Here is a 288,358-nt window from a genome sequence, read left to right as displayed (position 1 = left end):
ATTAGCCTGTGTGGTGATTATTGACTGCATCCTCTCTTAAATTTTGAGTTTTTTTTAAATATACATATACAGGGTGTCAAATAAATAGTGTATCTAACGTCGGTGGGTTATTCTACAGATAAAAATAAAATAAAAAGTATTTTTTTATCTTGGTAAATTTATCTTTAGCTTTATCGAAATGGTAAAAAATATATTTTTTTTTGTTTTCATGAACAATCGTAAACAGTTTTTCTTGCAATTTGGTACTCTTACACGCAGTTCAAATAACCTCCTACCCGTAAAAATCCGTAACATCGGTCCTAAAAAGGCACTTTCCATTAGGGCAGAAGGATTTTTGAACTAACCAAAGAGCACTGTTTTTTTATTTCTAAGTATAATCGTCGCTTTTACGTTCGCCATGATTAGTCATTAAAATATATGTAACAGTGCCAAATTTCAATAAAAACTGTTTACCAATGTTCTCAAAAATAAATAAAATATATTATTTTTATTTACCCTTTAAAGAGCTGTAACTTACGCGAGAAGCAATTTAGGCCATATGTTTATAGGAACTTTTTGTTTTATTTTTATATGTAGACTACGAAGTTAGATCCACTATTTTTGACGCTCTGTATATTCTTGTTTAACACAATAAAAAATAAAATTTTAGCAAGTATTTGTCCCTCATATATACATATATTATGACAATTATTCTATCCTTGTTTACAGAATTGTTTTGTAAGAATATAAACAAACTGGAGTAGGTATATAAAAACCAGAAAAGTATATAAAAACCAACAGAAAATATTATAGAACGCATAAATATTCTAGATATAATGATTTAAGTAAGATAGCTTAGAATTAAAATGTTTTATCATGATTTTTGTATTGTTGTATTTAATACTAGCAAACATATAATATTCTAAATTTGTTGCAGCAACCAACGATATTTAATTGTTTATTTTATCATTTTTTTATATATTGTGACAAAAATGTCTAATAGCTAGGTTTCTCTAATAATCACTCATTCTTAAACACCCGCAACTGGTATACTATTATTATTTGGTATTAGTCACAAACTTGTATCTCTACTCCTAACTCTAACAAGCTGAAAATATAGAATTATTTCCCATCCCTATGTACTATGTACCTATAACTTAATGCCATCATCCGGCCCCGGCCATTCTTCTTCGCTCGTCCAGATGAGAACGAAACAAGAAAACAAGACCAAAAAGGCCGAAGCGACTGTTTTGCGCCCGACAAAAAGTGCCGACATCGGTTACGAGCTCCTAACAAACTGCCGAGCGAAACGCGAGATGGGCGTGGCCTCCGTCGTTAAACCTGAACGAGCGAAAAGGGTGGGGGACGGGTAGAGAAAGAAGAGGAAGACAAGGATGGAGAACGGGAGAATAGACCCCGCCCCCAGAGGAAGGCAGGGCTTGGCGCCGGCGAGCGTCGTCTATGTAAGCGGCGTCGCCGGGGTTTATGGAGCGGCGAGAATTTTGTTTTCGGGACATAAAGCTTATTTAATGTTGCCGAGAGCTGACTTTGTATTTTAGGCGGGTCGTATGTGTACGTATTGTACGTAAAATGTCAGGATAAATGCAGGATTGTATTGAAGGCGCTTTGTGGAATAAATTGGCAAACTGAATTTCATTCCAGAAATTTATTAAAGTACGTCTACTGGATCTGTGTCTATGAAAGGAATACCGACAAAAAACATTTAAATAAACAGCAATATATTTTATAAATTGCTACCTAAATATAATCGGCAGAGGGTCCATTAGCGTAACTAGCAATTTATCCTTGGGGGGGGGGCTACTGCTTCTGTTTTTTTTTTAATTAAAAATAATTTAAAAAAACACATTTTTTGAATAAAACGTTTACATGAATTTCTCTATCAATAAATTTCATAGACTTAGTTATCAAACCTTGTTCCCGTAGATCACTTAAATACCTACAAATTTTCTAAAAAAATAAAAACACATTTTTTGAACACAACAAAATAATATTAAATAAACAAAACTAGAAAACGTCATTTTTACTGCATCACAAGCACATAAATAATAATATAGGGAAATTAAAATAACTTTGGTTGCACATTATAATACGACCACCAGCAAACTACATATTCATGGTGTCATTGATGACGTGCACCCAAAGTTGTTTTAATTTCCCTATACGTAGCCAAGAGTCATAATTCATGATTTCTCTGGGGGGTGCCCAGCAGTACCTGGGGGGGTTACCCTGTAGTTACGCCAATGAGAGGGTCCAAGTGGACTTGACGAGTATGTCACCGCAAAACACTCCGTCCACTCATTTCATTAGCTACTTGCAAATTTGTCGATTTTTTATTGATGGGACGCGTCGTCTATTTTTTTACGAGAAACATTGAGAGAATATCGTTTCACCCCTTATAGACGTACTGTAATAAGTGATTTACGAGCTGTGATATGGTTTGCCACAAATATCTATCTACCAGAAGATTAAACAGAGAATATTTAAGAAGTTTAGTAATTTCTTATTTTTAGTACAATGTAGAAAAATCCACTTTACAGATATTATAGTTAACACCAATAACCCTAACGATCTGAAGTAGGTACATTGAAAACTATTTGCGTTTACCATAGAATCCTACTAATATATAGTTGTATAAAAGCGTCTTCTCTTGTAGGTAACTTGTATTTAAAAAAAAACTTATTTGGAGATGAACATTTTTTATGTGTACCTAAGTCGTACCCATTGGCGTTGGGGTAACTACAATTGTTGGTCAGAGTCCATGCTCTGTAAGGCACCTCCCACAGGCACCTTTGACTGAATTATAACTCAATTATCTAATAATTTAATATCAATTTTTATTTACTTGCGATGTAGTAAAAATTGCGTTTCCTAGTTTTCTTTAGCTAATATTATTTTGTTTCCTTCAAAAAATGTGTGTTAGTTTTTTTTTGCAAAATTTGTAGGTATTTAATTAATCCACAATAACACTGTTTGATAAACAAATATATCAAATTTATTAATACAGAAATTCATGTAAACATTTCTCCGGCAAACACCCACTCTGTCGACAGAAAGCAGAACTACGGTACAATTTTCTTTATCCGTTGCGATTCTTTAGAATGTACAACTTTGAGACACCTCAACCTCAATGTAGTAGAGCAATAAAAATGATTGGAAGAGAGAAACGTCTGTTCAGCAGTTAAAAGACCATAGGTACCATAACTTGGTATACTGATGCTTCTAAAACCAATGCGGGAACAGGAATCTGAGTATTTGGGTCGAGAACTAAATACTCCGAACCAATGGGCACCTACCCTAGCATCATACAGGCAGAAATCTACGCTATCGAAAGATGCATACAACTTGTCTTAGATAGGAACTATCGGAAACAAGAAATAGCCATCTTATCTGATAGTCAAGCAGCGTTAAAAGCGATCAACTCAGTATCAATCAATTCGAAGTTGGTCAAAGAATGCATAGAGAAGCTGAGTAAATTAGGCAAAGAAAATAAAGTACTTCTACTCTGGGTGCCTGCTCACCCTGCAAGGGATAGAAGGCAATGAAAAAGCAAATGATCTAGCTGGAAAAGGAGCGAACACTCCACTAACTGAACCAGAATCGTTCTGTTACCCAAGTGGTAACCAACTAAAAGCGGAACTCAAGAACTTGGAAGACTCCATCAGCAACCTGGAATGGGAATCTTGCAACGGTCTAAGACACTAAAAGAGGTTTCTGAGGGCTTTCGAACAAGAAAAATCAAAGATCTTCCTGGATTTAAGTAAAAGCAATCTTCGGATTGTCACGGGGTTTTTAACAGAACACTGTCTCCTCAATGAACACTTCAGTAGATTGAAACTAAGAAGAAACGGCGAATGCAGATTCTGTGGGGAAAATGGGGAAACACCAGAACACGTCATCACTGAGTGCACCGAGACGACAACCATTCGTGTCATGAACTTTGGTACGACTTATATTGGAGATGGAGAACTACCCTCTGTAAAACCTTCCCAGATACTGGCTTTTGTCAAAGCTCTGGAACTGTTTGATGAGTTATAACTCAAGAAAGGGGGACACAATAGATCTGTAAGGTCGCAGTGATTAACCCCCCTCTCACTCACTCTAAAAAATCAGCGCGCAGCGGCGCAGAGCTAAACTAAATCTCGGACAGGTTGGCTAGCGGCGACGGTATCATAAGGTTGCGCATCTTCTTATTTCTTCTTGAATAACAAAAAATTATGCTTGAGCAAGCCAGCTAGGGTGAGCCAATTGCCCCACTCTGCCCCACAATAGAGTTGAAGAGAAAACTAAGATGAGGCATCCTGGTATAAAGATGGCTCAAGATGAATCGTAAGCTTAAGAAGAAGATATAAATTTCCCAGTCAACCTATTCAGGTATATCATCATTTTCCAGGCGGAACTACCATAAGATCGAAATAGAGAAAGCGTCAAAGACGGCTGGGGAATGACAAACGATGATAATTTTGACGAGGTCAACCCCTAGACGTCATCACTGGCAAAGAAAATAAAGTCCTCCTACTCTCCTGGCAAAGAAAATAAAGTCCTCCGCGAAATTTATTACTTGGCCCGTATTCTTCATTACACACAACCAAATTTATATGGAATCATCTATTATTTTTCACAATTTTTGAAATGCATGAAAATTTTCTGTTTATGAATAAATCCTTACCAATGACTTTTAATGAAAAATAATCCATATAGCAATAAAAAAAATAATCAGTTCCCAAAATAAACAAAATGGTATTTTTTTTAGTTTCTGAAACGAAATTAAGATTTAAATTTTTAAACGCCAAAAAGCATAAACAAAAAGAAAATTGATAATTTTAATATTCCTTGTTGCCACCTCTAGCCCTTATGCAAGCTTCTATCCGCGCTGGCATGCTTCATATTAAAGTATCCACGTTGTCTTGGGGTATCTTTTCCCATTATGCTAATACTGCATTAATAAGCTATGATTTCCTGGATTGTTTCAACGAGCTCTAACCCTTCTTTTGAGCTAGTCCCACAAGTGTTCGACAGGGTTTAGATCTGGTAAATAGGCAGGCCAGTCCAAAACTATGACACCTTCCGTTTCAAGACATTCTCTAGTCACTCTGCTGGTATGGGGAGATGCACTATCGTGGAGGAAGTTAAAATTATCCCCAATTGCAGCTCTCCATAGACTAACGATTGGTTCTAGCACCAAATCAACATATCTCCGACCCGTTAAAATTTGTTGAAATGGTAACAATGGAGTTTTTGCTCCTAGTATAATACCTCCCCAGAACATTACAGTTCCTTCTTTATATGGTGGTACAGATTTGGCAGCCTGAAGTCTCGCTCGTCTTCCTGGAGCTCTGAGAATCCGAATTCACTCATCCGAAAAAAGAACATTTTGCCAATTCTCAGTTTGGTTAGTTTTGATGTTGAAGGCATCAATTTAGCCGGCCAATTTTATTTTGCCGAGATAACTGTAGGATCCGTAACTCTCTCCTACTGTAAAACCCTCGAACACGAAGCCTTATTCTTATGGTTTCAACGGAAATATTCACACTTGTAGCTGCCAGAAGTTGTCTTTGTAGCTCTGGATGAGAAACATTGGGATTTATTCTAGCAATTTAGCACACAAGGCGGTCTTGTTGTTCAGTTGTGACTCTTTGACGACTTTGTATGGGCCTTGTGTGTTCCTAATTCCAAGTATCTTGCATATGTTTCGATACAACACTCTGGGTAACGCCTACTATCTCTGCTACGTCTCTCTGGAGCATTCCTTGTTCGGTGAGAGCAATAATCCTTCCCCTCTGTACATCTGTTGTTGATTTTACTACTGAACACAAAATTCAAAAGAAAATAAATCGCAGCAGTCGTTTATTCTTCATTATCATGTTTATTTACAACAAAAAGCCTTATCTTAAAGTTGTATACCAATTTTGGTCCTTGCAAGAAATTTAGTCAGAAATAAAGAGTGATTGGTTGTGTGTATTTTTTAATGGCGCTTACTGCCAATTGACGTTAAGTAGGTTGTAATTTATTTTTATACTAAGTAAAAATGATTTTTACATGGTGTATATAGTTTAAAATTCGAGAAAAATATTTATAGATTTGTGTGTCTAGAAACGTCTTATCATTTATTCTTTCTATAATTAGTGTTAATTTTGACAAGGTTTTTTCAATTTTTAGTAAATGACATATAGAAAGTGACCTCGCCAAAATTATCATCGATTCTCATTCCCCAGCCGTCTATAACGCAGGTTTTTTTTCAACCATACGGTAGTAAAATTTTTAAATTTTTTAAACAAGATAACACTAAATCCGATCCTGGAAACAGACCGGCAGCCAATCTAACTTTGTAGAGCGGGCGCCCTCTGTTTGTAAAATATGGCCGAATTTGGAGTAAATTTGACGCGAACGGGCGTGCACTACGAGGGTTGTTAATAATCTCTATAAACAGGAATCGGACGCGGAATTTATTGCCACCCCCTTCGACGCCCCTGATGATGAACGGGCGGGAAGTTATTCCTCGTTACGAAACGTCGGCCCGTTTAAAATATGGCTCGGAAAAGGCGCGCTTCCTGCGCACTCCATAGGGGCAAGAAGAAGAGTCTGATGTCTGTTTTGACGATGTTCTTTTTAGAGATGATTTTATGCGGCGCGGCGGTTAAGGATGCAATTGAAAACGATTTTCTGTTTCCTGAGAGGGTAGTATTAAAGCAATTTGTTGGGAGAAGATTGCTCTATAAAATTGATATGTGGATGAACACAAATTTTACTATGTAAGCTAAAAATATTATATTATGTTGGTATATGTTCGTGTATTGTTCGTTTTTTTATTACGTTTCTTCAATATGTATTCTGAACAGCGGCAAAATTTCCAGTGATGCGGGTGATGCGTCGCATCCCTTCAAAATATTGTAATACGTTTTTATTTAAAAAAAGTCATTGTGATCTCCTATAAAACACTAAAATTCTTAGTAAATTTATTCAAATAATTAGATTTCAATTATTTAATGTGTGTATTGATCGAACTTTATAGATAAGACTTACGCTAAACGCTAAAAATAAAAATATCTAGACAGCGCGATGATGCGACTGTCCTCGTTACATCTTGAACGCCGCCAAACGCGAGCAGGAGTCAGCGAAATATCCAGCCTCGAAAACATCTCTCGTTCGTTGTTTAGTCGGAGGGTGATGCGTTTAATTCAACACATCGCGCATTTTTAATCACAATGCGGGTATAAGAGTGCGGCTGTAAAATAGAAATAATTTTGCAATCATCCCTCAGTTCTATGGTGTATTCAGCAAAAATTAAAAACTATTGAACTTCCAAAGCATATTTTGAATATTAATACTAAATTAAAATCGTGTATTCGTCATTTTTGTGAAAATGTTTGCTGGTGATGTTTGCCAACACTGTATGATTGTTGACCTTGTCTACTATTTTATTTAACAGACATGTTCACAGCTTTGGTTTTTTTACCTAAAATTATTTTTTTAATTGGTTTCATTATTTTATTAACCTGTTATATTTTTTGTATATTTTATTTTTGTAACTTTTTATTTTTGTAAATTTTTACATATCCTTGTATTGACACCACGCTACGCCGCTGATTCTGAAGGGATTTTCTCTCAAGCTAATCCCGCGCGCTGAATTGGACCGGTCAACGGTGACGATGAGGGTTTTTTGTTTAAAAAGATGTGTTATCAGTTTTTTAAATCGACGTTTCGTCTTTGAGGTGACATCATCATCTTCCTTTTTTAAATACAGCCCTGTATTTTATTGCGAATTGATTTTAAGGGCCATTTAAGGTCCCAAGACCAATGTATTGTACTTATTCGAAAAAGTCATATTATGGCATTTTCATTAGAAATCTTACGCTGAAAACAGACACAGTATAGATTTTTGGAAATGTCTTACTATGCAGAAAATCATTAAAACCATTTTAGAGGCTCTTAAAACCCGAATTAAAAAATAATGGGCCATACAAAGAAAGAGAAAATTGGATGATGACATTTCAAAGACAAAAAGTTTGAAAAGATCAATCATTTTACAGAACAAAAAAAGTAGCACTGAAAATTTATAATTTATTTTGTTTTATCTATTCCAACAGAGTCATAAAAATTATTGTCAAAGACAATAAGTACCACCCGCTACACCTTCTTCTTAAAGGAAAAATTAATGTCGTGGATAAACCACATCGGGGAATGGATTGAGATGACTGTTAAGCAGTCAGAAAGACGGGAAATATTCGCAAGAACAGCAGAAAGACGGGAAATATTCGCTTTAGTTATCACCAAGCTTCATTGAAAAGAAACATCTGAAAAAGCAGATTACGTTTTTTGAAGATCTTTTCTCCGGATGCTTCAAAATGTATTTGTTCTCGAATATTTGTTCTATAAGTAAAAGACCGCTTGAATGGAAATATAACAGCTTGATATGATTAACAAAACAATAAAACTATAGGTATAGAACGAACCCATCAATACATGTACTTAAGTATATTTGGCTTGTACCTAGTTTTGAAACTCTATGTAAATACCCATCACAAAACATCAAATATTCATCCATAGAAAGGCTGATTCAATGTAACTATAGTACATCCAATCCTGAACCATCCTCCAACTACTTTATTGAAATAGAGATAGAGGCATCGGGAAAAACAAGAAACAGCAGAAATTGTCAACTTCACAAAAAAGTCAGCACCAAGAGAACTAAAACGTTGGAACTAAGAAAATCAGAGACTTCATTCGCTCAAAAAAACAAATAACTTGTTCAAAATACCACTTCTACATACTCAATCAACATCATCTTCGTTTGTATTCTGGCACATGCATCTATCGCATCTAATTTCAGTGTCTGAGACTTATAGTAAGTACCTATGTTTGTATGGCTCTATTATTACATCATCAGGAATACTTGAAATAAAAATAAAAGTCTCAATGTGTAATTTTGTCAGTTCTGTTTGATGGATTTACTAAAAGTCTATAGAAATAGTTATTTTATTTTATCAAACCTCTTATAGTAGGATGACTTTTAACAGTAATGATTTCTTCCATCTGTAATAATGTATTTGGAATAAGTGCATTTACCACAAAAGAATGACGGCATCTACCAGATACCTTTTGAATGCGACAAATCGTATATTAGACAAGCAAAAGGTCCTCTAAAAGCGACTGAAAAGTTGTTGGTTTTGTGGCACCCCTCAGAGGAATCAGCTTCAAGTATTTCTCAGTTTGTTTTACAGACTTACAAGACAAGACTTTACAACTTATTCTCTTAGTTGTTTTACAGACGGCAAGGTTCGCTGTGCGTTATTTCTGATTATATAGAAGTAAAGCGTGCTGTGAGAATGCATGTTTTTTTTAATATTTAAGAAAATATTTAGTAATTAGAACATTGTCTAGAGCTCATTGTAGATTGTGGATTGTATAGAAGGGCAGAAGCTAATCGCCGCGACCTTATAGATCTATTGTGTCCCCCTTTCTTGAGTTATAACTCATCATACAGTACTTTTTTCGAAGGCATCCTGGAACGCGACCAATAATTTTGCAACGAAAGTACAATATATACCTGAGTTCTATAGAGAAGAAACGAGCCAGCAACAAGAACGGTTAGAGGAAGAGAAGCATTGGCTTCTATTATTGGAAGGAAGAGCAATAGCTAGATCATTTCCCTGCGAAGTAATGCCTAACGGCGGTTTCCGCGGAGACTGCAGAGGCCGGAGAAAGAGGAGGTTTTTTTCTCCCTCTATAAAAAAAAACTCATCATACAGTCTCAGGGATTTGACAAAAGTCTGTATCTGAGACGGTTTTACAGAAGTAAGTTCTCTATCTCCGATATCAGTCGTACCAAAGTTTATGGCACAAATGGTTGTCGTCTCCAGCGGTGAAGCTTTCTTTGATGCAGGCGATGCGTCGCATCCCTTCAAAATATTGTAATACGTTTTTGTTTATAAAAGTCACTGAGATCTATAACAAATCAAAAACTCTATGGCACGAATGGTTTTCGTCCCGGCACACTCAATGATGAGGTATTCTGGTGTTTCCCCATTCGAGGTTATGGATGGGATTTTTCAAGTTCTGCTTTAAGTTGGTTTTTATTTGAGAAACAGAACGGTTCTGGTCCAGTTAGTGGAGTATTTGTTCCTTTTCTAGCTAGATTGTTTGCTTTTTCATTACCTTTTATCCTTAGGTGGGCATAAATTCTAATTTGTTGAGCTTCTAGCTAGCCATTCTTTGGCCAAATTTGAGTTGATGGTTACTGAGTTGATCGCTTTTTGATTGCTGCTTGAAGAATATCGGATAAAATGGCTATTTCTTGTTTCCGATGGTTTCTATCTAAGATAAGTGTCTAGAGCTCATATAATAATAATAATTTTTTTTACAAATTTAACAATTTTCCATAGGAGCTAATTCTGCATTGGTTGAGCTTACTATACCGGTTAGCATGTTTCCTAAGTAGAAAAATGCATGCCATTTACACCCAATCGAGCAAGATTACGGGGTCACAAATCAGTAAGCCGTCGCGTCGCGTCTTTACAAAATCCTAGCCCGTAACAATGTATGCGCCGAGGGTAGAATTTTCTCGCGCGCTCTTCTCGTGTTGTTTATCCGTTCGGCACGACCATCGGAGAAAGACCGTCCTGCTGGCGAGCCAATTCCGCGATAAATTGATGTCAAAACCGTCCATTACCGCGCTCAATACCCGGCCATTAGCTTCCATTTGTTAACGGGGCGCGACGTTGCCGGTTGTGCTGTCGCCGCGCCGGTCGACAACTTTTCCGCATAATAATCGCCGGTGCCGACCGTGTAATTTCAGTAGTTCTGCACTTCTCGCTCGCGAAAAATTGCCCCGGCAATAAATTATTTATTTATATTGGGAGGCGAGAGGGGTGGTCATAGTTAAACCGCGGACAGAAAGAGATGAGAATAAAGATATCCGCGAAGGTAGAGAAAATGTTGTGACATAACAACTGCACCATCATAATCATCAGTCTATCGCCGTCCACTTTTTGACGTAGACAGCTGTCATCCAGACTAGTCTTTTTCTGTCATTTTTTTCACCTTCGTTGATTGTATGGGAGGGGGAAAATTAATCACCGCGACCTTCTTGTATTTGACATTCTTCTATCCCTCCTTCTTGTGTTATAACTCATCATACAAGCTCAGGGATTTTACAGAGGTTAGTTCTTCATCTCTTATATCAGTCGTACACAAATGGCTATATCAGATATCAGTGGCTTTTTGCCTAACCGAGAAAAAGTTATAACTCGGTTAAGCAAATTTGTTTAACAATTAAAATGCCACTAAGACCCTGGTTTCCATTTGGATTGTATGCAGTAGCACAAATTAGTGGCAGTAGTGTTTACAATAAATTACCTTTTTATTTTGTAGATTTTTCTTCCATTTCAAGAAAGTCATGGTATATTTTTACTCTATATAAAATCGAAAATTTGATTAGCTTTATTTCCTTGTATAAGGAAAAATAAAATTCTATGTAGGTATGCTAAAAATCGCTATTCAATTATTTTTCAAAGAAAAAGTTATGTTCTATTTCTCTTTAAAGAGAAGAAAGAATTTTCAATAAAATATCTGCAAAAAGAAAAAAACTTTAATGCATTTTCTTGAAATACCGACATAATGAAATTCAATTTAAACATCATAAATTATTTCCATATAAAAGCTAGATTCAATATTTCCGTTTTGTTCAGATAAAACATAATGCACTGTAAAATGTAAAAATAAATGTTCTTTTTTAACATTAATGTAATTGACGAAATGTGTTTAAAAGCAATTTATTATTGTCAAATTACAATTAAAAGTTATATAGCCCATATATTTCTATCAAGTAACAAATATATAGACAAAGAAAGGTAATTAAATAATTAAATTTTACATGAAAACAGCGTATTTAAAAGGCGTTTGTCTTCATTTTTAATTATTTGTTTATCTCTAACAATAGAAAAAGCAAGTACAAAATGAGGATATAATTTGACAAACAAATTAAAGAATTCTAAAAAAAATAAACTGGGGCAAGCTAAAAGTAGGTAAATTAAAAACTAATCCTTTTGATTGCCTTTTTCATTCTACAAAAAAAAGAAACTTAAAAGCTTCTTGTAACTAGGTATATCGGTCTAAACTTACTATAGGCATTGTCTTACTATAGCCTTCACAGGTGCCATTGAGAACATGCCCAACAGCAGCAATGGAGGTCATCCTAGACCTAATACCACAGCACATTGTCGTCGGTTGGTATGCCAATGATTAGAATGGTCATTGACGGAAACAGTACTGGGAGAATTTTCAGGTCGGGGGCTTGGAACACCCTCAAAAAGAAAATTCCACTTCTCGAACTCCCAGTGGATGACATACCAAGAATTTACAACTTTGAGAAACACCTCACTATAGTATTGAGTAATAAAAAGGATTGGAACGGAGAAACGTTTGCTCAGCATGTAAAAGATCATACCATAATGTGGTATACTGATGCTTCCAAAACCAAAGCAGGGACTGGGATAGGAGTATTTAGGCCGAACACTAAATACTCCGAATCAATCGGCACCTACCCCAGCATCCTTACGGCAGAAATCTACGCTATCGAAAGATGAGTACAATTTATCTTAGATAGGAACTATTGAAAACAGGAAATAGGCATCTTATCCGATAGTCAATCAGCACTAAACGTGATCGACTCAGTAACCATCAATTCAAAGTTGGTCAAAGAATGCCTAGAGAAGCTGAACAAATTAGGCAAAGAAAATAGAGTTCTTCTACTCTGGGTGCTCGTTTACCAAGGGATAGAAGGCAATAAAAAAGCAAAATGATCTAGCTTGAAAAGGAACGAACTCCACTAACTGAGCCAGAACCGTTCTGTTTTCCAAGCGGAAACCAACTAAAGGCGGAACTGAGGAACCTCGAAGACTCCATCTGTCTGCTCAACGAACACCTCAGTAGGCTGAAGCTGGGAAACAACGGCGAATGCAGATTCTCTGCGGAAATACCAATTTTAAACACAACCTTATCACTGCCTTTGTCACTGCCTTATCACACACAACCTGACCTAACCGAGACGCCAACCGTTTGCGCCATGAACATTGGTACGGCTGATGTCGACGATGAAGAGCTGGCCTCTGTGGAGCCGTCTTAGATACTGGCTTTTCACAATAGATCTGTAAAGTTCGCATTGAGTCCTAAACATTCTACATCTTACTAGAGCCTTGCTGAAAAATGTAACTTTTACTAACATTTGAAATATTAGTGAAAATAAAATTATTAACGTATTTTTGTATGATGCGCTCATGATAAGCATAATGCACTTTTTATTAAGCAAAAGAGAGTGTTTGTATCTACTTAATCTATACAAACCAAGGTACAAGAAAATACATTGCGTAATATGTAGCTACCTTTATAATATTATAGCACAAGTTGAGAACATTCTAACGTGTGCAGACCTTCCAACCTGGTAATTAAAGGAAACCCATTTGCTTCGGACTGACACCTTAAAGATGGGCATTTAGTCAGCTGTCAGCGGCGTCTTTGAAGGGGTGGCGCGGCGCGGCCCCCGCATCGTAACTTCAAGGGTAGGGATCAAATCGGGGGGTGTTGAGGGGTGAGAGTGAGGAACAGCTGGCGGGATCGGATGGAAATCACGTAATTTGTGTGTAATCGATGTGATGGGAACAACAACAATTACTAAATTGTTGACAGAGTAAGCTAACTGTAGATCATGGTCATATTAATAACATAGACCAACAGTTTTTAAACTTTTGAATCTAAATTGAAATCTGATTAATATTTTTTATTACATAAGATTTTGGTCAACCTTAAAAAAATAATGAAAATCTCGTTGTTTTAAACATTTTTTTTATTAATACAATAACAAAATCTCAAACAATAGTTAAGTCCTTTTATTTTTGGAAGATCTCTACCGCTTGGACGAAAAACTTTAGTAGATTTTCTTGTATATTCTATATGGCCGGATTGTCCCTTTTTAATATGCATTCTTTTTCTCTTGTGTTCTTGGTGGAACTTCTCATCTTCCTTACATCACTAACAGCACCAAGATTTTCGGGAAAGCAGTCCAGATGTGAGTGTAAAAATTATATTTTTATACTCATACTAGCGTGTACTCGCAACTTCGTTCGCGTCGAATTAATCATTTGTAATGGTGATGATAAAGCAAAGCAAAAGAATTTCCATTAACATACAAACTGGATAAAATTTTCTCACATTTTTGTCAGCATGAGAAAAAACAATCGAGAAATCCCTCCTTATAGAACCTCTACACCCCACAGTCAGTCCGTTTGCCAAAAAATCAGCTTTAAACGTCAAGCAGTTTAAGCAGAATCGTTATTACTCAATGGTCATATTTTATGGAACACCCTGTATAAATTTTAAAAAATCTTAAAACATGTAAAACAACAAAATAAAATATACGAGTTTAAGAGTTTTTCCGAAAAACTCACCGGTTTTTAAATAAAAAATATTCTAATATTTGAGGGGTGGTTTCACCCCCTTAAAATTCCAGTTTCGAAAAATCCCTTCTTATCGAACCTCTACACCCTAAAATCAATCCCTTTTCTAAAAATCAGCTTTTTACGTCAAGCGCTTTAAGCAAGATCGTGATTAATCAATGACCAGATTTTTCGAAACACCCTGTATACATTTTTAAAAAATCCTAAAATATGTAAAAAAACAAAATAAAATATACGTGTTCAAGCGGTTTTTCAGAAACTTGACCGTTTTTTAAATAAAAAATATTGTAATATTTGAGGGGTAATTTCACTCCCCTGGAACTGAAATTTCGAAAAATCCCTTCTTATCGAACCTCTACTCCCTAGAATGAACCTGTATGCCAAAATTGAGCTTCTTACGTTGAGTGGTTTGAGCAGGATCGTGATTAATCAGTGAGTCAGTCACTTAAGGATTTTATATATTAGTATAGATTGCATCTCAATTACCCAAATTTCTGTAACATGTTGTTTACAATATCCTCGTAATTTGGATATTTGTAATTATCCCAAAAACCTTTTATGATATCGGTAAATAAAATCCTTGTAGCCTTTTCAGTTTATATGATGGTATTCACGAAGTCTTGATCTTCCATTAATCGTCTTAACAAATTGATTGATTGAATCGCCTTAACATAAAAAGATCTTTTGAAAAATGAATAATTTTATGCAGTGAAGGGGAAAATAAGCATTTTGAGCATTTGATTTCGTCTAGCTAATTTTTATCACATAACTATACGTTTATAACTAGTTGTAATTCTGTAATAATTAAAGTATGTTTTAAACGTGTCTTATCTTAAAAAAACTTTTTCTTGCCGTTGAATATTTTACCTACTGTACTTCTTTAGTTTTGTTCTTTAATTTTTATTGAATTAACGAAAGGTATACCACAGCCACCTAAATTTTATCAATTAATAAAGATCTACAGATGCAAAATCATAAAAATGATAATATCTAGAAAAATCTTCATCGAAGAGGTAGGAAACCTTAGTAGTCTTTTGACGATCACAAAATGTAAAATATGTCAAAAACCTTACATTTTGGGGATATGCTTTTTTAATGAAACTCACATTTATTTTTTCCTAGAATCCGAAAATCAATTAATGTATATGGCGTTCCATTACAAAAAACAACTTTGATACGTAACTTTTTTTAGCCTGTAGAACCCTTTATATTTTTGAAAAATGCTCTAAATTAACCTACATCCGCTCTCAAAATGTCATTTCGATATAAATTACCGTTCTCCTTGAATCCTCCGTGTCGTATGAGAGGCGCCACCCTGTAGAAGAAAAATGGAAAGAAATGAAAGAAAACCCTCAACAGATAGCCGAAGAAAGCCTCGGATCTCAGAGACATATTAAGAAGCCTCAGATAGCACATGGGAAAAGATCAAAGAAAGAAAAGAAATTAAACAAAAAATTCTACAAGGAGGCCACAGCATACAAATAAGAATCGCCTCTTATTTGAGGATCTAGAAAAATTCCTTATTCCTTCCTTTGGTTTTGTACCTGAGAAAGCGGGAGATTTTTCACATAGGTATTTAAAACATGCTCCATCTTTATTCTTTCAATCCAATTGAAAGAACCCAATTCTTCCCAAAAACGCTTTAACGTATTGTTTCATCGGTGTAATTTGCAACGGGCAGCGGTGGTAAGAGAGTTTTGAGAATCAATAATGCTTTCGTGCAGAATATTCCTTGATCCAAGGAGTTAAATAAAACCTTTTTGACCAGTCTTTTATGAAGATCCTGAAACTACGCCAATGATATCAGATCTTGAAATAAGGATTATATCAAGTCTGTTGTCAAATAAAATTGTAAATAAAACAAACAGTTTATTTACATTTTGCTTTGGGTTATTACGTCAATCATCAATAATAGTTGAAATAGTTAACCTATTTTTTGTACATGAGTATGTTTCCAATTAACAATAAGTATTAAGAATACAGATAAATAAATATATATATTCTTTGATATTTTATGTTCCATCTATTAGTCAGAACGTCAATAGTTACTTCACTATAGCAAGACCTGCATAAAATATCGAAATAACTGTGTATGACTATAAATTTAAACTGAATGTGGCTTTTGTACCTTTTGTAACCTTTGATAGTTTCCAAGAATTTATAGGTTTCATAAAAATTAATTACTTTAAACGTTTTAAAAATATGAACATTATGAATCATTTGATAACAGTATTCCAGACAGGTAGTATTTAATCAAGGATAATTAATATTATTTTGTAAAGATTTTTTTAATGCAGATGATAATTTAGACATAATCATTAGAAATTTGAATTGAGCAATAAGTTAAGTAAAAAAATAAATAAATATTAATATTTATATAACTGAATTCAAAATTAAATAATTGTGTTGGTAAACATATATAATTTTAGTTTTAATTATATTTAAAAGTTTAAATTCCAGATCATTTACACACTTAATAAATAAGTCTATTTAAATGGTGACGTACATATGTATATACTGTAATTAAATAAACTAATAGCATTTATCTAATTATGATTATTTTTTTAACTACTTAACGATATGTGTCTATGTGTGGTAAGGTCTAATGTATAAATTTATTCATTCGATTAATATTAAATTAGTTATGTACATAATAAACTAGGTTATATACCTACTATTTAACCGAAAAAAAAATGGCGTCGAAGTGGCCAATAAAAAAATTGTTCGTGTTTTTAATTTGTCTACGAAAAATTAGATATATACAAGGTGTTTCAAAAAACATATGCCATCTCTCGTGGGGAGATGCCTCACGTAAAAATAAGATTTATTTTTCATATCAACATAAGTCCGATTCTGCTTTGTTTCGCAGCTACAAAGGGTGTTAAACTCTTAATAATCTTTCGATTTATTATAATTTTCTTCCAAATGCTTTTAGCGTTTCGAATGAAATTTTGAGGGTAAAAGTTACTATAAATGCAACATATTTTAAAGCTATAAAAGTGTCGACATATTTACCAGGGACGTGCATATGGGTTATCACTGGAATATTTTTCTAAAAAAAAACACGTACGCCACTGACTTTATTTTCTCTTGTTAGCGAAATAGTGTAAGCAGTTTAATGCCTATTAAAAGTTGTCGATTTCGGCCTCCTTGATGAGATAAACGCAATTTTATTAAAAATTTTATTTAAATAAGTACTCATTGATTTCTCATCAAAAAATATGAAAGTAAGTTCCTATAAATATGGGTATGGAGTATGGAAATGCATAGTTTTAGAGTTCCAGGATGTTAAAACTTTTTGAAATTATCGTCCTATTGCTGCCAAAAGTAACTAACTAACATTTTTCCGAACAACCAAATTCAATCACTAACTATGATTTGAAGCGGAGAATCGATTGCAGAAGTCATTAACTACGATTTCTGGCTATTTTTTTTTATTTTAATACCGAATAGTTACTAACTATAAAATCTTTATGCAATGCAATTCATCTTTAGGCGCATTTTTCTCGGAAGTAATAAAAAGTAAGTTAGTGACTTTTGGCAGCAATGGGACGTTATCTTAAATACCATTATTTTTTTTATTTGAAATTGCTGTATGTTGACTAATAGAAATAATAACTAATTGTAATAATATTTAATAATAAATTAGGTAAAATATATAATTTATTAATTTTATTTTTATTTTTATTTTATTAATAAAATTGTGATTAATAAAATTGCGTCTATCTCATCAAGGAGGCCGAATTCGACAAAGTATCAAGAGATTACTGGCATTTAACAGCCTACACATAACAAAATTGTGTACAAGAAAAAAGTCAGTGGCACACATGTTTTTTTTTTAAATATTTCAGTGATAACCCATATGCACGTCCATGATGAATTTATCGACACTTTTTTAGCTTTAAAATATGTAGCACTTATAGTAACTTTTACGCTCAAAATTTCATTCGAATCGCTAAAAGCATTTGGAAGAAAATTACAATAAGTCGAAAGATTATTAAGACTTTAACACCCTGTAGCTACGAAACCAAGCAGAATCGGACCTGTGTTGATATGAAAAAGAAATCTTATTTTTACGTGAGGAATATCCTCACGAGAGATGACAATATTAAATCGCAGTTTCAATTCGCAGTTTTGCTCATCTAATATAATATAATTATTACTGACTTTGATTAGAAATTAATTAATTTAATTTTCTATATTTTTTCTCTTCCAATATTGATTTTACAAGATTTTACATACCCAACTTTAAATCTCGCACATTTCGGTCTGCTAGCTCATAATATACATGCAGTAACCAATATGTTTCGTGCGTGGAAAGCCCAACGAACTAAAGTGGAAACAGAAGTAACCGTCGATAAAGCAAATCAGAACGGCTCATTGCGCACCCCTCAAACTCGAGCCCGCTAACTTTTATTGTTTGCCACACTCCAACCTAAATGGATTCATAAATTAAAGTAATTCCAGCAATATTTCTATCGGATATATTGTCGGGCTAAAACAACCTCTTTTTTCCCTCTCAGATTTGCAGGGGAACGTGCTAGTATTTTATTAACTCAATTAAAAAAAACTGAAGTATTTTCCTATCCATTGTAAATTCTAATAAAAAAATACATATTGTATTCTCCTAGCTGACCTAACATTAGAAGTTTCTATAAAAGAACAATGTCTAGTTTATTGAAGATTCAATTCAAATTGTAGTTTAAATAGTAGATATAATATTTTCACTTTGCTGTCGCTTTCAAAATACTGAAAAGAGACAACAAATTTATAATTTTAAATAGATACCCTCATTTGTTTCCTTCATATTTATTTCTTTTTACTATTTACTTAAACCTTGATAGATTTAAACCTTGATATCTATGAAACAAACTGATACTATTTCTAAAATTTAAAGAAATCGTCTATCCAACGTCTGAAAGTAACGAGCATTGCGACCTTGTCCACTGCGACCTTTTCAAATCTGTTGTGGTCTTCTTCTGATCCTTAGGTTACATCTCCCAGTCCTATCCTTTTCAAAAAATCTAGCAACTTGGAGGCTGAACCCTCCATCCTCCATATAGCTCTCTATCAATGGCCTCTATAATTGCCTATTACGGAGAATCGCACATTTACCAGACTGTCGCACCGACAAAAAATGTGTTCTGTCCTTTCTTCTTCAGATTGACAGAAACTGTACATGGCTTCGTCCGTCAATCCCATTAACTTTAGATGTCTATTCAGTATTCAACATACAGTTAGTAGACCAACTACAGCATTGGATGTCTTTTTGTCTTTGCTTATCAGGTCTGTCGTGAATTTTGGCGAATGTTCTACTATGAACTTTTTCGCCTGTCTCTGCCTAAGTGAATTTCTCCACCATTCTAGAGATTTGTTGGCCACCTATCAACGAGCATTGCTAAAGAAATAATAATTCTCATGGAAAAATTTTATGTTTTTAAAAAATTTAAAATAGATCTTGGATAATTATACCAAAAGAATTTCGAACTTCAATTGCCTATTTATTTTTAACCACACCACGTTTCGCTCAGATTTATCACTGAACGTTATCAAGTGTAATTTAATCTAAATCCTAAAACTACTGAGCTTTTATACTAGAGCAAAGCATTCATCCGTAAAAAAATGGGTGCAGCCCCAAGCATTGTTGCGTTTTATAAGTACCATATCATGGTCATTTCAATACTAGGATTGCTAAAGGTGTTATTATTTTAATTATTTTAGGTGGTACTGTTTGGCTATACGTCTGATTTTTCTGACGTTCCTTTTATATGGAATCGTCAAGGGAGAAAAAGAGCGCCTTTCTCAGGTTAGCGAACCAATAACTCTGTCTCACAATTTGATATTGTATTTTCGATGGTTGTCTCAGAATAACCATCTGAAGCAAATTAATTTTTATATTCTTTAGCTCATATTTAAGGAAAACTTAGTCATTGCAAAGGGTTTTTGCTCGGTGGCATAACGTTTTTATTACTCTTTTCTAGGTAATCTTGGTTGCTTCAGAATGGTTTTAACTGAGAACTTAAATCCTGTCCCGTGTGTGTCGGTTTTCTATATACAGAGATGCTAAAATGGACCCAGTAATTCTATTGATTTGTATGTTATCTGTGCTATTGATCATAACATCCAGAAACGGTAGACAACAGTTTTCCTCTTTCTCAATCGTATATTTTTATAAATATATTTTGTGAATTGGGGTGATTCAGAAAGGTATCCAACTAGGTCTTGCTTTTTTGTGCAACATCTAGACTGCGAATGAAGCGATTTTTCGCTCCAGTTATACCATCACTAGCGAATACTCCCCCCATCAATTGGACCAGAACCGTTCTGCTTCCCAAGTAAAAACCAACTTAAAGTGGAGCTCCAGAACCTGGAAAACTCCATCTGTAATAGGGAATAAGAATCCTCCAATTGTCTAAAACACTCGAAGAAATTTCTTAGAACTTACGACCGAGAAAAATCAAGCATTGCTAAAGAAATAATAACTCTCATGGAAAAATTTTATGTTTTTAAAAAATTTAAAATAGATCTTGGATAATTATACCAAAAGAATTTCGAACTTCAATTGCCTATTTATTTTTTAACCACACCACGTTTCGCTCAGATTTATCACTGAAAGTTATCAAGTGTAAATTAATCTAAATCCTAAAACTACTGAGCTTCTATACTAGAGCAAAGCATTCATCCGTAAAAAAATGGGTGCAGCCGGTGCAGCCCCAAGCATTGTTGCGTTTTATAAGTACCATATCATGGTCATTTCAATACTAGGATTGCTAAAGGTGTTATTATTTAGACTGAAAAGCTCATGAAAGAAAGCGCCTTGCGTAATCATCTTCTGATGCGTGTCAAATACTCGTCAGCGAGTAATGGCAGTAGTAGTAGTAGTAGTAGAGACTGTATGATGAGTTATAACTCAAGAAAGAGGAACACAATAGGTCTGTAACTTAGATTAAGAAGTCTGTAAGGTCGCGATGATTAACCTCATACGTTCTACATTCCACATAATTATAAAATTGTCACCGTGTATATCCATGAATTATTAAAATGCATGATGCATGACGAGAAACAGCCGTAAAGTACTGCTACAAAATCTTATATCGACACAACACTTAGCTAAACGACGCAAACATGCAAATGCGTCGTCCGCTACGTACATTGAAACAAGCTGGTCAAGTCAAGATCTCCATCGGTACCATCAAAGCTTCTTCTTTCTCTCTTTGGCCCGTTCGTCCGAGACGCAGCGGCGGACGTTATCTGACCGCTCGCAAGCAGAATATTATTTACGGGCAATAAAAATGCATTGTTCTAAATTTAATCTTTTGATAAGAGCGGCCCTGTAATTGAGCATGATGAGACCGATCGGCGCGGCGCGGCGGGCCGACGGAAAAGAAAACAGACCCGTCTTCCAGGCTCGTCTTCTTCTCGCTCGCACCTCACACCTGTGCACAGAGACGCTCCGAGCGGATTTACGCGATGGTGTTTGGATTGGACAGGACCGTAATTAGCCAGAACACAGGTGAGTGTTTACATTTTTATTCATTGCCAACATCTAATAAGACGTATAGACTAGGGTTTCCGGAACCGGAGCTGGTTTTTCGGAACCGGGAATTCCGGGGACTCAGAAACTTCTTCGAGTGTCTTAGACCGTTGCAAGATTCCCATTCCAGGTTGCGATTGGAGTCTTCCAAGTTCTTGAGTTCCGGCTTGAGTTGGTTACCACTTGGAAAGCAGAACGGTTCTGGTCCAGTTAGTGGAGTGTTCGCTCCTTTTCTAGCTAGATCATTTGCTTTTTCATTGTCATTGCCTTCTATCCGTTGGTTAGCAGGTATCCAGAGTAGGAGGACTTTGTTTTCTTTGCCTAATTTATTCAGCTTCTCTATGCATTCTTTGACCAATTTCGAATTGATTGATACTGAGTTGATCGCTTTTAACGCTGCTTGACTATCAGATAAGATGGCTATTTCTTGTTTCCGATAGTTCCTATCTAAGATAAGTTGTACGCATCTTTCGATAGCGTAGATTTCTGCCTGTAGGATGCTAGGGTAGGTGCCCATTAGTTCAGAGTATTTAGTTCTCGACCCAAATACTCCGAGAAAAACAAAACAAGAGAAAGAGTGCATCTACCATCAGGTACCTCGTGAATGCGCCGGTGAGTCATATATTGATCAAAATGGTGTGAGAAAGCTAGGAAGCTATAAAATGTTGTTCCTGAGTTGTATTGAATGTTATTGGATCCATCAACAACCACGCAATTAATTCCACCTTTTCGTGTTAAAATTTTTTCGCCAATTTTATTATCATCTGAAATTGTTACAACGCAACGCGGCGCCCAGTTCGAGTTCCCTTTCAATTCATCTTTACCTACTACCCGAAACAGCGTTATATCACACAAACTTCGTACCTGAGAAGTTTATAGTTTCAATAACTACAATATAGTAAAAACCAAAATACTTAAATATTATGACATATAGTTCACATCAAATAAACTTTTAGTCACGTGATTAAGCTTGACCGGCACAGCGTTGCCCACTTTACATAATATTTTCTTTTAATCAAAATATTTTAGGAAACAAAAATAAATTAATTATAAATATATAAACAGTTATTATTTACATCAACAAAACTCACCTTCTTAACAGCACTTAAGGGACATAAAAGGTCATTAATACCGCTTTCTCCTTCAAAATATTCTAATAAAGTTGTGATGAGTTTTTACGGCTATTAAGCTTAAGCTTAATTTTTGAGCTTAAAATATCATAACACTGTTTATTTAAACTAAAACCTCGTAATACAAAACTAAAGTGTCTAAACGAATGACAATGGAAAAAATAAATATATGTGGCAACTTCAAAATTTTTACAGCAGGGAAATTTAAATGCCAGTTAGTCAACCCGGCGCCGAATATATCCATGGCTGGCAACAATGAATTTAAAAATCGCGCCCTTGATTACGTAACTAAAAGTTTAATTACTGTATCAAAGCACAGATCAAAGCATTATTATTTCAAAGTAGCCGGACAGTTCTGGTTTCTGCCGTACCGTGCGCTGCTGTCGGAATTTTTAGACATCGGTTGAAATTCACCAAGCCTATAGGCATATACAAAAAGAATGTAGATATAAATTATACCTATTTGCGATAAAAAAAATCATGTCGCATATCAGTTTTTAAGTCCATATTGACCATAAAATGACATTAAATACCAACAAAATTTAATCACGAGGAAATAAAAAGTTACTGGACTATAATTAAACCGTCTTATAAAATGAAAAGAGCTGGAATTTTATGAAAATATGAGCGATAAGGAACAACAGGGACATTTTTCAAACCGCCGCGCCGGGCCGCCCGACCTATTTACACAAACAAAGGCCGGCTTTTTTAGAATACCGTATACTTATGCGGCACTCTATCCTGTAATTAAAATCGCGATAGGTGCGATAAAAACAATGTTACATTAATTAACGTGGCGTGCTAAAGGGTTATAAAATATTTTTGTTGCGTTTAATCGATATAAAAACCGGCCCTGTCACACCGCCAGTACACAGCAAGCATTTATCAAGATCGATGTTTTAGAAATATTATTTTATTTACCTTTCCATGTCTCATTACTTCACTTCCAAATTTGTACCTAGGTATTACATCGTATTCTTTTTCGAATAAAGTATCGATCTAAATTATGTATTTATAGTCCAGGAGGCAGTGAAGATCTTCGGTACTTATTTTCCCAGCTAGAAAACACCGATAGAATTATTCGGTACAACTTAACAAGTATAGCTAGAGACGTGAGAAATATAAAATAACACGCGACCTGTGCTATCCCCAAGTCTCTTCCTATATTTGTACAACTGTACCTATCTTACTAAGCAAATTTCATATATACAGGGTGACGATTTGAAAACGAACAGTATTTAATATTGCCTCTACCGATGATAGTATGAAAATTTGGCGAAACACGTCAATTTACATATCAAGGGGGACAATTTTTGAGGCATTTGCATTTGTTGTCATGTTATACTTTCAACCCCTTGACCCCCCAGGGCACCTACCCCTAAAATTTTAAATAGCAACCCCTATTTCTTTTACCAATTTTGTGTTTCTTATAGAATTCTACATAAACTGCATTATTTTATCATTAGTTTATCGAGGGTCACAGTGCAGTACCTCGTATCATTTTTGATAGGATTTTTGAGGAAATCCAAAAAATATACCTAAGTTTACATTAAATTATTATTTTTTTGATGAATAATTATCTTATAAAGCCGAAATATCAATGCTCTATTACCAAATAAAATATTTGTAATTATTTTTGTGCTAAAATTTAAAAAAAAATAATAAAATTTTATTAAAAAATTCATATGAGGTCCTGCCTTGTGACCCTAGTTATGTAGAATTTTATAAGGAATACAAAAATGGTAAAAGAAATAGGGGTTGCCATTTAAAATTTTAGGGGTAGGTGCCCTGGGGGGTCAAGGGATTGAAAGTAACACGACAACAAATGCCTCAAAAAGTGTCCCCCTTGATATGTAAATTGACATGTTTCGCCAAATTTTCATACTATCATCGGTAGAGGCAATATTAAATACTGTTCGTTTTCAAATTGTCACCCAGTAGGGGGGGGGGGGTCCGATGGGTTGGGGCGGAAAATGCGTTACTTTTTTTTTCCAGCGACAAAAATAGTTCGATTATAGTGATAGAGATGCTGTGCATCAGTTAAGAAAAAAAAATAGTCTGGCTAATCTATGAGAATGGATAAGTCTGGCAGGTGAAAAATTGGATAAAAATTATTAAATTTTAAATATGTCGACACTTTTTTAGCTTTAAATGTCGCATTTATAGTAACTTTAACCCTCAAAATTTCATTCGAAACGCTAAAAGTACTTGGCAGAAAATTATGATAAATCGAAAAATTATTAAGACTTTTTAACACCCTGTATCTACGAAACAAAGCAGAATCAGACAGCGTTGATATGAAAAATAAATCTCATTTTTACGTGAGGAATCTTCCCACGAGAGATGATACATGTTTTTTGAAACACCCTGTATAATCGCAAATATACAGGGTATCCCAGTATTTCGTGGACATAGAATTACTACATATTTTTGGAATCAAAGTAACTTTATTGGATACGATAATTGTATCGTATGATCGAAAGGATCGAATTTATGGGATCGAATAAAAACGGCGTCAGCGATGGCTATGAAATGAAGATCGCTGTCATTTTATATGTAAATTTATATCGATTTGTCATTTCATAGCCATCGCTGACGCCGTTTTTATTCGATCATATGGTATATTATAATATTATATCCTTATTATATCTTATATCCAAAAAATATTTTTGCCTGAATCCTGAATAGTTCTAATAAACAAATATGTTCTTATCTGACCATCACTAATGTTTAAAAGATTTTATTAGAACTACTACGGTTTCTAAACTTAACCCAACTTTTTGACAGACCAAAAACATTCCAAAAACTGGTATAAAAGGGTAATATGTGGTAATATAATTTATAAAAATAGGAAAAAACATTATAAAGTAAATATATTTCTAACCCTACAGTATCTACAGTTTACGTAACAAATTCCCAGTGTTTATTCTCTTCGAAATTTAGAGTAAACAAATCATATACCTATTTCACATAACTATTTGTAATTTTTCAACTTAAAAACAAAATGAAACGTAATTTTAACAACACTATATCATCAGAAGACGATATAATAATAGGTAGCTGAACCTGTCTGTAATATAGTATAAATTAATGTGTGCAATAAATGATATTATTTTAGAACATACCCAACATATTAATAAGAAAATTTGTGAAGAAAAAACTTTATCTGAACCTGTTGAACTAATGGATTGTTCTGATAAACCAGGGACTTCTGCAGATGATACCACATTTTTCAAGTCATTACACACCGAAGGACAAGCAAGTGAGTAGATAAAAAAACTGCAAAAACTTAAACTTCTAGTATCTAATTCAACTTTAAGCTTTGGTTGAAAGAAATCCCAATCCAGCTGGTTATAACTTGGTTAATGCCAATTATGTTGGCAAGAAAAATCTAGGTATCCTCTCTGAACTAGAACAGTGTTTTGAAAATGTAAAAATATTACATTTCTTTGTCACCTATTTCATTTTCATTCTTTCAGGCAATTGAGTTTACACAAGCCAATGTTCGAAACCGAATTGATATGATTGGTCAGCAAGTACCGTATTTTTAAAACTTGACTTAAACACTTTTTTAAATATTATTTTTTAGATGAAATATTTACAGAACAGTTTATGCGATGTTATTCATAAAGCTAAGCAGGATAGCGAATTACATACTGCTGCATGTAATTTTGTGAAAAAACCAGGCAATATGTATCACTTGTATGAGAGACCTACTGGTCAAAAGTACTTTAGTATGTTATCACCAGCAGTAAGTAATAAGTTATAACTAATAGAAATTAGAGCAAAAAATTGTTTCTTATATTTAGGAGTGGAATGGTAATCCTCCGCATTTGTTTTTGGGAAGTTGGTTTTTAGAAGCTGATCAGAGCTGGACATCATCTGAAGTTATGCATTCAAGATACCCTGGAATAGCGTTTTTAAAAGAAATGTACATGGGAAAAAAGTCTATACAGTAAATGTGTGACTACTAAACTTTAACACAAAGAAAACTAATATGTAATAAAAGAGACTTTATTTTGTTAATATTGTAAATAAACCTAAGAATTATTATCCTCTTCCTGTTTATTAGCATCATAAATTATTTTTATTTCCCTTAGTAATGCATCTATATTTTCTCCAGTTTTAGCACTAATAGGTATTACAGGTAGTGATGACAGTTTTTGGATAATTTCTAAATTCTTTTTTGCCTCTGGAATATCTATTTTATTAGCTACAATTATTTGCGGCTTTTGTCTGAAATTCTCATTAAATTGATCCAACTCTGACTGTAATATTTCAAAATATTTCCATGGCTCATCTAAAGATGCATCAAGAACAAAAAGCAGGACTGTACAGCGTTCAGTATGTTTCAAAAATTGTATACCCAAACCCTTATTTTTATGTGAATCTGGTATTAAACCAGGTAAATCAGCTACTGCTATCTGTTCATAATCATCATATTCTACAATACCTAGGTGTGGTCTTAATGTTGTAAATGGATATGGTGCTACCTTAGGCCTTGCTCTAGAAATTGCTCTTAAAATTGTACTTTTACCCGCATTAGGAAAGCCAATCTGAAACCAATGATATGTTTAACAAGTTTATGTATAAATAAAAACTATAGAGACATGGTTTTTATATAACCATATATCAATGTACTTACCAATCCAACGTGGGCCATACTTCTTACTTCAACAATATATTCCAAGTCTTCTCCGTCAGCACCATATTCACAAATTTTGGGTGCCTGTTCTGTATCAGTCATAAAAAAATGATTTCCCTTTCCTCCTGCTCCACCTTTTGCAGCTATGAACATCAGTCCATTGGTATGCAGATCACCAATTACTTTGCCTTTTATATTTTTAATTATTGTACCAACTGGTACCTGTAAAACACAGTGGCTTGCATTTTTTCCATGACAATCCGTATTTAAACCTGCAAAAAAAAGTCGTAAGAAATTAATTCACTTCTATTTCATATAACTGACCTTTCTCTCCATCAGAACCCTTTGCAATAGAAGGAATAGCATTCAAATCACGTACATTGTTGCTGGCTTGAAAAATAACATGTCCACCATTACCACCATCGCCTCCATCTGGGCCTGCAAATTCATTACTCCATAAACTTAAAAACGATATACAGCCATCACCTCCTTTGCCTCCTACAGTTCGAAGTTGCTTAACATCTAAAAAACTATGAATCTAAACATACATAACATTTCAATGTTCTTAATACACTACGTACCGAAATTCCTTGGGCTTTCGGCTTTTTACTTGGTACAGGCAGAGCCACTCTCTTCGAAAAATATCGAAGTTCTTTAGCGAAGCTTATTATTTTTATAAATTTATTTAACATTTTTGATTTAAAAAATAAACAATTATCTTAGGTTAGAATCTTACATTTCTTGGCATCTTCCATAGATCAAAAATCATAATTGACAACTTTACGGCAAATTAATTATAAGTATTTTTTTTATATATGATCATTTCTTTCTTTTTTCTTTTTTGATTAGTTTTGCGGCCTCAGCTGCCAGGACTATACGGCCGAATATGATGATTTGCTTATTGTACGGTGGAGGTATACGCTGTACAGTTGGACGACTATTATTAGAAAAGAAGATATGTGTGTATGTTTAGTTGCATAACACAATTTCTGTCATGAAATTTTTAAGTAACCAAATTTTTGTCAAAGAAAAATTTTGATTAACATTAGGTGAGATTTACTTTTAGGGTGAGATTTTAAAATAGTCTGGTATACTTACTATTTGTTTATTAATTTTAGGTGAAGGGACGCTATTACTGGTCTTTTAAATAGAGATATTGGTTTATAAACATGGATGCAGATTCTGATGAAGAAACTGTCTCTGAAGAGGACTTTTATAGTTTTTTAAATATACCAAAGGAAGTAAGGCTTAATACCGATATACTGATTATCATGATAGTTTAGTAAATATTTACACATCCAAGTTTTCTGAATTCAAAGTCACTTAACCTCAAAAATTGTGTAAACCATATAAAAATTGTGCAAAACTGTATATTCTTTTAGGCCAGCAAAGAGGAAATTAATAATGCATATAGACGACTGAGTCGCATATATCATCCCGATAAGCATTTAGATCCCACATTAAAATCTAAAGCTGAAGTAATGTTTAACAAGACTAAGCGAGCTTATGAAGGTTTAGATATTGCTTTATGGAAATTATGTTAAATTAATTCTTTGGCTTACAGTTTTATCGGATCCGCACCAACGTGCAATATATGATTCGTTAGGCACTAAAGGTTTAGAAACTGAAGGTTGGGAAATTGTGCAGAGAACTAAAACTCCAGCTGAAATACGTGCTGAATATGAACAATTGGCTGAAGAAAGAGCTGAAAGGCGAAAAAAACAAGCTACTAATCCATCTGGAAATATTACAATAGCTATAAATGCAACGGATTTGTTTAATCCATATGATGAGATCTTATTGGAAGAGGAGTATGAACCGTATGAAATTTGAGTCATTTATTTTTGTTGAAACTGAAATGAAAGATATTTTAGGGGAATATTATCAAGTTTTGCCAATGTTGAAGTATCTTCGATGCAGTTTTCACAAAGTGTAGATTTTCCATTAACTCAAAAGGATACGTGTACTTTGTCAGGGCAATTACATACGCAAAATGGAACTGGTGGGGGCGGAGTAAATTGGAGTTGGAGACATTTATTTTCCAACAGAAGTTGGGCTGAGGTGGAAGCAACTGCAGGTAGTGGTCCAGCTTTATCTTTAAAAGCATTTAGAACATTATCAAAGAGGTTTTTCTGGAATGGGGGTACCATTTTACAATTTACTCCAGAAGGAATTCGACCTGGAATTATGTCAAGTAAAGAAATTGTACCTTAATATTGAACACTGCTAACTGATTGAGTTCTCTTTTCTTCAGCATTAGCTATGCAAATTGATAAACATTCAGTAGGTTATATTTCATATCATGGAGGTGTAAGATCTTTATTTGCCACACAAATTGTCAGAGATACAGGTAAATTTTTAGAATTTTTTCCTGTTATATTTATTATATTTATTATATTTATCTGAAACTTTTAGAAAATAATAGGTATAACTTTTTAATACAAGTTGGTCTTCCGCATTCCTTTGTACAGTTACAGTACACCAGAAAAATGATTACCCAAGAGTTAAAAGTAAAATTAGCTGTGAAGTAAGAGTTTATAGTATTTATTAATTAATCTAGATAAGTACATAGCTTATTCTGTGATATTTTAGAATGGGTACCTTTGGTGGAGTTGTGGAATATGGTCTAGAAAAGAAAGTTTCTAAGCATAGCAATTTAGCATTTTCTGTTGTTTGTGGTGTACCTGCAGGTGTCAAATTAAAAATAAGGTAATTAACTGCATTTTTTTAAAGTAATGTTTGATCAAAACAAGAAAAATGGTGTATAGTCATCAGTCATTGACTTTCCTAAGATACCTTATCTTGTTTTATTTTTTTTCGGATCATAAAGTACCAATAAATAATAATACAAAAGCCATTTTTTTACTTACATCATTAATATTTAATGAATATTATTTGCCATATCTATAAAAATATAGTAGACATGATTGGTAGAAGCAATAGCATGTACTGACTAGCACTGTATAAAATTGCGGCGATAGAAATTAAATTTCAACTGTGACTGTAATGTCAGTTTCATTCAGTTACTTAGTTACTTATTTGCAATCTAAATTCTTTTTTTTTTAACATAAGACAAGGCTAAAAGATATTTTAATTTGTAATTAATGAAATATGGTTCAATATTGATGACAAACGCGTAACTTTCTTAGATATTTATTGTATTTGTAATATAATTTGTTTTTGAAGATTAACAAGAGCAAACCAGGTTTATTCTTTCCCTATTCATCTTTGCGAAGAAATAATGCCATCACCAATATTCTATGCAACCGTCGTGCCTATTATAGTATATGTAGTAGTTAAAAAGGGCTTTGTGGAACCTTTCCTAAAAGAAGAGAAGTCGAAGAAACTAGAAAAACAAAAGCAGAATAATTTTAGCAAACTGTTAGAAAAAAGGTAATAATTGTCATTTAAATTCTATTGCTTTATTGTATTTTTTAAGTTATTTTATATAGAACAGCACTAAATATTATTCTAAAGTGGTTACTTGACAGTGACAGTTTTCTGTCATTTTAGTTCACGTTGTACATTCATTATTTGCTGTTGTACAGTTTCATTGTCATTGCTTGTCATATGTTGGTTAAAATCATATATATTCTCTCACTGGACAGATTTTACATGATTAAAATCTTTAGATCTAAAATTTATATTTTACCGCAGTAGGGATGTAAAATGGATCAGAATATATTCTTTTTTTTTTAAATGAAGTATAATGTTATGTTTCCATCTGTCTATATTTGTTGTGATGTTCAACATTTATTTTTCTTACCTACCAAACTATTAGTTGGTGTATTTGTTTACCAAGTAGGTAATATTCACTGTTGTTCTGTTTAAATAGAAAAGAAGCTTTAGCAGCACAAGAATTAATGCAAGCAACCTACACTAGAATAAGAGATGAAGAGGAAAAAAGAAAAGGTTTAGTCATAATTAAAGCTATTTATGGAAAAATTATGAGAGGTGCGTTGATAATTAATTGTGATTTGTAACTTTAATTTAAAATACTCATATATTTCAGAATCTGGAGATTCAGAAGTATCCAGTGATGTCCTAGATGTGACCGTTCCTATCCAGTGTCTTGTAAAAGACAGCAAATTAATAATCCACGAAAATTCAAAAGTACGTTTGCCAGATGAATTAAAAAACGTGAATTATAATAAATCACTGATTATTTACAGAGTGAATTACCAGGATTTTTTGATCCAGCCCTAGGGGAAGAAAAAATGTTACACATCATTTACAATTACCACGAACAGCCTCATGAAGTTACTGTTAGTGACACTGAAGCGTTAAGATTACCTAAAACAGGTAAGTACTACAATCTTCTCCATTTATTTTGCATTCTATATGAGTTTTTGTTTCTTCCAGCTCATAGAACTAATGTCACCTAATGTCATGAAAAAATAAATGAAATGTATAGTTGAATTAGATGTAAAAACAAAAAATATATGATTAAAAAGATGGACTATTTCAAATAAAAGACCAATCAACTCTCAGTACAGCAAAGTGTCATTTTTGTAGTTGTACTAAAGTTGTTCAAGCTGACTTTACATTGAAGGCTTTAGTTAGAATATTATTAAATTATTTGAAACAATAAAATTGTTGAAACGGTAATTTAAATGTTAAATGAGGATCTTTGTTTTTTTATTTGTTAAATAAAGAAGTATCTCAAAGAAATGTATATATCTTTGTTGTTATAATGATAGTTGGTGCATAAAAACTAAAAACAGTAATAACCTGACCTTAAAGTTAAGTAAACGAACACACTCGCTCATTTACTTAAGGTTGTTGATATATGAAGGTTTTTTATAATATTTTGGATGTTAATAATTCCAGGAAATTTTAATGTAATTTTTTTGTATAATTTTAACATCACAATAGTAAGTATCTAAAAATCTATAGTCTAACCAATAGGAGGATATATTACAGGAGAATATACTACCGTAAATTCTCTTCTTGCGCTGGCTAGACTTTATCCCCCTAACACTAGATTAAAATAAACAGTGAAAGTTGATACCAGTTGAAACTACTCAAGTACTCAGACTACTAAAAATTATATCTATCCAAATCAAACTAGGTTTGAACATCATCACTTTATGGCACATATCGTATGTTAAAACTCAGACCATGGATTTAGGATGACCAAAAGAGCATAAACCGTTTCTTTTTTAAATAAAGGGACACATATAATACAAACATATATTTCATTATTCTATTAAAAGCATATAGAATATATGTATAAAAACAGTATAATTACGTAGTGATATTCAAAAGTATAAGTTAATGGAGTAATGTATCATAAATAAATGCAACAGTTAACATTATTAAGCCAATTTTGTTTCAGCAAACTTCTTTGCTAAACTCAAAATATCATTAATATCAACCGAATTAGCACCACTAGCTTGAGCGGAATCTGGTTTGCCACCACCTTTTCCACCGATTTTCTGAGCTACAGCCTGGACCCATTCGTTTGCTTTTAGTCCCTTTTCTATAGATTCTTTTGGAACTGATGATAAACAGAATATTTTATTTGAATCTGCATCAACGGTTACAAACAAAGCTGCAGTTGAAGGACTTAAACTGCGAACCTACAAAACATATTATTTTTAGTATACAGGGGTGGTCCGAACTTTATTCCGGAAACTTCGGTAGCATATTCTGCAGATAAAAATAAGTAAAAAAGTTCGTATAAATGTATCTCCAAAAATACTTAATTTCGGAGATACAGGATGTAGTTTCATTTTTATTTCGATTTTTTCTAAATAATTTCTGAAGTAACGTCAATATTTGGACGAAAATTGGTGTCTGGGAGTTTTGTGACATGAGAAATTTGATTTTGATGTCAAAATGACTCCTATTTGTAGGAGGCGCCACATACATGCGTTTTGACTGTTTTGAAGAGTAATAACTTCGTCCGTACCTGTATAAAACTATTAACTAAAAAATATACATTTCCATAACTTCTTACCTAAAAAATGTCTCTTGGTAAAAATAGCTACGAGCAACCGTTCTTAAGATATTTAGAATGGAAATGGTCAATACAATGTATTTAATTACATGTCATGTAATTATTGACAAAAAATAAGCACATTGTGTATAGTTATTGGACTGAATTAATACATTTTTATTTTTTTTAAAATAATCATAAATTTTTCTGTGAAAAAATGATGATTAAACAGTTTCTGTTGAACTTTTGGCACAAAAAGATTTCAAATTTATGATTTCAGTCTATATTTACTCAACATAAACTTTATTTATGTCAATGATGACAGGTATTGATAATTTCAATTCCAAATATCTCGAGAACCATTACTCGTAGCGATTTTTACCAAGAGACCTTTTTTATGTAAAAAAAGTTGTAAATGTATATTTTTTTTTACTCAGTAGATTTATTCAGTATGGACGAAACGTTATTACTCCAAACCAAACCAAATCAAACCAGTTAAAACATATGTAGGTGGCGTCCTCTACAAGTAGGAGTCATATTGACATGAAAATCAAATTTCTCATGTCAAAAAACTCCCAGACACAAATTCTCATCCAAATATTGACGTTACTTCAGAAATTATTTGGAAAAAATCGAAATAAAAATGAAACTTCTACATCCTGTATCTCTGAAACTAAGCATTTTAGGACATACATTTATACAAACTTTTTTACTTATTTTAATCTGCAGAATATGCTGCCGAAGTTTCCAGAATACAGTTCGGACCACCCTGTATATGATAGGGCTAAAATGGATACTTGACTAGTTTTCAAACTAGTTAAGATATTTTACAAACAAACAACACAACCAACACCGCAAACTAACGCCTAACCCACAAAATAACAGCGCCTTTTGCAAAAAAGTTTGAGAACATATAGCATACACATATTTTTAGCATTTAATGAGAGTGACAGGTGGACCCTAGTTATAACCGTTATTTGAAAAATGAAAAAATACATATAGTGCATTCATTGTGCAAGAGTTATAAAAAAGTTTATGCGGAATTTTTTTAGCATATCCCATAACAAAAAAAAAATATCATGACATGTATGCTACAACTGTCATGGAAAAATAGTTAAGAAATTTATTTTAAAATAATTTAAGATTTATACAAATACGAGGAATTTTTATAAATGCCAATTTTTTGAATATTTTTCCCAAGATTTTAGAAAAATTATATTTTTCTCGCTAAAATGACATAAAACAAAGGATTAATTTCTAATACAATAGAGAACAACGGCCTACGGCCGAGTCGGCCGCTGCTGATACGTATACGTAGACGTAAAGCATCTTATACATGTAAAAATATAAGAAAATCGCGTGCGTACGTAAACCTTTACGTGTTTGTAGTCTGTGCCGTTGATCTCTAATATTTGCTTTTTTACTGTCTCGTATAAGTAATCATAAAATAAAAATCTCAATTTTGAAGATACCAAAGTTGTTTTACCTGTAACTCATAGAAGTAATAAAGTATAGTTATTTTAAATGTTAGATAAATTCTTGTTTTCTATAGGCTATTGGAACAAATTTAATAGTTTGAAATAAAATATTTTTAGTTTTTTACAGTTTATTACGGTGAATTTTTATATTTGAGTTGATTTGTCCTATACCACTGATGATTTTTTTTATTTTTCTAGTCAAAAAAATTATATTTTTTGAAGGCCTATATCTATATTTACGAAACATATATTGTAAAATCAAATTCCAAGCAATTTTTTTCTTTAATATTTTTCACTACTATCATTTAACTAGCCTTATTTTTAGCATAAAGAGTAAAGATGATTTTTGTTGTTTCCCATCACAACAGATATTGCATTTCAAAACCAGTTTTTTATTGGGCTTGCTTAAATAATTCTGCATAATCTTTTCAATAACTCAATATTTTTTCCATTTGTTGAAAAGTTTTTGGTACAGTTTGTAATCTCTCATCTTTATACGAATTTCATTCTTCTATTTTTCAAATAAAAAAATCAATTATCATTAGCAGCACCCATTAAAATCTAGAAAAATGTAAAGAGATAAATACCTGTTTTAAAGCACTATCTAATGCTTTAGTATTGTTGAAAGCTTTCAATTCTTTAACAAGTATGGGCAAATTAGAATTTGTCTTGACAAATTCCTTAATCTCATCCACAACCTTATTAGCCACTGCTGCTTTAGCAGCACGATCTTTGTCATCGAGCGTCTTTTTTAAAGACTTCAAAGAATTTCTGATTTCCTCTTTTTTCCAGTAAGGTATAACAGCTTGCGAAACTTCATCTGATAACTCTATAATCTTTTTAACATTTTCTTTTGATTTAGAGCCATCTTTATCTTCATCTATGTCTGATTTTAATTCATTTAATCTATTTTCGAGAACTTCGTTCCTTTTAAGAGCTTTTGTAGCTTCTGGACCAGTTAAAGCAACAATCCTTCTAATACCTTTGGCGATTGCTTCTTCACTGCTGATTACAAAGTCACCAATATGTCCTAAAAATTGACGTTAGTTTAAACGCTATAGGTTACAAAGTTAAGTTTAATAAAAAATCATATTTACCGGCATATTTTACATGAGTCCCACCACAAAATTCAATAGATGTACCATCTCCAGCTGGACTAAATGGATCATTTTCTAATGTCTCAACTGGAATGCCTAATAAGAAAAATATAAATATAAAAGTAAAAAATAAAGACAAAAAAATTATTTCTAAGTCATGATTTTTTAATAAAAAACGAAATTGTAAACGAAAAGAATAAGACAAAGTGTCTTGAAATATCTTATCAGAAACATTGCGTGATAAAGTGATAAGAGTGGACCACCCCAATTTTTTTAGACAAAATTTTTTATTTTTATTTTTTTATGATTTGCCGTTAAAAACATATACAACCCTAAATTTTCACCCTTTTACCATCAACCCCTATTTTTTAACAGGGGTTGTTTTTTTTAAATTATTTGTTACCATACTCCTCCGAAACGGCTTAACCGATTTTGATGATATTTTATATGTATATTCAGTAGGTCTGAGGTTATCTTTTTTTTATACCCCTAACTGATAAGGGTGGTCCACCCCAATTGTTTTTTGGACAAAGTTTTTATTTTTTTATGATTTGGTATTAAAAAACACATACAACCCTAAATTTTCACCCTTCTACCATCAACCCATATTTTTTAATAGCGATATTAGCAATTCAATAATTTTAATTTCACAACAAATGGTTTTTTAAAATTGTTAGCATACCTTAAATTAAAAACGTGGGTATGATTGGGTATATATTGGGTAATAAGTTTCTACCCAAATTAAAAATACCATCTATAGACCCTTTGGGTATATACCGGGTGCGAAAACTTGGGTATTTATCCAAATTTCAATATACCGGGTACTTGCCCATCACTGACCTTAGCCACAGCAACGCATGGTCGGGTCTGTTAGTTTAAATATACATAAATCATATCCATATCACTTACCCACAGAAACTATTCTAACAGGATCAGGATAAGTTTCTTCAAATACGGCACGTAATCCTTTAATAGTTTTTGCTGTAGCCAAGTCAGCTTCTTTAGCATAGACTTTGTCATTTTTAGATATCAGTTCTTTTGAGTTTAGTTCTGTATTTTTAACCTGCTCCACTGTGAGAGCGCCTTTGTTAGTGAAGTCAAACCTAGAATAATAAATATTTTGTTTTTATTTTCTTCAAAAATTTTACATAAAACTACCTTAATCTATCTGGTGCTACTAAGGAACCTCTCTGATCAGCTTCTGTTCCAAGAACTTTTCTTAAAGCATAATTCAAAATATGGGTGCCGGTGTGGTTACTCATTACCAGCCTTCTTCTTTCCTCATCAATATGCAAACTAACTTTGTCGCCTTTTCTCAGAGTACCTTCAATATTTCCAATATGAATGACATAGCCTCCTCTTACTTGGACATTCTTAACTGAGAATTCCACACTGTCATCGCCCACTTTTACTAAGTAACCAGTGTCGTATATTTGTCCACCTTGTTCTGCATAGAAATTAGTTCTATTTAAAAGAACTCCACATTCTTGCCCAGTTGTAACTTCATCCACAAATGTTTTATTATACCTATATAACATCAAACTTATTTATCATATTTTGAACTATATTTTTAATGACACTGATGGTCAACAATATACTTGGCTCATACTCTTATTTATTTTTTAATGGTGCTTACTGCCAGCTGGCCTTAAGGTTGTAATTTATTTTTATAGAGTTAAAGTTGTTTTTAAATGGTGTAGTTTAAAATTATGAAATTTTCCATTTACTTACCTCAATCCTATTACAGTAGCTTCACAGACTTCAAACTTATACACATCATCTGTTTTATCACCAGCTTCATAATTATATTTAGAAGAATCATCAGTCGGTGGAACACCAGCACTTTGTAATTCTGTTATAGCATGAACATCTAAATTAATTGTATCAGCAATACCAGCTCCTTTACCCTAAATAATGCATTAAGGAATATTTTAAAAAGTAGTCAATAATATATAAAAATACTGACCTGAGAGGCAATTTGTGCTAATTTTTTAGATTCTTCATATGCATCCATATTGACTTTCAAACCCTTCTCTTCTGCCATAAGGGATGTTAAATCTACAGGAAATCCATAAGTATCATATAATCTCCATGCTACATCACCAGGCAATTCCTTTGACTCCCCAAGTTTAGTGATGGTCCTGTTGGTTCATAGCATAATTTTAAGAAATAAAAATAATAAAAAAAAACAACAACCTGTTCAATAAATTTCTTCCCCTACTTAGGGTTTTTAAAAATTGTGTTTCTTCTTCATTAATTGTATCAATAATATATTGAGGATCCTTTTTAACTTCAGGAAATGTATCCCCTAGTATTTCAACAACAGTATTAACTAGAGTTGCAAAAAATCCAGGTTTGGCATTAAGTTTCTCAGTAGCATATCTGACAGCTCGCCTTAATATACGTCTCAATACATAACTGTAAAGAATATATAGTCATAAATCATCTTATTCTGTATACATTTTTATTTACCCTCTTCCAGTATTATCAGGGTTTCCTCCATCAGATAATGCTATAGTTAAAGTTCTTGCATGATCTGCCAATACCCTGTAAGCCATGTCAATTCCACCAAGATCATCATCACCTACTCTTCCTACAAGAAGAAGAAACAGTTAAATAGAAATAGAAATATACAACCCAATAAGTAATAGTAATAAAAATGTACCTTGATAAGGAGGTGCCTCAGTCCCTTTCTGAATAGCTTCAAACAATGGCACAAAAAGATCAGTATCATAATTAGATCTACAAATAAAATTATTGTTTATATATATGTAATCATGTAAGTCTTATAGAATTGTCACCTTTTATTTTGTATGACTGAAACTAATCTTTCCAAACCAAGACCACAATCAATATGCTTTTTAGGTAATGATTTTAAAGAGCCATCAGCCTCCCTGTTAAATTGGATAAATACAAGGTTCCAAATTTCTAAAACATCAGGGTCATCCTGAAAATATTGAAATAAAAATAGGTATATTAAGCTATTTTTAAATGCCAACCTGGTTAACTAAATGTGGAACATCTCTACCTCCAATTCTATCAAAATGCAATTCAGAGCAAGGACCGCATGGACCAGTTTCACCCATTTCCCAAAAATTGTCTTTCATAGATCCAGGTATAACATGAGATTTAGGTACGCCTAACTTCAACCATATCTAATTTGTTTCTAAGTTAGAATAATAATTGTTTAAAATTGTTTGTAAAGGTCTTACATCTTTACATTCGTTATCTGGTTCCAGGCCAGATTTTTCATCTCCACCAAAATATGTCACATAAATTCTGTCACCTGGTAAGTTCAGCTTTTTTGTTAGAAATTCCCATGCCCAAGAACAAATTTCTTTTTTGAAGTAATCGCCAAATGACCAGTTTCCCATCATTTCAAAAAATGTATGATGATAAACATCTTTTCCCACATCATCCAAATCATTATGTTTCCCTAAAATATTAATAACATAATGGTACCATCAAAAAACTTTTCAATAGTAACAATTTTACCTCCTGCTCTAATACACTTCTGGGTGTTAACAGCTCTAATCAACTTAAAAAGATCACTATTTGGGTTTGCAGTTCCCAGAAATATGGGTTTAAATTGATTCATACCAGCATTAGCAAAAAGTAAGGTAGGATCGTCTAATGGTATGGTAGAAGAGGAATGGACATATTCATGACCTCTCTCTTTAAAAAAATCTATGTATGCATTACGAACTTCTTTTGCAGTCAGACTTTGAGCCATTTTTAATATTTACTCTAAAATACAAAGAAATTAAATATTGCAAAATGTATTGACTGAAATCTACAAACTCAAGTTTGAATTTAAGCATATGGTATGATGCAACAATATAAAGAAATGTGTGTTGGCAATGAACTTTTAACTGCATTTTTTCCTGTTAGTTCCAAACAAAATTAAAATATGGAAGTTTTTCTTGGTATTTCTTTATGAAAATAGATTAAACTTACCTACTATACAGGTATATTAGACTAATTAAGCCTTGATTAACAGAAATATAGTGAAATATTGCTAAGTTTCCGTAATAATAACAAGAAAAGAATATAAATTAACTCTAGAGTATTGGGTTAAGTTGGTAAGTCGTGCCAATGCCTTCTATTAAAAGATCAGCCTACGGGCGGACTCTTGTTTACTTCATCAGCTGTACATACTTAGATATTGGGTTAGATTCCGTTTCATATTTTGTCGGTTGATTTTTGGTTTTAACTCTTTGATTTTTGGTATTATTTATTATTGTAGTGCAAAAAACTAATTATTTTGGTGTTGAAGTGACATAAACTACTACCAGATATATGGTCACTCTCGGTTTCGCACAAAAAATAGAAATTTTAAAAATTGTTGTGCAAGTGATTTAACCTAAAAGTGCCCATACATTTTTTACTTATCGTGATTTTTGTGTGTGTTTTTTAAGACTCTAACAATTCATCAATAAAGCTTAAGTGGAGTGTGTTATTGGTGCTATGCCTCATCTTTGTTGTGTTCCTGTTGGAAAGGATGGTTACTAAGGATAGTTATTATACTAGGCAGCCCTAAAGTGTCGGGAAGAGCAAGAAAAGTGGGTACGAGTTATAAATCAAGAGAATTTTTATTGAAAATATCTTTAATAAATTTAAAAATAATATTCTCCCATGATGGTATTAATGAAAACTGGACAATTATGTTTATTTTATTCATATTGTGGAATCTCCACTCAAGTGTTGCTGGTTCAGCTTCGATAGATTCAAACACGTAAGTAGGTATTATGATCTAGGGAAAAATAAAAGAATATGTGTATTAGAGATCATGAAAAAGATTATTATTTTGAGTTCAAATTTTAAAAAAGATTTTTGTAAAGACAAGACTGATACTGTTTAAAAAGAAGAATGTGTTTTGTTTGATAATATATAATGTATGTTAAGCATAACATATATTTGTTCAGTAATTTTTAATGAATAGTATTGATTATTTATAATACCAAATTAATATCAAATATTTAAGTGATGGCTGAATACAATATGAATAAAATAACAATACTTAAAATTGGTATATTTGCATAATACAAAATTAAGTTTTAAGAATAAAGGTGTTACTAAAAATACTAAGAAATTCATATTTCTTTGTTTTAATTGGTCTAATGTTATTTACATTTTACGTAAGAATTATACCGTATCATCGAAAAAAATCGGCGTCTAGTTGGCTTGAAATGAACATCGATGCCATTCCCCTAAATAACTGTACACATAAAATAATTAACTAGAATTTTACAATCTTGGAAAATTTGATATTCTTGAACCTTGATTCTAAATATTCTAAATTTTTTTGATTTTCTTGGAATTTAGGTTCGGGAAAAACGCTGATTGATTTTTCATTTGGTTTTCATTATTTTTTTATTTGGTTTAAAAAAAAACGGTTCGGCTAACATTATAGCCTCCATCAGTGTTGTGTCATATGAAAAAAAATAGTGTCGAATATAATCCAAAAATTGCATATAAAATATTCACACCACCCACATAATGTTTACTGCGTACTCCATAGTCAATGTAGATAATTTTAGTGTTAAGAATAATAATTTTTAAAAAATATGTGGTCATCTTTTGATAAGTTTATATTAGTTTATTAATTGCAGTAAACATTATGAGGTGTGAATTATATTGTATATGTAATTTTTTTTGGATTCATAACTATTTTATCTCATATGACACAACACTGTGAATTTTCTAGTTAGCGAAACGTTTTTAAACAAACCAAAAATAATGAAAACCCAAATGAAAACTTAATCAGCGTTTTTCCTGAACCTAAAAATCAAGAAAATCAAAATTTTAGAATAATTTAACATATAAAATGCCAGCGATCTTCATTTCATAGCCATCGCTGACGCCTTTTAGATAATATTGTATTATTTGTAAATATAATTTTTCGAACATTGATACTTTGCAAAATATACATATAAATTTTGTGAATGCAAATAATAATACATCACTATTAGTAGATATTAAATGTTTTTGTTAAATTAGATCGATTTTTCAAACCCCAAAATTTAAAATATATTTACATTTTACCCATTATCTTATGTACCTATACATTATTTGTACATTGTAAAACATTTGCTGCATTTGTATGGTTCATAGTTTATTTGCCAAAGTATTTATTACTATAAATAGGTATATATGTTGTAGTTATTAACTGTATGTTATGTATATTTCATTTAAACTATATCATTTTTAAAATACAAACCAAAAATCTGAGGAATAATTATGTTTTCCATGTATTCTACAACATATTTATTAATCCGTTATATCTAACTAGCGTGACGTCATAAATCTCGCCCGGAGGCTGATCTTTTAATAGAAGGCATTGGTCGTGCTATTCTTCGATTAACTAGTTTTTGATGACCTAAGCTGCTAGAAATATTCGATTTTGAGAAGAAGAAGAACATTACTTATATTCTATGGTTAGAGTTCATTTAAGACCAAAAATACGAAAGAGAAGAAAAAAGCAGGTGGCGACATTATAGAAAAAGTGAGAAAATCTTGAACTAAAGTGTTTCCAGGATTGCCAAGATAGAGAAATATTAAGCGAAATCCTGAAATTAATCTAAATTGATATTTTTGTAAGTCTAAAATGAATTGAACCGTTACAAAATCATAATATACATATAAATCCAAACTTTGTTACAATAGAACAAATAATATATTTTCTTTTAGAGACACCATTATTTATGCAGCAAATAAAAACCATTCGTTGACGTGCGACATTTTCCGTTGTTAACATGAAGTCAATCGTTATGTCGCTCTTATAATTTTTCATATTTTTTAGACCAAAAGTAAATTTTCTGTGCAATATTTGAGTTTATTCTGTTCCTTAAGTCCCGCTAATAATCTCCTGACAATGTAAAAAGGGGCAACCCAGAGGTCTCTTTAGGTGGTCTTTTTATGCCCATGTATATATTATTAATAACATTTCTAAAAAAGAAAATTATAATTAAAGTATTATATTAAAACAATGCAAATTTGACTAAAATATGACGACAGGGTATAATATTAAAACTGAAAAAGGTTTTTTTTAATCTGAAAGTATATATTATGTAAGTGTGAAAGATGGGGGCACCTTTGGGTATACTAACACTCTGCCTTGTTCTAAAAGACGTAGAAAATACCTGATTGCCTGTACAAATACCTAAAAAAATACCTCTAGATTTAGGAATAAAAAACATGCATCTTTAATCTCGACCAAAGAAAATTGCCGAAAAAATACCAAATATTTCTAAATATGAAGCAATATTCTAAGCAACTTTATTTTTATTGCGCAGTAGAAACATCATGGAATGTATCTATATTTCCATATACTTAATTTTTGAAGAGGAAAATTATGAAAATTGATATAAAATATTAATTTAGATTAGTTTCAGGATTTCGCTATCTTGGCAACCTTGGAAACATTTTAGTTCAACATTTTTTCACTTTTTCCGAAATGGCGCCACTTGTATTCTTCTTCTTTTTCGTATTTTAGGTCTTAAAAGAACCGCAACCACAGATTAAAAATAATGTTCTTCTTTTTAACTTATGGTTCGAAACAAGGGAAACCACAGATTTGATAAAGAATTATTCTTCTTTTCTTTTAAATGGCTTGAACTTATATAGGTCGTTCGGTCAGAACTTGGGTCAGTTAACAGACAAGGACAAGATCAAAAATAAACAAGTACGCCATAGCATGGGCTATGGGCATGGGCCAAGGATATATAGAATAAGGATATTCGACTGGCCAAAAAAAAACGTGCCGTATTTTGTCGAGGAAGACGATTTCGTCACGACCAATGGGCGTCGAGTATTTGAAATTGAAAACATATAAATTGACGGTAACCTATGTTTTTTGACTCATTTCACTGACAAATGTGATGACGATTGTTATTGTAATTTATAGATCCAAAATCCAAACGTTTTTTGAATAAATAATTTATTTTAAAGTTATTTCCTAGAGGTTTGGTTTGGCCTTCTATATTCTGGTATTTGTCTACTAATAAATAATATCTTATTTTGTATTTCGATGTATGGAAATTCGCAAGTTTTGTATCTGAAGCCGCAAAGAAATTTCGCTCTGTAGTGAGAAAAATGTTATTATATCTTTTTAGACGTGTAGAATTACAAAATTTCTTATTTCAGATGTTCTAAATGTGAGTGCTTAATGTCAAAAATTAAAATATATACTTGAAATATTATTTCAAGTTACATGCTTTGACATTGTTTGGAAGTAAACAAATATTGAAGAAAGTGTTGTGCCTTCACAGAATTTAAATTGGCATTAGGAATAGATTTCCTTGATTTAGTAATGATATTGCTCATAGAAATTGATGATATACTATTTTATATTCACTCGTTCAAGTGCTGATCTATTTTTAAATTGAATATTTATGTAAATATTATGTATAACACGATATAAATAATTTAGGACATAAGAAATTAAAATTTCAAGTGCCAATATTGATTATTTTTTATCAATTTATTTCATATTCTAATATTTTTGAGAAAATTTTACTTAGATACATACCTGAATATTATGCTGCTTTTTTATTTTAAAGTGTGCCGACTCTGCTGTTATTTTTATACTAGTAATATTGTATACTGTAGGTATCGTATTCATATATAGTTATATATATATCAGTAGTATAGATACTTACTTTCTTTCTATGTGTACTTATATCCTTTATAGTCTTTCTAAGTGCATATAATACTACTTTTTTAAGAGAAGGCAGTTTTTAATAATCTATTGTTAATTCCCCTAATTCTGTGTCCCCTGGTTCTGCTATACAACAATTATATATTTTTTTATCATTACTGATTTTAAAAGTTTCTTTTCAAAGAATTTGACCATATATTTTTTTTTCAGAGTAATTGGGCTGTTCCTGAACAATATTGAATATAAATATTCAAAAATATGATAAACTGCATATCCTACTAAGTAGATCAATACCAAAATTCCATTAGAGAAATAAGTTAAAATTATGTTTTACTTGTATAATTTTCTTGCTATTTGTCCACCATTATTTGTGACTTAGAAATTAAATAGTCAAAAAGAATTTAGTACCAGTTTTTATTTCCCAAAAAAAATAATTGTTAAATAATTACATATTGCTTAAGATACAGTATATTATATTGTGTTTATAGTTGATAATTCTAGTTCTTAGTTGTTTATAGTTGATAATTAACAATATTTCTGATGTTAGATATTATATTAGATAAAAAATTTAATTACCAACAGCTACCTACCTATGTAGCTGCAGATTATTATATTGTGTAGTAGGTACTGTATAATTCTTTAGTTCAAGAAACAAATATCAGTACAAGTATATAACCAAAAAAATGTTGATGCAAATTCTTTGTATAACATACGTACCCCTATGGTATTCAACTTTTCATTGTTCTTTTAATTAGATACACAATAAGCACATTAATTCGTTTATTAAACAACCAAAACTCTAACTACTTAAATTCACAATATAAATATCACAATAAATATATAAGCTTTGATCAATTCCTATTATTAATACCTGACGACTTCATACTTTATAACTACCAATGGCTATCCTACTAACACACTAGCCAACTAATAATAAATCTTTTCTAAAAAAATACAACATAAAGACATCATTATTGCAATAATATAGAAATATATTCCATGTATCATTAACTACCTAGGTATAAATACAATACCCACATCTTCTTTTACGCGAATAGTGCGTTAGGAGGCAGAAATATTGCCTGCATTGTACATCATACAAATTGGCTAGAATTTATTAATATCCATTGCAAACATTTCTCTTTCAAAGGGTCTAAATGTTTTGTCTTTTACACGTGTCCCTGTAATATGTTATCAATTAACAACAGTTATCAAATATGACCTGGACAAAAAAATAATTGTTTTAACTTTTTTTCAAACTAAACTCTTTTAAACAAACTATATAAATAAAATTTATCCTCATAACCTAACTTGCTGCTAGAATTTCTTTCTTGTTATTCTATGTTCCTGTATTGTTATTCTTCACATTATCAATTTCTATGAGCAATATCATTACTAAATCAAGGGAAATCTATTCCTAATGCCAATTTAAATTCTGTGAAGGCACAACACTTTCTTCAATATTTGTTTACTTCCAAAAATGTCAAAGCATATAACTTGAAATAATATATCAAGTATATATTTAAATTTTGACATGCACTCACATTTAGAACATCTGAAATAAGAAATTTTTGTAATTCTACGTCTAAAAAGATATAATAACATTTTTCTCACTATAGAGCGAAATTTCTTTGCGGCTTCAGATACAAAACTTGCGGATTTCCATACATCGAAAAACAAAATAAGATATTATTTATTAGTAGACAAATACCAAAATATAGAAGGCCAAACCAAACTCTAGGAAATAACTTTAAAATACATTATTTTTTCAAAAAACGTTTGGATCTATAAATTACAATAATAATCTCATCACATCTGTCAGTGAAATGAGTCAAAAAACATAGGTTACCGTCAATTTATATGTTTTCAATTTCAAATACTCGACGCTCATTGGTCGTGACGAAATCGTCTTCCTCGACAAAATACGGCATATTTTCCTACATAGCCCGCTATAGGGAGTTGAATATCCTTCTTCTATATATCCTTGGCATGGGCCAATAGCCACCCCCTGGCCGCTTCATTTATATATGAGCGGCCCATACAGGCAATGTCCCATTGAGAAACTAAAATATATATTTTTTCCTATGATTTGGCCCGCCGCGGTCTTTATTTCTTTACCTCTCATCTGTGCATGAAATATCTGTCCGTTATCGACTGCCACGGAGAAATATCGGATATCGGATATGTGGCAGTCCGGGGTCCGGGTCGTTGCCAGCTGTGGTTGCAAGTTCTAAACTGCTGATACGCACAAATAGCACAAGCCTAAAGTGTTAAACCTAACGTTATTGATATTTTCAATTTTCAGTTATCGTTATTATAAAAATTAGAAGTTAATGGAGTGGACCAGACAAATTACGAGTGAATTTATTGAGTTGTATAAAGAAAAAATTTGTTTATGGAAAGTGAAAGATGAAAGTTATCTTAATAGACATTTAAAAAGGCTAGCTTATGAGGACCTGGTTAATTTTTTAAAAAGTAAGAATTTTACAAATATAACGGTGAAAGACGTTAAAACTAAAATTCAAAATCTAAGAAGTGCGTTTCGAAAGGAAAGTAAAAAAATTGAAGACAGCAATAGAAGTGGATCGGGTGTAGACAATATTTATTCCCCTAGTTTATGGTAATATAATATATAATTTAGGTTTAAATAATCTGGTCAAATATTGATCAAATTAATTTTAGGTATTATAATTTGCTACTTTTTACAAAAGACCAAGACATCCCTCTACCCTTATTAGATAATGCTGTATCTCCAACTTCAGAAGGAGAAATTGTAGAAGTCTTGATCGATACAAGTGCAGATGTATCTAGAAATATGTTAAACTCACCGGTGAGAATTTTAATAAATAAATATAAACAACCAATTATAGTTTTTGAACCATATTATTGTACTGATTATTCAACATCTTCCACTGAGTAACATTTCATCTTGCCAGACAACTTTACCTTCGCCGTTGAAGTCTATATATTCTTGTTGATTTGTTTTTGCAGCAACAGAGGAGTTTTGAATGGTTCTGGCTTGTAATGGTACTATTATCTGAGCATACCTATTTAAATCTGTCTCAGATGTAGCAAAGTTGCTATACGAGGGGCTGTTTTTCTCAAAAAAGTGTGCAAGTAACAAATTGCCATTACAATGTATTTAATCTTTTCTGGGCCAATATTGATGGGAGTATGCAGAATTCTAAATACTGATGCAATATTTCCAAATGTATTTTCAACTACATTTCTTGTTCAGTTAAATTGGTTTGTGGAAAAGGTTTTAGAATATTTGTATGAAGTGGAAATGCATCATCGGCTAAAAAAACAAAATTTCAGCCTTCATCTGTTTCATTTGTTTCTGGCAAGTTTAAACTATTATTATGTAAACTCTGTCCAAATGAAGTCAATGCGAACACAGCATCATCAGACATTCTGCCTTGTTTGCCAATGTCTACATACATAAATTCATAATTATGATTGATAACTGCCATCAAGATGATACTGTAAAATTTCTAATAGTTATAATAAAGAGATGCAGATCCAGGAGGAGGTGTGATCCTGATGTGTTTGCCATCAATCACACCTCCGCAGTTAATCATTTGCCATTGGGTTTTAAAACCTGATGAAATTTGTTGCCATTCTTCCTTTGTTTGTGGCATCTGCAACAAAAAAATAGATAAATATATTTTTTTTCCAGGAATTTAAGCAGCGGGAATTTTTTGCTGAAAGTAGAAAGCGAAAAATATCATGCGACTCAGACTTAACAAACTTTATGAAAGCATGTACAACAACATTATCCACTCCGACTATACAGGACGAATATGAAGCCACATGTGTATCTTTTGCGGCAAAAATGCGAAAAATGGATACACGACAACAAATTTTGGCGGAGTCACTGATGCATAGAGTTATAACACAAGGTTTGCTGAAGAAACTAAACGAACATATTGACATCGTAGATGTACGAGAATTTCGACAGCATTCTTCTATACCATCTAAAACAGAATTGTGGGAGCAAAGTGATAAAGTTGTCCACACACCGATGGCATCCCCTACTGGCGTGTTATCATCTACATCAACAAGTGCCGAAATTACTGCACTGCCAAATACAGATCATTAAAATTCATTAACTCAAAATTCTGACATGGCCTAAAAGTAGATGTAGATTTTTTTAGTTTTTGTTTATTTAATTTTTGTTCATATTAAATAGGTTTTTGATTAACATTTTGTTTCCTTGCTGAGCCATTAGAAAGTAAATGTTTAATTTTGTTAAGATATTTACTTTCATATATTTTTGGAGAACTTTACATATTGCCTTGCATGTTTCAGGTATTATGTACCCCAGTGTTTTGTACCCCAAATTTCAAACTCTCATATGATTGTCCTGTTGCTAAATACCGTAAAGTAGCAATTAAGTTTCGCACAACACGTGAAACGTGAACGCTTATTATGTATTTTCATAGTCAATAAAATTAAATAGAAATAAAATTCTAGATTCCTATAATTAATCTAATTGCTCTAGATTATAATGCTATGTTTAAAAAGTGCTTTATTAAAAATTCGGGGAATTAAAAGGGATGTGTCCAAGTTTTTTCTTTTTTTTTAATTTTTAAATGCTGTAGCTCCATGTCATGTTCCTAATAGGTTTTTTTTAACATTCCATCAAAACTATGGAAGCCTTAAAAGGCCTTTTAGCCTCCGTAATTAAAATTGTAGAATCAGCTTCAGCAACATTTACTATTTAAATTCTGCTTATACATATAATTCTGCTTATACATATATTGCATATATACATATATTGCATTAATTTTTCTGCTACCTTAAGATTTCTTTACTCTTACACCTAATTTATGTGATTTTCTTAGCATAATATGATTTATAAACCATATTTTTCCTAATGGAAGGATGGCATAGGATATGCAAAATTAAGATATTTTAACATTTATTTTCCAGACAAAGAATAATATAGTATTAAGATTAAGACATAAAAAATATTATAATAAAGATCTTAATTTAAATCACAAACTAATTACAAACTAATCTGAATTTGGTCTTGTATAAACACAGCTATAAAACTAATAAGATCAAAACTCAACCTTCACCATATTGTCAAGATTTGGCATTATAGGCAGGGTTCGGAAAACTACATGTTACTTTTAAAAACTACATAAACTACATTACATGTAGTTAATGTAGTTTATGTAGAGGATGTAGTTTATGTAACCTATGTATGCAACTTTCAAATATCAAAGGTTTGAGGTGAGGTTATAATAAGTTGAAGCTTTAAAAACACATAATGTATTTAAGAAAACAGAGGAAATATGGCTTTAAATATAATATTTACGTCATATTATCTCTATTACACCTCATACAAAGGAAATTTATTCATAATATCAATACATAGTTTATTAACGTATTTTTCATGTAGTTAATGAACGGGAAAAGACGTAGTTTTTGAAGAAAAACTACACGTAGTTAATCAGGTAAATTACCTCTTAATTAACTACTTCCGAACCCTGGTCACAGTGCTTTTATTGGAGCAGTCGCAGAGCGTAGCAGCTCCACAAAAATCGCAGACTGGCCCACCTCTAATTCTGACAGATATGCGCCTGTGAATACCAAATACAAACCAAAATAGATCATATATTATTCATAATCAAGGACACATCCATCCTTTGATATATGATTAGGTCCGTAATTGTCCGTCTTGGGTCCGTACTTTGTTCTTGAACAAGTCAAGTAGAGTCAAGTCAATCAAGTTATATCTCTGCAGGCAGGAGACTTGTGGGAGAATTAAGTATTCTGTGGCATCCGTATGTGTGGCACAGAAGAGAAACAATTTTTCTGTGGTGTAGTATTAACTAACCTCAGAAACCTTTTTAATATAAACTTTGTATTTAAAGTTTAAAGTCTTGTGTATGTGTTTTATGATTTAAAGTATACGTTGTTAAAAAATGACTTTGTATTAATTTTAAAGCTACCACTCCAAAATACGAATTATAATTTGGTAATTTGTCGTTTGCATAAAATGGCTGGCGAAGTTATTGTAGACGCTTTACCGTATATAGATCAAGGATATGATGAACCAGGAGTTCGAGAAGCGGTAAGTTATTTCAGAGGTAAGGATTACATTGCAACAAGTTATTTAGTACAGTATTCTTACAGGCTTTTGCAATGGTTGAAGAAGAATGCAGGCGATATAGACCAACCAAGAATTATTTAGAACATCTTCCTCCATTAAACATATCTGGTTTTGAGACAGAAATCATGCATAACGAGTTCGAAAGACTTCAAAACCGATTACCTATGGAAACCATTTCTATGAAACGATATGAATTGCCACCACCACCTACTGGAAAATTAACTGAATTAAATGCATGGGTGGAATGTGTAAATAATTCTCAGGCTCAATTGGAACATCAAGCTGTAAGAATTTTAAACTTACAACTAATGATGGAATATTGTTGCCCTGCATGGCAACGATATTTACAAACACTCCAAGATCTAGAGAAAATTGCCTCTAAAAAATTATCCACACTTAGACAAGCATTACAGGAAGTAAATTGGCAAAGAAAATCACTTCAAACTAAAGGTGGAGATCAGTTGAAAAATTTGGAAGCTAAATGGGTGGCCTTAGTGTCACACAACTATGAAATTGAACAAGCTTGTTGTATGGCTGAAGAATATATTGCCCGAGTAAAGCAAAACCCACAATTAATTGACATGCAAGTAGTTGCAAATAGCAATAACTTATAAATAAAATGTAACTTTAGTTTCTAGATATTATATATTTAATGTAAATCAATTTTTTATTTCTTCATTCAGTAATATACTAGTATTGAAGCTGAAAACTGAAATTTTCTGTCTTATTTTAAAAGATAAGTTAATTTGGAAAATAACAGCTACAAATATTTGTTTAACAAAAGAATGAAAAAGTATCCTATCAATAAAAATATTGAATAACATTAATTATTACACATCAATTATCTTACAATTATTTATCAGCCTTTTCAGGTTTTTTATTCTTAGCCACATGGCTCAACAGTCTTTGTCCTGCAAAGAAGGTAAAACCTCCAATAGGTATTAAATATGCACAGGTGGCAAACATATTCAGTTTTAACCAGAAGAGGGCAAACAGCCCTAAAATAGCTCCAAATCCTAGATGGAAAGGTATAGCTAAAGGAGTAAAGTTACTGAAATTTACACCAATTTTTTTCCATGATACAAGAAGCACTAAGAAAGGAGTCAAAGTGAGAGCAGTGAAAAAAAGAGATACTACTTCGGCAGGTCTTTTGTCTGGCTGCCTGAACATATGTACAATTTCTGGTTTTGCACTTCTAATTATTTTTGGCCCAACTGATTGAGTGGCAGCTCCACTTAATTTAACTTCAATGTTTCCTACGTTCCAGCGTATAGGATTAGTAATTATTGAGTCACCGATTATCAGTTCGATAGTAAAGGTATCTGACAATGGGAGTTCTTGGCCTAAGTCAGCTTCTATTTTGTATTGATTATTGCTTTCATAGCCTGCTACAAAAATAATTTCCTTCTTCCCAGCTGATAATCTGAGAAAAGCTTGGTGAACCTGTTAAAAAAATAAACTTTAACCTATTAAAAAACCTATTAATAAAAAGCAAATCACTTTACCTGTTGAGATAGTGTAAATTTGACTAGTAAATTTTGCCCAGAATCGCCTTTTAAAATCTTACTACATTTATTTGGGAATGTTATTTTTTCCAACTTAGGTACTGAACTACCATCAGCGTCTGACAATCCAATCTCAAAGTTCTTTATTTCGATGGGTCCCAAAACACGAGCATTTAGAGTTGCAGCATGAGTTCCCGCATTAATAAGAATTTTATAAAATCCAGGTTCTAACCTATACAATATAACAAAATATGTAAATTTTTGAAATATGTAACATAGTCATAAAATAAATTACTTCAATGGTAAAATAAACTCAGATTCCTTTGTCCCAGGAGATAGTGGTTGTTTAGCTAGTACGACAACATCATCAGCAATTCTTGTAGCAGACTGAGCAACAACTGGGCTTGGTGTAGGTTTTAATGGTTGACCCAAAATATTAGTAACTTGTATTCTCAATTCTGGTTTATTAACTGTGACAGATGTGGGACCAGCAATAGAGATTGAAACCGGTGATATTTTACTTGCAGCAAGAGCAGTAACAGCTTCCAAAAGGACTGATACTCCTAAACATAAAGAAAACATAATAATAGAAAATATCAGGTTACTAGATTTATACCTTTCGGGGTTTGTACTGTTGTTCTGGAAAGTAAATAATTTCCTAGCTTGTCAGCCTGTACCTGAGTTAATTGATTTGAAGTGGGAAACTTCAACAAACCAGTAAGAATTTGTGAAGTTGTACTTAGTCCACCTTCCCACTGTAATAATTTCCCATCAACTTCATCAGCTTGTACAACTATATCTTCGATACGGTTAATAATAAATTTTCCCGAATTTCCCAATAATGCAGCTATATGTAAAGCATATCCTAAATTCAGGACACTGTCATCTGTTTTTAGTTGTGCCTGAATAAGTTGGACAATCTTTTGTTGATTGCTAAGTGGTTGTCCAAGAAGTGTTAAAATTTCTGAAGCATAATGAAGATCCAATACAGATGATACATCACTCTGTAAAGCCTCTTGAGCAATCTAACCAAAATAATATGTAATTTATTACTTAATAAAAAGTATATAAAATGTATACCTTTACAACTCCTTCTACAGAGAGCTTGGAATCACATCCTAGCAACTTGTTAGTGCTTAATCCATAAAATAATGTACTCAAATCTGCAGTAGGTTTGAACAACTTGTTAAGCTTTTCACATGAGGCAGTTTTCAAATCTTTGGGTAATGCTTCATTAAGTAATTTAAAACTATTTGCTCCAAAATAAATTACAGATATATCCTCTGTGTTTGTGTTAAGAGCTCTTGTAGCAATCTCCAAGAACTTTTTTCTGGAATACGGGCAAATGTAACCCCCAATACTTGCATGGGATGTAGCAAATATTGTGACAATTAAAAATACTAAAAATTGCAAAATTAAGATATACAATTATCAATATCAAGCAAGATACCCCTACCTAAAATTCGTTTGAGGAACATTTTTATGTATTTCTTTTATGTTATTAAAAATATTTTATTTTTCCACCGGCACTTCTGAAGAGATTTTGACACGTCTGTTTCTGATTGGAGCGCATGCGGTTCATTCCTGGGTTCATTCAATAAACCAGTGCCTTCTATTAAAAGATCAGCCTCCGGGCGAGATTTATGACGTCACGCTAGTTAGATATAACGGATTAATAAATATGTTGTAGAATACATGGAAAACATAATTATTCCTCAGATTTTTGGTTTGTATTTTAAAAATGATATAGTTTAAATGAAATATACATAATATACAGTTAATAACTACAACATATATACCTATTTATAGTAATAAATACTTTGGCAAATAAACTATGAACCATACAAATGCAGCAAATGTTTTACAATGTACAAATAATGTATAGGTACATAAGATAATGGGTAAAATGTAAATATATTTTAAATTTTGGGGTTTGAAAATCGATCTAATTTAACAAAAACATTTAATATCTACTAATAGTGATGTATTATTATTTGCATTCACAAAATTTATATGTATATTTTGCAAGTATCAATGTTCGAAAAATTATATTTACAAATAATACAATATTATCTAAAAAAAGGCGTCAGCGATGGCTATGAAATGAAGATCGCTGGCATTTTATATGTTAAATTATTCTAAAATTTTTGATTTTCTTGGGATTTTTAGGTTCGGGAAAAACGCTGATTAAGTTTTCATTTGGGTTTTCATTATTTTTATTTGGTTTAAAAAAAACGTTTCGGCTAACTATAGCCTTCACAGTGTTGTGTCATATGAGAAAAATAGTGTCGAATATAATCCAAAAAATTACATATACAATATAATTCACACCTCATAATGTTTACTGCAATTAATAAACTAATATAAACTTATCAAAAGATGACCACATATTTTTTAAATTATTATTCTTAACACTAAAATTATCTACATTGACTATGGAGTACGCAGTAAACATTATGTGCGTGGTGTGAATATTTTATATGCAATTTTTGGATTATATTTGACACTATTTTTCATATGACACAACACTGATGGAGGCTATAATGTTAGCCGAACCGTTTTAAACCAAATAAAAATAATGAAAAACAAATGAAAAATCAATCAACGTTTTTCCCGAACCTAAATTCCAAGAAAATCAAAAATTTAGAATATTTAGAATCAAGGTTCAAGAATATCAAATTTTCAAGATTGTAAAATTCTAGTTAATTATTTTATGTGTACAGTTATTTAGGGAATGTCATCGATGTTCATTTCAAAGCCAACTAGACGCCGATTTTTTCGATGATACGGTATAATTCTTACGTAAAATGTAAATAACATTAGACCAATTAAAACAAAGAAATATGAATTTCTTAGTATTTTTAGTAACACCTTTATTCTTAAAACTTAATTTTGTATTATGCAAATATACCAATTTTATTGTTATTTTATTCATATTGTATTCAGCCATCACTTAAATATTTGATATTAATTTGGTATTATAAATAATCAATACTATTCATTAAAAATTACTGAACAAATATATGTTATGCTTAACATACATTATATATTATCAAACAAAACACATTCTTCTTTTAAACTGTGTCAGTCTTGTCTTTACAAAAATCTTTTTAAAATTTGAACTCAAAATAATAATCTTTTCATGATCTCTAATACACATATTCTTTATTTTTCCCTAGATCATAATACCTACTTACGTGTTTGAATCTATCGAAGCTGAACCAGCAACACTTGGAGTGGAGATTCCACAATATGAATAAAATAAACATAATTGTCCAGTTTTCATTAATACCATCATGGGAGAATATTATTTTTAAATTTATTAAAGATATTTTCAATAAAATTCTCTTGATTTATAACTCGTACCCACTTTTCTTCCTCTTCCGGACACTTTAGGCTGCCTAGTATAATAACTATCCTTAGTAACTATCCTTTCCACCAGGAACACAACAAAGATGAGGCATAGCACCAAAAACACACTCCACTTAAGCTTTATTGATGAATTGTTAGAGTCTTAAAAACACACACAAAAAATCACGATAAGTAAAAAATGTATGGGCACTTTTAGGTTAAATCTCTTACACAACGTGTAATTTTTAAAATTTCTATTTTTTATGCGAAACCGAGTGACCATATATCTGAGCTAGTAGTTTATGTCACTTCAACACCAAAATAATTAGTTTTTTGCACTACAATAATAAATAATACCAAAAATCAAAGAGTTAAAACCAAAAATCAACCGACAAAATATGAAACGGAATCTAACCCAATATCTAAGTATGTACAGCTGATGAAGTAAACAAAAGTCCGCCCGCAGGCTGATCTTTTAATAGAAGGCACTGAATAAACTATAGAAATATTTAAATAAATAAAAAAGAAACATAGGAAGTTCCTTGATAAGAATAAAGATAGAAATATGACTTCTACATGAGACGTGTTCGAAAATTCCATATCTTATCGTCCAACCAACAGTGAACATTTTTAGACACATGCCATTGATTATCTGGTTGTATAACCAACTTAAATAATATCAATGATTAAAGAATATTCTTATCAACAGCAAAAACAATTTTAATCAATTTTTTATCAGTTCGTTTCGTAAGATTTTTTATGAATTGTATTAAAAAATATGGGTGTTTATAATGGGCTGGACCTATTATAAGAGAAAGAAAAAAGAGTTTGCTTTTTCTGTAATCAGAATAAAATAAAGTTTTGCTTCGAAAATCACAGATTCAGTATTCGTTGTGATCAGATACCTAGGGCGGAAACCTAATAAAAAACCTAAAACGTTTAAAGACATTTACATGTGTTTTCGTTTCTGTGTATGTGCCTTTACAAATCTTCAAATTCCAATGCCGAGAGTCGAATTTCAGACACTCTGTATATCGATGCAAAGTATGCACGTTATGTATTAAAAAAGTACAGATTGTATGGTCAAGTCAACGTTATATACTAAAATCACAGATTGTATGGTCAAAGTAATATCAAAGTGAACTTGAAATTCTGTAAACTTTGGTAACAATGCCAAAAGAACTGTCGTGTTTCAAGAAACGTTTGTTCGTAATATTTTTGATTATATTGTGTGATCAAAATCGAAATCCAATCAAAAAAATTGCATGATCGAAAAAAAAACGGCGTCCAGTTGGCTGGGAAATGACGATCGATGATATTTCCCATATAAATTTACATACTATAAAATGACAGCGATGTTCATTTCATAGCCATCGCCAACGCCGTTTTTTTTTCGATCATACACGGTCTCTGGATCGAAGTGGTCGCAAGTTCTGCATCTGAAACATAATTTCCGGAACTTACAAATTAATTATTCGAGGAATAATTCGACCAACTACAAAATCTGGAGCAATCTGGATATGGCACTGGTATTTGGCTTTTGGCATTTATAAGGTTTCTATGATACGGCATATTATTATGTTTCAGAAATTATTTGAATAATATTTTTTGATGAAGTTATTTGTTGTGCTGCTGCATTTTTCTTTTATATCTGAAGATGTTTCAATCTGAGAGATTCATTTTTTTACAAAATACGTGGAGAATTATAGCTCACACTTTCAAAATATTTCCATTTTCTATACATATATAGGGTGATTGAAATAAATGTTTACACTAATGATGTAGTTTTATTTTAATGCAACAAATTTATGATAATGATATAAAAACATATTTCCTCAGTACAGAGGGACAACAATTACAATATGATCGAAAAAAAAGCGGTGTCAAAATGGCTTAAGGAAGCCAACTTTTACTTATATGTAGAAATTATTATAATTTTTTGAAATGAAGATCACTGTCATTTTATATGCAAAATTAGATTGGGAACGTTATCGATGTTCATTTCCAAGCCAACTGGACGCCTTTTTTCAATCATACCTTTCTTCTGATAGTGGCGCATCTAGAGATTGAGTCTGGGAGGGGTACTGGAAATATTTAATTTAAATTAAATTTACGTTAAAAAGTATTGCGACTGAAAAAAAACTTGGATTGGCCTGAATTTTCCATATTTTGATGATATTCTTAACTATTTTTATTTTAATAAAAATAGTCGGCTGATGAAATGCCGGGTGTGGGATTCGAACCCACTACCTTGAGATTGGTAGACGAGAGCCTGTACCTCTACGCCACCTGGTACCACTACTATCAAGCTAAGTGCCAAAAATGTTTAAAGTTACATTTTACTTGATCTGAATGCTAATAAGTGCCATATAAATTATAAATTTTGGTTTGATACTGTACCTGGTTTGATACTATTCAGGTTTGCACAGTACCTGAACAAGAAATTATGAAATAACAATGTTATTTCCAGGGTGGCGACCGATACCTATAACTCATATAACTGCACAATCCAGGTTTGCAAAGACGGTCTGAGCGTCTGTGGGGAACCCTTTAACATAAAGTTAAATCGAAGTGCATAAAAAAAATGTTTACATATTTATTCTTCTTCTTATCACACCTTTCCTGCCGAAGGTTGGCGATCCAAATGGCAATTGTGGCTCTGTAAACTGCAGCCCGGAAGATTTCCGCAGACGAGCGTTCAAACCATCTCCTCAAATCTTTTTAGCCATGAGCTCTGGCGTCTTCCTACTGATCTTTTCCCTTGCACTTTGCCCCCTATTATGAGGCGCAGTATTTCGTATCTACCACCTCTCATCACATGACCCAGGTATTGCATTTTACTTTCCTTGATGGTGTTCACTATCTCTTTTTGTTTCTGCATGCGCTGGAGTACTTCATCGTTGGTGATCCTTTGTACCCATAAGATTCGCAGCATCCGTCTGCATACATACATTACGAAGGCTTCTATTCTCTTTTCGGTCTGTGAATCCAGTGTCCAGCTCTCACATCCACAGAGTAACACAGAGAATAGAGAAGATGTAGCATCTGGCCATTCGAGTTCTGAGTTCCGCACTGAGGTCTCGTCTTGTAAAAAATGATTTCATTCTCACGAAGATTTTTCTCGCTTGCTCAATTCTTGAAAATAATTTCTCTTTTCGGGTCGCACTGACTATTGATGTTAGCTCCTAAATACTTTATTGAGGTCACTTGTTCGATTGTTTGTCCCTTGACACGCAGGTGTGCATTTATTGGAGTCTTAGAAAATACCAATAGTTTGGTCTTAGAGATATTGAGATGCAGTCCAAACATCTTACTATAGTGGACTACGGAATCTATAATGCATTGCAGTTCTTGTATATCGTTGGCTATTATAACCGTATCATCGGCATTTTTATTACAAACTGTTAAAATCAGGCTGACGAGATGTGGAAAATCTAGTTATATTTTATTTATATAACTGCTAACTGTCATATATTTATACGTTTCCTAAGATTATGTAGGTATGATCCGGAAAAATTTCTATAGCATGCTACCGGACCCTCTATTATGGAACAGTGCCATCCCGTTCTAGGTTTAGAATTTCCACAGACATGCAATTTCCTACTTACCAATTAATTAGATGAACAAAAGGATCGCGTTCTGTTGCTAGTGGAAATGGAAGGTTTAGCAGAGTTAATCACGATACACCTAATATAGAGTACCTGACGTAGAATTTTTCGCAAAATGGCTAATTACTTTAATACAACTTTTAATTACATGTAGAAATTATTATACTTTTCTGTATAATGAAATGACTTTAAAATTGACTATTATATCGGGTGCGTCTCAAAAGTGGCACAGTCCTATAACTTTTTATTTTTTCAGATATAAAAACGAGATTTGGTATGTTAGTATATGACATAAATTAGGATTGATTGACGTATTCAATTATTTTTGGTCACTTTCTGTTTCATCGGAAATGACTGCAACTTTTATTTGCTATATTTTAGATATAATTAAGATATGATTAAAAATACGATTTGAGCATCTTTTAACAAGTCAGGATAAGACACGAAAACCTTTAGATGATCAAATCTATTTTTCCAAGGCTTCTTGATTAAAAATTAGTATTTTTAACACAGCCATATGACACTCTAGATTGAAACTTAAAATACGATTTTTTTAAACAAAAATGTCAAAAGTTGAGATATGATATATCATTTTATTCAGAGTGTCATTTTCTGTCGTCGAATAAAAAAAAATAAAAATAATATACCGAGGGTGCCATTTAAAAATCAAAACTGGCGGTCATTTCCGCTGAAACAGGAAGTGACCAAAAACAATTGAATACGTCAATCAATCCTAATTTATGCTATATACTAATGTACCAAATCTCGTCTTATTATTTGAAAAAAATAAAAAAATTATAGGGATGTGCCACTTTTAAGACGCACCCGGTATATTGTTTGTAGTTTGTTTATATTATAATTAATTAGTAAAATCCCAACTCAAATATCTCAATTCAAAATTATGGTTAAAAAAGAGTTATATTTTTCTTTTATGTCATTAGAAATGTTTACATATTCAAATCTACTTTTTTAATTTACAGCAAGCTAAAAAAACTTGTACTGTATTAACAATTTGCATGTGCTTCTCAGAAGTAATTACATATCAGCCACTTCGTGCATCTTTATAACATCAATTTGCTTCTTGAGACAACATTCTGCATTTTAATTTTCGCATCTAAAGGTGCGTTCGCACCGACTGCGCCGCTCCACGCCGCGCAAAAGTATATGTTAAAAAATGATTTGCGCGGCACGGCGCGGAGCGGCGCAGCCGGTGTGAACGCACCTTAACCTGTCGCAAATAGGTATATGTTCAACTGGTTTAATATCTAGGAAACATTGTCTTGCATTAACACGAAAAAATGTTTTAACCGATATTCATTTTTCAAACGATACGACATGCTTTTGGAGTACTACTACGTATGAATGTGCCCTACTGTACGTATGAATCCTACTGCATTTGAAGTGCCATGTGTCACTAACAATTGGAGTTATGTGTTGAAAATACAAATACTATTATTTTTTTAACCAAATGTAACTTGATAGCTATTGAAAAAAAGACTATTTAAATTGATACATTCTGATACCTTCATTAATATGCAAGTGGTAGTATCCACTATAATATTGAAACAGATGCTTAAGTGAAACGCTATGCATCTGAAACTGATAATCCGCGGTGTACCTTACTAATTACATTGTGACCGAATTAATAATACAGTATAATTTCAGTCGCATATATGTATATTAGCAGAGATCCGTATTTGTAGTAGGTTTATAAAAGTATAAGGTTTATACAGGGACCGGCAATAGTGTGTCGGGCATCCGTAGCTCCTATAATAATAAAGTTGGGATTTTTGTTTAAGTGAAAACCTAAAATAGGCATTAGGATGTATTTCAGGAACATATTTTAACATCCACAGCGTAGCCCAAAAAAGTGTGAGTAGATCGGGATGATTTTTTTTAAATGGAACACTCCAAGGGGTATCTCACTATTGTAATTACATGTACATTTTCTTGGCAGTCGCTGCCAGTCATTGGTAGTCTTACGGCAGTGCTATAATAATTACATAGCAGTCATAGGCAGTCTTCTTCGCAGTCATTGGAAGTAAAATGATAGATAAATAATTTTGGCAGTACATTTACATTTTTTATCCAAGTGAGACACTTCTGGGAACACCCTGTATATTATTACATTTAGCTTCCTTTTTGATCACTTTACATGATCCTAAGATGTTATTAAATATGTTTTGACAGTTTCAAAGATATTAATAAATAAATAAAAAAACTAATCTTTTCAGTCTTTTTAAAGAAAAACATTAAAAATACAAATAAATAAATAAACTAATTTTTTCAGCCTTTGGAAAAAAATATATTAAAAATACAAGAAATGTCCTGAAATCAACTCAAAACTTGAACTAAGTTAAAAAGTCAAACCCAAAGTTAAAAAGACTTCCAACTTGACTTGGATAAAACTGTCAATACTATACAAGCAGCGTACAAATGAGACGCGCACGCCATTATTATAAGTATACGATTTTTATCGATTATATAAGAGCACGATTTTTATCTGCCAACCCCGAGCTCAGAACTAGTTAAAGGCTCAATACTGTACAATGCCAAAAAATGTAAAATCATCTGCCTTTGAATATCAAGTCGTTTTCATTCTTTCCCGCATTTTACAAAGCTCTGAAATCATACTTACTGGAGAGAGCCCTATATGCGGTAAACGACTTTTTTGTTGATGTTTAATCATGAACAGTTTTGAATTTTGATGATCTCACACACTGGTTAAAGGTCTAGTATTTAATATTTCATTAAATGATTACTAAACTCTTAAATGATTATATCCGTTTACAATTTTCCTATTGTAAAATTTTATTGATACGCTTTTTTTGTGTTTTGCATGTCCATGTATTTTAATGATTATTTTTAATATGTATTTTTTTAATTATGTATTTTAATGACGTAATTTTTTTTGAATTGTATGATTTGTATTGTATGATATTTTTTTCATTACTTGTATATTTTTTGTGCTTTTGTTTGTTTAGTAAATGCTTTGTCGATGAAGCTATTTTAGCTTTTTGTACAATAAAGCGTTATTTATTATTTTTATTATTATATATAGCACAGTTATATGGCAGCATCTAAGTGTATTTGGTCCAACTAAACTTGGATGAAATGCACTTTGACGCTGCGCGCGTCTCGCTTGGACGCTGCGCTGTTTGGATCGTACCTACCAACTGATTTAAAATCGGTTGATAGAATCCAAGTGACGTCCAAGTGTACGTGGCAGTATTCAAGTGTACTTGGTCTAAGTACATTTAAACCGTGTCAACTTGGCTTAAGCAATATAAAGCAATATGAAATTTTTTCACAATTTTCACTTGTGACAATTTTGTTAGGACAGGTAAGAATGAAAAAACATGAACTTTAGAAATTTGGATTCTGTTAAAGCCGGTTAAAAATTCTTGAGTCTATTGCGTCACATTTGTCCTAATACATAGATTAACGGCGATCGAAACTATTTTGGAGTCAGCGAGCTGATAGTGTCCCTGACGGACAATATTTTTAATTTCAATATCTGTATCTACATTTTGTTTACAGGAAAATGCAAATTCAATTCTAGGAAGTCTACGACAAAAACAAATAAAGTATTCCGGCTGTGGCAGAGCGAAACACATTTAGTTCTGGATTATTTCCAATTGGATGGCGAATGGTGTGCTTATTGTTTGTTTACTGTTTTGATTCGGAGCAAAACTCTGGCCGGCTATCCGGGGCGCCTCCGAATTGAAATTTAAAACCTTCCATCGACATGATAAACAACAAACGAAATTAGATTCGAATTTCCCCCATTGATGAATCCGAGTTCAAGACGCATAAGTCTAGACGCCAGCACAGGGCCGGACTAGCTTTTAATTTCTAAGGGCGTCCCCAAGGTGTTCGACGTATGTATACAGGGTTGTTCACCACATACGATAAGGATTATTGTAGCTAAACAATTGGATTTTTACAAATTGTAAGTTTTGGGTTCGTTGAAGGATTATTAGAGCTACAATTTAAAAATATTTTTACAAGATACAGAGTGTCCCAAATAAATAAAAAATATCAAAGTTGTACTTTTTTAATGGAACACCCTGTATATGATTACATTTTTAGTTTCTACGATTAAAATAAAGGTAAATTTGATTAAGGTTTATCACATTTAAACTTTACAGTTTTTGAAATATTTTCAATTTTGTGAAATTATTATTGTAGTAAAAATTTTAAGGCTTCATTTCTCCAAGGGTACTAAAGTTTTTAATACTAAATATTTACTGAAGTTTATTTATTGATCAGTTATTGTGTTGCAATAATAAAAATAATTCTATCTCATACAGAGTGTCTAAGAATTTATTTAAAATTGTTTCTAGCTTTAAAAGCCAATAACTTGTTTAATTTAAATAGAACACTCTGTATATTTTAAGAGAATCAGATGTACAATTTAATTGTCTATTAAATTGTATTATACCATTTTTTACCTATCCCTTCAAGTTTTCGTAGAAAATGCATTTTCTTATAATTTAGACCTCATTTATCATGGATTTTTTTATCAATATACCCATTTTGATTGTTTGTAAGAGTTTTTGTTGTTCTGTACATTCTTTTAAACTCTAGTTTTGCATCTTTAGAAAACTTTTTCTTTAATTAACAGATTAGCGACTGGCTATGTTTTTAAAATGAATTTATTGTCCGGATCTGACACAGACTGCTTCAAAACGATTTTCTGCGTAAGTAAGGAGTGTTCTTTATAGCGTCATATGCTATCAATACCTTCTTTAAGATCTATTGAACTTAACGGACACGTAGGTACAAAGACGAATCGATAAATCTTTTATGTTTATGCCGTTTATTTTAAGAAATACCGTGGCAATTCTTTATTGTCATGTATTCTTTTATGTAGTCTCATTTTAGTCTGCATAAAATAGAGATTTCTAAAGGAGAGAATCCAGTTATTTGTGGATACAGTACTGAACAAAAATATCTAAGTGTAATGTAATTAGTGAAGAAACTTGGATAATAGATGTAAAAGTTATTTATGTATGACAATAAAATTTGATAATTCAATTGTATTATAAAATGAGCGTCTCCATTTGAATTAGTGGAGAATATTCATTTAGATTTGACTCCTCGTGCATACCGGGTGCGTCTCAAAATTGGCTCACCCCTATAACTTGTTTATTTTTGCAATTAAAACGAAATTTGGTAAGTTAGTATATGATATAAATCAGTATTGATTGACGTATATTCAATTGTTTTAGATTACTTCCTGTTTCACCGGAAATGACAACAACTTTTGATTTTTAAATGGCACCCTCGATATTTTTTTTACTTTATTCAATAGAAAATAATACTCTGAATAGAATGACATATCATATGTCAACTTTTGACATTCTCGCATATGATTTATTTGAAATTATAACATGCGGTTCATAACGAAAATTTGACTTGAAATACCAAGTGTGTAATATCAAATTATTAGTAAAAAAATTCTGTTTCCAAATATGCTAATGAGCCACGCTCGTTCCATTTGAAAAAAATTGAAATATGATTAAAAATACGACTTCTCTAAATACGACGCTTTGAACAGGCCAGGACAATACACTAAAAACATTAGACGATCAAATATATTTTTCCAAGGCTCCTTGATTAAGAATTAGTGTTTCTAACATAGTCGTGGCACTCTAGATTGAAATTTAAAATACGACTTTTTATTAAAGGAGAATGTCAAAAGTTAACATATGATATGTCATTCTATTCAGAATGTCTTTTTCTATTGAATAAAGTAAAAAAATACCTAGTGTGCTATTTAAAAATCAAAAGTTGTAGTCATTTCCGGTTAAACCGGAAGTAACAAAAAACAATTGAATACGTCAATCAATCTTAATTTATGTCATATACTAACATACCAAATCTCGTTTTTTTTATCTGAAGAAATATAAAAGTTATAGGGGTGAGCTACTTTTGAGACGCACCCGGTATAATTTTCAAAATTGTTACTGCATATTATAGAATAGATACTATTATACAGAGTGAGTTTTAAATAAAGAGTTGGGGTAGATATCAATAAAACTTACCGTTTTTCAAATAAGTGCAAAATAGAGCAGATATTTTACTTTGAAAATTAAAAAAGAAAAATATGTTTTTCCGATTAAATTTTGGAACCTACTGAATTTTTCCTGTGTTTTCGTTTCTATAAATTTAATCTACTACATATGTTGTCAAGATATTATGCTTCTTAACTAAAAATTTAAAACATTTTTGCGGGAAATACAACATTTTCAACAATTTTATTTTCACGAAAAAAAACTCATTGATATGTTATTGGCTCGAAATATAACGCCGGTAAAAATATGTGCACTTATTTAGAACACACCTATAAAACAATAATAATTCCGAATTAATAATTTTGAATATGATAAACATGGTTCATCTTTAAAATATCATTCCGTACAAATTATGACATTATTGTATTTTTGGGATCGGAATTCTATGACAAATATATAAACTGAGCAAAAATATATAAAGAAATCCAGATATCCATTATTAGACTATGAATTGAGTAAAAAAACACTATAGGTATAAAATATAGATATTTTTATATTGTACGTTAATTTTTAAAAAAATCTTCGAGCTCAACTAGAAAAACTAAAATAGAACTTTTTCCAAATAAGAGGTTGTCCTGTATAAAGGTGAAATGACAGAGAGTAGATATAATAACAGGGACAGGAACCTCTCTGAAAATCCACAAAAAACTATAGTATATAGAGCAAAATAGAGATAAATATTTCGCCCCAAGCTTTTTGTTTTATTCGTCACCACCGAGAAGCGCAGCAGCGACAAAGGAAAGTCAGTTTCCTGCTCCTGCAAGCGCAAAGTCGAAAACGAAATAGCCTCTAGAAAATCGAGATGGTGTTAAATTTTCCATTTGTTTCTATCCACAAGAAGAAATAATATTTCTTTGGGCGTAGTTTCAGAAAGAAAAGTATTTGTCCTTTAGCTACCTTCTTTATCCGTTTTGTGAGGATCTATTTAAAAGAAAACCTTGATTATATCCAGGGTGGTTCGAATTGTATTCGGGAAACTTTAGCAGCATATTCTATCGATGAAAATAAGTAAAAAAGTTTGTATAAATGTATGTGCTAAAATGCTTCGTTTTGAAGATATAGCTTTATTTCGATTTTCTCCAAATAATTTCTTAACTAACGTAGATATTTGAATGACAATTGGTTTCTAGTTGTTATTTGGCATGATTTGATTCGATTTCGATGTCAATATGACTCTTACTTGTACCTGTAGGGGCGCCACTTATATATATTTTAACCGGTTTGAAGAATAATACATTTTCGTGTGTACCTGTATAAAGCTACTCAGTGAAAAAATATAAATTTCCGTCGTCTCAAGATATTTGGAATTAAATCTGGGAACTTTTTTATTATTTTTTTTAAATTTATTTCTAGAAAAAATCATGATGAAACAGTTTCTGTTGAACCTTTGGCACAAAAACATCTCAAATTTATGATTTTAGTCTAATATCTATCTAGTCAATATATTCAATTTTTGTAGATGATATGAATTGATTATTTTGATTCCAAATATCTCGAGAACGACGAGAACCATTATTCCTAGCGATTTTACTTTTTAACTCCTAAATTTTATACAGGTACGGACGAAAAGTTATACCAGTTAAACATTAAAACAGTTAAACAATCTGTAGGCGGAGTCTATACTATTGAAATCAAAATCAAATTTTTCATGTGAAAAAACTTCCAGACACCAATTTTCATACAAATAGTTACTTTAGAAATTATTTGGAAAAAATCGCAATAAAAATGGAACTTCTACACCCTGTATCTCCGAAACGAAGCATTTTATGACATAAATTTATACGAACTTTTTTACTTTTTTATCGGTAGAATATGCTGCTGAAGTGTTTCGAATACAATTCGGGCCACCCTGTATTATATGACTTTTTATCCACCATTCACTGAAAATCCATCCAGTGCTAAATATAGATTTTATTTAACACTGCTGTGTGTGTTTGCTTCTCAAACAAAGAGAAGATCGATTTCATTCGTTAATACTGTTCCTCAATTAACCGATTTGATTAGCACTTGACTATATGCACGAAAAAATATCGAATGCGCTTGTTGCTAACTAGATAAAATCCGGAATAGGCAAAAAAGCCGGTCTAATACAAAGCTCAAACGATTGTAGAACGATATTTGACGCTTTGTTACTTTTGTCGTTTTTTCTGCAACAGCATTTCCATTTTGAAATTAAAGTCCGTAAAAACAGGAGACTAACAGTGAACCGTCATACTCGAAGTTTTAAATAAAAAATAAAAAATTTATACTTGGGGATGCACGAACTTGCCCAAAAAGAACTATGTATCTAACAAATTTATGCTTTCTATCTTTCTATCAAATGACCAGTCTAAAAAATTAAAGAATTTTATATTTTATTACAATTCTAAAAACCGCGTTTCGGTATTTTTTTCGGTATAACCACGGTATTTTCTTACTTTATTCGAGAGAAAATAACACTCTGAATAGAATAACATATCATATGTCAACTTTTGACATTTTCGAATAAGGTTTATTTGAAATTGCAACATGCGGTTCATGGGTTCATAACGACAATTTGACTCGAAATAGCAAGTGTGTGGTATCAAATTATTCGTAAAAAAATGCTTTTTCCAAATATGCTAATGAGCCACTCTCGTTCCATTTGAAAAAATTGAGATATGATTGAAAATACGATTTGAGTATTTTCTAACTGGCCAGGACAAGACACTAAAAACATTAGACGATCAGATCTATTTTTTCAAGGCTCCTTGGCTAAAAATTAGTGTTTTAACAGAACCATGGCTCTCTAGATTGACATTAAAAAAACAATTTTGTTTTAAGCCAAAATGTCAAAAGTTGACATATGATATGTCATTCTATTCAGAGTGTTATTTTCTTTCGAATAAAGTAAGAAAATGCCGAGGATGCCGTTTAAAAATCAAATGTTGTTGTCATTTCCGGTGAAACAGGAACAGGCCGAAAACAATTGAATACGTCAATCAATCCTAATTTATGTCATATACTAGCATACAAAATCTCGTTTATTTATCTGAAAAAATAAAAGAGTTATAGGGGTGAGCCACTTTTGAGACCCACCCGGTATATTGTCATTTTTGGGGTACTAGAGACTCGCAGGACTCACAGTTTTTGAAATAAATAGAATTGATGAAAGAATGATAAAATTTAAATTAGTTCTTTCCTTAAGAAGTAAATATTAAATTCAGGAGATTACTTGTCCACGTGCACTTATCGAGTAATCATCACTGTATATACGTATATCAATGCATCGTATGATATAATTTTCTAGTCGTGAACAAAAACTAATTAGCAGAGTTCGAAAATCAAGCGCATATCTATAATTTAAGTTAACGTCGCCGGAATTCGTTAGAAAAACACCAGATGTAGTCCATCTAATCGAGGAAATCAGTTATCCTGCGAAGTACTATTTGCCTGGGTAATCGGAGTGGACGGTCTGTCGCTTTGAAAAACCTCCGACTAGCAGGAGATCACGGTCGGTTGGCAGATGTTTACTGTCCTCGTCAGGGTTGGATACGAAAAAAAAATGTTTACTTATGATTACTACAGCAATAAAATATCATTTGAATAAAAATATTAAGAAGAGAGCAAATACTATCTATGTATTTATGAATTGGAGACGGAATCAAGACTTGACAGTCTTGACAGTTCTGACAGTTCTGTTTGACTTTTCATTTAACACATTCGAATTTGATTTGAAATTTTGGGGGTTTGTTGGGCTTTTCAATAGTGATGGAAAAAAACAATGAATTTTAATAATCGAATACTCGAGTTTCAAGCGATTTCAATAATCGAGCGATCACTCGCTTGTATATAAATATACAGTATCTCAAACACACATATATATATATATATATATATATATATATATATATATATATATATATATATATATATATATATATATATATATATATATATATTCATACTCTTTATATTCCAAACACAACCCTGCTCATCAACGAGCAGATCGATATTCCCTATGTTTCTTTAACTGTGCAATCGAGAGCCATTCGCAGTAGCCGCACGGTGCTGTTGATTTAGATAGTCGCCATGTTTCTCTTGGTTTCAAACGGTCCAGATATTATTTAATTAGTCGCCACAGTTTGTTCCTTATTTAATTTGTTTTCGGGACATTGATCTTCTGTTAATCAAACAGGATTCAGAAGTAAATGGAGTCTTTATAGATCAAACAGAACTAACAATTTATCGCGTGTTGATGAGCGGACAAGATAAGAAACTCTGTGCTCGCGATTCTGACTAATCTCACATTACTCACACTTGATGACCAAAGTAACTCAGGTCAGGTTATCGTCTCGGCGCACTCAATGATAAGGTATTCTGGTGTTTCCCCATTTTTCCCACAGAATCTGTATTCGCCGTTATTTCTCAGCTTCAATCCTACTGAGGTGTTCGTTGAGGAGACAGTGTCCTGACAAACCCCGGGACAATCTGAAGATTGTTTTTACTTAAATGAAGGAAAATTTTTGATTTTTCTCGGTTGTAAGTCCTGAAGCACTTTTCCGAGTATCTTAGACCGTTGGAGAATTCCAATTCCAGGTTACGGATGGAGTCCTCCAGGTTCAGTTCCGCTTTAAGCTGGTTTCCACTTGGAAAGCAGAATGGTTCTGGTGCAGTTCGCTCCTTTTCTAGCTATATAGATCGTTTGTTTTTTCATTGCCTTCTATCCCTTGGTGAGCAGGCACCCAGAGTAGGAGGACTTTTTTCTAATTTGTTCAGTTTCTCTAGGCTAGGTACTAAAAAAGAAACGAAATGCTTATATTTCTATACTTTTATCGAATAAATTTGTAACAAGTACTATTTTTTTCAATTAGTCCAGATTCCAGATATCTTGCATACTATATAATCAAAAGTTACCATCAGCTTTATACGCATGAAGAGTTCTCAAATGACTTAAATATATGTAAAGATATTCTCTAAATTTATTTCGAAATGTGTTGATTATCGTTTTTGCTTATCTTTTTATATATTACTATCGTTTCTATTCACCTTTATTAAACTAACAGCGATTTATATTAAATATTACTTATAGTTAAATAAATAATTTTTGTATTGCCGCAGGCTGTTCAAAATCCCTTTCTGGTATCCCTTTAGCACGATTCCGCGTTACAAAAGTTAAATTAACCCTCTCCCTTTCACAGTTAGCGCCATTATAAGTTAGGAAGGTCTAAGTATCCAACGAAAACGCTATTCCTTTCAGACCGGGTAAAGTTACTGGCGTTTACAAGTGGTTCACTAAGCATTCAAATTATGGAGTCAAGAAACTTTCAACAAGAAAATATAAATAGTCTCTGCGAAGATTCTGAGTGTTAATAAAAGATGGAAAGCAAAAGTTAACTTTGATATAATATCACAAGGTCTGTGATAATTTTTAAATGCTTTAATTCATCTGACTTTATAATTATGGGGATGTATAAAGAATTCAAGCGCTTACTGCCAGTTGGCATTAATAAGGTTTTATTTTATTTTTATATTGGGGCAAAAATTATTTTTAAATGGTGTAGTTTAAAATTAGCAAAAACATAATTTTTTAGAAATAGATTTGTGTGTCTGGAAACGCTCTATCCTTTATTAATCTTTCTATAATTATTGTTTCTTATTATATCTTTGAAAAGTTTTATGTCAATTTTTAGTAAATGGCGTCTAGAGATTGTCTTCTGCAAAATTATAATCGATTGTCATTTCCAGCGTTTTTTTCTCGATCATACAGTGTTATAGATCTTCTCTGGTATATTCGAAATGTTAATCTTCACACTGAGATTTCTAAATCCCTTTCATTAAAGAAAGAAATCAATCGTTTTGCTGAGAAACACGAAGAAAATTTTCCTCATTTGCAACGTTGATGTTCTTCAATTCCTCAACAATGATAGAAACTGCTCCGCCTGAAAAGGTCAAAGGTTAGCTCATATCACAGTCTCAGGACTTTACAGGTTTACAGAGGTTGGTTCTCTCTTCGATATCAGTAGTGCCAAAGTTTGTGGCACAAATGGTTGTCGTCCCGGTTCTGTGTACTCAGTAATTAAGTGTTCTGGTGTTCCCCATGTTCCCCACAGAATCAGCTGTTTCTTAGCTTCAATCTACTGAGGTCTTCAATGTACAAATGTAGTTTTTACTTAAATCAAGGAGAATCCTTGATTTTTCTCGGTCGTAAGTCCTAAGAAATTACTTCGAGTGTCTTAGACCGTTGGAGGTTTTCCATTTTAGGTTAAGGATGAAGTAATAATAGATTCACTCATTTTTTTTTGGTGTTTCATGAACAGACTTTACGATGAATTACGATGAATGAAATACTATTGAAATATTCTAAATCTAAACCAAGAAATAGCTGTTATGCAGCCTTTATTATTTAATTTGTAAATTAATAAAAATAATAAGCTGAGGTTTGCTGATAAAAGAAAGGATTTCTATAGTATAATCGTGAAATTAATTTTCTGTGTATATTTACACAGTACAATTACATATGTAACAAAGCACCTGGCACAAGGAATAGTAATAATTATATTTATATGTACACAATTGCAGAATTATAATTTATAATGTTTTCTTTGCAAACTTAATTTATATTTTAATTTAAATTCATAATTAAATTTTCATAGTTAGATTTTATTTTCTAAATAATGCAATTTAAAATTTCACAACATATTTACCTATACATACAGGTAAGTATACAGGTATACATACAGGTAGTAAAGATAGTAGAGATCTCTCCTTTCCTAAAGATAGTGGGGATCTATATCTCTACTATCAGAAATCAACAGAAGAATTAAGTTAGCATGGAGTACTTATGGAAGAAACTCAATCCTATTCAAAATATAGAATGCAAAGAAGAAAACATTCGACCAATGTGTACTACCAGTCATGACCTATGCATGCGAAACCTGGACACTTAAAACGGACATCATAAGGAAACTGCAGATCGCACAACGCTCAATGGAAAGAAATATGCTGGGTATAACCAAGATAGACCGTAAAAAAATAGAGTGTATTGACAATAGACCCAGGTAATAGATGTCATCCACAGAATCAAATCCCTCAAATGGCAATGGACAGGACACCTGGCATGAAGAACGGAGAACAGATGGACCACAAAAATTACATCATGGTATCAACGAGGAATTAAGAGAGAACAGTTAACAACCTAGAAGAAGACTTAACCTGAGATGGGACCATGATATTAGAAAATTAACAGGGACAATTGGTTAACTAACCTCTGTAAAATGGGTCCAACTACAAAGAGAGTATGTGAGGGAGGCTACACCATAATTGGAAATGGTTGAGAAAGCTGAAAATGGTGATGATGACGACATAATATAGATATGTATAAAATTATTATTTTTTTTAAAAATACCATGATAGCGTAATAAAAATCCGAAAACAATAATAAATAAATGAAATATTTTGTTATTACTTTTTAGTAATTAAGAATACTCAGTTGCAGTAAATTTTGATCGTTTTCAATAAACTGGATTTGATGTTCAATTTTGGTAAAATGTAGTAGTGCTTGTTTACTGATATTTTTATGTTAAAAATATTTTTTTTTTTATTTATATAAAATACCAGGTGCGTCACAAAAGTGACTCACCCCCTATAACTTTTTTATTTTTTTCAGATAAAAAAACGAAATTTGGTGTGTTAATATAAGACATAAATTAGGACTGATTGCTTTAACAGCTTTTCGGTCACTTCCTGTTTCACTAGAAATGACTACAACTTCGGATTTTCATGACACCCTCGGTATTTTTTACTTTATTCGATAGAAAATGACACTCTGAATAGAATAACATAAATCATATGTGAACTTTTGACATTTTCGCTTAAAAAAATCGTATTTTAAATTTCAATCTAGAGTGCCATGACTGTGTTAAAAACATTAATTTTTAATCAAAAGGAGTTTTAGAAAAATATATTTGAACGTCAAACGTTTTTAATGTCTTGTCCTGGCCGGTTAAAATATGCGCAAATCGTATTTTTAATCATATCTCAATTTTTTCAAATGCAATGAGGGTGGCTCATTAGCATATTTAGACACAAAAGTACCGTATGATCGAATAAAAACGGCGTCAGCGATGGCTATGAAATGAACATCGATGACATTTTCCATATAAATTTACATATAAAATGACAGCGATCTTCATTTCATAGCCATCGCTGACGCCGTTTTTTTCGATCATAAGGTATTTTTTAACCAATAATTGGTAGTGTATGGTAGCACTTGATATTTCGAATCAAATTGTTGTTATGAACCGCATGTTACAATTTTAAATAAACTATATGCAAAAAGGTCAAAAGTTGACATATGATATGTCATTCTTTCAGTGTCATTTTCTATCGAATAAAAGTAAAAAAAACACCGAGAATTCCGTTTAAAAATCAAAAGTTGTAGTCATTTCCAGTGAAACAGGAAGTGACCGAAAACAACTGAATGCGTCAATCAATCCTAATTTATGTCATATACTAATACACCTAATCTCGTTTTTTTTAATTGAAAAATAAAAAAGTTATAGAGTTGAGCCACTTTTGAGACGTACCCGGTATATCATTATGTAATATGTGCAACAGGTGCAATAAAAAGTTTTACTACCAAGCGGCCTTTGACAGCCATTTAAAATAGTCTAAAGTGATTTTCTATAAATATTGTTTATCTGTCATCATACAAATTACGCTTGATCATATAACTTTTTGATCAGATTGTATGTTTCATAGTGAAAACATTCAGGCATTGTAAGTTGATAGGTACTAGATAACTCATAATTGAGTCACTTAGCCAGATACAATCCAAGAGGTTAGAATAAATCTATGTATATGAAAACAATGTAAGATGAAATTAATATTTTTTACTACTCATTTTCATCAGGCTTTATTTACTTGAAATCATTTTTGTTCAAATCGTAGAAAAAAAGTTATAAATAAAAATCCATTAATTTTATTATATTTTTCTAGACAATCAACGAATATCCACAGAACTCCAGTAGTTTGGAAAAATACCACTGTCACCAAGAAAACTACTTTTCCTTTTTCCAGGGCAGGATAGCCTCGAGGGATTGAGCAAAAATAGAACGGGTAGTATCGGTTCAAAGTCGATAAGTTATTGGATTTTGGAAGAGAATCCCAAGAAGTTTGTCTTATTTATTGGTCAGATATGTTATCGTTTGCTGGTTTAAGTTTATTCAGTATGAATCAGATTATTTATGAAATGATTTGTTGTTTTATTAGCAATAAATATTCTTTAAAAAAACCTTGGAAGTAAAATATGTTTGTAAATACGTTTAAAATTTAACGGACAGTGATATATCTCTTAGATATACGAGGCAAACAATGTACAACGAACTAGTAGACAGAAAAGGCATTCTAATAAATATCACAACACTGGAAATAGAAGAAGAATATATACCGGGTGCGTCTCACCCCTAAAACAAAAGTGGCTCACCCCTAAAACTTTTTTATTTTTTCAGATAAAACAACGAGATTTGGTATGTTAGTATATTACATAAATTGGGATTGATTGACGTATTAAATTGCTTTCGGTCACTTCCGGTTCCACCGGAAATGACTACAACTTTCGATTTTTAAATGGCACCCTCGGTATTTTTTTACCTTATTCGATAGAAAATGACACTCTGAATCGAACAGGGGTGGATGGGGAAGTGGAAACCGGTCCGGGAAGAACAGGCAACCGGCCCAAATCCACAAAAACAAAATGACCATAACGAAGAAACATACTTTATTTATTAATATATAAGTAAGGGCGTTTTTCGCTCGTGCGAAAAAACTCTTATGCCTCCGGCTTTAAAAAAAAAATTAAATTGTCTTGATCAAAATTTTCGTAAAGACCAATATTGGGTCCGACATCTGAATTTTTACTACAAAATGGCTCAGCTTTACAGGGTTCTACTGCTTTATTCCCATTATGGATAACGGTAATTTGATCTTGAATAGGCTACGATTTTGAGTCACGATTTTGAGAAACTTTAAGACTTCCTGATTTATTCAGTTCAGCTGACCCAATCATCCATGAAATACATTACTTTTTAGTTTTTCGGGTATATGTATATTTTCTTACACATTGTAGAAAGAAATTCTCTCTTTTCTGCTACAGCAGCAGCCTCGTCGTCACGTCACTTTAGTTAGATGATTAACCATTTAATTTTTGCTAATCCAATCTTTTTTTGAGCTCTGATCGAGACCGGCCCACCGGGAATTTTCCCGTTCTCCCATATGGCCCATCCACCCCTGGAATCGAATGACATATCATATGTCAATTTTTGACATAGTCACTCAAAAACAAATTCTATTTTAAATTTCAATCTAGAGTGCCATGGCTGTGTTAAACCAACTAATTTTTAATCAAGGAGCCTCAAAAAAATACATTTGGTCGTCTTCAATTTTTTGAAATGGAACAAGGGTGGCTCAATAGCATATTTGGGAAAAGCATTTTTTTACCAATAATTTGATACCACACACTTGGTATTTTGAGTCAAATTGTCGTTATGAACCGCATGTTACAATTTCAAATAAACCATATGCCAAAATGGCAAAAGTTGACATATGATATGTCATTCGATTCAGAGTGTCATTTTCTATCGAATAAAGTAAAAAACTACCGAAGGTGCCATTTAAAAATCAAAAGTTGTATTCATTTCCGGTGAAACCGGAAGTGACCGAAAACAATTGAATACGTCAATCAATCCCAATTTATGTCATATCCTAATGTACCAAATATCGTTGTTTTATCTGAAAAAATAAAAAAGTTATAGGGGGTGAGCCACTTTTGAGATGCACCCGGTATATTTGGGACAACTAATATAAAGCTCGGAATCAAAGCAAACTAAACGTAAATTTAATTTAAATCTAGTACTTTACATAAACCTTGCCACTACCCTTTTCAAATTCAGTCTCTAGATGCGCCACTGATTGAAAATGACGCATTTAGAAACGAGAAAATGAGAAAACTATATAGAGCGTGCTGGAGACCACGATACTTTCTAAAAATATAAAAAAAAAGTTGAATGGATTAAAAAGAAAACATGAGGAATTAGGCACATCTACTGCCTGCAATGGGAACTGTGTTGGATAAAATAATAATAAAGGAGATGTTGCAGCTAACGAGAAAGTATGGGATGGCTTGGCTTGGTGATATCGTCGCATCGGTGAGACTATGAACAAACTGATTAATAGATCAGTTAATGTTGGATTTTCTTGAGAGAAACAAAGATAAAGAGTGGCGGATTTGAAGGAGAAATGGCATGGGGCCGAGATTATGGAACATAGGAATGAATGAATAGTTCCAAGATAGGGTTGGACTATGGAGAAGATAGAGGGTTCCAAGATAGGGATGAACAACTGAGAAGAAGAGATCCAGAGGAAAGGGATAATAATGGTCCAAGCTTTTGCTGACGACCAAATAAACATATTAAGAGTGAAATCAGTCAAACATTTTTTTTTGTTTAAATTGGGAGAGAGATAATAAGTTATAATATAATGCAATAATCAATAATATCTAAATATTAAATAATATGATTAAACGTGCAATAATTTAAGTAATAAAATGCTAATAAAATCTGAATTAATCTCCCTACAGTTTCGAATGGCTGGTATTTTCGGAATGACAAATTTAATTATCGGACCGAAGACTGCAAGATAGCTGCGTGAGAGTGGATGAAAAACTGGCGGAAAAGTGGGAAAAATCGCGTGTCACCGGAAGATTTACGGCCATTGCCTTAAATGGAAAAGTTTCCATCTGATAATTGAGTTCTTGTTAGGATACAATGACAGGAGTTTTTTAGCCTATGAATGGTGTATTGATTCCTATAACTTACCATTAAAAACTATATTAAGTGGTGTTGTATTGTATTGCTTTTGATTATTAAAATACCTACTTCATATTTTGACGTTTTTGAGGAAAATAACTAATTAAATTTTAAACAGATTTAGCCATATTAAATAGTTATACTTTTGGTCAAAGAAGCTGAAAGTCCTCCTACTCTGGATGTCAGCCCACCAAGAGATAGAAGGTAATAAAAAGAAAACGATCTAGCTAGAAAAGAGGCGAACACTGGATTAATTGGACGAGAATCGTTCTGCGTCATAAGTGGAAACCAACTTAAAGCGGAACTTATGAATCTTCGGATTGTCACCGGGTGTTTAACAGGACACTGTTTCCTCAATGAACACCTCACAAGATTAGCTAAGAAAACACTAGAACACATCAAGGAGTGATGCTTGATGCCAGGCTAAATTGTAAGTAGCAAGTGGAACATGTATGTACCAAAGCGTCAGTAGTTAGAGTTAACCTATAACGGCTGACGCCGAATGTTGGAGGCCCATCGTGTGCGTTATCGCTGGAATGCTTCTATTGGAATTGTAGTCGAAGAAAGGCAAGTACTTTATCGACGAAGAGTATCGTCAGTACTGAGCCTTGATGCACTCAGAAGAGAAGAGAGGCAGCATAGCATACGCCGATGGCAGGAACAGTGGGAGGCCGCAACAAAGGGTAAGTGGTGGTACCGTCTTCTACCTCAGTTGAATATATAGCTGACCAAACCTGGCACAGGTGATCTCAGGACATGGTTGCTGCCGAACATATCTTCATCGTTTTAAACTCGATGATTCCCCGGAGTGCCCGTCCTGTCCAGGAGTTCCTAAAGACGCGGAGCACGTGTTCTTTGTGTGCCCACGTTTCAACTTAATGCGTAATCATCTGGATCCTCGAACAGGCAATTCAGGCCTAACGGCGGTTTCCGCGGGGACTGCAGAGGCCGGAGAAAGAGGAGGTTTTTAGTCGGTATTGAAACCCGAGTCCGATATACTAGGCCAATCATCTGACTCTGAGATACGCAAATGTATTTTCCTACCTCTATAATAAAAAAAATAATAAAGAAACAGAACACACCATCCTCAACACCAGAACACAACACCAGATCATCACTGAGTGCGCAGAGACTAAAACCATTTAACTCTTTGGTAAAAACTTTTTTTAAAAAACTTTGGTACGTCTGATATTGGAGTTGAAGTCTCAGATACTGGCTTATATTACAGCCCTAAGACTGTATGATGAGAAAACTAAAAAATAAAAAGCTTGATGAGCCTATAATAACTTGTCTGTGGGTTTTAACTTGTAAAAAAATTAATTAATAATCAAGATAATCCCTTTTTTCGTTTCAGAAGATATTTTTCCTCCTGTTGTCAGAAACAAAAAGAAGCAAAGATCGCAAAGATTTTTCAAAGATGTGCGTAACAAATAAGGATATAAAATTAGTGGTAGTCTAGTGTGTCCCTTTTTGGAGTTATTGCTCATCATATAGTCTATAACCCATCATACATGTTATAGGGAGGACAGGGTATTATCCATTCTCCTCTGACAGCAGATGTTTCTCCTCGGAGGGTATACACTCCGGCTGAGGTACCTGTGAGGTGGAGGCTGGAGGACCTGTCTTCATTTTCTAAACCTCTTTAAGTCTCTCCTTAGACCTGATACCGGTGTTGTCCCGAATCTATAATAGAGGATATATCCCTCTTTCTCTATTGCCTCCTTGGATTTAAGGTCAATTCCTATTGAAAGGAATTGACGAATAAACTAAAGGGTTCTCTTAGGTGATACATCTAAACATTTTAAATATTTCTTCTTTTTATTTTGACGACGGGAGGAGATATATTTTTTGAAAAAAGTATTTTTTTTGCTGGTTAGTCAAAAATGTTTTACGAGTAAAGAGTTACTGAAAAGTTAGTTTCCGTTTGGATCCTACGCAATGGTACATATATATAAAATAACTTTTTTATTTTTAAATTTCTCTTTCAGTAGAGAAATATACAGGCTTCTTTCAAGAAACTTTCTTATTTTTTAGATTCAAATTTCGGGGGTAAAATACTCACCATATTTTTCAGATATTTTATTTTATTCTTATAATAATTAAAGGTATAGTGTAACATTCTAATTCTTTGAAATATTCACTCAAACATATTTTTCTTTCTTTTCACTATCGGAAAAGCTATTGATTTCCAAATATAAAGCTACGCAAACAAAGTGTGAACTTGGTAATTTACTCCAGGCGGTATCGAGTTTGTTTACGAAAAGGTAAACGACTAGCGTAGTAGTATTTTTACAAGAATATTACTGGTGAAAATTTGCCTTAAAGGCAGTAAAACACACATGTTTACGAGTAGGTTTTAACAGGTTTCTTGAATGAATAGGGTAAAATGACGCTGCCTTGCAATATTAAAATTTTATTCTTGCGGTTACATTGTCTGCGCCCTTCCTGTATAATCCAGATTTATTTTAAGCTAATATCAAAACAGAGTCTAGATATTTATTATATTTATTATTATATTGTTATTATGTGGTTTTTACAGGGTGGCGCACCTGATTCGCCTTGGTTGATTATACGAAAATGGAAAGATGTAGAAACAAAATATTTTATGCTGGGTATATGTGGGAAGGTAAGGTGCATAATTTACAATTATTTTGAACTATACAGGGTCTTTCAGAACTAAGATCCATACCAAAGTTATATTTTTTCTTGTGGAACACCCTCATAATAAAAGCCTTTTTTTAGGACCAAGAATACAAAAATGAAATAAAATACCGGGTGTTCCGTAAGAAAAGATATAACTTTGGTATGGATATTAGTTCTGAAACACCCTGTATATTTCAAAATAATTTTAAATTATGCAAATTGCCTCCCCACATATACCCATAAAATATTTTGTTTCTACATCTTTCCGTTTTCGTTTTATCAACCGAGGCTAATGAGGTGCACCACCCTGTATTTATATCCGATATTGTTTCAAGTTAACTTTCTTTTTATAAATATGAAATATTTATGAAATTCAAAACAAAAATATATAGATTTGTTCATTTCATCTATATATAAATTTTCCTTGAAAACCGGAAGTATTTAAGAAATAAATAAGAAGCCTGAGGCGGGTACAAAAATATTGAGAGGATATAACCTGGTTGCTATGAGATTCCGCTTCGAAGAGTTTGAAGATTGAATTTAGGCTTAATATTGGGCCGAGGTTTCGATAAAATACGAAATGGAAAAACGATAATAGATGATTCCATAATGGTAAACGGTTCGTTGATGGAATTAACTCACAGGTCCGTGATGCAATTGCTTTTCGAGATCTATAGATTTAAGAGGTTTTCTTAAATTTTTTTTTTAATGGAAGCAATTTAAAAATTTAACCGTTCGCACTTTTAAATAAAGTGGTCTATAGAAGTAAGGTTGGGTTTTTTTTCTGGAACAGAGCTAATACTTAATTTTAAAACAATAACCATTGATCTCAAAAGAAAATACACTCAGATCCAAAAAAACGTAACGGAGAAATTTTGGATCAAATTTAAATTGTTAAATTTTTGTTTTCATATAATATTCAGACACATGTCGAGGTCAAAACAGGAACTCCCATGTGTCTGCCATGTTCACTTGGGTCTTACAAACGACAGGTATTAATATAATAGACCGCAAGTTTATGGTTCCCGATCATAGCCACTTTGAGGTTGATACCGATCACGGGATTATAGAGAAGAAGAAGAAGAAGACCGACCTACAGATCTAATCATCCTCATGATTGGATACAGTTAATAAAATCAAGCAGCAAGAAATTTGAAGTTGTAGAAATGAAAGCTGTAGATTTTCTAGAGTTTTCTTCTCTTTTAAGAACCTCATTGATATTGAGAAACAAGGACGCTGATGGCCGGCAATTTAAGTGGCTGGAAACGATGTGGTTGCGTTATGAAAAAGATTTTGGTATTATTGACCATACCAGATGTTTTCAATTCATTTTATCTCAATTTGCCAACAGCTGAAAATCTTCGTACCATTGATCCTGATATTCTAGAAAATGATGAAGAACATGATTTTTGAAAATATATTGGTTATTATCTATTCTTATTATTCTTTGACAGTTATTTTGACAAAGTTTTGTGATTACAAAAACATAATGTACATTTTTTAATAAACTGTTAGACTTTTTAGCCCTATTTTTATTAATTTTTTAGATTTTTTAAATAAAAAGTAATGTAGAATATGCCTTTTAAGGCGCCCTTTTTAACCCAAAAAGCTTAATATTTAACACAACTTATAGATTTGAGAGGGGGCCCGGGCCCCATGGCCCCCCCCTCAGTATCCGCTACTGGCCTCAATAACAATACGAAAGGACATATACAGGCAGTTAAAGCAGCGAAAAGCGCAATACAAAGTATTAGGGTATTTTTTACAATTTTTTTTCTAGTTGTATACTTGAGTATTACAGATTACAGATGTTTTCTTTAATATAGTTAGTTCTGTAATCGTTATTAATGTTTATTAAAATAAGGACTGTATCGTTAGTCTTTGACGTTTTTTTTTAAATTTAGCATAGAGTATCAAACGCAGAGTAATATAACGTTACGACAATAGTCACCAAAACCATCTCTCTCTCGTCATCATATTAAAAACTTAATTAAAAAGTAATGATAATTGAAAAAAAATTAAAATTGATTTTTTTTTTTTTTTTTTTTTTCTTAAAAATTAACCAAAGCATGTATTGACATGAAACAAAAAAAAAAAAAAAAAAAAAAAACAAATATATTTTAGGAAAATTACACACGAAATTATTAAAATAGGCGTTTTAAAGTTGGGGTAAAAAACAACCCTTTGATTAACACTGTATAATGGGTTAAATACTAAAGTTTATAAACACTAGGTTTTGATGAATTCAAAGTTGATATAATTATACACAATTTGCTAAAAAAATTCATGAAAATAGGACTAAAATAACAAAAATTCTTAACACTTATTTACCAAAAATTTCTCCGTTATGTTTTTTGCATCTCAGTGTAAATAAATACATATTCCTTCATGTAGGTATATATAAAATTTAATAATCCATGGTTATATTACCCGGAAGTGACCGAAAACAATTGAATACGTCAATCAATCCCAATTTATGTCATATCCTAATGTACCAAATATCGTTGTTTTATTTGAAAAAATAAAAAAGTTATAGGGGTGAGCCACTTTTGAGATGCACCCGGTATATTTGGGACAACTAATATAAAGCTCGGAATCAAAGCAAATTAAACGTAAATTTAATTTAAATCTAGTACTTTACATAAACCTTGCCACTACCCTTTTCAAATTCAGTCTCTAGATGCGCCACTGGTTGAAAATGACGCATTTAGAAACGAGAAAATGAGAAAACTATATAGAGCGTGCTGGAGACCACGATACTTTCTAAAAATATAAAAAATTTGTAAAGTTGAATGGATTAAAAAGAAAACATGGGGAATTAGGCACATCTACTGCCTGCAATGGGAACTGTGTTGGATAAAATAATAATAAAGGAGATGTTGCAGCTAACGAGAAAGTATGGGATGGCTTGGCTTGGTGATATCGTCGCGTCGGTGAGACCATGAACAAACTGATTAATAGATCAGTTAATGTTGGATTTTCCTGAGAGAAACAAAGATAAAGAGTGGCGGATTTGAAAAAGAAATGGCATGGGGCCGAGATTATGGAACATAGGAATGAATGAGTAGTTCCAAGATAGGGTTGGACTATGGAGAAGATAGAGGGTTCCAAGATAGGGATGAACAACTGAGAAGAGGAGATCCAGAGGAAAGGGATAGTAATGGTCCAAGCTTTTGCTGACGACCAAATAAACATATTAAGAGTGAAATCAGTCAAACATTTTTTTTTCTTTAAATTGGGAGAGAGATAATAAGTTATAATATAATGCAATAATCAATAATATCTAAATATTAAATAATATGATTAAACGTGCAATAATTTAAGTAATAAAATGCTAATAAAATCTGAATTAATTTCCCTACAGTTTCGAATGGCTGGTATTTTCGGAACGACAAATTTAATTATCGGCCCGAGGACTGCAAGATAGCTGCGTGAGAGTGGATGAAAAACTGGCGGAAAAGTGGGAAAAATCGCGTGTCACCGGAAGATTTACGGCCATTGCCTTAAATGGAAAAGTTTCCATCTGATAATTGAGTTCTTGTTAGGACACAATGACGGGAGTTTTTTTAGCCTATGAATGGTGTATTGATTCCTGTTACTTACCATTAAAAACTATATTAAATGGTGTTGTATTGTGTATTGTAATTGCTTTTGATTATTAAAATGCCCACTTCTTATTTTGACTTTTCTGTGGGAAATAACTTAGTGGAGTGCCCAGAGACTTTTACCTCGGAATACACTTACTGTGAATGTATTAATGTGAAATGTATTGTGTTCTGTATTGTGTTTTATAGATAAAATACTAAAATGTTTACTCATTCTTTTTCGTTGCTTGTAATTTTTTATTTTAGTAATTGTAGTAAATTCTTAGTTTATTTCCTTCTTAATTTTTTAATCCTTTAAATTTTTTAGTAAATTTATTGAAATAAATAACTCTGATGTATAAGCTATACCTATTCTGCTTATATTCTAAACATTGAAATTTTGATTTAAATCGAATTATACAGGGTGGCGCGTCATATACGACGCGGTTTTTGCAAGGAGAACAAAAGTTTGAATTGAAATGAAATTTTGTGAGCTTATGTAAGTCAGTTTAAAGCATTTTCTAAAATTATATAGAGTTCTACAGGGTGTCCCCAAAAAAAGTTACACATCAAAGTTATGTTTTTTATAATGAAACACCCTATATATTAATTGATTTTTGGATTCTAATATATACAGGCTTCTTTCAAGATACTCTCTTATTTTTTAGATTTAAATTTCGGGGGTAAAATACTCACCATATTTTTCAGAAATTTTATTTTATTCTTATAATAATTAAAGGTATAGTGTAACATTCTAATTCCTTGATATATTTACTCAAAAATATTTTTCTTTCATTTCACTATCGGAAAAGCTGTTGATTTCCAAATATAAAGCTACGCAAACAATGTGTGAACTTGGTAATTTACTCCAGGCGGTATCGAGTTTGTTTACGAAAAGGTAAACGACTAGCGTAGTAGTATTTTTACAAGAATATTACTGGTGAAAATTTGCCTTAAAGGCAGTAAAACACACATGTTTACGAGTAGGTTTTAACAGGTTTCTCGAATGAGTAGGGTAAAACGACGCTGCCTTGCAATATTAAAATTTTATTCTTGCGGTTACATTGTCTGCACCCTTTCTGTATAATCCAGATTTATTTTAAGCTAATATCAAAACAGAGTCTAGATATTTATTATATTTATTATTATATTGTTATTATGTGGTTTTTACAGGGTGGCGCACCTGATTCGCCTTGGTTGATTATACGAAAATGGAAAGATGTAGAAACAAAATATTTTATGCTGGGTATATGTGGGAAGGTAAGGTGCATAATTTACAATTATTTTGAACTATACAGGGTCTTTCAGAACTAAGATCCATACCAAAGTTATATTTTTTCTTGTGGAACACCCTCATAATAAAAGCCTTTTTTTAGGACCAAGAATACAAAAATGAAATAAAATACCGGGTGTTCCGTAAGAAAAGATATAACTTTGGTATGGATCTTAGTTCTGAAACACCCTATATATTTCAAAATAATTTTAAATTATGCAAATTGCCTCCCCACATATACCCATAAAATATTTTGTTTCTACATTTTTCCGTTTTCGTTTTATCAACCGAGGCTAATGAGGTGCACCACCCTGTATTTATATCCGATATTGTTTCAAGTTAACTTTCTTTTTATAAATATGAAATATTTATGAAATTCAAAACAAAAATATATAGATTTGTTCATTTCATCTATATATAAATTTTCCTTGAAAACCGGAAGTATTTAAGAAATAAATAAGAAGCCTGAGGCGGGTACAAAAATATTGAGAGGATATAACCTGGTTGCTATGAGATTCCGCTTCGAAGAGTTTGAAGATTGAATTTAGGCTTAATATTGGGCCGAGGTTTCGATAAAATACGAAATGGAAAAACGATAATAGATGATTCCATAATGGTAAACGGTTCGTTGATGGAATTAACTCACAGGTCCGTGATGCAATTGCATTTCGAGATCTATAGATTTAAGAGATTTTCTTTTATCTCACGGAATTATACATAGACTTAAAATATTTTATTAAGTCTATGGAATTATATATTTTTTACTTAATGGAAACAATTTAAAAATTTAACCGTTCGCACTTTTAAATAAAGTGGTCTATAGAAGTAAGGTTGGGTTCCGTTTCTGGAACAGAGCTAACACTTAATTTTAAAACAATAACCATTGATCTCAAAGAATGCAAAAAAAACGCAACGGAGAAATTTTGGATCAAATTTAAATTGTTAAATTTTTGTTTTCATATAATATTCAGACACATGTCGAGGTCAAAACAGGAACTCCCATGTGTCTGCCATGTTCACTTGGGTCTTACAAACGACAGGTATTAATATAATAGACCGCAAGTTTATGGTTCCCGGTCATAGCCACTTTGAGGTTGATACCGATCACGGGATTATATAGAAGAAGAAGAACAAGACCGACCTACAGATCTAATCATCCTCATGATTGGATACAGTTAATAAAATCAAGCAGCAAGAAACTTGAAGTTGTAGAAATGAAAACTGTAGATTTTCTAGAGTTTTCTTCTCTTTTAAGAACCTCATTGATATTGAGAAACAAGGACGCTGATGGCCGGCAATTTAAGTGGCTGGAAAAGAGGTGGTTGCGTTATGAAAAGGATTTTGGTATTATTGCATATAAAGATACATTGGACCGAGAAAGTCAGTTTTATTTCCTTAGTATGAAGAGAAGGGGATCTGCAGCCCCTGCAAGTATACCTGTTATAATAATGCAGCCTTTGCCAATAGCAAAAGCTAAAAAGGATGATCTTGTTTCTCTACTACCATTAATATCAGATGTTTTCCATTCATTTTATCTCAATTTGCCAACAGCTGAAAATCTTCGTACCATTGATCCTGATATTCTAGAAAATGATGAAGAACATGATTTTTGAAAATATATTGGTTATTATCTATTCTTATTATTCTTTGACAGTTATTTTGACAAAGTTTTGTGATTACAAAAACATAATGTACCTTTTTTAATTTTAACTGTTAGACTTAAATAAAATTACTTTTTCACATAAGTTAGATAAAATTGATGATCCATTAAACATAAGTCATTTAAATGTTTAATTTGCCGCCAAAGAAATATTTACGAAAACTTGTGTGGTGTTAAACGTCCTTTATATATGGATTATGGCATAAAATGCACATATTTTTAATAAACATTCTTTTAATCAGTTTTTTACTTCTCCTCTAAATATTGTTTTTTGGACTTATGTGCTTTAGTTTGCTGTCCGGAGATTTTTAGCCCTATTTTCATTAATTTTTTAGTAAGCTGTATACAATTATATCAACTAAAACGTAAACTCAGTTTTTGTTTAACTTTCGTATTTGACATATTGTACAGGGTTAATCAAGGGGTTGTTTTTTTACCTTAAATTTAAAACACCTTGTGGAATAATTTTGAGTGTAAATTTTCCTAAAATATAATTTTACGGTCAGAACCATGTTTCCTGAGCGTTTTATTTTTTTGATCATGTCAATATATGCCTTGGTTAATTTTTAAGAGCGAAATGAACTTGCCACCAACAATTTGCAATTTTTTCAATTATCATTCCTTTTTGAAATTATTTTTCAATATGACAAGGCGACTTTATTAATAAAATATATATAAATAATATAAAAAGTAATTATTGCGACCTATATACTACTATGAACTGCCCATCATGTTCAAGGTTTGGGAAATGCTTGCCAGGAGGTTTAGATGTCGTAAAGCGGTACCAGCTTCATTAAACGAACTTCGCTTGGTTCTTAAAGAAGAATGGGAAAGCATAACGCAGTATGATATAGGTACATATGCAGCTTCAATCAGGGGTGGATACAGAAATTTATTTTAGGGGGGGGGCCAAATAAAAAGTAATGTAGAATATGCCTTTTAAGGCGCCATTTTTAACCCAAAAAGCTTAATATTTAACACAACTTATATATTTTAGAGGGGGCCCGGGCCCCATGGGCCCCCCCTCAGTATCCGCCACTGGCCTCAATAACAATACGAAAGGACATATACAGGCAGTTAAAGCAGCGAAAAGGGGCAATACAAAGTATTAGGGTATTTTTTACAATTTTTTTTCTGGTTGTATACTTGAGTATTACAGATTACAGATGTTTTCTTTAATATAGTTAGTTCTGTAATCGTTATTAATGTTTATTAAAATAAGGACTGTATCGTTAGTCTTTGACGTTTTTTTTTAAATTTAGCATAGAGTATCCAACGCAGCGTAATATAACGTTACGACAATAGTCACCAAAACCATCTCTCTCTCTCTCGTCATATTAAAAACTTAATTAAAAAGTAATGATAATTGAAAAAATTGCAAATTGATCGTGATCAGTTCATTTCGCTCTTAAAAATTAACCAAAGCATGTATTGACATGAAACAATGCTCAGGAGTCATGGCTCTGACCGCAAAATTATATTTTAGGAAAATTTACACACGAAATTATTGCACAGGGTGTTTTAAAGTTGGGGTAAAAAACAACCCCTCGATTAACCTTGTATAATTTATGCCAAATACTAAAGTTTATAAAACACTAGGTTTACGAATTAAAGTTGATATAATTATATAGAATTTGCTAAAAAATTCATGAAAATAGGACTAAAAATAACAAAAATTTAACACTTTATTTTACCAAAAATTTCTCCGTTGCGTTTTTTTGCATCTCAGTGTAAATAAATACATATTCCTTCATGTAGGTATATAAAATTTAATAATCTATGGTTATATTACCTTTTTATTATTAGAATGCTACGTTTATACAAATTTTGAAATTGCAAATTGACAAAATCGCACACTTTAAAATAACACAGTTTCAACAAGCAGCTGCATAAAATGTTCCGCTATTTAAAATTGAATAATTCCAAATGGAAACACCGCTTGCTTTTACAGCTGAAGAAAGTCGGAGTTAAAATTGGATAAAAATAGCAATAATGGAGAAGAATGGAAATATTATAAAACGTTAAAATTGCAGAGATAAAACATACTCGTATTGCAGAGGAATATAAAATAAATATCTTTTTTATTGTATTAATTTTTGTAATATTAATGATTGAAAATGTAATACGAGTATAGGTAATACTAAAAATAAGGGTGTTGATAGTTCACGACAATAAAATTAATTATGTTTTAAGTATATACTGAGTGGTCTTAAATAAGTGAAAACATTTTTAGGGGTAGTATATTTCGACCTAAAAAACACGACTAAGAATGATTTTCTTTCGCAATTTTTTTTTCAAAATTTGGTATTTAAAAAAAAATGTTTTTAGTTAAAAAACATAATTTCTTGATAATATGGCAACATAGAGAGTAGATAATAATTTTACAAGAAAGAAAACCAGAAAAAAAAACTGGTTCTCAAAATTTAAGCAAAAATCATTTTTTTTTAAATTTTCAAAAATATCTCGATTATTTGGGATTTATTTCAAAAACGGTAAAGAGAAAATATGTTTCTTTTATCAAGATCTGCCAGTCCTGAAAATATTTGCACTTATTTAAGACGAATTGAGTTAATGAACTTCGTTAGTAGAATTAGACTTTTAATTATCTACACAGAACCCACCAAAAACGTAAATATGAAAAATTATACTAAGGGCTGGCAAAGGTTAGTCTTGGGTCGAGATTTCCGTATGTAAGAAGAGCACAATGCGTTTATAATGTACTGAACAAAGAGAGGACAGTAAACACGTTGCCAAACGTATGAAATAAACCGAGAAACTATGCACATCGCTAAGAGACGTGGAAGGGGATATAGCAGATTTGTCGCAGTTGACCGGTCGACCCAATCAATACCTCTGTCAGTACTTAAAGTTCTAGCGAAAGGTGTACGTCATGCGTTCAGCTTCACGATTTAATTACATCTCGTGATACTTGATTTCTTTATTTATTAACAAGTCGTTGTAATTTTCCCTATAGTTTGATTTTTTTTAAGTGCAAGCTAGAAACACTTGCATTTTTGGTAAAAATAACTGGAATTGAGTGGGTGTTCGATAGTGGTCGCGCTATTAGAACTCAAAAATCGATATCTCGAAATCTATTAGAAATAATAGATTGTAGTTTTTTCAAGAACTTTATTAATATTTCTGCTGTATTTTCTTTGTAGACAGTATGTAAAAATCTTTATCAATAATAAAATTACACGATTGCTAAAAATTGCTATGCTCTAAAAGTAAATGGATGGATTGTTTACAATTTCTGAATGGAAAAAACAACCTTACCGGATTTTTATTATGTAAACATATTGTAAAATATCCGATCTTGAAAATAAAAAAAAGTTTCAATATCTAAAGTGGTTCTTGAGTTATGGCCTGTTTGTGTTAAAAAGTTGAGTTTTTAAATTGTCGCGATTACTGACGTTTTCTCGTTATAAAAAAAATGACACCCTAACGATATCAGATGCTTAGAAACATGTCTAATGATTTTATCTAGTTATCTCTTGAAAAAAAAGTCTTTTAAAAATAAACGGTTTGCGATCGTGATTTTACTTTACTTGATAGGAAAAGGCGTATCGGCAACGCCGCAACAGCACACCGTCGCGCGTCGCGTCGGTCGGTCGCGTTTCTCTCACTCCGACTTAATAAGATCCCTATGCGATTTACTTCCACACATGTAAATGCCGACCCAAAAGTAACAGTTGCCAGCACGGTATTAGAAATATAATCTATCGTCATTTCTATGCCAATACGACGCCATTTTTTCGGATCATACGGTAATAGAATAATATTGATTCATTTTTCGATAATATGATAATGATACTATTTTACTAACTTTATAACTAGAATAGTCATTTCAAGCACACCGACGAGAATGCCCTTAAAATATAGCCTCTAAAAAGAGTCTGTAAAAACCAAACAAAAGTATTCTATTGTGCCGATTTTCCAATCTATTATTCACTATCGATTTTACACATTTTTCGCACATTCTGGCCTACCTAGCGACGAATTTTAAAAAGATAAATTCTCGAAATACGTGAACACAATCTTAAAAGTTAAAACGGCATAGCTCGCATAACAAAATCGCAAGAAAAGTAAGAGTTAAAAGCTGCTTTCGAAAAATCTCGTCTCAACTTGACGCAAATCCTACAGAATTACGACCATCTGACAAATTTTAATAATGTGAAAAATCCGCTAGTAACAGATTCTAGGGAGAACGGCCAGACAAGGTAGCTTCCAAGGAGAGTTGTGAGATTTTCACAATTGCACAAAAGCGGGAAAAATAAGAAAGAATAATACAGATCTGTAATTCGAAATAAAAGAGATATCTATCCTTTTAAAAAATATACCTTTTTAATAAACTAACTAACTGAAAATCGGTTTACCAACGTTCTTAAAAATAATAGTTATTTTTTATAGAAGAAGATACCATTTTATCGTTGACCGAAAAGATTAATGATAAAATGAATTAATTTCGGGAAACGATAATGCGATTTTATCGTCGTGTATAAAACAATATTTTTTCCCATCGCGAGTTACGTTTTAAAAAATATTCATTCAAATATTCAAATATTCGTTTATCAAAAATATTCATATTATAATTTATTACGAGTAGAAAAAATATTTTGCTGGGTTGGCGTTGGTTTCTATGTAATTTGACAAATAAATAAAGCTGTCTCTTTAGTTGTCAGTTTGAGTCAATATTTTTTATTAATTCTCTTTCGTGTTGATTGCTGATTGAATTGGAGCCAGAAATGGCTCAAAACGAAATAAGTAGATATTCAGGTTGAGGCGACAAACGCCATATCCAAACTACTTCCATTTAAATCCCGAATAACTTATAAAAAGGAATACAAAAATTTTCAAAAATGGAAGCAATTAAAAAATGTGCGTGAAGAAAGATCAAGCGAAAACATGCTTTAGCATATTTTTCCGAAAAAATCAAAGCAAATGCAGCCGTCCAGTTTATGGTCGTACTATTCAATGCTAAACAGTACAATACTGATATTTCAGGATAAGGATAAGCAATATCGTTTAAATTTTCGTAGGAGTATAGTAACATCTAAACTTTGTAGATATACCAAGCTCATAGCTTTCACGAATACAAATAATAATGATGATTTTTTGTAATTTGAATATTTTTAATACAGGATTGCAGAATAAAGTTTTTAACCTATCCTCGATGTTAAAGTATCATTTAATCTACCCTTGCGGTTAAAGTACTATTTTATCTACTATTTTTGAGAGATATAAGGCAATTTTAACAGTTGATATTCAAAAAACAAAATATATTATTTTTATTTAACCTCTCGAGGGCTGTAACTTCTTCGGGAAGCATTTTAGGGCATATTATGTTCATAGGAACGTTTTGTTTTATTTTCATCTTCACCCACCAAAGTTAGATACACTATCTTTTGACACCCTGTATAATTCAATTAATTCAAATAAGCTTACTTTTGTTGTTGTAATCAAATTAGAGTATAAAGATCACTCAAGTGTTCATACAGAATTAAAAGAAAAACAAACAAATTATCCAAATAAAGCGCTTGGCAGGGTGCCCATTCCGAAGGGACACTTTTGGTAGGTGGATAATCGCGAAAGCTGAAAAATATCTGTTGCTCAGTTTAAAAGGGCCATTGGAACGAGTGGACATTACGTTTGGGATTTAAAATTGAAAGGCCCGGGAGAGAATAGCGGTTGTATTTGGGTTCGTTTGCTTTACTAATGTCCTCTGATATTAAAACCGCTGCGCTTGCTCTCATTAATTTGTTAGTTTGTCTTGAGTTGAACTCGATTAGGGTTTAACGCACGAATATCCTTTGTGAAAATAAAAAGTTCATTAGGTATGTTTAATTGTATTTGACAATTGCCGACAATAAATTCTTAAAGCTGATTTGTAGAGAAATTATTATTTATAATAATTATACAGGGTTGTTCACCACATACGACACGGAGTATTGTAGCTAAACAATTCGATTTTTACAAATTGTAAGTTTTGGCTTCGTTGAAGGACTATTAGGGCTACAATTTAAAAATATTTTTACAAGATACAGAGTGTCCCAAATAAATAAAAAATATCAAAGTTGTATTTTTTTAAATGGAACACCCTGTATATTATTGCATTTTTAGTTTCTACGATTAAAATAAAGGTAAATTTGATTAAGGTTTATTACACTTAAACCTTACCGTTTTGAAATATTTTCAATTTTGTGAAATTGCAGTATACATTTTAAGGCTTCATTTCTCCAAGGGTATCAAAGTTTTTAATACTAAATATTTACTGAAGTATATTTATTGATCAGTTATTGTGTTGCAATAATTAAAATGATACTACCTTATACAGAGTGTTTAAAAATTTATTTTAAATAATTACTAGCTTTTAACGGCAATAACTTGTTTAATTTAAATGGAACACCCTGTATATTTTATGAGAATAAGATGCACAATTTAATTGTCTATCAAATTGTTTTATACCACTTTTTACCTATCCCTTCAAGTTTTCGTAGAAAATGCATTTTCTTATAATTTAGACCTCATTTATCTATATACCTATGGAATATTGACATTTTAGATTGTTTTTAAAACAACAAATGTACAAAATGTACAGGCTGGTAATATTATCGTTTTTATTAAAACGATAATATTACTAGCCCGTTTGTATGCAAAAAGAAAACTATTTAAATCTTTATAAAAGAGTATACCATTAATTAAATATACCACCAGTATTTCCGCCCAAATACTAATTAATTACATGCTTAATTGTGTTCGTTAATAAATTATTCTAAATAAATGTGGATTTGAATCAGAAATCAATATAATAATAAGTTATGAAAATGAACGTCTCCGTTGTTATAAATAAGCATTTTTCAAAAAATGAAATATCATTTTTAAGGTGTTAGTTTTTTTACCACACTGTCTAATACACATACATAATTCAGTTTTTTAGTATTTGGAGCAATTATTATTAATCAACGCAAACAGTCAGTTACTGTAGTTTGAATACTGGAATCATATTAATTGGTCCTCTTTAATAAATATTTAAACAGTTTTTTATTTTTTAATGAAATAAACGAACTATATCGACGTCCCGGTTACAGTTCGCATGTTGATCGCATTAAAATAATATTGAAATCTTGGCTTTGTCATAATATTTAAGTATTTTAGTTTTTTGACTAGTGCAGTTATTGAAACTATAAAATACTCAGGCACGGGGTTTGTGTGACGTATCGCTGTTTCGGGTAGTAAAAATTAAATGAAACAGAACTCAAACTGGGCGTCACGTTGTGTTGTGACAATTTCAAATGTTGTATGTAAAATTGTCGAAAAAATGTTAACGCATAAAGGAGAGGGTGCAATAACTTTCAATAACTCAATTTTCCCGGATATTCAACTCTCCCAAAACAGCATTTTATAGCTTCATAGCTTCTCACACCGATTTAATCAAAGCAAAAATTTATTCAAACAGTTCAATTTTTTTCAAACATTGCAACAAAATTTGTAATAACATCAAAATCAGTCAAAGTCGCAGATTTTGAGATAAAAAAAATTAGAAAAATTCCTTTACTTTGAAACTAAAACTGCCTACCAACTTTTTATTAACATATTTTAGTATGGGCGGCTATACGTGCCTCCCTGCGCCAATTTTTTACCGTAAAATTTAGATAGTCGACTGAAAATTTGCTACAGACTGAATTTTGCTAAGCTGCTGCCTCAGTTCGGTCACCTATATACCCGAACAAAGAACAAAGGCTGTCGGGAATAAGCCGTGGAAAAAGCTTTTCGGAGCCCTTATCTTTTTCGCGCACATTTTCCAAAGCAAATACAGAGTCCATCCACCTCTGTTGGATTCTCTGTCTCGGCGTAGAACGTCAGAAAAAGACAAACAACTTCTTACTAATTAAAAGTTAATATTTTAACGTACTTTGTACACTGTGTCGTGGACAGCAGATCGATAGAAGAGTTGGAGAGTTTTTGGACTTTGTTAGGTATATAAGTAATAAAAATAAAAATTTATTTCATTAAAAAACATAAAAGCAATATATATATATATATATATTTATGAATCGCTGATGACATTGTCCTATAATTGCCAATAGTCCTGAAGAACTACACGCACAAATTAACGAACTAAATACAGCCAGCAATGAAGTAGGTCTCAAAATGAATTTAGCAAAAACTAACGTAATGTACAGCAAACTGGTAGACACAAAAAACATTCTAGTAAATAACACAACACTAGAAATAGTAGAAGAATAAAAAGAATAAAAAAGTAGAAAAATAAAAAATATTTGCGGCAAATAATACACTGCTCGGGATCTCTACTACCAGAAGTAAACAGAAAAATGAAGTTAGCATGGAGTACTTATGGAAGAAACGCATTATATGCAAATCTAGAGTACCACTTTATCTAAAGCAGTGAACATTCGACCAATGTGTACTACCGGTCATGACTTATGTATGCGACACCTGGACACTTAAAACGGACATTATAAGGAAACTGCAGGTCGCACCACGCTCAATGGAACGAAATATGCTGGGAATAACCAAGAGACGGTAAAAAATAGAGTGGATACGAGAAAAGACCTAGGTAAAAGACGTCCATCCGCAGAATCAAATCCCTCAAATGGCAATGAGCAGGAAATCTGGCAAGGACAGGCAACAGATGAACTACAAAAATTACAGCATGGTACCGATGAAGAATCGATAGACCTAGAGGATGACCAGACTTGTGATGGGATCATGATATTAGGAAACTAGCAGGGATAACTTGGACCCGCATAGTCAGCAATAGAGAACAATCAATGGGCCCACTACAAAGAGAGTATCTAAATATGTGAGAGAGGCTACACCACGTTTAGAAATGGTTGAATAAGCTGAAAATGATGATCTGGGAAAGATGGGCATTACAATCAGAGAACCAAAATTTCAACACTTTTACGTTTTACGTTCCGGTGTTCTAACTTTAGTAGAGTAATTAAAAAAAATTAATTAGTAAGAAAATTTATATATTTGGAGCACAACTAGGTCAACTAGTTTTCTCTGTATTGTCTTCAATATGTTTGTGGACGAATCCGTCTTCCTTTATTTTTCTCTCCTTTTTTTCCTGTCCACAAGCTTTTCCGTTTTTCCACTAGAAAAACTCCCTCTCGGGGCTTTTAAAACAACCTCTACTAATTCCAAACGGGCTTTGTTTAATCCCGTTTTGTGTAGTGTTTTCGGTCTTTGTTCGCCGGATAATATGTTTATTGCAGCGGAGGCGAGAGAATTTTTAGTGTTATCCGTAAATGAAGAAAAGTTTTGACGCTGTTTGTGGGATGGTAGGAACGACCTACGGGTTTCGTACAATGGCGAGCGATAGGGGCGAAAACGTGCTCTGGTTGGTTTGTAAAAAAGTTTGTTTTTCAAAACACCTTTAGAAGCATTGAATGTTAGTTATTGAAATATTATTTTTTTTATACCGGGTACGTCTCAAAAGTGGCTCACCCCTATAACTTTTTTATTTTTTCAGATAAAAAAACGAGATTTGTTATGTTAATCTTTAATCTTAAGCTTTAATCTTTATTTTTTTAAACCAGTACCTTTTGACATTATTTTTCTGCAGTACTAAAATCCATTATTTACCTATCGTGTGATGTCGATATTTTACAGCTACTCCAATTTAGTATGGTCCTTCTACCATATACGAGATGCACTTATCTACGACGAGATGGTATACGAACTTTATTGATGGTAACTTTATTGGTGTACAAGACTTTCTGCCTGGGCAGCGAGTATTAACCATAAACTGTGCTCTGGGTCTACAGTTAATTTTCACTCGATTTTTCCCCCATTTAACTTCAAAAGACACAAAACACGCGTACCTAATAACACGAATCAAAATGCATCATCTTCCAAAACGCAGGGTATTTGACAAAAGTTGACACAAAATTATAACCTCTAATTTGGTAAGACTTTGACAAGCGTCAAAAATCTAAAGGCGAGTTCATACGCATCGGCGTCCGTTTGTCGTTCATCGTTCCGTCAAACCAATAAAATTGAAATACGATCTGTCATTTTTGAAATAAACCAATAAAAGAAACTTTTTTTAGTAAAATAAATAGATTGGTATGGGACGTCATCTGCTTGTTTTCTGTCATCGTATGTCGAAATCTTACCTGAGAAAAAAAAACAGAGTATAGCTGTGTAAGTGTTTTATAGTTTCATTAACTGCAGTATGGAAAAGTAAAATGCTTAAATATTATGAAAAAAACCCGGTTTTAATATTATTTCAATGCGATTAATATCGGAACTGCGTGAAATACAGAGCGAAAACTTCTGATTTCAGCCGTATCAAGCGCGGCGGTCGGAATTTTTAAAATCAACAGAAATGCACCAAGCCTATGCTGTGTAGGATAAGATATTTAATTCTAAGTATGGCTCGGCTATGACTATGGCTATGAGAATGTGCAATTAGTTTTTTGATTTTCTAAGAAGTAACGACAGGAAAAAATAAAATTTATTTTCAAAAAAATCCGTTTTTTTCAAAAAACTGAGCAATCCTTGAAATTTTTAAACTGAGCAATCCTTGCCACTTTGCCCCAATTTCACCATCTTCGTATCTATTACGGTTTCCGACATATCAATGCTCGAACCTCGAATTTGTAGCACCCTGTATATTGCGCACTAATTATAATGGATTTAAAAAAATGAACATTATACATCACGTCTTTATAATCTGGTTACAAATTACGTATTTCCGCCCTTATCATTCTGTTTCCTATTAATTCATTTATATTTTCGATTAAATTATTAATCTGATTGGATATATAAAATCAATATATTAAGCATTTTCACACGGTAGTAACTGTCATGTTTTAATATTTCTATAAAACATAATTTTACAGTAAATTGAAGAAATAAAAAAAGATATATTGTAAATGTGCATTTTGACATTCATCTTAATTAAAGCTACATGGAACGCTGCATATATCGTGCATTAATTACCTGCATTTGCCAATGGCGTTATTTAATATCTAAACTGTAACAATAAATAGCAATGCCGTCTAATTTATAGTGCCATATTATGTTCCTAATACTGGTTATTTTTCTGCTTATGCTCATATAATCTCGCTTTCTTAATAGCAAATCTATTAAGCAGTAATTGCTATTGTACGTAGGTGAGAACGTATGACATTTGTGCAGAAAATCCTGTTAATAAATCAGTTTGGAGTAACAGACCGAGAATGACTAACGGTATGTGAAAAGTCGCCACAATCTGATTATATTTTTTGTATGCCATTAGTACAGCAAAACATACTTAGTAATTGGATATTATTAACTATAACGAAGAGCACTCATGTCATATCTCTTGTAAAAGAGTTACCATATCGTCAATGAAACAACACTAATCTTCTACCAAGAAGATCAGTAAAATTGCTATCACTTTTTTGTAATAAATTATATTGAGATTTTGTAAAAAACGTTTTAAAACCATAATAGCGTGAGAGGTTTCTTAATTAGCACTGATAAATACATTGTTTTATGTCATGATAGGTTAGTCAAATTAGAAGCTATATTTGAACAAAATATCTACAGGGTCCGGTAATAGTGCGTCGGGACAACAGGGTTGTTCACCACATACGACACGAAGTATTGTAGCTAAACGATTAGATTTTTACAAATTGTAAGTTTTGGGTTCGTTGAAGGACTATTAGAGCTACAATTTAAAAATAATTTTAAAAGATACAGAGTGTCCCAAATAAGTGAAAAACATTATAGTTGTATTTTTTTAAATGGAACACCCTGTATATTATTCTATTTTTAGATTCTACAATTGAAATAAAGGTAAATTTTGATTAAGGTTTATCACATTAAAACCTTACCGTTTTTTGAAATATTTTCAATTTTGTGAAATTGCAGTAAAGTTAGGTCAGATTAAGTTAGGTAAGGAATTTAAGGCTTCATTTCTCCAAGGGTATCAAAGTTTTTAATACTAAATATTTACTGAAGATTATTTATTCATCAGATATTGTGTTGCAACAACCCAACAAATTGTATTATACCATTTTTTACATATCTCTTCAAGTTTTTGTAGAACATGCTTTTTCTTGTAATTTAGACCTCATTCATCACTATACCCATGGAATATTGACATATTAGATTTTTTACAAAATGTACAGGTGGTAAAAATAATAATATTGCAAGCCCATCTTTTTTACAAGAATTAAACTATTTAAATCTTTTTAAAAGAGTACACTAATTATATATAGTAAAAAAATAATATACATGGTGTTCCATTTAAAAAAGATATATCCCGATCCACTCACACTTTTTGAGCCACCCTGTAGAAGTTATATACTATAATAAAAACGAGAAAACATATAAATTACAAGATCTCCCAATTAAGTTAAAAATCCTCAGAAAATCACTTTCCGAGAAGACTGAAGCTAGTCTTATCTAACAACTTTATTCATAAAGAAAGCAGAATGGTTAGAATCCTCATTAGCAGGCTTTGCCAGAGTGGAAATTAAGTTTGTCTGCATGGCTCGTGTACTGGAACGTGTCCAACAGTTCCTAATGGGAGACATTAGAGGACCAAGAGATGCTGAAATAAAAAGCTTTAAATGTGCACTTGAACTGATAATAAAGGAAAAAAAAAATTTATTTGTAGGTGAGAATGGGAATCGCGTCAAATGTGCATATTTGGTAGGATGGGGATATAATGAGCTAGACAGTAGTAGGACTTTTTTTTCAAAAACATTGTATTTTTAATTCTTGTCAACGTTTCGCTGCAAGGGTTCCACCTGCTTAAGGGATAAAGGTATTAACTAAAATGTCAAACTTCTGTATTCAGATTTCGTTTGTTTCCTAGTGATTGATAGGATTATTTTTAAAAGAAATAATAATTTTGCACTGAATTTTCATATTCAAGTGTTATTTAATACATTTTTTAATTTATTCGTATTGTAAAAATTAGGAAAGTCTTCATCGTTTCTAACAGCGCCTTCAGATGGAGCGGACCGTCCGCGCGGATGTTTTTTCAAGATAGCCCATCCGGACGGAGCATACGCGACCCATGTGAAATTGTTCATATTATAAGCTCATGGTACTTGCTCGAAGTCGCGGACGGTCCGTCGCGGCTCCATCTGAAAACGCTGTAACAGCGCTTTCAGATGGAGCGGACCGAACGCGCGGAGTGTCCGCGCGGATATTTTTTCAATATAGCTCATCCGGACGGAGCATACGCGACCCATGTGAAATCGTTCATATAAACTCATGCTACTTGCTCGAAGTCGCGGACGGTCCGTCGCGGACTATCCGCTCCATCTGAAAACGCTGTGAGTTTGTTATAACCAAAGGTCATATAATTTTTTTTTGTAAATGTTTTCCAAAGGTGGTAGACAATGTTAAGTAAACTGGCAAACGTTTATTGTCTTTATGTTCAGGTTTTTACAACTACGACGTTTCGCATAGGTGTATCACTTAGTATCTATTATCTTTAGTAGGCGTGTTCAATATCCTCACTAGTGTACATTTTTTGCGCCAGATTTTTCTTCATGGCTATTTGACTAATCTAAGTTATTCATTACAATTAATTAAGAACCTTTGGGTGTTCTACTTCGATTGAAACGAAGTAGTCACACTAGTTCTTTCTAAATTTGGGATTTTTGCAGAAGTGTTTGTACATTTTTTGTCAAATGTATAAAAAGCACCTAGCATCAATTGTTAGAATTTCACCTGTACTGGCTATGTTTTTATGATAACTGGTCAGAATTCATTCAAATAACTCTGTTTAGTATTAAACGACATTATGGAGCGTAGACATCTTAACAGAGACGAAATGCTAAGGGCCATGGGTATGCTCGAAGCTGGAATGCGCCAAATCGACGTAGCTAGAGCATTAAATACAACGCAAAGTGTAATACCGTGATTAAGTGCACGCTACCGTGAAAGGGGTGATGTTGCTGAAAGGCACACAGGGCGACATCGCATTACTACCCCTCAGCAAAACAATTTTTATAATTAAATGCTCGACGCCGACCGACTCTTACAGCACCAGAGCTTAGTTTAATTCTCTAGGAAACACATAATGGAACCCTTAGTCTTGACACTGTTCGCAATAGATTAAGAGAGGTTAGCTTAAGAAGCAGACGCCCCTGAAGAGTTCAACCCTTAACGAGAGGAAATCGAGGGTTACGATATTTGTGGGCTCAAGATCATGTTCACTGGTCGAATGAACAATGGGCCAATGTTCTCTTCACGGATGAGTCACGGTTTGGAATATCCGGATTCGAGAAGGCTTAGGGTATGGAGAGAACCGGGAAATCTTACTCGGTTGGATCATGTTCAGGAAGTGCACCCTTATCAAGGTGGAACAGTTATGGTCTGGGGAGGAGTCCAGTTAGGCCGAAAAACCGATCTCGTTTTTCTTGAAAGGTTTCTAACAGGAATCACATATCGTGATTTAATTCTTGAGCCTGTCGTGTTACCATATGCCAATTATTTTGGGAGAAACTTCATTCTCATGCATGACAATGTACGGCCTCATACAGCCAGAGTGGTAAGTGAGTTTATCAATGCTCATCAATTAAACATCTTACCCTGGCCGGCATAATCTCCTGACCTTAACCCCATCGAGCACGTATGGGACGCGGCCCAAAGAAGAATTTTGAGAATGGTACCAGATCCCTACGAGTTTCACGAGGCAACTCGTAGGGATCTGGTTCGGGCCGTTAATGCAGCGTGGCAGGCTGTACCTCAAGAGATCGACAACCTGATTAGGAGCATGGGGAGACGATGTAGGGCTGTAATGAACAGTAGAGGAGGCCATACCCTTTATTAAGTAAAAATGGTTTTATCTTTTTTTTTTTAATTCACAGTTTAGAATAAAAAAAAATGTGTGTATTTTTTCGAGTTCAATAAAAATCAAGGTAAATTTGAAAAATTCGGTAAATTTCGCATTTTTATTTCCAATACGTCCTGTAAACTATTTGTTTATTTTAATTTTATTATATCAGAAATGCAAATAATAAAATTACTGACGATGGCTGGATAAAATTGTAATATCCCTAGACTTTTCCGGTGTGTGTATTTGGGACAACCAAAAAAGAAACTAACCAAAAGAAACCAAAAATTAAAAGTAAAATAGTAACCACTAATATTTATTTAAAATAAATAATTTATTTTCAGAATGTCATCTTGTGCACACAGATTTCTTTTACAAACAAAATAAACACATATGTTATTGAATGTCAACTTTGTTAGTTTGTAAGACAACTATTTTGTTGATTTCCCTCTATTTTTAGATTTAATCTTGATATATGCTCCAAAGAGCATAGCTTAGAGCTTTATCAGAAAACGAGTATGAACTAACTTATTGCTACAACTTTGCACAAACATAAAGAGAAAAGTAACTCCAGATGCTTTGTTGACAAAGAGAAAATATTATATGTTTGTTTTGATTTTATCATTTTTATATCAAAGGGATTGAATTTGTTGACATTAAGTAGTTTAAATTTTACTATATGACAAAAAGTACATAAATTGTTGTGATATAAATAATTTTGTGTTGCTAATCGGTATTATCCATCAAATTTCTGCATTCAAAGAACAGGAGAATTTTGTCTTCCATTATTTTTATATCTAAATTATGCTGTGGTAAATGGAACTGCAGTGTAGCAACTTAAATAGTTTGCTGTCTATCCCTATAGATATTAGAAGTAATAGATAGATCCAGTACTCATACCATACAGTAGTACCAGAAACAAATAAAATAAGAACTAACAGTATTCCAGGCAGTCAAATAGTTATATGATATGAAGTCAGGCTTTTACTAAATCAATTCTATGAAATTTCTTATATCAAAAAAACTTTTTGATGTTGTATGATATTTTATTTCTATTTTTAACATACCTATTGCATTTAAGTTATAAGACAAAGATTTTTTTATGATACCATTTGGAATAATATTACAAACAGGTGCCAATGGAAATTATCATGACAAAAAAGTGATCATCGATGTATAAAGGCGGATTTCCTAACTAACAAAATCGGTGACAAAAGAGAGACTGTCGATGTCAAGGAAACAGCTACTGGAGTTGAGGACTTGCTACTGAAATGGGGAACATCCCAAGTCCAGTCGCTAGGCAGAAAAATCAAAAGGTTTTTGTATTTTGTCAATGTTTTCAAGTTCATAACGTTCTTCGCCGTCTTCTGATTTCGAGTCTCCATTGGGCTCTGTCTGTCCAGAGGTTTTTGTCTATTCATCTTGTTCTGATGTCCCCGTCTTTTCCTTCTCTCCAACTCCGTCTAGGTCTCCTTCTCTTTCTCCCTCCACTTGTTATACTCTTCAATTAGTTTGCGGGTCATATATTCCAGGTCCTCGTAGTCTTGAGCCAGTATTATTTGATCATCAGTGAAATAAAGAGTGTAAAGTATCGAGTCGTTTAGTGGTATCCCCATCTGTTCGCACTTCCTTTTCCATGTTTTCAAAGCTTGTTCCAAATAGATTAGCCCTGTTTAAGACCTTTGTTTATGCTGAATCCCTTTGATACTATTTGCCCTTTCTTTACTTGGCTAGTGTTGTTCTTATAAAGTTCTTGGACAGCCTTAATTAATGTTATGCTGATATTAGTTTTCTCGAAAGCTTCCGACAATTTAGACTGGGGTACACTATCATACGCTTTCTTGAGGTCTACGTAGAGGAGATGTATTTCTTGATTTCTTGCCAGTGCTTTTTCTCAATTATCTGTGTCAATGTAAATAAATGGTCAACCGTGTATCTACCAGCCCTACATCCCGCTTGTTCTCTTCAGCCTCCATATCCCGCTTTTCCATAGACCCTTGAAACAAAGCTCAGCACGAAGATTCCTCGATAGTTATCACAATCGTCTTTACTTCTTTTCTTGTGTATTGTTGTTATATATGATGTTTTCCATTCTTTCGGTATATTTTCACCATTAAGGCACTTTTGGAAAAGACTAGCGAGCTGTTTATATAATTTAACCGTGCCGTATTTGAGTAATTCTGGAGGAATATTACCTGAACCTGGCGATTTTCTATTTTTCAGGGTTTGGCAAATTTGTTTTACTTCTTTGATATTTATCCTTAGTGGAGAAGATGCGGTTCGTATTTGAATGTTGGATTGTGGCTGCAATGTTTGTTGGTATTCTGCCCGTTTTTCGGTCAACAGTTTAGCAAAATATGCGTCCCATTTTGGTAATGTAATTGGTGAGATAATATCCGTCTTCTCTTTTCGAAGGGATCTTAATATTCTCCAGGTTTCGGTACTTGTACTTCCTCCTATGTATGAATTAATTCTTGCACAAGGCTTAATAATTAGTTTATAAAACAATAAACTTTATTTTCTAACCACAATTTTTCTTTACGTATAATAATCAAAGGCCAAAATGACATTATTCGCAAATTGACTTTTTTTAGTAAATGAAATTTCTATCTATGTCTAATTTTAATGTTCTAAATACTTACACTGAAATTAGAGGAACAATGCTAATACTTCTATGCTAATTAAAACCAAAAACCACTAATTTATTCCATTAATTTCGAGTTTTGAATGAAGCTTGAGAGAATGAAAATTAATGATGAAATTGGCGGTCTGAGAGAAACTGTTGAAAACATCTTCAGAACAATAGATTCGGTTTCAATCCGTTTGGTGGAGTTTGAAGTATGTTTTCAAAACTACAAATATTCTTCTGTTTTAGTAAACAAAAGTAGTTGTAACTGACTCCGTTTGGTGGAAATGTGCTTAATACACCACTTTTCATCATTTTGTATGGGCAAGCGGCAGTCTATATTTTAAACATGTCTATGCTCCTTAACATAGTACACACACGCACATAATTTCATTTCCTATTCAAAATGACCGGCCGCCAAGATATACACACACACGAAATGGATTTTCAGAAATAAGGGGAAAGAACAGGTAGTTTAGTCAGTTGCGTTTTTATGCGTTCAATGGACAGACGGACAAAGAGGCACCTGTTCTTGTTCTTCGCCGGTGAACATTACAATAGGTGAACGAGCTCGTAACGTAGTCGCGTACGTTTGTGAAGTTAGATATTTGGTGTATGAATAGAAAGACGGGAATATAATATATTTAATTTTTTGATAAATATATACTTTCGGTAAGTAAAAAATTATTTATTTTTTAAATATAATTTAATAGGAGAAGAACATCATTTAATTTTATAACCTTATATTTTATCCTAATAAACATTATTTAATTTAATTTCAAACCATTCCTAATATTATACAGGGTGAGTCTTAAATAAGTGCAAATATTTTAAGGGCTGGTAGATTTTGATAAAAGAAACATATTTTCTCTTCACCGTTTTTTAAATAAATATAAAATAACCCTAAAAAAATAATTTTTTGCTAAAATTTTGGGAACCACTGGATCTTTTCTGGATTTTCTTTCTTGTACATTTAATCTACTACCTATGTTGCCATATTATCAACAAATTACATTTTTTAACTCAAAACTAAAAAAAATCCAAATCTTATTTTTTCGCGAAAAAATCCTCATAAACGTGTTTCTGTGATTGAAATATACTACCCCTAAAAATATTTGCCCATATTTGTACTTAAGACTCACCCTGTATAGGTATTGTATGTAAATGCCCAGGTATTTCATGAAATGTCTAGGTAAAGTACCTACCATATATGAGCGAATAAAAACGGCGTCAGCCATGGCTATGGACTGAAGATCGCTGTCATTTTATATGTAAAATTATATGGGAAATGACATTGATCGTCATTTCCAAGCCAACTATTTTTTTGATCATTCGATATATAAAAACATTTAAATTTCATACATTGAATGAAATTGCTAGTCATTTTATAGAATATCTAGGTTTTATACAGTTTATATTGTTAGGTTTATATAAAAAAAAATTAAATTTAAGAAGTTATTGCCGTTTGAAGCTAATAATTATTTAAAATAAATTTTTAGACACTCTGTATAAGGTAGTATTATTTTTATTATTGCAACACAATAACTGATCAGTAAATAAACTTCAGTAAATATTTAGTATTAAAAACTTTGATACCCTTGGAGAAATAAACAAAAACACAAAATTGAAAATATTTCAAAAACGGTAAGGTAAGTATAATAAATCTTAATCAAATTTACCTTTATTTTAATCGTAGAAACTAAAAATGTAATAATATACAGGGTGTTTCATTTAAAAAAAATACAACTTTGATATTTTTTACTTATTTGGGACACTCTGTATCTTGTAAAATTATTTTTAAATTGTACCTCTAATAGTCCTTCATCGAACCCAAAACTTACAATTTGTAAAAATCCCATCGTTTAGCTACAATACTCCGTGTCGTATGAGGTGAACAACCCTGTATAGGTGTAAAATGAATAAGAGAGCCAATATTTGGAAATTTCAAAATTTGTATGGGAGATCCTATGTTGACAACGACAATGCACCACCCGGTATACATTTTCTACCAACGATGAGATTAAAAATTACGACGGCTGAAATTCCAATAAGTATATTTTATTCTTGGAATTCTTAAAATCGTCCCCTTTTATTCCATTCCGTATTAAATATTTATAGAGCGGATTACGAGCTATGAAAAAGAAGAAAAAATCTCAACTTTTCCGATTAACATACGCGACGACAGGGTTTCGATTGCACGGGGACCAACTCGGAGAGCGAAATCTCCAATTCTTTCCCCAGGGCGTTTTGTACGAAATTGGATTGGAATTCTGCTCGTGGAGTCATCAAATCTAGTTTGTATAGGGGAGGTATAAAGCCTTTTTAAATTTATCAACACTCATTTAGAACTTTAAAATAAAGGGGCTGTTGATAAATGCAGTTAGAATAATATAAGCTAAAAAGAGTTCTATGATATACAAGGTGAGTTGTAAATAAGTGCAAATATTTTTAGGGGTAGTATATTTCAACCCCAGAAACACGTCTAAGACGCTTTTTTGTGATTTTTCTTTGAAAAATTGGAATTTCTTGATTTTTTTTAAAAACAGTATATCTTCATATTATGGCAATATAAGTAGTAGATTAAATTTACAATAAAGAAAACCCAGAAAAAAATAGAGGGGTTCTCGAAATTAAACTAAAAAATATTTTTTATCTTAAATTTTCAAAGTAAAATTACTCCGTTATTTTGGAGTTTTTTCATTTGAAAAACGGTAAAGACAAAATGTGTCTCTTTTATCGAGATCTACCAACTCTGAAAATATTTGAACTTATTTAAGACTTACCCGGTATAATTTTACAAAGGAAGGCGTCTCTCGTACGACGCGAACCGCGAAGGATCGAAGAATAACGACTGTTTGTAATGAAATGGAATTTTGTGAGGACATGTAAGTTAATTAGAGAATTTGTTATAAATAAATAGAATTCTACCTAATTCGTACCAAAATAAAAACACTAAATCACCACAATACACCAAAACATTTTTACTTTTACACTGGACGCGCGTTTCGCTAACCATGTTAGAATCATCAGCAGATGATTATAAACTGTATTATTAAGTTTGATTTAGTGTTTTTTTTGCTGTGTAACACTAAAGGTTCCAACCCTTAACTGTAATAATTTGTACCTAAAAAAAGTTACACATTAAAGTGGTGTTTTTTGTAGTGGAAACGTTGTTTTGCCATATAAATATTTTTTTATGGGATAACAGTTATTTTTAATCACGGGGTTGAAAATTATTTAATTACTAACATTGCTATTAAAAAATAGGGGTTGATGATAGAATAGGGTGAAAATTTAAGGTTGTATGTGTTTTTAATGCCCTCATAAAAAAAATAAAAATAAAAAGTTTTGTATAAAAAAGTTTGGGGTAGACGACCCTTATCATTTAGGGGTTTAAGATAATAACCTATTCTCAGACCTACTGAATATACATATAAATTTCCATCAAAATCGGTTAAGCCGTTTTGGAGAAGCATGCATGGTAACAAAAACTGTGATACAAGAATTTTATACAGGGTGGTCCGAACTGTATTCTGGAAACTTCGGCAGCATATTTTGCAGATAAAAATTCGTCAAAAAGTTCGTAAAAATGTATGTCCTAAAATGCTTAGTTTCGGAGATACAGCGTATAAAAGTTTCATTTTTATTTCGAATTTTTCAAATAATTTCAGAACTAACGTCAATATTTGAATGAAAATTGGTGTCTAGGAGTTTTTTATATGGGACATTTGATTTTGATGTTACTATGACTCCTACTTGTAGAGGGCGATACCTACATATTTTTTTACTGGTTTGAAGAACTTTTCGTCCGTACCTGTATAAAACTACTAAGTAAAAAAATATACATTTACGCAAAACGTTTTTTACGCAAAAAAGTCTCTTTATATATACTTTATAAAATACATCTATTATTTTTATAGAGTATTATAAACATAAAAGCAATTTTTTTTAACATGTATATTTTATTTTCTAGATATTCTCTAACCGAATATTCCGCTAATGGATGTTACGAGATCCCGGCAATATGAAGAAGCGAGCAAATTCTAGAATACCTGTACCCTTGAACCGAAACACAGGAAAATCCATTAGCAAACAATCCAAAAAGGTAAAGTATCTTTCGGGCTTCTTTGCTTTAAATATGTTAAGCCGAAGCTGGATCTCTAACGGGAAACGAACAGGTGCTTTATTATACATAGGTATACTTGGTTTAGTCGAGTAGTTTACTCTGTTAGAATACGCCAAGGAAGATCTGAGACATTTTTCAATTAATTTATGGTATACAGGGTGTCCCAGGCTGAGCGTGCGTTAGAAGTTTCTAGAGAACTACAATATCGGAGATTTTCTAGATCGGAGATTCTACCGATTAAAAATATTTTCAATATGGCTGCACTTCTGGAAATACCTGAAGTCGACAGCAACTGTTATACTAGGTTAAAAATAGAAAAATATCTGTAATTGACATAAAAGGTTAACTGAAATTGAAGTTTTTAAATTTGTTCAGATTTAATTTAGCAGAAATGTCGTTAGGAAAAGAAATAAAAGGTTATGTGATTGAGTAAATAAACGTAAGAAAGTCGTTGTACGGTTAACAACCGCAATAAGCCGGACTATCTGTAATTTAGCATCCATAGGGACGTACATATCTACAGGGCGGTTCTCTAATTTGAAATAATTTCTTCAGTAAATCCAAGATAAATTTTATGAAATAGGACTCGTCGATTTGTATTTAAACTAGCGTGTACCCGCGACTTCGTTCGCGTCGAATTAATCATTTGTAATGGTGTACAAAGCAAAGCAAGAATTTCCATTAACATACAAACTGGATAAAATTTTCTCACATTTATGTCAGCATGAGAAAAAACAATATGGCGATATTATTACATAACCTGGTAATAAGGGGTAATTGAGGGGTAGTTTCATCTCGTTGGAATTTGACTCTCAAAAAATCCGTTTGCGAAAAATAGCTTTTTACGTCAAGCAGTTTAAGCAGAATCATGGTTAATCAAATTCTCAACTTTTTGGAACACCCTGTTTGATTTTTTTAAAAAATTCAAAATATGTAAAAAAACAAAATAAATTATGCGACATTATGCTTGTCGCACCCTCTTGAAATTTGAGATTCGAGAAACTCCTCCTTATCGAACCTCTACACCCCACAGTCAATCTGTTTGCCAAAAATCAGCTTTAAACGTCAAGCAGATTAAGCAGAATCGTGATTACTCAATGGTCATATTTTATGAAACAGCCTGTATAAATTTCTGAAAAATCTTAAAATATGTAAAACAAGAAAATTAAATATACGTGTTTAAGCGTTTATTCCGAAAAACTCACCGGTTTTTAAATAAAAAATGTTCTAATATTTGAGGGGTGGTTTCACCCCCTTAGAATTCGAGTTTGGAAAAATCGCTTCTTACCGAACCTCTACACCCTAAAGTCAATCCGTTTTCCAAAAATCAGCTTTTTACGTCAAGCGCTTTAGGCAGGATCGTGATTAACCAATGACCAGATTTTTCGAAACACCCTGTATACATTTTTAAAAAAATCTTAAAATATGCAAAAAAAAACAAAATAAAATATACGTGTTTAAGCATTTTTTCGGAAACTTGACCGTTTTTTAAATAAAAAATATTGTAATATTTGAGGGGTGGTTTCACCCCCTTCGAACTGGAATTTCGAAAAATTCCTTCTTATCGAACCTCTACACCCTAGAATCAACCTCTATGTCAAAATTGAGCTTCTTAGAGCTTCTAGATTATGCTCGTGTGTTGTGTGTTTAGATGTAAGAAACTTATGCAAAGTGTCCTAAATTTTAGAAGTATTGAGATACAGTCATCGAGAACTATTTAAATGGCAAAAATTTCTAAAAGGAGGAATGTAATTATGTAAGGGGGGTGAAGTTTTTTTACTTGAAATCACTTATAAAAAACAACAAAACATACAATATACATATAGAAGCCTCCCCAAACACAAAATTATAAAAATTTCTCTGTGGAAATGCATCGTTCTCTTTTTTCCGACTTAATCTAGTATAGATACTGTAATTTGTAATTTAGACATGAATATTGTACCGAAAAAAAATGAAAATAATCAAAAATAAACCAATAACATGGTACACTTCCGCAAGAAGTTTTTTTACGTGTCTATGTTTAGAAAAAATTCTAGAATGAAAAACAGAAACGTGTTTGCATGTAACTGGTTTCAGCTATTCTAAAGTTGAAAAACTGAAATTATACATTCCCGCAGAAAAATTTTTGTGACTTACTATTTGAAAAGATCCCCCTTCCAAGTCCTATAAATAAACAAATATTTCTTACATAACTGATTTCAACTAAAGTAGCCCTGAGTCTGAGTCATGGACCGTCCAGAGCGTAATAGACACCGTATAGATGCATTTGAGATGTGGTGCTGGAGGAGAATGCTCCGTATCCCATGGACCGCTCGAAGAACGAACCAGTCAATTCTCAATGAACTCGGCATCCCATCTGCCGTAGACGCATCCTGCAATACTTCGGTCATGTTACTCGCAGAGGCGAAGACAACCTTGAAAAAATCATAGTACAAGGCAAAGTAGAAGGCCGAAGACCCAGAGGACGATCACCATCAAGATGGCTTGACCAAATAGCAAATATTACAGATCATCCATTTCAATCATCCTAGAGGCGGAAGATCGCCAACGATAGAAGATCAAAATCACCAGCTGCACATAGCCATAATGTCACAATTCTTCAGACATGACGAGAACACGAAGAAGAAGAAGAAAGTAGCCCTTATTTCAGCAATTCTAAACTGGAAAAAATGCTATACGTAATTAATGGACACGGCAAAGGATGTATCAAGTCACACAAAAATTATGATTTCCACCAAAGTAATCACGAATGTTCAAAACGAGTCTCATTTTTGTTTGGGGCAGTTAGTTCATGGACAATAATTTGAGAATTTATTGAAGAAAGGCTATTGAGATGACTTCGTTTTTCCAATTAGATAATGACACATCACCTACTGACAGCCTACTCATAACCAGCTTGTCGACTTACAATAATTTCCATTGATGCTGTGTTTATAAAAACGATCGAGACCTTCTGGCAGATGAGTTCTGACTGCCAACATGTGTACGAAAACAGACGTGGCAAATGAAACGCGAATTATTCTCAAAAACATCAGGCGGAGAAGTGGTAGTGAATCAGTTTAGAAGATTCTCTTAAATGAAAAGTTATAAAAATTTCAAATTTGGCACCCTTGTTATTATATTATCCGAATGGAAAATATTGGATTATCCGAAAAAAGTTGGTTTACTGAATTTATTGCAAGTTAAACAACATTTGGTGGCAGCGACTACAAGATTGGTGACGACGGTGGTCCAATCCAGGATCACGACACACGTACTCAATTTGTTTGCAAGTATACAACGTACAGCTGTATTGTCGGAATCAAAGTATGACATTATCGTAAAACCATATCCTCAGTAGTGTTATTGGAATACATAACTATTAAAAGTGCTTATTATATTTTTAGTTTATATCACAAAGTAAAATATCATACAATGTCATATTGTTACTTTAAAGGGTTTTTAGTTTCTTTATTAGGAGGTCTTAAAACTAAAAAATATATTAGAGATTATTGTTATTCTAATTTAATTATGAGACGTACTTATTTCTAGATTAACCCATATGAAAATTAAATCTAAATAAACCAAACAAAGTCGGGTACATCACCATTTATAACTCAAGGATGGCATGGACCGATTTTAATGGTCTATGATTTATAAGAATCGTCTTCGCTCCGAAAAAGTCACACCAGGAAACCAACTGTGGTTTGACTTTTGTCTTTCTGGGCCTGAGGATGGGAATTAAATGAATCTCGAAACATGTCGCCCCAATTTTAAATCAAATTAAATTTTGAAATAAACATCCTAAAACATTGTGAGTTTTTTGAGTCTCCTACCCCTCGTCAGAGATTTTACATTGATATGTACTCACACTGGGTTGGAGAACGTTTAGTTATTCTTGTATTGCATAATGAATAAATGAATAATAATAATGGTTTTGTAAGGATCAACTATTTTTTTTATATAAACAAACTAGTAAAACTACTCGTTTCATGAAATGCAAAAGGAATTACACTTAAATATGTAAATTAGTAAATCTCTCGACATCATTTCCATTAAAACAAAAGTTCTATTAACATAACCTTCCATATGCTAAAAGAATAATAAAAAATACATAAACACGAGATTTATTAACTTAGATAACTAGAATATTTCTATGAATTCTACGTATATGTACTTTATGCAGAATGCATTTAGATGTGTTATTTTTTTATATAATTACACTTTGTATAAAGTCAGTTTAATTATACTGATTTATTCATATGAAGATGACTTTGTGGGTGAAGCACCTAAACTTGCCAACCCCAACCGGAAACAAAGTTACCTTCTGAAGAACGGAAGACAAAAGACAATAAAACAAGGCGCGGAAAATATGATACAGGGGTGGAGTAAATTTTTTATCTCCATAAATTTTATTATTGAAATATTTTTTTGTTTCCCAACCGTATTACTTGAGTTTATTTGTTTTTTAATTTAAAATATTCGTCAGACAAAATAAGACGCGCGTTTCTTAACCATGTCGTCATCATCAGCAGGGAGTACTGTGGCGAATTAGTGTTTTTATTTTGCTTTTTTTGTATTTACCCATCTTTTATTTATTTAAACTGACTAAACATTAACGTTAATCGTTAATATTGATTGAAGGATAATTAACAACTAATATCTATTTAAGTTAAAAATTAAGTGTATATCACAATTTATTGCGTTGAAACTGTAGAGATAATCTTATCAGAGGAAAAATATTTAATATTGGTAATATTTGTGTGATGCAATACATGAATAAATTAATATACTAGATCAAGTTATTTTTTTCTTTTCTAAAAAACTACTCGATACTAATTACACAAAAAACATTATAAATTATTTTAACAATATAGACGTTTAAATAAAATTTGGTCCTAAAAAAAATGTGATGTAAAATAAGCAAATTGGCTTGAAATTAAAAAAAAAACTAAAATCAAAGCCACCGCTATTATTTCAAAATTTATTTGTTTTAGTACTTAATTTTTTAATATTATAAATTCTTAATTTTTTCTCTTAATCTTTATATACCTAGTGTAAGTATGGCAATAATAAATAATTGAATATAAAATTAAAAGGGAATTTTATAGTTGTTCATATTATATATTTTTAATCATGATCGTATTGATGTAGTTTTTACTGCAATTACTGAAAATGGAGAAAATTATTAAAAACAAAAAGCTTGCAACTAATCATTTGATACTTTTTGTAAAAGATTTACTAGATTTTATCATTGGATTAAATCAGATATTGATTCATTCAATCAGGTGAATTAAATCTATCTAATAAAATCAATCGTTTCGAAATCTCGTTCAGTTATTTCAATAATTTTAAGTAGTTTACTACAATTCAATCAATCTCTAGGTCCTCTCAATTTAACTTTAAATTAAGTGATGCCAATTTGTAGTTTATTTTTTATAAATTTATAGGTAGATTTAAATGTTAAGTTATTTACAAAAGTGCGTAGGCAATTAATGATTGCCTTTAAGACTAAGGTTGTTTTGCTAATTGATTATTACTACCAATTTACTTATATATTTTATTTTGCCAACTACGATAAAATACAAAACAAACTGGCATTGCCTGAGTGTTCCATCTCTTCTATCAAGATGAAGTTTATTTTAACATATATCCCATATGCTGTTATTTTCTATGCCATAATCATAAAATTCCATTAATGTTAACATAAAATTCTGATGGATTTCCACTGTAATCATTTAATTAAAAATATTATTAATAAGAAGATTCAAGTATACCGTTTTTAAATCGTATATATCCTCATATAAACGATATATCATATATCTTTCATATCTCTAGTGGATCCACACTAGACTTGGTGCATCTTAGTTGATTTCAAAAAATTCCGACCACAGCCAGAGCTGCAAGCTCACAGAAAAGTTAAGCCTTCTTTTGATTTAAATCGTTTTAATGACTTAAGTCATTGTGGTGCCCGGTAGCGTAGAGTTACAGGCTTTCGTCTACCAATCTCAAGGTGTGGGTTCGATTCCCACACCCGGCATTTCATCAGCCGACTATTTTTATTAAAATAAAAATAGTTTGGGTACCTAGGTCGACTCAGCCTTAAATGAGATGAGTACTTGGGATTCACAATCCTGAGGTAATAATAGGCGGTTGAAGCGTAGTGCTAGCCACATTACCTTCCTTGTATACCGAACGACTCTAGTATAGCAAGCTGTACCTTGCTACCAGGGTTCGGAAAACTACATGCTACTTTTAAAAACTACATAAACTACATGACATGTAGTTAATGTAGTTTATGTAGAGGGCGTAGTTTATGTGTCATATGTATGTAACTTTCAAATATCAAAGGTTTGAGGTGAGGTTATAATAAGTTAAAGCTTTAGAAAGCTTTAGGCAATACTTGAATAAACAATCCAATCATTCCATTTTAATACATCATCACAAACATGTTAGACTTTGAAAGCATGTTTCATTTTTTAGTCAGTATTATTAATAACTACTATTGACAGTAGCCTAGTAATAACACTGCTTTATAAAATAACAAACACAAAAAACATTGACAGTACCAGAGCTGGACATCCGATACCCATCACATAAAAAAAACATCCTGTTAATCCATCTCTGTGCGGTCTGCAGCTTCGTCCCTCCGCCAGAACGCAATCAAAAGAACCGAAGTCACGGTCTACGTCATAACCGTCTCTCAGTACGCGTTTGGAACCGCGTCGGGTACCACCTCTGCGAGTACCATTTGCCGTAACACGATTAAAGTTATAGCACCGTATATCGAGCGCCAAAACAAAACGCGATCTAGTTTGACGTTTCCGCACGTGCGTGGGTCGTTGGTAGTACCAAAAGGTACGATTTTTTTTTTAAAACTTATTTTTAGTGAGAGATAAATCATAATTACTTTGTTAAATGGGGTTTTATGTTATTAAATGGTGGTTTTTTGTAATATGCAAAGGGGGACAAGTGGTACCACATATGTTCATTATCGATGGAAGTGGATTAAGAAGCTAGGTAGGTGGTGATTTGAATATTGATAAGTAACCTGTGTTGTAGTATGACGTTCTAGATGCTTTCGTTCTTTAGAACGTAGGTGAAATAAGGTAATTAAGAATTAAAGATAAAATGTTTCTAGGTTTTAGGTATTGATTTTAAGTTCGGAAGATTTTGTCAAAGGGTATATTAATGCAGTGGTGTTATTGACCTGCAAAGAAGAATTTAGGGTGTAAATAAATAAATGATATTGCATTTTTAAAAATGAGAGTGTTTTTTGTATAAAATTTTTCGATTTGGCGTATCCTCACAAAGGTATTTTCAGATTTTATAAGGTGAACCAAAACAACTATTACTCAAATCCATTGATTTAAGTAAATTTAAATTATTGTAAACAGAATACTCGTTTTATTTTATTTTATTTAATTCTCAATACCAGTGTTTTATATATACACTGTTTAGAGGAAAAACTATGTAAAATTATATGAATTTTATGTTAAATAAATATTTTCCAAAAAAAATAAATTTTGAAGTTTATTGTGTGGACATCACTTATTAATTCACATTTTTAGGTCGACTGATTATTTGGGTTTGATATAAACAGGTTTTTCATAAAGAGCTATTCTATTTGTGCTATTTTAATATTTCTAAACCTCCAACTAAAAATAATTCTAACAGTCTAAAGCATTTAGGCAAAATCAAAAGTCCTGAATTTTGCAAAATATTTGCATTTTCTGATTCAATGTGTTTTGGATTTGTCCATGCTCCATGATTGATATTGGGTTCTAGTTTCAAACTACTAGTGTTAGTAGAAATGGATAGTTTCAATGTATTCATTACTTCAGCAACATAAAACACTACCTAATGAACACCACAATACACCAAAACACTTTATTTTTAACACTGATCGCGCGTTTGGCTAACCATACTAGCACCGGCAGTATATGATTCAAACTCAGTTTCAGGTTTCGATTAATACTGAGTTTTACTATTTGGTTTTAATCATCTTGCGATGATGCTAACATGGTTAGCAAAACCCCTATACAGTGTTAAAAGCAAAGTGTTTTGGTGTATTGTGATGAATTAGTGTTTTAGTTTGCTGTTGTAACACCAAAGGTTCCAACCCTAACTGCAATATTCATTAGTTTTTTATGTCTTTATCATCTCACTCAATACTAGAAGGCTCTGACCTTCTTGTGACCAGGATGCACTTTCTTAATTGTAATTTGATAAAATAATAAACATAAAAAAATATTAATATGTAAAATACAAAATCTATTTGCCATAGAAATTTGAACAATCCGACAAATAAAATCATAAAAAAAACAAATTTGCTGACGTAGTTTTAGTTTTACTTTACAACGAAAAATAAACACCTACATAGTCTACATAGTAATAAAACTAAAATTAGACTATATAATAACAAATATATACATCATATGAGAACAAATATCATATATACATTATATGAGAAAGGTAGGATTTTAAATAAACCACTTATTTTTTCCGTACATTTTAAATTTCAGAAGCAGTTGTACAATGCAGTTTATATTTGATAAGATTTAGTACTGAAATGTGATATAAAAAATGTTGATATTATGTGTTTCATAGCTTTATTGCTATTGTTTCAAATGCTATTGTAATTTTAATTGTTGAATTGCATTTTTATGTCCCTAAAGTACTTAGTACTAGCAGTCAGTGAAAGCAACTAAATTCAGTTTATATTGCTGTGTTTTATAGACGATTTATTTGTATATGTTCTTGTAATATACATTATCTAATCACATACTAATAAGTTAGTCTGTGATCTAATTCAATTTTTTAATACCTTAGTATTATAGTATATTCTCATATTATCTTTTCGAAAATAGTAGTAAGTGTCTACAGTAAACACACTACAGTAACAGTTACCTACAATACTTTACAGTTTAGGGCAACGGCCCAGCTACGTCGAAACGCCTGTTCCCATTAGAACATTGAAGTTAAGCGACGTAAGGCGATGCTAGTGGATGGACGGGTGACCGGTTGGAAACTCTGTATCGTTTGGTATCGTGCTGTTGTCCAATAAAGGCGAGTGTAAAATCTATTGACACACACTGCTCATTCACGCCGGTTCTAGGCCGGATGAGATCGGATATCTCGTAAGAGTCGATTTAGACACTTGCCAAGTCGGTAGGCCATTGACCATGATATGGCCGAGGACCGCGGTTCGGATTCCGCGTAAACAAAGTAGGTCCCGTCCAGATTAGCCCTGGCAGCAAAAAGGAGACGTTAACTGAAATCTTTACTTTTACTGTTTTACTTTACCAGTTTACAACAAAAGATGAAAATAAGTAAATAATAATTAATAAAAAGTATCAAAATTTTCACAGCTTAAATTATACATATTTAAAATACAGAATTAATTTTCCCCGAGTTTTCCCAAAGTAAAGCCACAAGGCTATATTAATTCATAAGTAAAGTACATATTTGCTGATAAAAAAACAGTTTAACTACGACATTCTTATCAAAAGTAAAACAAAAACAACCACATATCAATAAAACTACAATTAAACTGTATAAGAAACATACAGGGTGGCAATTTGAAAAGCACCAATCTAATATGTTAAAGACATGTCGGGAGATTGAAGAGGAATAAAATGAAGTAATTTTTGAATTATTTTAAACTTTCTCACACTTTATAGAGTACTTACCACAACTTTTTGTTAAATATGATGATATGAACTAATTACTGAAAATCTCCTGTGGGATATCTTTGAAAATCTTCTTTATTTCTCTTTGCAGTACTAGAATTAAATTATAATTGGTTCAATTAATTTTTGAGATATCGGAGTTGAAAGTAAACATAATTTTTGAAAACTATCTAGTAGGTAAATTTGATTTTGATCAAACTTTTAATTATTTTTTAAACCCCAATAATAGCTTATTAAAAACATATGCTAGCAATGTCAATAAAATAATTGGTTTAATTAACATAATTCTCCTTTTTCTATTGGTCGGTACATATCTAAATTATTTAATGTTTTTAATGCATTATTCAAAGTTGATATTTTTCCAAAACCTGTAAATTAATAGGTAAAAAGTTCATGTTTATGAGAACGATTCCAGTATATCTTAAAGATTAGTTTTTCAAGACCATATTTCACGAATGTTTATGATACAATTTGCCGAAAACTTTCTGTTCGCTATTGATTTAAAGCTTTTCTAAAACGCAGTTTTAAATTTATGATTCGAAAAGAGAGCTACATTCCCAAGAATTCTGAATTCTACATATATCATCTACATATCTCTTCGTTTATAATTTTGTTGAATAGAAAAATAGAATTATACCTCAATACTCAGTGTTAGTAAATGTATATGTTTTTCTTCTTGTGTTCTGTTTTTTTATAAGTTTCATTATATCGATAGGGGAATATGACAAATTACCTCACGTGTCAAATACCGTATGATCGAAAAAAAGTGGCGTCCAGTTAGCTAGGAAATGAATATATCGATGACATTTCTAATATAATTTTACATATAAAATGACAGCGATCTTCATTTCATAGCCATCGCTGACGCCGTTCTTATTCGATCATACGGTACAATTGACCGTAGTAAACTTGTCTTTGACAAGTTACTTGTCATTAAGTTTGAAAACCACAGTATTTGTAAAATATGTACTGTCAAAGAGATTTGTGATCAAGGGGTCTTTGACTTTGACATTTAAAACAATTCTAATGTAATTTTTCTATAAGAATTGTTTACATGTTGTACAAAAAAAACTTTGTGATTATTACTAAGTACATAAGAGTATAATATCAAATACCAATATTGTAAAAATAATATACATTAAAAGGTGCTTGAAAAAAACTTAATTGTTGGAAAAAATAATAAGAATAATATATTTGAGAATACACAGAAATAACATATTGTATTCCAATAGATAATTAATTATTTAAACACTGCAGATTCTAGGAAAAGATGTAGAGTCCAGTCCTTTCGCTATTCGCCAACTGTTTTAACAAAGCATGTTACTTCTATTAAACCATCAATGTGCATTAGCAATTCTAAAGGAAGAAAATCTAATTTATGCATTGATTTTAGGAATTAATGGGTTTATTTAAAATAATTTACTGTACGTTTAATGCAAAAAGAAACTAACGAAAGTGCAATTTCTTTACCTTCTATAGATATTTGGAAACAGTTGGTACTTTTACAAAAATTAGCATACTGAGGGTGGTCTGAAAAGTTTCCGATCTCAATGTGCAGATGACGTGATAAGCTAGTGAATTTTCATTGCTCATCTGTTGACAGTTATTCACCAAAGTTTCATTCCATTTTGGATGCGCATTTGTTATGTAACAGTCGGTTGAGTGAGTTGATGTGAGTGTCTTTGTGAAAATGGACAAAATTGAGTATCGAGCTGTCATTAAATATCTGGTTTTGAAAGGCAATACGCTTACACAAATTAAACATGAATTGGATTCTGTATATGGGGACTCTGCACCATCATTTACCACAGTGAAATTTTGGGCAGCTGAATTTAAACGTGGCCGTAAGAGCTTGGGAGACGATGAACGTTCGGGACGTCAAAAAACTGCAACTACCGACGAAAACATCGCCAAACTTCACCAAATGGTGCTAGACGACCGCCGAATTAAAGTTAACGAAGTTAAGAGAGTTAGCAGAAGTTATGAACATATCAAAAGAACGTGTTGTTCACATATTAAATCAAGATTTAGGCATGAGAAAGCTGTCCGCGCGTTGAGCGCCGCGTTTGCTCATGTTAGACCAAAAGCGTGTTCGAATGAACATTTCCAACGCTATGTTGACGCAGTTTAGGCGCAATAAATCCGAGTTTTGGCGTCGATTAATTACTGTAGATGAAACTTGGATACACCACTATATGCCAGAAACAAAAATACAGACCAACAACCTAACCGACTCTAAAAAAAAGCAAAAACTGTTATTTAGGCTGGGAAAGTGATGGCGATTATTTTTTGGGATAGTCATGGAGTTATTTTAATTGATTATCTTCAAAAAGGAAAAACCATCACAGGAGCATACTACGCATCATTACTTGACAAGCTAAGAGCAGAATTTGCGGGAAAACGGCCACATTTACAGAAAAAGAAAATCCTGTTTCACCAAGATAACGCACCGTCTCAAACCTCAGCGGTTACCATGGCGAAAATCCACGAATTACGGTTTAAACTGCTTGACCATCCGCCTTACTCACCAGATCCAGCCCCAAGCGACTTCTTTTTGTTCCCCCGCTTAAAAATTGCGCTCGGAGGAGAGAGATTTTCGTCAAATGAAGAGGCAATCACCTTCGTGAACCACTAGTTTGCAGAGAAAAACGCCGAGTACTGTTTGGACGGGTTACAGAGATGGGAGCATCGCTGGGAAAAGTGTGTAGAGTTACAAGGGGATTATGTTGAAAAATAAAAAAAAAAACTATTCAAAAAAATGTCTTGTATCTTTGTTAAGTCGGAAACTTTTCATACCACCCTCGTACATCTTATTTCGAGAAATTAAAATTTTGGAAACAGTTTGTTTTTCCAAAAAAAAAAATTAAGTATGTAGGTGGAACTGTGTGAATTGTGGATAAGAACTGAATCAGTAATTGAAAGGCGGAACTCAAGACTCCATCCGTAACCTGGAATGGGCGTCCTACAACGGTCTAAGACACTTGAAAAAGTTCCTAAGAACTTACGACCGAAAAAAATCAAAGATTTTTCTTGTTTTAAGTAAAAACAATCTATGGTTTGTCACAGTTTCTAACAGGACACTGTCTCCTCAACGAACACCTCAGTAGGCTGAAGCTGAGAAACAACGGCGAATGCAGATTTTGTGGGGAAAATGGGGAAATACCACACCTAACCTAACTAAACGCCTTATCACTGAGTGCGCCGAGACGACGACCGTTCGTGCCTCCAGGAGATGGAGAGCTGGCCTCTGTAGGGCCGTCTCAGATACTGATTTTTATTGAAGCCCTGAGACTGTATGATGAGTTATAATTCGTTATAACTCAAGAAAGGGGAACACAATAGATCTGTAAGGTCGCGGTGATTGTATCCCCTACTAAACATTCTATATTCTAAATCAATAAGTGGAGTAGCTCTACAGGTGGATTTGAGGGGGCTTGGATCTCCAGATTAGTCCTAGCAGCAAAAAGGAGACGATACTTCAACATTTAACTTTTTAAAAATTCCATTCTTCCAAAATTGGCTTCCCTCAATAAATAATCTAGAACTGCGTCTGCTTGCTAAAACTATCAACATGTAACTTTTTAAAAATTCCATTCTTGCAAAATTGGGTTCGCTCAAAAAATAATCTAGAACCTGCTCCTGCTTACTAAAACTAAAGTTACATTACTGCAAGAAAAATACTTAAATCTAACTACAAAAATAAAATAAAAATCGTCGTATAACAAGGAATTATTATATCATTTGCTGTTTTCTTATTTACTCTTTTAATTTCCTTTTTCAATGCCACTGCAGCTGATGAACGATAATAAATTCTGTAGAGCATTCGAAATAAGCACTCGACGGTCAGGGCCGGCAATAAAAATTAAGCGCCCCGATAAAATCCTGAAATACTCATATTTGTTAATGTTCACGTAAACTATCAGAGCTCCTCGTAAAAGCTTTATTAAATTCCAGGCCGACCGAGTGTATATTTCTCCATTTCCAGCCATTAGGAAGTAGTCTTTATCACGCCAATATTTCAACTACAAATATGACGTTTGTGTCTTCTTGTATTTATATTTTGTGTGTATCTTTTATTAATCTTTTGTGATTATCATTTCAAATATTTATTCAAAAATCACTTGTTTATTCCTAAAATATGGAAAACATCTTAATAGCCAAGTTTGAGAAATTTACCTGGCAATATGCCACTAAATCAAAATCATCCTCATTCTCAAGCTTATTCAACCATTTTATCGCGGACGCTCCGCCCGGACGGTCCGCTCCATCTGAAAGCGCTATAAGAGTTCTAGACACTGGGGAAATAATTAGCAATACAGTTGATTGAAACTTTTGGCTTAAAAGTAGCATCTTAGTTACAGCCTACTGACCTTCTCATCAATTTTTATTTTGAAGTTAAAACAGAAACGAAAAAAAGATTCATATTGAACAGTACTTTTACCATAGTTCCAACCATATAGCATCAGTACAGGTGTCCATATAGCATCTCTATTTTAAGTTGTTGGGTTAGCTTTGTAATTGTTAACCTTTCGAACGTTGTTTTCTCAGTTTAAATATAATCGAAGGCAGCACAGAATACTTGCCAGTTCTAATGTCAGGCCCATACTTGAGCAAACTTAGACTTGCGCAAGTATTCTGGAACGTATTATTGGAACACTGGAAATAGTAGAAGAATATATATATTTCGGGCAAATAATACACAGCTCGGGATCTCTACTACCAGAAATTAACAGAAGAACTAAGTTCGCATGGGGTACTCATGGAAGAAAATCAATCACATTCAAGTCTAGAATGCCGCTTTATCTAAAGAAGAGAACATTTGACCAATGTGTACTACCAGTCATGACCTATGCATGCGAAATCTGGGCACTTAAAATAGACATTATAAGGAAACTGCAGGTCGCACAACGTTCAATGGAACGAAATATGCAGGAAATACCCCAGAGAGACCGTAAAAGAATGGAGTGGATACGACAAAAGACCCAGGTAATACCGTATGATCGAGAAAAAACGGCGTCAGCGATGGCTATGAAATGAAGATCGCTGTCATTTTATATGTAAATTTATATGGAAAATGTTATCGATCGTCATTTCCCAGCCAACTACGACCACACGGTAGATGTCCTCCACAGAATCAAATCCCTCAAGTGGCAATGGGCAAGAAGGACAGACAACAGATGTACCACAAAAATGACAGCATGGTATCTACGAGGAATCAAGAGACCTAGAGGAAAACCAAACATGAGATGGGACCATGATATTAGAAAAATAGTAGGGATAATTTGGACCCGCATAGCCACCAATAGACAACAATGAGCCCAACTACAAAGAGAGTATCTAAAGTCTAGTCTACTAAGAGTAAATAATAAAATATCAATGAGGGTCATTTTCCATTGTACCAATCCAACGTATCTTTTCGCGTACTTCTTTCTTTTGAACGATAGACGGTCCTACTCATTGGCTGCAGTTTCAACTGTCACATGCACCAAACTCCGAATTTAATCAATGCATATCTGAACTGACCTTTCCTGGGCTTTAACTTTATAAATCAAGCTTCAATGTAAAATTCTTAGAAATTATAAAAGATGGTTGATTTACTTTTCAATTACTTCCTTTCTCATCCTTTTTTCTGAATATTCAAACACTTGATTTTAATAACGTGAATCTAATACTATATTCTTTTCTTTTTTCTTTCTAGTTCCCACAGAAGCCATCAACTACCAACCCAGACGGTCTCACTTATCCAACCTCATCTTCCGCTTCGACCGACGACTGGCCGATAGTACTAGACGCCAGCAGAATCATCGACGAGTTCGGCGTAAAAATACGACAAGATAGCGGTAGAAACCAGTCGGCAGGAAGTTGTTTTGCATCGGTGGGATTTAACAACGACGTCTTCACTGCGAAGGAAAACAGTGACCGGGACCCAGTGAAAGTGCGTGTCGACTATATCGGCGGTTCGGATGCTGCTGCAGGTCGTACTGATAGAAACTCGGACGGTATCGGTTGTAGAGAGTGCGATAATGTTGGTGAAAGGGATTCTGGGTACGGCGAAAAGTCGTTTTCCGATCGGGGAAATTGCAGTTTAGCTGAGGAGAACAGGTTAAGTGGCTGTAATGAAAATGCCATTTTAAGATTTATGGATGTGTATCCGGAAAAGAGCAGTAAGATTTTCTTTTAATCGTGCTTACTGTAGAGATGAGCAAAACTGCGATTCTCCAATCGCAATTGAAGCTGCAATTACGATTTTTAAATCGCAGCGACTGTAAGCTGCGATTGCAATTTTAATATTTAAATATTGTATTAGGTATATAATTGTCATGTATTTATCTATAGCTTAACAATTCAAAAAAGTTAATAATAACCAGTGGTTTAGTTTTTAAGGCTTTTTAACATCTGCAACACATTATAGATAATATTAAAACTTTATATATGCAGCAACTACACATATCTACCTACTCTTTTTACGGTTCCCAATTATCTAATTCTTTATTCAATTATTAAAAAATCTCAAAAATTGTTTTTTTTTTAATGGCTCACCCCTCACCCTTCGTAAAATATGGATTTTCTAAATATGCTAATGAGCCACCCTCGTTCCATTTGAAAAAATTAAGATATGATTAAAAATACGATTTATGCATCTTTTAACCGGCCAGGACAAGACACTAAAAACATTAGACGATAAAATCAATTTTTCCAAGCATCTTTATTAAAAATTAGTATTTTTAACACAGCCATTCTAGATTGAAATTTAAAATACGATTTTTAAGCGAAAATGTCATAAATTGCCATATGATACGCCATTCTACTGTCTGGAGTGTTATTTTCTAAAGAATAAATTAAAAAAAATACCAAGGGTGCCATTTATACATCAAAAGTTGTAGTCATTTTCGGTGAAACAGGAAGTGGCCAAAAACAATTGAATACGTCAATTAATCCTAATTTATGTCATGTACTAACAGACCAAATCTCGATTTTTAGCAAAAAAAAAATAAAAAAGTTATAGGGGTAAACCAGTCTTGAAAAATAATATCTTCTCTATAAATAAATAATATCAGGGAGAAAATTCAATCGCAGTTTACTATAAATTTCTTCAATAGACCACAAAATTACATTCGCAACAATATAGCAAATTGCAACTCCTAAAAATTTAAACTCGCATATATATATAAGGTTATATCAAGGTCCTAGTTTACAAAATCACAATCGCAGCAAAATCGCAAATCGTAGAAAATCGCAAATCGCAACTGTAGTAATATTGGTTGCTTAAATTGAAACTCGCAAACAGAAGAAATCACAATCGTAGTTTCTTATGAGAGCCAATCGCAGGTTGCGATTGCGATTTTAAAATCGTTGCGATTTAATCGCAGTTTGCTATTTTTTGCTCATCTCTATCTTACTGTATGAGAAAACGTTTAAATAAAGAAAATACATACATTTTTCTTTCATTTTAAACTCATCATAAAATAGTTATGTTTTCCTGCATCTCAAGAATTTTAATTAGGAAAAAATATAGATAACACCAAAATTCAAATTATATATTTTTGAAACAATCATCAAATAAAATAATTTTACATATAAGATGATACCGATCTTTATTTCTTAACCATCTCAGACGCCGTTCTTTTTTCAATAGTATGGTAATCATAGCTAATCGTTTCATTTGACACTTCTATTTATTTTACTCCCACAATAATTCTGATCTTTTTCTGTGACATCGTCTTGAATAAATATCTAGGTTCTAAGATTTATTACAAATATTTTTATCTTAATTGTCACATAAAAATTGCTTTTAATATTAAACTATTTTTGGAGTAACTAAATATTAATTATTTTGTCAGATCAAATTTTTATGATGTCGTATTTGGTTTAGAAATGATTTCTTTTTATATTTCAGAACGACTATGTAATTCCACAACAGAATTTCTTAAACCATATTATACAATCACGAAAATGGAAGCCGAACATCAGAAAAACAATCCGGAGAAAGTAATGGACACTTCCCCTGGTATAATCCAAGAAATTGGAAACCCCAAAGAAGTGGATTTTATCGAAATGCAAACTCTTGACGCCAACTCTTTCTTACGAACAAATTGCGTGTGTAAAAATCGGGATTCGAACTTAACAGATTTCTGCAAGGACTGTTTAAAAAATTACACATCGGAAAACAATTGTACGACGAAAATTTGTCGAGATATAAACAAGGTGGGAGTCACAGTAGTCGATAGTGGGATTAAGGCCACGCGCGAGACGAAACATTTAAACAATGGCTTGCAAAACTCGAACGAACTTGGCGTAAACATGGGATTTAGTGAGCGTAGTGAAGCAGAACAAAGGAAATACGAAGACCGGGTTGTCGAAGTTTCGTTAATTGACAGTAGCGATAAAAGTGCGGGCGTGGAGTGCGGTACAAACGCGGAGAAAAACGTAAAAAATGGCGGTTCGACAGTTAGTGAAGTAAGTTTTATTGAAGATACTTGTACAGAAATATCTATTAAAATATTAAAACAAATTGAAAATATCGATGACAACACGCAGATTAACATTAATAACTTAGAACAACCAGATATAACAAAATATTGTGGTGTAGTTGAAGAGAGTAACGTTGTCAAAGAAAATGACAAGAATGTGTTTGATTTGGTAGAAAATTTACATACTTTCAGTGATGATTTGATCAGAAGAAACAGTCCCAACGATTATAATACTCTTTCTAAAGATGATATCCTACAAAACCATGAAGACGATTTTAAAGCAACCGAAATAAATTATGGTTCTTTAACAGAAATGAATAGTGATAAAACTGCAAGGCAAAATATCCTCGATTGCAGTAATGAAGGATGTAGTCATTTTGTAAAAGCTGAGAGTTGTGTTGGAGAAGGAAGTAGAAATTCTTTAAAAGAAAGTGGATCACAAGTTGATTATATTAGTGCTTATAAAGATAGCGAGATAAATCATCAATCTATGTTTAAAGATAGAGTTTGTCACTGTTCGTCTGACAATAATAAAATCAGTAATAATTTAAAACAAATATATGGTGTAAATAACACAAATACTGGTGATGATACAGCTGAAAAACGTAATAATGAGTTTAGTAAACCTTCTATTGGGACCACTTGTTTAGAAGTGGATGATAATGAGTGTAACAAATGTATTCATAATTTTGATAATATAACTAAAGATGAGACAGATAATTGTAGAAGCTATTCTGGTCATAATATAGACGGAAATATAAACCAGGATTCTTTGAAACAAAGTGACAGTAAATCCAGTTGTTGCAAAAAAGGGTTTAGACAAAACTATTTGGAACGTAGTAGTAATAATGATCCTGTTACATCTTTGGATGTAGATTATCGTAATAATTCGTTTCCAAAAAACACAACTGAAGAAAATGTTAAAAACAAAGATGAAGCAGTGATAGAAAAAGACGCTTTGCAAATAAATACACTCAAAAGAGAAAGCACTGATTCTAGTGAATCTAAACCTCAAACTGAATCGGTTTCAACAAGCGCTGCAAACCTTGACCTCGGTAGTGAACGTGGCGGCCGCGGTTCAACCTCCCCGGACCCTCTTAATCCTGCTGGAACGTGTCTCCTCAACTCTTCTCCTTGTGGCGGTGCCGGCATCGGGCAAACGGCCCACGACGGAGCGCCTAGCGCGCCTCCTCCGGCATCGATCGACGCCACTGTCGGATCAGAGCGCGCACAGGCGCCGGGCTGCAGTCGCGAAACCGTCGCCGACGTCGCCGCCTGCGACGCTCCCGTGTGTCGCACGCCCCCGCAGGATTATTGCCCTCCTGCTCACTGTTTTCTCACACAAAACCCTTCGGAAAATCGAACCGTCGAGCGCGAATCGGTACGGTACCCGAGTCCGCAGCGGACTGACACTGAAACTCGTGCTTCGGAACTGCGAAACGCCGACGGAGAACGTCAACACTTGAGTTGGGGCTTCAGGAACGGCAGATTGGTGTTTGCCGAGAGTAAAAGTGACCTTGGCGACTCAAGGCTTCAATTGGAACAAGTGGTTGACTCCGCGGGAACCTCCATTCAGCGTCTCACCGCAGGTAGTTACGACGAGTACATTTGTAAACATTTACTCAACCGTCTTTGCTTAGGTGAACAATCCAAACAAACAGGTCCAGAAGAAAAAGATATCCTTTATAGCAAAGATATAAACAAAAAGCTTGAAGACGGAAAGTCAAGATTGAAGTACCTGGAAGATAAACTAAAAAAAGCAGGCATCACTGACGAGAACTCAAAATTAATTCAACCTACCAAAGTACCTGGTTCTAACCAAGTAAAAGACTTATCTAGTCAATGTTGTAACTGTAAATACTTAGAGAATAAAGAATGTATCTGTGATTGTGTCAAAAAAACAGAATCTAAACAGGAAAACCAAAGGGATTTGAATAGTCAAGACAGTAGCATTAATAACAATTTTACTAAAAAACATTATTTCGAACATGCGCACAATTCAAGCAACAATAATCTTGAAACCCATTCAAAAGTAGAAGGCGATAAAGACAAACAACCTTCAAAAGTAATCGAATACAGTGAATTTCAAAATCAAGACGTCAAATCTAGTCTCGATTCGAATCAAAATATTATTGAGAATTTTCTGAATGAAGAAGATTTTTTTCCTGAGGGATTAGACGGGTTCTGTCAGTTTGACGTCAATAATTTTGCCGAGTTTGTTGAACAGCCACCTGCTGGGTACTACGATGAGTTTCTGGAAGACTCTTCTTCGGATGGATCGTGCAGTCAGTGTGACGACGATGATCACTTTATTGTAATAAGGTAAATATTTATATTTAGTTACGCACAAGAAATATATTTCGTTAGTGTGTCAAAGAATTTCATAATTTAGTTTTGTAATTTCCTTTAATTTTAATGTGTTAACGATTAACTTTCAATTTAGATTCAGGTTTTATGAAACTTCGATTTAATTACATACTTATTCTAGATAATTAATGTTTTTACATTCTTAAAAAGTTATTGAGATATGTTAAATGAAACTAAAAGTACTTGCTGTAATAGTTTTTTTGACATATAGAAATCATTCTTTCATCATTTTCTCCAATTAGATTCAAAAGGATTTTAGCTGTTTGTGCTGAAGATTTTGTAGAGGTTCCAGCTCGTTTTGGCTTCTAGTAGGACCGTTTTCTCATTTCCTTACAGATTCTTTTTTTTTAAATTGTTTCAAATCAAAGATTTGGATTCATACTTGGGGATACTGGCCTTTTTTGCAAGAACGACAAGGTACGGACCATGTACGGACGAAAAGTTATTACTCTTCAAAACAGTTAAAACAGATGTAGGTGGCGCCCCCTACCAATAGGAGTCATATTTACATCAAAATCAAATTTCTCATGTCAAAAAACTCCCAGATACCAATTTTCATCCAACTATTGATGTTACTTCAGAAATTATTTGGAAAAAAATCGAAATAAAAATGATACTTCTACATTCTGTATCTCCGAAACTAAGCATTTTAGGACATACATTTATACGAACTTTTTTAATTATTTTTATCTGCAGAATATGCTGCCGAAGTTTCCGGAAAACAATTCGGACCACCCTGTATATTTGAACTAGAAGTTGATTGTTTTAGGTTGACATATGGACTGATTAACCATCAGTTAAACTTGTCGTGTGTAGTTTACTATGATTTTATTTTATTAAGTAAAAAATTAAACATTCATTCAATTTTTTTCCACATCGTCAAAATTCCGGACAAAGGTTTAAAGTCCGAACATGTCCGCACAAATCCTGATGGATGGTAACCTACCTGTCAAGTTAGTTTTATTGCCAATTGACATAGTCCAAACTCGTTCTTTATTGAAGAAAAGAAAAATTGATGATAATTCTTACATATCTATTGTGCCCCCTTTCTTGAGATATCTCATCACACAGTTTCAGGGCTTTGATGAAAGCTACTATCTGAGACGGTTTTACAGAGGTTTGTTCTTTGTTCTCCATCTCCGTTACATTCGTACCAAAGTTTGTGGCACCAATGGTTGCCGTATTCAGTGATGAGGTGTTCTGGTGTTTCCGCATGTCCCCTGCAGAATCTGCATTCGCCGTTGTTTCTTAGCTTCAATCTACTGATTGCGGAGACGTTGTCTTGTTAAAAAAACCGTGGCAATCCTAAGACTGTTCTTACTTAAATCAAGGCAAGAAAATATCTTTGTACCTTTTGAGCTGTCCACCCCGACTCCTCTTACTGTCTACAAGCTCCCCGTGAAGAAGAGATTTCGGTAGGCGGTATTCTTGCATCCTGCATACGTGAACAGCCCATCTTAAGCGGGGGATTAGTAATCACCATCTCAGCGCTCTCGCATCTAGCGTTTTTAAGGATCGATACGCTTGAGATATGGTGGTACCATCTGATTCTTAACAGTTGCGTAAGGTGTTTCTGTTGCAACATGTTTGATGTGTTCATGTGTCGGCGGTAGGGCACCCAGCTCTCGCTTCTATATAACATGGTGGGGATTGTTATTGCTCGTTACACTACAAGTTTCGTTTTTGTGCTCAAATCATGATTGTAGAAAACCCTGTCTTTTAATTTCCAGAATGCTCTTGAGGCGCCGCTAATTCTGTGATGTATTTCAGAGTCGATATTGGCCTTTTCCGAAATCAAACTGCCAAGGTAATTGAATTCCGCACATATTCCAACTGTTCTCCGATTTTTATAGCATTTGTTGTGATTTTCCAGGGAAGTGCACAATAGGCGGACGCTAAAAAACCTCAGTTGCTGACGCGTCCCTAATTCATATATCTCTCTCTTTACCTTAAATAATGTTTGAGTGACAACCTAGTTTTTTTACCAAATTTGTTTTACCAAATGATATGAGCAAATATACCTTCTCAGTATCTGTCGTCCCATGTTAGTTTTTTTGCACATATTAACGATCTTAATAACGTCAATTTTTTTTAATGTAATCTTATACATTCGTTTCAGGAGAATGCGTGGTGACGGTGCCAACATGGTCAACGACACCTCCGACCGTTCCAAGCACAACCCCGACCGGGACAACCTCAAGTCCCTCCTCAAGAAACCGGGCCGTTCGTCCAAAGACAAAAAGTCGAATCGGGTCGTGTTCAACGAGAACAAGAACGAATTCTTCGACGCCGACTATATCATTCTCATTCGCGAGGAGTGCGACTACGACGAGGACGACGAGGATGGCGTGTGCACGTGCAACCAGCACGAGATGGTGCGGCTCACTTGTTGCGAGCCCAACTGCAGCTGCCAGGGAGGAGGCTACGAGGGTTTCGAACCCACACCTCAAAGTCCTAAATTCGCGCCTCCGATCGAGTTTGTCGATGCCGTGACTCTGAGTCCGCCCGAGGGGTATAAGGATATGGAGTTGATGAGTAGGGGACAGCAGCGCGGAGCTGTTTGTAGGGAGTGCAGCGCTACTCACGAGGATGATTTGGAGGATGACGGTAAGTCGAAATTGTGTTTTTGTGTTATCTTTAAAGAGTTAATAAATTAATTACGATATCAGCACTTGATATCTGGTTACGGCGAACGTATACAGAACTAAATTGGGGATTATGGGGGAACTGATGGGGGATTATTGGATTATCGGTAGTTATTTTTATACAGGGTGAGTTTCCTACGATGTTCTCATGGGTATCTCGTTATAAATCATAAAAAAATAAGAACACCATGCCAACTAAGTGAAATTAGTCAAGAAAGATAAGAATTGAATATAACTGAGTAATTTTTCGAAAAAACATATTATAGCTTATATCGCTGAAAAGCTTAAAAAATGGCGCTTTTTATGAAGTCATGGCCAACTATGGTTTCCATTTAAAAAAACATATGTTTGTGTCATATGTCAAAAATGACAGGCTTTAGAAAAAATCGGAGAACACAAACTCATTGGGGATGTGATTAGCTACAGCTTTTATCTGAAAATTTTTGGTCTATATAAAATAGATTATAATGGAATTATGGACAATTTTCAAAATAGCCAATATTTGTTTTTTTTTTCGAAATATCTAGTAAGCCATGAACGTTTTTAAAAATCTGAAAGGCGCTATTTATGTCCCCACAAAATTGCAATTCTTTCCCCATTAAACCGACTCTCTATCTCCAGTAGTTTCCGAGATACCCATAGAGAACATCGTAGGAAACTCACCCTATATTATGAAATAATGCTATTAAATACAAATAGATGCCTGAGCTAGTCTTAAACTTAAATTTGATATTTTGAAGTATTTATTTTCTACATTTCCTACTGAATACTGTTCTATAAAACGTCTTATTTCCTACGTGCATCCTAAAAATCTTCATTAGTGTCATTATCCCCCGATTACGACCTATTAAAGCTACCTACATCCATCGATCGTTTGTTTTAGTAGCAGCTGTTTAGCTTTTGTTTCGAATTATAAAAACACCAAGTTCCGTTCAGGAAGTCTCTTGTTTGGCACTGTTGTTCTTTAAAATACTGCAGTAGATCCTATGACTCACCTTCGATACAATTAAAGTCTATTGCGTAAAACAAAGAAGTAGTTGTTGTGGTGCTTGCGAAATCTAGGTCCAGCGGTACAGGTTCTGTAATTAGCATCTAGTTTATTATTAGAATTATATCGTAATTATATAGATTACGTTTTTTTTCTTTTGGTATAAAACTAGATGTTAAACTGATTTATATATGAAATTATATTCCATATTTTTCTTTTATACAGGGTGGTCCAAACTGTATTCCGGAAACTAAAAAATAAACTTTTTATTTGCCATATACTATATTCGAAACAACAGTTTGTTTTTTATCTTACCCTCGTGCAAATATTGCATATTAATTATTTTTTAATTTATATCTGGGCACGGCTCATGAATAAGATGAAATAAACAACGTTTGATCTGAAAGACGTGAACATATTGGTCAAGGACGACATAACTAATTCAATTAATCTTTACCTTTACTCGTCGTATAAAATCAATAAGTATTTATAGAATTAAATTATAAATGTAAGCTTATGCAGTTCATTATTGACAAATTTTGCCATGATTTGTTAACTAATATAATATTGTTTATATGGTTTTGTCACTTTTTGTTTTTTCTCTGATAAGTATCACATTCGCTTATAGAAAGCAAACAAGAAAATTAAAAAAAGTAGAGTTTACAAAATACTACTCTATCTCCACAAATCTCTAAAATGGTGGAAAAAATTAGCAGAAGAGAGTAAGCGAAACAGTTCATAGTAGTATTATGAATAACATAGCACATATATGAATAAAAAATGCAAAACTGAAAGAGTTTTGCATACTTGGTCTTGGCCTTGCGGAAGTCTTGCACTGCTTTTTATGCAAGACCAAGATCAGTCTGTCTCATCACTATTTCTGGTGGATAGAGTTGTCCTAAAAGGGGATGATTTCCGTGGTCCTCTATAACGACTGCTCTCTCAAGGCTCACTCACAAAGAAAGAAAAAAAAAAACAATTTTAGTACGTAAATTTTTGCGCATCTGTACCGACTGCCCCAAGCTTTATTCGCTAAGGTACAAGTCGATAAACACACTCGTAGAGATAAGGATCGTAAAAGCACAACGTTCATTACCGGCAAGCAAATAAGCGACGAAGTTGGCAATTGCTCCCGGGGAGTTTCCCGCCGCTATCCAGTGTTTATTTTTGCGGAAAACCTTTTATCGCCTCTTGCTCCGTAAATAATATCCATATTTACGGTAATTAAAGACTGTTTTATTTCAAACGGATATTGTTAATGGTGATTACTAGTGATGCTTGACGAATATCGATGTTTGGTAAAGGTATCGACTCGGATATCGATATACAGGGTCCGGTAATAGTGCGTTGGGCATCTGTAGCTCCTATAATAAAAAAGTTAGGAATTTGGTTTAAGTGCGAACCTAAAGTACGTCGTATTAGGATGTATTTCAGGAAAATATTTAAACCTCTATAGAGTGACTCAAAAAAGTGTGAGTGGATGAGGATGATTTTTTATAGGATCGCCCTGTATATTATTGATAGTTTCAAGGATATTATTAAATAAGTAAAAACATTTTTTTTCGGCTTTTTTTCTAAAAATTATTAAAAACAAATGTCCTAAAATTAAAAGAAATGTCCTAAAATCAAAACTATATTATGTATTTAGTGTAGTGGGTCTGTACTTACGTTGCTACAAATATCGTAATCTTTAACCATACAGGGTGTTCAAAATTGTATGCCAAACTTTTTAAAATATAAAATGGTTTTTCCTCGTTTTTTAAATGGAACACCCTGTATATTATTTTTTTAAAAGATGGAGAATTAAAAAATGAACACTTTTTTATTTAAAGTATTTCAGAATTTCTAAGGGTTTTTCGGATATTCGTGGTATTATACTACATATGGGGTTTTCAACAGTAATTTTTTATCAAAGCCACCCATTGATTTTTCTCTGGTATTTTACCGTTGAAAGAGCCATATGTAATAAACCCGCGAATATTTTCGAAACCGGTGAAAATTTAAAATACTTTAAATACAAAAAATGTTCATTTTTTAATTCTCCATCCAATAAAGAAATAATATACAGGATGTTCTATTAAAAAAAAACGAAGAAAAACTATTTTATATTTTAAAAAGTTTGGCTTACAATATTGAACACCCTGTATGGTTAAATATTACGATATTTGTAGCAAAGTAAGTACATACCCACTACAGTAAATACCTAATATAGTTTTGATTTCAGGACATTTCTTGTATTTTTAATAATTTTTTGAAAAAAGTTTAAAAAATGTATTTTTTACTTATTTATGTATATCTTTGAAACTATCAAAAGATATTGAATAATACCTTAGTAGATTATGTAAAGCGATCAAAATGGAAACGAAAAATGCAATAATATACAGGGTATTCCATTTACATCCCTATCCACTCACACCTTGTAGAAGTTAAAATATTTTTCTGAAATACATCCTCGTACATATATTAGGTCTGCACTTAAAATTCCTAACTTTTTTATTCTAGGAGCTACAGATGCCCAACGCAGTATTGCCGGACCTTGTATTAATCTATTTATTTAACTATCTTTGCAAACACCTTCAGAGCTAATTAAAAGTAAAGGGTGAATACAAAATTATGTATCAATGTACAGGGTATTTAAAAAAAACCGATTTTGCGTCCGATTTTGCTTTGTTTCGTAGCTACAGGGGGTTAAAATTTTATTTTTTTTATTTATTGTAACATCCTTTTAATAGGTACTCTCAGTAACAATGCTTACAACATAAAAATTGTCGACATCTCGCATCTTTCATCTTTATATTCAAAACGACTTCTATGCCACTGCAGCACGCATTGTATTTATGAATTATGAACTATTAAAAAACACTTAAGAGACGCAATCTTCAACTTACCGCTAACTACTAATTATAATAATGGAGATTTAGTTGCGTGTTTTATCACAAATCCCAATTATGTGCTATGTGTAAATGTTTCTGGTCATAATTAAAACAAACAAAACTGTGCGACAGTAACGGTTTTAATAATTTAAAATACTATTTGAAGTAACTGTTGTAAGAATCATAGATAATGGATATTATTCGACTGTAAATATTCTCATTAATTCTCATTTACTGACAACACTAATTTAATTTAATTTATTTAAAATTTTGAGGGTAAAAGTTACTATTATTATAATGCGACATATTTTAAAGCTAAAAAATTGTCGAAATATTCACCAGGGACGGATTATCACTGGAGTATTTTTCTAAAAAAAAACATGTACGCCACTGACCTTTTTTTTCTTGTTAGCGAAATAATGTAAGCAGTTTAATGCCGATTAAAAGTTGCCTCTTGATATTTTGTTGATTTCGGCCTCCTTGATGAGATAAACGCAATTTTATTAAGTTGCCTTGATCCAAGTCCAATACTAACCCTTAAAGAAATAATATTATTAACTTGCGAAAGTTTTAAATAAGTAGGTACCTACTCTTTGATTCCTCATCAAAAAATATGAAAAAAGTTTCCATAAACATGGATATGGAAATGCATAGTTTTAAAGTTACAGGATTTGAAATTAGTTTTTTTCTAACTATCTTAAACACAATTATTTTTTATTTGAAATTGCTGTAAGATAGACTAATAGTAATAATAATTCATAATAAATTAGGTAAAATATAAAATTTATTAATTTTATTTTAATTTGATTAATTGTGATTAACAAAAAACTCCTTTTATTTCACCAAGAAGGCCCCGGTTACCATCTACTACATTATCCGTTTTTACTAAAATCCGTCATTTTACGCAAGCATTCAAATCATCAGATTCTGTTCCCAGCTGTGCCTCTCTTTTCGAAATTAAGAGAAATTAATAACTTTGCGCTTTTTGGTGCAACAGATAGTTCAACCATATAGTGTAACCAATCATAAGCCTACCAATTTTATCATGTCGATCTTCCGTTAGCTTTGGGGACAATTTTGATGATCTATATTGTATTTGTACCTTTATTTCCTGTAGTTTTTGCAGCTCAGCTTGTTGATGACTTGTAGACATCCTCATTTATTAATTCAAGTTGTGAGCCACGAATATCACCTTTTTATGATTTAGTTCGTTACCATATGCCCGACGAGGATGCTTTTCTCTCAACTGCAGCTTGTGTAGTTTTAGCTTGTAAAAATCCGAAGAAGAATAAAATATTATTTTGGATACGCCGTGGATACGAGTGTTTTCCGTAAGTTTGGTAGTCTATTTTTACATTGTATATCTGGCGTTGCAACTTTGGACTTAATTTCGACAATTCGTCCTTCTCTAATATTCTTTTTTCAAACAGAAGCCTTATTAGTATTATTAGTAATATTTTCAGAACAGAATTTACCAAATCTAATTTTCTCTTTAACAAATGTCTCATTTACAACTGAGTATAATTTATTTTTTTATATAGATATTCTAGGATAAATGTAATCCCGTAAAAAACAAATCACATCCAAATTTATCTCTCTGTTTACGACGAAATCCTTTTTTCGACCCAATCTTCCCGTTTTTATCGCTACCAAAACCTGGCAACCGAATTGATTTTCATTTGGAATTGTCTGCGGCGATCGCATCGGTGACGCTCTCGAAAATTACTTCACGTTCACCTTAAGCGCTCTCGATCTACATGTTTAACGCGTCCCCGCCCTAACTGTTTATCCTGCAGACAATACAAAAGTGGCCATTGTTTATTTGGACTGGTTGTTTCACGTGGCTCGGCGTTATTGTTGCGGAGGCGACGACGAATACAAATAAGCTGGCCCGATAGGACCAGCGCGCTTCTACGGACGGAGGTAGGCATTTTTAATTGTTATCTGCAAGGGTTAGGTCTAATTTATTCTGACAATGGATATTGTCAGTGACGAATTCGTGAAGCACGTAGCTGAGACACTTCATTTAGCTGGTTCTGTAAGGTATGTTATGTCTTGTTTATTTTTTGATAGTGTATTCTGTATAGTTACACTGTTTTGTTCTGTTTGATGGAAACAGTGCAATCCACTTATATCTCATTGGATCACTTGTGCATCCTCTCCTGGGAGATGTAGAAAAGTGGTGTTTTCCGTAAATTGGCCACAGTAAGGTTAGATTCTTCGAGGTGGTTATCGACCTGATCCATTGCGACCTTTTCAGATCTATTGTAGCCCTCTTCTGACTTCAAATCTCTAGGTTACATTCTTCAGCCCTATCCATTTCAAGAAGTTTAGCAATTTGGAGGCTGAAACTTCTATGTAGCTCTCTGTCAATGGCTTAGCATTGCTTATTACAGAGAACCGCACATTTGCCAGGTTGTCGCATCGATATAAAATATGTTCTGTCGTTTCTTCTTCAAACTGACACAACCTGCATATGGCTTCGTTCGTCAATATCATTAGTTTTAGATGCCTATTCAGCTTACAATGCCTTGTTGCGAATTCACTATTTTCTCTCTCTCTCTCTCTCTCTCTCTCTGATAGCTGAGAGTAGCGGTAGACTCGTCTTACTTGATCGATCCATCATGTTCGGGACCGACCTCTGGTCTTCGAGCATTGTCCAAAGTAATCGAGGATGCGTTTCAGACAGATAGCCGACAGTCGGGGGCTTATGTTTTGCTCATTAATAATTATTGACACATTAGTTCTTCTAGCTCCCCAAGGTATTCTCAGCATACGTCTGTAGCACCACATTTTGAAGCTGTCTATCATGCGCCTTTCCGATGATTTGATGGTCCAAGACTCCACTCCATAAAGAATGATTGACAAGACAATTGCAGCAAATTCTTTTTCGTGTGGATTGTTAGCACTCTGCTCTGTAATTTTTTTGCCTGTATTCTGCGTCTAATTTCTATTTTACAATTGCCTTCGCCGTTTATGTTTGATCCTAGATAAACAAATAAAAAAAATATTTCTCTTAATGCCAATAAAAATAAGATAAATATTTGCGTCGGACAAGCAGCTCGTTGTTCAACATAATAATTAAATATAAATATCTGTGAATTTTCCTTGCTTTTTGCTATTTAAAACGTGAAATAATTTAGACGTTGAAGACAAATTAGCCTATTTCCAAACGCTTTGAAATGAAAATGATGTCGGTTTCGAGTTGGCCCTAACCGTTCGCGAGTTGATAAAAATGCGGGAGAGGTGCTAAAATAAATGCTTGAATGGATATTCGATCGAGCAAGGGGTTTTTCCCTTAAGCTCATTTGAGTTACTTTTATGAAAGACAGTAAAAAGAACGCTCGGCTGGTTATTCGGGGTTTATGTCTATTTCTCGTTCTATATTTGGCAACTTTGATCTTTTTTTTTTGCCGTGAAATATATGTAAGGACTATGGATGAAAATTGAAAATTTTGATATATAGAGACATCAAGTCTGTCTAAATGTTACTACATTGTTAGATTTATTATACAGGGTGTACGAATACAGCTTCATTTTTTTTCCTTGTTAACTGTTGTATGTAGAAAAAAATATATCGAGTACATAATGGTTAGTATACGATAAATTTCTTTTAAAAACTATTAAATTACTCAACATATTGAACTATGAGTACTAGATAAATATTTAAATGACAAATGGGTTCCTTTATATATTTTTAATTCTATCACGAGAATCGGCTGCTATTGGTTAAAAATGACGAAAAAATTGTTTATCCAACAAATATACAACAAATAAAAACAATTTTAACAAAAGGAAGATAGTAAATATTGCCAGTAGGGTACTGCGTAAACACCATTTATTTGACGCATCATCATCATAATTTTCAGCTTATTTAACCATTTCCAAGCCTTCCTCACATATTTAGATACTGTCTTTGTAACTGGGCCCATTGTTGTCTATTGTTGGCTATGCGGACCCAACTTATCCCTGCTAATTTAATATCATGGTCCGACCTCAGGTTTGGTCTTCTTCTAGGTCTCTTAATTTCTTGTTGCTACCGTGCTGTAATTTTTGTACCCATTTGTTCTTTGTTCTTCTTCCCAGATGTCCTGCCCATTACCACTTGAGGGATGTGATTCTGTGTATGATATCTATTACCTGGGTTCTTTTGTCGAATCCACTCTATTCTTTTAAGGTGTTTTTTCTTTGTAGTTCATTATCTTTTCAACTGTCTTTATTTTATATAAGTTTTTCAAGTTCTTCAATATCTATTTTAATTGATCTAACAAGACCAATTACGTTTTACATCCTTTTCTAATTTGATATTTCTTAATACAATATTTTTTTAAGCTGAATTTTCTACTTAAATTGAAAAGCCGTTATGCAAATTTAAAGCCAACAAATATTCCTGCTTACACGAATTGTCCTTATTTAAATAAATGGCATGCAAATAACGTTGGATATTTTCATATCGTTACAGTTGTTACGGATTTATTTCGTATTCCGCAGACGGTCTTTCAATATCTACATATACATATCCGGTAGTTAATATTTATAAGTCTATTGTATGGGTCGGAGAGGTTGCCTATTTTGCCAATATTGGATATGGGAATAACTGAGGGAAAATAGAAACATCTCTTGAATGTTTAAATGGTTTACTGTAAAACAGTTTATTCAATTTTTGGTTTTCTTAAGATTAGTCGATTAATGTAAATGTTCACATTTAGTTGGATCACCAATTTTCATAATTTAAATCTAGGGTACACAACCATCAACAAAATGTCACAAAAATACTTCTTGGGCTACATACTATATTCTTCTAGTCTTAATACATAAAATAATTTAATAGTTATTTTTTATATAAGGCGATAAAATGATATTTGAGTGAATTAATTTCGGAAGACGATAATGCAATTTTATCGTCATGTATAAAACAATATTTTTTTTCCATAGCGAGTTACGTTTTAAAAAAGATTCAGAAATTATTATTTCAAGGAATTTATTACGACTAGAAAGAATATTGTGCTGGGTTGCCGTTGGTTTCTATATAATTTGACAAATAAATAAAGCTGTCTCTTTAGTTGTCAGTTTTGAGTCAATATTTTTTAATTCTCTTTCGTGTCGATTGCTGATTGAATTGGAGCCAGAAATGGCTCAAAACGAGATAAGTAAATTACCAACAGATATTCAGGCTGAGGCGACAAACGCCATATCCAAACTACTTCCATTTAAATCCCGAATAACTTATGAAAAGGAATACAAAAATTTTCAAAAATGGAAGCATTAAAAAACGTGAGAAAAGAAATAAAGTTTTTAACCTATCCTCGCTGTTAAAGTATCATTTAGTCTACCCTTGTGGTTAAAGTACTATTTTATCTACTATTTTTAAGGCAATTTTAACAGATGCTATGGAAAAAATACTATTAATGGACGTGATAATATTATAAAATTCTATGTTTTAGTCTAATGATATCTTCGTTTTTATTAAAAGTATATGTATCCAAATATTAATTTAATCCTATTCATTGATAAGAGCGAATGGTACTTAATATTAAAGTGCCTGCAATAATCTTTTAACAGCTTCCAGCTATATTTTCAGGAGTTTTTTCCTTTTCCGTCGAGATAGTCCATTTTCTCTTGTCACTGATAAACTTCCACAGTTTTATCTTTTATATTGAAGCTTTTAGTGAGTTTGCTTAAATTTTCCGATGCATTATGCAACTCTCCATTAATCTGATGTGTTTTCTATGTTTATGTAACACGATGTTTACTCCTTGCTTTAATGGCAAAATTTCTATTTGTTTAAATTTTGAAGTTTCGTAACTACACCCTTCAGTACAAAATATCGGGTTTTATATACAGTTATAGAATGCTGAAAGTTAAAGTGCAGTTAACTAAAAATATTGCAATGACGCTATAAATAATTTCGATTAGAAGACAGATATATAGTTGAACAACCGAACTACCGTGTGATCGAAAAAAAACGACGTCTAGTTGGGAAATGCCGATCCATGACATTTTAGTCATGGTCATTCAGTTTATTCAACCGTTTTCAACTATGGTGTAGCCTCTCTCGCATAATTAGATACTCTCCTTATAGATGAGCCTATTGTTGTCTATTGTGAGCTATGCGAGCCCAACTTATCCCTGCTAATTTCCTAATATCATGGTCCCATTTCAGGTTCGGTCTTCTTCTAAGTCTCTTAATCCCTTGTGGGTATTATGCTGTAATTTTTGTGGTCCATCTGTTGTTCGTCCTACTTGCCAGGGTCCTGGCCATAGGTGTCCTGCCCATTGCCACTTGAGGATTTGACTCTGTGGATGACCATCTATTACCTGGGTCTTTTGTCGTATCCACCAATGGGACCTCTAAATAATTTTTTAGAGGTTATTGGTATCCACTCTATTATTTTACGGTATCTTTTGATTATTCCCAGCATATTTCGTTCCATTGAGCGTTGTGCGATCTACAGTTTCCTTATGATGTCCGTTTTAAGTGTCCACGTTTCGCATGCCAGTTGCAAGTTATGACTGGTAGACACATAGGTCGAATGTTTTCTTCTTTAGATAAAGTGGTTTAATTAATTCTATATTTGAATATGATTGAGTTTCTTCCATAAGTACTCCATGATAACTTAATTCTTCTGTTGATTTCTGGTAGTAGAGACCCGGAGCATTAGTTGATTTCCCATATAAAATGACAGCGATATTCATTTCATAACCATCGCTGACGCCGTTTTTTTCGAACATACGGTATTGTCATATGTCATACATGTCATATGTCACCTTTTGACATTTTCGAATATGGTTTATTTTAAATTGCAACATGCGGTTCATAACGATAATTTGGCTCGAAATACCAAGTGTGTGGTACCGAATTATTCAAAAAATATATTTTTCAAATATGCTAATGAGCCACCCTCGTTCTATTTGAAAAAAAAAGAGATATGATTAAAAATACGATTTGGGCATTTTTAACCGGCCAGGACAAGACATTAAAAACATTAGATGATCAAATCTATTTTTCAAATAAATTAGTGTTTTTAACACAGCCATGGCACTCTAGATTGAAATTTAAATTACAATTGTGTTAAGCGAAATGTTAAAAGTTGACATATGATATTATACAAAATGTTACTCTGAATAGAATGGCATATGATTATGTCATTCTATTCAGAGTAACATTTTCTATCGAATAAAGTAAAACAATACCGGCGTGGATGCCATTTAAAAATCAAAAGTTGTAGTCATTTCCGGTGAAACAGGAAGTGGCCGAAAACAATTGAATATGTCAATCAATCCTAATTTATGTCATATATACTAACATACGAAATCTCGTTTTTTATCTGAAAAAATTATAAAGTTATAGGAGTGAGCCACTTTTGAGACGCACCCGGTATTTTTTTGACTCCTCTTTTTTAAATAACAGCTTTAACAGATAATTGCCAATTAAACTAATTAGAATTTTTGCGTTACGGTTTTGGCAAACGTATACGATCGTTTTTCATCTGTGATTTAAAATAAAAAATGTAACAAATAATGAAAAAAAACTAATGATAAAGAGTAAAACATAACTAATTCAGCAATACAAAAAATAACTGACAGTTACTGTTAAACGGCTTCAAATTTGATTGTAAAATCAGGAGATTGTAACTATCAGAAAACTAAATCTTAGATTTTATGATGAAGAAAGTAATAAATCTAACGTGATACATTTTATTGTCTCATACAGGTGTGGTCCTTCATTGTTTTTTATTTAATGGTTCCATTATCTGTTTATTACGAAATCGATAGTAATATCCAACAATAATTATTTAATGACAAAATATGCTCTCTTTATTGTAATACTGATTGATGGTCAAAACATTAAACAGTAATTAATTACTGGTAAATATAACCAAATCCAAGCTTTGCTTTCTATGCACAATGTTGGAGTGACACGATTATAATTTATCAAATCTGTGACGGATCTAGTTGAAATTTCTAAACATGGTAATGGATATCTAAAAAATATTAATGGAGCGTATATTCCATTTGGGTATACATTTTATTATAATCATAATTTATTAATATTTTACATAAATATACTAAATATAAATGACCTAAATACAAAATATTTTCATGGTGTCTGTCTGTCTGTCTGTCCGTTTGTAACAGGATAACTCAAAAACCGCTAAACCGATTTTAACCAAATTTGGCACAAAAATATTGTGGCACCCGAGAATCTGACCATTAGTTTTTGGTGGAGGTGGGGGTATGGGAGGTATGGGAGGTTAAAAATTTAAAAAAATCGTAACTCCAAAATTACAATAGCTAGCGAAACGCGGTTTTCAATTTAAGTTTAGTCGTTTTCTATTCAAAGTCGCAGTTTTTTTTATTCAAAGTCGCAGTTTTTGAGACAATTGAAACTAAAAGAACTGCCTACCAATTTTTTATTAACATATTTTAGAATGGGCGGCTACACGTGCCTCTCGGCGCCGATTTTTTTAATGAACTAGTGATTAAATGTTTTATGAACATCTTCTAGCGACTCCGAAAATTGGAACCACGGAAAACAATGCTTTTGACGATAAGTTTATAATCTGTATAATCTGTGATACAAGTTCGACCTTCTGAAGATATCAAAATATATATTCTCCGATTGTGGCAGCACCGGCGGAGAATGCACCAAGCCTATAGGTTTCTGATTATGGTCTCCGTTACCGACGAAAACTTTAATAGAGATGTAATTGGATAAAGAAAGAAAACTATAAAAACTATTTTCTACTTTGTTGGAGCTCTAACACCTTAGTTAAACCCCGAAACAAAACTTAATTGAGCTAATTTTTACTCCAGGCCGAATCGAGTTACACCAAGGAACGATCGCCTTAAAACCGTCATCAAGAAGACGGATAGACTGCCTTAGGAATCCTTTCTACGTCCGAAGAAATGAATGTACGTTCCACGCAACCGGGCGATATAAGAGGATTAAAATGTTATTTGGGAAATTCACTTGGGGGGTGGCCGTTAGTTATTTCTATTTTCAAGACGTCGTTGAGAGGAAGTTCTTTGAGTGTAATAAGTTGGTCCTCGGGGAAACCCTTCAGTTCCGCGAGGAGTTTCGGCGGAATTACGTGAGACAGAGAATGAAGTTTCGCGTGAAGTGCAGAATACTGAAGTAGCTCGTTGCAAAAACGAAGGTGTTTTTGAAACTGGAAGATATATTATTTAATGAAAACTTTGGACTTATATTTCAAAAGTAAAACTGTATGCATTTGTAACTATGCTATAGTTTATCTACTACCAGCTGGCCAGAAAGATGATGTCCTGTCCAACTTTTATAAAAGTTTTCTGAATTTGTCAAACACCATTGGAAATATATACAGTATGTCTCCGGATTGTCCTTACAGAAGGAAAAACTTTTTTTATCAATGACATTTTGAGAAAAATGAATTCTTCATTAAAATTTGTGCTTGTTCTGAAACGGTTAATCTCGTTTCTAAAATCCTAGAAAGTCCTAAAAATCGAAACGCGTTTCTATGGTAATATAATTTCGATATCATTCTTTAATATAGTCTGTCCAACGACAAGATCCTTGACAGTGATAGATGTGTCGGTCATTTTAATTTCAAAGTAGTTTATTTTATTTAACAAAGAAATAAGCTGCTATAGTAACGCCACGAATGTTTGGGAGTGATTCATCGGTCGCTACCATGTGAACTAATCTGTTCAAGGTCACATAAAACTTAATTCCAGTGCCGTGGTGTTTCAAGTCATATAATAATCAATATATAATCTGTTGTAATTTGTTGTTTTAACTGTCAAAGTCTTGTCAAAACATATATTTGGTTATAAATATAAAACGAAATGCCCCATTGGTCGCACTGCAAGCACACCAATGGACTGACGCACAAAAACGAATCAATCAAAGAAACGCAATATAGTATCGTCTTTGTCAATCACGCTAACATTTTAGAATAAGTAGGAGGAGCGCAGGCAGATGATTAGACCGAGCCTTTAAAAACCTACGTCTGCGGTAAAAATTTACGTTTTTAATGTAAAAATAATAGCGTGCATGTCAAATCTAACTTCATCAAGCGATGAGTCACTCCCAAACATTCGTGGCGTTTACAATACAACTTGAACGGCATAGCACGAAATTAATATATTTAAAATTTGACTGATAAGACTGATATTACTTCAAAATGTTGTGAAAAAAAAAACTTCATAAAACTAAAAAAATGTAATCGAATTTATTTAAAAAAAAAACCGGCATGTGTTAAAACAAAACAAACAAGAACAAAACACCACATACCAAAAACATACATATACAAAAGAACTATTTGTTTGGTTTGGTTTCGAGAAACTTCCCGCATTTATTGTTATATTTATCAATATAACTTATGTACAAATACAAATTTGTAATATTCCACAGGAATAAATAAAACAACACAAATAAAACAAACTATTTTATTAATAATAACACCAAATTTTATACCTTAAAGGTTGATTAATTAACTTTAATCTTATTTTTTTTAAACCAGTACCTTTTGACATTATTTTTCTGCAGTACTAAAATCCATTATTTACCTATCGTGTGATGTCGATGTTTTACAGCTACTCCAGTAGTATATGTTTAGTATGATCCTTGTAGCATATACGAGATGCACTTATCTATGACGAGATGGTATACAAGCTTTATAGATGGTAACTTTATTGCTGTATAAGACTTTCTGCCTGGGCAGCGAGTATTAACTATAAACTGTGCTCTGGGTCTACAGTTAATTTTCCCTCGACTTTTCCTCCACTCGAGTTCAAAAGACACAAAATAACTTATTCTTAATCTAAGGTAACAACAAGAATCAAAATGCACAATTTCCAAAACGCAGATATTTGACATAAGTTGACACAAAATTATAACCAAAGATTATAACCTATAGTTTGGCAAGACTTTGACAAGCCTCAAAAATCTAAAGGCGAGTTCATACGCATCGGCGCGGCGTCCGTTTGTGTATAAAGACGATATTTGTATATAAAGTTTAGGTTATATTTTAGTTCAAATTATTATTATAGACGAATTTTCAAAAGCCCAGAGCCATATATGCATATGAATATTATTATGCGAGAATCTTTAAATAAATTAAAAAGTAGTATTATATACGTGTTAAAGGTTAGTTAAACTTAAAATTTCTATTTTAAAAGTAAAGTCTGTCCAAGAAGTCTCAATATTTCAACCTAACATGTCCAAGGAATGACAAAAATACAATCTACCTTTGAAATAAAATGACAGAGAACCACTGATTTACTTTATTACATACCTTTTTTGAATGAATAGACTTGGATATATTGCAATAAAAATCAATCCTAAATAAAAAATGAAGGTGGCTATATGTATCACTCACAAAACTAAACTATCGTGATACAACAGTGGTGATAATTCTCGAGTTCTTTTGCCTTCCACTTTATCCTCCGCTGCTAATCTCTCCTTCGTCTATATGTCCAAAATATTTCATACTTTGGTTGATTGTTGTAGTCAGCCTATAGTAGTGATGATGAGTTTTGTTAATACTGAGATATTTGTGCGGTGTACTATCCAAAGTACACGTAGCATTCTAAAACAGACCAACATTTCAAAGGCTATTATAAGTTACGAGTCCGATTTTTTAATGGTCAAAGTTTCAGCACAGCGAAGAACCTAGAACCAGGCGTACTTTGACATTCTTGGGTTTATAAGTGTTTTCCGAGATTGTGAAGTTGGGCTATTGCTGATTAACAACCTTAGAACCCAAGTAGTTGAAACGACTGACCACATGAAAATTGACTACGGAGCTACAATTTAATTTTTCGTATTATCTAGTGATATCTTTGCTCCTATCTAAAGATATGATAAGTTTTTTTTTTGGTACAGCACAAAGTTTCTACAGTGGTGTATACTTTTCCTGCTGCAGAGGTTTTATTTCTTTTAAGTGTGGGTGTAAAGTAAACGAATGCTATTAAGATAAAAACATATAAAATGGGTATTAATTTTTCTCTCCGAATTTGAAAGATTTTCGTCTACGTACAAGTATTTTATAATCTCCTCTTTACCGCTCATATTAAAATGGAAAGTTGGCAAAGCTATTATAACAAGTAATTAAGAAAACCAGATACTGCGCGCCTAGCAGTTTCATACCGGTTGCTATTAAAGTTTAAGTGGGTATTTGCATAATTAATGCTTTATATAGTAAAATGATTAAAAGCCGAATTTACTTGTGTAAGTAGTTTTTGGTAATTAGGGTTGTATTAATAGACATCCATTTTCGCTTATGCACATTCTGCAGCCTGTACAAAGGATTAAAAATATAATTGCAGAACATAATTTAAGCTTTTAATTAAATAAAGAAAGTTTATATACTAATTACTACTATTATATTTCAAGTAATTATAAGGAAAAAAAATATATTAAGATTTTCTAAAATAGAACTAAAATATTTTATTTTATAGCGACTTTTGTTTACCACACTACCAGCCGCAGCAAATGTTTAAGATTATAGTTGTAGAACAAAATAATCATAACCAGCCTACCGATTTTCAACCATTTGCATAGCAATCGGTATATCTATCTAGATATTTGCTTATCATATATTATGTAAAAATTCGGGCTACAATAACATAATCTGAGTTCTATTGAAGTTTTGTTTAAAGAAACTATTGAGATTTTGTGTTAAGTTCTAACTGCTGGCATACGTCTAAGGGAACAACAGGTGCAGCAGGTGATACGCGGAGACTAAAATCAAGCGAAGATGACCAGTTAGTACTGAATAAGCTGTGGTTATAGTACTTGTATGCATGCTTAGCGAAACGCGTGTCCAGAGTAAAGTGCTTTAGTGTTTAATGGTGAATTATTGTCTAATTTTGGTGTTGCAATACCAAAGTTTTCAACCTCAACTGTGTTCGTAACTGATTTCGTAGCAATAAGATATTCAAATTAATCCATAAATACGATAGAATAATGCCCCCTAAACAATAGTAGTTACTTTTATCTACCATTGGTAAAATGATTATTTAATGTCACACTTTCATAAACTTAAATTTCTTTAAAAAATATTTAAATTAACTATTGTCTTATTTCCTAAGTAATATTTCTCCTTGATATAAAATATAATTTAATTTCTGAAAATATATTTATCTTATGATTTTTCTTTGTATAGTGTTGATATACAAAAATCTTTTTCACCGCTATCAAAAAGTCAGTGGTCTATAATATATACCCAAGAGTTGAAGTGTTTGTATTTTCTTAAGACACTTGACACCTAACAGTATAAAAATGTACTGTTAGATGTCAAGTCACTCTGTAAATATTTTTCTTAAGATTTTTAGAACATCCAGCTGATTTGTTGTTTTATTAAAATAATAAAAGCGTGAATATATAAAACAAATACAAATATCTTTAATTTAGTATTACCACATTACATTTTTATGTTCAATATTTGATTGATCAACGGTTTAATATAATGGACTTCCAAAGATTTCTGCGTTAAGTGATTGGGTGAGAGATAACCTTTTTCTCCTCTATCGATCATTGATTCTTAATTAAAATGATTACCTCTCTAATTTATATGTAGACTTAATTTTGAATGGCCGCTAATTGAGAGACGATTCCTATTTTTTTATAATAAGAGGATATATTATATTATTTACGACGTTCTTTTTATTGAAGGTAAGACACATATCTTGAAGAAAAATTGAGCGTTGAATCCAAACGTTTTAGGTAATTCATTTTTAATTATTTTTTACCTGATGAATTAATAAATATGATTTATTTTGTTCATTCAGCTGAATATGGTCACTGTGTGTAACTAGGCTATTCAGATCTATCAGATTGGATTATCAGATTATTCAACTATTTCCAATTATGGTGTAGCCTCTCTCATTTAGATACTCTCTTTGTAGTTGGGACCATTGTTGTCTATTGTTGGCTATGCGGGCCCAACTTATCCCTGCTAATTTCCTAATATCATGGTACCATCTCAGGTTCATCTTCTAAGTGTCTTAATTCCTCGTGGGTAGGTACTATGGTGTAATTTTTGTGGTCCGTTTGTTGTCTGTCCTTCTTGCCAGGTGTCTTGCCCTTTGCCACTTGAGGGATTTTATTCTGTGGATGACATCTATTACCTTGGTTTTTTGTCGTATCCACTCTATTTTTTACGGTCTCTCTTGGTTATTCCCAGTATATTTCGTTCCATTGAGCGTCGTGCGATCTGCAGTTTCTTTATAATGTCCGTTTTAAGTGTCCAAGTTTCGCATGCATAGGACATGACTGTTAGTACACATTGGTCGAATGTTTTTTTCTTTAGTTATTCTTCTGTTAATTTCTGGTAGTAGAGATCCCGAGCTGTGTATCAGTTGCTCCAAATATAGTTCTGTCTACCAGTTCGTTGTACATTGCTTTAGTTTCTGCTAAATTCATTTTGAGACCTATTATATTGCTGGCTGTATTTAGTTCGTTAATTTGTGCTTGTAGTTCTTCAGGACTATTGCTTTAGGACTATTGCAATTAGGACTATGCCATGAGCAAACCTTAGATGGTTAAAATATTCTCCATCTATACTTAACCCTTTGTTGGTCCAGTCGAGTTGATGGAAGATTTCCTCTAGTGTTGCTCTAAACAGCTTTGGTGATATAGCGTCTCCCTGTCGTACTCCTGTGCCAATTGGGAACTGGGGGGTCGTTTTATATATCAATACTCTTGCTTTAGCTTCCTTGTATATATTGGCAAGCGTTTCTATATAAGGCCTGTCAATACCTTGTTTCGCTAGGACCTAAAGCTTTCTCAAAGTCTATAAAGGCTATGGCTAGTTCGTATTCTTTTGTTTGGCTGATAGTTTCTCTTGTTTAGTGTATCTTTTCGTAATTTTGTCGTAATATGTATCCTGTGAAGTGTATGTTTGTGATCAATCGTGCTGAAGCCGCTTCTAAAGTCTGCTTGTTCTCGTGGTTATGCATCGTCTAGCGTGTTTTGTATTCTGTTGTTTATTATTTTTGAGAAATTAGTTAATAAAATATAGGGTTCAAAAGAAGTATCGAAATTTATTTTATATCATGTTATTTTAAACAATAGTTAAAGATACGTATGATAATACTGTTTTATACCTATAGGAGAAAATTATTCCACTATTTTTTTTATGCGTTATAAGTATAGCTATATAATAATTTCGCGTATCAAACGTTTTGTGGTAATTAATACTTGGATTAGAATTTACAGTTTCAAACAGCGTCTACTGTATTATTAATTTCTCCGCCAACATAAAACTATAACGAAAAACGCTTGTCGCTGTAACTTTTACTTTTGTTACTTAACAGAATTAATTTGACCAGTGTACAGTTTATATGGTTGTACGTACAATAAATGACTTCCACTTTCAAATGACACAAATTTACTCTATTTATAGTGATTGCGTCTACATATGTATATTGAAATGTAATGAAAGTGATCTTTATTTTTTGTTATTGTAATGTACCGGATGATCGAAAAAAACGACGTCCAGCTGGCTTGGTCATGACAAACGATGACATTTTTCATATAATTTTACATATAAAATGACAGCGTTCTTCATTTCATAGCCATCGCTGACGCCGTTTTTTTTTATTATGTTGTAGTTTGGTAGGTATTTTTTGTGAAAGCCACTGCCTTTAATTTAAACAGAAACCAGCTTGCCGGTGGCTTTTTTATTTGTAAAAGTTAGTTATTTAATTATTAACTCATTTTTAATGATAAAATGTTTTGAACCAATTTTATTTAAAACTGGAATGTAATTAATACATTTCTTTGCTACTCATTTTGTTTATAATTGTTGTATTTGTAGTATTCTTCTTTCAATAGTAAAAAAACCTGTTCCTATAATAGCCTGGAGGTTAGCTTACATATGAGTGGAATTATTGAAATACTTTGGTAACTTTTTGTTTTCCTTAATTATAACAAATTAACCACTTTTTTCTCTTTTTCTTTCTTGGAGAAAAATTATTATACGTTGATGGTAATTTATTAATTCAACAACAAAAGATTTAATAGAAAACAAGTTTTACACAATTCCATGCTATGCAGAAACTGTATTGCGCGCTAGAATGCCCGAGGTAAACATTTATTCATGCTAAAGTAAGATATTTATCTTATTTTTCTAAGGAACAGCGAGATAACACGATGTAGGTGTGTTTTACAGGACACGTAAAAGGTTTCCGTCCAATTTTGTGAAATATACGAGAAGAAACTTAAAATACTTCCGACATACGTGAGATAAAATGGCGACTAACTTGAGAAAATTAATAGATTGAACAAAAACAGCATGATATATTTTCTATGGCGAAAAGAAAACTATATTTTCTTTAATTGTTTTAAAATAAAATCACGTAAATCACAATAAACATCAAACTAATTCAGATACATTTTAGAGCCGTTTTAGTTATAGCCAAACCTAGAGTCAAACAGTTACAGCACTCAGCACTTCTTGAGATAAAGTTGTACCTGTAGGGAAGTCCCAAGTAGTAACTTATGTTTTCGATTTTTCAGATACACCTTTACATGAGGAAGGGGACGATATACAGGGTGTCCTAGGCTGAACGTGCATTAGAAGTTTCAAGAGAACCACAATATCTAAACCGGAGATTTTTTGTTTTGGTTGTGATTATTTCACAACGAGATCTATCGATTAAAAATATTTTCAATATGGCGTCACTTCCGGAAATACCGGAAGTTGACGACAACTTTCTTATTTTAAATGGGTGCCCCCATTTTTTATAACATAGTTAAATTCTATGTCAAATTTTATGAATTTTGATATCAAACACTCTCTGAGAAAAAATATATTTAAAATTTTTGGACGAGAAAAACTGCCTGTCAAAAATATGTGTATAGTCTAAACGTCAAATTTAGTGATTACCACAGCCACTGTGCCATAAAGAGAAGACATGCGCCTATCTATTTCAAAAATTAAATTGTTTGAATATCATATAATAATGGATTCAGCTGTCATGGAATTGAGCGATTAAAAAAGTATCATAAATATTTTTTTCAAATGGAAACCAACTTTTTTTATTTAACTAATGAAAATATTTTTAATCGATAGATCTCGTTGTAAAACAATGATATGCAAAAAATCTCCGATCTAGATATTATTGTGGTTCTCTAGAAACTTCTAATGCACGCTCAGCCTGGGACACCCTGTATGTTAAATATCTGATTGTATGAATTTTGTGGGCTATTAAAATATTTGTTCAGAATTTTAATGTAATTATTATAGTTTATAAATTCAGTGGATTTGGTTTGGTTTGGTTTGTTTTTTTTATTAACGATAAATCGAGAAAATTCTGCTAAAATGAAATTGTGACAAAGGTATTAGGAATTATTTCATATCTATGATATTACACCTTTATTTTCTAATCTGCATTGAAATTATGATTAGCCGATGCGACACATAATAGTCTGGTATCGATCTAGTTGACATATATCGTATCTCGCAATTCAGATATCCTATCGAAATTATTAACTAGTAAATTTGCAATAATACGATGACTACTATGCAACGTAGGCTAATGTTATGTTATTATAATTTGTAACTATTACGTGTAATAATATTTATTGAGTGAAATACAGTTTTGTTCCGAATCCATTTGGCTTTATTAGATGCATATAGTTGACATGTATCATTGTAAACAATAACACTGAGATATGTCATTATTGCTTGAAATCCTCCGAATAAAAACTAAAGTATAGGAAGTAAAGGAAGGAGTATATGACCAAGATTGGCGAGACTGTAGAGGGTAAGCAATATGGCTGACTTCAATTCCGGTTTATTAGGGGTGTTTCATTTTCACACTCTATAATTTGCTAGTTTTGTTTTACGTTGAATCATTAATAATTATCAAAAGTTATTAAAAAGAAATATATCTAATTAATAGGATAAGTCGGATAAGTAGGAGGAGTCGGACTTGAAATTATTTTAAATAATAATTAAATAGTTTTGTTACTGTTAAGGTTACCCATAACAAAAAAAAAGTATAAAGTGTGGCACACCATTGTACTCAGGAGTCCGAGTTCTTTCAAAACCTGAAAGAAAAAATGCAGGTCCGTATTTAAAAAAAATAAGTTGGTCTCTCTATCTCACAAATTATCAGCTAACTTGAAAATCTAAAAATACTATCAGATAGTCCTAATAAAATGGCTACGAGAACGTGCAATTAGTTTTTTGATTTTTTAAAAAGTAACGATAGGAAAAAATAAAATTAATATTCAAAAAAAATCCGTTTTTTCCAAAAAACTCAGCAATCCTAGAAATTTTTAAAACTTTTTTGGTGGCAACTTGGTGAACATCCCAAGGCAGGCAACTTTGCCCCAATTTACCGAGATACCAATGCTCGTACCTCGAATTTGTAGCACCCTGTATAATATTTTTATTGATTATTAGATAGAACACCTGCCAAGTATTTTTAATTTATCTATAAATTTTGAGGATTATCTGGTATGAGTACTATTTTAATAAAATCAATTTAAAATTTTAATAGAAAATTAGATATCTTAGGAAAACTATCAAATCCTTTAATAAATTTTCTTCGAACACTCCTGATACTTATAAGACGATAAGGAAGTTTAATTAATATAACTGGCTGAAATTAGTACACTTTCCGAATTAAGTAAAGTTAACTTTTCAGATATACTCCATCGAACGTTCAAGTTTCAAACTAATTGCAGTGTGTCATAAAATGCACAAGTTCAAGATAAGACGCCATGATAGTTTCAATATTAAATCCAATTTAGAAATTTTTAATTGAAAGTTTAATTTCTAATTATCTTGATATCACTATTAAGCATTTTCATATATCAACTTTTGACATTTTCGCTTAATAAAAATCGTATTTTAAATTTCAATCAAGAGTGCCATGGCTATGTAAAAATACTAATTTTTAATCAAGGAGCCTTGGAAAAATTGATTTGATCGTCTAATGTTTTTAGTGTCTTGTCCTGGACGGTTAAAAAATGCCCAAATCGTATTTTTAATCATATCTGAATTTTTTCAAATGGAAGGAGGGTGGCTCATTAGCATATTTGAAAAAAGTATTTTTTACGAATAATTTGATACTACACACTTTGTATTTGTAGTCACATTGTCGTTATGAACCTCATATTACAATTTCAAATAAACCAAATGCGAAAATGTCAAAAGTTGCCATATGATATGTCATTCTATTCAGAGTGTCATTTTCTATCGAATAAAGTAAAAAAATACCGAGAGTGTCATTTAAAAATCAAAAGTTGTAGGTAGTCATTGCCGGTGAAACACGAAATGACCGAAAACATAGAATACGTCAATCAATCTTAATTTATGTCATATACTATATACAGGGTGACCCATCGAAAACGTTCCGCAAGGCATAACAGCCCGGGTATTTTTTTTTCAAAAAATCCAAAAACACGTCAATTTTGTTTGTGAGGAGGACAATGTTTGACCCAAAGATGATTGCAAAATCTTCAACCCTCTAAGCGGGGGTGTCATCCCCCACCTTTTTTCAAATGGGAAGGGGGGTCAATTGGCGCCGCAATGAAAAGGACTTTCTATTCTCTATATTTCCCCGCTTCGATTTAAAAAATCGATCGAGTCATTTTGAAAATATGAAGGACTGAAATTTGAAAAGTACTTTTTGCAAAAAAAAACGCATAAATTTAATTAATTAAAAAAAATTAACTTATTAATGAAGCAGATGCTGAAGATGTTGCCCGTCAACCTCCATACAGTAATACAAATTATTTTCAAACCGTTCTCGAACATTCTGAAGAACTTGCGGGGTCACTTCGCGACAAACATCAATAATTCATCTTCGCAGGTCTTCTAATGAGGCGGGTGGAGTGCTATATACTTTACTTTTTATGTCTCCCCATAGAAAAAAGTTTAAAGGAGTCAAGTCGGGTGACCGGGGAGGCCACTCAATTGCACCCCTTCGTCTTATCCACCGACCGGGAAACTTATTGTTTTTTTTATTTTGAGAGCAATGTGGAGGTGCACCGTCTTGTTGAAATATTAGTTCCGCTTCAACGTATCCAGGATTGTTCTCTATGATGTCAGTTAGAGCTGGGTCGATGGTGTTTTCCAGTAAATCCAAGTACATATCATCTGTTAGATTTCCAGGAAGAAAAAAAGGACCTACAATAGAATTTCCAAAAATACCAACCCACACGTTAAATTTCTGAGGGTTTTGTGTGTGCACCTCGTGAAAAACCCTGAGGTTGTCCTCAGCCCAGTACCGACAGTTGTGCCGATTAACTACACCGTTCAAAAAGAAAGTACACTCATCCGAAAAACACATATTAAATAGGAAATTATTATCATTGGCCACTCGCTCACTCATAGTTTCACAAAATTGCAAGCGACGATCAAAATCGTCTTCGTTGAGTTCTTGTACCAACTGAATTTTGTACGGATGGAAGTTGTGTTTTTTTAATATCCTTTGGACACTTGTACGATTCACGCCAGTCTCATTTACTAATTTTCTTGTACTCAGCGTACTATCCATGGCAACTTGGCCCAATACGAATACCTCCAGCTTCATTTACTACAGGATTTTCCCTCTATGTCTTTTTATTCATAACGAAACCAGTTTTTTGCTACTAACTCGCGAACAATTTTGCCATAAACCAATTGTCACATTCATTATTTTTTAATTAAGTTAAGATTATTTCCACTTTTTCTGCAAGTGAGTACACCAAACTGTTAAAAAGTTTAACGATATTGAGAAGAACTTCAACGCACAAGTCACAGAACAGCTATCTAGCAACTACCCCACCTGATCGTTTAACCTTGTGGCAAGTGAAAAAATGCGTAAACATCTAGAAATAATAAGAAAAAACAGCAAATTGGTTGAAGGAATTTATCCTTATCATTTACTCTGATAAATGTTTAAATAAACTTTTCAAATTTCAATCCTTCATATTTTCTCAATGACTCGACCGATTTTCAAAAACGAAGCGGGAAAATATAGAGAATAGAAAGCCCTTTTCATTGCGGTACCACTTGACCCCCCTTTCCATTTGAAAAAAATTGGGGGATAACACCCCCGCTTAGAGGGTTGAAAATTTTGCAATCATTTTTGGGACAAAAGTTGTCCCCCTCACAAACAAAATTGACGTGTTTTTGAATTTTCTGAAAAAAAAATTACCCTGGCTTTATGCCTTGCGGAACGTTTTCGATGGGCCACCCTGTAGGTACATACATAGCAAGTCTCTGAAAAATAAAAAAGTTATAGGGGTGAGTCGCTTTTGAGACGCACCCGGTATAATAACTTGCAATGTAATACTTTTTATATTATTTGCGATGCTTGAAAAATTCTTTAACAAATTATTTGTGAACGTTTACAACCTCGCAACAAAAAGTATAACTTTTGCTCCTAATAAAACAATATTATATTATTTTTCACACCTGTTTTTATATGTTACACCTACTTACAAAAATATGTTACTTTTACTTATATCCTGAGAAATACAGTGTGGTTATTCCCTTAACAACCTAACACTTCTGTTGCAAAATTAATTTATTTCCTTTATTCTGGCACGTACACGTAGCTGGAAAATTTACGATCAGCGAAATGCTGCGAATAGGGCCACACACAGTTACGTGCATTCGAACAAATGTAGCGTTGGCCAATGCGCACCAAATACCTAGTGTCGTACATTAAAATGTCAGAATAGCGCGCCACTATATCAGAGATGAACTTGGGCCTGTTACTGTCATCTCACCGATGTCATTTGTCGTTGGAAATTTATGGAGGGAGCGACAGCTACTGCAGCTTCTGCTCTCCCGTTCGTCCTTAATGGAATTCGATATCACTGGAGCAAGATGGAGATAACTGGATAGCGACGTAATAATAATCTTCGTGTAAGCGGAAATAAAATGGGGTTGTTGGTGAAGATGTATGATATGATTTTAGGTTAAGTGTTATTCACTTTCCTGTTTTCTTTTGTTATAATTTATTGAAGACAATTGACAAATTACTCAAATTGTACTTTATCTTTTGTGTAATATTTGAAAATAGAAGATAATTTAATATTAAACGTATTGATCTATTTGAATATTTTTATAACGACTCGTGTACTTGGCAAGTACGTCAATATTTGCGTACTTGGCAAGTATACTGTCTTTGTAAACAACATTTTTTTGCAACTAGCTTGGCGTTGGCCTCCTCTGGCCTCCTCGCAATTTTATTAATTCCAATTAATAAAATTAAAACACAAATAAAATTAATAAATTATATATTTTACCTAATTTATTATTAACTATTATTACTATTAATCTAATCTACAGCAATTTTAAATAAAGAAATAATGGTATTTAAGATAATTACAAAAAAAAACTAACTTTATAAAGTTTTAACATCCTGTAACTCTAAAACTATGCATTTCAATACCCATGCTTATAGAAACAATTTTTCATATTTTTTGACGAGGAATCAATGAGTACTTATTTAAAACTGTCGCAAGTTAATAATAAAAAAAAGCAGTGGCGTACATGCTTTTTTAGAAAAATATTCCAGTGACCAACACCAATTACGACATTAAATATGTCGCATTTATAGTAATACTTTGAATCCTCAATATTTCAATTGAAATGCTAAAAGTACTTGGAAGAAAATTATATTAAATCGAAAAAATAGTAATACTTTAACACCCTGCACCTACGAAATAAAGCAGAATCGGACATATGCATATATGAAAAATAAATCTTATTTTTATATGGCACATGTTATTTGAAACACCCTGTATATTTTTATTTAAAACATTTTTTGCTTGACAAGGATATTAAACTGAACAATATTACTCCCTAAAAGCTTTTAAAATTATAAGGCTCTTTTTTTCCCGTCAATCTTCTTTCATTCAGACAATACGATATCGTATTACCGTGCCCAAAAATAGCTTTTTAAATATAAAACAAACACTGACCCTACGCTATAGCATAATGTAGGATATTTTTACAAGCAGTGCGAAACCGTTGAATTTCATATTTTTCTTTAAGGTCTAAAAATATAACATACTCTACATGAAAACCAAATAGTCTTGCCTAACTCCCACATGGAACTTCTTTGAGGTACCTTTATTTTTTTGTAAGATATCTTAAGTAAGTATCTTTTTGTAAGAAAAAAAATAGAAACTGAGAGAAAAAAGGAAACAAAGTAAGGAAAACGTATTATATAAAGTTTATATTTTTAGATTTTCAATTATCTAACCATTGTGTCTGTAAAGTGGAACATATAAAAGAACTTAAATTTACCCGAGATAAAAGAACATTGGAAGCTTTCTACGAAGGTGGCTAAGGGAATATAGCAAAAAATAAATGTCAGTAGAGTTCAGTTTATTGCTACAACAAAAGGTACTTATGTTTTTATAGTGGCTGAACGTCACTAAAACAGTTGTTGTTTTAACTGTTGTTTTAAAGACAACAAATAGGTAAATTGAATAAAATGATGAAATAATCTTATGTTGCAAAATAAAACACTAATTCACCACAATACACCAAAACACTTTTGCACTGGACGCACGTTTTCCTAACCATGTTAGCATCATCAGCAGATGATTAAAATCATTTTTAATTAATAGTGATGCGTCCAGTGCAAATATAAAAATGTTTTGGTATATTGTGGTAAATTAGTGTTTTATTTTGATGTTATACCAAAGGTTCCAACCCCCCAACTGTAATAATCTTAAGTTGCTATCATAAACATTATTTAAAATGTTTGGGTAATTATTATGATTTAAGTATAATAAACATGGATAAATAATTTAAGAAACAGAGAGTGTTTGGGGAAGTTGTGGGAAAACAAGAACAGTAATATTTTCGCATTGTTTATGTTCAGAAATATAAGCCTTGTTAGATAACTGGTTTTGCGTTTGTGAATGGCAATTTAAATAGTAACCACAACAAACGTTAACCTTGACTGGATATGCTCATAACAGTTATTATAGTAACTAGTATTTTCTTTCGTTTTTTTTGCGGGTTTAGACGAGCCATGAAATAATGAAACAAACCGAGATTCTTCGGAATTTTTCGTTTTTTTTTTGCATAGAGTAAAAAGGAAAAATATGCAACATAACATTTTCTTCTCCATTACAGAAGTATTCTTCAAAAAAATATTTATTTTAAACTACCACTAAGTTTAGATAGAATCTCAGGGACACAAACTTGTCAGTTGACCGTTGCTAACGTCTAACCATGTTAGCTCATCATGGCTTAAACACATGACTAGTTTGAAACTTAATTGGATTTTAGTAATTTGGTTAGCGAAACGCGGGTCTAGTGTTAAAAGTATTGTGATTGATTGTGACAAATTAATGCGTTATTTTACGGTTGAAAAACCAAAAGTTCCAAAACCAAATGTATTGAACATTAATAATTTTGTGCAGTGATTGTAAAAATCTAAAAAAAACTCGCTTCATTTTATTTATTATTATATTCTCATGTCATTTTGACAAAAATAGATTTAAAGATAATTTAACAAGCTGGATAAGGTTACAAAATACATTATTGTTTTAGATAAAATCAATTACAAATAATTTATATTGATACATTTGACTTCTCCTTCTTAAGGTGCCGACTTCTTGCGAAGGTTGGCCACCATCATAACTAATTTTATTTTGTTGACTGCTGCCCTGAACAGGTCGTTTGATGTACAGTTGAACCATTCTCTGAAATTTCGAAGCCACGACATCCGTCTTCTTCCTATGCTTCTCTTCCCTATTATTTCACCCTGGATAATTAGTTGTAGATGCTTATATCTTGTACCTCTCATTACGTGGCCCATATATCGGAGTTTTCTGATTTTCACCTCTTGGGATAATTCTAGATCTTTTGAGTCTCTTCGTAAGACTTCTTCATTGGTAATCCTGTCAACGTATGATATATCCGGAGTACCCTTCTGTAAAGCCACAGCTCGAAGGCGTCTATCTTTTTAAGCATTTGTTTTGTTAGAGTGGCAGCTTCTATTCCATAGAGCATTATTGTAAATATGTAGCATCTTAGCAGTCGTGTTTTAAGGTGGTTACTTAAAGTTTTGCAACAAAAGAATTGCTTCATTTTAATAAAGGTGTTACGTGCTATTTCAATTCTCTTTTTAATTCTGATGAGTAATCATTGTTTTCGTTGATAAGGGTTCCTAGATATTTACATTTATAGATTCGCTCTATTATCTGATGGTTTACGATCAGTTGAGTATTTTGATTTGGTTTTTTGGTAAATATCATGAATTTTGTTTTATTATTAAGGTTCATATTCAAGCCATAATGGATACTTGTTTCATACACTTTTTGGACCATTCGTTGCAGGTCCTTTATACTTTCTGAAAGCAGTACGGTTTAATCTGCGCATCATATATTGTTTATAGGAACTCCGTTTACTACTACTCCAGCTGCTTCATTGTATAATGCCTCCCTCATGATGACTTCCGAGTACATATTAGACAATAGCGGGGAAAGTATACACCTCTGTCGTACACCACGTTTGATGTTGCTGTTTTCCGTGTATTTATTGTCTAATTTGATGTTGGCTGTTTGGCCGTAATAGGTTTTCAATAATTCTGACATCTGTGGTATCTATTTGCTTTTCTCTCAGAATTTTGATAAGTTGTTCATGACGGACTCTGTCAAATGCTTTCTCATAGTCCACAAAGTTAACATCTAAACAGCGCTGAGTCAACACATTTATACTAAATAATGCTTCTCTCGTGCCAACTCCGTTGCGGAACCCGAACTGTGTGTCGCTGAGGTCGTTATCCAGATTTTTATACACACGGTTGTGAATTATTTTTAAAAATAATTTGAGTGCATGGCTCATTAGGCTTATGATTCTATGATCTTTACATAATCTTGCGTTGGCTTTCTTAGGAATCACAATAATGGAGGTCGACATCAACCAGTCTTTTGGTATCGTTCCTGATCTGTAGATCGCATTGAAGAGCTTATCAAGTGCATCCAAGCTATGTTCCTTAAGCAGTTTTATCATTTCAATGGGTAGTTCGTCTGGGCCAGGTGCTTTCCCGTTCTTCATGTTCTTCAGCGCATATTCTATTTCATCTGTTGTTATTTCTGGTCTGGTTTCTATATCATTTTCTGGGGGTAAAGGTCTATTTCTGTCATCTTCGAACATTGATGATATATTTAACTAAATGATATTAACAATTTATATTACAATATTTTTAAATAGTGGAGGAAGATCCCAAGGCAAAGGAAAAAATTACCATACAATTGTAAAATTTCTTCTTGTGCTTCACTCTCACACACTGCTATATCTTTTGTTATTTATAAATCAATTCTTTTAACGTTGTTTTAATTAAATTGACATAAAAGACTTGAATAAACTCGAACAAAAAAGTAATGCTAAATGTTCAATAGCTCTACATAGTTAAGAACAAAGTTGCTGATATATTTTTAAATTTAACTTCTTAGGTACAATGTGTTTGACTCTGAGTGAACATGATTTCTCATTCGTTTCTGTCACTCGTTGATCATTCACCCATATCATTACACACATTGGCATATACTTTATTGATTTAATTATTGGAAACAACAATTAGTACCAATACGAGTATATTACAAAAGAAAAGTTTGGTAGAGATAATTCTAGCACAGCTTGCAATTAAATTATATTAATTTCAAATCTAAAGAAATAAAAAATGAAAATAAAAATTTAATTAGGAATTTTATAAGGTTATACAATTATTATTGCGATTGGATCCTATGGAGTATCAACAGCAAAAAAACTAATTTACCACTATACAAAAAAACATTTCATTTTAAACTGTGATTTCAACAAAAATATTTGCACTTATTTAAGACTCACCCTGTATATAAAATCAAATTTAACAAAAACTACTTTTATGTATAAACTACTGATATAAATCTACTGCATTAAAATTAGCTTTTAGAATGCTCACAATTTAAATAAAAATTATCGTTACTTTTCTATTCGAGTTTAGCAAATACTTTCTGCATGGATGGGTGGTTTCAGTTAAACATAATTGCATTAAAATTACTAAGATCTTGGTTTAGTTTAATGACGGACTTCCTTAAGATAGGTGTACGCCCGTGTGAACAGCGGTTTTGTACTTTTACTCGATTCGGAGAAAAAAAAAATAGTTGCAAATGCGAAAAGCAGGTGTAATGAAAGATTATTTAGTTTTTTCAGAATATTGCTTAAGACACAATCGTAAGTATGAAGAATTTTCAAATATTTTATTTAATTTTAGAAAGCGTACAACCATTTTTTATATTTGAGAAGGCTTTGTTTACATTATTCAGACAATTCTGCAGAATGGCGATGTCTGGTTTTCATTTCATCATCTGAATTATTTTATTGTAATTAATGGGGGATTAGTAGCGCAGATTTTAAAAATATTTTCACAGATATACCAAGGTCGTTCAAATATATTTTTACACTAAAGTTGTACATTTTTAAGGAGAATGTTATACCGGGTCGGCATTTCTGGCCTTGGGTGCCGATTTTCGTATGTGTGAAGGGTCAATACGCTCAGTACAATCCTTGATTATTAATATATAAACAAGGGTACAATTAAAAGAAAAGATTTCAGTTAATGTCTCCTTTTTGCTGCCAGGGCTAATCTGGATGGGGCCTACTTTGTTTACGCGGAATCCGAACTGAGGTCTTCGGCCATATCATGGTCAGTGGTTAAAAATAAATAAATTAAACAATATTTTCATAAACACACCGTTATTGCTATAAGTAATATAATAATTTTAATGTTTAAGATAATATAATACGTTGTCAAAAACCTAGACGACAGTGAATTAATAATTAATAAATTTTGATCTCCATTTATTCGTTATCAAAATATTTGTTTTATGTGAAACTGAAAAGGGTAAACGCTACAAAAAGGGCTAATTTGCCAGTTAATTAGATTTTATAGTTGGCCATTTTAAAATGGTCCCGCCTGATCCTGGTAAATTCAAGTAATCAACTCTGTCTGATGCTTTTTTCGGTTGGTTTTGGTTGACATATCAAAAAATAATTTGTTATTTTTATTGTTGGTTTAGTGAGCGAATGAAATTCTCATGTCTGCAAAAAGTGTGGCATTTCCACCATTGAAAAAGGAATTTAAAAAATAAAGAGTTATTTATTGTATAATGCCACTCGCAAATTTTCCTAAACAACAAATGCATATGAACAAAATATTTAAAACGTCGAAATGTAACTCCATAGAGAACTTTTTCGTATTTAGCACACAAATCACAACAAAATCAATATTTTGTTAAGAAAATAATATTGAACATATAAATTGTTATCAATCGTCATTTCTAAGGTTAGCGCAATTTTTTGAAGTACTTAATATTAATAAAATAATCTTAATGTTCTAAAATAAATTAAAGCACAATTAAAAATCAGACAATGCTAAATAATTATTTATTAGTTTTAAACATTGTATTCGCCAACAAAATAATATCTGTTTGTTTTTCTGACGTTGAAAGGGGTAAATGAAATAAAAGGGACTACATTTTCCAGTAAATTAGGTTTTTCATATGGGCTGTACCTTCTGTCTGTTTTTTTTTGCATGTTTTCGACGACATTAGATATAATTTGTTATTTTGTTTGGCGAAGAGTTGTTGTTATGAGTTTAGTTAAAGTTTTATAATACTCGTAGTAGCTGATGGAACTAGAGATATGACTATTTATTTGTTTATCCAAAAAGCATGACTAAAACACGATTTTATTCTATTTAATTTATTTCATTGGTAGATATTTTATTTTGGATATATCCAGCATAAATTATACTTTGTAAACGACTCTATTAATTTTCCAGTGACTCTAACATTCTTATGAAGCGTATGATCTTTATAGTTCATACTATATTAATAATTAATCGTGGACAAGAACAACTGTTCGAGTAAAAGTAGCCCTCGAAGTTTGAAGTTTGTTTAAACAGATGGCGCTGGCATATGAGATATGTCATATGATAATTGACATATGACGTATATCATGTGATAGTTGACAGACGACATATGAGACGATGCGCCTGCGCTGTGAGCCCCTATGTAACCTTAATGTATAAAATATGCAGTTTTGAAAGTTTAAAAGAAAAAACACGCAATTTTTGGCAAGTTTTCTTCGTATGGTATGTAAATTATGCTCTTAAACAAAGGAAAACTTATTTTGCACTAATTAATATTAAAAAAAAGACAATCAGTTCCTTTAGATAAGTATAAAATCATAAAATATATTAATGAATAAAATATTTTTTTTAACTAATGTATTTATTATTAACTTTTTCAGTTTTTTATTATTTGACAATATATTTCGATAAAATTAAAAAAAAAATGTAACTATATTCAAATATTAATTGCTACATTAATACTGCATAAACAAATCTGTTTGTAAAAATATTAACCTTAATAAATTAAACTTAATTAATTACTTTTAATGGTCTTTTATTCGCCATCAAAATATTTGTTTACGTGATACTGAAAAGGGTAAATGACACAAAAGCGGCTAAATTTGCCAGTAAATTAGATTTTATATTTCGCCATTTTAAAATTGTCCCTCTCGTTTCTCGAAATTGAATAATCAACCCTGGTTCTGTTTTTTTGCATGTTTTCGGCGACATTTGGAAATAAATTTGTTATTTTGGTGGATAAAAGGCAGCTTATTTCGATAAATATCGTATTTTGCCAATTAGGGTGTTCAAAATATGTTTACTGAACATACCTACGTATTCTCTTGTACGGATTTCAGTTAATAGAACTTTTCAAAGAATAGTACCGAGAATGGTACCTACTAGATGTCGATATATATCTATATTAATACATATTAAAAAAATTAAAACATTTAGTATATTATTTAATCTCAAAGAATAATTACAATATACAGATGTTAGTAATAAATTAATACTATTTAATTGTTATTATTAAATAATGTAGATAAACATCTAGTAATGTTTTTCTTTTCTATAAGCATAGTGATTTATTAAATTATACATGTTTTTTTTTAGAGAGGTAGGAACATACATTTGCTTATCTCAGAGCCAGATGATTGGCCTGGTATGTCGGACTCAGGTTTTCAATACCGACTAAAAACCTCCTCTTTCTCCGGCCTCTGCAGTCCCCGCGGAGACCACCGTTAGGCATTAATTCGCAGGGAGAGGATCCTACAATTGCTCTTCCTTCCACTAATTGAAGTCAATCTTCTCTTCCTCTAACCGTTCTTGTTGCTGGCTCGTTTTCTCTCTATAGAACGTTCTTGTTGAAGCACTTTCGTTGCGAAAGTATTGGTCGCGTTCCAGGATGCCTTTGAAGAAAGCATCGCATCAATTAGTGTCTCTGGTTGAATTGCCTGTTTGAGGACAATCTCCAGATGACTACGCATTAGTTGAAACGTGGGCACATAAAGAACACTCCGCGTCTTCAGGAACTCCTGGACAGGACGGGCAGTCCGGGGAATCATCGAGCTGAAAACGATGCTCGGAAGCAACCATGTCCTGAGATCATCTGTGTCAGGTAATAGTTGACCTCACCATGTTTTCGATTCAGCCAAACATTCAACTGAGGTGACGGTACGTCCACCTACCCTTTGTTGCGGCCTCACTGTACACACAACACCCTGTAAACACATTACTCTTCAGAATTAATTCTTGTGCTGAGTTTAAAGGTAGAGAAATAAACTTTACTGAAAAATTTTATTGTTTCCTTAAATTTATACAGGGGTACCAAACATTGCTGATCTATTTTACATAAAAACTTTGTTATTTCAAATGCAACACCCTGTATTTTTTAAATAAATCGAAGCAGATTTAAATGCTCTTTCATACTATATAAGGGTTTCCTAGACCTATCTAGCTCAGATTTTGAAGAAAAAGCGATTTTTCAATAAAACGGCAATCAAGATGGCTGGTGTCGCCATGGCAATTTTCTAGTGACACTTTGTAACTATATTCAAAATCGGCATTAGTTTATGGACATTATTATTTAGATCTATAACAGTTTACTTAAATTTACTTACAATAGTTTAATAAATAAGTATTCATTATTTTTTTGAAGAAAAATAAAGCAGTATCTGCTAGCATAACGAATGGATATGTTACTAGTGATTTTATTTTGAGGAAATTTGCTTCTTGGTCTCCAGAGCTTATGCTTAATATTTATATTGAGATACTCAAATAGGAATCTTCCTGATAAGCGTTCCTTTGAAAAACTACTTGTCCTATTTCGCAGAGCTGGTAGTGTGGTTTATAAAAAAATCTATTAGGCAGAAATCTGTCATTGGATGTAAAGAAAATGAATTTGCTGTAATTGTTTTTTGTTATAAAAAAACCATATATCTACAACGCATTTAAAAAATCAAATTCCTTACTTTTTTAACATATCCTTCGGGTGTTACAGACTTTCATTAAAATAACATTTTGCGTTCCCTCGCATAATTAACAGATAGGAACTTTTATTCTTTATTTTGAAAATATATTCAATGCTTAAATTAAACATATTTCCTGTTTGAAGTAATTAACTTTCTAAATAGTACAGATTTTGGCATACTATAAAAATTCCATTGTGTTGTCTTTATATAGAACGAACCCCGGTCTTTTGTTTTCTGTTAATTGATGGGTGACAAACGCATCAACGTGAAAAATCGTCCGAAAATTATTGGGATCGACTGAATCCGACACACCTACCACCAAAAATAAAACAAAACATTCGGAAGTTTTCAATGACAATTTGTGTCGAACCTCGGTGTAATAAAAACAAGGACAGATTTCTAGAATTGTTTACAAGTAATTAGTTAAAGAAAAGCTTCTCCAAAAATGTTCACAGCAACTTTGAAGGATATCTTCAACAAGTAATAAAAGGTGTAAAGATAGATGGCGAATACCTGAACTATCTAGAATTCACTAATGGCACTGTTCTAATGACTAACAGCCAGAGGTAGCTGATCCTAAAGTGTGTCCTTTAGGAGTACGTGCCCAACAATCTGTCAAGATTAAAATAAATTAGTATACAATTGAATGCATGATGATTTTTAGGTTACACTTTATACAATCAAATATTCATACCATCATTTCTATCATGAAAACTAGAAGTATAAAGTGTATACAAAAAAATAGTTGATAAGTTTTTTTTCTTGTGGTTGCTACCAAAACTTACAAGCGAAAAATATTTTTTTCAACCTTTCTTAAAAAACAGCAAAATAAAACACTAAATCACCACAATACACCAAAACACTTTTACTTTTACACTGGACGCGCGTTTCGCTAACCATGTTAGCATCATCAGCAGATGATTATAAACTTTCAGTTCCGTTGACCGTGAAGCCATCGAAGATTACAGTTGAGGGTTGGAACCAACTCAACTGTAATTTTCCTTAAAAAAGTTATTACAAATACAAGAACTGAATCAAAACTATATTAGCACAAATTAATGTAGGTTAGTCTGTGATATTAGGTATTTACTTTAGATGGTCTATATTTACTTTGCAATAAATATCATAATTTTAAATCATACAGGGTGTTTAACATTCTACGCCAAACATTCTAAAATATTAAATAATTTTTTGTTATTTTTTTAAATGGAACACCTTGTATATTATTTTTTTATGAGATGGAGAGCTAAAAAATTAACATTTTTTTTGTATATTAAGTATTTCATAATTTTTAATGGTTTCGCAGATACACTCAGTATTCTTTCATATGGTTCTTTTAACATGTAGCTCTTTCACAAAAATCATTGGGTGGCTTTGATAAAAATTTACTGTGAAAAATCCCATATGAAATATAAAACCCCGAATACCTACGAAACCGTTAAAATTTTGGAAATATTCTAAATATAAGAAATGTTAATTTCTTAATTTTCCATCTATTGAAAAAATAATATACAGGGTGTTCGATTTAAAAGAAAATAAGAAAAATTATTTTATATTTGAGAAAGTATGGAATAGAATTTTGAACATCCTGTATTATTTACGATTACTATATTTATAGCAAAGTTACACAGACCATCTAAAGTAAATACCTAGTATAGTTTTGATTTCAGGACAATTCTTGTATTTTTAATAATTGTTTTAAGAAAGGCTGAAAAAATATATTTTCTATTTATTTATTAATATCTCTGAAACTATCAAAACGGGGTGTTCCAATTAAAAAAAAATAATTCCGATCCACTCACCCTTTTTTGAGCCACCCTATAGAAGTTAAAATATTTTCCTGAAATACAGTTTATACTTTAGGTTTGCACTTAAAAATAAAATTTCCAAGTTTTTTGTTCTAGGCGTTACAGATGCCCGACGCACTATTGCCGTACCCTGTATATACTTTACAATAAATTACATTTTTATTTTTGAGTTTTCTGGTTCAATAGCGCAAGATTTAGCGCTTTCCAGTAATTTGTTTTTTCATTGGAACTTTATTAATTTCGTGATAATCACCGTTCATTTACTAGTATGAATAAAATAATAAAATTTATCATTCCCTTTATTGCTCTGAGTATTCAACAGGCACTTTTTGATCCTGACTTTCCATTAATAAGCTTTGAAAACAGCATCTCGATGCGGATGTGGAAAACAATGATTTGGGAAGAGAGGCGTGAAATTTGATGACAGCCATACCGCTACTACCGCGCCATCTGTTTAAGCGGCTGAAAACCGAAACTTTGTCGGGTATAATGCAATTTATTGTTTATATTAATTTTAATTAATTCAGAAGGTTTTTGATTGAACGTAGTTCAATTAAGTTTTAGATTATTTCCGATGTATCATTATTAAATCCTTCATAACAGAAATACTACAACTGTATGACAGCTAGTCAGAATAGAAGTGAGATTATAATTCAATATATATTAAGCAGAGAATTTAGAATTTATTGTTATATGTTTATCACGTTTATATTATGGGATTGTTATGACAGTGTGATCAGACAAATGTGCTTGAATTTTGGATTGCGCTGGATTTTCCAGTCACACATTAATAAATAATTATGAGTCAGTAAGTTATATTGATGAGGAATATTGTACTGTCTCAAAACAGTATTATTGTCATTGGTAGACTGCATTTATTTGTATTGTTTGAAGTTGATTTTTGCACATTAGGTTGTTTTTGTATAATACACGAAAAACAGGTACCTTAACACTTTCATATATATTGAAATTGTATATATTGTGTTCTAGTTAACCGATTTTGATGATTTTTTGCAATTTGTAGCTAAATTATTTGACTTTTTATCACATCTTTCTAAATTAAAAATAAAAGTTGCCATCTGTCAATTTTACGAGCAAAACAAAATGTTGATATTTTGGTGAAAGTTTGTTACACCCTGTGGAGTACCGTTAACGAAGCAAGAAATTTAAAAATAATTTGATCACTTAGATGTATTTTTTCTCGATAATTTGCTCTTTGATTCATCTCAATAGTTTTATTTTTTTTGAGATATTCTTTTTTGAAAAAACACGTACCTACACGTAACATTTTCTCGAATTATTTACATTAACTCCATGCCTTTGCTTTTGGATCTAGTCAACAGACCTGCAAAATAGTGTTTATGGTTTATGTAATGTCACTGTCTTTGAAAAATCATATTATTATTTTCTATTGGGCAGTTAGAATGTAGAATGTTTAGGAGGGGAGTTAAATCACCGCGACCTTTTAGAATTTTAGAATTTAGAATGAGTGGGAGGGGGGTTAATCACTTCGACCTTACAGATCCATTGTGTCCCCCTTTCTTGAATCATAACTCATCATACAGTCCCAGGGCTTTGACAAAAGCCAGTATCTGGGACGGTTTTATAGAGGGTAGTTCTCCATCTCCAATATCAGTCGTACCAAAATTCATGGCACGAATGGTTGTCGTCTCGGCGCACTCAGTGATGAGGTGTACTGGTGTTTCACCATCTTCCCCACAGAATCTGCATTCGCCGTTTCTTCTTAGTTTCAATCTACTGAGGTGTTCATTGAGGAGACAGTGTCCTGTTAAAAACCCCGTGACAACCCAGGAAGATCTGTGATTTTTCTTGATCATAAGCCCTCAGAAACTTCCTCGAGTGTCTTAGACCATTGCAAGATTTCCATTCCAGGATGCGGATGAAATCTTCCAAGTTCTTGAGTTCCGCCTTGAGTTGGTTACCACTTGGAAAGCAGAACGGTTCTGGTCCAGTTAGTGGAGTGTTCGCTCCTTTCTTAGCTAGATTATTTGCTTTTTCATTGCCTTCTATCCCTTGGTGAGCAGGCACCCAGTGTAGGAGGACTTTGTTTTCTTTGCCTAATTTATTCAGCTTCTCTATGCATTCTTTGACCAATTTCGAATTGATTGATACTGAGTTGATCGCCTTTAACGCTGCTTGACTATCAGACAAGATGGCTATTTCTTGTTTCCGATAGTTCCTATCTAAGATAAGTTGTACGCATCTCTCGATAGCGTAGATTTCTGCCTGTTGGATACTAGGGTAAGTGCCCATTGGTTCGGAGTAATTAGCTCTCGGCCCAAACACTCCGATCCCTGTTCCCGTATTGGTTTTGGAAGCATCAGAATACCAAGTTATGGTATGGTCTTTTAACTGCTGGGCAAGCGTTTCGCTCTTCCAATCCTTCTTATTGCTCAATACTACATTGACATGTTTGTCAAAGTTGTACGTTCTTGGCATACGTCCACTGGGAGTTGCATGAGTTGTATTTCCTTTTTGAGGGTGTTCCAAGCCCCTGATCTGACAATTCTCCCAGTACTAATTCCGTTAGTGACCATTCTAATCATTGTCGCATTGGCATATCTACCAATGACAATGTGCAGTGGTGTTAGATCTAGAATGACCTCCATTGCTGCTATTGGACAGGTTCTCATGGCTCCTGTGATGCAAACACATGCTAGTCTCTGGACTTTCATAGGTTTAGCCTTGCTGTCCGTTGCTCTAGTTTTGTGTACCAGGCAACTGCTCCATAAGTAATCATGGGTCTTACTATCATGGTATACATCCAGCGCAAAATGTTAGGGGAGCAGCCCCATCTATTTCCGGCCAGTCTTCTGCATATCATGAGAGCCTTTATGGCTTTGCTGGTAGTGTTCTTAATATGCCTGTTCCACAAGAGTTTACTGTCCAGGGTTATTCCCTGTTATTTAACTTCCTGTGTTGGCAGTATTTCCTTTCCATCTAGTTGGATTCTTTTCAAGTTTGTCACCGCGACCTTACAGATCTATTGTGTGTTCCCCTTTCTTGAGTTATAACGAGTTAGAACTCATCATACAGTCTCAGGGCTTTAACAAAAGCCAGTATCTGAGACGGCGCCACAGAGACCAGCTCTCCATCCTGGACATCAGCCGTACCAAAGTTCATGGCACGAATGGTCGTCGCCTCGGCGCATTCAGTGATAAGGTGTTCTGATGTTTCTCCATTTTCACCACAGAATCTGCATTCGCCGCTGTTTCTCAGCTTCAGCCTACTGAGGTGTTCGTTGAGGAGACAGTGTCCTGTTAGAAACCCCCTGACAATCCGAAGATTGTTTTTACTTAAATCAAGGAAAACCTTTGATTTTTCTCGGTCCTGTTGGGCAGTTACTCTAGCAGATATAGTTTAGTCTATATAGTAGTATATTAAGTCCAAAAGTTGATATATACGCATCTTATATCTATAAATGCATCTTGTATCGGAGAGATCATGTAACTTTTGCCAATACGAGTCAATGTACGTCAGAAAAATATATCAATATGTGACAGAAGCTAAAATAATTAATAGAGAGTAGAATGTAGAATGTTTAGGAGGGGGGTCAATCATCGCGGCCTTACAAATCTATTGTATGTTGAGTCTCTCTCTAATAGAGGGTAGCAATGATTTAGAAGAAAATGTCAGAAGATAGCCTACATGCACAGCAATCCAAACATCTCTAGTAAGCCCAGCGTTGACATCAAACCTGTAATATTGTTATACACTATCTTATTTAAATACAATTACTTAAGGAATAATTTTACTGATAATAATTTAAGTTTTTATTTGGTAGTAACTTGTAAATACTTACAAGGCGAAATGTCAGTAAGATTTAAATGCTGAAGATATCGTCAGTCCAGGAAGATATTGTATTTCATAATTTATCATTTTCTAACACTTTAAAATAATTACTATAAGTTGTAATTTTCCAATAGCAGATTATGATCAAGATTTATATTAAACAAAATATTTACCAAATTAGTGCTAACACCAAAAAGAGAAATAGACAAATTACAGTAATGTTCATGCAGTTTAATGATGCACGTAATTCCTTTTTGTTTCCACATATATGTTTCCTAATTGTTGGATGGTAACCAACAGTCGTTAATTAAATTCGCTTTGCAAACTTCTGAAGCGATTAATTAACAGTTTATAATTCTATTAGGTTCGAACTAAACTGTATTTAATTTTTTTCAATATGAACTAATAATATGGACAATTAACCTTATATTAGAATGCTATATGAAAAACGTTATTGCAGTTTTAAGAAAAACAATTGAAAGAAGCAGTAACAGTTACTGCAAATACTGAATAATTAAGCAAAGTAAGAGAAAATGCAAATGTAAGTTTATAGCAGAACCACAACAGAAGATAAGTAGCAGAAAACACGGCAAAAAATAAGTAGCAAATTAATTTTGTTTTACAGCAAATACATACAGCAACACAGCGTTATCTTAGAAAGCTCTGCTATTTTTTTATTATTTTAGTACTATTTTTAAGTAATATATTTCTACTTAGTTACTTCATATAAAAACACAAGAAAATATAAATTCTTTATGCTTTGCATTCGACAAAGTATTCATTTGGACGTTTTTTAACAATTCCAATAAAAAGTATCAGATTTTGTATACAGATTTCATATTCTAAGTGCAAATATTTTCAGGGCTGGTAGATCTCGATAAAAGAAACATATTTTCCCTTTACCGTTTTTCAAATAAGTCCAAAATAACCGATGAGTTATTTTACTTTGAAAATAAAAAAAATTACTTAAATTTTGAGAACCAACACTGGATCTTTTCCATTTTTTTTTCTTGTAAATTTAATCTACTACCTATGTTGCAATATTACAAAAAAATATGTTTCTAACTAAAAACTAAAAAAAAATCCAAAATTTCCCCAAAAAAATTCGCCAAAAAATCCCATAATCGTGTTTTTGGGATCAAAATGTACTACCCCTAAAAATATTTGCACTTATTTAAGACTCATCCTGTATATACAATATGAAAGAAATATGCAAGGTCTTCCTAAAACAAAATATTAAATAAATTTAAAACAGTTCACGTTCAAGCACAAGAACACAAATTAACTACAACAGATGCGAAAGAACACCGAATTACGCTTTCTGGTTTCTGTGACCTTCAGAAAGAGTTCATAGACAATCCGCATCAATGTATAGTTTGGGTGAAAATAATCTGCACCAATATGTTATCGAGGCATATAATCTCACAGTAATTTAAGAGATTGCTCGTCATATTATATCAATTCGTAGGAGATTAGGAAAAAAACATATTTATAGTATAAAAAATTAATTTATTTAACAAAATTTAATTAAAGATGTGACAAAATAGTTACTTTTCTATTGGTTCTATCGGACTTTTTTCGACTATATAAATCTTTATTTTTGTAAACTTTAATGCATAAAATATTTTCATTCTAATAAATAATTTAATGAAATAAGAGGAAATTTCTCACATGGGTGGTCAAATTCTATAGTTTTCATTATATCATATTACGTGGCCCATATATTGCAGTTTTCTGATTTTCACCTCTTGGGACAATTCTAGATCTTTTGAGACTCTTCGTAAGACTTCTTCATTGGTAATTCTGTCAACGTATGATATCCGGAGTACCCTTCTGTAAAGCCACATCTCGAAGGCATCTATCTTTTTAAGCATTTGTTTTGTTAGAGTGGCAGCTTCTATACCATAGAGCATTATTGTAAATATGTAGCATCTTAGCATTCGTATTTTAAGGTGGTTAAAGTGTCCTGTTAGGCAAGGTTAAATCAAGGAAATCTTTGATTTTTCTAGGTCGTCAGAAAATCCTGGGAAATTTCTTTGAGTGTCTTAAAAATTGTGAAATAAAAGAATTTAGATTTAAATGAAAAAATGGGGCTATGTATTTAAGATTTCAAAAGGTTGAAAATATCAAGAAAGAGAGCCAGAGAACTCATTGTAAGATATCGGTGTGCAAAAAAGATTTTGTAGTTTTTTTGTGTTTTAATTTTTTGTATGTAATATTAACGCAACCTAAACCAGTAACGCCCTGAATGTATACAGATACCAAAAAATCTGGGTGGTTATAATACGTATCAGATTTATCTTTGTTAATACCAACAAAATAATCGAACCTATTGAATCTGAAACCTATAGAATGGTAAGCCGATCTAGTGTATCCGAACAAAACTTTCCGTTCTTCCTGGTGGGGCTTTTATTGGCTGACAAAACGTGCTTTTTCTCTGCCACTATCGACAATTCAAATGCGGGAAAGCCGATGGCAGCGCCGAACTAGCTATTCCGTTTGTTTTTCTCCGGTATTGTTACAGCTATTATGTGCTTGATGTTCAGTTAAATTTCATTGATACTGGCAAGCATAGATAGCTTTTCATTAGTTGTGGTGTTGCATCTATTAATTGGTAAGTTTGGCATTTAGGTATTTTGAATATACAGGGTGAGCCTTAAATAACAGCAAATATTTTCAGGGGTAGTATATTTCGACCCCAGAAACACGACTATGAAGTTTTTTCCGCGAATTTTTTTTCGTTTTTAGTTAAAAACATAATTTCTTGATAATATGACAAAAGAGGTAGTAAATTAAATTTACAAGAAAGAAAACAGAAAAGTTCCAGTGGTTTTCAAAATTTAAGCAAAAAAATCATTCTTTTTTGGAAATTTTCGAAGTGAAACCAAATCAAAATAACCGAGTATTTTGAACTTATTTGAAAAACGGCAAAGAGAAAATATGTTTCTTATATCTAGATCTACCAGCCCTGAAAATACTTCCACTTATTTAAGACTCACCCTGTATATTAAAATAATTAAAGCAACTATTTTTGATGTTCCGAATTTAGTGACAGCTTAATATAAAGCCGACCCTAAACGACTCGTGTACTTGGCAAATATTTGTTATTGGTATACAGGTTCTGGCAATAGTGCGTCGGGTATCTGTAGCTTCTTTAATAAACAACTTAGAAATTTTGTATAAGTGCAAACCTAAAGTATGTATTAGGATGTATTTCAGGAAAATATTTTAACTTCTACAAGGTGGCTCAAAAATGTGTGAGTGGACTGGGGTTGATTTTTTTTAAATGGAATAACACCTGTATATTATTGCATTTTTGGCTTTCTTTACATAATCCTAAGATATTATTAAATATGTTTTGATGAATTTCAGAGATACATAAATAAATAAACAATATAATTTTTTTCAGCTTATAAAAGTTATTAAAAATACAAGAAATGTCCTCAAATGAAAACCATATTAGGTAATTACTATAGTTGGTTTCTACTTAATTTGCTATAAATATTGTAAATCTTAAACTATACAGGGTGTTATTATCAAAATTATATGCCAAGCTTTCTAAAATATATCATATTTTTTCTTCGTTTTTTTTTAAATAGAACACCCTGTATATTATTCCTCTATAGATTAGGAGAATTAAAAAATGAACATTTTTTGTATTTATAGTATTTGAAAATGTTTAACTGTTTTGCGGATATTCGTAATATTATATTATACAGTACGTTCCCGAATTGTTTTTACAAGAGGAAAAAAAAATATTTTTTTATTATAGGCATTTTGAGGAAAATCCATTCTTTATAAACATTTTTGCTTGTTCTAAAATGGCTAATTTCATTTATACTTTTCCAAATTTCGATGCCGTTTTAGAGAAAATTAGAAAAAAACTAGAAAATATGTTTTAATTTTTTCGAAGTCTTAAAAATAAAAAGGCGTTTCTATGGTAATATAATTTCGATTTCATTCTTTGTTAGATGGTTACAGGATGGTTATTATGAATTTTGATTAATGTCATATTTTTTGCTGTTATTAAAATATCACATTTTCCGATTACTATAACTAGCACCCTTTCCGTAGCATTGAACTAAATAAATTTTGTACTTCTTTAACATTGTAAAACAGCAAAAATATGATGCTAATTAAAATAATAAATATCAACAAGAATCTATCAAAGAATGACAAATAAATTATATTACCATAGAAATGCGTTTTGATTTTTAGGACTAGAAAAAATTCAACTATACATTCATGTTTTTTCTAATTTTCTCTAAAACGGTATGGAATTTTGGAAAAGTATAAACAGAATTAACTATTTTAGAACAAGCAAAAATTTTTATGAAGAATGCATTTTTCTCAAAATCTCAATAATAAAAAGTTTTTCCTTTTGTAAAGAAAATCCGGGGACATACTGTATTACATATGGGTTTTCAATAATAATTTTTTAACAAAGCTACCTAATGATTTTTGTCAAGTATTTTACCATTGGAAGAGTTATACAGGGTGTCTCAGAAATAAGTGCAAGTATTTTAACTGGTAGTATAGTTCAACCCCAGAAACAAGCCTATGAGGTTTTCTTGGCGAAAAAAAAATTTGAAAATTCGAAAATTCGAATTTTAAAATTTTTTTTTGGAATTTTGGAATTTTTTTTAGTTTATAGTTAGAAAACATAATTTCTTGATAATATGCCAACATAGATATTAGATTAAATTTAAAAGAAAGAAAATCCAAAAAAGAAATGGTTCTCAAAATTTTAGCAAAAAATTACTTTTTTTGGAAATTTTCAAAGTAAGATAACTCCGTTATTTTGGACTTATTTGAAAAACGATAAAGAGAAAATATGTTTTTTTTGTCGAGATCTATCACCCCTTATAATACTTGGACTTATTTCTGGGACACCCTGTATATAATAAAAACACGAATATTTGCGAAACCGCTAAAAAAATTAAAATACTTTAAATACAAAAAATGTTACAAAGAATTAAATAAATATTACCTACTAAAACATCAATGCGAGTTGCACTTTCACAAATTTCTGTAATACAAATTTATACATCAAAGCACACTAATTCAATTACGCTTGATGCAGTATAACGAACTCAACCCCGAATATGTTGATGTAGTTTTCAATAAATTACTCTCTCTATACTCGTCCATACATGTGGCTTTTCATCAAAATAAAGTAAAAATGAAATGCTGCGGTCGTTTTGATGTCCTGAACGTTATTCAAATTCTTCCAGATATCTTTCGTCCCTAGAATTCTAATTGAGGGCATAGGTCTCGCTCCAGAATCATTTTGGGCCCTTTTGTCTTCCATTTTCTAAGGCCTATTCTACATATTTAAAAGCGAGGCGTCGTTTCAGATATGGCCCAGCCGCTTTATGGTGGTTTTTGTGTGATCTTGGAATTTTATTAGGCTTGGAATTGATGGGGTCAAACTATGGCTATAAAAGAAAAAGATTTTTGTCCAACTCTGGTTACAAGGTTTAAGCTTCTTTTATAAAGTATAATACTTTTATATCATAGTAAGAAGTTATAAGAGAAATAAAATAAAAAATGCCTATATCTATGTGGCGGATTCATCTCTCCAAAAAAATCCTGTTTGGGTATTTCGTGACTGCAAGAAAATCTACAAAATAAAATAGTTATTTTTTGTAAACACTGCTGTGGTAATCCTAATTGCCTAACAAAGAAAAAAATGCTTAACAGTTCGGAAAGTTTATCTTTTTCCGTCGTCGGAAGCAAACAAAAATACAAAGAATAAAGAAAAAAATTATTTAAAATTCAACTATTCGAGAACACTTTAGTTTTTTTTAAACAGATACGTCTACAAAAACCTCAAAAAAGCTCGTTAAACTTCAAAATTAACAATTATTATCTGATAACAATTACTTAATAAGGTAAAACCAAAAAGCCTCAAACTTTCTATATGATTATTTTTAATATTTACATATGTTATGTTTATTTATGTTATACTCTTTAAAATAAGAAAAAAACAGATGCATGAGCAATACATTTATTTTTATGAGATTGTATTAAAAAAGCCTCTTTTATTTTTCTTTTAGAGGCTATCGCTTCTTTCATTATAATTTTGGCGTTATTAAAATTTATTCGGTGCCCTGTGTCCCATCAATGCTGACAAATCTTAGATTTACGAAAATCTCCCTTTCTTAAATAATCTTTATGTTCCAATTCGAAGGGTCTAGATGTTTTACCAATGTAAAATTTATCGCATTGACATGGTATTTTGTATATTACCTTTAGTATATGTATTTATTTTTAGTATAGAATTCTTTATATTTCTGAGAGAAACAACACTATTGTAGATTTCTTGTATAATATCAGATTTAATTTTTGTTTTATAGATTTCCATTCGAATTAAATGGCGAAATATCTGATACTTTCTGTGTGTTGTATGTCCATTGGCGGTAGACAAACAAACAGAAGTATGTCCGTAAGATGCTGTGGACATGTTGCTATTTGTCTGTCATTGCCAGAGTTTTTATTTCTACTACAACTTCTCTATTTTCTTGAATAATACTACCTACTTAAAATAATGAATGGAACTACGAATGGGGACCATGTAGTTGGGAATATGGACCGTGGTAGCAAAACGAACGTACGGTAGTAACGAGGAAGTAAATATTATCCATTTGTTTGTTAATGTATATTTTCAAAACAATGTTCATATTTATGGCAAAATTATCGGATATTTATTTTATTATTATTATTAGATCCAACTAACATACAGCATGATCGAAAAAAACGGCATCAAACACGACCGGGAATGATGATGATTGTGGCGAGGTTAATCTCTAATAATCTCTATGTCATTTACTAAAAATCGACATATAGAATTTGTCAAAAATTAACACTAATTATAGAAAGGTTTATGCTGAGAATAACCAAGAAAGACCGTAAAAGAATAGAGCGGACACGACAAAAGACCCAGGTAATAGCTGCCATATGATATATTTTATTAATATTCCGATATGAAAAGATACAAATCAAAATATATATGATATGGTGAACAGGATTTTGGAAAAACATGTTATTTCTTGGACGTTTAATAATATACAGATGAAATACTGATATTCCTAGCTTTTTGAATATATTTTTCTGGGACACATTTTTATGCTACGCTGCAATTGTGTTTAAATTAAGTTTTTCAGACGTCCTTGTTTAACCGAACTACAGAGAAAAATCAAAAACAAGAAACTAAATTTACTGCTCCGAGTCCAACTAGTGTGCGATAAAAGTTAAATATGTTTGTGAATTTATAGCATCAAAGCGGAAAACATTCAAAAATGTTTTCAGCAATATGTTTCTGCTATCGTGCATATTAGGACAATTATTTTTAATCTGTTCAAATTAATTCAAACATGTTTTATTTGTTACAAAAGCAACAACTAATTCGGTATTATTTTACCAGGCGCTAATTGTATGAAATGCTTATTATTATGTTAAATTTTATGTTAACCAGAGAATTTATGTAATATAAATTGATAATTTGATGCCAAATATGTAACGCAGTAAATTGTATGTATCCTAATTTCCATTTAAGAATTTTTCACTGTATATGTGACATAATTTAAATTTATCACATTAATTAATTATTGGTGGTTTAACAATATTTATATTGTTAATCTAGATTAAGTTAGATTTGTGGTTAAATATAGAATTATTAAAAACTTTTAGGTTTAATTGGACTGAAAAAGGAATACATTTTTTCTATTATTAATTGAAGGGGTCCAGGGGAAAAACATGGTAAGCGCTATTTTACTAATTTTACAGGAGAGCACTGGACGACTGGCCGTTATCAGGTTCTTTCCATGTATTCTATACTTTTATTAGGCATATATCATAGGATTTAAGAACTTATTGCCCTGCAGAGTTTATACATTTTGTAGGCATCACTTAGACCTATCTGGACCCTTTAGTTGATAAATGTAGTTCATACTAACGAAAAGTTGTCAATCTTTTTTTCGTAAAAATTAACTACCCAAAAAATATTTGTACTTATTTAAGACTCACCCTTTATACAAGGTGTCCCGAATAAGTGCAAGTATTTTCACTGGTAGTATAGTTCAACTCCAGAAACACGCCTATGAAGTTTTTTCCGCGAAAAAAAAATTTTGAAAATTCGGAATTTTTTGAAAAATTTTTTGGATTTTTTTTTAGTTTTTAGTTAAAAAAGCATAATTTCTTGATAATAATATTATAGTATATAATTGCCATATAGTATATAAGTGCCATATAGTAATATAATAAATATATATTGCCATATTATGACAACATAAGTAGTATATTAAATTTACAAGAAATAAAATCCAGAAAAGATCGGGTAGTTCTCAAAATTTGAGCGAAAAATCATTTTTTTGGACATTTTCAAAGTAAAATAACTCCCTTATTTTGGACTTATTTGAAAAACGATAAAGAGAAAACATATTTCTTTTATCGAGATCTACCACCTCTTAAAATACTTGCACTTATTTCTGGGACACCCTGTATATTATAGACAACTATATATTTGCTTCTGAATGTATACAGTACCACGTAATAAAACTATCTAATATATGAATAGCCGTATAAACCAAATGCTCCTCTTTACACATACTTCGGTATATTTATTACCCGAATTAGCCTAATTGGTTTAGAAAAATGAGTAGTTTTAGCGAAATTAAAAATGAAGCATTAAAAGTTATTTAGCACAGGGTTATACTTATCTATAATATATTACTATATGTATATTAATGGTTTCGGGGAGAGCTTTCATTAACGATTATGGATATTATACGAGTTTGCACAACAAAGCCATTGGAATAACTTAATGTTCGCATTGCAAAAATTTAATGCTATGAAGATGACGACCTTAAACAAAAATATGTAAATAATAGTATTTTCAATTTGTCACAGTACAAACTATACACAGTATAGCTCATTAAACTCGTAGAAAAAAAAACAACGTTTATAACCCACTAATCAATATGATACAGAGTATCTCTGGCTGAGCTTGTACTAATTTCTAGAGAATTAAAATATCTAGATTGGAGGTCTTTTACATATCAATGTTTCACAATTAGATATACTATTTATAAAATGGCGGCACTTTCAGGAGTACCGGAAGTTGGCATTAATTTTTTTATACTAAATTGATATCCCCATTTTTTTAAATACTTAAATTACCTATAACATTTTATGAATTTTGATATGATTTTGATCTTACTATCTATTTTTTTAGAGCTAGAAACTGTAAGTCAAAGACAAGGCATGGTTTAATACACTGAAAAAGAAAGTCTATGGCTATTTATTTCAAAAACAAAATTTCCAAATTTCCAATTGTCTCTTTCCAATTGTAGCTGTGAGAAAAATGTAACTTATTATTTTTATGTTTTCTATATTTAAAATATATTTATCTCCTATGAAAATATGTAATTTTTTATTATCAATTTCGATAAACAGAAATTTTAGAACAATAAAGAGCCATATTTATCTCATCTTTAACGATTTCTTGTTCGTTCAGATAATAATATAATCACCACACAAGTCAGCTCTCCAGTTAATATTTTCTTTTATAGATAATATTATTATTCTCAGATCCTCTTAACGGAGTAGGCGCTTACAGGAAATTGCGTTTTATTCTTCTGGAATATTGACAATAGAATATTGAATAGTGGCAATCATTATTTTACAAACTCGATTTTTATCCGCTTATTTTCAAAACCTTATATATTTTGTTTTACTTTTTTTCATCTATTTACATTGTTTTATTTTGATGTTGTAACACTAAAGGTTCCAACCCTTAATTGTAGTCTTTATATCTTTACGTAATAATTGGTAATTTTTTTGAATGTGGTAGACAATGATCGTATAATTTATAACATATTCATGTATTGTACATTTCAGAAATACGACTGAAATTAATTTAATAACAAGAACAGGAATTATTATAGGTGCGGGTTGGATATAAATAGTGATATTAACACCACGCAGTGATATAGGTAGTTATAATACTTAAAATAATAGTGCACCAAACACTTTATTCCAAAACATATGGTAAATATAATTTCGTTTAAATTATCACAATTATAGTGCAACGCTAAATGAACTTAGTTCAAAAGAAGCGTTTCAATTAAATTCGCATTAAATTTATGATCAATGTCACCCCAGCAAGCGCCTAAAAGATTTTTAATTAAACGTAAACGCCCCCCGGGAACTCATTATTTTAACTACCGCCCCCGTGCTAAATAACCTTTAATCATTCGCGTTTTTTAATTTCGCTAAAAAACTACCCTTTCAGAAGAATTAAAATCTAATCCGGCACTTGTTTAATGTAAACATATTTCGCGAGCGCGAAAAACCGCCTCCGTTCACCCATCGGACCGCGCTAATTGGCTGCAATTTAGGTCAGACGTGGCCTTCTCTAGGGGTGCCAAATGCTACTACTTCTTGTTTAATAATCATTCTCAAGCAGTGTATAGGAATGGTGAAATCTTTGAGTGTAAACGATACTTCCTTTATAGTCATAATATCTTGCCAGATTTGGTTGTGTGGTCCAGAGTCCAGATTATTGCCTATCATCATAAATACCTCTTGAAAGTTGTGGATTCCTAATGGCGTATAGGAGTGTAGTTCACACTGACGTTCCACCATCGAAGATTTTATTTGGTCAAGAATTACGATTGCTTTGTGATTTGGTGTTCGGATCACCAGAGGAGGGTATCATAAATGTAGAGGACTACCTGGATGAACTGAAGGAAATATTATCTGATACTCATAAGGTCGTTTTTTTTTTCAATAACAAGGAGTCGTCCTCTGCCGGAAACACTGCGACCTGTGGCATTCTCCTATCCCTGTACCCTGCACTAACTTATGCAGGTCCTTGATAGGATGGGAGCATAGTTCCTCCGGTTCTAGACTAGCTTTCCCAAATAAAAAGCGTCGCGTGCGATCCAGAGCCTCGCAGTGACATATTATGTACTCCGTTGTTTCAGGATCTTTATCGCAGAGTCTGCAGCAAAGACTTCATTGATACAGGTTGAGCTTGTTCAGGTAACACTTGACAGTCATGTGTCCTGTCAAAAGGCCTGTTGTAATCCGCACTTTATTCCTGCTAAGCATTAGCAGTTCTTTTGCGGTTTTAGAGCTAGGTCATTGGATAAAGGCCTTGCTGTGCCTGTGCCCCCGTCTGTTTCTCCAGTGGACATTCTGCTTTTCCCCGACCCAGAGTAGCTCTAGACTAGCCACTACTAGATCCAGTTCTAGCTCTGGACTGGATAGTTGAAGATGTCCTTTTCTCTTGATGTGTTGAGCGAGATAGACCATAAATGTTTAATTGGCTATATGTGGCCTAAACAGCGTAATGATACCTCTTACATAGCTGATGTCAGATATCTCCATATGAAAAAGATATTGATGACTAAATGGTAAATAAAATAAAACTTTTAATTTAATAAATAATATCTATAGTATTTTCAAAAATGACTTCTGGGTATTTCGCCAATGGAAGAGAATCTATAAAATAATAATAGTATATTGTTTTATTAGGAGTAAAAATGACACTTTTTGGGGCGAGGCTGTACGTTTGATGATATACCGGTGAGGCACAAAAAGTCATTTTTACTACAAAATAAATTCTGTATGTCATTTTTCAAAATAGAACATGCTATTTTTTTCAAACGCCAAAAATATTTTTTTAAACGTTCCAAATATTATAAAATGATTTAAAAGTAATAGGTACCTTGTATGTAATTTATATATCGAGAAACTAGGGTTATTCTCGTTGAATTTGACACTTTATGTCAGTTTAATAATATATTTTCGTACTTTCGTGCTTAGGCGTAAAAGTGCTTTACTTCTAGGCCTACGCGTTAAAATGACTTTTTTACATTGTTAATCACGTCGCAAAAATTAATACTTTTGTGGCGTTTGAAAAAAAATTCATTTGTAAATACGGCTGCGCTGGTCCAATAGAGACCAACTTGTCTCAGCGGTATTTTACTAATAAAAGAAATTTACCTACAGGACATAAAATGCTTAACGCTTCAGGAGGTATAATTCCTCCCGTTATCGGAAGCTAAAAAACACACCAAGAACAAAATTGATTTATTTTTTTTATTAACTTTCATTTTAATCTTAGGCCTTTTGCGGTAACAAGAAATTCTAAAATAAAAGCAAATATCGATAGCAAAATTTATCGATACGATGCTAACGTCTTTCTTCTCAGCCCGTAATTCTAAATGAGCTGCAGTGGCAACAGCGGAGCACGTGGAGGTATTACCGGAAAATTTGTCTCTCCCCGAGAATACCGTTGAGGGCTTTGAAGTTTCGAAGGGTCTTACGAGGATTGGCATCCAGAATATGCTTCGCAATAACGCCGCTGGCATTTTTAATAGGACAGCAGGATTTTGACGAGAGTGTATTAACGTATTTTACGTTTTCAGATAGAATATTCAATAAAGAAATAAGAAATTTCAATTTACGGGATTTAAATACTTATATAAAACTAAATATAAATTGCCGAATAAAAATATGAAAAATTGTAATTTGAAGGACAACTATGTAGTACAGTGTACTGTGTATTTTATTTATATGAATTTTTACATTTGAGTTGAGGACATTTACTAAAAAAGAAATTATAGGGTTGTGTTAAGTTTTAATACATATTAACCAAAATGACATACACTATCAAATGTCAGAATTATTGATATAAACTATACTCTCCCTTATCTCAAAAAATCCTTATGGGTATTTCGCCACTGCACTGCACTGTTTACAGTAATACCAATTTGCCTAACAAAGAAAAAAATGCTTAACGTTTCGGAAAGTTTTCTCTTTCCGTCGTCGGAAGCAAAAAAAAGAATCAAGAAAAAAACAATTTAAAATATTTAAATTGAACTATTCGAGAACACTTTACTTTTTAAAACAGATACGTCTACAAGAAATCGTTGATGTTCTGTTAAAATGACATTATATTAAGTTAAACTTCAAAATTAACAATTACTACCTGATAACAATTACTTAATAAGGTAAAACCAAAAAGCCCAAACTTTCTGTATTATTATTTTTAAATTTTACGTATGTTATGTTTATTTATGTTATGTTCTTTAAAATCAAAGAAGCGATTGCCATACATTACTAACATCTACAGATGCATGAGCAATACATTTATTTTTATTAGATTGAATTAAAAAAGCCTCTTTTATTTTTCTTTTAGAGACTATCGCTTCTTTCATTACAATTTTGGCGTTATTAAAATTTATTCTGTGCTCTGTGTCCCATGAATGCTGACAAATCTTAGATTTGTGAAAATCTCCCTTTCTTAAATAATCTTTATGTTCTTTAATTCTAATATTTAAGGGTCTGGATGTTTCACCAATGTAAAATTTATCGCATTCACAGGGTATTTGTTATATTACATTTTTAAAAACTAGTTAAGCCAATGACTTCTACGTAAAAAACACCCAGTTTTCACCTTTTCAATAAGTTATAAGATAATCAAGATACCAAGAGACTCGAAAAATGCAACATTTTCAATTTTGCCCTGTATTTCAAGAACTAAGAGGGCTAAGACAAATCTGTGTGTAATATCTTTAGCTTCATAAAAAGTATCACAGTGATTTGAAAACCGCATCTCTGTATCTCTATTCATAAACGAGAAACCCTGTAAAACACACGAAAAATTAACTCTGTGTACATATTTCTAGAATATTTTTTGTCAACAAAGTTTTGAAAACATTAAAAGGAATCCCATGTCCGAATAAAGTAACGGTAGGCGATTCGACCAGGTAAGAGGGGCGTTGGGGGGACGGAAACGCGGGGGAGGGACATGGGAAGTGGTAAAGGTTGAGTGACGCAGGAAACGCACTTGATTTCGCACGAGGGCCCGCTACAGAAAAAGCCAATTAGAAGCACCTACAGAAAGACGGGCATAGCGTGAATGAGATAAAACAACTCTTTTGTGTTAGGTATAATGAGCAAAATGGGTATCTACGAGTAGTTACGCTTTTTCTTGTATTTATTTTTATACGTTCAGAAATGCATAATATGTTAATTATACAGGGTGTCCCAGAAATAAGTGCTGATATTTTAAGAGTGGTAGATCTGGTCAAAAGAAACATATTTTCTCTTTACCATTTTTAAAATAAATTGAAAATAACCGAGTTATTTAACTTTGAAATTTTAAAAAAATAATGGCAACATTTTGAGAACCGCTGGCGATAGCCGGCTATTAAGGGGTTTTCAAGAGGTTTTTCAGATTATTCGACGCCTCAAGTGAATTTACAAGTGGCACTAAAAAGGTTTTTAAACTTTCCCGGAAAATGTCAAGAAAAATATAAAATTTTTAACAATTTTTTTTCGCAAAAAAACGTCATAGGCGTGTTTCTGGGGCCGAAATATACTACCAGTTAAAATATTTGCACTGATATCTGGGACACCCTGTATAGAGAACATAAAATTATTTAATTTGAAAAATATACCAATTATAATCATACGTTTAATTGATCTTTCCTAATAATTAAGTTGATAACATTTCTTATTAACTTGCTCAACTTATTTTTTCTCAATTATATCTTTAAATTTAATCATTAGGAAAGAAGCAGACATTGTAACCGCGGTAAAAACTTATGATGCGCCATTCGCGTGACTCGCTTGGGCGAAGAAGAAAAGTATTTCATCTAATGAGAACTAATTTAAACTAGACGGATTTTAACTCTACGGTATAACAAAAAATCGCAATCTGACAAAAACTTTTATGTTCGTGTTGTAAAATGAACGAAAAAGAACCCTGAGCTTGAAATGAGAAAACATACAAAAAAGTAGATTTTTACAAATAGGAAACAATTTTTAGTGGGCATCAGAGTTGACTACAAAAAAGTATATTTTATACAGGGAGTCCCAGAAATATGTGCTATTATTTTAAGGGGTGGTAGACCTCGATAAAGGAAACATATTTTCTCTTTACCGTTTTTTAAATAAGTCCAAAATAACGGAATTATTTTACATTGAAAATTTAAAAAAATTATTACAAAAAAATGGGAATAAAAAATGGGATCTAAATATCTGGTAAGTATACAATTTAGTTCCATCAGAAAAAGATGTAGTTTTGAATTTATAAAATCAATATATTATTGCGAATAATATCTTCTGGTATATAAGTCAGAAAACATTGTTGTTTATTACAGATAGGTATGTGTTTTAGAGAGCATTTTAGCTACCGTAGTTTGAGTATTTAATTTGCTAAGTGAATCTCTCTCTCTCTCTCTGTCTTTATTCCTACAAGAGGAATGTAGTGGTCAAGTGATGTGTGAGGTTTGTCTCCATAATTCCCTGTCTTGTGCTTCATGTACAAACGTGTGCAGTGGCTTGTGGGTGATCTTTGATAGCTGGTCTATCCATCGGGAGTGCGAGCGGCCTCTTGGTCTTCTTTCCGGAACCTTGCCCTGTATTATGACTTTTTCCATACAGTCAGTATCCCTCTTCATAACGTGACCGAAATATTTAAGTATACGTGACTGTATAGAAGTTGAGATGCGTTCTGTGATGTCCAGTTCTTGGATTATGGATTCATTGGTTCGCCGGGCAGTCCAGGAAATTCTGAGCATTCGTCGCCAACAGTACATCTCAATTGCGTCAATTTTTTTCATTTCTGACTGTCTCGTCGTCCAGGACTCGGAGCCATACATTAATATAGGAAATATTAGGCAGTGAACAAGCCTTTTTTAAGTGTTTAGATATGTTTTTGTCTCGCCATATCTTTGAGAGTTTTCGCACTGCCACTCTTGTCATTTCACATCTTCTTCTTATTTCGCCTTCTAACGATCCCGTGTTGTTTATAAGGGACCCAAGATATATATATTGACTGACAACCTCAAAACGACCAATGCTCACTACATCAGGTTTGTTGTTGTTTTGCCTGTCGATAATCATAATTTTTGTTTTAGAGGGATTAATTTCAAGTCCAAGTTTCTCGCTTTCGTCTTCAACCAATTTTAGAAGCTGCAGTAACTTTTCTTCGTTTCCTGCTAGAAGGACCGTATCGTCTGCAAATCTGAGGTTGGTAATTTTGTGACCATTAATTGTTGTCCCCCCTTGCCAATGTTCCAATGCCCTTCTTATGATATATACAGTATATATATATATATATATATATATATATATATATATATATATATATATATATATATATATATATATATATATATATATATATATATATATATATATATATATATATGCACCCCTGCCTAACACCACAGGTAGGCTGGCAAGTCTTCCGAAGTAACGCCATTGATGGTAATTCTACTTTTGGTATTTACATAGAGATTCTGGATCAATGAAATCAAATGAAGAGGCACGCCCATTTCTGCTCATTCCAAACTACTTCCATTTAAATCCCGAATAACTTATGAAAAGGAATATAAAAATTTTGAAAAATGGAAGCAATTAAAAACGTGCGAGAAGAAGTAAAGTTTTTAACCTATCCTCGCTGTTAAAGAATCATTTAATCTACCCTTGCGGTTAATGTAACTATTTTATATACTATTTTTGATAGATATAAGGCAATTTTAACAGTTGCTATGAAAAAAAGTTATTTTATCCCACTGATTTTTATCCTGACTTTTTTAATTTATTCTTCAACCAGTGAAAATTTTCTTAGTAACCAACTACCTCTCACTCGTAAACTACCGGCGCTTTCAAACTCACATAATCTAGCGAAACGTTTAAGAAATTTGCATCCTAAATTCCGAGATTAAAAAGGATGTTAAGTGCCGGAAGAAACTGTCGGCGAATTACCGACTTTACTTAGGTTAAGTAGATGCGCTGCGAGAGCTAAAAGCAAAAATCGGAATAGAGAAAAACTTCTTATTTATTCGACGTTCCCGCTGATTTCCATGCAAATACCTTTCTCGCTCTTCCTATAGACGGTGCAACCCTTAACGTAAAGGGTAGGCTTTAAAAGAAAGCACTTTGAATTTGAATTTTCTCCGCTTATTTTTTTATGATCAGAAAATTTAGGTGATTGTTTACTATAAGCGATTAAATTAGGCAAAGAAAATAAAGTCCTCCTACTCTGGCTGCCTGCTCACCAAGGGATAGAAGGCAATGAAAAAGCAAATGATCTATCTAGAAAAGGAGCGAGCATTCCACTAACTGGACCAGAACCGTTCTGTTTTCCAAACGGGAACCAGCTCAAAGCAGAACTGAAGAATCTGGAAGAATGAAGGTTTTTCTTGATTTAAGTAAAAACAATCTTCGGATTGTCACGGGGTTTCAGGACACTGTCTCCTCAACGAACACTTCAGTAGACTGAAGCTGAGAAACAACGGCGAATGCGGATTCTGTGGGGAAAATGGGGAAACCCCAGAACACCTTATCACTGAGTGCACCGAGACGACGACCATTCGTGCCATGAACTTTGGTACGGCTGATGTCGAGGATGGAGAGCTGACCTCTGTGGAGCCGTCTCAGATACTGGCTTTTGTTAAAGCCCCGAGACTGTATGATGAGTTATAACTCGTTATAACTCAAGAAAGGGGAACACAGAATATATTTGTAAGGTCGCGGTGATTAACTCCCCTTCTAAACATTCTACATTCTACTATAAGCGATACCAATTAAACTTTTCGTTACGTAGTCGAAAGCGTGATTTTTAAATTCATTGTGGCCAACCATGGACATATACGGCGCCGTGCTGACTAACTGGAATTCAAATTTCTCGCTGAAGATTCAAATCGTAGACCTGCTGTAAAAAATGTCAAGTTGCCACATTATTTCCTGAGATTATCATTCGTTTTGACATTTTAGTTTTGTATTACGAGTTTTTGATTTAAATGAATCGTGTTGTGATACTTTAAGCTTAAATTTTTTTATTAGCCCATCTTGCAACATTGTTCTTTTTAGAACCTCTTTTAGTGCGTAGTGTACAAGAAAGCTTCATAGCCGTTGCAAAAAACTCATCGCGATCTTATTAGAATATTTTGAACGGGAAAGGGGTAGTAACTAGGAACGTCCCTTTATGTCCCTTAAATGCTGTTAAGAAGGTGCGAGTTTATAAGAACGTAAAAAAGCAACTGTTTTAATTATTTTCCTCCTCTGAGAATAAAACAAAATATACGTCCTTCAAAATGGCTGAAACTTGTTAACATGACTTTGCCATTTCGTAAAAATTCGATTTCCTGTCTGAGACCAATTGTTACATCATGAACTTAAAGAGTTCTTTAAATTTCCTAACAAAGTTTTTAAAAGTTCATAAAGATCTGTAATTCCTTTTAAACTTTCGGAAGTTTTAGTGACTCGTGTAATTTTCAAGAAAAAAATGCGGTTAAAAAATCAATCAGTATAAAATCTTTTTATATGTAGATATTTTTTACCCTTAGTAGGAATATGATACCTTAGAAAGAGTTTGATATAAGAAATAAAGCCGTACAAGTAAATTTAATATCCTTTGTAGATACATTCCTTTGTATAATCTCAAATAATAATCTAATAAGCTTATTACAATTAAAATTCTTTTTTAAATTAGCAACATCATATGATAGATGGCTAAATGAATTTTTAAAAGTTTATGAAGTTTGATAACATATTATACAGGGTGGTCCGAACTGTATTCCAGGGACATCGGCGGCATATTTTGCAGATAAAAATAATTAAAAAAGTTCGTATAAATGTATGTCCTAAAATGCTTAGATTCAGAGACAGAGTGTAGTTGTTTCGATTTATTCGATAATTTTTTATTTCGATTTTTTCGAAATAATTTCTGAATTCAGTCAATATTTCGATGAAAATTGATGTCTGGGAGTTTTTTGACATGGGAAATCTGATTTTGATGTCAATATGGCTTCTATTTGCAGGGGGCGTCACCTACATGTATTTTAATTCTTTTGAAAAGTAATAACTGTTCATCCGTACCTGTATAAAACTACTGACTACAAAATATACATTTAGGACATTTTCTACGTAAAAAATGTCTCTTGGTAAAAATTGCTACGAGCAACCGTTCTCAAGATATTTGGAATAGAAATAGTCAATATGTTTTTATTAACAAAAACTAAGCATGTCTATATTTGACTGAAATAATAAATTTGTGAAATTTTTATTTTTTTAAATTAATCATATTTTTCTGCGAAAAAATGATGATAAAAAACTTTTGGCACTAAAACATTTCAAATTTATGATTTCAGTCACCACAATACACTAAAACGTTTTAGTGTACAACTAACAAACAATAACGTGTCCTTTTTGTGTTATATTTGATGTATTATGGAAAATTATTGTTTTATTTTGCTGTCATACCACCAAAAGTTCAAACTCCAACTGAATTTTTATTATACAAAAACATTAAGATGAAAATGGAATGAATTTTAGAAGTACGAAAATTTGATTGTTATAACTGACAAAATATAACATATTATTTAAATTACAAGAGAATTAATTGTAGTAAATTTATTTCCCTTCAACACAAATTAAGAAGACCACAGTTGCAAAACTCTTGAGGCTTTTAAGGGCAGCTTTTGAGGGCGAAATTAACATCTTAATGATGCGATGCCGCGATAAAGCGATAGTTTCTAAAACGATCTGCGGTGAAGGATGAAGGGATCAGGGAGAAAAGGGCAAACCGTAGAAAGGGATTTCAATGGCAAATTCAGCATAGCCAACAATGGAAAGATAATTTTAGATACTGTCGAAATGTAGTTGGGATTTAATTGGGGGGTACTGGGGGTAAGAGTGAGGTAAGGGGGCTTTATTGGTCGTTAATATTTGACCTGATTAATATGGGTAACAGGTTGGGAATCGAGAGTGTGAACCATTAAATTTTGATAAATGATATATAATATTTTAAATTTAATGTTAATTTAATTCCGCCTTGGCTGTTTAGAATATTACACTATAAGAAAAAATTCAAGATCATTATAGAGTTAAAACAGAGTTGTCCAATTCTTGAATTTTATGTATCTGTACCCCAGAAGCAAACTGTGTTACGTCACAAAACACAGTTTTGAGAAAAATAAATTTAAAGTTCTTTTTTTAAGTTCCTTAAAAATTTAATGAAAAATTTTTATTCCGCTAATTCTAAAGACAATAACAATTATCGACTTTTAAACTACATTCCTAATTTAACTAACAAAATATCAAATAATCTCAATAAAATAGGATGTAAAACTATTAACGTAAATAAAAGAAATTTAGGTCAAATTTTATTAAATAATAAAAGACAAAATTGTGATGCCGTGTACATAGGCCACACAGGTAGAAATTTAGATATAAGGATTAAAGAACATGTAAAGTCTATTAATAATCTCAGCATAGTTCTGGTCTTGCAACTCATTGTATAGTAAATAATCACAAAATTAATGAAAACTCAATTAAGTTACTACACAGAGAAACAAAAGGTAGACGCTTAAATTACATTGAACAGTTAGAAATACTAAAATCTGTTAAAAACGAAAATAATGTTAACGACCAACAAGGTTTCCTAAACACATTTTTTATTACCCCTATTGTAAACTCTCTGAACCCACCCCCATAGCAAATATATATATATATATATATATATATATATATATATATATATATATATATATATATATATATATATATATATATATATATATATATATATATATATATATATATATATATATATATATATATATATATATATATATATATATATATATATATATATATATATATATATATATATATATATATATATAGTTACAGTGTAGTTAGACGATTAGTTCTTAAAAAACTCTTGAAAAAGGCCTAACAAGCCGAAACATATATGTAGAGTTAAAGTTACTCTTATTAAAATTTTTTGAAACTTCTAAAAGCGTGTTTTATTAAAATACTAATATTTCAACGATGTTTCACAAGGAACCAACCACAGCTTCAGTACAATTTAATAATAATAAGTGTTATTCTCCTTTTTTTTCTAAATGTTCTCAAAATTCCCATTTTTCTGGAGAATAGAAAGAAAAAAAATCAGAATAAAATTTAAAAATTTAAATGATTTTTCTACCCATTTTCTTTCCTCTAATGATAAATTATCAATATTTGTTTGTTCGGGGAATGTTTTCCAAAAATAGATTCTCTGACATTTTTCAATAATAATTAGATCTCTCCAAATCGAAGATCACTCTACATATAATACTAATAAACCTTTTCACACAAGGTGGATTCAATACAAAAGTCACACGACCCTAAATCTGCACTATTTGTAAAACGTTCACACTTGTTTACGATATATTCCGGGATTCTATGTGAAAATTCCCACGATTAAAAAACACCTGTTGTGGCTTCGGCGCTTTTTCTATCAATTAAGTCGCTATCGGCTGTTTTGATATTCGCTATTATGACGGCTTTAAGTAAAGACTACTTAACAGAGTCCGTGTTGCATGAAATTTCTGAATTAATTATTGTTCGTTTCAGTGGGTGAGTTTTCTAGAGGGCGGAGATATATTTATTTTATGAGCTGGATAATGTACCGTCTGACTAAAATATAACATAGATATAAGAAAGTGACATCTTAAAGAGAAGTCTTTTAATTCCTCGGGGGTATCGTGCTGTAATTTTTGTTGTCCGTCCTTCTTGCCAGGTGTCCTGCTACTTGAGGGATTTGATTCTTCTTCTTCTTCTTCCAACTCTATAATAGGCAGATTGTAAGGTTCATTCTTCACATCATACCTACAGTTTTTCAATCGATGGTAAGGTTATCACACCATCTTTTCCCGTACTTCTTCTTCCCAGTGGTGATTTGTCTCGAGCTGACCTTACTATTCTTCCCTCGTCCATTCGGCTTATATGTTCATTCCAATCGCGTCTTCTACTCAATACCCATTCATTAATGCTATCCACCTTGCATGTTTGCCTTATATTTTCGCTTCGTTCTCTATCTAGCAGCGTTTTACCTGTGATTTTGTGGAGGAATTTCATTTCGCCTGTTTCCAAGAATCTTTTTGTTGCTGTATCCGGTCTAGTTTCTGCTGTGTAGGTCATTATGGGTCTGACGACAGCCTTGTATATTCTTGACTTGACCTCGACACCTATATATTTATTTTTCCATATGGTGCCGTTCAGACATCCAGCTACTCTCATTGCTTTTCTTGTTTGTTGTCTTACCTCTGTTTCGATATCGCCATAACCGGATAACTCTATACCGAGATATTTAAATTTCATTTCTTGCTGTATTATTGTGTTATCCACGACAATCTTGCATCTGATAGGTATTTTTGATGTTGTCAGGCTCTTTGTTTTGGATGCTATGTTATAAGATTTTGCTACTAGATTGAAGCTAGATTGAAGCGATATACCTACTAGTCTTTGGAGGTCGTCTTCATTTTCTGCGAATAGCACAGCGTCGTCGGCATAACATAGAATTTTGTATCCATCTAAATGGCGTTCTTGTTTGACTGTTTCGTCCATGATACTATTAAAAAGAACTGGGGTTAATGAATCGTCTTGTCGTATGCCTTTCTCTACAGGTATTGGTTGAGTAAAATCCCCATGGATATTAGCTTTGATTTTGTTAGCACTGTATATATTTTCTATGACTTTAATTAAGTTATGGGGTATTTGTCTGTCATAAAGTAAATATACAACATCTTCTAACTGAACCCGATGAAATGCTTTCTGCAGGTCTATGAAATACATGTAAGCTGGTCTGTTGTACTCGAATATTCTCTGCAATCTGTCTTATAACAAAGACCGCATCAGTGCATGATCTACCCGTTCTAAATCCTTGTTGCTTATCTGATAGAGATATAATGCTGTTTAATTTGTTTGTTATTATTTTTTTTGTTAGTTTTAATGTTGTGCTGATAAGATTTATGCCTCTATAGTTTTCTGGCCTTTTTTTACCCCCTTTTTAAACATAAGGATAGTAGTACTTGTTCGCCATTCGTAGGGTATTCTTTGATAGAGAAATATGTGTTTAATTAGTTTGGTTAGTTTGCTGGATTAGATATTGTCCCCCATTCTTAAGTAGTTCATTCAGAATGTTGTTTTGTCCAGGACCTTTTTTGTTTTTTAATTTCGGAGCGCCATCTCTATATCTTCACTTTCTATTTGTATGTTTTCGTTAGTGGTTATCTCTGGTGCATCATTCTGCTCGATAGCATCGTCCTCTTTGCTGTAGAGCCTTGTGAGGTAGCCAAACCCAAGTACCCTTTGTAATATGCCGAGGTTCAATTAGCTGGTTAGTCTCCTTCTTTTGGTTTCTAATTAATCGCCAGATTTGTTTTTGGAGACCGTAAAAGTCTCCTTCCATTCTTCTTGAGAAAACTTCCCTTTGGATTTGATTCTGTGGATGACATATATTACTTGGGTCTTTTGTCTTATCTACTATATTCTTTTACGGTCTTTCTTGGTTACTCTCAGCATATTTCGCACCATTCGTACGACCTACATTTTCCTTATAATGTCAGTTTTAAGTGTCCAAGTTTCACATGCAAAGGTCATGACGACTGGTAAAACACATTGGTCGAATATTTTCTTCTTTAGATAAAGTGGCATTTTAGATTTGAATATAATTGAGTTTCTTCTATAAGAACTCCATGCTAACTTAATTCTTTGTTGGTTTCTGGTACTAGAGATCTCCCGAGCCGTGTATTAGTTGTCCCAAATATATATATTCTTCTACTATTTCCAGTGTTGTGTTATTTATTGGGAATGCCTTTTCTGTCTAATAGTTCGTTGTACATTACTTTAGTTTTTGCTAAATTCATTTTGAGACCTATCTTATTGCTAGCTGTATTATTCAGCTCGTTATTTTGTGCTTGTTACTTTCAGAACTATTGGCAATTAGGCCTATGTCATCAGCGAATGTTAGATGGCTAAGATATTCTCCATCTATTTCTAGTCGTTTGCTAGTCCAATTCAGTTGACGAAAGATTTCTTGTATAAGTAAGTCTATTATAAAGTTAGTAGTTAATTTTTCAGAAGAAATGGACAATTTTTTGGGATATTTTTTTATTTCATCTATAAAAAGAATAATAAATAAAATAATATTATAAGAAAAATATAGTAGAAAATTTAATCACCAAATTAAATTTAAAATAATACTCTAAAGGGAATTACTAAATATATTAAAAAATACTTTGTCAGATCCATGGAACTTGGGAAGATACATAAAATTCTGAAAAAAAGTGTTTATCCGACGATATAATATAATACATTTCAATAACTCAATTAGAACCCTAATCTAATATATCTATGACAGAATCATGATGTACTCGAATCAATAATTCAGTTACGCTTGAGACTTTTTTCAAATCAACAAAAAATGTTCTACTTCATAAAAGATTAAAAGCTACGAAACTTTTTTCATTTTTATCGGGAAAAGCCTAAGCGTTTATTGGATTATATTGCGTCCGGAGTCTCATGAGTGCTTATGAAGTGGGTAACAAAAGTGTGAGAGGAGTGGATTGGTCTTTTCCGCGCTTATCTTAATCGAGATCAAAATTGAACAAGTCTCATACTAGAAAAGAAGATGTTTTAGTGACATTGTTATTAGTTCTTTTGTTTAATTTTAAAATGCGAAAATTCCATTAGTTGTTTGTTTTGGTTTCTGTTGTCCAATGATAGCATTTTCGTTTATGCCTTTGACAGGCAGATTCCAGGCCAGTATATAGTCAGTTATATGTCAAACTTGAATTGAATCCATTAAAAATGTTAAAATTTATTTATACCTTTATCAAATTTCGATAAAATTATTAATATTATAACTAAAATATGTTTCTTTTTTTTCAGGTAAGTACAGAATATAATGTGATTATCAGGATATGATGGATACAACCTGTACTGCTTTATTTTCAACGAAAACTGTAACACCAGGTAATGAACTACATAAACATTAATATTATTAATTTTATTATTGATATTTTTGTAATGAAGATAATAACTATCTACGTAACTTTTTATAAAATCATCACATAATGACATGAATTTAAATCGTTCATAATACATACACCACTATATACCAAAATATATACCGCGGGATCGAAAAAAAATATCTCAGATTAGGCAAGAGATTAGACATTTGTGTTCGAGATTTACTCTCTTCCTGGTACATTTTTTTAATAAAGAATGCTATCTTCTTAGTCTTTATTGTTGTTTTTTACTAAATTTTGACTATCAAGCGAAGAACTAGGTAAATATGGCCTTTTAGACTAACTTTATAATTCGTTATTTTAGAAGCTTTTGCCTAAATTTGATATAAATATAGCGAATTTTAAATATTTACGAAGCCGATATACATACCACACATTTTTTACCAATTATTTATAGTAGCAGCCCTTTCACAAAATAGAAGAAAAAATTAATTATTAAGTAATGAAGTTTTTCGGCGATTTAAATCTACTTCAGTTACTAGTTTTTTAATAGATATATACAATATAATAAGGACTTTCTTTTTATATATATTTTCCAATGAAATCAAAGTTTCCAGTTAGAAAGTTACTGATATTTTATTATTTACTAGTTGAAGCCTGGCGCATCCGCCACGACATCAGGAAAAAAATACTTTTTATTTTTTGTTTAATTAAATGAAAAACAAAAAATTCGGCGACGACAGTTTTTAGAAGAACCAATTAGCTATCTTTTAGTAAATAAAGCAACTTTCTAGAGCAAGTCGTTACTTTAGTAGAAACGACACAGATAAACATTAGCATTTTTATGTAGATTTTCCTGAAATTTGAAAAATTGGTATGCCGGATTGTCTTTACAAGAGGAAAAACTTTTTTATGAGTTTCTTGCAATATTATTTTCCTGATAAAACAATACCATTTTCTTTGTACAAGCTAATTTCAATCGTGGCTCTTCCTTTGAAAATTTGCTTTCCGAATACAAATGTTTATTTGCGTGAGCACGTTTCAGGAAAAGTTTTCGATGAAACGGAAAAAGACTAGAAAGGACAAAAATTTGTAAAAAGAAACGTCGTTATAAGTTAGAAAGAGAAGAAATACTAAGAGGGACGACGGCAATAATTTTTAATTCCGCTTTATTTCCTCAGGACATTAATTTAATTGACGATCCAAAAATTCACGAAAGCGAAATAGGAATTTTTCACATTAAACCTGGAGAAAGCTCTAGATTGCCGGACGTGGAAGGGATAATTAGGAAGAAGCAATCTAGAGAGAATTCTAATTAATTACCTTTTCAAATCCTACAAGTACTGGTTACAGACGCGACCGATCTTCAACGTGAAATCTCAGACAGAAACGGAGGAAACGCTTATCAGAAATCGTTCTTCTGTAGATAATTGAGTAGTTCAATAATGATTATTTTTTTGTCATGACTTGGATTAGAAATTAGTTGTAGATTGTATGGGGGGGGGGGTGACATAAACATCGCCAGATTTTTTAATGCTAAACTTATGGCGCTGATATATCCACGTAAGTAGTATTTATGATCTAGGTTCCCAGCAGTCTTTTACGCCGTTTATTTTTCGACCATAGGGTAGTTTTCATTTTAAACTATTTGTTTCTGTGGTATTATTCACAGAGAATTGCTGAAATTCCCGTTTTCACATTGCCATGCCATTACTTAATCATTATTGATGTGTCGTCAGCAGTCGCGATTGGCCAAATCGCTTGTAGACTACGTACGGGAAATTCGAAAGCCGAATCCCTAGATTGTTGCGAGCTGATCCTGTCAAATCCGAGTTGACCTTTCGATTAATAGATACAAATCAGGCCTATTCAGATGGGAAGCGGGAACACAATGGCCGCGCGGAACAAAAGCAAAATACCGATCTCGGTAGCGGCCGATTTTAATTGGATCAAGGAAGGGAAATTGGAATGGAGATACGCGTTGATATAATTTGCTAATTAAAACGGAATTTCACACTTTGGGGGAACGGAGAAGAAAGGAATTAATACCTCGCGATAAATTTAATAAAATATTCGATCTCATATACTTTCTTTTAGCATTAACTGTTTTAATATATCGGCATTAAGAGTCTATTACGCTGTACTATTCGGGGCGCTCTTCGGGGTCGGGTCAAGCGGATGTGTGGAAAGAAGGAAATATATATTTCCAAAAACTCCTAGACAAAAATTTTCATCAATATCTTGACGTTACTTCAGAAATTAATTAGAAAAAATCGAAATATAAATGAAACTTCTACACCCTGTATCTTTCGAAACTAAGCATTCTAGGAGATACATTTATACGTACTTTTTTACTTATTTTTACCTGCAGAATATGGTGCCGAAGTTTCGGGAATACAGTTTGGACCACCCATATTATTTCATTTACCGCGTTTTGTCATTTCAATAATATTTGATTTTGATATATTAAAATAATTCACCTCTAAAATTTTTATTAAATATGGAGTATCGAGCTTTTATTGATTAAATTAACAGGCGAATTCAATCTGCCATTCAATTACTATACATATTGAATTAATATAATATGGCAGAATAAGTAACTTTATTTTACCAAATGGAAATGCAATTTATATGCATATATAATTAATGACAATTTAATTGATAGAATTTTATTATTAAAAATGGATTATGGAACATAAATCTCTATTTAAATAATTTTGTTATGATTCTCTCCTTTTAATACAATTAAACAATATTTAGATTAACTGATAATGTAAATAATTAATAATATAAATCTACAAAAAATTAAATGCTCAATAACCAGATTGATAGAATATCCACATAAAAATATAATATTTTCAAAATATGTACATCAATTTGCATTGTTAAAATTTAAATTAAATTTAAGAATAAATATTACATTTTGTATAATAATTACTGCCTACTAAAATAAGTAATAATTTACTACTCTGATAATATATAGGGACAGATGGTTTTACACAATTAGGTTTTTTTGAAGTAAGATATCTTTACGCGCGCTGGGAGTAGAAATTCAAAGCCGTGACACACAATCTAGCGAGACGGAAGTGACACACAAGCTTATTTGGGGAATTATATGACATTTTTTTTGTCTAAAAGAAAGTCAAAATTAACAGTTTTCAAAAATGTAGCTTATTTCTATTGGGGTGGCTGAAAAAGTGTGAGCGGATCGGGATGATTTTTTTAAATGGAACACCCTGTATATATAATATAATATAATGTAATAGCATATGTAATATAATATTACGAATATCCGAAGTTTCGCGTAAAATTTTGAACATCCTGTATAATTTAGGATTTCTCCATCTAATAAAGAAATAATATACAGGGTCTTCCATAAAAAAAAACAAGAAAAACTATTTTATATTTTTAGAATTTTGGGCACCTATTGTACCTATAGTTTAAAATTACGATATTTATTGCCAAGTAAGTAGAGACTAATTAAAGTAAATACCTAGTATAGTTATTTATTAATACCTCTGAAATTATCGAAACATATTTAATAATATCTTAGGATTATATGTAAAGTGATTAGGAAGACAGTAATGCAATAATATACAGGGTATTCCATAAAAACACATTAATTCAAATAAACTCATTTCTTTGAGCCACCCTGTAGTAGTAAAATGTTTTCCTGAAATATATCCTAATACATACTTTTGGTTTGTACTTATACAAAATTTCTAAGTTGTTTATTATAAGATCTACAGATGTCCGACGCACTATTAACGGACTTTGTATTTTTTTTTATTTACCCTGTGATTTGTTTTCATATGTGTTTGTAGGTAGGTATTAATCTTCTGTTAGCAAACATAATATTTTATTAACTATTCATAAATAAAAAAAGTATAGCATAATTTTTTTTATAATTAAAAAAATTAACGCTTTATTATTGTACTATGGTATCTCATATCTCATGCAGAACTGTGCATCACATAATAAATTTCAATGAAAAGACATCTGGAAATTATATTAGTGAAAGAACAAAAATATATTGGGTTTTGTGAAATATATGCACACCATAAGAAATGATATATTTAGGTCGTTAGGCCCGATGTGATATGTCGTAAATAAATAACGAGAATAAAGCCGAAAATAAAATCCATAAAAATAAGATAAATAATAGAAGAAAACAGGCAAAAAAGGCCGTTAAAGCGACCGTGTTAGAAAAAGGCGCCTGAAACATGGTCGAGCGATAAATTTAAAATTATTCCCTGTTTCGGGGTTGAAATACCCTATTTTCTGCTTGGTTAATGGACAACATTATTTTCTCATTAGACGGCGGATTTCGATATACGTAGTATGGCTTAAGATACGTGCTATATTCTCGCTAATGATAGAAGACAACTTTTTTGACATATAACTACGCAAAATTAATTAAAATTTTCTATAATCATTTTTGAAATATTGTCAGAATCAGGGGCGTCGACTGCGTGGGTGCTCGTGTGCTCCAGCACCCACGAGCATAAGACCCAGCGAGGTGAGAGAAATTAGCAACTCATTGAAAGAAGGAATTATAAAATACGATCCTGCTTGGGCTACTACAATCCTGCTTTATCCTCCTTCAAATCCCAACCCAGCAACACCTACCTATTTTGAGCTATAGTTACTTCTATTTTGGTTGCTGACTTCCCAGTTGGCAACAAATTGGAAGCCTGATAGCCAAAACTGGTTCCTGCTTGCGTTGCTATACCCCTGTTGCATCCTGCTGCGAATTTCGTCCCAGCAACACTTGCTGTTTTTAAGATACAGCAAGTTTATGTCTGATTGGTGACATCACACATAGCAACACAATAAAAGCAGGATGGCTGAAACAAGTTCCTGCTTTGGCGGCTATAATCCTGCCTTATTCTGCTTCAAACCCTATACCGATGCTCAAAGGGACTTTGCTGTCGGTGCTCAAAGGGACTTTGTGTGTTCGCGAACGCTCAATTTGCACCGACAGTTTGTTTTGTGTGCGTAGGTGCATGCATTCACCAACACAACTATCCTGTTCGCGCACACTTCATTCGTCAAAAAATAAGTTTCTAATTTAAACGGAGCCGAGAGCGCGAACGAATGCCGTTCGCGTACGCTCAGCTCGTGCGTGCTAAAGTCTAAACGCACCTTTAGGTAGTTAGAACTAATTCTGTTTTCGATCAGCAAGCAAATTGACATCGAGAAAAAATAATATTCTGGAAATAGATTTGTGTGTCTGGAAACGTTCTATTTTTTCTTAATTTTTCTATAGTTAGAACTAACTTTTGACTAGTTTTTTAGGACAATTTTTAGTAAATGACGTCTAGAGATTGACCTCGTAAAAATTATCACCGTCATTCCCCATTCGACTTTGACGCCGGTTTTTCGATCATACGGTATTTTCAGTTAGAAATCACTGGTATCATTGATATTTGAGATCTTTCAGCACGTTTTTCGCGTTAACTATCAACCACTTTCTCTTTGAATCATTCTAACTAGTATTAATTCAAGCCATTGAGCTTTATTCCTTCAGTAATAGAAGCGTTATAGAGAGCTCTACTAAATATGGATTTCAAATAGATATTAATCATAGTTGGTAACTAACTTTTCTAAACAACCCACAGAGCCAATTTCTCTGAGCCGAGTTAAAACTGAAAACTGATGAAACAGTTTGAAATTAATTTTAGGAAAAAAAGATATTGGATCTCTATAAGTCTCAGAAATTATTAAAACATTTCTAGAACTATATATGTAGTTAGATAAAACTTTATGTAGTTAATTAAACTTTTTAATCTAAACAGATCTTTATTTACAGTTATTAATAATATTATTTCTTGTAATAGTTTCGTCGAAAAGAATGTCACTTTGAAGATATGAAGAGTATTTTATTTTTTTAAATGTATGACTAAAATGTATATTTTATCACTCAGTAGTGTAATACGGGGACGGACGAAAAGTTATTACTCTTCAAAACAGTTAAAAAAAAGATGTAGGTGGCGCCTCCTACATGTAGGAGTCGTATTGACATCGAAATCAAATTTCTTATATTAAAAAAAAATCAGACACTAATTTTCATCCAAATACCAAATTTAGTTCAGAAGTTATTAGGAAAAAATCGCAATAAAAATGAAACTTTACACACCCTTTACTCTGTATCTTCGAAACGAAGCATTTTAGGACAACTTTATAAGAAATTTTTTATATATTTTTATCTGGAAAATATGCTGCCGAAGTTTCCCGAATACAATTCATACCACCCTGTATAGCACTTTCCTAATTCTATAGATTTTTTAATTATGTGTAAAATGGCCAAATATCAAAGTTTCGTAAAAAAAAAGTAGTAGACTCTAAAATTATAAAATTGTGACAAATTCTCTAAGCAAATAAATTATACCCTATTGGCAAGTTTTTTTTTACTTATTTTTATGTGTAGAATATGCTGCCGAAGTTTCCGGAATACAGTTTGGACCATCCTGTATAAAAACTGCTTCCTAAAAACTCTAGAGTTTTTCTATTTTTATTTCTTCTTGATAATTCTTGATGCTTTTTGATAATGTATAAAGTATTAATAACATTGTGCGATAACAGAATTAACAATTTTTTTGGATCTTATGGAAATATCTAAAAAATAGTTATTAGGTTATTAAGGTTATTAGGAATTCTGCGCCGTGATGTTAAAAATAACCGCATGCTGAAATTTTGTTTATGTACGGAAACAATTTAGTATATTGAAATATTTCTCGTCTAAATATAAAAGGCGTGTTATGAGTATAAAAATAACTTGGTATATGAATTTCAGAAATTCTCATAAAGTTTTAATTACACCGAAATCAAAACATTCCGATATCGCTACTTTCCTTTAGTCAGTAAAATAACAAATTGAAAACTGTTTTTTTCGCATACAGTTGGCTATATTCCAAGTAAAATATCCAGAGTTACTAAAAGTTCAATTAAATCACTGCTGTTATTTTACTTCCAATTCAAAGTTACGGATTTTTCTATATACCAGGTGCGTCTCAAAAGTGGCTCACCCCTATAACTTTTTTATTTTTTCAGACAAAACAACGAGATTTGGTATGTTAGAATATGACATAAATTAGAACTGATTGACATATTCAATTGTTTTTGGTGACTTCCTGTTTCACCGGAAATTACTATAACTTTTAATTTTTAAATGGCACACTCGGTAGTTTTTTACTTTATTCGATAGAATATGACATTCTGAATAGAATGACATATCATATGTCAATTTTTGACATTCTCGCTTAATAAAAAATCAATCTAGAGTATCATGGCTATGCTAAAAACACTGATTCTTAATCAAGGAGCCTTGGAAAAATAGATTTGATCGTCTAATGATTTTAGTATCTTGTCCTGGCCCGTTAAAAGATGCCCAAATCGTATTTTTAATCATATCTGAATTTTTTCAAATGGAACGAAGGTGGCTTATTATCATATTTGGAAAAAGCATTTTTTTACGAATAATTTGATATCACGCACTTGGTATTTCGAGTCAAATTTTCGTTATGAACTGCATTGTTGCTGCATGCTGAAGTTATAATTTCAAATAAACCATATGCAAAATGTCAAAAGTTGACATATGATATGTCATTCTATTCAGAGTGTTATTTTCTATCGAATAAAACAAAAAAATACCGAGGGAGCCATTTAAAAATCAAAAGTTGTAGATGTACAACAAAAAGTTCGTATAAACCATAGACTTAAAATGTATGAACATATGCCCTAAAATGCTTCCCAAAGAAGTTATAGCCCTTGAAAAGCCCAATAAAAATAATATATTTTGTTTATTTTTAAGAATATTAATAAACCATTTGTCCTGAAATTTGGTATTCTGGCAGTTTCTGTCTGATTCTTAGTTTTTGACACTCCATATAAAAGAAACAAAGATTAAACTAGTTAAAATAAAAATTACCTCGAAAATTACAAATAGACAGTTAGAGGATTGATTTTTGTTGTATTACTAGGACAATAAAAAATATTGAAATTAATATGAATTTTTGTGGATTCGTTGGGCTTTTAGGAATTTATTTTATGTTATTACTAGCGTGTACAAGCGCCTTCGTTCGCGTCGAATTAATCATTTGTAATGGTGATGATAAAGCAAAGCAAGAATTTTCATTAATATGCAAACTGGATAAAATTTTCTCACATTTATGTCAGCATGAGAAAAAACAATATGACGATATTATTATATAACTTGGTAATATTTGAGGGGTAGTTTCATCTCGTTGGAATTTGACTTCCGAAAATCCGTTTGGCAAAAATAAGCTTTTTACGTCAAGCAGTTTAAGCAGTATCGTGATTAAGAAATTACCCAACTTTTTGGAACACCCTGTATGATTTTTAAAAAAAATTCAAAATATGTAAAAAAACCAAATAAATTATGCTTGTCCAAGCGTTTTCCCGAAAGACTAACCGTTTTTTAAATAACAAATATTGTAATATTTGAGAGGCGTTTTCACCCTCTTGGAATTTGAGATTCGAGAAACCCCTCCTTATCGAACCTCTACACCCCACAGTCAATCCGTTTGCCAAAAATCAGTTTTAAACGTCAAGCAGTTTAAGCAGAATCGTGATTACTCAATGGTCATGTTTTATGAAACACCCTGTATAAATTTATAAAAAATCTTAAAATATGTAAAACAACAAAATAAAATATACGTGTTTAAGAGTTTTTCCGAAAAACTCACCGGTTTTTAAATAAAAAAAATATTTTAATATTTGAGGGATAGTTTCACCCCCCTAGAATTCGAGTTTCGAAAAATCCCTTCTTATCGAACCTCTACACCCTAAAGTTAATCTGTTTTCCAAAAATCAGCTTTTTCCGTCAAGCGCTTTAAACAGAATCGTGATTAATCAATGACCAGATTTTTTTAAACACCCTGTATACATTTTTAAAAAATATTAAAATATGTAAAAAGAACAAAATAAAATATACGTGTTTAAGCGTTTTTTCGGAAACTTGACCGTTTTTTAAATAAAAAATATTGTAATATTTGAGGGGTGGTTTCACACTCTTGGAACTGGAATTTCGAAAAATCCCTTCTTATCGAACCTCTACACCCTAGAATCAACCTGTATGCCAAAATTGAGCTTCTTACGTTGAGTGGTTTGAGCAGGATCGTGATTAATCAGTATATCAGTCACTTAAGGATTTTATATATTCTGTTTTTTGTTTGGGTGAATGCCTGTTGGACCATAACGGTATTATTTATTAAATATTTAAAATAGTTTGTATAAATATTTAAAAAAATATATTTTATAGATGTTTAAATAAATTTTTGAATATTCTATAAAAATTTAATTACCAAGCATATTATAACTGAAAATTGATAGAATCGAAAGAAAAATAAATGGTTAATTTGATAGAACATGAAACAAGGTTGAAAAAATAAATATGTTTACTTATTTCGTATTTTTATTTGAAAAGACGAATAATTAAATAAAATAAAAGTATTTACAAAATTTGGCAAAACGTTTTTATATAACTTCATCATGAAAAACTTTCAGTAACTCACATTTTTCATCAGCAAAGAAATTTTATTAATTAATTTCAAACGTTTAATATCCAAACAAATTCCAAAAGTTTATTTACGGTTTCTTTTTGAAAGTCGGCGAAAATATATTTTCGCAAAAAAATATATTAAACCCAAAACAAAATGTAAAATACCTGAAATAATTTAGAAGATTAAAACATTAATTATCAGCCTTAATTACCTTAAATGAGGGATTTTTCGAATATTGAAAGTGATGAATCGTTTTTCGCGAGAGGAAAATAAAATATTAATTTAGGCCGGAGGATATAAATCCTTAAGAAGAGAGGTAACTTTAGAATTTAAAGCTTATTAAAAAATGAAAATGCCTTTAATGGCATTCACGAATTTTAATTTCGGAAAATGGAATAATGCTTGACTTTTCTTGCATATTAAGGTGATAGGGTTCTATTAATTATGAATATAATACAGAGTAATATACCGTATGATCTAATAAAAATATTGTGAAAGACCACTGGGGAATGACAATCGATGATAATTTTGGCGAGATCAACCTCTAGACGTCATTTACTAAAAACTTGTCAAAAAGTAACACTAATTCAGCATCAAAAGACCATACAGCGGGGACAGGGATAGGAGTATTTAGGCCGAAAACTAAATACTCCGAACCAATGGGCACCTACTCCAGAATCTACGCTATCGAAAGATGCGTACAATTTATCTCAGATAGAAACTACCGAAAACAGGAAATAACCATCTTATCTGATAGTCAAGCAGCACTAAAAGAGATCAACTCAGTAACCATCAATTCGAAGTTGGTCAAACAATGCTTAGAGAAGCTGGACAAATTAGGCAAATAAAATAAAGTCCTCCTACCCTGGGTGTCGGCTCACCAATGGATAGAAAGCAATGAAAAAGCAAACGATCTAGCTATAAACAGAGCGAACACTCCACTAACTGGACCAGAACCGTTCTACTTTCCAAGTGGAAACCAATTTAAAACGGAACTCAAGAACCTGGAAAAATCCATCTGTAAAGCGGACCCGCAGTGCAAGCAAGTTACCTGAAGGGTAGTGGGTATCGAGGCGCCAAAGCGACCCTCCATGTAACCCGCGAGGTATGTTTCCGTAACATGCGATTTTAACCAAACCAGCCGCAGTGCAATCCCCCATCAACTTAAGCCACAAAGCAACTCGCCAAGCGAGCCACTTGTGGATCAGTCGTGTTCGATATTTTCAGCCAGGCGTAAAGTAGTTTTGATTTAAAAATGGAAGAAAAATTGTAATGCACAAGCGTCCTTCTGCAGAAATTGCTTCTCTGAAGTTTGTAGACGTCCTTTCTAATTTGTCTTGAACTTGAAGGTATAGAATGTTTAACATCAATATTCATAGAATTTTACAGATAATAATTTAAGTATGTAATAAAAAATGGGGGCACCTGTTTAAAATAAGAAAGTTGCCGCCATATTGAAAATATTTTTAATCGATAGATCCCGTTGTGAAACAATGATGTTCAAAAAATCTCCGATCTAGATATTATAGTTTTCTAGAAACTTCTAATGTACGCTCAGCCTGGGACACCCTGTATACTGGACATATTTAAATAACAAAGACGCCACAAAATTGGCGCCTAAACAATATCCTGAACCTACCTTGTATAATGCAAGCATCACTTCATCTGCTTAAATTAAAAATTAAATTTATATGAAAACTCCAAAGATATTTCGAATCTTTGGAAAACTCAATCTTTCAGATCAAATTAATTCTTTCAACGAACACCAAATTGTGAAGTACCCTAATATATTACCTACTAACTTCCACTATTTCCCTAGAGAGTTATCAATTTAAAATTCAGAATTATGGAGATACTTCCGAATAAATTCAGACATTTACAAATCATATTTGTTTATGTACTTCCCTACGTACGTGTTCTATGTTAATCAGTTCAATTTTAACCCTAGGAGCGTCGTAATGACAAATTTCTAGCACGGCGCAAGAAAAAAACCACTACAATTTCGGTTTGAAATGTGTCCTGGATACTGAGGAGAATTTATATCGCTAGGGCCCGCCCAAATTGCAAATTAGGGTCCCCAACAACGATGTTGTTACCCGGCTCTCACAGAAACGCCACTCATTCTCTATGAGCAAAAACTTACGATAGTAGAGTTAACGTTAATGGAAATTATTTATTCAGGAAAATAAAGTTGGGGTATTGTAAAAAACTTTGATTCTAAAAACTACGTATGGACATAGTTAGTGGCAGAGTAGATTGAAAATTATACTCAGTGCCATTGATGGTTGGATTGACAAAACTCTTAATCCCTATATGCTGAATATATGGTAACTGTCCCAATTATCGTCACATTAAGGGAATATCTCAGTTAAGTTAGCTATAAAATCCGAATTATTAGTATGAGGCTTACAAGAAAATTAAATATGACCCTAGGGGACATTTTTATTTAAAATTTAAATAAAACTTTAACAACTTGACTGATATTTTCCATTATTTTCAAGAAAAACTACAATTGCTCTAAATAAATAATATAAAATATAATTTTCGTCATATCTGTATGTGTCATTTCACACAAAAACTATTGTTTTTACAAAAGTTTATTTAGGAACTGCGACACGTTGCATAAATTAAAACATAAACAATTAAATAATTAAAAATAAGTATACATATTAAATCTTAATTATGAATATCTCCGATATCAGCTCAAAAATAATGCAGACATAAGCATTATTAGCGAATACAGATTATTAACACTTTTATAAAAAGAATAAACAATAAAAATTGGTCAAGTGCGAGTCGGACTTGCGCTCGAAGGGTTCCGTACCATTGATTATCTACTGGGAGTTCTATCTATCAGATGCAAAAAAACGAAACATTTTTTTCTTCAAATTTATAATGTTATATTTTTTATTATCAGCTCCATTCTTTTTTTTTGCGATTTGTATATAAATATGTTAACTATAATTCGTAAAATAAGTTTTTTATAACCTTTAGTATTTGGTTTATTACACAGGGTTAACCGAAGGATTGTTTTTTAACCCTATTTTTAGCACACCATATGCAATAATTTCGTCAACAAATTTTCCTAAAACATTATTTTTCAGTCAGAACCATGTCTTTTGAGCATTCTGTTTTTTGATTCATGCCTTGGCTAATTTTTTAGAGCGAATTGAAAAAATGTCTCTTGGTAAAAATCGCTACGAGCAACCCTTCTTAAGATATTTAAAATGGAAATAGTCAAAATTGACAAAAATAAGCACACGTTGAGTACAGTTATTGGACTGAAATAATAAATTTTTATTTTTTTAAATTAATCATAATTTTTTCTGCGAAAAAATGATGATTAAACAGTTTCTGTTGATCTTTTGGCACAAAAAAAATCAAATTTACGATTTCAGTCTAATAACTATTTAGTCAACATGTTTAATTTATATCAATGATGACAGGTATTGATAATTTCAATTCCAAATATCTCGAGGGCCATTACTAGTAGCGATTTTTACCAAGAGAACTTTTTTATGTAAAAAAAGTTGTAAATGTATATTTTTGTACTCAATAGTTTTATACAGGTATGGACGAAAAGTTATCACTCTTCAAAACATTTAAAACATATGTAGGTGGCGCCCTCTACAAGTAGGAGACATATTGACATGAAAATCAAATTTCTCATGTCAAAAAAACCCCAGACACCAATTTTTATCCAAATATTATTGTTACTTCGTAAATTATTTCAAAAAAATCGAAGTAAAAATGAAATTTCAACACCCTGTATCTCCGAAACTAAGCATTTTAGGACATACATTTATACGAACTTTTTTACTTATTTTAATCTGCAGAATATTCTGCCGAAGTTTCCGGAATACAGTTCGGACCACCCTGTATACAGCCTCTCAAATAGTGACCTTCGAATTCCGTGATAAACTGTAGATCCCGTGTACTTCTGCATACTGATTACATACATCACAAGTACGCATGCGAGACTATGCTCTCTATAGAGTATGGCACCTGTAAGAAGTAATACCCTGAAAATAGTCCTCAGTTACCAGAACTAATGAATGAATGATGTAGCTTGAGATATTTAGTTTTACTTTCTACTTGATAACGGGAGTAGGTATAACTATCCGAAACGAAGTTGTATATCAGTAAATACAGGCTAGGCACATTCAACACAATAGTTTTATTTCAAATGCAACATTTTCTATCACTTTTAAACCAATAAGTTTTGTTTGATTTTGAAATTACATTATAAAATTAGAGTTTCTTAGTAGAAAGTCGATATATTTAAATGGTTTATCTCTACTCAATTAATATAATCTTATACCGTCTTAGTTACATTAACCATAAATAGAGTCATAACTCCCTTGGGACATTATTAACGGGAATTAAGATGGCATAATTCCCTCTACCTTATATAAGTAAAAACCATGAAATACAATAGAGATTTTTCATAATAATATAGAATGAAAATGGATACCCATCTAAAGCGGGGTTTCCACATGCAAGGATTACTGGCGCCATTCAACTGGCGCCAGTTTTATTGTATGTGGAAACCTGTAAAATCGACTGGCGCAAGTTTAGTGGCGCCACTAATTCATGTGTCAGTAAAGTTCAAGGCGCCTGTACTTTTTGGCGCCAGTTTTGTGCGTAAACAATACAGCAAGCATCTCCAATCGTAAAAATGTCGTTTGTTTCAAAAAAGTGGCGTACTGAATTAATAATAAAGTTTTTGGAAACCTACAAACAACATCCTTCCTTATGGAACAATAAAATAAGTGATTATAAGGACCGAAATAAAAGGGATGAAGCCTTAAGAAGAATTGTTGGATTCATGTCTTATTCCCTCAGCAACTTTGATGTAAATTCCGCAAAGGCCAAAATTCGAAGTATTACGAATGCTTACACCCTAGAGCATAACAAGGTGTTAAAATCTCATTAAACTGACCGTAATGACATGCCAGTTTTAAATTTACTATAGACCTGTGGAAACGGGTAATGGCGCCATTTAATTGTGGCGCCAATAAACTGGCGAACACTGGCGCCAGTAATCCTTGCATGTAGAAACCCCGCTTAACTCTATACTCATATAAAATTTATTTACATTCATTATGATTGGCATATCTAATAAATTTACGAGAGAAATCGCCATCCACTGCTACAATATTTTTCTCTCCCAACCACTGAAAGAATTTTTTATAATCCATTTGGTTTGGTTAACATTCCAAGTTACGGATGGAGTCTTCCAGATTCTTCAGTTCCGCTTTCAGTTGTTTCCTGGTTGGAAAACAGAACGGTTCTGGTCCAATTAGTGGAGTGTTCGCTTCTTTTCTAGCTAGATCATTTGCTTTTTCATTGCCTTCTAGCCCTTGGTGAGCAGGCACCCAGAGTAAGAGGACTTTATTTTCTTTGCCTAATTTGTTGAGCTTCTCTAGACGTTCTTTGACCAACTTCGAATTGATGGTTACTGAGTTGATCGCGTTTAGTGCTGCTTGACTATCGGATAGGATGGCAATTTCCTGTTTTGGATAGATCTAAAATAAATTATACGCATTTTTCGATAGCGTAAATTACTGCCTGAAGTATACTGGGATAGGTGCTCATTCGTTTACAAAATATACTAAATTAAGTAAGAAATGAAATTATCTATTTATAACGGGAATTATAAAGTGTTAATAACCTAAGGCAATTATTGGCAATAACACCCTTATAATACTCAGGGGACATAAATTACTATTACGTATATATTTAAAACCCTATTAATAATCTGTCAACTTAGTTAGTGATTTTTTCGTGTTTTTTTCCATTCATATTTTTTATAAGCCCGCTTTTTAGCAGCGACAGCAGCTTACGCCAAAAGTTGGCAAACATTGGCGTCGCAGAGCTTTTCAGCTTTTTCACTGGCGGTTTTCATTAGGGCAGGCGATGGGCCGTGAGCGGAAGGTCAATACACGATATGAAAATTTGTTTAACGAATGGGAAAGCGCGTGGAAAAAACCCGGTTTTCAATCTAAAACGGCGACACAAAATGTCAGTTTCAATTTTAGTCTTCGGTGGTATTTTTAGACGTTCAAAATTTGACTGAATTCTTATTATCTTTATGGATAAAATTAGAATGGCATTTATTAATGTATTTTGAGCCTTTGATAAATACCGGACTGATCATTTGGCTAATTTATACTTAAATATGTTGGTTAGAATCTATATTTATAAGATATAGTCCAGGAGACACTGAATATTTTCTTGAATGCTATTCTAATCAATTACAGGATGGCCCATCGAAAACGTTCCGCAAGGCATAACGGCCAGGGTAATTTTTATTCAGAAAATTCAAAGACAAGTCAATTTTGTTTGTGAGGGGGACAACTTTTGCCCCAAAAATGATTGCAAAATCTTCAACCCTCTAAGCGGGGGTGTCATCCCCCAACTTTTTTCAAATGGGAAGGGGGGTCAAGTGGTACCGCAATGAAAAGGGCTTTTGATTCTCTATATTTTCCAAATATAGTATGACTAGTGTGGAACATCCCGGAAAAGCCTTGCCAGACTCTCAAATGCTTGCCCAGGTCATTTAACTACCTGACTTGTGACTCTGGCATGACTTTCGTGATTGTAAATGACAGCCAGATGTGTATTTTCTATGAAATACAAATCAAACCCGGGAAAATAAAAGCAACAATTTGTAATTTTTGCATTTGTCAAGACACTGCCAGACTCAGTTGCCAATTTCGTAAATCGGCCAGACTTGCTTTTGATTATAGTTTATGATAGTTACATGAGATCTCATGTAAAGACTGTAATCAGAAAAATGTTGGTAAACTAGAAGATAATTACAATATTAACTATATTTAAAGAACATATTTATGGTTCATATAAGATATGATAGACCGGATAAGTCTTGCGTTGCTCAACATATTATTGGTAAAGGTTTGGTTTGGTAAAGATACTCATATAAATTTAATTAAACAAGTCTCAAATTACAGGCATTAGATGCATATGAGAGTGTCAAAATTAATTGTAATTAATTGTCATGCTCAATATTTCGCCACACCCAATCAATGTCAACTGAGCGTCTTTTAATTATTAAAATGCTCATTTTGTATATATTTGTTTAGCTTTAATCATCTGCTGATGATGCTCACATAGCGAAACGCGCGTCTAGTGCAAAAATGTAAAGTGTTTTGGTGTATTGTGGTGAATTAGTGTTTTATTTTGCTATTTGTAACACCAAAGGTGCAACTCAATTAATTGTAATATTTCATAGTCACCCACAAATAGAAATATATTTTTACGATCTTTTTGATCCTCACTATTTGGAGTAGTTCTTTGAATGTTGATATTTTTATTTAATCTTTAGAGTAGATATAAATTTAGATAAATTCAATTTTGCTTAACAAATTCATAATGTTAAATAAAACTGAACTGAAATATGTTAAACAAAATGGAAAGAACGATTATTTTCATACTTATTTGGCCGACGAAAATAATATATATTAAATATTTATTAAAATCTGATGTACTCAGTCACTGAACAAAAATTTAATAATAGCTATCAGTGATTTCGCGAATTTATATTGAAGAACGGTTGTTGAAATATTTTAATACATTTTAGCACAAAAATAAAATAACATTAATAAAATTAATTTTGTTATTAATAAATTTAATATATTAAATATTTTGTTTTTAATTTATTCTTTGGACATAGTACAAATGTAATCATAATTTGCAATATATCCTTAGAACTACGATCCGAACAGAAATAGTTACCGTATTTTCAGATTTGGATGGTTTTAATTAGTACGTTGACGTCAAAATTTCAACGTAAAATGTTCATTATGAGGATGTAATGTTTGTTTTTTATTCGCCAATTGAATAGTTCGCTTTTTTTAATTGTTCGCAATTTTTGTTCGTGCTCTAGTTTTGGTTCTTTTATTCAGACTAATAATTTAAAACACCAGAGTGCTTGACGTCTGTTTAACATATTGTAACATGACTTTTTTGTTTTAAAAATGAAATATTGTTTTTTATAAATTTGCATGTGGAAAAACTACTGTACCGGGTGTTTTTCAAAAGTGGCCCAGCTTTATGTTTATTTTAGATAAAAAAAACAAAATTTGGTATATTAGTATATGAAATCAGTCGGGATTGAAGGACGTATTCAGATAGTTTCGGTCTCTTCATGTTTCACTGAATATGACTACAACTTTTCATTCTTACACACTTGGCACACTCGACATTTTTTATGACATTGCATACCACAAGGCGATTCATTAAGCCCTCTTCTTTTTAATATAATCATGGACGAAATAATCAAAAAGTGCGCCATTTAAATGGACACAAAATGGGAGATTGCAATATGACAATTCTATGTTATGCCGATGACGCACGCTGTGCTATTCGCAGAAAATGAAGACGACCTCCAAAGACTAGTATATCGTTTCATTCTAGTAGCAAAATCTTATAACATGATAATCTCTGCATCCAAAACAAAGAGCCTGACAACATCAAAAATACCTCTCAGATGTAAGATTGTCGTGGATAACGTAATAATACAGCAAGAAATGAAATTTAAATATTTCAGTATAGAGCTATCCGGTTATGGCGATATCGAAACAGAGGTAAGACAACAAACAACAAAAGCTGGATGTCTGAACGACACCATATGGAAAAATAAATACATAGGTGTCGAAGTCAAGTCAAGAATATACTAGGCCATACTGACCTACCCAGCAGAAACCAGACCGGATAGAGCAAAAACAAAAAGATTCTTGGAAACAGGCGAGATGAAAATCATCCACAAAATCACAGGTAAAACGCTGCTAGATAGAGAACGAAGAGACAACATAAGGCAAACATGCAAGGTGGATAGCATTAATGAATGGGTATTGAGCAGAAGACGCGAATATAATGAACATATAAGCCTAATGGACGAGGTAAGAATAGTAAGGTCAGCTCACAAATTACCACTGGGAAGAAGAAGTACGGGAAGGCCAAGAAAAAGATGGTGTGATAACTTTACCATCGAATGAAACTGTAGGCAAGATGTGAAAAATGAACAGGCAATCTGCCTAATATAGAGTAGGAAGAAGAAGAAGAAGAAAAAGACGTTTTTTACTTTATACGTCAACCTTTGACATTTTGATTGATAAAAATCGAATTTTAAATTTCAATCTAGAGTGCCATGGCTGTGTTAAACCATTAATTTTTAATTGGGGAGCTTTGGAAAAATAGATTAGATCGCAAAATACATGATAATAATAATTGAATACGTCAATCAATCCTTATTCAATGTCTCAACAACGGCCTAGCTACGTCGAAACACCGGTTCCCATTAGAACACCGAAGTTAAACGACGTAAGGCGATACTAGTGGATGGACGGGTGACCGGTTCGAAACTCTGTATCGTGCTGTTGTCCAAAAAAAAGGCAAAAGTGTAAAATCTATTGACACACACTGCTCATTCACGCCGGTTTGAGGCCGGATGAGATCAGATATCTCGTGAGTAAGAGTCGATTTAGACACTTTCCAAGTCGGTAGGCCATTGACCATGATATGGCCGAGGACCGCGGTTCGGATTCCGCGTAAACAAAATAGGCCCCGTCCAAGTTAGCCCTGGCAGCAAAAAGGAGACGCTAACTGAAATTTTACTTTTAATGTCATATACTAACATACCTATTTTCAACTTTTTTCGAGGTCTGCACAAACCAAACTAGTAAGTTATTTCTTGGATCAAAATGAAAAGCATACCAGGCTAGTTCCACAACTAAACTACAGATTTATATGAATATTTATTGAAAAAATCAATTGAAATACGTATAAGAATTATTACTTTACTTTGCTACTGTAAATGTGTAATTTTGTCTCATATATTAATAAATTATGGCAAATCTAATAAATTATTTAAATTTATCTAATTTATTATAGTTATTGACATCCAAAAACACACTGCAATATATTCCTGGATATAGTGTTCGAGAATATATTCCACTGATGTATGTGCAACACATAAACGTTGCTTTAGAACATTCCATCCTTGATAAATGCCAACTTCTCGGGGTCAACTTTAGAATAATGGCGGAACAAAGTGCATAATCTTGCCTGGAATAAACTTGGAAATTTGAGCGGTTCCCGGATTTAACCCGTAATAAACTGGAACTAGGTGTGGCACGGTGTTAAGGGATTTAATTAAGATTAGTCCGGAGCAATATTACGAACTTAGGGGCTAAGTTTCTAAGGAATGTTTTTTGCAAACAAAAAGAAAATGAGATTATTCATCATTTAAATTAAAATTTAGCATTGATCTTTTGCATAGTAAATTGTATAATAAAAATTGTATATCTGGAAAACAGCTGGGTATTTTGCTAGATAAATAACAAATAAGAAATATTTATTTTTGACACTGGCTTAGAGAAGGGGAAACCTAAAGTTTTCTAATACCATTTTACTTATACGAGTAATATTATTTTACTCTCCGCTATCAAAATCATCCAAATAAAAAATCTACATAAAGATTTGGTCACCCATGCAATTATTACGGCGCATATCGTTGCTTAACATCGATGATTGATTACGTACTTTAAATAAGACTATATTTTTTATTTTTGTGATTTAATTACAAATGTATAGTTTTTAAATTTACCCTATACTTGTAGTTATAAGACGTTATTACTTACCAAATTTCATAGTTTTTGGTCAACAGAAAATGTCCTATAAATTTTGATTCCCTTGAGAGCGTCAAAATGAAGGTTTTTTGTGGTATAAACGGTCGTATCTTTTTTTACGTAAACTTAGAAATTTTTTTCACAGCTTCAAGGGATTGTAGATGTGAGTATATAAAGATGAAAAAATGATAAAAAGTTTCTGTTGAACTTTTGACACAAAAACATTTCAAATTTATGATTTCAGTTTAATAACTATTTAGTCAACATGTTTAATTTATGCCAATGACCGGTATTGATAATTTCGATTCCAAATATCTCGATAACCATGACTCGTAGCGATTTTTACCAAGAGATCTTTTTTACGAAAAAACGTCGTAAATGTATATTTTTTACTCAGTAGTCAGTAGTTTTATACAGGTTCGGACGAAAATTTATTACTCTTCAAACAAGTTAAAAAATATGTAGGTGGCGCCCTCTACAAGTAGATGTCATAGTGACATCAAAATCAAAACTCCCAGACACCATTTTTCATCCATTTATTGACGTTACTTTAGAAATTACGTGGAAAAATTGAAAATAAAAATGATACTTCTACACCCTGCCGAAGTTTCCGGAATACTGTTCGGACCACCCCGTATAATTATAATCAATATTATACAGAAATTAAATTTGATATATAACATTTCAACGTATCTTATTAAATCGAATTTATTTAGAAACAAAATATGCATTACAATTCCATCTTCCGAAGCAACAATACCTTACGTTTTCACTAACGCAAGAAGGATCCAGTTAATATCAAGAATTCCGCTCAAATATCGTTCCACGAACAAGAATTTCACAAAATATACACCGAGATGCGCAGGGAATAATGAAATATGCTTCAAATAAGGCTTGATTTCGTCAGATAATATTCACTGATGAATGTGAAACATTTAAACTTTGCGATATAATGTTCCGGCGGCGGCGACGGTATACGACCACATCGCTTACAGAAAGTTGGAATAATAGGCGAGCGGAATGTATAAACGTGCTTCGAACGGACTGGGAAAATTGAGTTACTTCTGCATTTTACCACAAATATGCTGGATCTAGGTGCAATGCGGTATTATAGGATTTAATTTACTATAGTTTTACAATTATTTTGTATGAGAAAATGTACTGAGAGCAAATCTAAACATGTTATTAATCTTGATATCAGTATCAGGGTACTACAAATTCGAGGTACGAGTACGGTATCTCGGAAACCGTAATAGATACTAAGATGGTTAAATTGGGGCACAGTTTCTCCTTGGGATGTTCACCAAAATGCAATCAACAAAACTTTAAAAATTTCAAGGATTGCCGAGTTTTTTGGAAAAATCGGTTTTTTTTGAAAATCAATTTTATTTTTTCCTGTCGTTACTTTTTAGAAAATCAAAAAACTAATTGAACATTCTCATAGCCACTTTATTAGGGCTATTTGATAGTATTTTTAGATTTTATAATTAACTGATAATTTGTGAGATACACAGGCCAACTTAATTTTTTTAAATATGAACCTGCTTTTTTTATTTGTAGTTTTGAAAGAACTCGGTTTTCTGAATACAATGATACTTTTTTTTTGTTGTGGGTACTTTGACAATAACAAAACTATTTAATTATTATTTAAAATAATTTCAAGTCCCACGCTGGTTTTTTAAATTATTTAATCTGATTATATCGCAACAATATTGATCAGCGCTGATTAACATTGAATAAGAAAAATCGAGCGATTTGAAAGATTCAAATAAATAATGTCCAGGTCAGCAATTTAAAGATATTCTTTTTAACTCTTTTTATTGAGAATTTGAAATTTCTCAATGTCTAATTTAATCTAATAATATGCATAATATCAATCGTAGTAATTATAAAAAAATCAACTTTTACAAACTAGTTTCTAATGCTCTACATGGTCGAAAGGGTTACTACCCTCTCTAATGCACAAATTTATTTTTTGTTCAATCTTATTTATAGCTCTTTAAACATATCTTCTTCTTATACTTCCGAATGCATTTTGTACTCTTTATTGTAAATGTTTAAATGTATTGATTTCACTTTTACAAATAAAGTCGAGTAAAGTTTTCGCCCGGAAAAATAATTTGACTGTTTATATAATATCATATTTATATTATTTATTTTATATTATTTTTTATTATTTTTGTTGCGTTTAACTTTCCTTATTGAATATTTTATTCCACGTCATTGTTAAGTTTCAAAGCTTATCAATATATTATAACGATGAATAGATTAAATATTTAAAAAAAACAGAGCCGGACTATTAGAATATAAATTTAAATTAATAATTTAAATAAATTGTGTTCAAATGTCTAAAACAAAAAAAAATATTAAGTGTGGCATATAATTGCACTCAGGAGACAGAGTTCTTTCCAAACCTGAAATAAAAAATGCAGGTCCGTATTTTAAAATAAATGCCCTGATAAAGTGGCTATGAGAATATGTAATTAGTTTTTGATTTTCTAAAAAGTAACGCCAGGAAAAAATAAAACTGATTTAAAAAAAAAATCCGTTTTTCTCAAAAAACTCAATTCTTGAAATTTTTGAGACTTTTTTGATAGCATGTTGGCTAACATCCCAAGGCGCAACTTTGCCCCAATTTAACCATCTTCGTATCTATTACGGTTTCCGAGATACCAGTGCTCGTACCTTGAATTTGTAGCACCCTGTATAGAGTGATAATTTATTTACATCATTAATGTAACATAATACATTTACAAAAGAACATTTTCATCGACATCCCTTGCTACAATATTTTTCTGTCCCAACCACACTGAAGGTATTTTTTAGATTCCTTTTGGTAAATAAATTTTACTTACACTTTTAGGTGAAAGTAACGCTTGTAATGTAATGTAATTACGCTTTGTTACTTTTTCTTTTTTGAATTACAGAATTTTGAATCGTCGTTTAAATGTGATTTATATTTTGATTTACAGAATCTTTTAGTTTCATATAAACGTACATTTATTAACTTTCACAAACGAAACCCTACTTTAACATAATTGGTGTATTAAGCTGATAGAACGAAAAATTGCCGGACGGTTTCCGAAAACCACAGCAAGATATATCGAGACGTCTTACAGAATTATATTTTTATCGGCAATATATCTTATATCTACTTGAATTATGGACCAACATTTTGATACATAAATTATAAATATTGCGTTTGGAGTTGGATAGGTTTATATGGAAAATCATACAAAGTATACTTAAGGAGATTACAATAGAAAATACAGTCATGTTTGAAATATCATCTGTTTTATTTCCATGGAATTATATATATTTACCAAAAATGTTTGTTTTTATAAATATAATGTTTTTATATTTGTTTAAAAAGGACTTAATAGAATATAATAGATACACAAGTATCACATATTTTAATGTTTAATATCTTTTAAAATTATAATTAAGAATTTACAGTCATATCCTGTTATATTATGATCTGTTAATAAAGAGTTCTTTTTTATGAAAGTAATTAATTGGTCTTTAATCAGATATTTTTAATTTAAATGAATTATATCACTGATATAACTATATCAATTAGTATAGATTCGATCTTTTTAGTGTAATTTTATTTATTTTTTTCGTCATTAGTAATATAAAGGGTGAGTCTTAAATAGGTGCAAATATTTTTAGGTATAGTATATTTCGACCCCAGAAACACGTCTATGAGGTCTTTTTCACGATTTTATTTTGAAATTTGAAATTTTTTGAAAAGATTTTTGGGATTTTTTTTAATATTAGTTAAAAAACATAATATATCTTTATAATATGGATACATAGGTGTAGTAGATTAAACTTAGAAGAAAGAAAACCCAGAAAAGATCCAGCGGTTCTTAAAATGTCAGCGAAATTTTTTTTGAAATTTTCAAAATAAAATATCTCATTTATTTTGGACTTATTTGAGAAACAGTAAAGAGTAAGTCTTATACAAATCTACCAGCCCTAAAAATATTTGCACTTATTTAAGACTTGCCCTGTATAACAAAGATTATTTTTAAACGTATTTTAATCTAAAGAAAGCATCCATTCTTCTCAAAGAGACCTGGTTTAAATTAAAAAGAAGAAGAAAGAAGACCGAGACTTTAAGTCTTCTTTCTTCTTCTTTTTTTAATTTATTTTTATCTGTATTTGAATGTAATTAGCGAGAAGAGAAAACAAAGAAAGTAATTTTAAATCAATGGGATAACAAAAAAAATTAAATCAAAAATGTAAAAGAAAAAACAACTTTTAATTAACTAATCAGATTTAATCCGCGTCCATAATTTCCAGTCCACTTTTAAGCGCAAAATTCAATCAGGCATTTTTGCTCCTAACTTGTGTCAACGAACTCCTAAAATATCCCGAGTTATAAAACAACAAAAAACTGTCTCTTTTATCTGACGGCATTATCCAGCAGCGCATTTTTTGCGCGAAATTGAATTTTATTAGGTCCAAAAGAAAACAATATTTTTAGGGTTTAGTAACTTTTAATTGGATTTCGAAATTGAAAGAGGGGTAATAGAAAACTCAGTTCGTTTCGATTTTAATTAAGAGAGCCGACGTGTGTTTTAAAAGAAAATGTAGGAAATATGAAGGTAAATTGGAATGGAGCAAACTTTTTTCTCTCTCTTCTAATGAATAAAAACCTCTGCGCTGCCCACGGAGTTTGGTGAACTTTAGCTTGGAGTGGTTTTTAATTTTGTGCTTTAAATGAATTAGTTTGGGATATTTTTGGATTCGAGAAAATTTCCCTTTTTAAGTGTATAACATTAGTAGGACAAGTTTGAGCATAGTAGGACAGTTAAATTTAGATACTCGCGCATTAATAGAGTGGTTCCAACATGACTTTAATTATGACACAATTTAAGCGTATTTTGTGTTTTTAAGGATGTTATATGTTTTGAGTGTTATATTGTTTTCCTATCCTCCTTATTTTTTCCTAGATGCCTCGTATGTATGGAATTGTAAGTTGTATATATTGTGTACTGGTTTGGCTTGGTTTGGTCAATAAAAGATAGTGGATAGTCGTTTTTGTCAGCGCAAGTAGCGAAATACCCATCTACTCTTGTTATTTTACAATGTCAAAATGACAGATCCATCTGTAGTACGTACTGCGTACTACTTCGTGATATTAACAGAGCGAATAATAGTTATTAGGTTACCAGGTCTTTTTCTATTATCTGATTTATACTACTACTCTTCGATGGGAATAACTATTAATGCGGTTGTGTCTGGGGTGCCGTCATCCGAACAAATTTCCATTAATCCCCAATCAACATCGTTCGGAAGTTGTCAAAATTACAGTGGCAACCCCTAAATCAATTACACGTTAAATTTAGAAAGGGTAGGTTCGGAGCTCTTGTGTCTGTGAAAGCTCTAAGTGATACTATTAAAAATTAATTGAAATCATTCATCATTTCTTTTAATTCTATACATTATTCAATGCCAATATGCACCAAATGTTAACAAATATACGACATATATAGTATAATACCTACAGCAATATTGCAGTGACATAATTTTGTGATATGTATATGCGCGCATAATTTGAATATATATCTATATATTATAAATTATATAATGGAAAATAAATTTCTTGCAGTTTTTAGGTATATAATAAAATTATATAAGAGTTTCTTGCCTTGAAGTGCTAATATAGAAATTAATTCCACGCTGTGTTCGTCATAATGTGGATCAACCTGCTCTCACTACCGGTTTCGGGGCCCTACCCCATCATCAGGTGAGCTTGGGTATTTCCACAAAACGACGAGCACAGCGCAGAGTATATACATACGACTTGTCGTAAAGTAGCGGTAAGACTACTTACTATCGATAGTTGTGCCTCGGTGGTACGAAAGTACTACTATTGCACACAGGCCGCTATCTCGGGATGCGGGACTTATATCTTACCGCTACTTTACGACAAGTCGTATGAATATACTCTGCACTGTGCTCGTCGTTTTGTGGAAATACCCAAGCTCACCTGATGATGGGGTAGGGCCCCGAAACCGGTAGTGAGAGCAGGTTGATCCACATTATGACGAACACAGCGTGGAATTAATTTCTATATTAGCAGTTCAAGGCAAGAAACTCTTATATAATTTTATTATATTATAAATTTATATGTATAGAATACATATAAATTTGAAGTGCATATATTTTTATTTAACAAAAAGTTGTCATAAACCTGTATTTCATTGTCAGATGAACACAATCTGTATTTCATCCTGCAGTAACAAAAAGCTAAATATATTCTAATAAAATGTTTCATTTGATTTAAAATAAATGAAAAATGTTAGTTGGGATACTAGTCCACTTCAATGCAGAACTGGTTAAAAAAGCTTTATTAAGTAATATTTTACTGTCAAATGAAACGTACCGATTCAGTTTGAAATTGAAATATTGCAGTAATCGTAACTGGCGTTGTTTTATGTTTCATATTATTCAATTTTATAGTATTATTTTATTATCTAATAAATTATAATTATTACTCTTTGTTAATGTATAAGTAAATAGAGTTGATATATTTGTTATTAGTAAAACAGTTGTTAAAGACCTGTTGTTCCTGTCACTTTGATTATTTTAATTTTATGAAAGTTGTCATGGTTTTATATTTACAAAAAGAGGAATGTGTTAGGCTATAAGTAGTATGGATTATTTATTTTTTTAACATTGATGGTCTGATAGATTACTATCGCACTTAAGATTAAGTCTAAAAAAGTCTAGCAATTTTCTTACTCTACAATTTTAAAAACTAAAAATAATTTTATTATCGAAATAATATAATCTTGTTGGCTAAGACTGAATGATTAGATAATTGTAATTAATCAGTAAATTTTATCTAATTACGTTAACGTTAAAAATATATATAATGAATTATAATTAAGTTAGTTTAGGAACACATGGTAATGCCCTGTGGCTAACTGCGTGGTTTGACTGTGGCTAATAGGGTTCAGAACCGGGAAATGCCGGTCTCGAAAGTACTGGGATAATATATTCAAATTCCTAGTATTTTCGGGACTCAGTAATAATAATTAAAAAAAATTTGTTATACTCCTTTGATACTTTATAGCGGTCGAAATTAAACTCTTCAAAATAAGTAATGTTACTTCTCTTTTAAAGTTGCTATAATGATTATTAACGATTATTGAAATTTAAATATCATATTTTTATATTTAGTACAACATTATTCTCAAATTTCATTAAACTCAATGTATTAGTTATATTTCATGTTATGTTTTTATAGGCATTTGCGTTTTTTAATTCAAAAATGTAAGGCTTTTTTCTCGAATTTATTTAATTTGGTTTATGCTGTTTGATGTGAGTTTTAAGTTACTTTTTAACTAACTTTGCTACTTAGTTTTTTCTTTGCTTGGTTCATGTTAATTTTCTGTTGACTGTTTACTTAATAATTTAATATTAGTTTCATAAGAAAACTCAATTTTATATGGATTTTACTTTTAAAAACCATGCCTTTCTTGCTGATTGACAAACTGCACCGTCATTCAACAAAAATTAATTAGTGCTTCTGGCGTTAGTCTTAATTTTTATATAAAGAAACAATTAATATATGACAACCAACTGTCGCTCATTTAATAACAATTTGTCCATCACTATTGTCATAAATCTCTACAAAAACACAAATTACTTTAACAACTTGTTAATATTAAACACACTAAAATGCATAAAGGTTCTATTTAAGTTTTCAGATAATATGGTAATTGAGATATTATTCTGTCAATCAAGTTATATCGATAATATATCCCCTACGTTTAATCAATGGCTAGATGGCGATAGTGTCTGCTATTTATCGATAAATATATCAATCACGAATACGTAGCGGAGCCGTCACGACGGCCAACCTAACGAATATAAAAGGGCCCGAGGGATGAAATATGGAAAATTGTTTGTGGAAAGGGTCTGACGATGCAGCCTGCTGCCGGAAGAAAGCCTTAGCGTCAAATCGAGGCAATATATCACGAAAATATATATAATAAGCAGGTTTTTATTAATATAAAAATGTTTGGTAGAAAAATATTCAGCAAAAATACGAAGGTGATGAGGAATGTGTAGTTTAATGGAAAAGGATGGGCATTTTTGAGAGTAACTTTTCAATATTATTTTAATATTATACAGGATGAGTCTTAAATATGTGCAAATATTTCCAGGGCTAGTAGATCCGGTTTTCAAATAAGTCCAAATTAACTTATTTCAAAGTTATGTTAGAGAGTTATTTGACTTTGAAAATTTAAAAAAAAATGATTTTTTGATAACTATGGATGGGTTTAAATATAAATCCGTCATGCATCGTCTCTTGTTGTTTTTAACCAGTTTTATTGGTTTATTTCAAAAATGACAGAGCGTATTTCAATTTTATTGGTTTGACGGAACGACGAACGACAAACGGATGCCGATGCGTATGAACTCGCCTTTAGATTTTTGACGCTTGTCAAAGTCTTGCCAAATTGTAGGTTATAATTTTGTGTCAACTTTTGTCAAATACCCTGCGTTTTGGAAGATGATGCATTTTGATTCGTTACATTCGTTTGTGGTAAAAGTCATCACACGAGTCCCATAACACTAATATAACACCACACTAATAAAAACACAAATTAAAATAACACCAGGTATTTACACCAATACTTCCCGAAATAAAATTAATTAAATTCAAAAACTTATCGTTAAAAACCATCAAGAAAAACTAAAAAGCGACGTTTTCTTTGTCGTCGATTGTTTTTTTTCCGGCCGTCATGGAGATCTGTCAGTCACGGCCAACTTATCAAAATTTCGCAAGCGTCGCGCTTCGCGCAGGTGAAGAAAAATACTAAGGCCGGTTCCAGACTATTATAAATGTACAGATGCTTGATTTACAATATCAAAATAATTTATTTTTGAGATTAATGTTGTTTAATGCTTTAAATAGCTTGAGATAAATGGTATGTTATCCAAAATGGGAAAATGGGGAAAATTGTTTTATAAATAATATATTTAAGTAATTTTTATATTAAAATATGTGTTGAGGTAAAATCAATACCAAAAAGGGAATCAAATACATTATTTTAACACGCCTTATTTCAACCGTTTGAACTTTCTAGATCAAAATATCAACACTTAATTCAAACAAAGCTCACGTACTCATATATTAACTAATTATAACTCCTCCCGTGTATACCACATGAAATAATCCAGCTACAGATTAATATTAAATCCATTAAATTAAAATAGCATTTATGTAGCAACTTGGCAACAAATTGGAAATTGTTTCCTGTTAATTTAAAATGTGGCTGTTTATGACAGGTTAGTAAAATTTTCGTTTTAATGTTTAAAAACTGTAAATATTAACAAATTATGCTCAAAGCTTATTTAATAGAAATGTATTGAAATTTATTTAAAATGTATTAATGATTTGAGAATTATTGTAATTATAAAATAGGCTTTTCTATAAAATGTATTTATGATCATAGTTTCTATCCATCCTTTTGATCGTGAATTCATTACACATGCCATTGATTTCGATCTGATATTTGATTCTCTATATTTTAGGCATCCTAAATTTAAATATCACTATATTCAACGACTCGTCTATTTGGCAAGTATTTTTTATTGGCGTACAGAGTCTGGCGAGAATACGGCGTATATAGTTCCTATAATAAATAATTTAGAAATTCTGTATAGATGCCCGACCCACCATGTATACCAATTACAAATGTTTGTCAAGTACACGAGTCGTGAGAACGCGCCATAAGTTATTTCGCCGGACTCGTGTACTTGGCAAACATTTGTTATTTGTTATACAGGGTCCGGCAATAGTGCGTCGTGCATCTATAGTTCCTATAATAAACAACTTAGATATTTTGTATAAGTGCAAACCTAAAGTATGTATTAGGATGTATTTCAGGAGAATATTGTAACTTCTACAGGGTGGCCCAAAAATGTTTGAGTGGATCGGGATGATTGTTTTTTAATTGGAATACACTCTATATTTTTGCATTTGTGGCTTCCTTTCTGATCATTTTATTGTATAGTCCTAAGATATCATTAGATATATGTTTTGATAGTTTCAGAGATATTAATGAATATACAAAAAATATATTTTTTAGCCTTTCTTAAAAAATACAAGAAATGTCCTGAAATAAAAACTATACATTACATACTATACGTTACATATTTTAAGTTTGCACTTATACAAAATTTCTCAGTTGTTTATTTTAGGAACTGCAGATACCTGACACACTATTGCCGGACCCTGTATATCAATTAAGGCGGACTCTGACAACTCGTGTACTTGTACAAACACTTGGTATTGGGATATACTTCCTATGTGGTGTGAGTGGTTCCTTGTGCAATTACTTGTCACTCGTTAAGCTTGCTGCAAAAAATGTTGTTTACAAAGATAGTATACTTGCCACATACGCAAATATTGGCGTACTTGTCAACTACAAACATTTGTTATGGCGCCTTTTTCACCACTCGTGTACTTGACAAACATTTGTAATTGGTATACAGGGTATGCATGGTGCGCCGGGCATCATTATCTGTACAGAATTTATAAGTTATTCACACCACATTCTCGCCAGACCCTGTATGTCAATAAAAAAATACTTGCCAAGTACAGGAGTCGTGTGAATGCGTCTTTATTGGGATATACTTGACATGTGGTGTGAGTGGCTTCCTTGCCCAATTATTTGTCACTCTGTCACACACACGCGCGAGCTTCAAGCTTGTTGCAAAAAAATGTTATTAACAAAGACAGTATACTTGCCAAGCACGCAAATATTGGCGTACTTGCCAAGGATCCGAGTCGTCAGAATTTTTAGATGGAGCGAACCGTCCGCGACGGACCGTCCGTCGTGTTTTTTCAAGATAGCCGTCGAACGAATTCCGTCGGATGGAGCATACGCGCCCATGTGAAATTTTTCATATAAACTCATGGTACTTGCTCGAAGTTGGGTACGCTCCGTTGAGTTTTTTCAAGAACGCCGTCGGACGAACCCCGTCGGGCGGGGCATACGCGACCATGTGAAATTGTTTCTATAAACTCATGGTACTTGCTCGAAGGCGCGGACGCTCCTTCGCGGACTGTCCGCTCCAACTGAAAGCGCTTTTAGTGGCGCTCATGCGGCGCGGCGCGTCGAGTGACAAATGATTGCAGAAGTAAACCGCTTACACGACATGGCAAGTATATACCAATAACAAATGTTTGTACAAATACACAAGTCGTGAGTCCGCCGTTTGTCAAGTATACGAGTCGTCAGAAGGTCTGTTCCAAGAAGAATCCCTGACTAGTCAGCACGTTTCTCATTGGTTAAAATACCTAGAAACCTGATTGTTAGTCTGGTTTCTACACATTTCAACCAATAAGAAACGCGCTGACTAGTCAGGGATTCTTCCGGGCCAGAGCCCGGCTTTACAAAAAAATAATGTTCGAAAAAGAGGCGCCTTTGAATACACAAATAAAAAACACATACACATTCGTAATATTATACGCTATCGCATTGTTTAATTTTAAATATTTAATTTTATTTAAAACCTTTGCTATATAAATAGAAAATCCTTTCAAAATTTACATAGACAATATTGTATGTTGATTCATGCACTCCAATATACCAAGATTGTTATTTAAATTTATTATCTACCTGTACTCGGTGTTTTTATCAGACATAAAAACATCCAAAGATAACCGTTGGCTCTTATCAGAATGCCTACCTCGTTGTACTATAGTTTTTAAAATACGTATTACTTTACCATGTGTAAAATATACCTATCGTTTATAAAACAGTAGAGGTAAATATTCCAGATGATAGTAGTGATTTTGAATGAGATTTATTGTTGTTTTATGTTGGTTTGTTTTTCTTTTTTTATTCTCAAAACCTGATGGAGTTACGGTTTTTGTGAACGGCAAAAAAAGTAAACAATTCGAGCGTGTGAGTGAACTGTTGTTGATAATAAATCCCGTTGAATGGAAAAATGCCTCAGTTTACAACGCGAATTTTGATCGAGTACAAGCCGCAGATTTCAAGAGAAGAAAGTGGTGTGGAATATAACTGTCAAGGTACCTATGTTTTGATTTTAAGTGCATGATAAAGAGATTATACACTTTACATGACTTTACATGGATTAAACTTAGGAGGATTACAAATCTGAAAGTAAAAAATCTCTGCTAATATTAAAAATTGACTTATAAGTAAACAAATTAACGTGTTTAGCCTGTTTATAGATATTTTTAAAAAGGTCGCCATCATTGTATATGTAGAATTATATATGCTGAATGTAATCGATTGTCAGTCAAAAAGAATGTGTCTCATTGACATTAAGTTATTGCAACATTTTTGAATTACTAATATCGTTCTTAAAAAATAGGGGTTGATTGAAGACGGGTGAAAATTTAAGGTTGTATGTATTTTTTAATGTCACACCAAAAATAAAAAATTTTGTCCAAAAAATAAAAAAAATTGGGTGGACCATCCTTATCACTTAAAAACAACCTATTCTCAGACCTACTGACTATACACTCAGATGAAACAAAAACGCAACTAACAAAAATCTAATACATATAACAATTTTTCCAGTACTAGAATACGCTCTATGTATACAGGGTGGTCCAAATCGCATTCCGGAAACTTCGGCAGCATATTCTGCAGATAAAAAAGCTCGTTTATATGTATGTCCTAAAATGCTTAGTTTCGGAGATGCAGGGTGTAGAAATTTCATTTTTATTTCAATTTTTTTCAACTAATTTCTGAGGTAACGTTAATATTTGGATGGCAACTGGGGTCTGGGAGTTTTTTGACATGAGAAATTTGATTTTGATGTAAATATAACTCTTATTTGTAGGGGGCGCCACCTATATGTGTTTTAACTGTTCTGAAAATTATTAAATGTTCGTCCGTATCTGTATAAAACTACTGAGTGAAAAAATATACATTTCCGTGATTCTTTACGTAAAAAGTGTCTCTCGCTACGAGCAGCCATTCTCAAGATGTTTAGAATGGAAACAGTCAATACATGTCATTATTGACAAAAAATAAACATGTTGAGTAGATAGTTAGTTATTTGAATGAAATGATACATTTAGGAATTTTTTATTTTTTAAAATGAATCATAATTTTTTCTTCGAAAAAATGATGATAAAACAGTTTCTGTTAAATTTTTGGCACAAAAACATTTCAAATTAATGATTTCAGTCTAATAACTATTTATATTTAGTCAACATGCATGTTTAATGTATGTCAATGATGACAGGTATTGATAATTTCGATTCCAAATATCTCGAGAACCATTACTCGTAACGATTTTTATGAAGATTTTACCAAGATTTTTACCATTTTGACCTTTTTTACGAAAAAACCTTCGTAAATGTATATTTTTTTACTCGGTAGTTTTTTACAGGTACGGACGAAAAGTTATTACTCTGTTTAAAATATATTTAGGTGGCGCCTTCTACAAGTACAACTTCTACAAGTATAAGAGTCATATTGACATCAATATCAAATTTCTTAGGCCAAAAAACTCTCAGACAACAATTTTTATCCAAATATTGACGTTACTTTAGAAATTATTTGGAAGAAATCGAAATAAATACACCCTGTATATCAGAAACTGAACATTTTAGGACCCAAATTCATACGAACTTTTTTACTTATTTTTATCTGCAAAATATGCTGCCGAAGTTTCTGGAATACAGTTCGGACCACCCTGTATATCCCATCTTCAGCATAATTTTTATCCCTAAAATATGAAAAAGAAAATAAATTGCTAAAATATAAGTATAAAATAAATTTATATTGAGAGAAAGGCGTATAATTTTAGGGAGCATTATTCTGAATAATTTTTCTTTGGAATATTATTTTTCACTTTTTTTATATCTAACCGCTGAACATATTTAATTAAACGGTGCCTTTTGCAGAGTCGTTTGGCTCTGTTTGCCGCGAGAGGGTTGTGGATATAACGCGGCGAAAATTAGAAATTTTCTCGCGAAACATTTACCCCCAGCTCCACGAAATTACTCTTTATAAATTTATGTCCGTCGAGTACAATGAGCTTAGTCAAACGATTTTGAATTTCGAGGCTGGAAAATAGGTTGGGAATAAATTTTCTTTACTTAAAATTTCTTTGAGCATATTTTAGTTATTTATATTAATTTCTATTAATATTAAATAACCTTTAAAACTAGGAATGCTATCAGATAACTATTGTATTTTTAACAGTTATAACATGTCATCGGACTGCAAGTTTCTATTTAAAAGTAACTGTATAATACAGGGTCGCTGATATGTATAGGAATTGTCAATTATTGGGTAAAATATACAAGGTACCACAAAAAGTTAAAAACAAAAGTAGTTAATTTAAGTATACAGGGTCGGTCATAAAGTTGTGGCACATCAAAATTTACTTTTATTAAATGCAACCCCCCGTATATTATTGCATATTTCAATTTTTTTTTTCAATTCTAAGGAATAATCGTAATACACATAATGTACCTAAATTCAACCATTCCCGAATTATGAAGTTTTGATTTTGAAATGTTAAACGAAAATTTTGTAATTTCCAGACTTGATATAATAGCAATAGTGCTATTATGAAAGCCGTAATGACATCCAAATGACAATGTTAAATGTGTCATAATGACTTTGTCGTAGATTAATATGTTTTTATTAAACTGACATAGAGTGTCAAATTCAACGAGTCGTAACCATAGTTTCTCAATATATAACATAGACTAATGTCACATACTAGAGATAGATTGGACACTGATATAAAACAAATGGGTCCGTCATTTAGAGCCACCTGGTGATCCGGGAGAAACTAATGGAGAGTTTTGGCATAACATAATTTTAGCGTTCCGTTACTTATTAACGCTAATTAAAACGGTAACGTTATTCAAGCGCAAAATTATTCCTTGTATAATATAAAATAATAAATATAGACTTTTTTACTGCCATTTTATGTTTTATTAGATCATTAGAACTGTAACATAATTACAACAAAATTAAAATTATAAATACATACATTAAACACCAACAATAGATCACATAGCGCCTATTTTTTTTGATTTAACAACTAAATTATAATATAGTAAAAATATTATAGACTACTAATTAACTGTTACTAAAAATACTATATATTACCAACTATGTACTTACTTATTTATGATTAAACTATTTTTTTATTTGGTTTATAAATTATTATTTCTAAAATGTCAAAATGACTTTAATAAAAAAGTTTAGTATCTAACACGAAAATGATGAACGACTGTAAGTATCAGAATGCACAAACTAATAAAAACACAAACTATAAACACAAATCACTGAACTTTCCGACAAATCAGGAATATCTGGGAATATCTGAATTAATAATTATTTAAATAATGATTTAAAAATAACTTGACGGATCACCAACATTTTGTCAACTAGACAAAAAATAGACCATAGACAGTAGTTAACATAAAGACTGTCATGTCATCTTCATAATATAAATTAGAAACCTGTACTTTAATGTCTTTTGCGCCGTCTGGCGATGCCGAAGAAACTAAATTTGAAGTTCTATAAAATTACCATTCAGTGTCTAGGGCATGATATATAATTACAATCTAAATTTAAATACGGACCTATAGATTTTTTATTTCACTATTTGATACCCTGAATAATTATAAAATCTTTTGTGACATAAAAATCATAACATACCATTTAACTTTTTTTTAGAAAATCAGCATTAATAATTTGTAGAAATGTTTGCACTTTTGCAGGTCGTCCTAATTTTTCCGTAATTTTTAGGGAGATATCTCGTCCATAAATTAAACAGAAAATAATTTAAATCCTTTTGAATCTACTTCGTTAGTAAAATTACCAAATTAGTCAAATTAGTTAGCAGTTGTTAATCACTAACGTAACTTTATCTAATTAGGATTTATCTAAAACTAAATAGACGTGTCCATTTAATTACAATTAAATTGTACCCGTTTTAGTTAATTTTTGTTATTTTTACATATTTATTTTTTGCTTCTTTAAAAAACTTTGTAATAGAGAAGCTGCTGATATTTTTTTCGTTACACTCAATTTTACATAAATCAGAAATTTTGTTTCTAATTTTATTTTATTTTTTTTAAGTTATTTTATCCTAGATATTTTTGTAGTTTATATCTCTCTGTTAAAAGTGTGTTTTAGAAGTTCTAAAAGTTATAAGTTATTAATTGAATTAGGAATTAATTCGTAGAAAAAGATAAATAAAGGAAATTTGAACAGAAACAAATACAAAAAAATGAGCAAATTGAAAAATTTGACTTAAACTACGTAGAAACGTTTTCCACTGCTATTTCTGAGTTTTCTTTTCAATTGAGATTGAGAGTGTGTTTTTATAAAGTCCGGCGCCTTTTTCTTCATTTACATACGTCTGGCCAGTCTAGACGTTTACTTTGCAATATAAAAGGAATTTATGATATTTAGAAACGAGTCTTGGCTTTGAATATTGAGTAATTGTAAAAAGTATTTAAATGCTACATTATTTATTTTATTTTTTGAATAATCTATAAAATTTTAAGTATACAGCTTCTAAAAAAACTTTAAGACGTTTTTAAAAAAAAATGTTATAAAAATTTACTTACCACCCTATATATTGAGCAATAATAGCACAGTTTATTCAGATTTTAAAAACATATCACACAGGTCCATTCTGTTTAATAGTTTTATCGAAATTATCTGAATATTGACTAATTGGTATGGACTTACAGTTGTTATAACTCTCTTTTTATATACGATTTCTCTTTATTAAATTTAAAAATAGATATTAAAAAGAAAAGGTATGTGTGATATATTTTTGAAAATCTGAAGAAAATGAGCTATCTGATACACTTCTAATATATAGGGTGTCCCAGTTAGAACATATCATCATTATTGTCATTCTCAGATTATTCAACCATTTCCAATTATGGTGTAGCCTCCCTCACCTATTTAGATAATCTCTTTGTATTTAGGCCCATTGTTGTCTATTATTGGCTATACAGGCCCCCAGTTATCCCCGCTAATTTCTTAATATGATGGTCACATCTCAAGTTTGGTCTTCTTCAAGGTCTATTAATCTCTCGTGGGTACCATGCTGTAATTTTTGTGGTCCATCTGTTGTCCGTCCTTCTTGACATGTATCCTGCCCATTGCCACGCGAGGTATTTAATTCCGTGGATGACATCTATCACCTGTGTCTTTTGTCGTATCCACTCTATTCTTTTACGGCATTTCTTGGTTATTCCCAGCATATTTCTGTAAGCTGCAAAGCAAAGAAGAATCGGACCTATGTTAATATGAAAAATAAATTTTATTTTTACGAAAGAAATTTCCTAACGGCAGATGGCACATGCTTTTTGAAGCACCCTCTATATTGTTCTTAAAAATGTCAATACTAAGTTTTTATTTTGCTTTAATTATATCTTATAATTTTGTTCATGCAAAATCTATATTAAACAACGAGTTTCGAAAACGACGTTTTGCATACGAGTTCGACAGTTTGTTGGCTCGAGCCGTAGGCAAGAGCCACAAGTCGAACGAGTGTACAAAGAAGTTTTCGAACGAGTTTTTGACGCTATTTTTTCTACGACTACAAATTAGCAGCAGACTCACTCAGTTTTTGCCAGTTTTGTGAAATAATTTGCGATGTAATGATGACATTTTTCTGACGGCTACGTTGCGTTTGGCGTTTCAGCTAAACATTGGAGGTTAAAAATGTTAAAATTGACACATGTCGTGTGCAAAATGACACATGTCGTGCGCTAAGTCCTTAGCACATAACAGTTTGCAAAACGCTAATTTCAGATCGAGTTTGCCGTGTGTCAAACTGCATTTTCTAGGCTAATCGTAGAAAAATGTTAATTTTTATATTTAATTACCAATTTGATAAATATTAATGCTGGACTATAATAATTGTTTACGAACTTTGCTAAACAAAACAAATATTGTTTGTCCTATATTTACTTTTAAGTTAAAAATTGACAGGCAATATACAGAATAATTAATACCGAAATAAAATATACTCATATTAATTCTACACCTGTTCAATTATTAATTTGTTGGACGTAAATAAATAACTAATTATTCGAAATAATATATTTTTACACACAATAAAACAAATATCTTGTGCAATTTTAACAAAAGGGCTTAAATATGTGTTATTCTTACTATGAAATATAAATTATTTTTCTTAAATGTTGTTTATTTTTAGAGAACGGTATGTCATTTACTTTGATTTTTTGTGTTGCAACGAATATTTTAAGACGTATTTTAAAATACTTCATTCTTGTTGAACTATTCGATGTATGGTATTTACGCTTTATCACAACCTTTTCTCATGTAAATAAACAAATCAAAAGCTCATGTAAATAAATAAATTGCGATCTTCTGATTCGTATCAAATACTCGTCAGCGAGTAATAGTAGTAGTAGTAGTAGTATCACAACCTATCCAGTCGCATGTACTACCAATCATGGAACGGGCCTGACCCTGCAAAAATTGTCATCGATTGTCATTCCCCAGCCGTCTCTGACGCCGTTTTTTTTTCGATTGTATGGTACTAGATTCCTGAAATTATTCCTACTCTATCTTGGAGCTACGAAGATTTAAGTTTTTAACTAAAATCAAACGTGACAAAGATATAATTACTTTTTTTAACAAAGATTCTTCAATTAATTTAAATTCATCTATTGCTTGGTTAGATAAAAAAGTTTTGACTTTATAGTTTCCCTTAATTTACTTGAAAAAGTTATTAATCTTTTATCGTTCTTTATACATATAGATATGGAACCAACCCAGTTGTCTTAATGTAAACCAGGAACAAGTAAAGTTTAATGATGAGTTTAGTTTAATGTAAGCTCGACGGAAATCAAGATAGTTCACTTTGGAAACTAAGTACATACATAGTTTGCCATGTGTGGCAAATAGAGCTTTGTATGTTAACTGCGTTTCCGGAAGGGAAAATGTTTCCCTAAAATTTTACGTTATATTAAACATTTTCCTAAGTGATCTATATATATACTATGTATGTATGCATATCTAAAGTTCTGTAGAAATTTAAAAAATGCCATTCATGATAAAAAAATACAGATTGTGATATACAGGTATACTGGGTGCGTCTCAAAAGTGGCCCACCCCTATAACTTTTTTATATTTTAGATAACAAAACGAGATTTGGTATCTTAGTATATGACATAAATTAGGATTGATTGACGCATTCAGTTGTTTTTGGTCACTCTCTGTTTCACTGGAAATGACTACAATTTTTGATTTTTGATCGATATATTTTTACTATATTTGATAGAAAATGACACTCTGAATAAAATGACATAAACTTTTGCCATTTTCGAATATGGTTTATTTGAAATTGTAACATGCGGTTTTCACTCTGATTTTGTGCTTCCTTTAAAAACTGTATTGCCAACTATTTCAATCATTGTTGATCACTCCGTATAAAAAACAAATGTAGCAAATTTGCAAAAGAACATCTATCTTACACTGAAAAAATCTTGAATGGCTAGTAGTTCCTTGCTCGATATTTATTAGATCCTTAATTTCATCTTTCTTTATGTTAACAGCTTACCAATTAAATCTACATCAATACCGACCAGGTTCCGCTAAACAACCGATGAATCTTTCCCCTTAATACGAACAACAAACTAAATCGCCGGCGTTTCCAGAGAAATTCGTCGACGTCCTAGCGCCAAGACACAGGAGCAATAATTTCAGGAATTAAATTGGTCGAGTGCGCCATCGGGGGCGGATAATGGCGCTTTTTGCGGGGGCAGATATTGTCGCTATTAGGCTGTACGATCGCTATCGAATTTTTCGGGTCAGTTGGGCTTTGTCGATGGACGATTTACTGGATTAATTTTCGGAAAGGGCTGTTGTGATGAGAGCGACGACTACGTCGATGCACGGCGATATGTTGGCGTTGGAAACTTTGCCGGATTGATAAATGAGCTTGGGCTATGAAGATTGAGTATATGCAAATTGTGACAGCGTTGCTGTTGCAAATTGTTCTTTAGGTTTTGTCGATCGGATTAATAGACTAAACCTTTTCACTCTGGTTTTGTTCTTGCTTTTAAAAGGAAAAAAAATTAGATAAATTTAGGTCTGGAAATGTTATCTCGAGATAAGATGTCATTTTTATTGGAATCACCAGATTCTTAAATTCGTCTTTCTTTTACTTTACAACTTACACTTCCAATTAAATCTACATCAATACCGACCAGGTTCAGCTTAACGACCGATAAATCTTTCGCGTTAATATGAACAACAAACTAAATCGCCGGCGTCTCCAGAGAAATTCATCGACGGCGACGCCGACGTCCTAGCGCCAAGACACAGCAGCAATAATTTCAGGAATTAAATTGTCTGAGTGCGCCATCGGGGGCGGCTAATGGTGCTTTTTGCGGGGGCAGATATGGTCGCTATTAGGCTATACGATCGGTATCGAATTTGTCGGGTCAGTTGGGCTTTGTCGATGGACGATTTACTGGATTAATTTTCGGAAAGGGCTGTTGTGATGCACGGCGATATGTTGGCGTTGGAAACTTTGCCGGATTGATAAATGGCTTGGGCTATGAAGATTGAGTATATGCAAATTGTGACAGCGTTGCTGTTGCAAATTGTTCTTTAGGTTTTGTCGATCGGATTAATAGACTAAACCTTTTCACTCTAGTTTTGTGCTTGCTTTTAAAAGGAAAAAAAATCAGATAAATGTAGGTCTGGAAATGTTATCTCGAGATAAGATGTTATTTTTATTGGAATCACCACATTCTTAAATTCGTCTTTCTTTTACTTTACAGCTTACACTTCCAATTAAATCTACATCAATACCGACCAGGTTCAGCTTAACGACCGATAAATCTTTCGCGTTAATATGAACGAAGAAGAGGTAATGGCAAAATCAAAAATTGAAAAACAGAAAAGCCCCGGAACAGACCTTATACCAAATGAACTTCTGAAATACGCCGGACCTGAACTAGGAAAACATTTAAAAATCCTTTAAAACAAAATCTTAGAAACATCGGAAATACCTACGGAATGGCACAAAAGTATAACTTTCTTTATATTTAAGAAAGGACAGAAGAAATCTACATCAATACCGACCAGGTTCACTGCTGAACGACAAGATAAATCTTTCGCGTTAATATGAGACAACAAACACAAATCGCCGGCGTTTCCAGAGAAATTCATCGGCTTCGACGCCGACAGATCCACGACCGATGCCATATTCAGCAGCAATAATTCCAGGACTTAAATTGAATTTAATGCGCCATCATACGGGCGGCTAATGGTGCTTTTTCGCATGGCATTTGATATGGTCGCTATTACGCTTATGAACAACAAACTAAATCGCCGGCGTTTCCAGAGAAATTCATCGACGGCGACGCCGACGTCCTAGCGCCAAGACACAGCAGCAATAATTCCAGGACTTAAATTGGTCCAGTGCGCCATCGGGGGCGGCTAATGGTGCTTTTTGCGGGGGCAGATATGGTCGCTATTAGGCTATACGATGGGTATCGAATTTGTCGTGTCAGTTGGGCTTTGTCGATGGACGATTTACTGGATTAATTTTCGTAAAGGGCTGTTGTGATGAGAGCGACGACTACGTCGATGCACGGCGATATGTTGGCGTTGGAAACTTTGCCGGATTGATTAATGAGCCTGGTCTACGAAGATTGAGTATATTTTATGCAAATTATGACAGTGATGCTAATTGCAAATTATTCTTTAGGTTTTGTCGATCGGATTAATATACCAAACTTTTTCACTCTGGTTTTGTGCTTGCTTTTGAAAGGAAACGAATCAGATAAATGTAAGTCCGGAAATGTTATCTAGAGATAAGATGTCATTTTTATTGGAATCACCACATTCTTAAATTCATCTTTCTTTTACTTAACAGCTTACATTTCCAATTAAATGTACATCAATGCCGACCAATTCCCGCTAAACAACCGATAAATCTTTGGCCTTAATACGAAAAACAAACTAAATCGCCGGCGTTTCCAGAGAAATTCACGACGTCCTAGCGCCAAGACACAGGAGCAATAATTTCAGGAATTAAATTGGTCGAGTGCGCCATCGGGGGCGGCTAATGGCGCTTTTTGCGGGGGCAGATATGGTTGCTATTAGGCTATCCGATTGGTATCGAATTTGTCGTGTCTGTTGGGCTTTGTCGATGGACGATTTACTGGATTAATTTTCGGAATGGGCTGTTGTGATGAGAGCGATGACTACGTCGATGTACGGCGATACGTTAGCGTTGGAAACTTTGACGGATTGATAAATGAGCCTGGGCTATGAAGAATGAGTATGTATACGCAAATTGTGGCAGCGATGCTGTTTTATAGTATTGTAGTATTTATGATAGTTTGTGTCGATAAGAATAACAGACCAAACCTATTTACACTGATTTTGTGTTTATTAATGGTAGGTCTAGAAATATTATCTAAAGATAAGGTGTCATTTTTATTGAACTAACAGTGAATTATAGTAAAAAAAAATTGACATATAATGACAGAATAATCTTCTCTCACAATTTCTCTATTTAACTGTGTTTATACCGGTTGGTACCACACACTTATATATCGAGTTAAATTATTGTCATTATGAACCGCATGTTACAATTTCAAATAAACAAATTAATCCGATCGACAAAACCTAAAGAACAGTTTGCAACAGCATCTCTGTCATAATTGGTACACACTCAATCTTCTTAGCCCAGGTTCATTTATCAATCCGACAAAGTTTCCATCGCATTTAAACCTATGTTTGTTATATTTGGTATATGAACAACTTATTTTGAACCTAAATGTAATACCTATATAACAGTTTTTTTAAATAAGTTATACCAACGTTTTTTTGAGTGACTTAAAAACATAATTTGTATATTATAAAAAAAATATTTACAGGACTTGACTTGTAAAGTCCCAATTTATGCCACAATGAATAAAGCAAAACAATTTTAACTCCAAATAAAAGTATATTACTGATATAATAAAAAAAAAACAGCTAACAGGAAATTATTAAACAGGAATGTATGTTGCAATTTGGAACCAATTTACTATCTTTATTAAGTTTAAATTGACTACCCCATAATAGCAAAACTGTCAAAATCAGTTTTCGTCACTCTAGACCCGTGAACATAACATACTAAAATAACCAAAGATATTTGAGTCAAACCGCGTTTACGTGACTTAAGCTGATTTAGACAGTTTTGCTTATTTGCTTTAGTTTTGCGCTATTTCATTTATTGATACAGATAGCGTAAAACGAAAAAGAGCCAAGACTGGAACATGAAAAGTTAAGTAACTTGACATATATATCTCTCACTCAAATACGCCAATTTTGGACTTACCATAGTTTGCTTCTAGCGTATAAATGTGCGTTCCATTCATGCCTCCGTTTTTTTATTTTATTTCATAACAAGATTCAATTAATTCCATGTAAACTTTAGGTATGGAATACTAAACCAGGCCTTTTATTCCAAAGCATATTTTCAACATTTTACACGTTATTTTTGGGAAAAAATTGTTGAATTTTGTTCGCTACGCTACGCAACATTCCACTCGTTGCAAGCACATTTATTTTGTTGCCAAACCAAAAAAAAAGGTCCTTTAAAAAATTCATGGGCTCTTGTTTCAAATCATTTTTCATTTCGGTCCGCATTTTTATTCTCTTTTTTTCATCGTATTCCATAATGTCAAACTTTATATGCTTTTCCCAATAGCGTTTTTATTTTTACATATAGTAGTTTATTAGTAGTACTTATGTATCTAAATAAAATTATTAATATTGCAAAATTAGCTTAAGATAATATAGTGGAAGAAACTCAATTATATTCAGATCAAGAATGCCACTTTATCTAAAGAAGAAAACATTCGACCAATGTGTATTACCAGTCGTGACCTATGCAGGCGAAACCTAGACAGTTGAAACAGACATTATAAGGAAACTGCAGGACGCATAACGCTCAATGGAACGAAATATGCTGGGAATAACCAACAAAGACCGTAAAAAAATAGAGTGGATACGCCAAAAGATCCAGGTAAAAGATGCCTTCCACAGAATCAATTTCTTCAAATGGCAATGGGCAGGACACCTGAGCCTAATTTTTCAAACTGTCACTGTATTTTTAAAAACAAGTTGTTTACAAAATGGTAACAATAAGACTTTGGTTTAAGTGCAAATAGCCGCGACCGGGACAAGGTGGAGACTGCTTTCGCACATTATTAATACACATGTATTTAGTAAAGGATAGCTTTTACAATTTTTGTTAATTTTGAAATATTATTAACCCACCAATAAAAAATATTTCTTGAAAATGTCACAAGGATTGTATTTCAATTGAATTGATGCTAAATATCCATGTTATTTGTTAATAAGCTTAAAAAATTAGTTATTTGCGTTTCGGTGATTCCTTTTAAAAATTGCTTGATTTTCAAAATTTTTTTGTACGTCATTGCGTTAGGGTAATAAACTATTTTTTATTGATTCTAATAGAATTTTTTATTCTCTTTAATTTTTACCTCTTGGAGTTTTTCGCTATAATAAACCGTTTGCGAATTATTTACATTTTTTCCCCAAAGAATACCAAAATTCAAGATGGCGGCCGATTTTTTTTGATGACGCACACATCGCACAAATGGGGACTTTTAGTATGTTAATAAGGGTAACTAAGGCTAACTATTTTCAATGGTCGCAGCTTTCTAAAAATTTTTGCAATTTCAACATGGTGAATGTCATAACTGCACTGGGGTATTGCTAATAATAGTCCTGCATAGCTAACAATAGATAATAATGGGCCTAACTACAAGGAGAGTATCTATAAAAATATGTGAGGGGGCTAATCATAACTTGAAATGGTTGAATAAGCTGATAAATGATGATGATGTTGATTTAGATACATACTTTCTGTTTAAAGTATGTATCTAAATCTCGCCCCCAGTATATTTTTAAATTTTCTGATTCAGCTTGGCATGGGCTTCTCGAATATAGCCACGATCAAGATAGTTTGCTCCATTGTGATTTTTTCAAAAAAAGAACCCGAGGCTGCAGTATCAAAATTTGAATATTTCTCACGGTTTCTTAGATACCCTATAGAAACAACCAAAATTGTCCACCATGTACAGTACGTCTGCTGGATCTGTGTCTATGAAAGGAATGCGGACAAAAAACATTTAAATAAACAGCAATATATTTTATACGTCGACTTGACGAGTACGTCACCGCAAATCGCTCCGCCCACTCATTTTATTGGCTACTTGCAAATTTGTCGAATTTTTATTGATGGGACGCGTCGTCTAATTTTTTACGAAAAATATCTGGAGAATATCGTTTCCCCTCTCACGGATACCCCGTAGCTACAGAACGGACAGACGTACTGTACAGTATCAGGTTTATTATAATGACTTTCTTAGCTTTAAATCAAATGTATTTTTCCGTTTGAGCGATCGTGCGATCCTTACCACTTTTCATCTCGCTAGCTCGTATGTCACTTCTTGCTTTACTCAGACCGCGTGTAAAAAAGTTTTACTTCAATAACTTCTGCCATTTTTGAATTTTATAATTAATGACATTTTTCACAGTTTCTTTTTTGAATAGATTTAGAAGAAGGTGCAGACGCGTTGCAAAATGGCCAAACTTTCTACCAACTTTTATTATTTTCTGTACGTAAGATAAACTCCAAAAAGAAATAAAGTGTAATCATATTTCTGGCGCTCCTCCTGTGAGCTATCTCGATATTCATCTGGGAAACTTCGTTCAACTTCGGCGAATGTTTTTCCGGTAAGGAATTTTCCGACGTTTATCTTGTTGGAAAAATCGTCCCCCATTGTAGCCGTGGGGCAACAAAATAATTCGTCTTGTCGACTCGGTTTTGTTGATATCTCGTTGAAACGTGGCTTGTTTATTTATTTACGTTTTGTTGAGGTACAAAAAGAACTTTGCTAATTAGCAAATCATTACACATTTATTATAATTTTTTCCGATGCACGTGATCAACTTTGAATGACAAGCGATGGCCACAGCGCTGCCAGATTGTGATGGATTTATGAGATGAATCTTAATTTAAAATTGACTAACAACATATTTATTATATTATTTTTTAAAGAATTTTACGTTTTATTTTTAATTTAATAACTAATATTTTAGTGATTAATTGATTTATTTGTTTTATAGCTTATTTTACTTATTACATATTGGCAAAAACTAGTCCATTATGAAGATTATTATAAGCGTTATTATGGTTTATTTTTTTATTGATGAACATCTTATAACGCCATAAGTGGTAATAACAAGTAGTAGGGTGCTATTAATGCACAAACTAATAATCACAAAATTTAATATAAACTAACTTTGAAAGTGATATAATGTGCTTATCAATCAAACTTACTTTTGTGACTGCAGTAAAGAGTAATAAAGGACCTTAATTGTCACGTTCTTGTACAAAATAGTTAAAAAAAAAACAGGGAAGCTACAAGCTCTTTGCTTCGACTGTTTAAATGCTTCGGCATATTTTCAACACACAATTTCAAGAAATACAATACAAAAACTCGAAAATTTAGTTCTTAAAATAACTGTTTGTGCTTAAAAGTGCAATTTTTAAAATAAAGACTATGAAAATAGGCAAAAAACGAGAATTGCTCGCAAAGATTCAATAACAATACTATATTATACAAAATAATGTCTGACACTAGGATAATAATTATTGTCACATAATAAAGGACAACATTGCTGAACACGGGGCAATGTGACCAATATAGCGATAATAAAATTCTGTTTAAACTAATTTTTGCAGCTTTAATGTAAATAAAATATCTGTTACAATCATGTGCTCTATAAAGTAAAATGAAGAGCTGCTCGGTATCTTAAATTATACAACAAATTTAAACATTTTTGCCAAAATTTCATTTATTCAGGACTTATAAAATGACCGTCTGTCTATCTTGTTGTATAGTAATTATGCATAGTCTATAGTATTTAATTAATAAAAATAGTTTTATACGCGTGAATTAAAACACGTCGCATCACGACGTATTTCTAAGCCGTAGGTGGTGTTTTACTCCCAGCCCGCGTCCTTACCAGTTTTCGTTTCGCTAGCTCGTGTGTCACGGCCTTGAATTTTTACTCCCAGCGTGCGTAAATAAGTTTCATTTAAAAAAATTAGGTTCGGTTATAATTTAGTTTTCCCCTTTTATATTAAATGGAAGGAACCGTATAGGGATGGCCGTACTCCATTCGGGTACCTCTATCCACGTACCGAGTTTGGTTCAATCGACCCATAATTAAGAAAAATCCTGATAGGTTCCTCCATTTAGAAGCATCCGTTTGAAACATCGAGGGCGTCCATCTTGTAACTCGTCCTCAATTATGCCGATATTTACCCACATTTTTCTTCAATATCAAATTCTTAATTCCACTCTGATAAAGATGTAAACGAAACATCGTGTCCAACTTTGCAGGGTGGCACCGTGTGCAACGTCGCTCACATACGTCGTTTCTTACGTCAAAACTAACTGTCACAGTAACACGTGTCGTACACGGTTAAGTTGGCCTTGGTCCAATCTATCAACGTGCTAAATTTCGGTTAGTTTGGTTTTTCGTCGGACGATTTTTTCGCCACTTTTCGTTACCACTAGCTCGTGTGTCACGGCCTTGAATTTTTACTTCCAGCGCTCGTAAAGAAGTTTCACTTAAAAAGATATATTCGAAGAATGCAATAACAGTACCGGGAATGGGTCAAGTTAAGTCTTGTTAGAACCATTCTGGCACAAATCTAGTTTTTCTCCTAGTCGCAGTATACATAGATTAATTGCATGCTGAAATCATAACTGCAGAGAATATACACTAACGGGGCAGTCGGTTCTTTCAAATGGATCTTTCAAAAGAATAACAATTGGCAATTTGCTTTAGTTGTATGTTCATTCATAAATATTTATCTGCCTTTATTATGGATTTGATTTTTGTGTTGTGTAATAAAATAAAGTTTTATTGATAAACGGGAAATGGGAAAACTCAAGTTTGGGTATTGAGAAAACTTTACGAGTTCAGCTTTTATTGGAAGTTTGTAGTGTGAAAAGAGATTGGCGTTTATTTTTATTCGTCGTTTTTATAAATGATCTGAAGATTTTATCGGAATTAATTTATTTTATTACAAAAAGAGAAACTATACTGGTACATTCAATGTATTCTACCGGGTGCGACTCAAAAGTAGCTTACCCCTATAAATTTTGTATTTTTTTAGATAATAAAACGAGATTTGGTATGTTATTATATGACATAAATTAGAATTGATTGACGTTTTCAATTGTTTTGGGTCACTTCCTGTTTCACCGGAAATGACTACAACTTTTGATTTTTAAATGACGCCCTTGTTTTTTATTTCATTTGATAGAAAATGACATTCTGAATAGAATGGCATAGCATATGTGAACTTTTAACATTTTCAATTAAAAAAATAGCATTTTAAATATTAATTTAGAGTGTCATGCCATAAATGTAACGAAAATTTGACTCGAAATACCAAGCGTGTGGTAGCAAATTATTTGTAAAAAAATCTTTTTCCAAATATGCTAATGAGCCATCCTCTTTCCATTTGAAAAAAATTGTGATGCGATTAAAAAATAGAATTTGGGCATCTTTTAAACTGCGCGGCCAGACGACACGAAAAACATTAGACGATCAAATCTATTTTTCCCAGGCTCCTTGATTAACAATTTACCTCACCAATCCAAATCATCATTGTCTCTGTGATTTTCTATCTTTCAAATTAACAAAAAAAATGTCAATTTTGACAATTTTTTTCAGATTTGAGAAGTACCGTATGATCGAAAAAAACGGCGTCCAGTTGGCTTGGAAATGACAATCGATAACATTTCCCATATAAATTTACATATAAAATGACAGCGATCTTCATTTCATAGCCATCGCTGACGCCGTTTTTATTCGATCATACGGTATAAGGTACTTATATTGGTATTTTATTTAATGGTTGTAGAGAAATTCAAGGTGTGTCTTAAATAAGTGCAAATATTTTCAGGGCTGGTAGATCTCGATAAAAGAAACATACAGTATGTGTCTCCGGATTGCCTTTACAAGAAGAAAAACTTTTTTATTATTGACATTTTGAGAAAAATGCATTCTTCATAAAAAAATTTGTTTCGTTAATCCCATTTATAATTTTTCAAATTTCCATACCGTTTTAGAAAGAAATTAAGAAAAATATGAAAATATTGTTGAATTTTTCTCCTAAAAATTAAAACGCGTTTCTATGGTAATATAATTTCGATTTCATTATTTGATGGATTATTATTAACAGAATTTTAATTACCGTAATATATTTGCTATTTTAAAATGTTAAAGAAGCACAAAATTTGTTTACTTCAATGCTGCGGAAAGGGTGGTAATAGTTATCGGAAAATTTGGTACTTTACAACATCAAAAAATATGACGTTAATCAAAATTAATTATAACCATCTATGATAGAATGAAATCGAAATCATATTACCATAGAAACGCCTTTTAATTTTTAGGAATTTTCTCTAAAACGGTATGGAAATTTAGAAAAGTATAAACGGTATTAACCATTTTAGAACAAGCGAAATTTTTATGAAGGATGCATTTTCCTCGAAGTGTCAGTAATAAAAAAGTTTTTCTTCTTGTAAAGACAATCCGGGGACATACTGTATTTTCTCTTTACCGTTTTCCAAATAAGACCAAAATAACCGAGTTATTTTACTTTGAAATTTTAAAAAAATGATTTTTTGCTACTACATATTTTATTATAGTTAATCACTGTTTAGCCTTTAAACAAAGTTTATACAAACGGTGCAAGTGGGCATAAAAATGTTTTTAATTACTAGTCAAAATTTGACAGAAAAAAAAATCATCGATTATCATTGCCCAGCCATCTTTATAGCCTTTTTTTCGATCATACGGTTTTACTAACGCCAATAAAAAGAAACATCAGATTAAACTTTTTACACAACCAATTTTCCGAACAAATGAGAAATCCTAATTTTGTTTTCATATCGCGTCCTTTCACGAGACTCTCCTAAAGAAACAGTCCCGAAAAAACATTAATTTAACGACAAGCTATTTGACAGCGCAGCGGGGCTACGTCCCGACCCGCCCAATAAATCGCACGACGCCGCAGCTTTTTCAAACTGTTTGTTTTCCTTTCCAGATGGATCTCAGTCCGACAGCGACATGGACGGGCAATTAAGAGAAAATGAGGAGAAGGAAAAGACTGACCAAAGTCAACAGACGACACCCACGACGCCTCCCAACTCTGGTAAATACTGATATGATTTATTTTTTCTTCTTTCTTGGTTTCCTGTTTTTCTAGAGTATATACAGGGTGTTTCAAAAAACATGTGCCATCTCTCGTGGGACGATTCCTCACGTAAAAATAAGATTGATTTTTCATATCAACATAGGTCCGATTCTGCTTTGTTTCATAGCTACAGGGTGTTAAAGTCTTAATATTTTTTCGATTTATTATAATTTTCTTCCAAGAACTTTTAGCGTTTCGGATGAAATTTTGAGGGTAAAAGTTACTAAGCTAAAAAAGTGTTGACATAGTGTTGACATAGTGTTGACATATTCACCAGTGACGTGCATATGGGTTATCACTGGAATATTATTTTAAAAAAGGAATGTACGCCACTGACTATTTTCTTTTGTTAGCGAAATAGTGTAAGCAGTTTAATGCCGATTAAAAGCTGCCTCTTGATATTTTATCGACTTCGGCCTCCTTTGTGAGATAAATGCAATTTTATTAATTTGCCTTGATCCAAGTCTAATTTCAACTTAAAAATAATAATATCATTAACTTGGAAAAGTTTTAAATTAGTATTCATTGAGTCCTCATCAAACAATATGAAAAAAAGTTCCTATAAACATGGGTATGAAAATGCATAGTTTTAGAGTTACACGATGTTAAAACTTTTTAAAATTAGGTATTTTGTAATTATCTTAAATACCATTATTTCTTTATTTGAAATTGCTGTACGATGGACCAATAGTAATAGTAACTAACAGTAATAATATTTAATTATAAATTAGGTAAAATATATTATATAATATAATATTTTAATTTTATTTATTTTGATTAATAATGGCGCACATGTTTTTTTTTGAAAAATATTCCAGTGAGAGCCCATATGCACGTCCCTGATGAATTTATCGACACTTTTTTAGCATTAAAATATGTAGCACTTATAATAACTTTCACCCTCAAAATCTCATTCGAATCACTAAAAGTACTTTCGTACTAAAATACTACTAAAAGTACTAAAAGAAAATTATAATAAATCGAAAGATTATTAAAACTTTAACACCTTGTAGCTATGAAACAAAGCAGAATCGGACCTACGTTGATATGAAAAATAAATCTTATTTTTACGTGAGGAATCTCCTCAAGAGAGATTTTTTGAAACACCCTGTATACGTTTATTTCCGTATTTTAAAATTACTTAAATTTTTCAATACACTGTATAAAGTGTACTTGTCTTTGTCGAAGCTGAAGGGGGGGGGGGGTTATTTACTTTGGATATAAATGCAAAAAAATTAAATGCAAAAGGACTAAAATTTCAGAGGATGGCAGCAAAAAAATCAACTTGGGAAATAACGGACACCTTAATATACATACATTAATCTTGTGTAACCTGCTAGACATTTGAACTCAAATATTTTTTATTATAGTGGCATATAAAAACAAACTAAATAAAAATAAAAAATGTATTTTGTAATTTTTGATAAAAGCTGGATCTAAATTCCTTTCATTTAGAATTTCCAAGCATAAACATATATATTTCACAAACTCTGCATTTTGGCATTTACCTTATTGGGGAACTAGGCCAAGAATTTCTGTTAAATATTTATGACGGAAGTATGGCCGAATTCTAAATAAATAAAAAGGCCGTAGAAAGTTTGATCTAAATTCTATGCTTAACAAAAGCTACCCTAAAGCTTTCTGTCCCCAACTCCCCATTCACAGGAATTTATAAAGAAACACGAAACTGCACATTTACCAATAAGTCATATATTTTTTCTGCGTTATTATTGTGTTAGCGAAATTTTCTGTTTTCCAATTGAATAATGGTTTCGCAGCCACTAGGAAACAATAAAATTACTTTTCCAGCAGCTTTAAGCGGCAATGGTGTCAAAAGTTGCAGGAAACAATTTAGATTGAATACTGTTTCAACTACTCAACGTTCCAGCGCAGCGCTGCGAAAGTAAAAAGTTTAGTAGAAATCTTTTACGTAAAATCTTTTTCCGAGTTGTAAAACTTGTCAATTCCTTCGACGACAAACAAAATAATAAAAACTGTCTAGAAAAGTGCACCAAACACACGTAGAATTTTATATAATGGGAACTAGCTTCGAACGACTTTTATGTGCTTTGTTCTATTTTTGCCAAAATTACATCGATAACAGGTCGTGATATTTGTATCAAAACTGAGCTAAAATTCCAACTTTGTTGTTACGAATTTTATACAGCACTTTTGGAGACATATTGGATAAAGTTTATATTAAGTTTCTCTGAAATTGTTATTCTTGATAAATATCTCTGAGTTCCAGCAATCTACAAATATACCGGGTGCGTCTCAAAAGTGGCTCACACCTTTTTTAATTTTTCAGGAATTTAAATTTATTAAAGGGTATAGCCGGATTAATATAGGAGATCTGCCCCCGCGGCTTTTTTGAATCGCACTCAAGGGATCGATTTGGTGTCGAATCAAAACAATTCACCTACATTTTTAGCTTTTTAACTCAAACGATTTTCGAGATTTTCAAAAAAACCTGTTTTTTCAATTTTATTTTTATTTTTGTAGTATAATTAAAAATTAATTAATGATGATTTTTTTCTAATTCTTAGAAGTCTAAGACAAAAATAATATGATCATGATTCTTAAACAAAAAGCCGATTTTTAGCCGAGAAAAGAAAATTAAAATCTTCGTTTTTTCAGTCAAGAAAAAAACCAAACGTACTTTCATATTTTTGCTAAAGGAGTATGGAAATTTGGAAAAGTATAAACAGGGAGCATTTTACTTAAAATGTTAATAACAAACTAGAAAAAACGTTTTTCTTCTCATAAAGACGATCAGGGGTCATACTGTATACTGCTGTTGTTAAAAAAATTTAAATTCAGAGAACATTACTGAAATTTTATATATTTTTTAATTTAATATCGATTTTTAAAGACTTGCGAATTCAAATGCGAATATTAATTTATTGTATAAAAAAAACAAAATATTACAGATGTTATAATTTTGAAAAAGATATGCAAATTTTTGTTACGTCATTAATTAATATGTTATTATGACTATTGTTTTCTTCAGTTTTGTTATTATTTATTTATTTCAAGTTTTCGTATTACCATTATTACTTCTAGTTTATAAATTAGTTATTAAATTGATTAATTTGTTACTAATAATGAACAATATATCCAGATATTTTTTTTTCTTTTAAGTTTTGTGATATATCGTATAGTAATATAGTTAAAAAAAACAAACCAAACCATTTATTTTTAAAAATCCCGACATTTTCAGGGAATAAAAAATGTAAAAAAGAGTAAACTGTGACATATTCTATCTCTCTCTAAATCACTTTTATTCGAGGTTTAACAGAAAATAAAATTCTCGAACAACGAAAATGCGAATTTTTAAACTTTTCCAGCGGAAAATTGCAGGATTATAGTTCTCGAGAATTTCTAAAAAATATTGCCGTATTTTAAAAGGATTTTATTTCAATTAATATAACACGCTACAAGTTCTATAAGCGAGAGCTGCTTGAAAATTACAGTGACGCTATAAAAATGGTGGAGGGCTAAAGAAATTTTTCGGAAGCCATATTTCTAAAGTTTATATTAACCGTAGATTTTCTCAATATCCAGAAAAGTGGAAATAAGATAAAATGAACTTTATTTAGGATTTTATTAAAGCCAAATTACCAGTTTAGTCCATTTTTAAAACTTGACTAACATAGGAAATTATTTATATTTGAGTGATATATTTAGGAATATTTATTTATCAATAAAAGGCCTCGTCGGACGACCTTTAGTGGTACATTATGCTAATATTGAAGCTTAAAATTAAGCAGGATTAAATTGTACATAATATTTAATTATATTCAACTTTAGATTCGATAAAATATTGTTGTAAGATATTTTTTGTAACAATATATTGACCACACAGAATGTATTACGAGTAGAAAAAATATTGTGCTGGGTTGGCGTTGGTTTCTATGTAATTTGACAAATAAATAAAGCTGTCTCTTTAGTTGTCAGTTTTTAGTCAATATTTTTTTTCAATATAATATATATAATTCTTTCTTTCTTTCTTTCTTTCTTTCATTTAAATCCCGAATAACTTATGAAAAGGAATACAAACATTTTCAAAAATAGAAACAATATATAAAACGTGCGAGAAGAAATGAAGTTTTTAACCTATCCTCGCTGTTAAAGTATCATTTAATCTACCCTTCCGCTTAAAGTACTATTTTATCTACTATTTTTGATAGATATAAAGCAATTTTAACAGTTACTATGGAAAAAAAATATATATAAATTAAATTTACCCTATTTGTTAGATTTTCACCTGCCGTGTCTGTTCTTGTACATATCAGCAGCAAGCAGTCATTATCACACAAACATGCAGTATTGCCACCAGATAATTTTTGATTGTGCAGCACTTGACCATAAAAATGTGTAGCATTGTGCACCCATGCATAATCAATAACTGTAAACTATCCAATAAGACGTACGATCGCCAAATTTTAAAGCACGATTTTTTCATTGCAGTTCTGAATTTCACTAAAAAATAAAATTGAACACACGCTATAAATCTAGTTTTGTACCAGTTGATACGATTAAGTGGAGTATTGCTTCTAAGGGAACGGCAATTTAATCTTCCAAATCGTTATCAGGTGCTGTGCGCCAAAGTAGGTATTTAAGAAGTTAAGATGGATTTTACTTCGTATCTATTTTATTCGAACTGTACGCACTAGTAAACATTTTCAATATTACTGTACGATCAAAGCAAGTACGTATCTGCATAGCAATTTATTTTCTTCACTTATTTTATTTTATCTTTTTACCACTATTTTTTCTTGCTATTTTCGTTTAAATGTCAAATACGAAAAGATGCATTCTGTGCTATACAACAAATAGATTAATTAATTTTTTGACCGTTTTATGCTCAGGTTTAATTATAGTGTTTAAAAAAAATACAGATAGAGGTACACTTTATTAAAAATTACATTATATAAATTAAAATATTTCAATGACTTGTTTAGGAAATCTTATTTAGTATACTAACTTGTAAAAACGAAGAATTTTGAGTACAAGTATTTACTTAATTTAATTTAAAATTATTTTTGATTTTAAGTGCTGACAGTACCATTTGAACTATTATTGTCAACAAATGCTAATCATATATTCTTAAGTTATGGCTAGGATAAAGGGTGTATCTTATAATACCCAGTTTGGATATTTGTTTATAATAAATTTAATTAGTCCGGTGTTATGCGGTATGTCCCCGGATTGTCTTTACAAGGAACACACTTTTTTATTATTGACATTTTGAGAATTTTCTAAAATGGTTAATCCCGTTTATTCTTTTCCAAATTTCTATACCGTTTTAGAGAAAATGTAGAATGTGTTAAAAAACATGGAAATATAGTTGAATTTTTTCTAAGTTTAACTAAGGAAACGACAATTGAATCAAATCCAATCCTTGATTTATTTTTACAATAGTATTGCCAATTTTGTAACGTTAAGTTTCATTCAGAACCTCGCAATTAGTGGAATAAATTAGTGGTTTCAATTACCGTAGAAGTTTGTTCCTTTAATTTCAATATAAGCAATCAGAACGTCAAAATTAGTGGTAGAAATTTTCAATTAGTAGAAAAAGTTATCAAACTTTTAACCTTTCTACTAATTATACTTCAAAATTTGCGAGAGATGTCATTTTGGCCTTTGATTATCTTCCGTCAAGAGAAATTGTGGTTACAAATAAAAATTTGATTGTTTTTAAGCTAATTATTAGGTTTTCTCTATGGATACAACTGACTAATGCAAGTTATTGCTAGGATATTCTATTAATTTTAATTATGTTTTTTAAACATTGTGAATGATCGTAAACTAAATAGTATAAAGTGTAATTGAAACCATTATTTTATTCCACTAATTGCGAGATTCTGAATGAAGCTTTGTGGTTTCACAGTTTATAGTTTCACTAATAATACCAAACTTTAAGTAATAATATCTAGTATCTAATTTCATTTTGATGAAAAATTTCATAAATATTGAAAACTTTAACACTTTATATGTAAAATTGGCACTGTAAATCCAGATATGTACCAATCGAAAATAGTGACAGACTTATCGCTTCTAAGGGAACCGCCATTTTATCTCGAAAATCATTCCCAAAATCCGAGACCCAAAGTAACTATTTAAGAAGTTAAGAAGGATTGTTGAATCCCTTCTATCTCTTTTCATCCAAACTACACGTACTAGTAAATCTTTTCCATGGTGGTATATGATCGAAAGCATTTGCATAACAATTTATTTTCTTCGACCGTTCCATTGCGTCTTTCTGCATTTCGTCGACAAGCAAAATCGCTGCTTTTTACCTCGAATTCGGAACGTTTTAATAAGAACTGGAAAATCATGGAAAGTTTCCAGCCCGAGATTGCACAGGCTGCTTGCTATTTTCCTTTGAATGGCGAATATGAAAAGGCGCATTACGCGGGAAGTAATTTTTCCACCATTGCGAACTTTACCCAACGATAATCTGTGAGGAAATTTAGCGATAAAAACTGGAAAATTTTGGAAAGTGTGGTGTCTGAGGGCGGTCGATAACGTGCGATGTTTACAGAAATACGGTTTCTCACTTGTAAGATTTCTTTTTTAAAGAGGGAGATTATTGATCTAGGAATATGCAAGCTTAAAGTTCTGAAAAAGTGTTAGAGAATCGGATAATTATTTCTTCTTTTAAATAATTCATATACAGGGTGAGTTTTAAATTAAAAAGTGCAAATACTTTCAGAGCTGGTAGATCTCGATTAAAGAAACATATTTTTTCTTTACCGTTTTTCAAATAAGTCCAAAATAACCGATTTATTTTACTTTGAAAATTTCGGAAAAATAATATTTTTTGCTTAAATTTTGAGAACCACTGGATCTTTGCTGATTTTTTTCTTATAAATTTATTCTACTACCTGTGTTCCCATATTATCAAAAAATTATGTTTTTTAACTGAAACCTAAAAAAATTTTCAAGAATTTTTCAAAAAATTCAAAATTTTCTTTCGCGAAATAAACCTCATAATAGTGTTTCCCAGGTCGAAATATACTACCCCTAAAAATATTTGCACTTATTTAAGACTCACCCTGTATAATGTTAAGGTCTGACCCTTGTTTATATATTCTTAAAGTTGTTCAACCGACTAGACAAAATGTGCTGCCAACTGGAGGACAAATCGTGAACCTTTCGGGGCGGAGTCAAAAATATCGATTATTTTCGTTATTTTCCTCGACATCGTTGACGCCGTTTTTATTCGATCATACGGTAGATTATAATGGAATTAGAGACAAAAGTTTTAAAATAGCCAAAAATTTTTTTTAAATATCTAGAGTTCTCCGAAAAATCCGAAAGGCGCATATTTATGACCCCACAAAACTGCCATTCTTTCCCCATTTAACCGACTCTCTATCTCCAGTAGTTTCCGAGATACCCATAGAGAACATTGTAGGAAACTCACCCTGTGTAGTATTTAGAAACTAACTATTATTATTATTTGACTAGATTAATTTTATTAATAAGACTCGATTAATATAATTTAGAATAAATTTGATCAGATTTTTTTTCGTATATTCTACTACCAGAAAACCAAAATTATATGATAATGCACATTTCAATGAAGTTGAAGGAAAATATAGTGTATCTATCACAATACTTAATAGAATTACTACAATTAGAAGAAAAACAAAAAAGAAAAATACCCAAATACCTTCACCTACTACTCATCTACAAAATAAACTAATATAATCTCTTATAAAAACACTACACAACTACTTCTTGTATTCTACACTGAAAAAATTATCAAACTTACTAATTAATCAAACAAAAAGAAAAAATAACCAAATTATCCCTTCACCTACTAGTTAACTACAAAATAATAAACTAGAAAAACACTACTAAACTATTTGTGGTATTCTACACTAAACATTATAATTAAACTTAATAAAATTAATCTAATTTTACACTACAACCACTACAAAGAAATAAGAACATTTTTTAAAACTAGAAGAAACAGAACTTCGATACGTGCGACCAGTATAATAGATCAAGCGGACAAAGAATATAAAATACTTTAAAAATGTGCATTCAGAAAGAAAAATATCTCGAAAATTACCTAAACAAACATTTTTTTTTCTTATCAGTGAAAAGCATCGGTCTTGTCGGCCTTGCGGAATTTGTCGGGTATTTACAATGGTCGAATTGTATAATTACCAGCTTTTATAGCATATCTAATAGACAAAAAGTATCTGGTCGATTAGTAACCAATTGGCACAGTCCGAAAATTATCGATTTTTATTTTCTCTGTTTTTATTGGTCGCTTCAAAATTCAGAGTAACAAAAAATATTTTTCTGTAGTAAAAGACCGTGAAATACTCCCCGCCATCTGGTGCCTTACATCCATAAACGTCTTAGGTTGAGCTACTTTAAAAATCCATATACAAGGGTCTGTTTCTATTAAGAATAATTTTTTATGTATGGACGTGTGTTCGAATAATAATAATCGATTGCGTTTTGACTGTATTAGTTTTAACAAGTTTTAAAACCACTATTCTCGACTCTGAATGAAGCTTTATGGGAAACATAAATAAAAACAATAATAAATAAAAATTTGATTACTAGAGTTAACTGACACACCCCACTGCTGATACTAATAAATTTAAAAGCATTTACAATTTAAAATTTTCTATTTCCAGCTGGTGTAACACTCGTATAATACTTTTCTTTATGATGTTAATTTAAATAAATACTACGTTTTATTTTTATTAGACTAGATGTAATTTAAAAAAACGTTGTACTTTGCACTACGGTGTGGAAAATGCGAAAAATAAAATAACTCAGTCAATGGATAATTCTCTTTTGAACACTGGCAAAAAGGCGCATTATGCTACAAGAAACGGGAGTAATTTTTACGCTATTTTAAACTTTCTGGGGCCGTAATTTTGAATGAAAATATAAGATGAAAAGTGAAACTTTTTTGGGGTGAGTTGGGGAAATAAACAAAAGTCCTGTATTGGGGGCTTTTTTGAGGATTTCTTCAGTCCCAATATGTATAGTTATGCTAATGGGGGAGAAAGTTTGAACACAGTGAGTTTATATTTTAAGCAATAATTTTATCTATTTTTAACAGTTATTTTTATAAAAGAATTAAATAACATAATTAATTATTAAAGACTAGACAGATTATTACTGTCTGTTTGCTAATTTATTTTTTTATAATGAAAACGAGAAATCCAGAATTAGTTTCCATATTATTTACAGAATTTTAGAAAAAATTACAACGAATGTTATATCAAGTTATTATGACGAATGTCATGTCATATTTCAACTTTTGACATTTTCGCTTTAAAAAAATCGTATTTTAAATTTCAATCTAGAGTACCATGACTGTGTTAAAAAGACTAATTTTTAATCAAGGAGCCTTGGAAAAATAGCTTTGATCGTCTAATGTTTTTCGTGTCTTGTTCTGGCCGGTTAAAAGATGCCCAAATCGTATTTTTAATCATATCTGAATTTTTTCAAATGGAACAAGGGTGGCTCATTAGTATATTTGGAAAAATTATATTTTTACGAATTATTAGGCACCACACACTTGGTATTTCGAGTCAAATTGTCGTTATAAACCGCATTTTACAATTTCAATTAAACCATATGCGAAAAAAACAATTGTATACGTCAATCAATCCTAATTTATATCGTATACTAACATACCACGTTTCGTTTTTTTATCTGACAAAATAAAAAAGTTATAGGGGTGAGCCACTTTTGAGACGCAGCCGGTATGAGATGTCAAGTTTGCTGTTTGAACATTATTTTTTTGAAAATTCTGTTTTACCATATTTAAAACTTTAATACAAAAATAGAAATAAAAATCTAAAGCATCTTATTTTTTATAATATTATTTTCAGTAGTGGAATTAAAAATTGTAAAATAATATTTGGTCTTTTTTGGCCACCTGATACGGAAATTATTTTATCAAATTAATGTTAAAATACAATACCAAAAAAAAACAGCGATTTACTCCTCTCACTTAACTGTAATCAACATTTTACATTTTAATTTATACTTCGAATCGCTCAGTTTAAATTTGAACAAAGATTTCTATTTCCTTTTTTTCTCATAATAAAGAAAAGACGCTTACGTTGGAGAACTTGAATAGCTTTGAAAGAAAATGCGCAATTAAAAGGGAAATTCGTCAATGAAAAGTTTGCGATGTTCTACATGACAAGCTTTGCGCTTGTAGAGAGTAAACATCGCGACATTGAAGAAGATGAATAGCAAAGGATAATCAGCATTAGAGGAGAGTGGAACATTTTAAGATCAGCATAAAGTTTTACGACGGTCTTAATTTAGTGATGTAATTTGTACTGTAAATAAAACAAATTATCCTGTGTTGTTATATCTTGAAGAATGTTTATTATTTTTTGGTTTATTAAAAGCGAATATCTCCAATAAAAATAAAGCTATTGTGATGAATCAAAAAACAAATTATCGAGAAAAGACGTATCTAGATGATAAAATGATTTTTAAATTCCTTACTTTGTTAACATATTCTACAGGGTGTTTCAAAGTTTCACCAATATATTAACATTTTGTTTTCCCTCGTATAATTGACAGATAGAAACTTTTATTTTTAATTTAGAAACAAACACTAAAAAGCCAAATAATTTAGCTACAAATTGCTTAAAAAACATGAAAATCGGCCAACTAGAACAAGATATATTAAACTTTAAAGTACATCAAAATTTTAAGGTGTCTGTTTTTGTACCGGTGAGTGTAGATTTAAGGTATTCTATTATTTGGGTGAGCGTCTCAAAAGTGGCTCACCCCTATAAAACATTTCTATTTTTTCAGATAAAAAAAACAAGATTTGGTATATTAATATATGACATAAATTAGGACTGATTGACGTATTCAATTGTTTTTGGTCACTTCCTGTTTCACTGGAAATTACCACAACTTTTGATTTTTGCATAACACCCTTGGTATTTTTTACTTTGTTCGATAGAAAATGACACTCTGTATAGAATGACATATCATACATCAACCTTTGACATGTTCGCATATGGTTTATTTGAAATAATTGTAACATGTGGTTCATAACGACAATTTATTACGACTAATAACTAATAATTAACGACTCGAAATAGCAAGTGTTTGGTACCAAATTATTCTCAAAAAATTCTTTTTCCAAACATGCTAATGAGCCATCCTTGTTCCATTTGAAAAAATTGAGATATGATTAAAAATACGATTTTTAGCATCTTTTACCCGGCCAGGACAAGCCACGAAAAACATTATACTATTAAATCTATTTTTTCAAGGCTCCTTCATTAAACATTAGAGTTTTTGACATATCCATAGATTACATACTACTAACACTCTAGATTGAAATTTAAAATACGATTTGTTTTTAAGCGAAAATGCCAATAGTTGACATATGATATATCATTCTATTCAGAATGTCATTTTCTATCAAATAAAGTAAAAATATACAGAGGGTTCTACTTAAAAATGAAATGGATTTCTGGAGGAACAGGAAATGTTCAAAAATAATTGAACGCGCCAATCAATCCCATTTTAAAAAGTTATAGGAGTGAGCCAGTTTTGAGACGCACCCGGTATATAATGTTAAATAGATCTGTTTATTATCGTGAAAAATTTAAAGTTCAGAGTTATTATAGAAATGGGGTATTTAATAGCAACAGGAAGGTGAACTTTCACAACTGGTATAAGGCATAAAATTGCCTTATACCAATAGACAATTATCATATTATTTGACATTAATGTTGCGGGTCATGTATCACCAAAGAGTTAAAATAAAAGCACTAATACTAGTAGATTAATACTAAGAAAGAAACGTTTGCTCAGTAGTTAAAAAGTCATACCATAACGTACTTACGTTATTGTTAATTACGTCCTTGCTTTACCTACTTAGGTAAAGCAAGGACGGAGATAGGAATATTTGGCCCAAAATCCAATATTTGATCCAATACCAAGCATCTCCCAGGCAGAAATCTACGCTATTGAAAGGTACGTACAACTTATCTTACGGTGTATTGGAAATAAGAAATGACTTATCCTATAATAAAGCAGACTTAATAAATCTTATCCTATAGTTAATCAGACTTAAAAGAGACCAGTTGTTCTGAAGTTGGTCAAAGATTGCCTAGAGAAGCTTAACAAATTAGGCAAATAAAATAAAGTCCTCCTACTCTGGTTGCCAACCCACCAAGGGACAGAAGATGATCAAAAGGAAAACGCTCTAGCTAGAAAAAGGAGTGAACACTCCACTAACTGGACCAGAACCGTTATACTTTTCAATTGGAAACCAACTTAAAGCAGAACTCAAGAACCTGGAAGACTCCATCCGTAACTTGGAATGGCAATCCTCCAACAGTCTAAAACACTCGAAGAAATTTCTTAGGACTCATTGATTCTTACTATTATCAAGATTGTTACTATCTTCGGATTGTCATGGAGTTTTAAACAGGACACTCAATAGGTAAACACCTCATTAGATTGAAGCCAAGAAACAACAGCGAATGCAGACTCTATGGGGAAAATGAGGAAACACTAGAACACTTCATTATTGAGTTCGCCGAGACGACAACCATTTGTGCCATAAACTTTGGTACGACTAATTGGAGATGGAGAACTAACCTCTGTAAAACCGTCTCAGATACTGGCTTGAGACAAAGCCCTGAGACTGTATGATGAATTATAACTCAAGAAATGGTGACACAATAGATCTATATAAGGTCGCGGTGATTAACTTGGTGATCTCCGCTTCCTCTACAATCTACACCTACATGAATTAAAATAAAAGACACTAATTGTGTCTTTTTACTAATTAAATTTCTCTCTACTTACTCAAAGGTTTTATTTTCTTTAAAAATAATTCTCTCTTTATGTAAAATCTTGGCATTTGCGTAGTTTACGGTTACGCATTTAACAGTAAACAGAAAGAGCAATCTAGCAGTCGCAACAACAGCATTACCAAGGAAAATCGTGGAGTAATTGAATTAAAACCTTTTGCACCATGTGCAAATTTTATACTCTAAGGGGGTAGGAAATCAAATTAAGCTTTCCAGGGGAAACTCTATCGTTTGTATAAATATTTTAGTTTGCGTAAACCTCCACTATAAATTGTAGAAAATGGATCGCTCTTATAACAGTTTAGTAGCCAGGAAGGAAATATAAAACAAAGTAATTTAAGTAACAAAGAAAAGGTAATAAAATAATTTATTTTAATTTTATATATTTATTACATGTTTATTACTAGTTGGCCCTGAATGTTCTACCGCCTAACAGTGAGTGGAATGAATTGAAAGTTTATTTACCAATCTTGTGGTATGGACATATATTATTTTTTATACCGGATGCGCCTCAAAGGTGACTCACCTCTATAAATTTTTATTTTTCCAGAAAAAATCGAGATTTGGTATGTTAGTATATGACATAAATTAGGATTAATTGACGTATTGTTTTTAGTCACTTTCTTTTTTATCGAAAATGACTAAAACTTTTGATTTTTAAATGGCGCCCTCGGCATATTTCTACTTTATTGGATAAAGAATGACACTCTGAATTGAATGACATATCATATGATAACTTTGACATTTTCGCATATGGTTTATTTGAAATTTTAAGATGCGGTTAATAACGACAATTTGACTCGAAATACCAAATGTGTGGTACCAAATTATTCGTAAAAAAATGCCTTTTCTAAATATGCTAATGAGCCACCCTTGTTCTGTTTGAAAAAATTGAGATATGATTAAAAATACGGTTTGAGTATGTTTTAACGGCCAGGACAACACACGAAAAGCATTAGATGATCAAATCTATTTTTCCAAGACTCCTTGATTAAAAAATAGTGTTTTTAACACAGCCATGGCACTCTACGTTAAAATTTAAAATACGATATTTTCTAAAGCGAAAATGTCAAAAGTTTACATATGATATATCATTCTACTCGGAGTGTCATTTTCTATCGAATAAAGTAGAGATATACCGAGGGTATTATTTAAAAATCAAAAGCTTTATTCATTTCCGGCGAAACAGGAAGTGACCAAAACATTTGAATGCGTCAATCAATCCTAATTTATGTCATATACTAACATACCCAATATCGTTTTTTGATCTGAAAAGTTAAAAAAGTTATAGCAGTTACGCAGCCGGTATACATAAAACTATTCTTCGTTTAAACAACTAATCTTTATATTTAACATTTTTCCTTTAAAGTAAAATCAATAATAATATTATTTTACTTTGCCTTTAATTTTGCGAGTACGCCTATATTTATTGAGCGCGGAACAGAGTTTGGAAGCCTATAATCAAATTTATGACACATTAGAGAGCTTTTAAATTGAGCATCAAAGTTTGTGACACTAATTGAGTACCAAGGCCAATTTTATTTGCAAACAGTCCTAATTCACTTAAATGTGGCACAGCTTTTCTTTATTAGCTTTCCGTAAAGCAAAAGTTAGATTGAGCCCTTTGTATTTCCTGTGCAGTAATACTAACGATAATGAAGGTTACGCTAATAAAAATTGTTAGTAATTTATTTTTACGGTCTTACGTTAGAAATGTAGAGCTAATAAGTCTAAACCCATTTAGAAATTTATTTAGTAAGTTTCTCAAATGTGTTAATGTGTGAATATAATTTTTAAACAAAGTACATCTACAAATCGTTAGCTTAGAATTACAGTTGCATTTAATAATACCAGGTTCAGGCAACTATACTGGGAGAGTCTTAAATAAATGCGAATATTTTCAGTGCTGGTAAATATCAATAAAAGAAACATAATTTTACTTTACCGTTTTTCAAATAAGTCCAAAATAACTGAGATTTTTTTTACATTGGAAATTTTTAAAAATTGATTGCTTAAATTTTGAGAATCATTGGATCTTTTCTGGGTTTTCTTTCTTATAAATTTAATCTACTGTCTATGTTACCATGAAATTATGTTCTTTAACAAAAATCTAAAAAAAATTCCTACAAAATATGTATAACTTTAAAAAAAATTCGCCAAAAAATCTCATAATCATATTTCTGGGGTCGGAATTTAGCTAATACTACCCCTAAAAATATTTGCACTTATTTAGGACTCACCCTGTATAATTACTACTAAGCCAACGAAATATAATTTTTTCATGTTAAATTTCATAACTTAACAATCCATGATACAAATTTACTATATTGAAATGAGCAATATTGTTTGTATGTACGAATATATTTAAATATCATACTACAAACAAATGCTAACATTTTTTGTTTCTCAAATGAGAAAATATTTTGTGATTTTAGTTTAAATGTTTTTTATATTAGATTTCATAACTCAAGAATCTGCGATAACCGTTTCTTACTTGTATAATACGTTACTTTTCAAGTAAAAATAGTAGTTTTAATAAATAGAATTTTGAAAGAATATCGTTTATAATGATTTTTAATCTGCTTCTTGTATCTAATTCTGTAAAACCTAAAACTGGTCTCTGTAATTGGATAGAATTGAATTATCATAAACTTTATAACTTTCGTTAAGAAATGGACCTTCTTGAAGAAATTAATTTAAATTTTATTCACCAAACCAGAGCTCTAGGTTTAATGTTTCTGAGATTTATTATACAAGAATAAAATAAAGCGCTCTGCTTGTATATTCGGTAAATAGGAAAGATGGAAAATAAATTGTTGAGATAATTTGCATTTTATGGAGCACTTAAATTAACTTCTTTATGAACTTTTTTAATTATCCATTCTGTTAATGTAAACTATGAATAGAAGCATTCTACGTTTTTTATAGTTTCAGGAAAATATTTTAACTTCTACAGGGTGGCTCAAAAAAGTGTGAGTGGATCTGGATATTTTTTTTTTAAATGGAACACCCTGTACATTGCATTTTACCTTCCTTTCAGATCACTTCATATATGAGTAAATATATTTTGATAATTTTAAAAATATTCAACACAGTGATGTTTACAACAAATAACTTTTTTATTTTATAGATTTGTTTACCAGTAGTAAAATAAATACACTCGCGCTACAAAGCCCCTTGACAAAGAATATCAGACTTTGAAGCAAAATAAGTAGTTATGTTCATAATATTTGCAAAAAATATATGTGTAAACCTGTCAAATTAATTGTGATTTAAACTATTCGTGCTTCGTTTAATATACAGGAGTGATTAAAATATACAACAAATTGACAAAAATAAAAATTATCGTAGAATGTGTGTCAAAATTGGACAAGTAGGTAAAAAATGTGAAACAACACAAAATGTGAAACATTTTTTTCAAAGAAATATAACACGCCGAAAGAAAACCTAGTCGCATAACTATAATAGGACACTTAATTTGTGTTTTTTAAACAAGCATAGACTAATTCTCTGTCGTCGCGTCGCGATGAAAAAGCGCAGTAAGTCGATAATGTCGATTTTTTGATAACGAATGAATAGTGAATGTGTAATTTTACTGGACACTGTATTATTTTTAAATTTTATTTTTTAAACTCACTAGCATTTTATCTTCGCTTAATATACGATATGTTTCAGATTGTCTTTGCAAGAGGAACTTTTTTTAAGGCCCATTTAGCTTTTATTATTGAATCCGTTTATAATTTTCCAAATTTCGAATCAGGTTTAAAAATATAATCCTAGGATTATAAATTTTAAGAACAATGCCAAAAAATTTTTTAAAAAGAAAATGCAGTTTTCTCAAAATGTCAATAATAAAAAAGTTTCTAAGTACTTTTAAAAAACATAATCCAGGCGCCACTGTATGCATAATGTATACTGTATACACAGAATTAACAGCAATCAAATAAATTGTCTGCCAATCCGCAAGACGTCACTGTTAGGAACAAGTTACTCGATCCTAACTCAATGTTCATAACTCTTCACTTTAAACAAGCATTTTACTGCTAACGATCTTAAAGCGCCACTGGATTAATTTTAACAGCGGGCTTTCATTGAATCATCGTATTTAATTAGTCTTAATTTCCCTCTTGCCCAGATCAGATGCAAAACAAAAAGACATGCCAGTTGAAAGAGCAACAAAAAGTAACGAGAAAAAAGAAGACATAATTAAAAAGAACCTCTTCTTTTTTTATTGTACCAAACAATATGGGTATTCCAAACTAATATTTAAAATAATATAAAAATATAATAAATAAAAAAAAGATTTAAAACTATCTAACAGTCTAATTAATTTCTTCAAAACTGAGCGAAATTTGCCCCACAACTGTAGGTATTAGAACACTTTGGACAAGCAGCAGACGTTTACTGATTTTGCTGTCTGCTTTACTGTTTTTTGTTTACTGTCTTTACTGTCTTATTTGCTGTTTTTGGTATCTGTTTTTACTGGATAACTGCTCTATTTATACAGGGTCTGGCATGCAGGCGTAGAATAAAAGCAAACCCTAAAGGTTTGTACTAAGAAATTAAGTGCAAACCTAAATTATGTACAAGCCTGACAATTTCATCAGAAGAAAATATTAAAAGCGAACTACGAGAGAGGCTCAAAGAGTGCCCAGGGGATCATAATGATTTTTCAATAGAACACCCTCCTAAGATATGAAGTAAATATATTTTGGATAGTTTCAGAGGTAAATAATAAATCCAATAATCTAAACGGAATCACATTTTAGTCTTTCTTCAAAAATTATTAAAAATAAAAAACTGTCTATAATGAATATTAATAATGAATGTCGATAACTTACTGTTGATAGTTTGTACTTACTTTGCATAATCATGTCGTAATCTTAAATAATACGGAGTGTTCAAAATTCCTTAATTAAATTTTAATGATTTTGCAGATACACGCATGTTATTTCATATGATTCTTTCAACGGTAAAATACAGAGAGAAAAATCCTTGGTGGCTTTGATAAAAAATATTGTGAAAAAATACTATAATAAAATAATAAAAATAATACTCTAAATACAAAAAAAAGTATATATTTTAATTTTTCCATCTATCTGAAAAAAATTTCCAAAGTTTTTTATTCTAAAATTCTTCAGTTGCCCGGCGCACTATTGTCGAGACCCTGTAGAGGTATAAAAAAGCTAAGAGCATAAAAAACAGTAAAACAAATAGTAAAAACAGTAAAAATAGACAATAAAAACAGTAAAAGCAGACAACAAAATCCGTTAGTCTCCTGTCAGTTTTTAGGAGGTATATCTCCTCCCATCGTCAGAGGCAAAAAACACAAAAAACAAAAGGAAACTATTTAAAATATCTAAATACTGCTGCATATTCAAGCACATTTTAGTTTTTTAACAGATAAAATCTATTTTAAACGATTATTATTATACCGCTTTTGAAGCGTTTTATTTGTTTCAGTTAAGGCACCCTATTTGTTTTATTAGTCAAATACCACTAACAAATTGATTTCTATTATCCAACGCAGTAGTGTTAAAAATTACTTTTTTACAATTGTACCCGATTTTTCTTTCAATGGCTAGAACATTTTTAAAAAATGAACCCGTCAGAAAAGTTACATACGTTTTTAGTTTAAATTAATATTTTATTTAAACTAAATAACTAAAGGTACTAACTTGAGAAATATTTAACTTAAATTAATCATATTTTGATACATGAAAAGATATAAGGCTTTTGTTTGTTTTGCAATAAATTTTGTCACAAGACAGTTATAATTTTGTACTCATATCAGGAGAAAGTTAAAAAATATTTATTTAAAAAACATGCTCTAATGCTTTGAGGTCGTTTTTTTCCCGAACTACGATTTCTAAGGCTATTGCGTTTTTCATTATGACGGCAGAATTGTGGTATTACACAATTTTTTTTTTGTCACTCGATGTATCGATTTTCTTTTTCCATAGAATGTGTAATTTTACTGGACACTGTATTATTTTAAATTTTATTTTTAAACTCACTAGCATTTTTATCTTCGCTTATATACAGTATGTTTCCGGATTGTCTTTCCAAGAGGAACTTTTTAAGATTTATTTAGCTTTTATTATTGAATCCCGTTTATAATTTTCCAAATTTCCACCCCGCTTTAAAAATGTAAACGGGATTAACCATTCTAGAACAAGCAAATTTTTTTTATGAAGAATGCATTTTCTCAAAATGTCAGTAATAAAAAGTTTTTCCTTTTTAAAGACATAATCAGGCGCCACTGTATGCATAATGTATACGTATACACAGAATTACAGCAATCAAATAAATAAACTTCCAATCCACAAGACGTAGTTAGGAACAAGTTATCTCGATCCTAACTCAATTTCAACTCTTCACTTTAAACTCAATTTGGCCAACTAACGATCTTAAAGCGCCACGGTTAATTTTAGGCGGGCTTTCATTGAATTTTCCACGACAGCCAGTTGAAAGAGCACAAAAAGTAACGAGTTAAAACCTGGTATAATTAAAAAAGAACCTCTTCCAGCGATTTCCTTTTAAAGGTACACTTTTTGTTGGTTTGTACGCCATGACAAAGAATCTTTATTGTACCAAACAATATGGGTATTCGAAACTAATATTTAAAAATAATATAAAAATATAATAAAAAGATTTAAAATTACCTAACAGTCTAATTAATTTCTTCAAAACTGAGCTGAAATTTGCCTAACTGTAGGTATTAGGACTCTTTGGACAAGCAGCAGACGTTTACTGATTTTGCTGTCTGGTTTACTGTTTTTACTGTCTTATTTGCGGTTTTTGGTATCTGTTCTACTGTTTGTCTCTCTATTTATACAGAGTCTGGCTCTAGTGCGTAGAATAAAAAGCTGGGAATTAATGTACGAGGATGTATTTCAGGAAAATATTTTAGCTTTTATAGAGTGGCTCAAAAAGTGTAATTGATCGGGATGATTTTTTTTTAAATAGAACACCCTCCTAAGATATGAGTAAATATATTTCGATAGTTTCAGAGGTATTAATAAATAAATAAAAATATATTTTTTAGACTTTCTTCAAAAATTATTAAAAATACAAAAACTGTCCTGAAATGAATATTAATAATGAATATTGGGTATTTACTTTTGATAGTTTGTACTTACTTTGCATAAATGTCGTAATCTTAAATAATACGGAGTGTTCAAAATTCCTTAATTAAATTTTTAATGATTTTGCAGATACACGCAGTGTTATTTCATATGATTCTTTCAACGGTAAAATACGAGAGAAAAATCCTTGGTGGCTTTGATAAAAATATTGTGGAAAATGCCATAATAAAATAATAAAAATAATACTCTAAATACAGAAAAGTATATATTTTAATTTTCCATCTATTGAAAAAATTTCCAAAGTTTTTTATTCTAGGAGCTTCTTGCCCGGCGGCGCACTATTGTCGGACCCTGTAGAGGTATAAAAGCTAAGAGCATAAAAACAGTAAAACAAATAGTAAAACAGTAAAATAGACAATAAAACAGTAAAGCAGACAACTTGCAAAATCCGTTAGTCTCCTGTCAGTTTTAGGAAGTATATCTCCTCCAGATCGTCAGAGGCAAAAAACAAAAAAAAAACAAAGGAAACTATTTCAAATATCTAAATACTGCTGCTTATTCAAGAACATTTTAGTTTTTTAACAGATACGTCTATTTTAAACGTTATTATTATACCTTTTGAAACGTTTTTTTTTAATAGTTAGGGAAATTTGTTTTATTAGTAAAATACCACTAACAAATTGATTTCTATTGATCAACGCAGTGGTGTTAAAAATTACTTTTTTATTTTGTAGATTTTTTTTCAATGGCTAGAACATTTTTTTAAAAAAATGAACCCGTCAGAAAGGTACATATTGTTTTTAGTTTAAATTAATATTTTTATTTAAACAACATTATTAATTAAATTTTGAAAATATTTAACTTAAATTAATCATATTTTTGATACATGAAAAGATATAAGGCTTTTGTTTGTTTTACAATAAATTTTGTCCTAGCCAGTTATAATTTTGTACTCATCTAAAAAAGTGTAACTAAATAGAGAAAAATGTTCACCTAAAACAACTATGGTGAATAATGGTTTGTGGTGTATTTAAACGATTTTTTACAGAATTTTTTCTTTCCCGAAAGCTTAATTTATAACGGATAGCAAAAAAATATATTTTCGTTCAAAAATGGTATCGATATAGTGAACTGAATGGGCGTTTAATTACATTTTATTAATGACAGACAATTTGTTAAAATAATTGATAGGTTTTAAAGAGTTTGCGTTTTGGAATGATTAATATTACTGTACAAGCAGTACCAAGTAGTTTAGCAGTAAGTAAGAAGAACGCAAGCATGCGTTAATAAAAACTTGTTAAAAAAGAAAACACCACAATGAACAAATTTATTTTTTAGTTTGGCTAAACAAGAAATAATCCCTAAAACGTTGTTTTCACGATCGAATACATTTGGACTTTAATACGTTCTTTTTAAGAGGAGGTTGCTTTATATAAAAAATGCTAATTTTATTTTCGCTATAACACCTACCAATCTGCTATATACTATCCTTCTACCTAATTTGCATTTCTCGGTCTTAAACTTAATTGAACAAACCAATAACCTTAAAAGCCTCCACCCAAAGTTAATCTAGGCATCTCTTTAATCGATATCTCCGTTAAGTTATGCAATTCCTTAAGCCACTTTAAGGAAATTAAAACAAAGACAAAGCAAGTTTTTGACTAGAGAAATAAAAGGAAGAAACTGATTAATTAGTATAAGGTTTATTTACCATATTATTTGAGTAATTCTCTGTTGATTGAAATTCTATTCTAACATGTCATTAAAATGCAATTCGATCTATGCCGGGACCCCATTGGCCAACACGCCACGACAACGCGACGCCATGCTACCCCGCCTCATGAAGATTTGTGCGTATATTTTTCCGTTTAATTACTTGTATTGCGTACACACTAGTCAACACGACACGCCATCCGACGCTATAACACGGTAGCACACGTGTGATGGGCGATTCGTCTGTCCCAGATCTCACGACGGCGACGTATGTTACAGCGTGTTCTTCCCCGCTTGCCTCTCTAGTCCCCCGGCTATCATCTTTTGTAGTTGATGTAGGGATGTCCCAAAATGAAAAATTGATATTTTGAATCGATTCAAACATCGGTTATAACAAGATAGATCCAAAAAATATCGTCAACAAAAGATTCATCTTATTAAATATCGATATTCGATTCTGAATATATTGGTGGACTGGTATTATGATTATAATCTAATATCGGTATGGGTTTGGTTTCTTCTAGTATTTTCGTAATTTTACTGATAACTTTTTAACTCTAATAAAAATTTCAGGCGTGTTAACACGTATTACAAAATGTGACACCCATTCCCACGTCGCAACACTTGGGATAGCGTGGCGTGGCGTCGGGTGTTGGCTAATTAAGCCAAATTAAAGTCGGCTTTAAGCTACACAAAACAAATATTTAAACCTGTTTTTGAATGACAAGCAATTTATTAAAATAATTGAAAGCTACTGTCGTTCGGACAATGATTAGCTATTAGCATGAAAGCTTTGCGTTTGTGGGCAAAACTAAGTATTTGGCAGGCAAAACCTTTGGCGGACTAAGCCTATCGGTGGCCAAGTCCGCGGAAATTATGATATCCAAATATCAAATTTACTTCATGACAAACGAAATAACGGTCTGTGTAACGAAAGTTTTTTTATGCAGAACATTTAAATATAATTCTTGAAAATTGAAAAGACTTTAAAAGCTTATAACTTATTGATTGTTAGTAGGTAGATTTTATAGTAATTAATCACAGAAGCAGGTATTTCGAAATACGCCATCCAGCGAATTCAGGTACTTTAACCACCAAAGCCATTCAAATGATCCCGCTAATGCAAGTAATGGAAATGGTTATGCAGCGTTAAGTGGCTTTGGATACAATCATTAATGTATTAGTAGACGATTCTAATGGAAGTATGATTTATGGATTACTATATTAAAACTTTATAAGAGTCGATTATACAGGGTGATTAACATAAGTTTGAAGAAGTTTGCATTTACACACAAATTTACATGATACTATTAGCTTCTTCTGCACGTATATGTTTAAATTGAAACTTTGTACACTTATCAAGCTTCTGATAGAAAACAAAGTTGTTTAGGTAGTCAACAAAAGGTATTTATAATTTTAGACAGTAGATTGTAAGTTGTATGGAAGGGGGGAACTTATTATCGCCACCTTATAAATCTATTGTCCCCTTTTCTTGAGCTATAACGTATCATACAATCTCAAGGCTTTCAAGAAGAAGAGCTCGATCTCCGATCAGTCGTACCAGACTTTATGGCACGAATGGTTGTCGTCTCGGTGCTTTCAGTGTTGAGGTGTGTTGGTGTTTCCCGATATACCCCATAGAATCCGAATTTGCCATTGTGTCTTAGCTTCAGTCTACTGAGGTGTTCATTGAGGTGACAGTGTCCTGTTAAAAACCCCGTGATAATCCAAAGATTGTTCTTACAAAATCTTTAAGCATTCTTGATGGTAAACTTTGACAAATTTTTTGGAATGTCTTAAGCCAGGAACACATTATTCCTACGTGTTGTATTGTCTCGTGACTCTACGCAACTTAACATACATCATACAGCCTATTTCCTTTGCGTTTAAATGAATTGCACACTCGTCTAACGCTAAACTGTGTGGTGTTGGAAACTGGATTCAAGTGGCACAAAATAGAAAGAAATGGCGGAGAGGGAGTCTTTTCTTCAGCAGTGGACGGTATAAGCTTAATGATGATGATAATGATCTCCCCTGGCCTCAGAAACAAAAAAAAACAAAGAGAATAGAGAAAAACTATATATTATAATGACTCAGTTCCACATTATATCTTAGACATTTTTAAAACACAAAATTGAGTTTTTTTTTCATAAAAGTATGCTAAAGCATGAAGAATATAACTTTAATATGCATAAACAATCTAATGCTATACTGTTTTCATACTTTTACATAAAAAATTGTAAACTAAATGGAGTTTCCGAGTACATTTTAAATATTGCGAGGTATAATTAATGGTAACAATAATGAAGCATATGTAATATTTAATTTTGCATTAATGCAGAACATAACTCTGTTATCGAATGTGTGTATGTATACGTTATCAGAAGTCATCCGAAAATAATGGGTGCGGTTTATAAACTCCATGAAATATGCATGTTTAACTGCCGTTATTGCAAGCATTATTATGTTTGGTTTTAATGCAGTTATTATGGCAATAACTGAGGGATGTATTACTGAATGAATGTAGAACAGAATAGGTTTCGGAATATTTCTGTATTGTTCTTCAATTACACGCATTAATACCATATATTATTAAATAATAAACTAGTAGAACTGGCAGTTAACATAAATAATATATTTTTTGTTTTATTTTTTGATATTATTGGACTTCCTTGCATTAATGGATAACTCTGTATAAATCAAGATTTATGTTATTGCGTACTAATTTTTATTTTTGTTTCTTTGCAGATAGCCCTAACGATCAAAACTATATTTTAGAGACGATCACTATGTCGACGGTAACTCAACAGCAGATTCTTCGGGATGCCGAGAATGACAGATACTCTCACCAGTCCAGCCAAAATTATCAGCCTGGCGGTTCTCCGATTAGCGGTATTTTAAAAGGAGGAAAGTTATGGAAGCAACAGAGTCAGCAAAGCATGGATATTAGCTCACGGGGGAAACGACATGGCGCCAGTAACTGTAAGATTTCTCTTTTCTTGTTAATTAGTAATCATTTTAATTTTTAAATATTTGGTTTTCTAATAAAAGAAATGTGTATCATGCTTTAGGAAATTATAACTACCATAGTTTCTACATAATTTCTCGTTAGTGTATTTCTTTATAACAGTTGGTTACTGGCAATATGTACCTATACATTTTATACTTTTATATACTAAAATATTAAAAATATATATTTTAATCATCATCTCCCTGATAACATTTTTGACTAAATATTAATTTTTAAGTTTTCTTAGTGTTTATCTGACAATGCATATTTCTGTAATATTCAAATTTGTGTTTAATATTCAAAATTTTGTAAACTAAAAAAAAATACAAAAAAGAATTTTATGTATGCCGATAACCTGGCAAATGTATTCATTTCTATCCGGACATTTTATAATTTTATAAATAAAAACATGTTTCTCAGTAGTTTTTTGTTTATATTAGACTTTTTTAGAGTCTTTTTCAAGAAATTCTAAAACATATGTTAAAATATTTAACTTATATTTACCATTACTCCTCCTAAGATCTAATATCAGGTTTCTTATTTCATATTTTTAGTAAAATATTTTGTAAAATACGCTGACAATATAGGGCAATTTTTTAAAATTTACAGGTTGATTGAAATATATTTTTATACAACGGCGACGTGTTTTATACACGGTGAGTCTTAAATAAGTGCAAATATTTTTAGGAGTAGTATATTTCGACTCCAGAAACAAGACTATGAGTTTTTTCGCGCAAAAATTTGAAAATTTCGAATAACCATTTTTTAACCAACATTTTTATTAAACAGGATGTTTCAATTAATTTTAATTTCTCTTGCTTAGGTTCCAGAAACAATTACTTCAGACGACGAGACCGCCAATAGAAGATCAGTCCGCTTCTTCGAAACAGAAGAAAAAGAGAAAAGGGACAGTTGCGATGGTGCCCCGGCAAGTTCGACCGAAGAAGAAACCCACAAGGATGACGTACCCGACACCCAGGTTAACGCCAAGCAAGAAACGTACATTGGGAACACCACGTCCCCGGATGCGACGGAGATGATGTTGACGTTTAAGCTCGGCAACCACGTGCTTATCTCCAACAATAGTCTGAAGCCCAATTCGGCCGTCAGGCAGTTGTTTCCTTGTGCGAAGACTTTGGGGATGACAGAAGCGGGAGAAGAAGAAAATTCACAGCAGGTAATATTATTGACCTATCACAGATTAAATTTACATCTAACAAACGCTCGGTAGTACATCGCGTATTTTTGATTTGTTAGTATATTATCAGATGGCTTATCAAACTGCGGTGGGATTCCAAGGAACTTTCTTGCTAGTGACTCACACTTACTCGGCTTTTTTATCGAAAATATTTAGTCCATTATACAACAATCATACTACAGGTTCCAAAAATATCATAGTTTTATATTTTACCATCACTATAACAAGACCTTTTAACATCTGTCTTGTCGAGTCTAGCCGAACACCGCGTTCGGGTCATGATAGTTTTCGAATAACCAATCAATAAATTTCTCGAAATTTTTTGATTAGTTGGGATGAAAATATTAGTCGGCTAATTTCGTAAATTGAGGAAAATTATACATCCTAAAAATATTATAAGAATAACTGCCACTAGCAAGAAATTTCATGTTACGAACTTACAGAATCCCACCTCTGCTATCAACAAAAAAATTAAATCAGATTTTTAAATTTAAGAAATGTGTCCCATGAATTCGAAAATTATGCTGTTATAAATTGCTATACTTTCTTTAAATAATTTCTCGATAGCAAAGGTAGTATAATTAATTATAATAGCGGATTACTGGCAATATGTATATATTTTATACTTTTATGTACTGAGGACTATTAGGGGATACCTTGATAAATATTTAATTTTTGAGTTTTTTCAGTAAACCGGCAATATATCCTTCTTTAATATTCAAATTTGTGTTTTAGCCTTGACAAACAGTAGTTAATTTAGTTGGTTAAAACAAGTATACCATTAATACTGCAAATTATAATTTATCCTCTCATAGTATACTAGGGTCGGCATTTCTGGTCTTGGGTGCCGATTTTCGTGTGTACAAAGAGTACGGTAAACACGCTTATTAAAATAAGATGTACTGAATAGAGACAGAAGGCAAGTATTTTCCCAAGCGCATGGAACCTAGCGTCAGATTAAGTCGTTATGTAATAAATCCTTCGTATTTTTGCTTTCTCCGTATTACTAGATTGCCATAGTGATTCACTCCGATACATGTAAACGCCGACCCAAGGTTTTGCTTGCCAGCAAGGTATGCCTATTTAATTTTTTGATTATGTAATGAGCATTTTGAGCTGCTTGAATCAATTTTTTCTTTTCATCAAATCGGTGTGAGAAGTTGTGAAGCTATAAAATATTGTTTAGTGGAGAGTTGAATATCCGGGAAAGTTGAGTTTTTGAATGTTATTGAACCCAACAACCACGTAATTACGCCCTCCTTTACGTGTTTCGTACTTTGTACTTTACAGTTTTTCGAAAATTTTATTAACATTTGAAATTCTCACAACACAAAGTGACGTTCAGTTCGGGTTAGTTTTCACTTAATTTTTACTACTCAAAACAGCGTTACATCAGACAAACATCGTACCTGAGTGTTTTATAGTTTCAATAACTGCACTATTAAAAACTAAAATACTTAAATATGATGACAAAACCACGATTTTAATATTATCTGAACGCGATCAACATCAGAACTGTGTTAAATACAGAGCTGAAAGCCTACACCAACCGAAAAAGAGATTAAAACATAATATATGTTACAAAAAGTGCTTATTATAAATATTATATATTTAAATATTATAATTTTCCATTTTGCTCTTATCTTAACATAACATTTTAAACGTTGTGCATGCAACTATCCACATGATATGAAATTTACCTTTATTCTAAATTAAACAACACAAATCAAAAACACAAAATTAGCAACAGCATCGATAAATAACATGATTAAATCAACATGTTTAATTAGCATTTTAATATTAAATTTATTTTATACCATATCAAAATTATCGCAAAAATACAATTCGAAAATATTCCAATATACTGTGTTTTATCAAAAGAGAGCTCTTTACAGGCTTTATTGAAATCGCTCTATATTTATCATTCTGTTTTATGCATTGACATTATTGAATATTGAACGTATACTTTTTATTTTTCATCCATTGGCATTTTATTAATCGTTAATGATAGCCAGAAATGCCGATATGAGTTCAAACATAAATCAACAAAAAAATTCTTCATCTTGTATATTTTGTATCATTCCGGTTCGCTGGTTAAATAGGTTGGATTTGAGCCGGTAAAAATTGTCCAGAGTTTTTATTCAATTTTGATAGGTTCGGAAGCAATTCCAATTCAGAACGGTCTTTATGCTTGAGTAGTACATTTTATTTACGAAAACCTTTTTGTTCTTTGTCGAAAAAAAAGTTATATATCGGTGAGAGTTTTTTGCCACTATACAGATATTTCGGATAAGGGTTGTTTTTTTCACTGTATTATTAAAGATGGTGTGAGTGTTTATCGAATGTTCTTGTCACTTGATTGAGGAAGGAACTTGAGAAGCAATATTTTTGACACAGAACCTTGAAATTTTTATAATACATGGATACATATCAATAAAATATCAATGTTAGTCAAATGTATGTTTATACATCTATACCGGGTGTTTCTCACTTAGGCTCACCCCTATAATTATTTTATTTTTTCGTATAAAAAACTAGATTTCGTTAGGTTAGGTTAGGTTGTATATGACATAAATCAGGAATATTTGGACGTATTCAATTGTATTTGGTCACTTTCTGTTTCACCAGAAATAGCTACAACTTTTGACTTTTTAATGACACCCTTGGTATTTTTTTACTTTATTCTATAGAAAATGACACTCTGAATAGAATGACATATGATATGTCAACTTTTGACATTTTCGCATATGGTTTATTTGAAATTATAACATGCGGTTCATAACGATAATTCGACTCGAAATACCAAGTGTGTGGTACTAAATTATTTGTAAAAAAAAATGCTTTTGAAATATGCTAATGAGCCAATACGATTTGGGCATCTTTTAACCAACCAGGACAAAGAGACGAAAAAGTATTAGACGAAATCAATTTTTCCAAGACTCATTGATTAAAAATTAGTGTTTTAACACAGCCATGACACTCTAGATTGAAATTTGAAAAGTATGATTTTTTAAAAGAAAATGTCAAAAGTTGTTATTTTTTTATGTCAAAGTTGACATAAAAAAATATAAAAAACTCGAGGATCCCGTTTAAAAATCAAAAGTTGGAGTAATTTCCGGTGAAATAGGAAGTGACCAAAACAATCGAATACGTCAATCATGTCATGTACTAACATACCAAGTCTCGTTTTTTATCTGAAAAAATAATTAGAGTTATAGAGGTAAGTCAATTTTGAGAAACACTCCGTATGTGCTTCAATAGAGCCTATATCATCCGATAATCCTTAGCTTTTTACACAAAAAAGATATAATGTTTTATACCGTATGATCGAAAAAAACGGCTTCTAGTTGGCTTGTAAATAGTGATGGGAAAAACCGATTAATTTCAATAATCGAGTACTAATCGAGTAATATTAAAGAAGGTATTTTTATAATTTTCAGCAACATTGGCTATATAAGCGTTACACTTTATGAATCCTGAGCAGATTCAACAAAGCAAATTTTAATAGGTACAAAATTGATTAATAATGCATAAGCTTTTATGTACACAGAATATAAAGCTTTGTACCGAAACAATACGCCGCATAAAGAATGGTTACACAAAGAAATGACAGGGAACATAGAATCGGGAGAATCTTAATTAACTAAGACTTTGAAACGACTTGTTCGGTTCCGAGAATCAATGCGAAGAAAAGGGTCTATTTTCGTTGGCGAAGTTTCGAAAATTCGAAAATGTTTTCAAGTTTATAATCAATATTGACTATATAAATAGGAAAGGAAACCACAAACACAGAATAATAAAAAGACTCGTCATTAAAACTGAAATATTGAATAGCCGGAAACCAGTCAAAATAGGGAAGATATGAAGTGCATGTTGTCTCGTTAGATATAGCCAAAGAATAATTAAAAGAAAGAAAAATAATGTATATATTTATCATGAATTATGAATTCATAGAGTAAAGGAGAAATATGAAAATAGTTATTTTTGTACAGCGTTAAGCTTCATTCAGAACCTCCCAATCAGTGGAATAAATTAGTGGTTTCAATTACATTTTATACTTTTTAGTTTACGATCATTCACAATGTCTAAAAAACACATTTAAAATTAAAAAAGATTTAAATCTTTTTTTAACGACTTAAGTCATTTTACAAAAGATCTTTTAAAATATTTAAATCTTTATTTAAAAATAAAAATATTTAAGTTTTTAGAAACTTAACTGAAATTTTTAACAGTGGCGTCAAATATGTGTTTACCATCTTTAGTTTCATAAACAAGTAGCAACTGTGAAAACCGTATCTTTGTACCGCTTTATGAGCAACAGTTTATGAGCAAACTAGAAACCCTGTAAACCACACAAAAATGGGACAACCTCTACAAAGTATCACGAAATTTAATTTTATTTAGTGATGTTTTTATATAATGTGTTATTATGCCCTTGATGCGTTTATTTTATGCCCTTGATGGTCGCTGGACGCGGTCGCTGGGAGCGGTCGCTGGGAGCGGTCGCTGGGAGCGGTCGCTGGGAGCGGTCGCTGGGAGCGGTCGCTGGGAGCGGTCGCTGGGAGCGGTCGCTGGGAGCGGTCGCTGGGAGCGGTCGCTGGACGCGGTCGCTGAATGCGGTCGCTGGACGCAGTCTCTAGACGCGGCCGCTGTACGCGGTCTCTGGAAAACGCGAGACTAAGATCGCTAGACGCAGGATGCGGTCGCTAGACACGAGACGCCAGACGCAAGACGCGATTTAATTCTTTTTATGAACCCTGTAAACCACACAAAAATGGGACAACCTCTACAAAGTACCACGAAATTTAATTTTATTTAGTGATGTTTTTATGCCCTTGATGCGTTTTTTTTATGCCCTTGATGGTCGCTGGCCGCGGTCGCTGGACGCGGTCGCTGGGCGCGGTCGCTGGACGCGGTCGCTGGACGCGGTCGCTGGGCGCGTCGCTGGACGCGGTCGCTGGAGGCGGTCGCTGGAGGCGGTCGCTGGACGCGGTCGCTGGACGCGGTCGCTGGACGCGGTCGCTGGACGCGGTCGCTGGACGCGGTCGCTGGACGCGGTCGCTGGACGCGGTCGCTGGACGCGGTCGCTGGACGCGGTCGCTGGACGCGGTCGCTGGACGCGGTCGCTGGACGCGGTCGCTGGGCGCGGTCGTTAGACGCGGTCGCTAGACGCGGTCGCTAGACGCGGTCGCTAGACGCGGTCGCTAGACGCGGTCGCTAGACGCGGTCGCTAGACGCGGTCGCTAGACGCGGTCGCTAGACGCGGTCGCTAGACGCGGCCGCTGGACGCGGTCTCTGGAAGACGCGAGACTAAGATCGCTAGACGCAGGATGCGGTCGCTGGACACGAGACGCCAGACGCAAGACGCGATTTAATTCTTTTAATGACTTAAGTCATTTTACAAAAGATTTTAATCTTTTAAAATATTTAAATCTTCATTTAAAAATAAAAATCGCTGGGGACCCGGACTGTCGCTGGACGCGGTCGCTGGACGCGGTCTCTGGACGCGGTCTCGAGACGCGGTCGCTGGACGCGGCCGATGTACGCGGTCTCTGGAAGACGCGAGACTAAGATCGCTAGACGCAGGATGCGGTCGCTGGACACGAGACGCCAGACGCAAGACGCGATTTAATTCTTTTAATGACTTAAGTCATTTTACAAAATATTTAAATCTTTTAAAATATTTAAATTTTCATTTAAAAATAAAAATATTTAAGTTTTTAGAAACTTATTTAACATTTTAGAAAAGATTTAAGATTTTTTTTATCATCTTAGTTTTATAAACAAGTAGCAACTGTGAAAGTCGTATCTTTGTATCACTGCTCATAAACTAGAAACCCTGTAAAACACACAAATGGAACAACATAATTTTATTTAGTGATGTTTTTATATAATGTGTTTTTATGCCCTTGATGCGTTTATATAGCGCGATAGTCGCTGGACGCGGTCGCTGGCCGCGGTCGCTGGACGCGGTCTCTGGTCGCGGGCGTTGGACGCGGTCGCTGGGCGCGGTCGCTGGGCGCGGTCTCTGGACGCGGTCTCTGTAGGCGGCGGCTGGACGCGGAGGCGGCTTTCGGAGATACTGGTTGTAGAAGTTTCACTTTTATTAACGTCAACATTTGGATGAAAACTGGTGTCTGGGAGTTTTTTGACATGAGAAATTTGATTTTGATGATAATATGACTCCTAATAGTAGGGGGCGCCACCTACATGTGTTTTAACTGTTTTGAAAAGTAATAATTTTTCGTCCGTACCTGTATAAAACTGCCGACTGAAAAAATATACATTTCCGTGACTTTTTACGCAAAACATATCTCTTGGTAAAAATCGTTACGAGCAACTGTTCTTAAGATATTTAGAATGGAAATAGTCAATACATGTCATTATTGATAAAACAGATGATAAAACAGTTTCTGTTAAACTTTTGACACTAGAACATTTCAAATTTATGATTTCAGTCTAATAACTATTTAGTCAACATGTTTAATTATTAATGTCAATTATCGCATTGATAATTTCGATTCCAAATATCTCGAGAACCATTACTTGTAGCGATTTTTACCAAGAGATCTTTTTTACGTATAAAACGTTATAAATGTATATTTTTGTTCTCAGTAGTTTTATACAGGTACGGACGAAAAATTATTACTCTTCAAACCAGTTAAAAAATATGCAGTTGGCGCCCTCTACAAGTAGGAATCATGTGGACATCAAAATCAAATTTATCATGCCGAAATACTCCCAGAAACCAAACCAAACCAAAAAAATAATTTCTGATTATTTGGAAAAAATCGAAATAAAAATGAAACTTCTACACCCTGTATCTCCGAAACTAAGCATTTTAGGACATACATTTATACGAACTGTTTTACTTATTTTTATCTGCAGAATATGCTGCCGGAATTTCCGGAATACAGTTCGGACCACCCTGTATATTTATATAAACAAGGATAATACTAAGACGATATAAGCTTATAATTAAACAAAATTTTGAATATTCAAGACCGAATGTATAAATAGAAAACCATCCGAATCCGCAAAAGATATTATAAGACAGAACCGCCCTCAATAACACTGAAATAAAGGGACACAGCGACACGAACTTGCATCAAAAGTTTATGGCCGTTTCTCAAAAAGATTCACTAAAAGCACGCTCTCAAGAAAACACTGCGATAAATGAAAATGCCATCTAGGCGGCTTTCAGATTTATAACGTCGTCGACAAAGTTGCTAGGAGCCTTTTCCCAGGATTTCGCGAATGAATTTGCTCGAGGCAGCGATTCCGGCCTATGCGGAGCGCTCTGGAGGAAAATCCAGAGATTATCGCTGTTTTTTTAGAGAGGGAAAACGCAAAGCTTAATTGAAACCTTGGGCTGAATAAGAAATGATTGCAGTAAAAGCTAAATTGTTTTTTTATTCGATTATTCGATTCTTGAATCGTTTATTTTTGGTTAAGTAATTTCAAATTAGATTTGATAATGCTTTTAAGACTCTCTCTACATATGCTATGAGAGGATAAAATATAATTTGCACTATTAGTGGTATACCCTTTTTTAATTAACTAGTGCTTACATTTTTCATGAATATCTTCTAAAATTATAATTGTGTATCTTCACAAAATTTCGTTATAGCCGAAATAGCCCAAGTTATGTCCCCACTAGCAAAACCGGTGCGTAAATCTATGCTTGCTACTGTAGTTGAACTCATCTAAAAGTTTTATTGGCTTCAGTAATAAATTATAATACAAGTTAGACCTTCTGAAGATATCAAAATATTTACTGTTTTATTTTTTTAGAATGTTCACATATTAGACTTCCTAGCACTTTTAGAATAAATATATAAACTTTTTTTCGTATACTCTCTATATAAACCGGTGTATTTGTATATGTCTTTGAATAAGAAGACTAAGGAAGGAGCATAATGCTATCCATGTATTCATGCATGGTGGGCGGAAAAAGCACTCTAGGGTGGGGATCCTTGATCTAAAATTGTGGTTATTCACTAATTTTCTATTTTACTATGATTATTTTAGCTACCTCAATACAATAAATAATTGTAAAATTAATTAAGATAAAGCCGTTTTCAAGCCAGACTGAATTTTTATTTCAATAGTTAAATTTACAAACGCATAATAATACAAGAAATAAAAGGCAAAGCATAAACTTATTTTCAATAAAGTAAAAGTTACTAAGGAAATATCAATTTTAATTATAGGAAGTATTTAAAGAAACATAAGTAGAAAAGAGGATGCAAGCTAGATAGAGTATTATTTTTATATGGTTTCCAAGTTATAACTGTGCATTTTGTGCGGTAGCGGTTGTATTAATTAAACCAAAATAATTCCAAAATGGTTTAGGCAAAAATAGACAAATTATATGTTTTAAATTGGAAGAAAACATTTTTAAAATATACTTAAACTCTCTTTATACAAGCTAAAAGTGAAGTTAATTATTCGTATTTTATAATTTTTTCTTAACTTTCTTATCGTTTTATGGTTATTTTATTTCACTCTCTCTCGTCACATTTGGTAAAGTTTTTTACTATCTTCAATAAGTAAGCCTGCAGATATCGCATTAAATATCTCTGAAAAGCTTGTACCTACACCAGTAAAAATATTTTTAGATTGTTCCTTACTATTACCGAAATATCTTACAATGTATATAAAATATTGAGAGTGTTAAATCTGAAATAGAACATCTGATATAGGACTTTTCGATATATTATTACTATATTTTACAGAGTTTAAATTACATATAGAAATACATATACCCATTTCGTAGTTACGTTATGGAGAGAGAAAAATATAAAGGGTTTATTACATAACCGAATTATGCACTTGGAAATAGTTGATTTCTCTCTTTGTTCAGTACATGTTATTGTCGTAAAGAACACATTGACTATACTTACTCTTCGTAAACACAAAAATCTGTATAATATTGTTCACATACTTTTAACGATGGGAACAATATTATAGAGATTTTTGCTTCTATTGTAAATTCTGCTTCCGTCCTTAAACATATTTCCAAAATGTTTTTAAACTACCCTTTATAACATATAATATTATAGTATCCTTTTAAACTCATCTTGCGCTTAAACCATACTATAATGTTTTTTTTTAGTATCTGCTAACGGTGGAATCCCTGAGAGCTTTCGAGAGGCGAAGCTTTTCGAGAGTCGTAAATTCTGTTTTACTTATCAGTGAAACGTTTCATTATTTTATATTTTTTTTGATAAAGTAAATAATATGCAACTATTTTTAAATCATCTTTCTAATGGTGCGTTTAGACCGGAGCACGCACGCACTGATCCTTCGCGAATGCTCAAGTGTAAACGGCTGTGCGCGCACGCTCACTCTGAATCTGTCTGTGCGCGAGCAGCCGCGAACGTAGGGCCTCTCTGGTGTCGGTTTTTTGGCCCGTGCTCAAAGGGGATTTTATGTGTGCGCGAACGCTCAGTTTGCACCGGCAATTTGTTTTGTCTGCGTGCGTCCATTCAATTAACACAACTCTGCTGTTCGCGCATAAATGAGAGCGCGAACGAATGCCATGCGCGTACGCTCAGCCTGCGTGCTCAAGTCTAAACGCACCATTAGATTCACAATAATCTCATTTTAATTGAAATCCAATCTATTACAATGTCTTTCCTGATTTCTTCTTCTTCTTCTCGTCCGTTAATTCTCGAAAGAGTATGGTGACATCATGTCTCAATTGCTAGGATCGTTGTTCTCCATCCCTCTCTATCTTAAGCGTCTATAGAAGCCTCTTGCAGGCCGTGACCAGTAATTTCTTTGGTTTGGTCCACCCAGCGCGTTGGAGATCTTCTTGGTCATTTGATGATTATCTTCTCTTCGATTATGATTTTTTCCAGTCCATCTGTTCTTCTCGAAATGGGCCCGAAATATCTAAGGTAATGACTGGTTTACTTTGGTTGACAGTCTTGTCTTAACTTTCAACTGCCTTAGAATAGATACGTTAGTCTGATGTCTAGTAGTGTCTAGACCAAGGAACTCTTGGTCTTGCATTTGCTAATCACATTATATAAAAATAGACCCTTATATCGTCCGTAGTTTACTAATTTCATGTTTTAGTAATTCCAACTTTTTCTGCAAATATACCTTATTAAATACTTTACTTTATATTTTTAGTACCTGGTAACGGCGGAACCTTGAGAGCCTTCGAGGAGAGGCGAAGCGTTCCAAGCTGCCGCAAATAATTCAGAGCGGCGAAACGGACGAGACGATCAAAAAGGGCCATCGAGAGGAACACGCTTCGCCGATCTCTTATCCGCTACGAGCCCAGGAGCAAGAAGCAACCGTACAAGACTGACAATTCTTTGGTGGAGAGGATCAAGCAGTTGACTTGTAATGTGGACGACAATACGCCAAAAGGTAAGATACACGAATAATTCTTGCCTTAGAAGGTTTGTTTCCAAATCAAAAACATTTCTCTGTTTACATTTGGATTGTATATGTTATTTACCTTTCTTTTATACACTAAAAGTTTGTTCATTAATATGGTTTGTCTGAGCACTTCCCAGCATCCTTCAGGTAGAAATATACGCTATACAGGGTGGCGCACCCCATCCGCATCGGTTGATTATACGGAAAAAAAAGAAAGATGTAGAAACAAATTATTTTATGGGTATATATAGAGAGGCAATGTGCATAATTCAAAATTATTTTCAAATATACAGGGTGTGTCAGAACTAAGATTCGATGGCTTCACGGTCAACGGAACTGAATCTTTATCGTAAGTACTAGGATTAGGTTATTAGGAGCAGATATTTGGTTTCTTAAATCATGCAAAGCCAATTCAGTTTATCCTAGTTTTATTAAAGTTGATATTCCGAAAAGTAACGTTAGTGATAAGGTAGAGAAAATTGCAAAACAAAAATGGCTTGATTTAGAAATCAAATTTCTGTATAGTAAACGAAGTAGGCTTGAAATTGAAGCCTATGGACTTTACAAAAAACTTACTTATAAGCTAACTAATGTAGAGTATGAATGTTGGTGTCTCTTTCAGAGAAATATGTTTGTGGTTATCAATTCAAAATTTGTTAAAAAAATGTCCATTTTGAATAGTAAGTTTAAAAAATTAAAAAGCTCTAAAAACAAACATGTTTTCCAAAGAGACATAAACATAGTAGAGAATCTTTCTTCGCAGACTTTTGATAAACAAGAGCTCAGTTTATTAAACAAAGGTTTAAAGTTTGCATTGCCCAACTCTGGTAGCGCTTTGGAGGAAATCGTCGTTGGTGTTGAAACTGCTATTCAGCACTTGCCCGAGGCTTCTAAAGTATTTGCAAGAGAGGCTTGTAGAAATCAGTTATCAAAAAATATCGTTTCAAGTAAATCATTAAAATCTAACAAGGAGCACAATATTGTCAAAAGTTTGCGTAACAAAGATTGTTTCTACCTAAAAGCTGATAAGGGAAATAAGGTTGTTATATTAGTTTATAATCATCTGCTGATGATGCTAACATGGTTAGCGAAACGCGCGTCCAGTTTAAAAGTAAAAGTGTTTTGGTGTATTGTGGTGATTTAGTGTTTTAATTTTACCTTATTTTATGTCCAAGAATCCAAGAATTAAATAAAATACCGTGTGTTCCATAAGAAAAAATATAACATTGGTATTGATCTTAGCTCGGACACACCCTGTAGATTTGAAAATAATTTGAAATTATACACATGCCTTCCCACATATATCCATAAACTATTTTGTTTCTACATCTTTCCGTTTTCGTATAATCAACCGAGGCGAATGAGGTGCGCCACCCTGTATATAGGAACTATCGGAACCAAGAAATACCCATCTTATCCGATAGTCAAGCTGCCTTAGGAGCGATTAACTCTCTTTATCTATTATTTAAACTAAAGCTTTATAAAATATAATTTTCTGAAATTATTAATGTAACAAACTAATTTTAATATTAAATATAATTGAATGGGTTGATATAAATATGTTTTAACAATCAAATTATGTATTTCTTTATATGAAAACGTCAAATACCATCCTTAAAATAAATAAAGGAAAATCGTTTCTAATTTTGTAAAGAGTAGGGTTAAATTTGTCAAGCCCAGAATTATTCATTACTGAAATACTGACGTTTCTAAACTAAGCAGATAATTTTCTGTGGAAAATTTGGGCTTTTATCTGGATGCTTAATCTAGATAAAACTACTGCTGGAAGGACAAAGACCTTAATGCCTTTTAAAGGTAAAAGATGGGTTACTCCATTTTGTTATCTATTCATCTTTCTTAATACAGCAGAGTATTTATCAAATTTATGATAAAGGCTGATAGAACTATTTGTCGGAGAAAATATATTCAAATATATAAGCCGAAGTTTTTGACTAATGAAGTATGCTTAGTACTTGATATTCAAAAAGCTCCAAAAATCAATTTCAATTTAATCTGGTGAATATTAAAAAACCTTTTTGATAAAACAGGTTCGTTGCCATCAATTTTTGTAATCTAAAACGTTATTTGACAGGAAAGAAAAACTGCCTTTACAGCTTACTTTTTTTTAATAATATCCTTTATGACTGTAAAATGTTTTTATTAATGTTTTATTATTATTGAGATTACCTATTTATTTTTGTGTATTATTTTCTTTCTGTTTTCTCAATTTAAATGTAAATGAAGACGTGATAATTTCGATAAACAACTGGATCAGAATTGTAATTAAAATAATTCTATTCCGAGTTAAAAAACAAATCTTTACCCAGGAATGTAAATTCCTTGAATTTTCTTAAGAATATTAATATTCAATTTTGTTAAAACGAGTTTTCTTTAGCTAAACACTTATTTCTAAATAGATTTTAATTTCTTTAAAAGGTTCTCTCATTTTCATATTAATGAGCTTTACATGTGGGCATGATGGCATGCCAATCATTGTACAATACTTACTCCTTCGCATTTTTGAATATTAAACATTCAGTCTTAGGTGTGCGTCAGTACGACGCTGTGTGTTTTATTGTAGGTTATTTAATTGATTCATTTATAAAATATTTAATTTATTATAAAACCCAAGGTACATTTTTATTTTTTAAAGTATTTTAGAGGTTTAAAGTATTTTGATGTTTAATTATTTCGATTTTCAGATGATTCTAACCAAGAGCAACCTTCAGATGTATCCTATGAACCTTCACAAGATGTTTTAGACAGTAGATCAAGTCCACCAGGAGAAGAATCAAGAAATTCACCGGATGTCAATACGTTATCAGCAAACAAAACCCATGACAAGAGTTTTTCTCCATCATCATCATCAACAGCATCTTCTAATTCCAGTTCTATGTCGATGAATTCAAATTACCATCAGGTATACAAATATAATTTATACTCATATTAATCTAGTTTAATATTGTTAGCAAAATACAGAACACCCATATAAATAAATTTATAATTTCCTTTAAATGTTCAATAATGTATTTGAAAGTCAGTTTCATATTCAGTTTATTATTTACAGACACAAAAAAATTAGTAAAATTGAAATTGCATTCTAAGTAATACAATAATTAATGTCTATTCTAGATGAGAAAGACAAATACAGGAGAACCAACTCTAATTATTAATCTAAACCGTGTTGATAATGTGCCTGATATACAGAATAATTTTAGAAGAGATGCAAAACCCCTGCCTGATATTGGTATGTATACTTTGACTAATTTTCTATGTCTAACTTAAAAAGTAATTAGAAAGCGTCATAACAGTATAAATAATAAGTAGGGATACTTTCGTATTACCAAAGTTTAATTGATATAAGCAATAGCATAACTGCATTAGCAGTAAAGAAAATAGTAGCTGTATATCATCAAATAAAGGTGCGTTTAAACGAGCCAAGTGAATAATAATTGATGAAGTCACTTGAATTAAATTAGCATGAATGTTGTCGAGAAGTGGGTTCTCGAGATATTTGGAATCGAAGTAATCAAATCATGCCATCATTGGCAAAAATTGACTAGATAGTTATACCGGGTGCGTCCCAAAAGTGGCTCACCTCTATAATTTTATTTATTTTTTTAGATAAAAAACGAAATTTGGTATGTTAGTTATGTCATATACTAACATACCAAATCTAATTTTTTTTATCTAAAAAAATAAAAAGATTATAGAGGTGATCCACTTTTGAGACGCACCCGGTATACAATATGAACGGCTCAATAGAAACTATTTTATCATATAAAAATGTATCATAGAAAAAAAAATATGATTGATTAAAGAAAAATAAAAAGTTTACATATTTATTATTTCAGTCAAATATCAAATAACTATTTAGTCACAGACATGTATTGGTCATTTAGATTTTAAATATCTTGAGAATGGTTAGTCGTAGCGATTTTTCCAAAGAGACCTTTTTTACGTAGAAAACGATGAAAATGTATATTTTTTTATTTAGTAGTTTTATACAGGTACGGACAAAAAGTTATTACTCTTCAAACCAGTTAAAAAACTTATAAGTGGCGCCCCCTACAAGTAGGGGGCGCCCTTTGAAATCAAATTTCTCATGTAAAAAAATACCCGGACACCAATTTTCATTCAAATATTTATATTAGTTCAAACTTATTTAGAAAAAGTCGAAATAAAAATGAAATTTCTACACCCCTGTTTTTCCGAAACGAAGTATTTTAAGACATAAATTTATACGAACTATTATTATACTTATTCTTAACAGAAGAAGAATATGCTGCCGAAGTTTCCCGAATACAATTTGGACCACCCTGTATGTTCGCAAAAGCGAATATTCGTTACACCACTAGTATCACCATGTATATAAAATATTATAGAATATTTTTATTAAAGAATCTTCCCCCATCAGATTAAACATTGATGACGCCTATTTCGACCAATTTATATAGACAATAAAGAGACGAAGGGAGACATAAGACCCAACGAATGTTATTTTTTACGCCGGTATTTTTTCTCGAATGCGAATAAGAACCTAATATCCCAAATTCTCGGCGTTCTGTTTTTCTTCCATTTTCTCCAATAACCCCCCTCGTTTGAACAATAAAGGCCTGGGTGTACGT

The 288,358-nt window shown here is 32.1% G+C and overlaps 10 protein-coding genes and 2 long non-coding RNA genes across 19 annotated transcripts; 7 read left to right on the top strand and 5 right to left on the bottom strand.

Moving 5' to 3' along the window:
• Window positions 1-25,867: 25,867 nt before the first annotated feature.
• LOC115875448 (uncharacterized protein C1orf50 homolog) lies at window positions 25,868-27,164 on the top strand. Of its 3 annotated transcripts, XM_030890908.1 has the most exons (7): window positions 25,873-25,940; window positions 26,003-26,167; window positions 26,230-26,373; window positions 26,432-26,541; window positions 26,591-26,647; window positions 26,701-26,862; window positions 26,921-27,164. In XM_030890908.1, exons 2-7 carry the CDS (start codon window positions 26,116-26,118, stop codon window positions 27,068-27,070), a joined length of 675 nt encoding a protein of 224 aa, XP_030746768.1. In that variant the 5' UTR covers window positions 25,873-25,940; window positions 26,003-26,115; the 3' UTR covers window positions 27,071-27,164. The 3 variants fall into 3 exon arrangements, with proteins under 3 accessions (XP_030746767.1, XP_030746769.1, XP_030746768.1); XM_030890907.1 differs by having other exon boundaries at window positions 25,868-26,167; XM_030890909.1 differs by lacking the exon at window positions 26,003-26,167 and having other exon boundaries at window positions 25,872-25,978.
• Window positions 27,110-28,521, bottom strand: LOC115875447 (mitochondrial ribosome-associated GTPase 2). Its single transcript, XM_030890906.1, has 4 exons — window positions 28,338-28,521; window positions 28,081-28,294; window positions 27,757-28,028; window positions 27,110-27,667 (listed from the first exon to the last, which is right to left on the bottom strand). Exons 1-4 carry the CDS (start codon window positions 28,446-28,448, stop codon window positions 27,152-27,154), a joined length of 1,113 nt encoding a protein of 370 aa, XP_030746766.1. The 5' UTR covers window positions 28,449-28,521; the 3' UTR covers window positions 27,110-27,151.
• A 193-nt stretch (window positions 28,522-28,714) lies between these two features.
• Window positions 28,715-32,381, top strand: LOC115875446 (dnaJ homolog subfamily C member 11). 2 transcript variants are annotated; one of them, XM_030890902.1, is made up of 13 exons: window positions 28,715-28,805; window positions 28,875-28,997; window positions 29,139-29,268; window positions 29,321-29,576; window positions 29,631-29,950; window positions 30,011-30,106; window positions 30,172-30,283; window positions 30,349-30,465; window positions 30,943-31,149; window positions 31,592-31,710; window positions 31,769-31,869; window positions 31,929-32,058; window positions 32,119-32,381. In XM_030890902.1, the coding sequence occupies exons 2-13, from the start codon at window positions 28,926-28,928 to the stop codon at window positions 32,139-32,141; spliced, it is 1,683 nt and encodes a 560-aa protein (XP_030746762.1). In that variant the 5' UTR covers window positions 28,715-28,805; window positions 28,875-28,925; the 3' UTR covers window positions 32,142-32,381. The 2 variants fall into 2 exon arrangements, with proteins under 2 accessions (XP_030746762.1, XP_030746765.1); XM_030890905.1 differs by having other exon boundaries at window positions 28,732-28,823.
• A 554-nt stretch (window positions 32,382-32,935) lies between these two features.
• On the bottom strand, window positions 32,936-40,392 carry LOC115875445 (alanine--tRNA ligase, cytoplasmic). 3 transcript variants are annotated; one of them, XM_030890899.1, is made up of 15 exons: window positions 40,230-40,392; window positions 39,768-40,019; window positions 39,485-39,708; window positions 39,272-39,427; window positions 39,074-39,219; window positions 38,938-39,014; window positions 38,745-38,865; window positions 38,469-38,690; window positions 38,239-38,413; window positions 38,004-38,179; window positions 37,431-37,799; window positions 37,182-37,375; window positions 36,273-36,368; window positions 35,763-36,205; window positions 33,075-33,338 (listed from the first exon to the last, which is right to left on the bottom strand). In XM_030890899.1, exons 2-15 carry the CDS (start codon window positions 40,003-40,005, stop codon window positions 33,075-33,077), a joined length of 2,901 nt encoding a protein of 966 aa, XP_030746759.1. In that variant the 5' UTR covers window positions 40,006-40,019; window positions 40,230-40,392. The 3 variants fall into 3 exon arrangements, with proteins under 3 accessions (XP_030746760.1, XP_030746759.1, XP_030746761.1); XM_030890901.1 differs by lacking the exon at window positions 40,230-40,392 and adding an exon at window positions 40,074-40,147; XM_030890900.1 differs by lacking the exon at window positions 40,230-40,392 and having other exon boundaries at window positions 32,936-33,338; window positions 39,768-40,005.
• Window positions 40,393-45,694: 5,302 nt separating this feature from the next.
• On the bottom strand, window positions 45,695-46,096 carry LOC115875443. 2 transcript variants are annotated; one of them, XR_004049008.1, is made up of 2 exons: window positions 45,947-46,096; window positions 45,695-45,875 (listed from the first exon to the last, which is right to left on the bottom strand). It is a non-coding gene; the product is annotated as an uncharacterized LOC115875443 (long non-coding RNA). The 2 variants fall into 2 exon arrangements; XR_004049009.1 differs by having other exon boundaries at window positions 45,695-45,870.
• Window positions 46,097-46,275: 179 nt separating this feature from the next.
• LOC115875442 lies at window positions 46,276-46,621 on the bottom strand. The gene is made up of 2 exons (XR_004049007.1): window positions 46,546-46,621; window positions 46,276-46,486 (listed from the first exon to the last, which is right to left on the bottom strand). It is a non-coding gene; the product is annotated as an uncharacterized LOC115875442 (long non-coding RNA).
• A 448-nt stretch (window positions 46,622-47,069) lies between these two features.
• On the top strand, window positions 47,070-49,135 carry LOC115875441. The gene is made up of 3 exons (XM_030890898.1): window positions 47,070-47,551; window positions 47,614-47,761; window positions 48,611-49,135. The coding sequence occupies exons 1-3, from the start codon at window positions 47,265-47,267 to the stop codon at window positions 49,031-49,033; spliced, it is 858 nt and encodes a 285-aa protein (XP_030746758.1). The 5' UTR covers window positions 47,070-47,264; the 3' UTR covers window positions 49,034-49,135.
• Window positions 49,136-50,678: 1,543 nt separating this feature from the next.
• LOC115875440 (pre-mRNA-splicing factor SPF27) lies at window positions 50,679-51,757 on the top strand. Its single transcript, XM_030890897.1, has 2 exons — window positions 50,679-51,016; window positions 51,079-51,757. Exons 1-2 carry the CDS (start codon window positions 50,942-50,944, stop codon window positions 51,667-51,669), a joined length of 666 nt encoding a protein of 221 aa, XP_030746757.1. The 5' UTR covers window positions 50,679-50,941; the 3' UTR covers window positions 51,670-51,757.
• Window positions 51,682-54,147, bottom strand: LOC115875439 (dolichyl-diphosphooligosaccharide--protein glycosyltransferase subunit 2). The gene is made up of 6 exons (XM_030890896.1): window positions 54,017-54,147; window positions 53,641-53,960; window positions 53,177-53,585; window positions 52,856-53,123; window positions 52,561-52,792; window positions 51,682-52,498 (listed from the first exon to the last, which is right to left on the bottom strand). Exons 1-6 carry the CDS (start codon window positions 54,036-54,038, stop codon window positions 51,908-51,910), a joined length of 1,842 nt encoding a protein of 613 aa, XP_030746756.1. The 5' UTR covers window positions 54,039-54,147; the 3' UTR covers window positions 51,682-51,907.
• Window positions 54,148-114,866: 60,719 nt separating this feature from the next.
• On the top strand, window positions 114,867-273,026 carry LOC115875438. 2 transcript variants are annotated; one of them, XM_030890895.1, is made up of 8 exons: window positions 114,867-115,150; window positions 123,521-123,986; window positions 125,720-127,882; window positions 127,934-128,615; window positions 130,780-131,267; window positions 247,326-247,433; window positions 271,873-272,106; window positions 272,958-273,026. In XM_030890895.1, the coding sequence occupies exons 2-8, from the start codon at window positions 123,962-123,964 to the stop codon at window positions 272,996-272,998; spliced, it is 3,741 nt and encodes a 1,246-aa protein (XP_030746755.1). In that variant the 5' UTR covers window positions 114,867-115,150; window positions 123,521-123,961; the 3' UTR covers window positions 272,999-273,026. The 2 variants fall into 2 exon arrangements, with proteins under 2 accessions (XP_030746755.1, XP_030746754.1); XM_030890894.1 differs by having other exon boundaries at window positions 125,720-128,615.
• LOC115875472 (protein GVQW3-like) lies at window positions 119,513-119,953 on the top strand. Its single transcript, XM_030890941.1, has one exon. It carries the CDS (start codon window positions 119,513-119,515, stop codon window positions 119,951-119,953), a length of 441 nt encoding a protein of 146 aa, XP_030746801.1.
• Window positions 273,027-273,173: 147 nt separating the features above from the next.
• On the top strand, window positions 273,174-286,977 carry LOC115875437 (the record flags this gene model as incomplete). The annotated part of the gene is made up of 4 exons (XM_030890893.1): window positions 273,174-273,361; window positions 283,549-283,718; window positions 286,433-286,650; window positions 286,863-286,977. Coding segments are annotated over exons 1-4 (691 nt in total), but the record flags the coding sequence as incomplete, so codon positions are not given.
• Between the last annotated feature and the right edge of the window lie 1,381 nt (window positions 286,978-288,358).

This window comes from Sitophilus oryzae, unplaced genomic scaffold (genome assembly GCF_002938485.1).
Source record: "Sitophilus oryzae breed Bouriz unplaced genomic scaffold, Soryzae_2.0 scaffold_1387_pilon_pilon, whole genome shotgun sequence".
NCBI classification, from domain to species: domain Eukaryota; kingdom Metazoa; phylum Arthropoda; class Insecta; order Coleoptera; family Curculionidae; genus Sitophilus; species Sitophilus oryzae.
Note: the sequence above shows the minus strand (reverse complement) of the source record. Positions and strands in the feature narration are given on the sequence as shown.

Bases quoted from the DNA above. Each gene is read 5' to 3' on its own strand.
- LOC115875448 (XM_030890907.1), top strand. From the start codon at position 26,116: ATGAAACGTAATTTTAACAACACTATATCATCAGAAGACGATATAATA. The intron at 26,542-26,590 runs GTAAAAATATTA...TCATTCTTTCAG, and splicing joins TAGAACAGTGTTTTGAAAAT to GCAATTGAGTTTACACAAGC. The intron at 26,863-26,920 runs GTAAGTAATAAG...TCTTATATTTAG, and splicing joins TTAGTATGTTATCACCAGCA to GAGTGGAATGGTAATCCTCC.
- LOC115875447 (XM_030890906.1), bottom strand. From the start codon at position 28,448: ATGTTAAATAAATTTATAAAAATAATAAGCTTCGCTAAAGAACTTCGA. The intron at 28,029-28,080 runs GTCAGTTATATG...TTTTTTTTGCAG, and splicing joins GGGTTCTGATGGAGAGAAAG to GTTTAAATACGGATTGTCAT. The intron at 27,668-27,756 runs GTAAGTACATTG...CATTGGTTTCAG, and splicing joins GTATGGCCCACGTTGGATTG to ATTGGCTTTCCTAATGCGGG.
- LOC115875446 (XM_030890902.1), top strand. From the start codon at position 28,926: ATGGATGCAGATTCTGATGAAGAAACTGTCTCTGAAGAGGACTTTTAT. The intron at 29,577-29,630 runs GTATGAAATTTG...AAGATATTTTAG, and splicing joins TTGGAAGAGGAGTATGAACC to GGGAATATTATCAAGTTTTG. The intron at 30,466-30,942 runs GTAATTAACTGC...TTGTTTTTGAAG, and splicing joins GGTGTCAAATTAAAAATAAG to ATTAACAAGAGCAAACCAGG.
- LOC115875445 (XM_030890899.1), bottom strand. From the start codon at position 40,005: ATGGCTCAAAGTCTGACTGCAAAAGAAGTTCGTAATGCATACATAGAT. The intron at 38,180-38,238 runs GTCAGTATTTTT...TGCATTATTTAG, and splicing joins TAGCACAAATTGCCTCTCAG to GGTAAAGGAGCTGGTATTGC. The intron at 36,369-37,181 runs GTAAGTGATATG...TTTTCTTATTAG, and splicing joins TGTTAGAATAGTTTCTGTGG to GCATTCCAGTTGAGACATTA.
- LOC115875441 (XM_030890898.1), top strand. From the start codon at position 47,265: ATGGAGTGGACCAGACAAATTACGAGTGAATTTATTGAGTTGTATAAA. The intron at 47,552-47,613 runs GTAATATAATAT...AATTAATTTTAG, and splicing joins ATTTATTCCCCTAGTTTATG to GTATTATAATTTGCTACTTT. The intron at 47,762-48,610 runs GTGAGAATTTTA...TTTTTTTTCCAG, and splicing joins GAAATATGTTAAACTCACCG to GAATTTAAGCAGCGGGAATT.
- LOC115875440 (XM_030890897.1), top strand. From the start codon at position 50,942: ATGGCTGGCGAAGTTATTGTAGACGCTTTACCGTATATAGATCAAGGA. The intron at 51,017-51,078 runs GTAAGTTATTTC...GTATTCTTACAG, and splicing joins AACCAGGAGTTCGAGAAGCG to GCTTTTGCAATGGTTGAAGA.
- LOC115875439 (XM_030890896.1), bottom strand. From the start codon at position 54,038: ATGTTCCTCAAACGAATTTTAG. The intron at 52,793-52,855 runs GTAATTTATTTT...TATATTGTATAG, and splicing joins GAGTTTATTTTACCATTGAA to GTTAGAACCTGGATTTTATA. The intron at 52,499-52,560 runs GTAAAGTGATTT...TTTTTTTAACAG, and splicing joins AATTTACACTATCTCAACAG to GTTCACCAAGCTTTTCTCAG.
- LOC115875472 (XM_030890941.1), top strand. From the start codon at position 119,513: ATGGACAAAATTGAGTATCGAGCTGTCATTAAATATCTGGTTTTGAAA.
- LOC115875438 (XM_030890894.1), top strand. From the start codon at position 123,962: ATGGATGTGTATCCGGAAAAGAGCA. The intron at 131,268-247,325 runs GTAAGTCGAAAT...TTTCCTTTCCAG, and splicing joins GGATGATTTGGAGGATGACG to ATGGATCTCAGTCCGACAGC. The intron at 272,107-272,957 runs GTAAGATTTCTC...TCTCTTGCTTAG, and splicing joins ACGACATGGCGCCAGTAACT to GTTCCAGAAACAATTACTTC.